The 288,358-nt window shown below is 40.5% G+C and overlaps 3 protein-coding genes and 1 pseudogene across 7 annotated transcripts; 2 read left to right on the top strand and 2 right to left on the bottom strand.

The window, feature by feature from the left end:
* Positions 1-31,185: 31,185 nt before the first annotated feature.
* UHRF2 (ubiquitin like with PHD and ring finger domains 2) lies at positions 31,186-133,434 on the top strand. 5 transcript variants are annotated; one of them, XM_058565782.1, is made up of 16 exons: positions 31,186-31,683; positions 37,526-37,759; positions 48,903-49,162; positions 74,458-74,676; positions 88,257-88,366; positions 89,943-90,129; positions 94,554-94,677; positions 95,008-95,115; positions 98,948-99,052; positions 104,645-104,751; positions 108,039-108,201; positions 108,892-109,032; positions 110,722-110,818; positions 111,126-111,283; positions 115,199-115,297; positions 119,752-120,336. In XM_058565782.1, the coding sequence occupies exons 1-16, from the start codon at positions 31,531-31,533 to the stop codon at positions 119,923-119,925; spliced, it is 2,439 nt and encodes an 812-aa protein (XP_058421765.1). In that variant the 5' UTR covers positions 31,186-31,530; the 3' UTR covers positions 119,926-120,336. The 5 variants fall into 5 exon arrangements, with proteins under 5 accessions (XP_058421765.1, XP_058421768.1, XP_058421767.1 ...); XM_058565785.1 differs by lacking the exon at positions 119,752-120,336 and adding an exon at positions 133,286-133,434 and having other exon boundaries at positions 31,188-31,683; XM_058565784.1 differs by having other exon boundaries at positions 31,188-31,683; positions 119,723-119,870.
* A 232-nt stretch (positions 133,435-133,666) lies between these two features.
* On the bottom strand, positions 133,667-225,791 carry GLDC (glycine decarboxylase). Its single transcript, XM_058565781.1, has 25 exons — positions 225,333-225,791; positions 224,706-224,784; positions 206,090-206,225; positions 197,550-197,714; positions 194,572-194,649; positions 193,388-193,535; positions 192,854-193,050; positions 191,400-191,496; positions 184,904-185,009; positions 182,118-182,257; positions 181,443-181,523; positions 179,314-179,411; positions 178,707-178,791; positions 178,490-178,531; positions 177,352-177,494; positions 161,766-161,841; positions 156,557-156,682; positions 154,962-155,111; positions 153,570-153,682; positions 151,984-152,125; positions 149,133-149,244; positions 142,604-142,699; positions 139,202-139,374; positions 134,927-135,007; positions 133,667-134,360 (listed from the first exon to the last, which is right to left on the bottom strand). The coding sequence occupies exons 1-25, from the start codon at positions 225,585-225,587 to the stop codon at positions 134,220-134,222; spliced, it is 3,060 nt and encodes a 1,019-aa protein (XP_058421764.1). The 5' UTR covers positions 225,588-225,791; the 3' UTR covers positions 133,667-134,219.
* Positions 165,705-166,451, top strand: LOC131420062 (DCN1-like protein 2; annotated as a pseudogene).
* A 49,790-nt stretch (positions 225,792-275,581) lies between the features above and the next one.
* Positions 275,582-279,558, bottom strand: LOC131420061 (limb region 1 protein homolog). Its single transcript, XM_058565787.1, is given in 2 exon segments — positions 275,582-276,753; positions 277,657-279,558. A coding segment is annotated over 1 exon segment (903 nt). The 5' UTR covers positions 279,183-279,558; the 3' UTR covers positions 275,582-276,753; positions 277,657-278,279.
* Positions 279,559-288,358: the final 8,800 nt, after the last annotated feature.

Below are 288,358 nucleotides of genomic sequence, written 5' to 3' on the forward strand. Positions count from 1 at the left end.
TCTCCCACTCCCAGTAACTTGCAGCTAATTGGAGAAGAAGAATTGTACCTAACTTAAGGAAACAATTCATAGACTTGGCTGAGCCAAATTTTCCTTCTAGAATATTAGAACTAAGAGATAAAAAGACTCAATCAGATGGTAAGTGGTCTGTACAATCATATAGATGTGGGGGTTTTTGGAACATATCCAAACACAGAAGGTGATCTACTGAAAGGAGACCAGAGCAGACGTGCAGAGAATTGCCATGTGACCACTTAGACTCACTCCCTAGCCAGGACTGAGGGCAGGATGCAATTCCAAAGAAGTGAATGTGAGCTGGGCTGTGATGCCAAAACGTCACCACCACAGAAATCCTAAAGCCTCATATCCATGCCAGAAAAGAGAAGAGTCACCTGGGTTTTTAAGGTGACAGAAATCACTTATTCCCACTAGGAAAGTTATGGGTCAGGGGGACAGCCTTGGGAACCACTGGGCAAACTAGGAAAACACTGGCACCCTGACCAGGGAAGAGGAGGAAACTCTGCTCCTAACATATTGTTATGATTTTTTATTAATTATGAAAAGTTTTACCTGCTTACTCTACAAATACTGAGCACCTACTATGTGCCAGGCACAGTTTAGGTGCTAAGGATTCAGCAGTGAGCAAAATAGACAAAAACTCCTTGCCTTCATGGAGCTTATATTCATATGGGGGAAAAATTAAATGATTACAAACACCCATGCATGCACCACACAACTTAAGACCCAGCATAGCTATTTACCAGAGGCTATGAACACTTTACAAAAAGTCCTGATGAAACTGATTCCTTCCTAATTAGTTTGGCTTCACATCATGCTTAGTCCTCTTTTTATTTTGTCATGTTTTAACTTGGTAGTATGGTTTCATCTATCCTAATATTGACTTAGAAACCTGTATTGTAACCCAGGCCACCCACATTTCTGACCAACTGGCTACAAACTTTCAGGGGTTCTCACTACCCCATCAGATACCACACTTCACTGGAATGACTCACAGAGTTCAGGAAAGCACTATACTTATGATTACAGTTTTACTGTAAAGGATACAAATCAAAACTGGCCAAATGAAGAGACACATAGAATGAGATCTTGGAGGAAACCTGAAGCTTCCATGTCCTCAGGACATGTCACCCTCCCAGCACACTGATGTATGATTATCAACCTAGGAAGCTCACTCGAGTTTCAGGTGTCTGGAGTTTTTATTGTGGTTTCATTATATAGGTATGATTGATTGAATCATTGGCTTCATGATTGAACTCAATCTCCAGCCCCCATTCCCTCTCCAGAGCTTGGGATGTTAGGCTGATCATGTGGCTCAAATCCCCAAACCACCAATCATGTGGTTGGGTCTTTCCAGCATGGCCAGCCCTCACCCTGAAACTATCCAGGAACCCACCATGAATAAAAAAGACACTCCTATCACTCAGGAAATTCCAAGGATTTAGAGGCTCCCTCCAAGGAACCAGAGACAAAAACCAGACAAATTCTTTATTATACAACAAAACCAGGCAATAGGAAGCTGCCCCACAGAATGGTTCCTCAAGCTCCACAAACACAAGCAAAGGGCACTGTGCCTCCACGCCAGGCTGTAAACACTGCTTACAGACAATTTGGTTGGTCAACGTTTCTTACCCCCACAAAAATCTCATATCATAATTCACTGCATTGCTCCACCACCCAACATACACCATTCCATAGCTCTTATAGCTTCCAGACCATTATTTACCCCAAATTCCCAAATTAACTGATCATTAGTAACACTCTTGCGGTTGGCACCTAGAAAAGCCACAGACCGCCAATGGAGAGGCATAAAATACCTTCAAATGCACCAGTGACCATCGAGTTGAGGCAGCACTGGAGATGAAACATCTGCTCCACTCAACCCTGTACAAAACTGGAAGATATCTTACTTAGCATAGTCAAAATGTTTATCTATCCTATGGAAGCTCATATTTAATTATTCTCACCCCTGTATATTCATCCTGAGTTCCATTCATCCTTGCTGAGCCTAGTCCATCTACACCTTTACCCACCTCCCCATATTATCTCCTAGTCCCAAAAACCTGGGCTGGGGAGGCAGAGCACATAAAAGTATTAGAGGTCTCCTGGTTGGTACCTTTCTTCCTTCTATACTTAATACTGTGAAGAGGTTATGGAGCCAGAAAAATGGTGGTGAGAATCAGCCTCCCACTGCAAGCATATCCTAGACCTTGTCAGGGGCCTTTAATGGAGCTCTCCTGAGGGGGTTGAGTGGGGAGGTGAACCTTTGCATCAGCCATCCTGGACATGCTCTCATTTATTCCTGGCCTCCTGTCACTCTGAACTCTCCTTCTTCCTCTGAACTCTGCCCCGCTTCTGTCTGACTCCAAACCTCTGGCTCTCTACACTTCAAACTTTGAGCCTAACTCTGACTCTGTGGATTTGATATTCAAATCAAGTGTTACCATCAAATGGTTCTTGTCTTTTCCTATTGGACTGTTTTTTATGTAGTTTGTCCTTTGATCTCTGACTCTGTTTGCTGTTTATGAGAGCCTGATAAGCCCATCTAAACCTTGTAGGAGAAGAGATGCCAACTCACACATTTGAAGTCACCAAAGATTAGCTAATTTGCAATATGTATAGTTGCCAAGAAGGCAAACATTTATCATAATAAAAGCTAATCTTTTTATGCCACTTACTATGGACCAGAAACTATTCAAATACATTTTATGCTTTAATTAATTCAGTCCTCACTCTAGCTCTTCAATTTAGTTTCCTTATTATTCCAGTTTTACAGATTAGGAAACCAATGCTCAAAGAGGTGAAGTATTTCTCAGAAATACACAGCTAATAAGTGGCAGAACCATCTGAAAGCCAGAAATAGAGATCTTAACCAGAAACCAACCCTACCAACACCTTGATCTTGGGCTTCCAGCCTCCAGAACTGTGAGAAAATAAATGTCTGCTGTTCGTGATATCTTTTTATGATAGCTCTACCAGACTAATATAATCTCCTTCAAATTTTTATTCAGAAGTCACCCCTTTTGGCCACCCTATGTACAATTTTAACCACCACATCCCCGTTTCTGGCTTTAGCGCTGTATATCATAGATTGTATTTTTGCTATTTATTTTTTTGTCTGCCTCTTCCACTAGACTGTAAATTCCCTAAGGGCATAGATTTTTGTCAGTTTTGTTCATTATTATATCCCCAGCATCTAATGCAGTGTCTGGCACATAGTAAGTGCTCAATAAATAAAGGACAGAAGGGAAGAAATTCCAGGAGCTTACTGGGTTCTTCTCATATCTCATCACACTCCATAGGACAGGAGGGAGGCAGGGCTGGGCCAATAATTGAAACCTGGTCTGTGCTTAGAATGGGGTCAGCATGATGACAAATATCAACTTCAACAAAAGATCAGAGTAGGCAGAGTCAGAAAAGCTCACTAGGTCCAAACCAAGGAAGCATCTGAAGTCACACAAAATTAAGGGCACATAGGCAGCCAACAACTAACTCTGCCATGTACCTGGGTGTTGAGCCTTGTGGCTTTTACTTCTGCTTGCTTCCCTTGCTCAGATGTCTGCCTCCAGAATGCTTTAAGTGCTTCTCACTCCTATTTTGACGCTTTTGTCTTTAGCCCAGGCAAGATTGGTGGTGATCTGTGGAATGATACGCAAGTCAAATCAGTGCCTTCAAATGTGTCCTTCCCTCCTAGAGCATGAGAATCTTAGAAAAGGAAATGCTTACAGCACTCCCTCAGGTAGCAGCTGGGAGTCTCTCCAGGCTCCGCTGGAATCTCTTGCTTGGCCCAGCTTCCCCCACTGCCTATTTCATTGACTGCCACTTGGATTTCACCTCTCTCCCTGGTCCCTTTTGATGGCATCTTAGATGTGGTTTCATTCCTGGATGCTGTCCTTGAATTACCTTAAGCCCTTTTACTCAGAAGTCTCTGAGCAGCTGAACCCAGCACCTGGGGCTCCTGCAGGAGTGGACTTAGAGCAAAGGAATAGAGAGAGGCTCTGTAACACATCCCTTCTCCCAGCCACCTCCCCACACTCACAGCTTCTCCTCGACACCAGAGGGTGCTACTCACACTGTCATTGTACCCTATTTTCTGCCACACAAACCCTATTGTCATGCTCTTCACCCCTAAACTTCCATCAGCCACATCTCTTGATGAAATGTTTATCATTAAGGCCTAAATCTATGATTCCCCCTCAAATATGGATAAAACGCCCACCAGTTCCTGAAGTAGAAAAAGATTGACCATTAACTAGGGTTTTGACCTTAACCTGTAGAACCTGCTAGCAATTCTGAGAAGGGGGTCAGAGGGAAATTTTTTTTGTTAACGCCATAGAATATCTGACAAAGTTTGTATATTAGAGTCAGAACCAAGCAAATGGAGGGAACTCCTTGTTCTGATCCCAAATGAGGAGAGAGAAATTCTTCTCTGAAGGAAGAGGTTGTTTGCAGCAGTGAAGGGAGAAGGAAAAAGATCAATTATTGGGGGTCAGTGGATGAAAAGAAAGGAAATGTGTCAAGAGCTGCTCCAAAGCTGAGCAAGGATGACTTCTCAGCTTCTCACAACACATCATCCCCCAGTCTCTCAACTCTGAAAGCCTCCAGCTCCACACCTCATTATCCTCCTCCAGCTAGTAGGGAGATTTTCTGTCGTAGGCAGCAGAGGCTTAGAAGTGGAGGATAGTGGGGGAGGGAAGAGTCCCTCATTCCTGGCATCCTTAGTTGGACCCCTGAACACATCTCCCTGTAAAAATACTGTTCATCGAGTGGCCAAGTCCTATAGTTCTGTTGGAACTCTACTTCAGAGCATTATGGGTTAAGCACAGCGAGCCACCATGCACAATATGGTTTCTGTGGAGAATGCACTCTGAATTCCACGTAACTCACTTCTACAAATGAACCACTGGAATTCTGCCATTCCGACATGGGCACTGCCTGTGCAACTCTCAAATGAGAGAGGAAGACACAGTGATGTCTTTAGGGACTGTTGGGTTCTCAGGACAAGGAAAGATTGCGTGTCCTTTTTGCTTGAGAGCTTTCTTACATTGCTTTTGATCATTCTAGAGATCAAGAAGTATGTTCCCTTCCTTTTGGCTGGGTCTTCAATGATTCTGAGGCCGCTGAGAAATACATCCATTGATTCTTGTAGAGTCAACGTGAAGGTGTTGTATCTCACTTGCTTAGAAATGGCAGAGAAAAAGTAAAAGTCGGAAGGAAGTTTAATTTTAGCTTTTTGGGGCATTTTGATCATGAAAACTACTAAAGTATATCTAATAAAAGTGCACTTCTTGACCAAAGCTCAGAGAAATAGGTTTATCTAAATTCAGATTATTAAACTATATTTTATCAGCTTTAGTATAATTGTGTATGTGTGTATGTGTGTGAGGGTGAGGTGGGGGAAGAAAATGATTCATGCAATCTTCTCAGTGAAGCTAAAAGTCTAGTTAACTCTGAAAACATGCCATTACTAAGTGAGCTATAACTCATTGTTTATATGCAAGCTGGCCACCAAATCATATTTATCCTTTTTGGGGGCGCTTAGCAAAACAATGCAATCAACTTCTAGTACATGGAAATATTTCTATACAGCAAGTTTTTCCTGGGGAAATAAAAAACATGATTTGAAAATAGCAAGAGATGAAACAGGCTTTTCCATACGATGCTCTGGTAATTAACATTTTACATATAAGAAATGTCCTGCAAATATTTAAAGAGCATTCATAAGCGTGAGGACAGTGAGACAGTTCAGTAAACGTTGATATCATGCATTTGAGCACTGGCTATGTGCTAAGGACTTTACATCTATTATCCTTTTTAATCATCACTAAACCCCTTTAAGGAAGAAATTAACACTCCCATTTCACAAATGAGGAAATTAAGGCAGAGAGATTAAGGAACTTGCCCAAGTATTTGCAGCTTGCAAACGGCAGAGTGGACACTGGAATCCAGGTGCACCTGACTCAGAGCCAGGCTCTCATCTACTCTGCTGCCTCCCAAATGGCAGAAGTCCTGCTGCCACTATTAGCCACTATTATCAAGGATTGCCCAAGGGCATCTTTATAGTGCAAGCATCATGTGCAAAATATTCTCAAAGATTTTCTCTATGGAAAAGAGGGCACTTGCCAGAGGAAGGTGTTCGTGAATATTGTTGCCAGTCACAAATCCTTAAAATTAAAGTAATCTATACTTTTTGTGCAATAGACAGTCTTTAAGCAGGTATCTTTTAGCAGTAGAATGTAGAATATAGAAGTAGAATATGAATAATACAACTTGCATAAATCTAGGCATAACGTCTTGTAGGGATATAGGTGTCCTGCTTGGGGTAGCTGGAAAACAGAGGGGGACAGGCATGCACATGTGCACACATGTGCACACACACACATGTACACGTCTTGGGGAGTGGCCCTGCTACCATCCAAGAGAGAGGGGAGGCATAGTGTGTGCTAGTCCCATCTCTAGCCTTGTACATAGGCTTGTTAACATAAGGAGGCTCAAGTCTGGTGACCTGAGCTAGCTCATTTTGCATGATCCTCTCATTTATCCCAGGAGAGCCCATAAAGCTCTCGAGGCATCAATCCTTCCTCTGGGCAGATGAGCAATGCCTATCAGTTCTTGTGGGTGGACATTCGTTGTTCCCCCTCTGGAAATGGCTGTTGGATTTCAGGAGATTTCACCCTCCATATCTCCTGAAATGCAGCATGGTAGAAATGCAATAAGTTCACACCAACCAGCACACTCTCCCCCCAATTCCCAACCAAAGCTCTGGAGATTCATGAATCATTATGACTGCTTAATTTCAGAGCGTTCTGCTGAGTTGCTTCTCAATTTCTCTGGATGGGTGAATAGGGATGAGCTTAGCTGCCCACAGCAGCTGCTAGCCCCAGTGTCTGTGAAAGCAGAGTCTGTATCTGCACCCCAACCTCCTCTGACTGGGTGGACCCAACAGGAACCTGTCAGCAGGGCTCTGCATTTTCCTTCTGTAGTATCATATTCCCCAGGCCCATGGACTAAAGAAAAGCAAAGTCATTGTCTTGTTGCCAGGGAAACTAAGCAGGTGCTCTGAATCCAGTGGTTCATAACAAAATGCTCCATTTCTCCTTGCTGGGAGGCAGAAGTTGTTCAAGCTAGGGTAGAAGTTAGATTCCAAGTGGTCAGAACTGGAACAGTGTTTGCCATGTGGCATCATGAGGTCAGACAAGTCAGCTAAGTCAGAATCTATTAGGGAAAGCTTACGTTGGAAAGCTGGCAGGACAAAGAGCCAATACATAACCCAGAGGCCAGAGGTTGGGATTACAGAATCAAGATTTGAGAATCAGGCAAACCGGGGTTCAGTTTACAAGAATGTAGGGAGCAAGGTAAGGTGTCCAAGGGCACTGCTGTAAAAACCCTCAGAGTGTTCATAAGTGAAACTAGGACATCACGAAATATAAAGGGCACATGCGCAGATTTGTCAGCTTCATAGCAAAGTGTGCAGCCTTCTACCTCCTGCCCAGCTCTTGAGTGAGTTGGAACAAGTCCTGTTTCCAGTTCTAGGTGCAAGGGTGTGCGTCAGTGAATCCTATTATAGAAAAGCTCCTTCCTCAGGGCTGTGAGATCACCCTGACTCCCTCTGAATACTTTGGTCTGCTTTGACCTCTGCTTGACCACAGACTAGCGGAAATCTCAGGCCCCTTCTTTCAGAAGGTCCCCTGTCCCAAAACTATACAGATAAGCCTGATACAAGGTCCCAGTCAGCTCCCACTTAAGGCCCTGCAGACCTAAGTGCAGTCTGACTGGCAAACAAGCATACCAATAAAACAAAAATCCAAACACCTTGTCATAGTCTTCAAGGTTTATCTCATCAATCTCACCTTATTACCACAGCCTCTCATGCTTACCTTCTTCTAGCTTCACCAGTTTTTTTGTTCCTTGATCATGCCAAGCTCCCATAGCACCCCTAGACCCAGGCCCTGCCCTGAGTTCTGCTCTTTATAGGATCCCATCTAGTCTTCCTTCATCCATGCCCCTCCATATAGGGTGAGGTTCACAGGGCAAAGGACATGACTGCCAAGACCCAGTACCTCCCACGCTTCTAGATCACACTTGGGATTCCTGGGACCACAGAAGGCTCTGTGCAAACAGCTTCAAGCCTGCCTCTAGAGCCTGCAAGGACCTCTTCCCCAGGTCCATCCTCCTAAGGGGACCACTCCCACCGGGATGTACATCTCTAAACTCTGTGTTACACAGCATATCATGGAATACAGTGACAGAGAAAATAATTATTGAAGAAAGAAATAAAATTTGTTTAGGTCTGCCCAGAAAAAAAAAAGGTTAAATTAAAAGCAGTGCCTTCAGCTGTGCCCTGAAGGTCAACTTATGAAGGCTTTGCTAAACCATAAAGCCGGGGAACCTCAGAGCTCAAGATTCCCCCAAGACACCTTTAGTTCTTGCCTTTTCTGAGGAAAATCCAGGAACTTGCTCCTAGTCTTCTAATATGCTCAGTGCCTCAGAGGCTTGAGGATTAAACTCAGCATTTCAGAAGTCCACTGCTGAACTAATGCCAGAACACAGCCTTTATCATTGATGGGCAAGACTGTCTCCTTATTTTCCAAGTCAGAATGTCAATCATATTTGGATTCTGGTGTGGAGATTGGAATATTTAGTACTTGCAATCTTAAAAGAGTTCCTCATGGACACTGGTTTGCTGACACAAACTAAATGATAAATGTAAATAAAAATGATCAGATGCTATATAGCTATTCAGAAAGTCTATAGCTCTAAGTAATATTAATTTTATTAAGGAATAGTAAGTTAATTTATAGCCTAAGATAGCTGGCCAGTTATTACAGAGGTGTAAATAGAATTTATATTTCTGTTGTGTGAATATTTTTAAATGCAATCTGTGGTTAACTTTTAAAAGCAATCTATTTGACTTTTACTTTATCTCCTCCATTAATTTTCATAGAAATAGTGGACAGCAACTGTCTTTCAAAACTTACACCTGCTTACCTATGTATATGTTTCCCTTTCTAAGGTCAGTCACCTGGGGTAAGGAGAGTATGGAGGGCCATTTTCTTAGCTCAGATTTCTAGACGACAATATAAAGCAAAACTCTATGCTAATTCTTCTTTGGAGATTCAGTCCCAGGGAGGCAAAAGTGAGGGGAAAGGCAAGTGAGGCAAGGAAGGAGAAAAAGGTAATACAATCTTTTGTGTATTTGCTAAGCTGACCATACGTTTAAAAGAGACTTAACAAGTTGTTTGGTAATGTGGGATAGCTCCCGAGAGGCATTTTGGAATTACTGCATCTTGGAAATCTTTGAAGGGCAAGCAATATCTTGCAGCTTTTTTCCATCGCCTCTTTCCCGTTGGTAAAAGTTTGCCATATAGGGCGTTAACTCCGTGCTGTTTCTGCCATGTAAATGCAAACAGATTTTGATACTCCCTACTCAGGGAGATTGAAAGAAAAGCATTCATTAAACCAGTACCTGCATGGCAAATGCCAGAGGATAAAATGACGTGCTTCTGTAAAGATGACCATATCCTGCCCACCAGCCATGACTGGGACTGTCACTGGACTGGATACATGGTGGCCCACCATCATCCACCTTCATCCATCAGGTTTTGAGAGAATAGAGAGGTGAATTGTGTGGGAACACGATGGGGACTATTACCCCCACATTCTTCAAGTTTGAAAGTGATGCTAATCGCTGCGGACCCTTCTGTGGCGAGGCATTGTTTCTAATTTACATTCTTGACTTGGGGGGGGCAGGTGTCAGTTTCTGGTACTTCCACTGGCCTTTCTGAAAATAATGGCTCTTAATCCACACAGTGCAGGGAACCCATGTAAGAGTTCTGATATCTATTCCAGCTGATACCTATTCCATTTATATATTTAAGGACTAAGGAAATAACTACAGGGCAGATCTACTGACTTGTTGGTCCTGCTGTGAATTGGACTGGGCTAATACCCCATTTATCATCTGGCTACCATAACTCCCATTCTAACTGGAAGATCAAGATGATATTTTGAGTCTCCTAATATCAGGTCCAGTGCCAGCTCAGACTTCATATCTAACAGATTTGAAGAGTCTGGGTATTGCCCTTCCCCCTGACACAGTTACTCTGGTAAATGACCAATGGTCTCCTTAGGGATCCTTAGGGAAGGATCAGAAAAATATTTATCATATATACTATGGTGGCATTGCCAGGTTCTTCCTCAAGGAGACGTGGTCTCTCCTTCAGTCAATAGACTCTGGGTCTATAAACCAATTTAGTTCTTGAAACTGGGTGATTTTTCATTGTAGCACTGATGTCAGCTTTCCAGCTCTCAGTTTTCTATTACACAAATCAAGCAATGCCCTGATCAGTTCTCCATCTGTCTTGCCCCTAAGATCACCATAGATCCATGTAGGCCAAGGTACTCTAATTGCTACTCTGATTCTGATGTCCATTGCAGTAATTATATCTATCTTTCTTCTGAGAATTAAGTTCTGCCACTGCTCTCTGTCATTCTGGAATCCCATCATCCTCATTGACATTAGGCAGCCTAATTTCCATGCCACATCTGCAGGCATAGCCTGCAGAGAACACGCTTCCTAAAGAAACAGGCATACCCAGCACTAGTATATTTCCTATTGCCTTAGAGATGGCAGTGAGCTGGGGTCCTTCCAGGGAACATAATCAGTGACATTTTCTCAGGTTGTACATAGTAAATCTGTTTTAACATTCCTGCTTCCCTGATCCATAGGTCCTCTTTGCTCAATATAATGCCAAAATGACTGGCAATTTCACCTCACATACTCTAGGCCATTGTCATGACCAAGTTTCAAGGAGCCAACCTGATAGTGTGTTTAGACGAGCTTTAGGTCCTAGAACATTGAATCCTGAGCCATGGGAGAATATCCCCATACCAGTGAATTTTCCCTATCCAGCCTATATTCCCTCCATCTGATATCCTCAAAATCCACTCCTACACATATTCCCTCGTTTCCTGCTGGTATATAATGTCCAGATCCTGTCATTTGTTTGATAGGTAGTCTATATCTTCCGTAAGCAGGGACTGTACCTTCCTTCGCAGGCTGTGCTGAAATATGATCCTGGTTACTGGCCTGAAGGCAATGAGGTGTGGTGGAGGCAGGTTTTGGGGAGAATAAGTATCATCTTGTTAGGCACCTGCTTCAGGTGAGGCCATTGCACAGTCTCTAGGAAAGGAGAGGTTGTTTTCCTTTGGCAAAGGAAGCAGGTGGATTCCACTGGCCCAGGAACATTCCAGGGAACTTTTCAGTTCAAGGTTCTTAGGTTTATACACTCAAATATCCTCATTGCAAGTCTTCATGCCCTCTTTCCCATTTGGGTCCTGGTTTTAATATAGTATATTCATGGAAGCTACAAATTTAATTCCCTTTATGTCTCTACTGTCCTTATAATTAGAACCTGGATCTGATTGTCAACCCATTCTACCCTGAGGCCAGACTGCCATTGACACCCCTGGTTTTCAGAGGATTCCTTGAGTTAGCAATTAGCTGCCCCGAGTCTATCATTTTCTTTTTATAAGTCTTCCACTGCCACCAAAAGCAGCCACCCCATGTAACAAGTCTTATAATTATCATTTTCCACATAATGATCTCAAAATGCCTTGCCTTCTGTCTTATATTTCTTCCCAACTAACCACAGGCAAAACTTCATTAATTGTGATCCCACTGCCAGGGGTTATTATCACCCCACTTATCACCAGCAATATGGTTCCTATTGCCTTTAGTCAAGTAGGCAATCCAACTCCAAAATTCCATCCTGAGAGTCTGCTTTTTAGGGCTAATCCTGGAATCCACTTTCTTAGCCTTAGTTCCCTAAAAAAACAGAGCCGGAGGCAAAGCTTTTGTGCTAATGTTTTATTGGGAAGTGCAATCCCAAGGAAGCAAGAGTGAGGAAAGAGGAGAAGTCAGTCAGGGAAGGAGAGAAGGCAAACACAAAGTAGAGCATTACTAAGCTGACCATAGCTTCATAAGGCACAAAATGGATTGCTCAGTGTCATGGAACCTCTCTAGAAAGGCCGTATGGAGCCACTGTGTCTTGAAATCATCTGTTAGGGAGAAGACATTGGGCAATTTTTTTTTTTTAAAACAACCGGTTTTTTTTTCTTTTTGTGAGGAAGATCAGCCCTGAGCGAACATCCATGCTAATCCTCTTTTTGCTGAGGAAGACAGGCTCTGAGCTAACATCTATTGCCAATCCTCCCCTTTTTTTTTCCCCCCGAATGCCCCAGTAGATAGTTGTATGTCATAGCTGCACATCCTTCTAGTTGCTGTATGTGGGACACGGCCTCAGCATGGCTGGAGAAGCGGTGCGTTGGTGCGCGCCCGGGATCCAAACCCGGGCCTAGCGAGCGTGCGCACTTAACCACTAGGCCACGGAGCCGGCCCCAGACATTGGGCAATTTATCTGCTGATTCCTTCATATTTCCTATCTCTCTCTAGTCAAATTTTCCCTATATAGCATTAATGCTCCTGCACTTCCACATTCCCTCCAGACATGCACTTCAAGATGGATGAGACAAGTTCCTAAGGTTACTGTGATAAGCAGCCAAGAACCACGGAACCTGTGGGGTTGAATGGATCTAAGAAGGCACATAAGCTAGGTCTGGTATAGCCATAGCACAAATGGGGGGAAATGTCGTCTCACAACTAGAGCCATTTAAACTTATTATGAAAACTGTCAAAGAGAAACAAAGCCGGACACTAGTTAAAGATAATAAAGACAGATTTACTCAGTAAATACTGTAGTAGGGAAGAGAGTCCAGTGTAAACTGAGCTCAACTTTGATCCATGTAGAGGTGACTGGGCATTTTAAAGGGAAAATGAGGGAGTAAGGAGGGAGAATAAGTAGGAGCTCAACAGAGTCAGGGAAGTGAAAAATTATAAAAAGTGGGTAGGGAGGTTGGTCAATGTGATTAGGCCATCTGAGTGTGCTAGCTTGCACTTATCAAAGTTAGGCTCCTACCCTCCCGCAGAGACTGGGAGACAGGGACCCTATCTTCAGGTGTTGACTGAAACAAACAGTAAATTCTTTTGGCAGACTTAAGCTTTCCCAGGCAGGAACTTAAGGGGGGATTGATCATCCCAGGCATACGGACTTAAGCCTGTTAGAAGCCATACCAGAGTTTGTTCCAGTCTCTTGGTGTGGGGAGGGGTGAATGGAATTGTTTGTGCCAAAAGTCTGCAGTCTTTATAAACCAAGGTTGAGGCCTAATCAAAAAGAGGGCTCAAAGGAGCCTGAGTTTGGTCAAGGAAAGAGTCTTTGTCAGTACATCCATGTACTAAGGACTATGGTGTCTGATACATATCATTATCTGACAACAGCCAATTCTCTAGTCTAGAACATCCCATACTATAGATGCAAAAGCAAGCTTTATAAAGTTGGTGCCTTTTACTGCAACCCTTTGTCTTTTATTTCAACCATTTTTTAACTTCTTGAGGGATGATGATAATGTTAAATGAGAAGATGTATATAAGAATGCATTCAATAAATGTTAGTTCCGTTATCTGTTAAACTTCACTAAGAAACCCTCTGATACCAACTCTTTGTTCCCAAGGGTGATTCCCTCACCAAATGTCCTCTTCAGTGGAGCCCTGGACTTTCAGACTGATGCTCATGTATATTTAGTCTCACATTTCTCTGAGAAGACTGGGGCCTTTAACAGTTACTGCCTGACTCACAGATGGAAGGTTCAGGTGCCTTAAAATAAGACCCCTGCCCCAGCCTCCTAGAGCCACAGATAGTTTCTTCAGATTTCAACTCTGCCCTGACCTCCAGGCATTCTCTTCCTAACATCCATTGATTCCAGCAGGCTAGCCCTGGCTCTCCAGGCTAACTCAGGGTCCTAGTGCCCTAGGTTGGCAAGGAAAGTTCATTAACATTCACCCCACTAAGAAAATCATCTTCCTTTGCAGCTGAATACTATCCCCTCAACCCTGACAAAACAGCAAGAAAACTCAATAAATATTGCCTCACCCCGCATTCTTCTCTGCAAGACACTGGGTAGCTACACTGCAATTTAGTCAAGATTAATTACGCCTCTAAACCTCTAAGTGTTAGTAAATTAACTTTGCTTTTCTATTATCCAAAGAGAAATGGGTATTTTGTTATCATCGTTGTTTTAGGGGATAATGAGCATTACCTCCTACTTATTATAAACTCAGGTTTTAGTATCATTGACTTATTAGACACACGGTTTTTAGAGAACAAATTCCTTCACTTACCTGGCTGTAAGTTTATTTAAATTGGGTTTAATGGCAAAGTGACTTGCATAAAAACTAAGGAGAGGTTGCCCCTCTAAAATTGTTTAATACACAGTCAAGAATCTGAGTTCCCTCCAAATCCTAATCCAACTCTGAAAAACCTACCTCGTGTGCTTCAGAGGATCTACCTTCTACTGCTGAGATGCATTTGGACTTTTCAAACATCTGGCTTCAAATTTTTTTAAAGAAATCTGAATACTAGATTGTCAAAATCTCTATCATAGGAAACCTGGACCAAGAGAATTCTTTTCCTAAGAGTCATTTCTCTAGAAATAATAGGTTGGATCAAAGAGGGGAAATGACCTAGATGGGTTACTTTGTCATCTTAACCAAATTTTGTTAGAATGTCTGTGAGCAAATGAGAGTCATAGAATCTCATCCTTGAGCTAAATATTTTGACTGATCACCTGGCTAAGAAATGCTTGGCTGATATTTTGCAGATTCTTGGGACTTGCCCCAAATCAGAATCTATTAGAATGGTATGTCAAGAATCTGCATTTTTAAAAGCTCTCCAAGTGATTCTTATGGCCACTGAAGTTTGAGAACTAGGGTGGAAGGAGACGAGCACTCTCATACACTGCTGCTGTGAGGGCAAATCAATAGAACTTTATTGTAAGGCAGTTTAGTAGAAACTCTCTCAACTAGCCCTGAATTAAGTAAGTTATTAGCAAATTGACACTCTATTCCTTCTATAAAACACACTGCTGGCCAGCACCCATTGAGTCCTTGATACCAGTAGGCTAGTCTTTGATCTGCTCTTGACATTTTGAATTATCTGCTTAACAAGAGTCAGTGTTTTTTAAAATAACTTTTATGCTGATTGTACTTGTTTTATAATTGTTATTTAATCAATATTATGTAAAACAAAAGAAAAAGAGTTGTTTCAGGGAAAACTAATTTGAATGCTTTGGATAGATTCTAAAGGTACATCACACATATGCAAATGTTGTCAAATATAGGAGCAAAAGATTGGAGGAGTATAAATTTTTTCAGGTGTTGCTCCACCTTAAAAAAAGGAAACTAAAAATTTTAAACACTTCATTGTGAATGTTATTTATCCAAGAAAGATTACATGAAACTTTAATCAAGGGTCCCATTGTCAACAACAACAACAATCTTAGTCTTAAAAAAAATTTTTTTAATTTCTTCTAAATTAGTGAATGAACATGCATTTATATTTTTAAAGTTAAAATAAAATGCTTAAGATATATGCATATTTGTATGTATATTTTATACGTATATATATGCAAAATATTTTTATGATTTCCCTCTTTAACCTAACCAATTATTTTAATTAATAGACTATTTACAAGTGTAGGTTAAGAGGGCTTCTATGTTGCACAATAGGAATGTTCTTTAATCCAGTAATTATACATCTAGGAACTTATTCTAAGGAAATAATCATTTATGTGCGTAAAGGTAGATAGAGATGTATAAATATTTAGATATATAGAAATAGATACAGGTGTGTGTGTGTGTGTGTGTGTGTGTGTGTCAGCATTGATTATAGTAGCAAAACTAGAAGCTTCTCAAATGTCCATCAATGGGGGTTTGTTAACTATTTTATCTATTCAATAGAATATTATGCAGAGCCATCAAAAATATTAAAATAGACCTATATAGTAACAAGAAAACATTGTTCAGGCTGTTCTGTTAAGTGTTAAGTAAAAGTTATGTACACATGGGAAAATGTCTACATGTATTTATATAAAAAAATTCACAATGGTTTTCTCTAGAAGATGGCCCTGAGCTAACATCTCTGTGAATTTTCCTCTATTTTGTATGTGGGACGCCACCACAGCATGGCTTGATGAGTGGTGCAAAGGTCCATGCCTGGGATCTGAACCCATGAACCCTGAGCCACCAAAGCAGAGTGCATAAACTTAACCACTATGCCATTGGGCTGGCCCCATTGCCTAGGTGTTACACATAATAAAAGCAAAATGAAAAAAGTTTTGGGCTTGGAAAGACAATAATTTTTGTTGTTTTAAAATTGACCAATTCTGATCTTTTGACCACTTAAAAATGTATTTACTTTTGTGGAACTCAGTGGGAATTACCACATTGTTCTCTAAATTTTCTCCGACAAAGCAAGGTACCAGAATCTTTAGAAGGCAACTTCTAATTTAATGAGGTTTCTGTGGATATTGCAATGGATTTTTATCATTGCTTTATAGGCACTTGAAGTACATTTATTTACCAGCATCAGAAGGAAAAAAAAAGGGGGGGAAAGACTTTCCTTTTTGATTTTCATAAGCCATTCTAGAAACTATTAAAGTGAGGCATACAGGAAGATAAACATTTCTTTTCTCTCAGAAAACATCATTGTGCAGCAACAACAAAAAAATCTTACCTAGATTTTCAAGGAAAATTAAGATATTTACAGTGGATAGTGTGGTTATAGTTGCTGGAGAAAAGGAACAGATTGTAAATTTTCTAACTTGAATTTTGAAAAGTAAATTAAAAACGTCTTTTATATCTATAACTTTATGTGATCATAATATCATATTTTAAACCCTAATGAAGTGTTTGGACTTTCAAAATAGGGAGAATTTCTCTGAGAACAAGCACACCAAAACTTGCCAGCACACAAGAGCCACTCCAGATTTGCAGACAAACCAAACGAGCAACCACAGGCTTCTTCTCTTGCATCCACACCACATTTATTTAAAAAGTAGGAAAGCCAAATCAGAACAACAATCATCTTTCAAAATGATTTATCTCAGTACACTCTTTCCTCTTTTTCTAAAATGAATAGCTATTAAGACAAAACATACATATAGCTTTTATCTCTTTGGGTTATGTATACAAAGCTCTTTCTTTCCTCACTACTTATTTTTAGAACTTATTAATTTGAATTACCGGGTTCTCTGTTTTTTAAGGAAAACATTTCATCTTAACTACCTAGCTTTTTTTTAAATTTTTTGTTTATTGCAGTAACATTGGTTTATAACATTGTATAAATTTAAGGTGTACATCATTATACTTCTATTTCTGCATAGATTACATCATGTTCACCACCCAAATACTAATTACAACCCATCACCACATGCATGTGCCAAATTATCCCTTTCGCACTCCTCCCTCCTCCCTTCCCCTCTGGTAACCACCAATCCAATCTCTGTCTCTATGTGTTTGTTTGTTATTTTAACTACCTAGCTTTAGAAAGCGAACTTCTTTACTTTGGCTATCTTAGGACTTAATATAATCTGTTTAAAGGAAAAAGAGCTCTGAAAAAAATCTCATCTAGATTTTTTTTAATTTGCAAAGTTAAAAAGATCAGATCATTGTATTCTTTCTCACAGTGCCATTTTCAATGCAGTTGTTTTTTGTTATTTGTTTGCCAGTGATCTTACTAACATTTTAGATAAGTGAATTTTCTAAGATAAATATTCAACGTGGCTATAACTCATTCAGCTCTTAGCAATCTGAGGTTCTACCTGGCTAAAGTAAATTTTAAATTCCTAAATTAGTTCTAGGGGGTTTTCGAATGGCAATTCTTTACTCAAGGTATTTTGCTGTTTATAATTAGTAGTAAGTTGTAATCTTAAAAGGAAAGTGGGTAATGAGAGAATTTCAAGTTCATGAGGGTAGCAATATCCCATGGATTGAACTGTGCCTCCCCCGAAAATTCATATGTTAAATTCCTAACCCTCAATGTGACTGTGTTTGGAGATAGGGCCTTTAAAGAGGTAATTAAGGTTAAATGGGTCATAAGGGTGAGGCCCTCATCCAATATGCCTGATATCCCTATAAGAAGAGGGAGAAAGACCAGGGATGCCTACAAACAGGGAACAGACCATGTGAGGACACAGCAAGAAGGCAGCTATCTGAAAGCCAAGGAGTGAGGCCTCGGGAGAAACCAAACCTGCCAACACCTTGATCTTGGACTTCCAGCTTCCAATCTGTGAGAAAATAAATTTCTGTTGTTTAAGCCACCCAGTTTGTGGTATTTTGTTATGGCAACCATAGCAAACTAACATAACATCTAAAGTATTTAAATCACCAAGTATTTTTAAGCCACAGACAAATGCCTACCAACGAGAATAGGAGAAAAAAAAATTCAGGAATCTTGCAAATAATTTAACAGAAAATAATGAACTGGTTCTATACACAACAGCAAATAGAATGACCATGTGAGTCTGGATGTTTTAATGAGTACACCATGGTTGAATCGACTGCTCCAAAACTGGGCCATATTCAGTTACCATCTTAATCACTATATATGGATTGAGACTGAGCCCAGAAAAGATACAGGGAAATCATACTTCCTCTGTGTACCACCACTACCTCTAGTATTGGCCTGATTGGACTTCCTGCTTCCAAGGAGACATTCAGGGGCATCTATTCTATTTCTATTTACATTCCAAGACTATAGGACATATAAAAATCTTCTAGCAATATTTTGAGAGTTGCTTCACTGAGGTTACTGAATTCAAAATCTGGCAAGGGCATGCCCCTGCCTCAATTACATTCACTCTCCTTGAGTTTCTTTTGACTTTTTTGACAATGAAAATTCATTTAGCATATTTGCTGATTTTGGATAAAGTTGTTAAAGATATGCACCAAATTCAACCATATTCATTTCCAATCCATGATTTTTTTTCTCAGTGATCTATGAATAATTCAGAATAATTGAAATCTTCAAGGGATCTATTTTGAAAATTACCCTACTTTTTTTTTTTTTTTTTGGCGAGGAAGATTGTCCCTGAGCTAACATCTGCGCCAGTCTTCCTCTATTTTGTATGTGGGTTGCCACCACAGCATGGCTTGACAAGTGGTATAGGTCCATGCCTGGGATCCAAACCCACAAACCCTGGGCCACTGAAGTGGAGCACGCGAACTTAACCACTACACCACCGGGCTGGCCCCAAACCCACTTTTTTAATTTATATTTTGCTTCCATTTGTCCCCATAATCTCATGATATCAGGAAGCTAAATGCAAATGTATTTTGGCTTTTTAAAATTATACACATGGGATATTTCAACACATGAAAAAAAATCCAATACGTCTCATTCTTTCCTATCTTCTCATTCACATGTCACTCCAGTCTCTTTATCAAACATCCTAAACCACACTGTGAACCAAGTGTCCCCTCACTCTCTCCCACTGTTCCCACCCTGCCTCACCTCAGGGGGTTGGTCTCCCATCCCCTCCTGCATTTGTCCCTGCTGCAGCAGCTTCTCTGCTGTCATACAGCTCCTAACCAGCACCCCCACTCCCTTCACTCCTGGTGGCCTTATAAACTCTGGGTCACCATCCTCCTTCTCTACACGCTGCGGTCCCAGGTACACTGGCCTCAAGAAGAGGTGAAGTGGCAAGGCTGCTCTTCCACCTACTGCCTCGCCTCTTCTCTCCCTGCACAGTGTCCCCACACCACCACACAGAAGGCTGCAGAACAGGCACTATGCTTTTCTGAAAAAGTGGGAGACAGCTAGAGTGAATTACAATGTAGGAAAAAACATAGAACTGGACGCTACAGATCCCAATGAACAGAAATAAGGATCCCCTTCGGTGAGCGCCACAGTTCCTAGACTTGCTTCCACCAACCTCCTTCGAGTTCCCCAGAGAGCCCCTCCTTCTCGCTTCGCAGTGAGATTCTAACCCTACTTTAGAAATATCCTACTCCCTAACACAGGAGTGATGTACTAGTCCTAGGCTGTGTGCCTCGTGCCCCACCTCCACCTAGAGCAATTCATCTGAAGCTGAACATTTCCCCAGTTCTGCATTGTTATATCTAGAATAATAGTACTTGGGATCTTCAGCAGAATTTTGAAACTCAAAGCATACACCCTTTCATGAAACCTTTGCTATTTTGGAGAAAAACTATGCTTTCTCGCTCCTCCTATGGGAATCTAGAAAACACACATGCATACACGTATACACTCATGTGCACATATACATGCACCACATGTGTGCACAGAGCATATGCACACACATGGTCACACACACACATACAGATTCACACACATGTATGTGCATGTACACACAGCACCTTTCAAAAAAACGAGAACAACCAACCTCTCATCAATATCCATAACTGCAGAACCAGCAGAAGCTTTTAAATTTAGCTTTTCCTTACTTTCGACCAGATCAAACTCTTATACTGGGCTTTCTCCCTAATTAATCTCTGAAAGAAGAGGAAGAAGAGCAGAAAGCTTTTTAATTTCTCTGTACAGATCAACTCTGAGGCCAGGAGTCGGATTTAGGTTTTCATTTATACCACCAATAGATAGAAAAAAAAAAGTCCACTTTTTTTTTTTTTTTTGCTGAGGAAGATCAGCCCTGAGCTAACATCTGTGCCCATCTTCCTCTACTTTACATGGGACACCGCCACAGCATGGCTTGATAAGCAGTGCGTCAGTGCGCACCCGGATCTGAACCCTGGGCCACTGAAGCAGAGCGCACACACTTAACCACTACGCCACCGGGCCGGCCCAAAAGTCCACTTTTTCTAACAAGGACATCTATATAATTATGTGACTGTAGGCACATACAAACATTCGATATTCATATAGTAAAGTGAACACATCATAAGTGTATATAATTCCCCAAAATTTTACATATATAAATGCTCCTGTGGCCACTACCCAGATCATAATATAGAATATTATCATTACCCAGAAGTTTCTCTTGTATTCTTCCCAGTCAACACCACCAATTCTTCCATTCTCCAAAGTTTTGACTTTTAACACTATAGATTAAATTTGCATCTTCTTGAACTTTATATAAAGAGAATCACGCAGTACGTGCTTTTTGTACCTGGCTTCATTTACTCAACATAATTATTTTTGGATTCCTTCATGTCATGGCATTTATTAGTAGTTCATTCTTTTTTATTGCTGTGTAGCATTCCATTGTATGAATATACCACAATTCGTTCATCTCTTCTCCTCTTTATAGACATTTAGGTGGTTTCCAATTTGGAACTATTATAAATAAAGCTACTATGAACATTCTTGTACATATTTTGTTGAATATATGCACTAACATCTATTCTATGTATACCTTATGAGTGGAATTGCTCCTAGGGTAGGTATGTAGAAACTGCCCAGGGCTGGCCTGTGGCATAGGGGTTAAGTGCATGAGCTCCACTGCTGGCAGCCAGGGTTCGGATCTGGGGCACACACCGATGCACTGCTTGTCAGGCCATGCTGTGGTGGCATCCCACATAAAGTGGAGGAGGATAGCCACGGATGTTAGCTCAGGGCCAGCCTTCCTCAGCAAAAAGAGGAAGATTGGCATGGATATTAGCTCAGGGCTGATCTTCCTCACAAAAAAATAAATAAATAAAAATAAAGAAAGAAAGAAAGAAACGGCCCAGTTTTCCAATTTGGTTGAATCAATTTGCACTCCCATCAGCAATGTAGGCAAGTCCCAGTTGCTCTATATTTATGCTAACATTCAATATTGTCAGTCTTTTTATGTTTAGTCCATTCTATCAGGATTTGTGGTAAGTTTTAACCAACTAAATATTATTGTGGTATTGTTAAAAGCAATTTTTATTACTATGGACTTAAAACAAACAAAACAATTCCTAATGTCTTTCAGATTGCACTATGGTATATTCTGAGGGGCCAGTCAAGAAAGTATATAATTTTGCCTTAGCTGGGATTAGATAAAATGAAACTGGGTCACAAGTTTGAGGTAGATCAAAGTTTACCAGCATCAACTGGTCATGTGACAAAATAATTCAGCCTAAACCAGCAAATATATGAAGCACATTTACAGCAACAATCTGTGGTAGACTGAGAGATTGGGAGATTATGAGAAATAGAATAACAAGATTACTAATGCCATAAAAGGTTACCCATAGGTAATCTAGTATGTACAACTAACGTTAGTAGGAGATAGTGTTTTAGATTAATTACAAAAATGGCCATAATTATTTCCCTCCCTACTCCTTTGCAACAAGTTTTTGCAGCTCCTCCTGTGAAGGAGTAAGTTTTCCCTCTCCTTGAATTTGGGCTGGCCTCTGACTTGCTTTGGTCAATAAAATCTGATGAATTGACACTGTGCCAATTCCAAGCCTAGGCCACAAGAGGCCTTGTAGGCTTCCAATGGATCTCTTAGAACCATGCACATCCACCATGTGAACAAGCCCAGGCTAGCCCCACATGGTGCTGTGACAGATTCTCTCAGGTGAAGCCATTCTAGACCAACCAGCCATCAGCTGAGACCTGAACAACTGCTCAGCTGAGCCTAGCCCAAATTGTTAACACAGAGAATAATGTTAAATAAATGGCTATTGTTTTAAGCCTCTAAGTTTTGAGGTGGCTTGTTATGCAGCAAAATCTAACAAATACAAGTAATATATCACAAGTACTCGATGGAGAAGGAATTTTTAATTATCGTTATGAAAAACACACACATAAATTGCTTCTGAGTCCTGCTAATAGTTGCTGCTGCTGAATAATGGCAGATAACATTCACTGAATGGTATGTTAAGTACTTACAGGTGATAGCTCATTTATTCTTACCACAAATCTATTGGGTACCTAATAGGTTACAGTTGAGGAAACCAAGGTTTGCCTCTCAGTTGACTCCAAAGCTGACTCCAAAGCTTAAGATCTCAACCATTGCATCACTGAATACTACTTTTCTTGTTCATCTCAATTTACAGATAAGAAATTGATAGCTGAGAAAAGCTTTGATCTGCCCAAAGCAGTCGCTTCTAACTCCCAGTCTAATGTAGTCTTTTGCTAAAATTCTTCGTAGTCTATAAATTGTATTAATGCTTATGATAAAAAATCTCTGTTGTAGTTTGTAAAAGAAAATATGTAGGCTAAATATCCTAGAAAAATTCTCTTCCAACAACCTAGAAGGGATAACAAAATTCCCTCACTCTCTGGAAACCTTATAAAATGCAATTTTAATAGTACAATTTTGGAGGGAGTGCATTAGATATATTTGGTTTACAGACAGTCCCTGACTTAACGATGGTTCGACTTACAATTTTTTTACTTTAATGACGGCTTAAAAGTGGTACACATTCAGTTGAAACCATACTTTGAATTTTGATCTTTTCCTGGGCTAGCAATTTGTTGTATGATTCTCATGATGCTGGGGAGCGGCAGTGAGCTGCAGCTCCCAGTCAGCCATGCAATCATGAGGATACACAACCAAAACACTTACAACCATTCTGTACCCATTTGGTTTTTCACTTTCTGTACAGTATTCAATAAATTACATGAGATATTCAACACTTTATTATAAAATAGGCTTTGTGTTAGATGATTTTGCCCAACCGTAGGCTAATGTAATTTTTCTGAGCACATTTAAGGTAGGCTAGGCTAAGCTATGATGTTCAGTAGGTTAGTTGTATTAAACGCATTTTTGACTTAAGACATTTTCAAGTTACAATAGGTTTATCAGGATGTAAACCCATCGTAAGTTGAGGAAGATCGATATTTGCATTGTGTAAATATCATTTTAGATACCAGAAAGAAAATGAGAAAATGTGATTTTATGTTGTTATAAATATTTTTTGCAATTGTATTGTGATTCTTTTTTTCTTTTTGGCTTCATAAAGTTATATTTTAGGTTTTCAGTTTGGGGTCTGGAAGCCGGCAGAGAGAAAGCAGATAGTAGATCTTTGTGAGTTTTTGAAATCCTCTGGGATTTCATAAGAGGATAGAAAGCTACTTAAAGTTCCTTACAAACAAACATTATGATTTGTTTGTTGAGCTAATAAAACACCAAAATAATTTGAGGTACATGTAAACTTGCCAAGCAGAAGTTAGCACTTCATAATTTATCTCCATCTTGAGCTGACTGAAACCCTATCGGAAAGAGCCCCCTCAAGCTCATAAATCCAAAGCTATAAAATGCTTTTAAAATGACAACAAAGCTTCCCATTCCAAATTTTTTATTGTCTCAAATCACCCAAAGAATCATTTGAAAACCAGAATAAATCCTACTGACTGAATGCACTCAGATATTGTGACAAAAACAGAGGAAAGTAACCATTATTGAGTGCCTATACAATGAGATTTTGTCTCATTTGGTTCTTGGGGCACTATGAGAGGTATTATTACACCCATTTCAGAGGCAGAAATCAAGGCTCAGAGACATTAAATAAGTTGCCTGATGCCGTAATGCTGGTAATTAGCAGATCTCAGATTCAAATTCAGGTCTATCAATTCTAGAGCCCACGTTCTATCCATCGTGTTACACATCTTCATTAAAGCTGCATTAGACAAACTCATTAATAAATGGATAAGGATCAGTTATATAGGATTTCTTGCTCATGCAAATCAGCAGAATAATGTCAACATGTGTTTTTAATGGGAAAATGGGGGGAAACACCTTTCTATAGAAAGTATTTTAATGTCAATAACCTTTCCCCTTCACAGGCAATAATCCTAACAGCAAACTAAATATTATATTAGTGAGATTGATTCTTTTCCTCTAAACTAGTCTAGAAAAAAATCTATTTTTGATTACTTCAATTTTCTTCTCCTTCTTCATAAATAGCAATAGTTTTGAGGGTGTTCAACCTCTTAGAACTTGGGAAACTGGATTATAAGAAAATGTACAACAAAGTTTTTTCTATGCAAAAATTATAATTATCTGTATAAAAGAAGATGCGATTTTTCTGCCTCCCTGCAAAGAGGAGGCGGCAGGGCATGAAGAAATGCCTCTAAGGTAAGGTGGGATAGAATAATGAACAGAGAGGCACCTCCGCCTCTAGAGGCCTGAAGACTATGCAAATTTGTTTCTTGTTCCAAGTGGTCACCTGAATAGACTTTAGTTCCTCCCTCTCTTCCTTCCATCCTTCAACAATCGCTTATTAGGTATATCTAAGTACCAAGCACTGAGTTTTGTGTTGGAAACAAAGATAAACAGAATAAGTCCCTGTTCTCCAGGGCATCAAAATTTTAATGGGGAAGATAGTCATGCAAACAAGTAATTACAGCTGAGTTAAGTGTTAGACTAGAGATATGGACTAAGTTTGGGAACACAGAGGAAGCATTTCCTTCAGCTGGGAGGTATCAGGAAAGTCATCCTGGAAGAAGTGGCATTTGAGGGAAATCTTGACACATGAGTTGAAATTTTCCAGGCAGAGAAGACATGATAAGAAAGAGTCAGGCCAAGTTCAAAATAGGGTGGCTAGAGGAGTCTAAAGGCAGGAGTTTCCTGACCTTTACTCTCAAGAATAAAAGATGAAAACCGGAGTCAATGAGGCTTTCCACAAATCAAAATTTAGCAAATCTGTCAATTTTCCTCCTAAATCAGTGTTTCTCAAAATGTCTTCTTAAGGCAGAGGAACATAATAAGGATGGGGTTGGGGCTGGGTTATAATCTAAAGTAACTTTCAGGGAAAAGATATCCGAAGTGTTATAAACTTTATACTAGAGCTGGAATCAGCAAACTATGGCCCACAGGCCAAATTCTGCCACCTATTCTAGCAAATAAAGTTTTATAAGAACACAGGCACACCTGTTCATTTACATATTGAGTAGACCTGCTTTTGTATTACAACTGCAGAATGAGTAGCTGCAACAGAGGTCGTCTGCCGACAAAACCTAACATATTTACCATCTGAGCCTTTAAGAAAGTTTGTACTAGAGCTGTATATCAACATGAATAAATCCCAGAAAAATAACTGAGTTCAAAAAGTAAATTTCAATATTATAAAGAATCATGTTATATAACGCTTAAAAAAACTCCAAATTTACTATTGTTTAGAGATACATGTACATGTATTAACAGTATAAAAACAGGCATGACAATAATACCCAATTCAAGACAATGTTTCTATCTGGAAAAGAGAGTGAAAGAGAAATGTAAGCAGAGAGGGGTTTTAACTATTTGAATGTTTTATTTCTAAAGCAAGATGGTGAATACAAAAGTGTTTATTATATTATTCTCTGTATCTTTTTTGTATGACTGATGAGTTTCAAAATTTAAACATTCTTTGGTCTTACAAAAAAATTAGATGGAAAAAAATAGATGGAGGAGTTGTGATGCAGATTCTATTTCCCTAAAATGCGCTGCAACAATATCTTCCATCCCATATGCTCTTTTTACAATGTGACTTTGACACCCCTCACATTGAGAGGTCCGGTCTCTATGCCCTCCCCCTGAAATTGAGTGGGCTTTTGTGAATGTTTTGGTCAAAAGAATATAGCAGAGGTGACACTATGTGACTTTCAAACGAGGCATAAAGAGTGATACAGCTTACACATTGCTCACTGGAATTCTCACCCTTGAAGTCTTCAACCACCTTGTAAGCAGCCTGACTGCTCTGAGGTGGCCATGCTGTAAGAAAGCCCAAACTAGCCCACAGAGAAAGACCACGTGGTGAAGTCCTGAGACTTCTTAAGGAGAGATGCCTAGCTAGTTCCCAACTGTTCTACTCCCCAGTCTTCCAGTTCTAGCTGCATCTGACTGCAATGGCATGCCAGATTCTGAGCCAGAACTCAGGCTTTCCAACTGAGCCATTTCAGAATTCCTATCCCATAGAAACTGTGAGAGATAGTAAAGTGGCTGCTGTTATTTTAAACTTTTAAAATTTGTTTTGCAGAGCAAGTTGTAACTGGAAGTTGAACCCTAAGTTGACCCCATCATCGGGAAGTTGAACCTTAACTGCCTATGGTGGGGGAAATCTAAACTGAATTGCTCCCCAGACCCTCAGAAAAGTTCAGCAGTAGGAAGGACTAATCTCAGAAGGCAGGAGAAGGCATACCACTGAAAACAGGGATAAACTGAAAGTCTTTAGTAAGAATCCCAGGTCCCCACTCCTACCTGGGCCATCAGGTATTCCAGAGAACCAGGGGCACTCACCACAGGAAGGAGTAGGATTATTCTCTGGATGAAGTGAATGGGGAAGCCACCAGAGAAATAAAAGTGGGACAGCTAGCTGAAGGGTAAATAACACTGGCTAGAGAAGAAGGACACCAGGGGTTTAAGCTCTAACACTGTCACTCATTGATTACATGTCCTTGTCCAAATAATTTTCTCATTTGTTAAACAGAAGGTTAGACCAGAATGATCTCTAAAGTAGATTTCCACAGTAAAAATCTGTGATTCTATTAAAAAGAAAGAGCACATCCTTTAAAATATGGCTAGTTTAAGTAACGAGCCACAATATGAAGTGCTTTTTAGTCAATGGAAATTCTAGTTTACTTCTTATAACATGTAGTTCTTTTAAAAATATCGGTAAACGTTATAACGGAAAACCTCCAGTTAAGGTACTTTAATGTCTTTTTCCTCAAAAGACCAATTAAAAGGGTGTGGGCCAAGGTATACGGAACTGACGGAATATGCATGAATCTAGGACTGTAAACTGTTACAATCCCTAGACCCAAAGCAACAAGAGGAGGGAGAGGTTACCAGAACATGGAAGGGTGAGTTACATAGAGCAGGCCACTTGAAGAGAAGTAGTGACTTCCCAAGAAGGCAACAGACAGCCTGAGGTGACCTTTCAGGGAGAAAGCCGGGGGAGTAAATATACTGACCTCATTCTCTTCCCAATCTACAGTTTCCTGTCTGTGCTTCCTCCCCACTGGCCAAACTCAGTTGGAAGCCTGAGAGCACTGACCCCATTGATGTACTTCCTGCCCTTGGACTCCAGGATGGCGAGCAGGTAGAGAGTGGCCCTGGAGGAGCAAAAGGAAGACAACCAGCACAGAGGTGGGGATGAAAAGCTGGTAATCATAGCTGCAGAGAGCAGACTGAAATTCACTTTTTAAATATATATAAAAGTTCTTGACTTTGGGACATTAATTGAGAAAACTGGAGACATTCTGAATTGTAATAAGATTCTAGAATAATTAGTTCTACATTCAGTCTTTTATCTTTCTGTTTTGCGTCTTTTGACTTGAACAAATATCAAATCATGACTGATGGCATAAGTTTCAGTATTTACTTTTCATCCATGTAAATAATTCCTCTTTTCTTTCCCTGTTCACATCCATGTTGTTTTAGTTACACATCTGGTAATAAGGCATAGTATGTCAGAACTGTTTGATATTGTGGTTTTTGTCAGAGAACTTCTACCTTGTTTTTACAACTGGGCAGCTCCCTAAGCAGACAACAACAGCATTGCAGGGAAAGACAGAAAACCTTAGTTACAATATGTACTGTGTGGAGAAACACAGAAGGATGCATTTTGTTACATACAGAATCATTTATTTGCAATTACTTATTTATATCGTAAGTAATTTACTACACACATAAGCTTATGTTTCCATATGTAATTAATTTGGTCTGCACAGGACAAACATATCTTTTCCGGTTCTCACATCTCAAAGCCCTGTCCTGTCAATCCTTTGGGATCTATACCGACTAGATTAACACAAATCCTATACAGTCCCAGCAGACACTCAATTTTGACAGTAGTCTTTTTTTCCCCCCAAGGGTTCTCCATTAAAGACCCACCACATTAAGAAAGATAAGTCATCTCATGGGAGTGAGTACAGGAGGTCTTGACTAGTTCCTCTTTCAGAGGTTTTTTACTTCCCTTCAAAACTTTGGACTTGTATTTCCAACTGTCAGTTAGATATCTCCATCTAGGTATATTTTGGATGCATTTCAAATGCAACACAGCTCAAATGGAACTCACTGCATTTTCCCAACTTGCCTCCTCTTCTAGTTCAGTTAAGAGCATCACCATCTACCCAAGCCATCCATGTAAATCTCCCAAAGTAGAAACTTGGAAATTATTCTCAGCATTCCATTTTCCTCATCCCTCATATCTACATTCTACAAGTCCGATAAGCTTGATTTTCTAGAATACTCTGGAATCTTCTCTTTCTCCTTTCTTCTCTTACCCACTGCCACAAATTTCACCAAAATCGACACAATTTGCCTCTACACTAAGCTTTCAGACAACATCTCCCCTTTCTCTTCCTCTCCCTTAGTTTTTCCCTAAGGCATCCTTCCACATTCCTTCTGCTGTCATTCCAAATGCATATTTAATCACATCAGTGGACTCTTTAAAAACCTTAGTTTCTCCCTGGGGCCGAAAAATCTACTGCTTTGAATGCTAATCTTCACACTCTGCCCTTCTCTATTTAGTCAACCTTTCTCTGATATGCAATCATTTCTGACCTGTAAAAATGCATATGTTCTGTCTTTGCTTAAGCACTCTCTCCTCTTTGGGCATTCTCTGCTTATCTAAATCCTCTCCATAATAATAGCATGAAAATATTTTATTGTGTACTGGCAAGGGATAGGCACTATGCTAAACACTTTACATTCATTAGATGTTATAAGCACCATTTTACATTGAGGAAATTGAAGCAAATAATTTGTCCAATATCACATTTTAAGTAAACAGCAAAACTAGGATTACGGTTTAGGTCTACCTCAACCCATGAACTGAACCTTTAAATGCTGCCCCCATTACAGTATACCATCTAACTCAGGTCAAGTTGTACCCCTATCATTAAACTCCCAGATCATTCTAGACCGCTTTCTCTCATCTTTAATTGCTATTATATTTAACCAATAGCAGACTGTTTAGTACTAAATTATTCTTTAATATTTTCATTTTTTGGAATCTTATCTGAACTAGCTTGTAAATTCTTTGTGAGCAGGGAATTAAAAAAAAGAAATTCTTAATATGGCCCCACAAGGGCACAGAATATCCTTATAATAGCAAATAACTATCCCTTGTTGGAGCAGGTTATAAACGTGCTTTACATAACTCTATCATCTCATTTACACGTGTAATGAATACTTAATATTTGTTTTACTTAATTCAGGAGCAGACAAGATGAATTATATTTAGAGGATATAAGTGAATGTAAAATTTTCAGCAAGGACACAAACCCGAAATATGTAGTACATGTTTTTCTGTTCCGTCTTGAGCCATCTTTCTTTATGATACTACTGGACTTCTCTGTACTTGTAATTATTTTAACTGTTTATTACAAAAATGCTGCTCTATCTTTACGGTAATAATTAGCACCAGCCTGAATATTCATGTTACGGATTTTGACAAATATAAAGTCCAAATTTTTTATGTATATTTTTCTACTTTCAGATGCTCTCTTCCTTTTTGTGAAGACATATTTTCATTTTAAATAAGTCCACTATTAGGTAATGCTGCGTTGGGCCTATTTCTGAGAATTTACTCCTCGTGGGATCCTTCGAGTTCTTTCTTCGGAGGCGTGTAGCTCTGCATCCTTTAAAAGTGTTTTCCATTGACCCCGCAATCCCTTATGCCACACAAACAGAAACGTCCGGTCGTGGAGCGGCCCTCCGGGCGGCGGCACCACCACCTCTGTAGCCGGAAGTCTGGGTGTGACCTCGCCAGGCCCGAGGGCGATCCCAGCAGGACCCGCGGCCTGTGGGCCCGGGGCCGCCACCTCAGGCCGGCGGCGGGAAACCCCAAGAAGCGGGTTGCCGCGCGAAGGCAGCATCTGGGCCCGGCGGGAAACGAGTTCGCGAAGCAGAAGGGTCCCCGGGGCCTTTCCTGTCGACCGGCCCCGCCAGGCCGCGTGGCTGGCGGTGTCCGGCTGAGCGGGCTCATTTCCTTATGTGCTTTCTCAGAAATTTAGGCCGCGCTCGCCTGCACCCCCTTTTCATGATCATACAAGTGCACGTCAGAGTTTCTAATTTTTGGTATGTTTTTGAGACTACAGAACCGTATCCGCTAGGCCTGAGGAGTCCGGTCCTCCCCTGGGTCCCGAAACCAGAACCAAAACGGCAACTGCTGTGGGCGGTCCTGTAACCTCTCGAAACCCAAAGGCTAGAGGGCGTGTCCAGAGCCCAGGTGCAGGCGGAGGGGCAAATAACGGCTCCCGAAAGCACCGCCCCCCGCGCCGCCCTGCCCTCCCCACACCCGCCCATTTTAGTTCCCTCTGGTCTGTAGCTACTTCCCCAGCAGCTTCCTCTTTAAGGCGGAGCGCAGCGTGGATCTCGCGAGATCCGGCTTGGCGCCGTGACCTCCATGTGGGAGCTAGAGCTCTATAAGTAAACACTCCGCGCGGCGCAGACAAGGCTTCTTCCTATTTGTGAGGCAGGGGCTGCGGTGGCGCCGGCGCCTGCGACTAGTTCCGGTTTCCTTCCCTTCTCAGCTCCGCTGGGAGGGCGCGCGCGGTCTAGGAGTCGCCGCCGCCTGTCGGGCCCGGCGTCTGGTCGGTCTGCCTCGCCTGTGCGCGCGCTCGCCCGCCGACCGCGGAGAGCCAGAGCCGCTGGGGAAGCGGCGCGGGCCGGGCGGGGCGCGGCGCCCGGAGTGCAGGGGGAGACAAAGCGGGGCCGGTCCCTTCTCCCGGCGCAAAGATGTGGATCCAGGTTCGCACCATCGACGGCTCCCAGACGCGCACCATTGAGGACGTGTCTCGCAAAGCCACAATCGAGGAGCTGCGCGAGCGGGTGTGGGCGCTGTTCGACGTGCGGCCCGAGTGCCAGCGCCTCTTCTACCGGGGCAAGCAGGTGAGGCGCGCCCACCGCGCCCCTCGGGGAGCCCGTGTGAACCTCCAGGACGCGTGAGCTGGGCGGGCCGGAGGACTTGGGGCGCCGCGCGCGCACAGCGCACCTGGCTCTACCTCGGGTGGGCAGCCCGCGAGGCTCAGAGTGCGGGCCCAGGGCCCGCCGAGGGGGCGCAGCAGGGTCCCCACCAGCCCCGAGAGCAGGTGCGCCCGGCGGGGTCGGAGGCGGGGACGCCCTGAGCGCGCAGACCTGACCGCCCTTTCCTAGTGGGGCAGCAGCCGCAGGCACAGCTCATCAGAGCGCCTGGGTTCTCTCGTTTCCCGCGTTTGGCGGGGTCCGGGGCCCCTGGAGGGCCGGGAGGGCAGCGGGCGCTGGCGGCCATGCCACAGTGCGGGTGGGGAGGGCCGGCGGTTCCGGCTCCCGGCAGCGCTGACCCGGCTAACGGCTCGCATCGCTTCCGTGGCTCTTCCGCGCTCCTGGCTCCCAAGTAGGAGGGGGAAACTTACATCTTGCTCTCTCTCAGGCACAAGAACCTTAGCTCTGCCTCTTCGCGTGGAAGGGATTTGTACACACTGAAGATTCGAAGGGTTTCCGGAACTTCTGGCCTCCCTCGCTTACCTCCTCTCCTAGGATTGAAACCTGTCTTGGGGGAGATTAGAGACCCGGGCTGAAGGAGCTATTGATGTAACCCGGGACCGGATTTAAACTGCCCAGTATAGGCCGGGGAAGTTATTCCCAGAGTGGAAAGGAGTCTAAAAGACTGTTTGCTCTTCTTACTTGTCACCTTCTAAGAGTCCCCTCACCCAGGCTTTTAACACAGCAACTGGAGCATAGCCAGCGGTACATACTTGAAGGCTGAAACTGTTTTTGGCGGTGAGGGTGTCTTGTGGGCGTCTCTGGTCGTTGTATGGTATGGCCGTGGTCTGGCCCATTGAAGATTTTTCCCTATCCCCCACGGATAGGAAGTAGTCTACACCTAGAGACTCAGACCCCTCCTATTTTTCTTGTCTTTCTTTGTCTTTTTCAAAAAATGTTATGCACTAAAAAAGTTGGCATCCTCCAGTTGATAGACCACAGTTTGGCTCCAGTCCTGTGGTTTGAAATAAATGTAGCTCTCTTTGATTTGGTAGAAGTAGCCGTTTTCCTACAGCCACAAAGGATTTGAAAGGAATATTTTTCTCCCCTTCATAGGCTTATGCTTCGAAAACTGCCCAGAAATTTCCGAGTAACAAGATTTCATTCTGGGAAAGAAGGAGCTAGAGGTTGTTTTAATTTGTTTTTAAATAAGTGATAGCATCTTTGATATGTGTTTGCAGCCAGTTTTATATTGATCCTTTAGTGTTTGACTTGTAAAAACAGGTGTTCAATTTAGTTGTAAACTTTGCTTTTGAAATAATTGTATGTGTGTTAAACACTATGTAGCTTTATATTGCTGTGACTCCGGTGGCTGATACCTTTTTATCTTTTGGTCAGAGGTGAAAAGCATGTAATCAAGTCTTAAGAATTTTATTTTCTAGCTAGGGACAGTAGTACATGAATTCCTGGGATACTTTGGTGACTTCAGCACTAGAGATAGGAATGAAGCATGAGAATGTATTCCTGGGCAACATCACTAAAGTCTGATTATCAAACAGCTAAAAGAAAATATGCACCTGGCTGTCTTGGGGAAAGGTAGGGATTGGGTTAAATTTAGGGCAACAAAGTAGACTTCCAGTAAACTAGAAAGCTGGTTCTAGGTTCAGGGAAAAACTGTTGAGGATAACAACATTTTGTACTTCTTAGCTCAGGACAGTTGATAACTCACTCGTTTGATTTCTTCAGCTCAGTGATAAGCCAATAGGGATGAAGAATGGACTTTTGGTGCCCCATTGAGTTGGAGACAGAGAAGGAAGACACTGCTCCAGCTGTGTTTACTTCCTTATGAGCTGACAGGTAGCCATGGCAGTAATTATTATCTTCATTCTCCTTTTGTCTTTGGAGTCCACAGTCCACGGACAGGGTAGTGTGTCTGTAGCAGGCAACTACTGGATTGGCATCACAGGGCTGTGCCTATCCTATAAAATGCCTTTGTGCTTGTTAGCAAAAGGCACCCCTTCCTCAAGATGCTTTACTGCCACATGGTGAAAAATGTCATAAATAAAAACAAATTTACAATGTCTGTGATGTAAATGGTACCCTTTCCCCCTTCTCCCTGCACTTCTTGTGTTAGGTCTGCTACTTTTAATCTTTGGTGTATATCAGAATCACTTGTGGATATTTATTATAGATGCTTGGCTCACCCCAGAATTGCAGGTAGTTGAATTTAACAAGATCCCATGGGAGATTCTGATGAACACCAGAGTTTGAAAATGAATGTTGAAGTATAGTCAGTTCTCCTACTACTTTCTTGCTTTTCAAAGTATGGTTCCTGGATCAGCAGGATCAGTAGCATTAGCTTCACCTGGGAGCCTCAGGCCAGGCCTACGGAAGTAGAATCTGTAGTTTAACGAAGTCCGCAGGTGATCTGTATGCAAATTAAGTTTGAGAAGCAATGTAATTGTGTAAATGACTCCACTTTTGAGGGTCATAATGAAGAGCAGCAATTCAGGGCTGTAAGTTCTGGTTAGAGTAGGGTAACCTCGTTTGGCTCTCCTTCTCTGGGAGATTGAGTTTGAGGCACCCTGGGAATTGGGTTTTTTAAAGGAAGAGTTATGTTGGTGGATCTCTAAATCTTTTGAGAATCTACAGCTTTTCCAACTTTGAAAGGATTCTCTCCCCTCATTTCCTTCTTTCCCTTGTACCACTATAAGGATAGCCTTAGAATGGATTGTAGATGTGGAGCTTGCCCCAGAGCTGAAGAAAAACTGAATAGTGGCCTTTTGCCCCCGGACTCTTTGTTTTCATGTGGAATACAAAATAAAAGTGTTTGCCTAGTTAAAGAAGTGTATGTGTGTTATGTATATATAATACGATGTGAAAGACACACGGAAGTTACTAACTTCACGTCCTCCACCTGTATCCCCTATCGGTAGCCCCTGTGGGGTGACTTGCCCACTGCCTTCTCAGCCCCTGCCACTTGGTGTTTGCTTCCTAGTTTCCCCCTTGCATCACTGTTGCACTTCTTCCTGTTAGGTGGAATTTCTTCCGTGAACTCAATAAAAATTCAAGAATGCAGTCTGGCAAGACAAAAAAAGTTCTAGAGCCATTCCTGGCTCTCTAGTATTGTAAATCCTGCAGCCCCGTCGTCTCAGATGGCAGTTCTCAAACATTTTCTGAAATAGGGTTTTCTACCTAAGTGATGAGGTCACAGCAGCAGTGATACATTTTTGGTTTCAGTGGCTATCGGTGTTCCCTATAGCTAATATGGAATGATTCTTAAGAATTTATTGAGGTCCTGAGACATTGGACTATAGTTACACGCCTGAAACTCATAGGTGTTGTAATTTCTAAATGAACCAATCCCTTTCTCCCCATTCAAAGCATAATTTAAGTGACAGATAACTTGCAGTCTACACCTTCATTAAGTTTGGGAGAACTTCAGTACTTTTCAAATAACAAATCGTTCTAGTGTTCTTTACAACTTTTCACAATGGCCTAGCTGTGTGGAACTTGCTATGCAATGGATAATAATTACTTTTAGGAAAACTGGAATGGTACCTGTAAATTAGGGAAGTAGATAATCTGGGTGGAAGTGGCTGTCATAGCAAGCGTGAATAGTTGGAGGAAAGGTGTTTACATGTGAATGTGGGCCTAACTTTTGTTATAGGGCCCCATACCTTGATAAGCTTAATGTTGGCACTCCAACTTCAGACATTGCTTTTCCTTTCAAACCAAGTACCGCTTAAACCAGCTTATGTTTACTTTGATCACTTGGTAGAAACTAGTCAGGGGTTGAGTGTAAGAATGCCTCCAAGGTCCCTCTGACTCTTGTGCGTCAAATTTCAACAGAAGAATGTTTATGGAAACACTTTGGGTTTCCAATTATTTCACCACCTGAATGGCTATATTCATTTTGGAGAATGCCCTACCAGTTAATTTGCATGTTCTATGCTGTTAGTTTAGTTTCTACTTTGAACACTTCCATTTTTCTAATTGTTATAATGCACAGCAGTTTTTTATTTAATCAAGTTGTGCTTTTCCAGCTGTTTCAAAATTAGTGCTTACTTTTTGGGGCTGGGGAGAGCTATTGGAGAATGTCAAAATGAAGGTGTGAATGTATAGTTTTTTGCTCTTTGAGTTTTTCCCCCAGTAATTCAGAATTAGAGGGAGTTCTTGTTTTTTAATAAGGTAAGCAATATTAACATTCTTATCCCTATAAGGGCTTATCTGCTTACTGACTTGGGAGACTCCTTAGGCTTATTTGGAATAAGCATGTTAACTAACCTGTGAGATACTGTCTCATTTAATTCTCCCACTGGAAACTTGTGTATTTCTTGATCCTTTGTTGTGTTTAACATTTGTGAAGACCTGTCATGTGCAGGATTGTGCTAGGTGTGTTCTTGGACCACTTGAATTAAAATATCTAGTACCTTAGTGAGTTTATCATTCAAAGACAGACTTTCATTCTTTCCCTTTGGTTGACTGCTCGAATATGGTCTTACTGTGTTAGAGAGTTGTGAATGGTGACAGGTATTACACTCAAAGGGGAAAAATGAACAGTGACTAAATTGGTAATGTTTCTGGGGAAATGATAGTTCTGATCTTCAAGGAGTTTAGTTTTCTTATTGAATCATGGTGAATTGGCCACCTGAATTTTATAAAGAAACAAAATGGAGACTATTAGTTTCCTAGGGCTTCTGTAACAAACTACTAAAACCTGTAGCTTAAAACAACAGAAATGTGTTGTCACGGTTTTGGATGCTCTAAGTCTGAAATCAAGGTGTCAGCAGGGCGATGCTCTCTCTGCTCTAGGGAAGAATCCTTCCTTGCTTCCTTTAGCTCCTGGTATTTGCTAGCAATCCTTGGTGTTCCTTGGCTTGTAGATATGTCACTCCAGTCACATGGCTGTCTTCTCCCTGTGTACCTTTACATCTTCCTTCTGTGTGTCTGTCTCTCTGTCCAAATTTCAACTTTTTGTAAGGACACCAATCACAATAGATTAGGGCCCACCCATATGACCTAGTTTTAACTTGATTGCCTCTGCAAAAACCCTTTTTCCAAATAAGATCACATTCTGAGATGCTCAAGATCAGGACTTCAACATATTTTGGCAGGGGGTGGTGGTTGGGGGGACAATTCAATCCATTACAGAGACCTTGCCAAAATAAGATGATTTATTCACTATTCATTCTGGAAGACTTTCCATGATACAACTTGGTAACTTTTACAAATGGATAGAATTAGAGAACTTTAGGCAGGTGGAATAGCATGAGGAAGAATTGTAATGATTCCTGCTAGAATTTTTTTTTGCTGCTTGATTTTTAAGAAAAATTACTGACAGTGCTTCAGAAATAAAATGGTTAACTTAATGTCTTTAAGAACACAAGGTCATAAAACAACTCACTTTCAAAATTCACTTTTTCTTTCTTGCTGAGGATTCAGGCACTGTTCGTTAAAATAAACAAAACTTGGTGAGAAATCGAGTTTTTCTACCTAAGCGATGAGGTCATAGCAGCAGTGATACATTTTTGGTTTCAGTGGCTATCAGTGTTCCCTATAACTAACATGGGATGAATCTTAAGAGTTTATTGAGGTCCTGAAAAGATGCTGATATCAGAGGCCATGAAGTAATAGGAATAGTTTCAAGATCACTAAATTGCAATGCTATGAATTTTATTTTAATAATTTGGCTAGGACATTTGGGTAACTAAAGATGTAGAAAGATCAAATTTTGAGAGAAGCATTTTAATCTTTTTCTTTTTTCTAGTTGGAAAACGGATATACTTTATTTGACTATGATGTTGGACTGAATGACATAATCCAGCTACTAGTTCGCCCAGACCCTGATCTTCCTAGCACATCGAAACAGACTGATGTACAAGCCAAACTCTATTCTAATAGTCCACCTAAAGTAAAGAAAACCCCAAGGGTGGGAACTTCCAATCAGCCATCTACATCAACTCGTGATTTTCTTATTGATCCTGGCATTGGAATATATAAGGTATGTTGTCGCCTTCAACTTCTTGTTAGTTGTGAGAATACAGATGTCTGTTCTCTTCAGGCTGTTGTGAATAAGTAAACATTGATTGCCGTTTGAAAGTAAAGACTGGGCTGTTAATACTTTAACTTTTAAAAGTAGTCTTTAAAAAATTGTGATATATATATAGACGAATGTATAAAATGTATATGTACAGTTTAAAGAATAATAAAGCAAACGCCTGTGTAATTCCACCAAGGTTAAGAAGTAGAATGATGGCAGTTTTTTTTTTTTTTTTAATTTTTTGTTTATTTTTCCCCCCAAAGCCCCAGTAGATAGTTGTATGTCATAGTTGCACATCCTTCTAGTTGCTGTATGTGGGACACGGCCTCAGCATGGCCGGAGAAGCGGTGCGTCGGTGCGCGCCCGGGATCCGAACCCCCCGGGGCCGCCAGCAGCGGAGCGCGAGCACCCAACCACTAAGCCACGGGGCCGGCCCTGGCAGTCCTTTTTTAAAGCCTCCTGTGTGCCGCTACCAGAACACATCTCCCTCTATCTCCCTAAAAGATAAACTGCTTGTTCAACTTGTATGAACATTGTCTTGTTTTTCTTTAATGTTACTACTTATGTGTCTCTAGACAATATGTTTTCTTTTGCCTATATTTGAATTTTATATAATGGAATTCTTTTTCCCAACTTGGATTCTCATACATATAGCTGTGTTTTATTTTTCACCTATTACGTACTCCATTTTATTAACATGCCACATTGTATTTATCTAATCCATGATTAATAGCTATTTGGGCTGTTTCCAGTTTCGGCCATTAAAAACTGTGCTGTTTTGAACCTTTTATGTGTATCCTCATGCACGTGTTCAAGAATTTCTTTAGGAATTTTAACCTGGAAATAGAAGTGCTGGTTGTTCAGTGACAGGATACTGCCAAACTGCCCTCTACTTTGTTCCGTTGATCTGTTTGTCTGCCCTGTGCCTATATTATTCTAAGTAGTAAGTAGCCTGGTAGACAATTTTGATACCTCCGTTTCCCCCATCTCCCAAATGTAATTCCTCTTTAAGGGTTTCTTGATGTTTTGCTTCTAACACATGCATGTAAAAATTTTAGAATTAGCTTGTCAGAATTCTACAGATAAATAATCTGGTGGGATTTCACTGGGGAATGAATCTATAGATCAGCTTGGAGAATTGACATCTTTACAATGTTGAGTCCTTCATTCATGGACATGATCGATGTCTTCATTAATTTAGATCTTTATCATCTTTCTCAGTTTTCTCTTTATATATCTGTTTGATTTATTTCTAGTAGCTTTGTTTTTGATGCTATCTGAAATGGTTATCTTTTAAAACTGAGATTTGTTTGCCAATATATAGAAATGCAGTTGATTTATTGTTGACTTTTGTATCCAACTTTTTCAAATTCTAATAAATTTTGTAGAAATAATGGAGTGACAGTTTTGCTTCATCCTTTCCTATCCTTAGAACTATTTTTTCTTAATTCTTTTATCAGTTGGGATAAATTGGGACCCAGAGTCAGTTTTTCAGAGTATTTTCAAGGCTAAAAATTAGAAATTGGTAGATGAATTGAATTATTTAAGAAAGCACAAATAGTGATACTTTTAGATCTATGGAAAAATGCAAACAGATCTGTATATCTGGAAAGAATCAGAAAACTGGCAAAAAGCTATATCTCAAAAGTACCTGGCCTGGGTGGCTACACAGCTGAATTGCTTTTAAGCTATAAAGAATAGATAGTTAAGATGTTACCTAAATTGACCCACAACATAATAAAAGGAAAGCTTCCTATTGCTCTATAAATTTAGTATAACACTGATACTAAAAGATAGCAAAAAGCACACCAGTATCATTACATATTGATGTAAAACCTAAGTTATGTTTAGCAAATAAAATTATGACTATATATTAAAAGAACATAATGCCTTGACCAAGTATGGTTTGTCAGGAAGCAGAATAGTTCATTTTAATATAATTTATCATATTAATAAACCAAATAAAACAAATGATCTAATTGAAAATGTTTTTTGCATCTAAATAAAAATTTGAATCCATTTCTGATTAAAAAAAAATTCTTGGTAAGAGGAACAGATGGAATAGATGAATATTTTAAACCACACCCAGCATCATCCTTAATGGTGGGGGGAAAGCCAGAAGCATTCCCATTAAAGACAGGAGCCAGACAAGGAAGCTGGTTAATGCCACTGTTGTTTAAAATCTTTCTAGAAGTGCTAGATAGGAAAAAAACAAAGTGTAAATATTGGAGAAGGCTAAGTTGTTAGTCATAAATACCTGGAAAAGTTGAGAAAATAAACATATTAGAGCATTATGAGTAGTCAGTAAGGTGGCTATTTAAATACCAATAGCTTTCCTTGCTACAATCATTTAGTAAAAGAGAAAAAAAATTGTCAATAACAAAACAAAGCCTGAGAATAAACTTACATGATATGGGCAAGACTTATGTAAATTAAAACCGTGCTTTATGTAGTGCTCGTAATTCAGACAGAATTGTTAATATTGAAAGCCCACTTGCCATATTGTTGTCTACATCACCCATTGATTTCATCCTTTTCAGTTACCAATACCTTCTATGTTGATTTTTTTTTACATTGTTACTTTTTAAATAAACTAGTTATTTTAGAACAGTTTTAGATTTGCAGCATAATTGGGAAGATAGTACAGTTTCCATATATCTCACACCCAGTTTACCCTGTTACTAACATCTTACATTAGTACATTTATTATAATTACTGAACTGTATCTACTTAGCTTTTACCTAGTGTCCTTTTTCTGTTCCAGAATCCCATCTAGGATACTACATTACATTTACATTAGTGTGACATTGAATAGTTGTCGTATCTCCTTAGGCTCCTTTTGACTGTGACAGTTTCCCCGACTTTTCTTTGTTTTTGATGACCTTCACAGTTTTGAGGAGTACTTGTCAGGTATTCTGTAAAATGTCCTTCTAGTAGGATTTGTCTGTTGTTTTCCTCATCGTTAGACTGGATTTACATAATTTTGAGAGGAGGACCATGGAGGTGAAGTGCTATTTTCATCACATCGTGTCTAGGGCACATACTATCAATATTCCATTTGCTGGCTATAACTTATGTTTTAATGACTTACCACTGTTAATATGAACCTTAATCACCTGGCTGAGGTAGTATTTGTCAGGCTTCCTCACTGTGAAGTTAATCGCCCCCCTCCCCCTTTCTATACTGTGTTCTTTGAGATGAAGTCACTATATGCAGCCACATTTAAGGAGTGGGGAGTTAGGTACTCCACTTCCTTGAGGGCAGGTTATCTACAAAAATTATTGGGAATTCTACATGGGAGACTTGTCTCTTCTCCCCCATTTATTTATTCAGTCAGTCATTTATTTACATAAATATGGCTATTTTTTTTCATGTGTCCCTTCGACATACTCCCATTATTGTGGTGTGTTTTGTTTGTTTTTGTTAAAGCACTTTCTTTCTGGCACTAGAAGGTGCTCCAAGCTCACCTTAAGTATTTCCTGCCCCAGTCCTGGATTCGACCATTTCTCCAAGGAGTTTTAGTTCCTTTAATTGGAGAATGGTATTAGAAACCAAGATGCAAGCTCTAGGTATGCTCCTTTCTACTAGGGAGTCATTGCTTTGAAGGCCCTCAGCTGAGGAAGCAAGGAAATATATCTGTGTATAATATAACTCCTGTATATACATATATCTATAAATATTTAACTATCTGTATCTATATTAAGCTTACATTATTTTTAACTTTTTGGTTAAGGGCAAAAATTTAGAAGCTGCTACTTTTGACTTGATTTGTTTTGGGCTGTGAAGGTATGAATTTCTTTTCATAGGAGGGCCAGTTTATGTGTCTACAGATCTGCGATTATACAAAGTTGAGCATTTCCGGTCAATTTAAATTCTTTCTTTTTAGCATACTTCTCAGTACCTTGCTATATCCCCTCCCCTCAGTCTAACTCAGAAGAGCATCATGAGCAACTGCTTCTCTCAGCAGATCTTTGCTTTTTATTTTCAGTGTTAGTGCTTTGGCTGTTGACTACTTCTAGTACCTAACTTTTTTTTAAGATTTTATTTTTTATTTATTTATTTTTTAATTGTTTTCCCCCAAAGCCCCAGTAAATAGGTGTATGTCATAGTTGCACAGCCTTCTAGTTGCTGTATGTGGGACGCGGCCTCAGCATGGCCAGAGAATCGGTGCGTCGGCGCACGCCCAGGATCCGAACCCGGGCCGCCAGCAGCGGAGCGCACGCACTTAACCGCTAAGCCACGGGGCCGGCCAACTTTTTTTTTTTTAACATCTCTTATATTTCATATTAATATATAGCATAGATGTTAAGTACTTTAGTTTTGTCATCAGACTTGGTTTTAAATCCCAGTTCAACCTCTTCGGAGTTTTACAAACTTGGCAAGTAAATTTTACATTGTCTCCCTTTCCTCATTTAGAAACATGCTTAAAACCTGGCACTTAAACTCTCAAAAGGCTACTGTTATTTGTAAAGTAATATGTTTAGTCAAAGCTGCATTTAACTTGTTAGTTGAAGAGCCTAACAGATTTATTTGCTTTTTTTGATGAAGCTCAGTAATTGTCATAGGTATTTGAAATTTTGACTAGTGACTTTTTTCATATAGAAGTGCTTATTTCTGGATAATTCATTCATTGAGTGAATATTTGGATATCAAGTATATATTTGTACTAGGTAGTAGAGATAGAGTAGTAAACAAATGATATTGCCCCTTGCCTTCATGGAGTTTTATTAGATACTAACTTCTTTTTGGCTGACTTGAAAATGCTCAGAACCTGCTACTTTTGAATTGTTTTGAATTCACTTTGAATTTGTCTGTTTTCCTTAGAGCAAGTCTCTGAATAGTAAGTATATCAAAATTTCATTAAATTGTTTCTAGATCACTTAAAAATTGGGAGGGATTTTTTTGCCTTTATCTTGAATTCTTGCCTATGTTACTTTTGCTTTACTTTTGTAAAGATTTTCCTTTTATGTACATAGAGCTTTGTATAATTAAAATTGCTTTGTGGATGAGCCAACAAATTTTGGGGCTTTTCTTCCTTTTTCCTAAAATTTTCTTTGAACCTCATGCATGATAAGCAGATACAGAAAGTGAATTTTCAAATTAGCGTGACTCAAAACTGGCATAGGTAAACATTTAAACTCAATACATTAAGATGAAATTTTAATCTGAAGTTATTATCCAATATCATTCTTGTTTGCCCTATTTGATAACTTTGAGCAACGTTTGGTCATTTACAGTTATCTTTTCATATATTTTAAGATACTAGATACCATATCCAATATGCAGAGGCTGTGTCCATCTTCCCATTGTACAACACGGATTGAATCACACTGACTCTAGGAAATAATTTATTTTCTGAAACAAGGTAGACTTTTGATACCTAAGTTGATTTTAGTTCTGGTTTTTGGATGTGGAAGCTTTATATGACTCACATAAGATCCTACTGTTGAAATGACTGTCATCCTGGCCTAAATAATAACTTTTCAGAAGGATGATAGTGAGCTTTTAGGGTTTAGCTAAGTGCATAGCACTGTTAAACTTTTTACATGTTTTCTTATGCTCGTTGTGAGAAATAAAGGAAAGAGGAAAATTATCAATAATTATTAAGTAAAAATCATGGATATTTTAGTATTTTCCTGTCTTTTGTCTACAGTGCAACTCCACTTCTTGATATTTAACCTTTTTGATTATGAAACATAATAGACAATACAAAAGAGTAGAGGTTAATGAAATATTATGAAGTCAACGTTCATAAACAATACCCAAATTAAGAAATAGAACAGCAGTACCCCCAGGAACTTCCCATGTGCCCCCTGTTGATTAACTCCCTCTTCTCTAGTTGTAACTACTACCCAAACTTCTGTGGTAATCAATTTTTTGCTTTTTATTTACTTTATCCTATTATTACCCTTGAACAACCTCATAATAACCTTTAACATATGTCTGCATCCCTAATTTTCTTCTTTCTAAACTTTCTGTAAATGAAACGATGTTCCATTTTGATTTGTACCTCTGAAGAAACGGTATAATGAGAGAATCATGTTCAGAGTTGGAGAAACCTTTATCAGCTTAGCTCCCACTTCTAGCTATGTATCTGCTGAGGGCAAGTCTGTTTCACTTCTGAACCTCATTGGAAAATAAGAATGACTTCGTATCGTAATTATTAAAGGAGATAGTGTACATAACACTAAACTGCTAACATGTTTACTAAGCAGAATATAGCAGTGAGACTATACTCTGAGTTTTAATGAGTCTTAACATCGAACATACTTATACTTAGTGAAAGGATACAGTTGTTTCTTTTGTGCCTACTTGGTGCTTGCTAGCTTGACATGTCATGTGGATTTTGTCGCATAATTTCTTAATACACTGTAAAGTATGTTATTTTATAAAGAAGCTGAGGCTAGGACAGGTAAATAACTTGTTCAAGGTTACACCTGGTAGGTGACACACAAGGACTTAAACCTAAGTTTAGCTGCAGAGCTGGTGTGTTTTCCACAGAACATACAAAGTGCTTAGAAGTATCCCCATCATATAGTAAATCCTCACATATACTTCACTGTTTTTTTTTTTTATATCAAGTACTTGGGCATGGAAGATATATTCTTCTGTAAATGTGGCTGTATTTTTGATATGAATAAATCCAGCTCTTAAGCTTAGATTTATGTGATTGGGTTGTGTTTTTTGTTTTTGTTTTTTTTTAACTTTATCTCATGACTTTTTAGCTCACATATGCATTATTGGTGTGTGTGGTCCCCCCCCACCTTTATCTTTTATGTTTTGACATTTTAGGGGAGCCCTTGCTGGCTGAGGATAGATTACCTCTTTTGGGGCTAGCTAGGAAGAGACAGTAAGCAAGTGAACTCACCTTTCAAATACAAACCAACCAGTCCAGAGTCTACAACCCCAGCCACCTCTTTATCTACTTTCACAGACCAACCAACATTGCTATGCTCTAACCATCCGGGGTTCAGGTATCAGACAACTAGAGACCACCCCTATAGCCCAGAGCCTGCCAACATTATTCAAACTAGCCAATCCTAAGATGTATACCCTGCCCTGACTTGCCTTTTCCATGGAAAACTTAATAAAGTCTCTGGGCCATGCTTTCTCCTTGCTCCTTCTGCCTCCTGACCTAACCTGTTGCTTTCCCTTGTGGCCTTACATGGAGTGCCCCCTTTTCTTGGGAAATGTAATCAATTTTCCAATGGTATTAGACTCCCCATGTTGTCAGTCACCTTCATAAATTAAAATTCTGGGGGCCAGCTTGGTGGTGCAAGTGGTTAAGTGCGCGTACTCTGCTGCGGCGGCCCGGGGTTCGCCGGTTCGGATCCTGGGTGCGCACCAGCGCGCTGCTTGTCAAGCCATGCTGTGGCGGCATCCCATATAAAGTGGAGGAAGATGGGCACGGATGTTAGCCCAGGGCCAGTCTTCCTCAGCAAAAAGAGGAGGATTGGCAGATGTTAGCTCAGGGCTGATCTTCCTCACACACACAAAAAAAAATTCTGCGGGAGCAATTGAGACCCCCCTCCCCCCATATTCTGTTTTCCTCTTTGTCATCCCATCTGCTTTTTTGCTGCGAGATCTCTTCTGGCTGATTACTTTTCAGTTCTTTTTTTTTTTTTACTCGACTTTGCTTATTAGAGCAGTTCTAGGTTCACAGCAAAATTGAATGAAAGGTACAGAGATTGCCCATATACCCCCTACCCACACGCATGTATAGCCTTCCTCATTATCAACATCCCCACCACAGTGGGACATTTGTTAGAGTTCATGCACCTGCGTTGACATAGCTTCACTGAAAGTCCATAGTTTACATTGGTACACTCTTAGTGTTGTATATTCTGCAGATTTGGACATACTTTTTGGTTCTTAATTTCAACTGGATTACTACTAAGAAAGTTACCATGGCAGTATCCTCTGTTTTCATGTTAATCATACAAGTTTAAGTATCCTCTTCTGAACCATCTTCAAAACCCAGGCTTTACGAAAGAGGCTTTAACCTCTTGCATGCAGTTTGACCCATTTGGGTTTGGCCTAACTTAGTATGCCTGTGTAATGTGCAGAAACTTTACTTTTGAATGTGTGTGTGTGTGTGTGTGTGTGTGTGTGTGTGTGTGTGTGTGTGTGGAAGATCAGCCCTGAGCTAACATCCGTGTTAATCCTCCTCTTTTTGCTGAGGAAGACCGGCTCTGAGCTAACATCTATTGCCAATCCTCTTCCTTTTTTTTCCCCAAAGCGCCAGTAGATAGTTGTATGTCATAGTTGCACATCCTTCTAGTTGCTGTATGTGGGTCACGGCCTCAGCATGGCTGGAGAAGCGGTGCGTCGGCGTGCGCCCGGCATCCGAACCCAGGGCTGCCAGTAGCAGAGCGCGCGCACTTAACCGCTAAGCCATGGGGCCGGCCCTACTTTTGAATTTAAAAGGATTTTTTTTTTTACTCAGTTTATATGCATTGTCATGAGTGGTTAACTATACTTAATAGGAGTATTTGTCATTTTTATTTTATTTTATTATTTTTTTTTTTGCTGAGGAAGATTGGCCCTGAGCTAACATCTGTTGCCAGTCTTCCTCTTTTTGCTGAGAAAGATTGGCTCTGAGTTAACATTGGTGCCCATCTTCCCCTATTTTTTCTTTTTTTTTTGTGAGGAGATCAGCCCTGTGCTAACATCTGCCAGTCCTCCTCTTTTTTTGCTGAGGAAGCCTGGCCCTGGGCTAACATCCATGCCCATCTTGCTCCACTTTATATGGGACGCTGCCACAGCATGGCTTGCCAAGCAGTGCGTCGGTGCGTGCCTGGGATATGAACTGGCGAACCCTGGGCCGCCACAGCGGAGCGCGCACACCTAATCGCTTGTGCCACTGGGCCAGCCCCCATCTTTCCCTATTTTGTACGTGGGATGCTGCCACAGCATGGCTTGAGAAGCAGTGTGTAGGTCCGCGCCCAGGATCCAAACCTGCAAACCCCGGGCCGCCAAAGTGGAGCATGCGAACTTAACCACTACACCACCGGGCCAGCCCCTGTAATTCTTGTTTCCAGTTATAAAAGTAGGGTTACTGTTCTCGAAGAATGCCCTAGCTAGCTTTATAAGCAAACGTGTTCTCTTTTGTGTGTAATGTTTAAACAGTGGCAGTATTTTTGGATTGACTTAGATTTTCATTAACTCTAATTGTGTTGCCAAATATTGAGGTATCCAGATACTAGATTTGCCTGCTAGTTTATGTTTGATATGCAAATTAATTATTTCATTTTTACCTCTTACTGTTCGATAGTAAGATTTATATTGCTAAACGTATTTTTTCTGTTACAGGTTTAGTATGAACTATATGCCCCATTCTCGGCTAGAATAATAATGGTGGGGTGCTATGTGAAACCTCTTACATTTTGATTTGCTATGAAAGAGTAGTAGCCTCAGTTTATTCTCCCAAGTATGATAGACCTTGACATTGATTATTTTTTGTTTTAGCTAGTGTTGCCTGTAAGAAACCAAATGTCTTTAAACTTGTCATTGACTATTATGGAGGAAAAGAGCCTGTGTCCATTTAATGCGTGAATTGATTTATGCAATATATACCTTGTTCCATCTCTGATTCTTTGTTATGTCTAGCCTGGTTGGCCCTTAGGTCTTTTTCTTTTCTCCTCAACTCTTCCTTCTTATGTTACATTGAACCTATGTCTTTCAAGCTGTTTCAGTGCTACCGTGTTTGTTACATACAGTGCCTTTGGTCAAATACTGTACCTCTTCTGGTGGTAGTGATAGTTAATAATTTTTAGTTTTGTCTGTACACTCTCTACCTTCTGTGTTAGCTTGGTGGTTTGAAACCTTTTTACATTTTTAATGCCTTGTTTCTAAGTTTATCACTTGACCTTTGAAGTTCCTATTTACCTGTCTTGTCATCAAGCTTTCATGATACAGTGGCAAGAACATAAACTTCAAGGTCGAGATGTCTTCAAATCCTAGCTTTACATTTCATTAGTTTTCATTTGGAGCAAGTTAACTTGTCAGAGCTTTTGTTTCCTTATCTTGTAAAATAGGAATTATTAATTAAGGTTGTTAGAGTTAGATAAGCTTAAGTTAAGGAGCCTTGCATATGGATATTTAACTTCTAGTATATATTCCCTCTGCCCCCAAACTATACCATCTGACCGAATTCTATTGGATACCTTAAGTGATCTCTTATACCCTCAGGAAGAGCTAGCTTGATTAGGTGATGATCTTGTATTAGTGATGTCATTTTTTTATTTTTAAGGACTTATCACTTGGGGCTGCCTTTTGGTTATTGCTCCTGAAAGAGCCTTGACCTTAAGGCCAATTTCCTCAGGTTTTTTAGGAGAGGATTTTTTTAAACCAGCTTCCATATTGTAACTCTTAACTTCTGGTATACCTGTTTTCTAATACTCTATTTTCCTTTTGTCAGATTGCACAGTTCAGTTCTGGAACATCCACTAGACTTGACTACATCCATTTTGCATCTTATACCTCTGTTCTTTTGCTATTTTAGCTTTGTTCTTTGAGATACTAAATAATGTATTTGCTAGTGAGTTTCTAAGTATTGGTGGAATTTACCCCATTTTGTATAGATAGGTTCACTAGATTCTTCCCTTTGTATGTGTGCATAATTCCCTCACTTTCAAGTTTCATTTTCTGTTTAATATTTTACTCTTTTCCGATTGGACTGACTGTGTAAATTATCTTTAGGAGTCTGAAAAAATTAATGGAACAAATTAATAACATAGTCATAATAGTTTATAAAGTCCTAGCTTTTCGTTAGTGACATTCTTATTGAATGACTTGCCAGGAGGACTCTTGGGTACACAAGAATTACATTTTTAAAAGTCTAATGTAGACACAGGTAAGGAGTAGTTAAAATGAAAACACCTATTTCATTGAAGGAAATTGGGAGGAAAGTTAATTTTCATATTAGTGAATAACAGATTTGACAGTATAATCCAAAGAATAGTTTTAATCGACTCTGAAATTAAACGTGAGTAGCTGAAAATATTGTTAACCATGATGATGCTCAAAATAACTTGAGTTATATTAAGGTTTTTGAAGCAGTAGATGAAATTAGCTTCATTAACTAATTTTAAACTTTTTTTAGGTAAATGAATTGGTGGATGCCAGAGATGTCGGCCTTGGTGCTTGGTTTGAAGCACGTATACATAGCGTTACTAGAGCTTCTGATGGACATTCACGTGGCAAAACTCCACTGAAGAATGGCAGTTCTTATAAAAGGACTAATGGAAATGTAAATCATAATTCCAAAGAGAACACAAATAAATTGGACAGTGTACCCTCTACGTCTAATTCAGACTCTGTTGCTGCTGATGAAGACGTTATTTATCATATCGAGTATGATGAGTAAGTGCTCATGCTATTGAGGACTTCATTCATGTTTTTGTTTATAGAGGCAAAGCCTTCCATTTCAAGATTGTTTTCAAATAATAGTCTTTCTGAAGAAATCATTTAGGGGTCGTGTTCAGTCTATTACCATCTGTTTGTTATGTTTCTGTTTGTTTAGTGGTTGTAATATAATAAGGGCTCCTTAACACTCAGTCATCTCTGGCTCCTAAGTGATGTGTTGTTTTCAGTGTCCTAATACCTGGCTTAATTTAGTATGTAAGGGTTTCTCTTTGTCTCTTCCTCTATTAGGTTTTTTGATATGTATTTTAATAATTTAGAAAGTATATAATATTTAGTGTAATAGCTACTAGAATGTGGTTGAAATATTTTTTAAACAACTTATTATTGAGATAATTCACTTATACAATTTACCTGTTTAAAGGGTATAATTCACTATTTTTTGGTGTATTCACAGGATTGTGCATTACCATAAACTAATAGCAGAACATTTTTATCTCCCCCTACCAGAAAACCCCCTACCGAGCAGTCACTCTTCAATCCCTCTCCCCCAATGAAATGTTTCTAAATGTTTGTATGAAAACAGTATTAAGAACTTGCCTTGAGAGCCTAGCTTCTAACACTGAATTATCATTTTCTTCACCTTTTTAAAATCCTAGTATAAAAGTTACTATTGGGACAGATTTAGTATTTAACACACTAAATGAACTTAAGTCAGCCCTCAGGTGATACCTTAATACGTATGGAAAATATTATGCTGCCAAATCCTTATTGTGTATAAAAGTTCGAGATCCTAAAATGGTTTTGATATTTTTTCCTACCACAAAATGGTATAAGTTGTGAGTTGGTGTCAACTCAGATTTCCAGGATACCTGGAAAGGGGTCAGTAATAGATCCCTTTAATCTTTACTTTTCTGATACTTTTATGGTTGTGGCTAACTTGCCAACGTGGCTTATTTCGGATAAGCCATCATACTGCTTTTTATCATAGTAGATGTTAATAGAACCAACAACTAGAATGAGTATTAAGATCTAGGATTGACCAGGACTGGCAATATTGGTAAATCAAGGCTGGGATAGAAAGGAGTTGGAGTTGTGTTGATAGTACGGTCATGCATCACTTAACGGGGATATGTTCTGAGAAACACATTGTTAGGCTATTTTGTTGTTGCATGAACATCATAGAGCGTTCTTACACAAACCTAGATGATAGAGCCTCCTACATACCTTGGCTATATGGTACTAATCTTATGAGACCATCATATATATCGTTGGTCATTGACTGAGACATCATTACGTGGTGCATTATTATAATCGGTCTCTGGGTTTATGAATGCCATGGCAAAGAGGCAAGATAGTGTAGGTGGGGGGTACTTGAGCTATCTGTATATCTGCTGTCAACAAGTAGAGGTCATGATTTGCTTTGAGTTTTTTTTCTTGGAGAAGAGAAGAGATAACTAAGAAAACTGCTACCTACAGCCTGATTCTGGCCAATAAAGGAGTTATTGTTTGGCAAAAAGTATTGTATAGAATGATATGACATAGAAATAACATAAGCTTCAAATACTAAGTGAACTAAGGCTTATTAAATTTTTACAGTTTTATGGACTCTTTATTAATTTTGGATTAAGACTTTCCAAGGGATAGGCCTGAGTTTGGTATAATGTTAGAGTGTTATTTGACTATTTTTTAAATGAAAGAGAAATTTGTCTTGATTAGAATGAAGGTAAGTAAAAGGGAGTCTAAATCCAACATGCACGAGAGACTAAAATTATCTGTCCTGAATAGTTTTACATGATGAAGTTAAATGTTTCAGTGCTGGCAGCTTAAAAATATGATAGCTGAACTTTCTTTGAGAAATAAAAGATAACAAAAGCTTGGTGGTAGGTAAATGTCATTCACATCTTTAAAAAGAGAAAAGGACTATATAAAATAAAGTATAAGGTAAAAGAATGAGCTTCTGGACTGTATAAAAGAAAGTATAAGGTAAAAGAATGAGCTTCTGGTTAAGAGTCCCAAATAACAAAAGGTTGGTGAAGCACGTAGAAAGAATCATGACCCATTAGGGATGTGATAACAAATCTTGTTAAAGTTTCATTCTTCCTGGTTACTAGAAAAGTAAGTTAAAAACTATAGTAAAATACATGTTGATTTCAATAAGTTATTAAACAAATTCTTCCTTCCTTGGATGGAGGATGCATTGAAGAGAGTTTTTGAAGGGTGTGACTTGGCATAGTAATAGATTTTTTTCTTTTTCTTTTTCTTTGTGAGGAAGATCAGCCCTGAGTTAACATCCATGCCAATCCTCCTCTTTTTGCTGAGAAAGACTGGCCCTAACATCCGTGCCCATCTTCCTCCACTTTATATGGGATGCCGCCACAGCATGGCCTGACAAGCGGCGCGTCGGTGCGTGCCAGGATCCGAACCTGGGCTGCTAGCAGTGGAGCGCCCGCACTTAACCGCTACACCATGGGGCCTGCCCCAGTAATAGATTTGTATTGAGTAGTAAGCTCCAAGTGAGTCAGTAGAATGTGGCTATCAAATAGTTATACTGTAAGGATGTTTTATTAGAAGTAAGATATCTCGAACAAGCCCGGTGATCTTGCTGTTGTACTGGGCTGGTTATTCGCTACTTGAAATATTGTTTTCCATCTCTCATGCTTTAAGGACAATCCCAGCAGGACCTGGTAAATCTTCAAAGTAGAACCAAAAAAGTAAAAATGTAAAACGGTGGTTTTTACATCGTGAAGAGTAGCTGAAGGCACTAAGTATTTAGCTTGAAAAGACTTGGATCGTGATAACTTTCATATTTTAAAAGCTCTGTCTAGAAGGAAGTTCTGTACAACAGAGGAGGTAAGTTTCAGGATAACCTAAGCCTCCTACCAGTTAAATCTCTAAAAACAGAATTGTCAGCCCTGAGAAGTAGCCAATAAATAAGGATTGGCCATCTTCAACCATGGACAGGGAGAATTAGTAGAGATGTTACATTGCAAAGAGAGTTTATAAACTTAGAGCGATTGGATTAGATGACCTCTAAGTTTAGTATAATTTTTACTTCCTAGATGGTATTTCTCAGATAACTATTTTTGTACTTGAACTTACTAAATAGGCTTTAAGTGCTTGTAGGCTACCATCCCATTTATGATACTAAGTACTACCATTTCTCTCAATGAACCAACTTCATTTTTCTCCTACTAGAGTAAGTTGAAAGTAATCTGCTTAATTAATTATCATATCTCCAAACTTCTAAGCGCAGCAGTGCCGTTTGAATAAGCTGTCATTCAGCCAAGGCAGGGAGGTATCGTACATGAGACCAAGGAACCTGCATCAGAAATTCTTTTGGGATATTCAGTGTCTGTCAGTTTAAAATGGCACTGTTCAAAAGCTGTTTTTATGGTGAAGCTACAGATCTAATGTCTTACCAGACCAGATGAATTCTCAGTCTTTGAAATGAACTTCATTAAAACAGTTGCTGTCTCAGAACAAGATAAATAGGTATACTCTTGCATCTTTAATCCCCACTCCAGTCAGAGCAGAGTTAAAAACAAACAATTTTTAATCTATGAAAAATGGGTAGGTATTACAGATTTATGATATTACTTATTAGGTAGAGGAGTTTCAAAAAAAAAAAAAACCCCAAAAAAGCCAAATAAAATCTACTAGTAGACACTGTTCTAAAATGTGCATGAAATCATTTGATTCCTAATCTTTCTCCATTTTTCCTCTCAAAATTATAGATAAAACATTGTAAGTTCATAAAAAGCAGATTGTTAAGAGATTTATTTAAAATATAGTAAAACTCAAATCTTAAAATTTGTAAGGGTCCCTTTTCTATAGATTCCTTGATGAACATAGACTGAAATGTTGAGGGTTTGTTGTGAAGATTTTGTAGTTTGTCCATCATAAGGTCTAGATGAGGCTTGTCAGCTTTACGATTCACATCTTACTGCAAATTATATAAAGCAGGCATGTGGCGTTAACACGAAAGTGCCTGGTACACAGATACTTGTGTGCTTTTTTGTTCCTGATTGCTGTTCTGTACCACTCATCTGTTTCATCCTTGCCTTAGCAAGGGCCTTGTTTAGTAAGTACTTGGGGAGAAGGAGTTGGCAGTAGAAATATTAAATTTAGATTTTAGAGATTTAGATTCCAAGGGATTCTTAAATCCTCCATAAGGCTTTTGTAAAAGCATGCTGTTAGAGGGCATATACAACTTGGCTGTGAGGAGAGAGCTACCTTTTTCCTCCCAAAGCCATGATTACTGGAGAGAGGCTATGCCTAATTGAAACCTCTATTTTTAGTGGTATTTTGGACAGAAAACAAAAGGAAAGGGGCTTCAGAAGTGAGCAAATGTCAAATAATATAGGCAGTTATAAATCATGCAGTGGTTAAGTGGTCAGCTAAAGAAAAACGGGAAGGAACATTGAGGTTTTTCCTTATTTCATAGTAAGCTTGTACTGTATACTTCTATAGCTTTCTAAAAGTTGTGTTTATTCTCATTAATATCCTCTCTTATAGTTAAGATATTTAGTGTTTAACATTCTTAAGGGCCCTGAACATTTAAATTTACAAAGTTGTGACTGTGGTCTTGTAAGAGTAGAGACCCCGAGGCTATTGTGATGAAGAGCCATGATGTAGACTGAGGGGCAGAGGTAGACTTGGAAAAGGACAATCATTCTTTAGTGTTTCTAGTAGGTTAGTATGTCTGTAGCGTGGCTTACAGCGATTTAGATTACGTTAAATCTTATGTCCCAGACTCTGAGCTAACCTCTCTCCTTTCTTCTCTTTTTTTTTTTTTGTTTTTTGGTGTTTTTTTAAAATTATTTTTATTTTATTTTTTTTATTGATGTCTTAATAGTTTATAACATTCTGAAATTTTAGTTGTACCTTATTGTTTGTCAGTCACCATATAAATGCCTTCCTTCACCCCTTGTGCCCACCCCCCAACCCCCTTCCCCCTGGTAACCACCAAACAGTTCTCTGTCCGTGTGTTAGTTTATCTTCCACATATGAGTGAAATCATGTGGTGTTTGTCTTTTTCTCTCTAGCTTAATACCCTCCAGGTCCATCCATGTTGTTGCAAATGGGACGATTTTGTCTTTCTTTATGGCTGAGTAGTATTCCGTTGTGTATATATACCACATCTTTATCCAGTCATCAGTCGAGGGACACTTGGGTTGCTTCTACTTCTTGGCTATAGTGAATAATGCTGCAGTGAACACAGGGGTGCATAAGCCTCTTTGCGTTGTTGATTTCAAGTTCATTGACTAGATACCCAGTAGTGGGATAGCTGGATCATAAGGTATTTCTATTTTTAATTTTTTTCCATAGAGGCTGCACCAGTTTGCATTCCCACCAGCAGTGAATTAGGGTTCCTGTTTCTCCACAACCTCTGCAACATTTGTTGTTTTTTGTCTTGTTGATTATAGCCATTCTCATGGGTGTAAGGTGATATCTTAGTGTAGTTTTGATTTGCATTTCCCTGATGATTAGTGATGTTGAACATCTTTTCATGTGCCTATTGGCCATCTGTATATCTTCCTTGGGAAAGTATCCATTCATATCTTCTGCCCATTTATTGATCAGGTTGTTTGTTTTTTTGTTGTTCAGTTGTGTGAGTTCTCTATATATTATGGAGATTAACCTCTTGTCGGATATATGATTTGCAAATATTTTCTCCGAGCTCGTAGGTTGGCTAGTCATTTTGATCCTGGTTTCCTTTGCCTTGTAGAAGGTCTTTAATCTGATGAAGTCCCACTTGTTTATTTTTTCTTTTGTTTCCCTTGTCCGAGTAGACATGGAATTAGAAAAGATCCCTTTATGAATGATGTCAAATAGAGTATTGCCTATATTTTCTTCTAGGAGTTTTATAGTTTCAGGTCTCACCTTCAGGTCTTTGATCCATTTTGAGTTAATTTTTGTGTATGGTGAAAGAAAATAGTCTACTTTCATTCTTTTGCATGTGACTGTCCAGTTTTCCCAGCACCATTTATTGAAGACACTTCCCTTTTTCCATTGTATGTTCTCAGCTCCTTTGTCGAAGATTAGCTGTCCTTACATGTGTGGTTTTATTTCTGGGCCTTCAGTTCTGTTCTATTGATCTGTGTGTCTGTTTTTGTACCAGTACCATGATGTTTTGATTACTATCGCTTTGTAGCATATATTGAAGTCAGGGATTGTGAGGCCTCCAACTTTGTTCTTTTTCCTCAGGATTGCTTTAGCTGTTCGGGGTCTTTTGTTGCCCCATATGAATTTTAGTATTCTTTGTTCTATTTCCATGAAGAGTGTCATTGGAATTCTGATTGGGATTGCATTGAATCTGTAGATTGCTTTAGGTAATATGGACATTTTAACTGTTTATCCTTCCAGTCCATGTGCATGGGATATTTTTCCATTTCTTTACGTCATCATTGGTCTCTTTCAGTAATTTCTTAGTGTTTTCATTGTATAGGTCTTTAACCTCTGTTAAATTTATTCCTAGATATTTTATTCTTTTTGTTGCTATTGTAAATGGGATTATCTTTTTGAGCTGTTTCTGTTAGTTTGTTATTAGCATCTAGAAATGCAACTGATTTTTTTTGTGTGTGTGTGAGGAGACTAGCCCTGAGCTAACATGCGATGCCAATCCCCCTCCCCTTTTTTTTTCCCTTGAGGAAGATTGGCTCTGGGTTAACATCCATGCCCATCTTCCTCTACTTTATATGGGACGCTGCCCAGCATGGCTTAACAAGCGGTGCATTGGTGCACGCCCAAGATCCGAACCTGCGAACCCTGGGCCGCTGAAGCAGAGCCCGTGCACTTAACTGCTGCGCCACCGGGCCGGCCCCGAGATGCAACTGATTTTTGTAAGTTGATTTTTGCTGTAGTTGCAGATTTGCTGTAGTTGTTGATTATTTCTAATAGTTTTCCAGTGGAGTCTTGAGGATTTTCTATATATAAAATCATGTCATCTGCAAATAGTGAGAGTTTCACTTCTTCATTGCCTATTTGGATTCCTTTTATTCCTTTTTCTTTTTTTTTTTTTTTTTTTTTTTTTTTTTTTTTTTTGTGAGGAGATCAGCCCTGAGCTAACATCCGCCAATCCTCCTCTTTTTTTGCTGAGGAAGACGGCCCTGGGCTAACATCCGTGCCCATCTTCCTCCACTTTATATGGGACGCCGCCACAGCATGGCTTACCAAGCAGTGCGTCGGTGCGCGCCCGGGATCCGAACCAGCGAACCCCGGGCCGCCGCAGCGGAGCGCGCGCACCTAACCGCTTGCGCCACCGGGCCGGCCCCTCCTTTTATTCCTTTTTCTTGCCTAATTGCTCTGGCCAAAACCTCAGCACTATGTTGAGTAAGAGTGGTGAGAGTGGGCACCCTTGTCTTGTTCCTGTTCTCAGAGGAATGGCTTTCAGTTTTTCCTTGTTGAGTATGATGTTGGCTGTGGGTTTGTCCTATATGGCCTTTATTATGTTGAGGTACTTTCCTTCTATACCCATTTTGTTGAGAGTTTTTATCATAAATGGGTGTTGTATCTTGTCAGATGCCTTCTCTGCATCTTTTGAGATGATCATGTGGTTTTTATTCCTCATTTTATTAATGTGGTATATCACATTGATTGATTTGTGGATGTTGAACCATCCCTGTGTCCCTGGTATAAATCCCACTTGATCATGGTGTATGATCTTTTTAATGTTTTGCTGTATTCGGTTTGCCAATATTTTGTGGAGGATTTTTGCATCTATGTTCATCAACAATATTGGCCTGTAGTTTTCCTTTTTCGTATTGTCCTTGTCTGGCTTGGGTATCAGGGTGATGTTGGCATTGTAGAATGTGTTAGAAAGTGTTCCATCTTCTTCTATTTTTTGGAATGGTTTGAGAAGGATAGGTATTAAATCTTCTTTGAATGTTTGGTAAAATTCTCTGGAGAAGCCTTCTGGTCCTGGACTTTTATTTTTTGGGACGTTTTTGATTACTGTTTCACTCTTTGCTTGTGATTGGTTTATTCAGATTTCCTATTTCTTTTTGGTTCAGTGTTGGGAGATTGTATGAGTCTAAGAATTTATCTGTTTCTTCTAGATTGTCCAATTAGTTGGCATGTAGTTTTTCATAGTATTCTCTTATAATCCTTTGCATTTCTGTGGTATCTGTTGTAATTTCTCCTCTTTCATGTCTAATTTTGTTTATTTGATTCTTCTCTCTTTTTTTCTTAGTGAGTCTGGCTAAGGGTTTGTCAGTTTTATCTTCTCGAAGAACCAGCTCTTTGTTTCATTAATCCTTTCTACTGTTTTTTTGGTTTCAATTTCATTTATTTCTGCTCTAATTTTTATTATTTCCCTCCTTCTGCTGACTTTGGGCCTTGTTTGTTCTTCTTTTTCTAGTTCTAGTTAGGTGTAGGTTAAGGTTGCTTATTTGGGATTTATCTTGTTTGTTAAGGTGAGCCTGTATTGCTATGAGTTTCCCTCTCAGGACCGCATTTGCTGCGTCCCATTTGAGTTGGTATGGTGTATTTTTATTTTCATTTGTCTCCAGATGTTTTTTGATTTCTCCTTTAATTTCATTGATGGTTCAGTAGCATATTGTTTAGTCTCCACATCTTTGTCACTTTCTCGGTTATTTTCTTGTAGTTGATTTCTAGTTTCATAGCGTTATGGTTGGAAAAGATGCTTGTTATGATTTCAATCTTCTTGAATTTATAGAGGCTTGCCTTGTTTCCCAACATATGGTCTATGCTTGAGAATATTCCATGTGCACTTGAGAAGAATGTGTAGTCTGCTGTTTTTGGATGGAGTGCTCTGTATATATCTGTTAAGTCCATCTTGTCTAGGTTTTTGTTTAAGTTCAGTATTTCCTTATTGACTTTTTGTCTGGATGGCCTAGCCATTGATGTAGGGTGTTAAGAGCCCCTACTATTATTGTGGTGTTGTTTATATCTCCTTTTAGGTTTGTTAATAGTTGCTTTGTGTACTTTGGTCTGAGCTAACTTCTCATATGGATGCTCACGTAATCTTTAACATAACTATAATGTTAGTTACATTAACTCCCATATGAAGAGACCAAGGCTTAATTATATAACTTGCCAAAGAGCACATCTGTTAAATGGTCTGACTCCAGAGCCTAAGAGTTAACCAATATGCGATATTGCCACTTAGCCTAAGCATGGTACGTGTAATTGATGGTAGCCTACCTTTCTATTGCCTTCAAAGGTCAGCCATTTTGTAGGACCTAAAGATTTGCTTTATCCTTTGCCTGCAATTTAAAGCATATAGCACACACAGAACTTCTTGTGTTGAGTTAAGCCGTAGGTATGTAAGCAACTACTTAATTTAATCTGTATTCATCACTTGGCTGCTTTATCAACAGACAAAGGCTAAAATCCTTATCCTGCTTTTGTATTAAGAAGCATCTGTTCTCAGTGGATTTGGTTTAGATTCATTTTCATTAACTAGACTAGTGGTTCTCAACCCTGGCTACACATTAATTGTCTAGGAAGCTTTTAAAAATACCAGTGCCTAGGACCTACCCCCAGAATTTCTGATGTGATTGATCTGAGGGACCTCCAGGCATTGGTGTTTTCAAAAGTTCTGTGATTTTAGGGGCCGGCCCCATCGCGTAGCGGGTAAATGCACGCGCTCTGCTGCTGGCAGCCCGGGTTCGGGTCCTGGGCGCACACCGATGCACTGCTTGTCAAGCCATGTTGTGGCAGCATCCCATATAAAATGGAGGAAGATGGGCATGGATATTAGCCCAGGGCCAGTCTTCCTCAGCAAAAAGAGGAGGATTGGCATGGATGTTAGCTCAGGCTGATCTTCCTCACCAAAAAAAAAAAAAAAAAAAAAGTTCTTCTGTGATTTTAATGTGCAACTGTGGTTGAGAACCATTGCCTTAGACCAGTGGTTCTCAAAGTATAGTCCCTTGGCCAGGAGCATCAGCATCACTTGTTAGAAATGCAAGTTCTTGGCTCACTCCAGACGTGTAAATGAATCAATCTCTGGGATAGTCCAGCAATCTGTGTTTTATTAAGTCCTCTAGGTGATTCTGATGCATACTCAAGTTTGAGAACCACTTATTGATAGATTGCCTTTGGCCCAGCCTTATCAGTTGCTATCAGGCACGTGCTACTAAAGAGCAATATGGAGGAAAGGGGTTGATATGACAGTTTAACTAAATATAGTAGACATATTTTATTAAAGGCCAAAGATGATATATAACGCCTGAGGAATCTGAGTGTTCATCCTTATTTTAGACATGTCTTAGGTGGTTTATGGCTTGTTGATTTTTTCCATTTTTGTTTCCATGTAGACAAAATTATTGGAATTGTTTTTCTAAAAGAAATTATATTTTATTGAAGCTAAATGATCTGTTATGTGACTTTAAATGAGGGCCCATTTTCCACTATGCAGACTTGATCTGCACTAACTTTGCATAGAAAGCAATGTCCGTATGTGTTTATGGAGAATTTATCTATTTTGATGTGTTGGTAAATTCTTCAGTGGGGGAAAATACTCTGTAATAGTTGAATATTCTGAGATCTAGTCCTGCTTTTCCTGTTAAATCAGGCTCTTAAATATACCAGTCAGTCCTTCTAAGACAAGCTTTCTGAATTTGACATAGGGTTGAACTAGATCTCAAAATCTCCCTTGACACCTTGCTTTTTAAGGATTCAGCATGTACCTTTAGTTAGTCTTAGAGGCCAGTTAAAAAGATGAATTTGGGAATACTATTCTTGTTAGTGATTTGCTTTCTTTAATTGCTTTATTAAATCTAGTGGTCTGATTTAGAGATCTTGATTTATAAATTTTCGCTGATTTCTTTAAAGAGAAAAGCTAGAAAACACCTAGTAGTTTGAACAGGGAAGTATATAGGTCAAGAAGGAAAATGCTTTGCAAGTTATTTTGTTTCTCTTTCATACCTTAAGAATGAATAGTTATTGTCCATAGCTAGGCAAAGTTGAAATCTTTAAACATGAGTACAAAAGGATTGCTAAGAGTTTTCATAATGACATGAAAATTACTGTATGGTCTTCCATGGTCTATAGTGTTCACATTTAAAGTAGTAATGTCGGTTTACCTCAGAAACAAAGATTCTTTTTGTTTTGACTTTTTAGTAAATTATTTCAGAGTACCCCTTTTAAAGTGCAGTAGCTTAATCCAGTAATTCTCTTGCTGAAATAACAGTCAGGCACTATACAGTTATTTTTCCTAGATTATCTCATGTAATCCTCATAAAAACTCAATGAAGTAGATGCTTTTTCACGTGTGAAATGAGAATAACTCTGAGATTTAGAGAGGTTAAATAACTTTCCCAGTGTTGGACAGCTGAGTGGTAGACCTGGATTCAGAAAAACACAGACTGGCAACCACTCTATCATAATACCTCTCATTTTGAGAAAAGCATACTTATAAAATATTATATAGCATCTATGTATAGCATATAGGATTGTTTACATAATTTAAAAATGTTCTGTCAATCTCTTCAGTTGTAATGCTTTCGCAGAACTGATACCTTAAACCAAAGGCTCTTTACCTGTCCGTGAATGCCTATGTGCCTTTTTCTGTGGGAGGAATCCATAGCTCATTAGTATTAAAAGAATTTTTAAACCAAATAGGTTAAACTGCTGCTTTTAAGTGTCAGGGCTCTACTATGGGATTGAGATCAAATGGAAATGTCATAGCATCACTTAGGACTTGGAGGGTAACTTATGCTAGGCTATAATTAAAAGCTCATCTGCAAATGTCTTAGGATAATGTTGTCATTCTCCCAACATTTTTAAAGATTTTTTTGAGCTATTCTCGGCCTGTGGTACATGCTTCTGAGTAGCCTTAATTATGTCTACTGCAAATAGAAGTCAGACAATTCTGAATAAAATCAAGTGGTATTTTTAGATAAAAATAGTTTTTCTATAAAGTAACAAAACTGATTTTCTTGAATGTATTGATGTAGTGGTGTATTTCTAAAGGAGTCCCAAAAATGTTTTAAGCAATGTCGAAATGTAATGATTTCTGGGATTTGGGAGAGAAGGAGTAGGAGACTTTTCTTTAATCCAGTCAGTGTCATGTTGATCTTGAGTGCAGGGAGCTAGAAAGAGAGGTTAAGTTTCAGAACCCTGGTGCAGTGAGTGACCAGTCTGTCCCATTGCTTCTTGGTTGTTACTAACATACTTACCAAGACTTAGGATGTTTCCTCTAACTTTCTATGACTTGCAGTGTTCTGAATGGATGATAATCAAAAGGAGGGCGAAAGAAGTTAGACAGGTCTGTGACCTTATCATTGCTCTTCTATTGTGTTGTAAGATCACTTAGTGCTTGGAAAAATGACTTGACACATACCAGTTGATTTCACCTTTTCAGATTTATACGTTGTCCCTTTGCGTTAGTGTTTCTCAAAAAGATGGTTAGCAACTGCAGATTCACCTAGGTAAGGTGTTTAAAATGCAGATTGCTGAGGGACACCAAACCCCACTCCCACTCTCTGCATTAGGTAAGCCTGGGCTAGGGCCCAGTAACCTACTTTTCAAACAGGTACCTCAGGGGCCTTTTATGTATACAGAGCAGTGGTTCTCTTATAGTCTGTATAGTTCAGGCATTAGAATCAGAATTTGGTTAGAATTCTAGGTCTTTGATTATATCGGTAAGTGTTTTGTTTTGTTTGAACTCTTTCAGCTTTAATTTCCTCATCTGTAAATATCTACTTGACTTAGGTTTTTTTTTTTTCCCTAATAACCTTGAAAAGTGTATCCAGTAATAACAGAATCAAACTTTCTGCTTTTCATTTATTTATTAACAAAGACAGGTTATTTTGGTAAGTACTCTTAAATAATATAGATTTACCTTTGGCATAGGTATTTTTTAACCTAATTATGTTGTTTCCACTATTACCAAAACAGTTATCCACTATTGTTAATGTGTTCTACAAATGATATTTATTTCCATGTAATATGTAAAGTCTACTATAAGCAGTTTTAAGTAAGTTATTCTTAATTGTCTGTTAATTGTCTGTAAGCTTTATCTTTAAGGTGTGAAACTTAGTAATATTGTCTATTAGAAGAAGAAATGCTTTCTTTTTGCATGTAGTATGACATTAAAGATTTGCTAAACTAGAACGTGCCTCCAGATGAATGGTGTCCTTATTTAAGCATATTAGCCCCAGGAAGCCATGTTTTTGAAGGAAAGTTTCAGTGCTACTACTTGGCTTAATACAGTTTGAGTCTTCTAAAATTACTAGTTAACTTAGAAGCCACCTAAGAAAATGTAGTTTTAAGTATTTTATAATAAACTCTTTTTTTTAATAGTGCTTAATCAATTTCCCTGAAATTTTAATTCCCCAGGCTTTACTCAATGATTGTTTTGTTAATTGAAAACAAAATTGGTTTTTGCTCAGATGTCACATAGTTAAGGATAATCAAAAGGATGCACTCTGAAGGATAGCTCTCAAGATGTCCCAAGAGTATTTGGAGCAATGTACTGGGAAAGCTTAAGCTTAGGGATATTTAAAGCTTATCTGAGAATATAGACTTTATAACACCAAAGTGGTTCTAAACTCTCAAGGATGCAAAGTAGCTAACTAGAGTAATTTATCTTATACCTATATTAGAGTAATTTCAGGTTCTGAGTACAGGAGGTCATATAGTTTGTACAAGAGAAAGGAGGACCATAGTTTCGTCCTGCCGTAGGTAGAGGGTTGGCCCTCAGCACAGTCTAGGTCAAGTTGCCCTTGATACGTTCCTACCTCTGTGCTTCAGGTCTTCGAGGATATCTTGAGCCCCATTTTAGAAGTTGTTAAAGCTTCCAACTCCTCTCAATATTTCATACAGTCTCCTGCACAGTTTTCCTCAGTGTAAATACTGGAAGAAGTCAGCTGCTTGGGCCAATTTGCAGTGGTTGTCTTCAACCATACATTAGATCTCATGGGAAGGGGGGAATGTTGTGTTGGGGACTGCTTGTACTCAGAAAGGCTTTCTCTTGAGTACTGGCATAATTAACAATTGAGCTGACTACAGGTTTTTTGTTTTTAAGAATACCAAAAACATAAGTTATAAGAAGCCGTTTTCTTGGTAGCTCTGCATAGAATTCTGTATTCCCACTTAACTATCTAGATCGAGGCTTCTCGAGGAAGAATAGGAGACAAAGCAGAATCAAGGGGATCTTTTGGAAATACAGATATTTTTGTAGTTATATAAAAAGTTTATTGTGTTTGGTTATAGTTTATTGTATTTGATTTAGAGATTTAGTTATATAAAAACAGACTTGTCTGTTTAATGAGTTGCATGTTTCCAGACATTGGTAGGCCTGGTGTATCCCAAACACACTAAAGTTTGAGTATGGTACCTGCTCCTCAGTGAAAGCTTGCTGTTTTACAGTGTAAGTACTGTGATAGAAATATGCACACCTAGCTTTTAGAGTACCTAAAGCTGAGAATATAAGACAGAGGAAATACTTCTGTATTCCTGACGGAGAAGAGCAGGGTACCAAGGATAAAGAAGTAGGAAATATGGGATTACCTGAGGGTAGATTAGTATGGCTAAAGTGTAGGAGTAGTAAGAAATGAAACTAAAGGTGAATAAAGACTTTCAATTAAACATGACAGATTAGGGGCCAGCCCTGGAGGCCTAGTCATTAAGTTTGGCATGCTCTGCTTCAGCGGCCCGGGTTTGGTTCCCTGCTGCAGACCTACACCACTTGTCCGTCAGTGACCGTGCTGTGGTGGCTGCTTACATACACAAAGAGGGAGATTGGCAACAGGTATTAGCTCAGGGCAATTCTTCCTCAGTGGAAAAAAACTTGGCAGGTTAAGATAAGATGAATGTTTGCGCTTCTTAAACCTTCCTAGAAGACAGTAAAAGAATAAATGCCTAAACACCCAAACAAAAAATGGGATAGAAGTAAAAGACACAGAAGAGAAAGCAACAAAATTTTGGAAGGTAAGAGGCTAATGGGTAAATGATACCTAACTTAGCAGGCCACAGAAAGCTGACACCTTAAGGATGAGAAGCCAACAACAAGCAAGTAAATTGACATTGAAGAACTTTGGAAGGCTCAGGCCCTGGATTCACCAGGTACCTTGGAGATAGGCATATGGAATAAAACTGAGAACAAGAGGATTGGTTAATCTATATGAAAGAACATTTTAACCACTCTGAGTTTAAACCAAGAAAGAGGAAGACATGGTATTCAGGAAATAGGATTCAACACAGGAAGTAATGAAAGGAGATCTCACCATCCAAAAAGAACAGTTAAGCGCTCCACAGAAAACAAAGCTGTGGAAGAAAGGACATGTATTAAAGCATACTTCATTATTTGGCTGTGAATACTATTTAGTCAACAGGCAAAAAAAAAAAATTTGTAAAAAAATATTTTTACAAACAACTTAGTTTGTATAATGTGCTCCAGAGCAAGAAAAAGTTGGTCAGTCCTTGCAAGAGTTGAGGTCTAGAGCCAGATGATCAGAGTTTGAATCATGTCTCTGCTCCTTACTCCTGTCCAAATGACTTAACTTCTGTGCCTCATCTGTAAAATGAGGATAGAATAGCACCTACCTCTATCCTGAGTTGTTGTAAATAGGTGAACACTTAGAGCAGTGCCTTGTGTTAGCAATTATAAGGAGGAGGAGGGATGGAGGCAAATGAATTGTACATGAGGGATGGGTAGAATAATAGTTTAAAGTAAAAAGCAAAGTATAAGTGTGTTACTTTAAAATGTGGAGGTAAATAAATAACTAAGAATTGGAAATGGTTGCATCTGGGAAACGAGTCAGGAGTGTGTTGCACTGGGGCAGGAAGCTGCTTGTCCTCTATAATTAAACCTTGAATATTAACTTTTTGAATTTTGTACACACATGAGGGAAAAAAGCTTCAGAAAGTGAGAAGAGCCCTTTGTTTGGATTTTAACTTGAACCACAAAGCATTTTATTATTATAGAAGTCTTTAAACTGATACAGAGGTTGAGAAAACAATATAATGAACTCGTCACCTAGCTTCAACCACTATGAACTCCCGGCCAATCTTGTTTAATCTATACCAGCATCCCCGAATATCACTGGATTATTTTGAAGCAAGTCCCGAACCTTACATCATTTCAACCAGAAATGGCCTTATGTACGCAGCTATGGTGGGCACAATGCTCAGCTCTCCCTTTAAGAAAGAACTTGCTGACCCAGCTGCAAGGAATGAAGGCAGTTAGCTCATAACTTTTAGCCACAGCACTGTTGAGATCTGCCACAGTGTTTGAACCAAGGCCACACTCTTTCCTGGCATCCTCCTGCCAGTGACTAAGTGTGTGGCGGGAGTCCTGGGGTCTGGCAGTTTTTCCCCAATGTGGGACCCTATTGTCGGTCTCTGCACAGAGCTCACCAGTGAACTGGCTAAGACTGTCAGAGTTGTACCACACTCGGATGCTTTTCCTGTGCAACCCTCCTGCTTTCCTCTCCTCTCAAAGTGACAGACCAGCCTCACGGTCTAAGGGCTTTTGCTACCTAGTCCTTCCCTTTCTCCCTGTTTTCATAGGTTCATCTTCATCTTGACTTCTTCTCAGAGCATTCAACTGACAAAATAGCTAAAAGGATTCTTTTTTAAAGTGTGTAGAAAAGAGCTAACCTATCATGCCTGAGAGTGCTGTTCCTTAAAAGGTCTGTCTGTGTAGTTGACCTTTAGCTGGTGTTTGGGAACTTAGCTTTCAGGAGGATTCTCATCATTCCATGATAAAAATGGCTTACTGGGCCTAAACTGTTGGTGCAAAGAATATGGTTTGTGCTGAATACCTGCTTCTGGGAGTCTAGAATTCTGGTATGTGCTGGGCATAGAGTGCTTATGTGACCACCCCTAATAAAAATCTTGAGCATTCTGTACTGTACATCCCTGGTTGCTGACATTTCACACAGCTGTCATAATTTGTTGCCCGAGGAATTAAGTATGTTTTGTCTGCTGGGAGAGGATTCTTTGAGCTTGCGCCTGGTTTCTTCTAGACTTCACTCCATATGCCTTTTTCCTTTGCTGATTTTGCATTGTATCCTTTCACTGTAGTAAATCATAGCCATGGGAGCAACAATACGCTGTCCTGTGAGAATGAGTCTTGTGAGATCTCCTAGCAAATCACTGAACCTGACGATGGTCTTGGGGACCCTAATACGTTAAAAAAAACAAATCTCACAGGAAATTCATAATGATTCCTTAATATCGAATAACCAATGTTCAGACTTCCTTGTCTCTTAAAAAAATATACTTAGGTGGTTCAAATAAGGATCAAAAATAAGATCGACCCGTTGCATGTAGTTGATAGGTTAAGTCTCAACCTACCGATTCCTCCTACTTTTTTTTTTTCCCTTTGTTATTTATTTATGCAAGACAGGTGACAGTTTTTTTCCCACAGTCTGGACTTACTGATTACATCCCTGTAGTGATATTTAACATGTTTCTCTGTTAATGTTAGTTTCCTGAAAGCTTCTACTGATATCCAGAAACAGTTTGATTGGATTCAGATTCCATTGTTTGATAAGACTAGTTGAGAGATGGTGTTTACTTATTACATGGTATTGGGAGGCACGTAATACCTGCTTCTCTTTTTTGTAGTCAGATTCAGATATTGTCAGCCTGATCCATCCATTGTGAAATTTACTACTAGCTTTTAATGGTTTTAGCAGCCATTAATCTTGACCTAAATCTACTGTTTCATTAAGTGTTGCAAAAATGGTAATACCTCATTCTATCTTTCCTTCATTTATTAGCTATAAGTGTTTCATGTAGAACTTTTCTTAACAACCAGTTGGTTCATATATGAAGGGTAGGATAAACTATTGATTCTTGAAATTTTTCAGTGTTCAGAATGAGTAAGTTCCCTAGCATCCTCCAAAGGTTGGCCAATGAGATTTTTACTTTCAAGTATATCATTATAAACTAATGGATAATAACACTTATTTTAATCTAACTCAGTTCTTTTTGGTGCCCAATTTGTCCCATCTCTGGCTTTCCATTCTAGAAATAATTTTTGAGAGCTTCTTTGCATTCGGATGCAACAGTATGTCCCAAGTTCTTCTATTTCCTGCCCAGGCCTGGATTCAGCCATTTCTTCAAGGAGCCCTAGTTCTTTTTAGTTACAGATTGTATTTAGAGCACATAGTCTTTACTGCTCATTGATATTTGTTTGATCATGTTTCTAGGTCTTCTCATTGAACACAGCTAGGAAATACTTAAATACACCATAGGTTTATATTCATATTTCCAATTAAATTTAGAGTTAAAGGGTTACAATTTAATCTCTTTAATCTTCTATTTATTATTTTTTCTCTTACCTTGAAAATCTTGGTTCCTGATAACACCATTGATTTGCCTTATCCTACTCATATGGTAGTTTCAGACCGGCAGTACTAATATTGCAAACAATATGATTGCTGAAAAGTTGCTAGTTTTTTTTTTTTACTTTGTTTTTAGGAAGTAATCCTATTAGGGATGTATAGTTAATTTAGTGTATTTTCAGATCACTTGGAATAGTTCCTCTCTGTGTAGTTATGCCACCAATTGTGTACTTTTGTTTCATTTTGCTTTTGATTTTTGGGGATGTCTCACATTTTGTTAATTTTGTTTTGTAATTGTGTGAAACATTGCAGGCTTCTATAGGTAAATCTCCAAAACAAGGTACATTAAGATAAACAGTGTCGCATCCTGGTTCTTTCTACCCTATTTCTTACCTCTTTTTATAGTAACTATATTATTAGCTTTGGTTTATCCTTCTGTTTCAAAATATAAGTGTATATAATTATATATCACATACATTTGTATATGTATATATATGTGTGTGTGTATATTTGTATTTCCACACACACTCATTAGGTAGAAAGTAGTACACTATAAACACTTTGCATCTTGCTTTTTTTTTGAGTTAATATATCTCTCCATATATATCACTCAATAGCAGATACCATATTCCCTTTTATAGGAGCATAATATTCCATTATATAATTGTACCATATGTTATTTTAAGTGATTTCGTATTGTGGACATTTGATGGTTCCTAGTCCTGCTATTTATAGCTATAAATAACCTTGTGTATGTGTCTTTCCATGGGGATTTTTGTTACTTATGTTTGGGATGTATTCCTAGAAGTGGAATTCCTGCATCCAAAGGTAAATGCATAGGCAATTTTGCTGGCTGTTGCCAAATTCGCCTCTACAAGAGGACAGTGCCACTTTGTATTCTCATCAGCAATGTATGAAAATACCTCTTTGTCCACAGCCTATGAACAGATTGTTATCAAACTTTACAAAATATTTTAAGTAAATCTGTTTTAGAGTATTCAGCAAAAGTATGATATGGATTGTAGTGTGATCCTAAAGACAGAGATGTGATGGGCCTTGACAGTAATCTCAAGAGGAAATGCAGGTCTTGACTAATGGGGTACAGTTACATTAAAGAAATGTTAAAGGTATAGCATAAGGAGGATTTAGTAACTGGATGAAGGTATGATAAGAGGAACTGAGGGTAACTCCTAAGTTTCTGGGAGTATGAAAAGTTTCCTCTAGAGAATTCTTAGCATCAGCAGATTGTGAGATGGGGAATACCGTCTTGGATGCCTTGAATTTGAGGTGCTTTTGAGACATCTGTGTTAAGAAATGTAGTTGGATATATGAATATGAAGAGAAAAATTTGAGTTAGAGTGGAATTTTTGAGTCATCACTCTATGTGGTGTTAAGATATGTATAGATGAAGATGCCCAGGGAAAGAATAATAGTAATATTTGGACACTTGACATGTTCTTGACTTTGGTAAGAGTAGTTTTATGTGCTGCTTCCATGTTTGCTTTTTTATGTAGCAATTGACATAATATTTCTTTGGCTGGAATTTAGGAAAAGTATACTTCATTTTCATGACTTATCTTTTACAGACTTACTGTATACATACAGAGTATTTATACAGGCATACTTCGGAGAGATTTGCGGGTTTGGTTCCAGACCACCGCAATAAAGTGAATATCGCTATAAAGTGAGTCACAAAAATCTTTTGGTTTCCCAGTGCATATAAAAGTTATGTTTACACTATACTGTAGTCTATTAAGTATGCAATAGCATTGTCTAAAAAAAGAATGTAGGGGCCGGCCCGGTGGCGCAAGCGGTTAAGTGCGCGCGCTCCGCTGCGGCGGCCTGGGGTTCGCTGGTTCGGATCCCGGGTGCGCACCGACGCACTGCTTGGCAAGCCATGCTGTGGCGGCGTCCCATATAAAGTGGAGGAAGATGGGCACAGATGTTAGCCCAGGGCCGTCTTCCTCAGCAAAAAAAAAAAAAAGAGGAGGATTGGCGGATGTTAGCACAGGGCTGATCTCCTCACAAAAAAAAAAAAAAAAAAAAAAAAAAAAAGAATGTACATACCTAAATTAAAAAATGCTAACCACCATCTGAGCTTTCAGCAAGTAGTAATCTTTTTGCTGGTGGAGGGTCTTGCCTTGATGTTGATGGCTGCTGACCGATTAGGGTGGTGGTTGGTGAAGGTTGCAGTGGCTGTGGCAATTTCTTAAAGTAAGACAACACTGAAGTTTGTTGCATAAATTGACTCTTCCTTTCACGAATGATTTCTCTGTAGCATGCAGTGCTGTTTGATAGCATTTTACCCACAGTAGAACTTCTTTCAAAATTGGAGTCAGTTGTCTCAAACCCTGCTGCTGCCTTATCAACTAAGTTTATGTAATTTTCTAAATCCTTTGTTGTCATTTCAACAGTCTTCACAGCATCTTCACCAGGAGTAGATTCCATTTCAAGAAACCACTTTCTTTGCTCACCCATAAGAAGCAATTCCTCATCCATTAAAGTTTTATCATGAGAGTGTAGCAATTCAGTCACATCTTCAGGCTCCACTTCTAATTCTGGTTCTCTTGCTATTTCCGCCATATCTGCAGTTACTTCCTCCACTGAAGTCTTGAACTCCTCAAAGTCATCCATGAGAATTGGAATCAACTTCTTCTAAACTCCTGTTAATGTTAATATTTTGACCTCTTCCCATGAATCACGAATGTTCTTAATGGCATCTAGAATAGCAAATCCTTTCCAAAAGGTTTTCAATTGACTTTGCCCAGAGCCATCAGAGGAATCACTATCTATGGTTGCTATAGCCTTACGAAATGTATTTCTTAAATAATAAGACTTGAAAGGCAAAATGACTCCTTGATCCATGGGCTGCAGAATGGATATTGTGTTAGCAGATAGGAAAACATTAATCTTGTCGTACATCTCCCTCAGAACTCTTGGGTGACCCAGTGCATTGTCAGTGAGCAGTAATAATTTGAAAGGTATCTTTTTCTGAGCAGTAGGTCTCAGTACTGGGCTTCAAATATTCGGTAAACCATGTTGTAAACAGACGTGCTGTTATCCAGGCTTTGTTGTTCCATTTATAAAGCACAGGCAGGGTAGATTTAGCATAATTCTTAAGGGCCCTAGGATTTTCAGAATGGTAAATGAGCTTTAGCTTCAACTTAAAGTCACCAGCTGTATTAGCCCCTAACAAGAGAGTCAGCATGTCCTTTGAAGCCAGGTGTTGACTTCTCCTCTCTAGCTGTGAAAGTCCTAGGTGGCATCTTCTTGCAATATAAGGCTGTTTTGTCTACAATGAAAATCTGTTGTTTGGTATAGTTACCTTCATTGATTTATCTTAGCTAGATCTTCTGGATAACTTGCTGCAGCTTCTACATGAGCACTTGCTGCTTCATCTTGTACTTTCAAGTTACCAAGACAGCATCTTTCCTTAAGCCTCGTGAACCAACCTCTGCTAGCTTCAAACTTTTCTTCTGCAGCTTCCTCACCTCTCTCAGCCTTCATAGAATTGAAGAGAGTTAGGGACTTGCTCTGGATTAGGTGTTGGCTTGAGGGAATGTTGTGGCTGGTTTGGTCTTATATCCAGACCAGTAAAACTTTTTCCATATCAGTAAGGCTGTTTCACTTTCTTATTACTCATGTGTTCACTGAGGTAGCACTTTTAATTTCCTTCAAGAACTTTTCCTTTGCATTCACAACTTGGCTAATTGTGGCCTAGCTTTTCGGCCTGTCTCGGCTTTTCACATGCCTTCCTCACTAAGCTTAATCATTTTTAGCTTTTGGTTTAAGGTGAGAGATGTGTGACTCTTCCTTTCACTTGAACACTTAGAGGCCATTATGAAGTTATAAATTGGCCCAATTTCAATATTGTTGTGTCTCAGGGAATAGAGAGGCCTAAGGAGAGAGCCAGAGATGGGGAAATGGCCTGTTGGTGGAGCAGTCAGAACACATACATTTATCGATTAGATTTGCCGTGTTATTTGAGTGTGGTTCGTGGCACCCCAAAACAATTACAATAGTAACATCAAAGATCAGTGATCACACATCACCATAACAAATATAATAATAATGAAAAAGTTTGCAATATTGTGAGAATTACCAAAATGTGACACACAGACACGAAGTGAGCAAATGCTGTTGGAAAAATTGTGCCGGTAGACTTGCTCAATGCAGGGTTGCCACAAACCTTCAGTTTGTAAAAAAACAAAACAAAGCAAAACAAAAACACAGTATCTGTGGAGCACAATAAAGGGAAGTGAAATAAAAATGAGGTATGCCTGTACATAAACTCTGCTGTATAATCCTGTTCTGAAATCATACAAATTTAGTTCTAGGGCAAACATAGCTTAAATTCCCTTGTTCTGATGTTTGGAATGATTTATTTTGCCTTATCTCTGATGAACAAAGTTTTATATAAAATCATGTTTAAGTTCTCTACTTTGTTCAAAATATTTCCATTCTTGGTATCTAATTTTGACAAACTTAGGCAAATAAGTGGAGAATTTTCTTGCCATTGAAATATGCTTTTTTCCTGCATTTAACATACAGAAATACACGATAATGTCATGATGTCAAAATATAATTTTCGCGTTATAGCTGAGAAAAGAATCTCCTCTAACAATAGTTTTCTATCCTATATATCCTTAAGAATATTGAGGCAGAAAACAAATTTACAACTTTAGAATTAGAAAAGCCCTAGAAGATCTAGTTTAACTTCATTTTATAGGTTGGGAAAAAAGTTGATTATTTTTCTGACCAATGTGAAACAACACGAATATATAAACACCAAGTGTTGGGCTAGAGACTTCTAAATTTGGGTTTGACCATTAAAAAATGGGATTGAAATGAGAGAAGAGTAGAACCATAGACATGACTTTGTACTTGTCAGTTTCTTTCTTTAGGATTATTTCTGTGTGATAATGATAAAATGTTAACAACTGACATTCCCTTATCCCATCATATACTGTTTTAAACGCTTTACACGTCTTCTCATTTTAGTTCTCACAACAGCCATATGAGGGGCTAGCCAAGTGACATAGAGGTTAAGTTCACGTGCTCCGCTTCAGCAGCCCGGGGTTTGCGGGTTTGGATCCCTGGTGTGAACCTGCACACCACTCATCAAGCCGTGCTGTGGCAGCGTCCCACATATAAAATAGAGGAAGTTTGACACAGATGTTAGCTCATAACCAATCTTCCTCACGAAAAAAAAAAAACATATGAGATTAGTTACCATTAGGTATATTTTACACGTGAGAGAGAGTCACAAAGAGGTTTAGTAACTTTTCCAAGGTTAAGCAGTAGCAAGATGCTAAAATGGGAATTTAAACTCAGGCAGGCTGAAAATAGAACATATTTTGAGTGAAGACACTGGGATGATAAAGAATTCAAAACCTTGTCATATGAGTTGAAAGAAATTCACTTAACATGTTTTTACTGAGAAGAGAAGATTGCAGGTAGCAGGGACATTTAGACTGTAATGTATTAGGTCTTTTGTGGAGAGTGTATAGATTTCTTCATGGAATTTAGGCATAGAATGAGTTCTAAAGCTTATCTTTGATGCAGTATTAAGTATTTTCTCTTTCCTATGTCAGAGCTATGTGAAGACAGAATGGCTTTTCTTAGGGTTAGTGTCTCCTCATCACTTACTGTTTGAGCAGAGGTTGCATGGTTATTTGGAAAGCTTGTGGTAGAAGGGAATTATGGTACTGAGAGGGTAAATGGACTAGAACCTCTCTGCGGCTGCTTGCTAATTCTGAGACTTTTTTTCAATTAAGTAAAATTCGAAGAGACTTGATTAAATTGGGTGATTAACTATAGATCCCACCCAGGATTAATATCCGTTTATTCTAAATGAGTTAGATACACTGAAAATCCTAGGCTTGCGTAGAACTTGTTTGATATGGAAGAACCAAGGCTACCTGCTAGAGCTGCTTCCAGCTGTAGACCCACTTATATTTTGAGCAGGCCACTCAGTTGGTTAAGGGTTAGTGATCTCTTGCTTAGTTTCTACCTTGTTAATGCTGTCACACTAGAGTCTGAGATTTAATTATTCTTGTATTCCTATAGCAGCATAGGTTATCAGACTTGAGCATGCTTTAGAAGTACTGAGAGAATTTGTGAAAATAGATTGCTGGACCTCATTCCCAGAGTTTTGGACTCAGTAGATCCAAAGTGGAGCCCAAGAGTTTGCATTTCTAACATGTTCCCAGATGATGCTGATGTTGTTGGTCTGGGGACGACACTTTGAGAAGCACCACTATAGTAGTTTGACCTACCCCAATAGATTGAGCTTTCCAAGAACAGGAACCAGATATTACTCATTTCATTTTCCCTCTACTACCAAGCAATACATAAAGGCGACAGGTCTTAATTTTATAGAAACCATTGTGGACTGTTACATTGCTGTCTTTTGGCTTGCTGATACCAGAAGTTAGGCCTAAAACTGAGGAACCTTGTAAAGCTTTAGGTTTAGATTTATGTTAAGCTTACCTTTAGAAACACAAAATCAAGATTCTGCTAGAATTCTTTTACATGGTTCCACGTTCTGATATATATAAAATTCCTTTTTTTTTTTTTTTTTTGCCATTACTAGGGAGCTGGCTACATGTAGGAATTAGAATCTTATCCTTCCCTACCTGGAAAAATGGAGGCTATTAAAACATACTAGGTTTGTGTTCTTATTATGCATAAAGCAAATGGCAGGACTTGATGAACTGGTTCTAAGTTCAGGAAGAAGTCAGCATCTAGTTCCTATTAAAGTAATTCTTAAACTTAAGAAAATGGGGAGCAAGAAGAACTTGTGTTTTTTACCTACCCCTACTCCCACTCGCCAAGCTAGCAAAGAATGTCTTCTAAGATTTTAGCAAGAATTATTCTGGCAGTTAAAATCATGAATAAATATCATTTACTTTAAGTGCCGTTAAGAATAATATGATTAGGTTTTTATATACGTTGGATATAATTTTAGTCTTCTTTGGCAATAATCATAAGCAGTATTTTGTGATTCTTCTCTTTCTGTCTCCTCAGATATCCAGAAAGTGGTACTGTAGAAATAAATGTCAAGGATCTTCGACCACGAGCTAGAACCACTTTGAAATGGAATGAGCTAAATGTCGGTGATGTGGTAATGGTTAACTACAATGTAGAAAGTCCTGGTAATAGAGGATTTTGGTTTGATGCAGAAATTACCGCTTTGAAGACAATCTCAAGGACCAAAAAAGAACTTCATGTGAATATTTTCTTGGGGTAAGATTCACTTCACTGATGCCATTTAATTACTGAATTAATCAAGGAATGTAATTTTAGCTATTAGCACATATTCCTTAATAAAAAAGATAGAATGTATGAAAGATGGAAATTACACACCAAAGAAGAACTTTTTTTTATAAATTCTTGAGAATTTTTTATTAAGAATAGCCCTTAAATCTCCGTCTCTATTTACTAGGGAAATCCTTGCTTGCCTCACACGATTCTTATAGATTAAACCGAATAATAAAAGCATTTCAATAGCTATGGTTGCTATGAGGATCCATGTTGACTTAATAGCAGTGAATGTCTACCTAACCAGCTGTCTGTTGGACTTGCAAGACTAGCTGAAAATTTCCTTCATAGTAATTTTCTTCAACTTACAGAATTTAACAAGCTTAATTAAGAGAATTCAAAATTTAAAATGTCACCCCAAATGCCAGATCACTCAGATATTTCCATCATTAATTCTTTTTTTTTTTTTTTTTTGTGAGGAAGATCAGCCCTCAGCTAACATCTGCCAATCCTCCTCTTTTTGCTGAGGAAGACTGGCCCTGGGCTAACATCCATGCCCATCTTCCTCCACTTTATATGGGACGCCACCACAGCATGGCTTGACAAGCGGTGCGACGGTGCATGCCCAGGATCCGAACTGGCAAACCCCGGGCTGCCGCAGCGGAACGCGTGCACTTAACCGCTTGCGCCACTGGGCTGGCCCCTCCATCATTAATTCTTTAAGAAACACTTTTAGATGTTTCCCTCAAGTGGTATAGTACTATGCGTTGTTTCACAGCTCCTTTTTTACGCTTGGGAAAATATTATCACCATCTTTCTGTGTCTGATTCTTCTGAATAGAGTTTATTGGATGAATAGTCACTCATTTACTTTTTAAAAAAATCTGTTAAACTGTTTCCAGTTCTTTATTATAAATAATGTTTACGTAAATAACCTTGTGTATGCATTTTTGTGCATTTCTTTTCTTTAGAATGAATTCTTAGAACTACATTTGTGTTGAGCATTGGGGATTCTAGAATGACCCTGACAGTTTTCTTTTATATAAGGGAAGCAGCCAAACTAATACTGTTGTCAAGTTCTGGTTAACTGGATTACTAAATATATTATATGTAATGAATACATATTATATATAATGGATGTATTGTATCTATTAAAACATGGAGGTGACAAGTCTGGGATCAAGTATCTGCTTATGGTTAGTAATATAAAACAGGGCTTGGTAAACTATAGCCTACTGGCTGCCTGTTGTTATGAAAATAAAATTTCATTGAAACACAGCAATGCCCGTCCATTTATGTATTATCTCTGGCTGTTTTTGTACTCAACAGGATTGTTGAATGGTTGCAACTGAGACTATTTGGCTTGCAAAACCTAAACTACTTACTCTCTGATCCTTCAGAGAAAAAGTTTGCTGACTATTAAGATAAAGAACGTTGTGAGGTGCTGACAATAGCTTATAGTTCAGAGAACAGTTTCAGAGCTTTCTACAAACAGAAGTGTGATTCTGTTGCCATACTAAGGGTATAACTCAATTACAGACTTACAAGCAATGTGAAATTCTGTTACGGATACAAATCATGAAGAAAAGGAGAAGGCATCTATGTAAATTGGTCATATAGGGAGTCTTATAATGTACTTGAGTGTAGGAAGTACAGAAAAGCATGTATACACAATAGGATGAGATAACAGTACTCATAGCATTGAGCTAAGAAATAACTCGCTATTTTAAAAATGTTTCCCCAAGTGATTCTGAGGTACAGTTAGAGTGGAACACCCTGGCTTTAGGAACTAGAACTAAGATTGAGTGGAAATTATAGATAGGCAAATACTGGCTCACTAGGGAGAACAATTATGTGATAGCTATCCCAGTAAAACACACAGTCCTATAACATATTATGTTCTCCATCATTAAGTTTGTACTAGACGTGTTAGGAACACAAGAGCCACAAAGGGTCCAGTGTGGCTTGTGGATGGGTATTTTTTTTCATGGTTAGAAATCTTTCCCCCTCCTTGAAAGAGCAGATAAATAATCAAAGTGAAGGTATAAATGTATTCTGCTGTTGATAGACAGTTTGGGGCTGTTACAAACAGTGCCGCCATGGCGTTATACCTGTGTCGTGGTGCTTATGTGCATTAGTTTCTGTAGAAACTTCTTTCTAGAAGTAGAATTGCTGGGTTGTAGAACCTATGCATCTTCAACCTTAATAGGACGAAATATTTAAGTGGTTCTACCAGATTATACTTAGAGTGGTATGCAAGTTCCCATTGCTTAGCATTTTCATCCACACCTGATTTTGTCAGATTTGCTTTTGCTAATCAGGTGCGTGTATAAAATAGTACATCATTGTGGCTTTGATTTGCATTTCCCTGACTACTAATGAGATTGAGAACCTTTTCTTATGTTTATTGGCAATTTGGATATCTTTTGTGAGGATGCTGTTCCAAATATTGGTGTTTTGTTGTTAACTGAGTAGTCTGTCTTACTGATCTTTTAGGAGTTTTAGTTGTGGAGACTTGATCATTTCAGTTATATATGGAGAAAATATCTTCTCCAATTCTATTGCTTATGTTTTCTCCTTATGTTTGAATAATATTCTTAATTTTAAGTAGTTGAATTTATCAAATTTTTTTCCTTACGCTTATACTTTCCATGCCTTGCTTAAGAAATCTTCTAGGGTGTGGGTGAGGGGGCGAAATGGGTGAAGGTGGTCAAAAGGTACAAACTTCCAGTTTTAAGATACATAAGTTCCAAACATGTAGCGTATAACGTGGTGACTATAGTTAACAATACTGTATTGTATATTTGAAAGTTGCTAAGAGAGTAGATCTTAAAAGTTCTCATCACAAGAAAAAAAAATTGTAACTATGTGAAGTGATGGATATTAACTAAACTTTTTGTGGTAATCTTTTGTCAATAAATACATATATCAAATCATTATGTTGTACACCTTAAACTTATACTATGCTGTGTCAATTATACATCAATAAAACGTGGAGTGAAGGGGAAGAAATTTTTCCCCACCCAGAGAGCATAAAGATATCCCATTATTACCTTATAAAAGCTTGGTAGTTTTGCCTTTCTGTAGGTCTTTAATCCAGTTGAAGTAGGTTTTTGTGTACAGTGTGAGGTAAGGGTTTGACTTGTCTTGACACATGTGGATAATTATTTTTCCTAGCACCATTTATTGAAAAACCCATTTTCCCTCATTGATTTTCAGTATCACTTCATATCAAGTATCTTTGTATTTGATGTATCCATTTGATCTCTATTCTGTACCATTGGTGTGTTTCATGTATTCTTATATCAGTTCCACACTCATAATATAACAGAGCAGGTCTTCCTACGTGCTCTATTCTATTGAAGAACTATTCTTCAATAGTTCTCTGTTTTCTTATGTCTGTGTACTTTCATTTGAATTTTCCAGTCATTTTGGTAATTGCTGCATAAAAACCACTGGGAATTTGATAGATATTGCACTGAATGTAATTCATTAATGTGATTTTTCTCTATTTATTTTGGTCTTTAATGTGTTTTTCTCATGTTTTTATTAGGTTGAACCGTGTGAAATACGTTTTTGTAGGTTCAAAATATTTGAATGTTGGCAATTATGTGGTTCAACCTGATATAATTCTCTCCAGAGATCTGATCTTATATGTCTGTTATCCTTATTTAACCTTAGGTACCACTTGTCACTGTAAATGATATTATTTCATTTTTCTCTTTGTTATTGGTATACAAGTAACCTTTGATCTTGGATCCAGTAAGCCTTACTATATTTACTCATTGTAATTTACATGTAGATTGTTTTGGGATTTTTATGATTATAATCATCATCTCTGAGTTATGACATTTTTGTTTTATCTTTTCCTTTGATTTCTTCCTCTTGTCTTTATTCACCAGCTGCCCTTTAGTGCACTGTTGAAAGGAAGTGGTGATAGCAGGCATCCTTTTTTTCCCCTGATCTCTGAGAAAAAACTTTCAAAATTCCCCAATAACTATAATGTTTGATACAGATATTTTGTGGATATGCTTTCCTTGGTTTGGTTTGACAGTACATTTTGTGTAGGATTTTTGCATTTGTGTTAATGAGTAAAATTTGCATCTTTATTTTCCTGTCTAGCTGTCCTTTACAAATTATGCTGGTTTTATAAAATAATTAGGTGGAATATTTTTTTTTTTCTATTTTATGGTAGAGTTTTGTGTCCTTTTCTTGAATGTTTGGTAAACTTCCCAGTCAAGTCCTCTGGGGCTGGGTTTTCTTTGTGAGAAAGTTTTTTCTGATTGATTCAATTTCTGTAATGATCATAGGACTATTCAGATTTTCTATTTCTTCTTGAAATAGGATTTAATTTTCCAGGAACTTGTTGATTTTATCTAAATTTTAATTTATTGTCATGAGTTTATTTGGTAGCCTCATCTTTTAATGTGTACAGTCTTAGTTGTGATGGTCCCCTTTTTATTTCTGAATTTAGTTTGTGACTTTTTAATCAATCTCACCAGAGGTTTATCAGTTCTATTAGACTTTTGCAAAGAACTAACCTTCAGCTTTGATCCTCTCTATTGTATTGAAGGTGCAAAGGAAGAAGCAAATAGAGGACATGCTTTTTAATCTGCCTTGGAGAGTTGATAAGGGAACTTGGAGTTAAAGTTCATGCTTGTTTCTATTTTTAATTTGTGAGTACCAAAAAGTGAATATACTTGAACTATCTAATTCTAGTTATCAAATTCTATTTTTAACTTGTTTTCTGTTTATATTTTAGCTTTGAAGAAAATTTAAAACCAAAGTTTAGGGTTTAAATCCATTTTTCAAATACTTTGTTTACTTACTATTCTAATGTATATTGTATTTAATACCACATGAAGTTATACTAGTTTAAATATTCATTAGTAGAATTTGAATCCCATAGCAAGAAAATAATTTCTTTAACCTTACTAAAACTGTGGATGGACTTCCTTTATTTTCAGTGTCATTTTTATAGGGTTTTATTTATTTACCAAATTTTATCCATACTTGTTTATCATGAAATCTCTTTAGTAATTTTCTCATCATTGAATGTACCATTCTTACAGGATACAAATTTGGTGTCCATGTCAAGTTATAAATCAAAGTTTGCTGTTTTCCAAGCCTCCTGTGTTGCTTAATCATATATACACATTCCTGCTTCAGGGGCTTTGCACTTGCTGTTCCCTCTGCCTGGTCTGCCCCACACAGCTATTCTTTTGGCTTGCTGTGTCTTTTGTGTCAGTTCTTTGTTAAAACACCACTTCGAAAGAGGCCTTTCTTGATCACGCTGTGTAAAATCATAAATACATATACCAGGTGTAGGTTACTTGAATTCTCCCTTATTCTGACTTCTTTTTCTTTATAGTATTGATTATCACCTGACATTTATTTATCTCTCTTGCCCTACTTGTATTAGTTTACTGTTGTTGCTACAACAAATTACCACAAACTTAGTGGCTTAAACAATAAAACTTATTATTTTACAGTTCTGTAGGTCAGAAGTCTTATATGGGTTTCAATGGGCTACCATCCAAGTGTTGGCAGGGATGTGTTCCTTTTTGGAGACTTTAAAGAAGAATCCATTTCCTTGCCTTTTCTAGATTTTAAAGACCTCCCAATTCCTTGGCCCATGACTCATTTCCTCCACTTTCAAAGTGAACAACGTTGCATCTCTCTCACACTCTGTCTTTTCCTTCCTTCTTCGACTTTTAAGGTCCCCTGTGATTCCATTAGGCCCACTTGGATAACCCTCCTATTTCAAGGTCATTAACTTAATCATATTTGCAAAGTCTCTTTTGCCAGGTAAGGTAACATATTCACAGCTTTCTAGGCTTAGGACGTGGACATCTTTGGGGCCCATTATTCTGCTTATCATACCACTAGAATGTTAATGCCTTGATTTTTGTTTGCTGCTGTGGCCAGGCCCTGTTGTAGGCACAAGTTGCAATGGGTATTCAGTAAATGCAATATTTCATAGAATCTGAGATTAACAGTTTTTCACATTTTAACATCTCTGAAATTAGGATGTATCTTAAAATTGCTCTTGAACTGACTGAACCTGGGTTCTTTCAGAGATTTGAGTTTGCTTCTGCTATACCCCTTGGAGTGCCATCTAACTTGAAGTTAAAATCTCTGCACTTTTTTAGACCACATAGGTAGTGTGAATTCATATCTGCAGACCTGCGTGAATCATACCTTGTGGTTCAATTCTCAGGGGATACTTTTTTTCCTTATACCCAGTGGTAATATTGAAACAGGCATGTTTATTTTCTGTCTCTATCTGCAAGGTGGTTTATTTCCCATTTATCTGTAACTGTGGGAGAGGCCATGTGGCATCTTAGCTTTATTTGAGGGTCCTTCTTAGACACCTCATCTCAGACTTTTTTCTTTCTTGGGATTTCATAAAACAATGTGTCTTACAGTTTTTGGCTTCCATTCAGCGTCCCAACTTTATTCAAAAGTTCTTCTTAGACTGCCCCATTGCAGGCCAATTTCTTTTTTGATAGTACATAAAATAATGCATTTTTAGAATCGTTGGTTTATTAGATTCAGTGAAATATGATATTTCTTGAATGAATTGACAATTTATTTACACATTTGGTTGTTGGTCTATGGCTTCATCAGTTTTGTGCAGAGGAAATGAATGTGGTACGCCTTCAACTAAAATGATAGATAAATGAGTGAAAAAGTGATTTTAGTTTTGAAGCTGTCTGTTTTGTGACATTTTTTGAAGCAGGTAAAGAAGTACATGGAAGGTAGGATGGGATAGTTGGCAGTAGATCAGCATTCTTACCTAAGACAACTAGAATAGCCAGATCAAATACAGTTATCTGTTGGAAGGTAGCAGAGAGGCAAAGAGAACTACCAGGGCTATGACTCCGGAAAGGGAAGAACCTTAGAAGGCACTTGGCTTTTTTTTTTTTTTTTTTTTTTTGGTGAGGAAGATCAGCCCCTGAGCTAACATCTGATGCCTATCCTCCTCCTTTTTGCTGAGGAAGATCGGCCCTGGGCTAACATCTGTGCCCATCTTCCTCTACTTTATATGGGACGCCGCCACAGCATAGCTTGACAAGCGGTGCATCGGTGCGCGCCCAGGATCCAAACCTGCTATCCCCAGGCCGTAGCAGTGGAGCTCACGCACTTCGCTGTTGTGCCACTGGGCTGGCCCTGGCAGTTGGCTATTATAGTTGCTTTTTGCCTCGGGAACTCTACTAATTATGCATACAGTGCAAATCTAGTTGAGAGCAATTGGGGGCAGGGTGGGGACAGAAATCAGAGCTTTGGGCAGATATTTGGGATGCCTCAAGCACTTTGAGACCTGTTTTCCTCTCAGGGCTTTTGCCAAATACTGGGCTTCTGCTGGGCAGGAGGCTAAAAATCTAAGTAAAAAGCAGAGTGGAATTTTCAGCAGTCTTAGAAGGCAAACATAGATTTTGAGATCACTGGTAGAGTGGTCCCACAGAGTATACAACAGGGTCTTAGTCGAAAACTTGTGGATGGCTAAGACAAACGAGTAGACTAAATCTTAACAAGGCTGTAAACCAGACTTGCCTCAGCATAGTTGCTGATTAAAATGTTAAACCACCACAGTATCTCCCCAGCAGAAGGAAGGTTGGACCTTCTTTTTATTAAGATAACTTATGAAGCCTGTAATGATTTATATACACTGTCTAGCATGGAGCCAAAAATACTATGCTACCAAAAGACAGGGTCACATAATCAAAAACCAGAAGAAGAGGGGCCGGCCAGGTGGCGCAAGCGGTTAAGTGCACGCGCTCCACTGCGGCGGCCTGGGGTTCACCGGTTCGGATCCCGGTCGCGCACAGATGCACTGCTTGTCAAGCCATGCTGTGGCGGCATCCCATATAAAGCGGAGGAAGATGGGCAAGGATGTTAGCCCAGGGCCAGTCTTCCTCAGCAAAAAGAGGAGCATTGGCAGATGTTAGCTCAGGGCTGATCTCCTCACAAAAAAAAAAAAGGAAGAAAAACCAGAAGAAGAAAAACCAACAATAAAAATGGACCCATAGGTGATCTTGATAATTCAAGTTATCAGACAGGCACTTTAAAGTACTTGTGATTGATATGTTCAAGAAAATAGATGAAAAAGATGGAGAATTTCAACTGAGAATTGGAATCTATAAAATAATCTTATGGAGATTCTAGAACTGAAAAATCTAGTATGTGAAACTAAGACCTCTGTTAAACCAATTAAATTGGTGTAACAGCAGGTAAGACGCATCAGAAGATAGGATTCATGAACTCAGAGGCATGAACTCTTTAAGCAGAAGGAAGGTGATCTCGGATAGAAACATGGAAATACAGGAGGGAATTAAGAACAGAGGAAGGGTAACTGTATGAGTAACTACAAATAGATTATTAAAAACCGTAGTGAAGTTTAAAATATGTGTAGAACAAAATGCATGATAACCATGCAAAAGGTGGGATTGATAAATGAAGCTGTGAGATCCTGACATGATCAGGGAAGTAGTGAGAGTAAAACTTAAAGCAGAAATGATTTGTCAGGTTTGCATGCTGCATTCTCTAAAAACCATTAAAAATTAAAAATATTAGCAAATTAAGAATGAAAATGGAATGATTATTGGAATAATCCAAAAGAAGGCAACCAAGAAAAGTAAAAGAAACAAGAAGGTAGAAAACATACAGTAAAATGGTAGAAACACATCCAAATATATCAACCATTATATTAATTATATATAGGACCGGCCCCGTGTCTTAACGGTTAAGTGTGGGTGCTCCACTGCTGGCGGCCCGGGTTCAGATGCCGGGCACACACTGACGCACCACTTGTCTGGCCATGCTGAGGCAGCGTCCCACATACAGCAACTAGAAGGATGTGCAGCTAGGACATACAACTATCTACTGGGGCTTTGGGGAGAAAAAGGAGGAGGATTGGCAATGGATGTTACCTCAGGGCCAGTCTTCCTCAGCAAAAAGAGGAGGATTAGCACAGATGTTAGCTCAGGGCTGATCTTCCTCAAAAAAAAAAAAAAATTATATATGAGCTACATACTGCAATTAAAGACAAAGATCAATAGACTAGATTAAAACAAAACCCATATGCTGCTTATAAGAAAGACTCCTTAAATAAAAAGTCACAGAAGTTGAAAATACAAGGATGGATGGGATTCTAGGAAGATGACAAGGACATAGATTTTTAATCTCCCTAGATGTCCTTATAAAAACATAGAGCAACTAAAATATCCAATCCAAAAGTTCATGGACAGTATCTACAACCATTTAGAGTAATGTGATAGTCCCCCACAAACACCAAAATAGCTGATGGGATAAACAACTGAAAGCTACAAGATCTGTGTGGTATCAGTAGCTGTGCAAGAGGAAGGAGAGGGTTACTACAGGATGTATGATGGACCCAAGAATCCAAAATAGTAAATTAGCTCAGCAAGCTGTTTTGAAAATAGCAGCTATGTTGACCTTGTTTCAAAATAACCCCCAGTGATTCCTACTTCCTGGTACTCACACCTTGCATAGTACCCTTCCACATTTTACTAGGGTTGCTCTGTGTGACCAGTAGAATATGGCAGAAGTGATGATATACCACTTCTGAGATTCAATTATAAAAACATTGAAGCTTCTATTTTGGGGTCTCTCAGATCACTTCCTCTGAGTTAAGCCAGCTGCCATTAGGTGAGGATTCAGATAGCCTGTCAGTCTTCCTCCAGTTGAGCGTTTAGATGAGACTGCAGCCCTGGTCAATAGCTTGACTGAAACCTCGTGAAAGATCTTGAGCCAGGACTACCCAGCTAAGCTGTTCCCAAATTCCTGATTCACTGTGAGATAATTTTTGTTTTAAACTGCTAGTTTTCAGGTGATTTTTTTAATACAACAATAGATAACTAATATAGCAACTGAAGCTAGCAGGGGTATGCACTCCAGTTTGATTAGTACAAGCAGTTTGCAGTAAGGTCTGAAGGGATTAGAGCCCTATGAACTCTCAAAATTAGTCAGCTAAAGCTCTTCCAGGACAAAGCCCCATATTGAGAAGAAACTACTGGGAATGCAATCCAAATTGAGTAGGACAGGGACAATAAAAGACAAAGGAAAAAAGAGTTCAGTTAAAAATAGGGAAGGTGGGGAATAGAGCCAGGAGATTTAAGCTTCCATGTCTTTTTTTAAAGTAATGGTTGAGGCATAATTTACATAGTAATACATATTAATACATTAATACATAGTAATACATATACATAGTAATATGTATTATGTATTTTAAGTGAATATTGGCAAGTATGCTACCACTGTAATCAAGATATAGAACATTTTCATCACCCACGAAAGTTCCTCTGGACTCCATTAGAGTTACCACCACCACCCTCAGCCTTGGCCCCAGACAACCACTGATCTGCTTTCTGTCAGATTAGATTTTAGCTGCCATAGTTTTGAATGTTTCTCCAAAAAACAACAAAAGTGAGCTCTGTGGAATTCTATTACTGTGAACTAGCAAAGCTAAGTGCAGTTGTACCCTCTAAAGCTTCAAGAAAATTAGTTTTATAAAAACAAGCAAAAGAAAAGCATTGATGTCAAATTCCATACAAAATTAGAAGAAAAAGAAAAAATAAGGAACCAGGATAACACCCTTACAAGGAAAGCATCCCAGAAAGACATGCATGAGTTAAGAAAAAATGAGCCAACAAGGATTTTAAGTCTAGCCAAACTGGCTTTCACTATAAAGACTGGAGACAAATTGTCATTAACTTCTAAGAACTAGGGGAGGTATTCTCATGAACCCTTCCTGGGGAATCTTCTAGAGAACTAGTGTCAGACCATTAAGATGACTGAAGAGAATTTGACATAAAGAGTGCTGATAAACATTAAAAATATTTCTACATTTAGGGCCGGCCCCGTGGCTTGGTGGTTAAGTGCGCGCGCTCCGATGCTGGTGGCCCGGGTTCGGATCCCGGGCGCGCACCGAGGCACCACTTCTCCGTCCATCCTGAGGCCGAGTCCCACATACAGCAACTAGAAGGATGTGCAGCTATGACATACAACTATCTACTGGGGCTTTGGGGGGAAAAAATAAATAAATAAAATCTTTAAAAAAAAAAAAATATTTCTACATTTAGAACTAGGAGATTCTACATTTAGAACTATAAAGGAGATATATAAAGCAGAAGGTATAATATGTGATGGTTATATGATCTGACACTGTAGATGTAACTGTAAGACATGGGGGAATACAGAAAGTTTTAAACTATTTTCAGCAATCATAATGACAACTAAGGAGAATGCCTTGTATGTAATGTGGGATAAAGCAAAGAAGTATTTGTAGCATTCTAATTTAGACATCCCCGGTGCCTTTGAGAATTAGGATTTTCTGATTGGGGGAGCAAAAGGAGAAACGGGTATGTAATTGTTTTTTAAAAAGTGAATTAACCCTTTACCTTGAATTTGAACGGAAACTATTTGTATGGACTCATGAGGTATTTTGTACGTATATTGATGTGTATGTTTAAATTTTGTAGCTCTGTCCACTGAAAAAGCCTAGAAATGGTGATCAGTCCAGTTGCAATAAGCTTTTCTAGTGCCTAAATTGTGGTCTGGAAATACCATTTTCACCTAAAAGAAACTAGGCTTCCTTGTAGATAGGGCTCCCAGGCCGGGGGCAGAAATGTGCAAGATGAACTTGGAACATCTTGTCTTAGGAATAACAGGGAAGCCCACAAAGACTGTTAAGTTCTTATCAGAAAGATTTAGGAGTCTACTGGAAGATCCCATTGGCCAAAAATGAGACAATCTGGACACCAATAAGGAAAATAACTACAGTGGATTGAAACACTTCAAATATGTATGTGAATTCCTAGTAAATACAGAAACCCATTGGTCACCTATATAGGATGTCAGAGAACTATTTCTTTTAAAAATTGCTAAAGAAAACATTTAACCTACAGTTGTTATATAAGCTTTGTCACTGAGCCACCAGGTAGTTGATGAGGTCAAATTTCTCTTTATGGAATTATTTTAGCAGTTAAATGAGAATAGAATGATAGAACTGGAATATCAACATTTTCCAATCTTCAGTGAGTTAATAAATCTAGGCATTGAGCATCTGCGGCTGCTGTCATCAAAGGAAAAGACCACTAAATGAATAACTAGGTGCTTCCTGATGGAAATAAACCTGTAAATAGTTTTACCAAAAAATGAACCTAGATTTGATTAAGCATTTCTAAATGCAAGGGTTGGCAATTTTTTTTCTGTAAAGGGCTAGATAGTAAATAGTTTCACCTTTGGCAGCCAGATGGTCTTGACAGTCAAAACTACTCAACTCTGCCGTTGTAGCACCACATCAGCCATAGAGAATACATGAATGAGTAGTAGGCATAGCTATGTTCCAGTAAAACTTTATTTACAAAAACAGGCAGCAGACCAAGGTTTTCTGACTTCTACTCCAGATCCAACTATCGATTTACTGGAAATACGAACGACAGAAAAAACTATTTAAACTACACTTTGGGAATGCAAATATCAAAATCAAGACTGTGGGAAACTCAATAGGACAGATGATGGGGATTCTTCAACACATTGCAAATAAGAAAGAGATCGTGTGGCAAATAAGAAAGACATCGTGTGGGAATTTATAGATTAGAGTCTTTAAAACACAGGCAAAACTATACCATATGCTTAGGGAGGCAAACAGGTGGTAAGACTGAAGAAAATTAAGGTAAATACTCTTGGAAGGGAGTAAAGAGATAGTGATTGGGAGGGAACATTTCAGGGGCTTCTGAGGTAGCTAACAGTTATATCTCCAGTCATGGCTGGTGATTACAAGGATATGTACCTTATAATTGATTAAACTATACTTTTATCTACGCAGTTTTCTGCGTTTGTGTATATTTGACACTAAAATTTTAAAAGAAAAGGTGAGAGGATGGAAAAAGTCCTCAAGCAAATGCTAACCAAAAAAACAAAGGTACGCTTTTGATACAGAATGCATTACTAGAGATAGAGACATTTCATAAGAAGATTTAAGAATTCTAAATCTGTATGCACCCAGTAACACAGCTTCAAAAACATAAAGCAAAAGTTAACAGATTTAAAGGAAAAATACACAATTTCAGGGTCATTGCAGGAAACTTTGAAGGAACATATGCAAACAGGTATAAATTGTGTCTGCGAAAAATATGGCTTAGTATTTGACAGACTTCTTTTTAATAAGAGGTCATTTTTTTACCCAGAAACTTACTATGTTTATTAGAAATATGTTTAAGTCTTTCATTTTAATTGACAGAATATCCTTTTCTCTAGTCTTTAAATTTACAAGATAGGTATCTTCTTGCCAGATAATCTGTGAAGTCTCTAATTTTTTTTTCCTAATGTTACATAAAAGTTACACTTAACTTTGAATATTAACTAATCACTATTGGAGTTTTCCTCCTATTGGAAACAATAGCTCAGAGTGATTGGAATAGCTATAATCCCAATTTGTAGATAGACAAAGTTCAGTGAGTTTCCAAAATGACTTGTAATTATTTGGATATGGTTTAGATTTTGCTGGCAGAGGTTAACCTTTCTTCCTTTTTTAAACAGGGGTTCCGAAGGAAAACTAAATGACTGCCAGATAACATTTGTAAATGAAATCTTCAAGATCGAGAAACCTGGAGCCCATCCTCTTTCACTGGCAGATGGAAAGTTTTTAAGTATGGATTTTTCTTACGGGCTTAGACTGCATATGTTGTGCATGATTGGCATTTTAACTAACCAAGGAATCACTTTTGAGGAAGTATAAAACTGTAGATCATACAAATTTATTTTCAAGACAACAGTTTTGATCTAAGATCCATTTTGGTTTAATGGCTCTTTCTCAAATAATAAAATTTGTTTTCAAAGAAATATTTTCTCATGTTGGCATTTTATTGCCATCTTCTTGCTATTTCCTCTATTATAGATTCTGTCCAAATAAAAAACCCTTTTCAGTAACTTTTTGGCGATCCAAGATTAATTTTTAATAATGAGACTTATTTTTATATCAGTAGAGCCTGAGAATAATAATGCTAGTTGAGCCTTGAATTTCTGGGAGGTAATAAATGAGGTTTATATAGTCATTAGGGTATTAGAATGTAGCCATACCTCTTTATTGTACATATTTTACATGTTGAATATCTTATAGCTAGTTGGTAACAGGTAGAACTAGATTCTAGGTCTTTTCTTTCATGGTTCAGTCACTATCTTTCCAAATAGATTAGTGTCTCATACTCTCTTAATTCTGAATTTTTTGTGGAGAGCAGTCCATTGGCTTTATGCCATGTGTCAATGTCTAGTATATTCTGGAAAAGAAATACTCAAGACTAAAGGGTCCTGCCTAACCTCTTTTTGTGCAAGAGTAAAACAAGACAAGACCTTTAGCAGATCAATAAATAGGCTTCTATGTTACCAGTCTAGGCCATTCTCATTTTTTGAGGCTGCAGTGCTAACATATCTAGATTTGAATTAAGAACCTGAAAGCATACTCTTTATGACTACTCGTATGGTTATATCCTAGGAATAAAAGGTAACTTGATGAGTAAACCTATTTAGCCAACCCAAGGAAACATTTGGATCTGCAAGATAGATGGTACCTAACAGTTCCATTTATTAAGTAGTTAGGTCCAAGCAACTTTGTTCAACAGAGTATTGTCTTTCCCTTGAAATTTCAAGATGTCTTGTGGTGCCCTAGTGAGTTTACTGTATTGCCCCTGGGCATCTTGGTGCACATTTGGGGAACTGTGGGTCTAGTCAATACAAATTTTTTAGGCAAAAGTGTATATTATCTTCATGGTTACAGGCAGTTAGATTTATCACTGGCATAAGCCTTGGCCCCATCCCTGAAATTTTGGTTCGTAAGCCTAGAATGAATCTCAGGCATTTATTCTTACAGTCCCACCCTTGATTATTCCTGTGGTTCCTTTCTCTTCATTAAAAAAAGCTATATGCGGGCCGGCCCCGTGGCTTAGTGGTTGAGTGCGCGCGCCCTGCTGCTGGCGGCCTGGGTTCGGATCCCGGGCGCACACCGCTTCTCCGGCCATGCTGAGGCCGCGTCCCACATACAGCAACTAGAAGAATGTGCAGCTATGACATACAACTGTCTACTGGGGCTTTGGGGGGAAAGAAAATAAATAAATAAAATCTTAAAAAAAAAAAAAAGCTATATGCTATTTTCATGGGTTTTTCTTTATAAGATTCATAGATATAAAAATGATTTTAAGACTGAGCTTGCTTTAATTTTGTTCTTAATAGGGAAAAATGACCCTGAATGTGACTTTTGTGGTGGAGACCCAGATAAGAACTGCCGTTCTTGCTCCTGTCATATATGCGGTGGAAAACAGGAACCCAACATGCAGCTTCTATGTGATGAATGTAACATGGCCTACCATATTTACTGCCTGAGTCCACCTTTGGATAAGGTCCCTGAAGAGGAATACTGGTATGATTATCTGGGATTTTTTTGTTGTTGCTGTGTTAAGAATTGAATGTGAAATGTGTATTTCAACCAAAAAGTCTACCAAAAGTAGATTTCTAAAGATACATACGGGGTATTAAAGTGCTTAAAATTTTATAGCCAATGGTTACTTGGCATCGATACCTTTTATTTAGTTAGTATGGCAGCCTCTGAGCCGATCTCTAGCTCCATTTTTTAATCCCTCTAGTCCCTTCTCCAATATGGAGTCTGTGTTCTTTCAAAAATGCAAATCTGATTGTTTACTCCTTTGCTTCAGAGGCATTATGTTGTTCTACAGGGCCCTGCACAATATTTTTTTAGTTGATTTTCTCCAGCTGTGTGTCTTACCACTTTCATCTTCCATTTCCCCAAATACTCTATACTCTAGCCAGATTAAATATCTTTCAGCTCCTTAAATAAGTCATGTTCTTTCTCTCCTCTAGGCTTGACACTTGACACGTTTTCTTCTTGGAAACATTTTTCTCTTTGCTTAACTTCAGGATGGGATTCATCTTCCAAGTTTTCACTTAAATATGACATCATCTGGGAAGCCTTTGTGAATGGTCCCGTCCACCTACAATTATTTTAGATGTGCCTATTCTATAGTAGTAGTTAATAGTTATTAAGTGGTTGATATATGCTGGACACTAACAAAGTGCTTTATATAGATTATTGTATTTAATCCCGTGAGGTTAATAAGTAGAACCAGGCACCAAGGTCAAGCACACTTGCCAAAATCTATATACTTCTACTGAGTAGTGTTAGCTAGAAAAAGAAATGATTAGAAAAGAGACTGGGAAAAATGTGCCAAAGGTTATAATGAACTTTTTAATGTCATATTAAGAATTTTTTTCTTTTTAAACTATGGGCCAATTTGCTACCATGGAGGGTTAAGTTAGAAGGATGACATACTGGTAAATACTAACATCACAATTGGGTGGCTTTTGTGAAGAACAGATTATTCTCCATTCGTTTGGTCTCTTGGGAAGGTTGTTATTGTATTACAACAGAGGCTGTAGGGATGAGAGAAGAGAAGGGATATAACTTCTTTCATCCCCACTCTCCCCACCCTCACTACCTTGCATGGTCACATCCTGAATTTTACCATCACCAGTAACTATTTCCTTGGAAGTCTCATATTTTTCTTCCCTTTTGTTTCTGTGGACAATGTGTTTCTGCCTCTAAAATGCAAACCCTTCTGCCTGCTCGCACAGTTCCATATCCTTTTACCTTTTCAGGAACTTCATTCCTGCAGTTAATTCCTCTCCCGAATTGCCATTACTGGGTCATTCTCATGAGTATCCTAGAATCTCCTGAGTTTTCAGAACAAACACACGTGCACCCTTCCCTCAATCCCATTTGTCCTACCAGCTGCCTACACCAATTCTTTGCTCCCGTCGTGGCAAAGCTTCTTAAGAGCTGTCTCCACTGATGATTTCCATTTTCTCTCCTCTCGTTCATACCTCAGCACTCCGATCTGACTTTCCTTCCCACTACTCCACTATATCTGCTTATGTTAGGCTCACAGACACATTCTGTGTTGCCAAACCCAATGGTCACATCTCAGTCCTCTGGTTACTGTACTGCTTAGTTGCTAACTCTGTTTTTATAGATTATATGATACCATGTGATCTAATTTCCCTCCTACTTCACTAGCCTTTCATTCTTAGTCTCTTGTTGGTTTTCTCTCATCTACCAGGTTTCACAGTTTCCCAAAGCAGTACTCACTTATTTTCTCTCTTCATGCTTGCTCCCTGGATGACCTCATCTGGTCCTGAGACTTTAAATACCAAACTAATGGTTCTGAATTTATCTTCAGATCTAGTCTCCCCCGAGCTTTATATTCTTATATTCAACTGCTTATTTGACTGGCATCACAAAAGTGAGTCCAAATGGAGATCTTGATTTCCACAAACATGCTCCCAAAAATCCTGCTCCTTTAAAGAAGTACCATCATCTTATCTGCTTGTTTAGGCCGAAGAGCTAAACTTCATCTTTGATTCCCTCTTTGCCCCCATCATGTACTCTGTCCTATAATATATGAGCAAATCTTGTCAATTCTCCATAATCTTCCTCTTCTCTCACCTGCAAATCCAAAGCATCATCTCTTCCCTGAACTGTATAATAAATGCCTAGTCTCCTTGCTTTCACATTGCCCACCAGCTGTCCTTTCTCCCATAGTAGCAGAATGATCTTACTAAGTTCTGAGTCAGGTTACTCATCTGTATCAAACCCTCTAATGTCTTCCTATTGCACTTAGAATAAAATCTAAGCCCTTGCCATCTATGACCTGGTCCCTGCCAACTCTCTAACCTCATCGCTTATCACTATCTAGTTTATTTACTAAACTTCAGCTATATCCACTTTTATGTTCTTCAAAGCATACCATTCCTTCTTATGCCTAAGGACCTCGGGACTTAATGTCTCTTTGCCTGGAATGCCTTCCTTGGCTTCCTCATATGACTCCTCTGGTCTCTGCTGGAATACCACCTCAGAAGCTTTAGCTACTGTATCTGAAGACACATACCATTTCTAATCACTTGTACCATCGACATCACCCTGATGTATTTCCTTTATAGCACTTAACCACTTTTTGAAATTGTTTCATTGTGTGTACTAGTTTTCCTTAACTACTATGTACAAACATTTTGATCACAAACATTTATCCCCAGCACCAAAATAGTGCCTGGAATATAGGAAGTTCTGAACAAACCTGATGAAGGAATGAATCCCAGGGATGACTTTAGGATGATATAATTGGAAGACTGTCTTAGATTACTCTATGGAATATCTCTATGTTCAGATCGAGGTCTTTCACTTCACCTGGAACTCCTCAACCATAAATTTTCTTTTCTACTTCTCTAAATCATGTCATCTGTGAACTCACTTTCTCATCAGACAGAGATAATACCTGCTTTTTTCATAAGATCTTTGATAAAATTATAGTTATAAACTTTAGCAGTTCAGGTAGAATACAGTCTTTCTTAGAAAAAAATAATTTTTGGAAGCTTTTCCTGATTTCCCATTAGAAGGGATTTTACTTGATAGTGTTTATTGCCTTTGCCTACATATTTTTGCCTTGAATTTGTGTTCGTATCTCACTGCCTAACTAATTTTCTCAGAATCAGGGACTGAAATATTTACATTTTTCTTTTCTATAGTACTAAACAATATATCCCATAATTAGGCAGTCAAAATTAACGAGTGGGCATAGGTGTCTTCTTGTCTGTTCTGTAGGCTACATGGAATAGGTAATTATGAAATAGGAAGTATAGACAAAGAAATTTAAGATTAATGAGGGGAGTGGCCAGTCGATCTTTGTTAGGATATTCCAAAAGTTTCCCTTCCTTGGTGGCATAAGAAAAGGCCCATCTCGGGCCGGCCCTGTGGCTTAGCGGTTAAGTGCGCACGCTCCACTGCTGGCGGCCCGGGTTCGGATCCCGGGTGCGCACTGCGGCACCGCTTCTCCGGCCATGCTGAGGCCGCATCCCACATACAGCAACTAGAAGGATGTGCACCTATGACATACAACTATCTACTGGGGCTTTGGGGGGGGAAATAAATAAATAAATAAAATCTTTAAAAAAAAAGAAAAGCCCCATCTCATTCTATAGACATACTTTGCTTATTAGAAATGATTTAAGGCAGCTATAATGATATATAAGTTACAGTAGGATAACCAACTACAAATAGGCTAAAGGATGAACAAGTATAGGGAATTAAAATTGAGCTAAGGATAAGGCTAATATAAACAAACATCCTTGAATCCTTTATACTTGTTATAATAGATTATACATTTTTGACTTGGAGAATTCTAATAACCAATTTAGATGGAAGTATGTATCAGTTGCATAGTTCAGTGTTCAGCCTAGAATCATCTATTCTTGCTACCTTGGTTTTAATGATAAGAGCATGAAATGAATAATTTCTGTTCTCACTGTTGGTGATAAGATCAGAGTTCATGGTGCTATTTGGTTTTTTTTTTTTTCATTTTACCATTGTTTTATTTATTTATTTATTTTTAAAATTTTTTGTTTAATGCAGTAACATTGGTTTATAACATTGTACAAATTTCAGGTGTACATCATTATACTTCTATTTCTGCATAGATTACGTCATGTTCTCATGGTGCTATTTGAATTGGACAGCTTTGTCTGGCTTTTGGATTGAATTTGAGAATTTATGATATTAAAATCTTTTAAATTCTCTAAAGAATGACAAGTTTTTTTTCCAGCCAGCTTAGCCTTGTAAATATTTTGAAAATTTTAATACTTAAATGCCAGCTGAAGCTCTGTAATATACACTAAGTGTTACATCTAAAAACTTGTTCTAACGTAGAAAGGCCATTATTCTGTTACTGGCTTTAATATGGTATTATCAAAATTCCTTTTTTTTTCTCTTTTTAAAAGGTATTGTCCTTCCTGTAAAACTGATTCCAGTGAAGTTGTAAAGGCTGGTGAAAGACTCAAGATGAGTAAAAAGAAAGCAAAGATGCCATCAGCTAGTACTGAAAGCCGGAGAGACTGGGGCAGGGTAAAGAAGAAAGCCTCCTTTTCTTCTTAGTTATAATATTTATAACTATAATGCAAGTTATAATGTTTCAGTACTAATAGTAGTAATAGTATAAATGATACTTTAAGTATCAGAAATATTAACAAATAACTATATTGTTTAATCATATGAATTGTTAATTTATATGTTATGAATATTCATCATATGTGAATTTAATCATATAAATTGATATATACTATTAATAATATAGATAGTTGGATTTTTATTTTATTCACATGTTATGGGAATTGAGGGCTTTCTTTAAGATTTAACATAACTGATTTCTCAAACAGCCTGTACTGTGACTTGTAGGGAATGGCCTGTGTTGGTCGCACTAGAGAGTGTACTATTGTTCCTTCTAATCATTATGGACCTATTCCTGGGATTCCTGTTGGATCGACGTGGAGATTTAGAGTTCAGGTATGTTTTAAATTGGCTTAGTTGAAAGGGTAAAATTGGGTATAGTTCAAATTGTAGCCATGTCAGTGTCTCTTGATTATAAATGGAGTAACCTAGGTGGTGTGACCTGGCATTCAGTTGTCAGAATGAAAGCTTTTCTGTAGGATGGATAGCTTCTTCCTCATAGCTTAACAGAGGACATACATCATGGAATTAGGCATCAGACATGCCTCTTCATCACTTTGTTTTACTGTTCTGTTATAGTAGTTAACATTATTGTTAAGATTTCTAAAGAATTTTTCTCACCAAGAATTTAATATTTGAAATATTAAATTTTTTTCTTTGTCATGTGATAAGTTCTCATTTAATGTCATTGAATGCCAAGAAAGTTCACTTCAGGTGTTTTCTTTGGGGCTTTGGCTCCTGAATGAATGTTAAGATATTAATCAGAGAAAGTGCCAAATAATCCAAGGATAAAATTACTTCTCTTTTCCTTTTGAAGAAGGGTCTATTGTATTTATTCCTACTTTTTTAGAAAGGTAATTTTATCACTATAGAAAACTTAATGTGAAAAAAAAACACTTAGGTAGAGCAGTTTCCAATCAGAGACAGGATTCTGAACTTTACTTTAAATGAGAGTTGAGTAGCCAAAACAGTTCTAAGAAAAAAGAACAAAGCTGGAGGTATCACAATCTCTGACTATAAAATATACTACAAAGCTATAGTAATCATAACAGCATGGGACTGGTACAAAAACAGACACACAGATGAGTAGAACAGAATTGAAAGCCCAGAAATAGAACCACACATCTATGGACAGCTAATCTTTGACAGAGGAGCCAAGAACATTCAATGGAGAAAGGAAAGTCTCTTCAATAAATGGTGTTGGGAAAACTGGACAGCCACATGCAAAAGAATGAAAGTAGACCATTATCTTACACCATACACAAAAATTAACTCAAAATGAATTAAAGACTTGAATATAAGACCTGAAACCATAAAACTCCTAGAAGAAAATATAGGCAGTACACTCTTTGACATCGGTCTTAGCAGTATCTTTTCGAATACCATGTCTACTCAGGCAAGGGAAACAAAAGAAAAAATAAACAATTGGAACTACATCAGACTAAAAAGCTTCTGCAAGGCAAAGGAAACCATGAACAACATGAAAAGACAACCCACAACGGGGAGAAAATATTTGCAAATCACCTATCCAACAAGGGGTTAATTCCCAGAATATGTAAAGAACTCATACAACTCAACAACCAAAAAAACAAACAATCTGATCAAAATATGGGCAGAGTATATATACAGACATTTTTCCAAAGAAGGTATACAGATGGCCAAAGGCACATGAAAAAATGTTCAACATCACTAATTATTAGGGAAATGCAAATCAAAACAACAATGAGATATCACCTCACACCCGTCAGAATGGCTCTAATTAACAAGACAAGAAATAACAAAGTGTTGGACAGGATGCGGAGAAAGAGGAACCCTCATACACTGCTGGTGGGAGTGCAAGCTGGTGCAGTCACTATGGAAAACAGTATGGAGATTTCTCAAAAAATTAAAAATAGAAATACCGTATGATCCAGCTATCAATATGAAATCAAGAATTCAAAGAGATTTATGCATCCTTATGTTCATCGCAGCATTGTTCACGATAGCCAAGACGTGGAAGCAACCCAAATGCCCATCAACAGATGAATGGATAAAGAAGATGTATACATATACAATGGAATACTACTCAGCCATAAAAAAAGACAAAATCGTGCCATTTGTGACAACATGGATGAACCTTGAGGGTATTATGCTAAGCAAAATAAGCCAGACAGAGAAGGACAAACACCACATGATTTCATTCATGTGGAAGATAAACACATGGATAAAGAGAACAGATTAGTGGTTACCAGAAGGGAATTGGGTGGGGGGAGGGTGAAAGGGGTAAAGGGGCACATATATATGGTGATAGATAAAAACTAGCCCATTGGTGTTGAGCACAATGCAGTCTCTACAGAAACTGGTAAATAATAATGTCCACCTGAAATTTACACAATGTTAAAAGCCAATATGACCTCAATAAAATAATTAAAAACAAAATAAGAGCTGAGTGGCCCTGGTGCTTAGACCATTGATAAAATTTTAAAATTCAAATTGTGTAATATATATACATAGCTTAAAAAGTTAAATACTAGTATATGATTTATATTTTTAAAAATCCTCTCTTTTTTTATCCCCATTTTCTGTTTCTCAGAGACAACCACTTGAAAGTTTTAGTTATTTTTTGCAGATTTACCTCCTTATTTCTAAATAACACATTTATACTTCTTGTCTTCATATTTTAGTTTTATTAACTTCCTTCCATAGAAGGTGAGCATTTAGTTTAACACTTACACTGTGTGTCTTCCCATCCTTGCAATGGTTATATCATAATTTTGACTAAATCAGTATTTAACGTTTATATTATTATGACTTTAGATCTACACAGTAAAAATACTGTAAATAAATAGAATATAGTAAAATAATGTAAATATAATAAAAAATACACTTAGTGTATTTGTAATTGCTTTGTTTTTTGTTTGCTTCATTTTTATATACCTGTCACTAATTCATTCCCAAACTCTAACAGCCCCATTAATGCGGTCTAAGATGACTTGGAGGTTGTTGACTTGAGCAACTAGAACGATGGATTTACCATTTAGGAAGTGGAGAAGATTCAGAATAGATTTATTTTTATCAGGGTTGATGAGATTGAGAATAAAATGGTCCTATCTTCTGAAGTACCTGGTACTTCCAAGGCCTAAATCCAGGTTCTGTTGCTCTTATCAGCTTCTCATTGGCTTCTAAGGTGCCTCTTTCCCAAGCCCACTATACAGGCCTAGATTTCAGCTTCCTTTTCTCTAAGAACAATTGTATGATAAACAGATGAATTAGAATTACTTGTCTCAGAGAGTTTGAAGTACACAAAGAAGTGACACTTGTTTCAATGAGCCAGAATTGAAGTTATATGGAAAAAAGCAGTAGGCCGTTGAAGTAGTAGAATAGTATGAGTAAACTAAGAAAATGGGTAGCATGTTTGGGTGACATTAAGTAGTTTGGGCTCAAACATACAGGCTCCATGAAGGAGAAGCTGGAGATAAGTCTGGGAAAGTAGATAGGAGCCAGATTGAAAGAGAGTAGTATATAATACTTAACTTGGGCTTGATATACTATAAGATCATTTAATAAATTTTAAGCAGTTGAAAATTAAAAGCAGATTAGTTCTTACAAGGATCATTCTGCTTGTGATGGGTAGAATGGTTTTGAAGGAACAAAACTAGAGACAGTGAAAAAGGATCTATTTTAAGCATTCATGACTCAAACTAAGCAGTGGAAGTAGAAAAGATGGATTTAAGCGATTTAGGAGATGGCATCAGCAGTATTTGTGATCAAGCGGGTTTGAAAATAAAGAAGAATGAGACTAAATGACTCTTGTCTTTCTGACTTGGCTAGAGAATGGTACCATAGTCAAAGGCAAGAAATAAGAAGGGAAGAGATCTGGAACGCTGATCATAAATTCTTTTTTACCCAAGTTGAGCTGGAATTACCAATAGACATAAGATGGTAATTATTTAATAGTTATTTTGAAACTCACAATTATAGGCCTGAACAGTTCTAACAGTCATCAGCTCAGTACCTAAGGGACATAGAGTTGGGGAGAAGTAAAGTCAGTGAGCAAAAGGTAGAACTCTGAGTGACATTCAGTTCTTAGTTGGAGGCTTTAAGGATCCAATAATATATGTGAAAGGGTTTTGTAAATGTAACTTAAATAACTCTTCAAAGGTATTTTGAGACTTTATTTGTTTTATAGGTGAGCGAAGCAGGTGTCCATAGGCCCCATGTTGGTGGAATTCATGGTCGAAGTAATGATGGGGCTTATTCTCTTGTCCTGGCTGGTGGATTTGCGGATGAAGTAGTAAGTCATGATACAACCTTGTTCTTTAGAACCTATCCTGATCATTCAGTAAAATACAGAAGGCTTGTCTAGGATATATCAAATCCTCTCTCTTTTTAGCACAGTTTTTATGTTGAAGTGGTCAGTTCTGTACGAGTCACAAGGTAAATCAATGGCAATCTTTAATCTTTGCAGTACTGATTTGATTTATATATACATGTGGTAACGGAAATGCAATTTTATTGCAATGAAAATACATTCTCTGTAGAGCTCATTTTTTAAGATTAAACTTATTATTTTTGGATAATTGTAGATTGACATGTAGTGTTAGAAATACTGCAGGGATCTCTGTGCCCTTTACCCATTTTCCCCAAATGGTAACATCTTGCAAAACTATAGTACAGTATCACAGTCAGGATATTGACGTTGATACGTTTAGGACACTTAACATTATCTTTACCGCAAGGATCCCTCATGGTGCCCTTTTACAGCCACACCTACTATATCTGCTCTCCCAACCCCTCCTTACCCCTGACAACCACTAATCTGTTCTCCATTTCTATAATTTTGTCACTTCAAAAATTTTTATAAGTGGAATCATATCATATGTAACGTTTGGGATTGGCTTTTTTCACTCAGCATAATTCTCCAATTGTGGTGTGTATGAATAATTCGTTCCTTTTTATTTTTATTTATTATACAAGGAGTAGTAGTCCTTGGTATAGGTGTACCACAGTTTAACTATTCACTCGTTGAAGAACATCTGGGTTGTTTCCAGTTTTTGGCTATTATGAATAAGCTGTAATAAACATTAGTGTACAGGTGTTTTTGTAAACATAAGTCTTCATTTCTCTGGGATAAATGCTCAGAAGTGCAGTTGCTGGGTTGTATGGTAGTTGTATGTTTAGTTTTTTAGGAAACTACCAAACTGTTTTCCAGAGTGACTGTACCACTTTACATTCCTATCAGCAGTGTATGAGTGATCTAGTTTCTCTGCATCCTCGCCAGCATTTGGTGGTGTTGCTTTGTTTTATTTTAGCCATTGTGATATGTGTGTAGCAATATCTCATTGTTGTTTTAATTGACATTTCCCTAAAGCCTAAAGATGTTGGACGTGATTTATTTGCTTCTTTTACTATGTGTATAGCCTCTTTGGTGATATATCTCTTCACATCGTTTGCCCATTTTCTAATTGGGTTGTATTTGTTTCTTTTACTGTTTGTTGGATATGTAGTTTGCAAGTATTTTCTCTCAGTGTGTTTGATTTGCTTGCATTCATGGTATGTTATAATGATGAATTAGAGTAGCTATGGAGAGCCTAAGATGTAGTATGTTTTCAGACAAAGGTAGAAAAGCTTGCCATCTTTTTGAAAGGCAAATTTAGCAGTGCATTTACATTGGTATGACAGTGGAAATATTCATGTTAATCCTTTGAGTACTTCTTTTAACGTGCATATTTTGAAGCTATATCTTTAAGTATTTTTCAGAAATACAAAGGATGTTCTATAGTTTATTACAATCAGCAGTTAGATTCCTTTAAGGCTCTGTAAGAAAACAAACCAGGCCCTGTGGCTTAGCGGTTAAGTGCGCGCGCTCCGTTGCTGGCGGCCCGGGTTCAGATCCCGGGCGCGCACCGACGCACTGCTTCTCCGGCCATGCTGAGGCCGTGTCCCACATACAGCAACTAAAAGGATGTGCAGCTATGACATACAACTATCTACTGGGGCTTTGGGGGAAAGGATAAATAAATAAAATTATTTAAAAAAAAAAAAAAGAAAAGAAAACAAACCAACTAATAGTGGAGTCTCTTTAGCATATGTTTTTAGCATCTAGCCAATTGTATGTGATCTGGGCTCTAACGTTTGCGTGAGAGACCCTGGCCAAATTATTTAACTCCGGTAAACCTCAGTTTCCAGATGTGTAACATAGAAAAAATAGTATCATCATTTTATATCAGAAAATTATTGATATTAAATGAGATAATTTATGTAGTCCTGGGCATATAACAAGGATTCAAACAGTTCTTTTGTCTGTAGCAGTAGCTTATCTTAAATATATGAAACATAAAACCTGTGATTGTAAAGCTAAAAACGAGTACCAAGTTGAAGTGGGATGGGTGTTATTACTTCCTTTTCTTTCCATCTTTTGAATATAGTTACTAGTCAAACATAAACATTTGTGGAGAAAAGTACTGATGAGCTATTAATTACATGTCTTAAGCAGTTAATTCTAAGTCTATTAAAATGTAAAGAATAATTTATTTTAGGACTAAAACACATAGTCTTAGATTGTCAGCTAAGATGTATCTGGAGATAATATATTTTGTAAGCATTTTCAATCTTTTGATCTTTTATTATAGGAAAGTCATATCTACAGAAATAGGTAGAGGAAACCTGAATAAGCTTTTCTCATTTGAGAAAAAAATTGGTCTGAAATCTTTAATTTGGTATAACATTCATGGAGCCAATGATCTTTGTTCTGTTTGAATGAGGGGACGTGAAACAACTGAATACCTGCTGATAAACTAGTTAATATTTTAGTCTGGTACCTTGAGAATTAGTCAAATGCTAGTTTTGGTGCCCTGTGTTTGGGTGGCCTCACGTGAGAACCCACAATGATCTGCCTCTTACAGCTGTCCTGAGAAGTAGTTTGCTCGGTGATCAGGAACAGCCTCTGGAACCAAGCTGTTTGGGTTTGTGTCCTGGTGCCATGTCTTATCAGCTGTGTGACCCTAGGCGAGATGCTGAACCTCTGCCTCATCTATAAAATAGGGCTTATAATACCTACCTCATAGGGTTGATTTGAGGGTTAAATTAATTAATCATAGGTAAAATGCTTCACCTAATTTCACACACACAGTAAGTGCTAGGTAGGTGTTATCAGTGTACTGATAGTACCCAGTTTTGCAGACATGTAAGGGGTATTATGAGAGAGAGAAACTGGCAAAAATTGAGGCTCTATTCTAGACAGCCTTGAATTAAGGAATCATTAAAGGTGTCTGGGGAAAGTTTAATGATCTTAATTGTGCTTTAGGATATTTATCTGATAGTCTTGGGAGGGCCTTGAGAAGACTGGGATGAAGGTCTTTTGCTTGGTAAGGGTGATGGGAGAAGTGGGAGCATCCAGCTTATTGTGTTAGGCAGCTGCTTTACTGCTTGCGAGAACACTAGACACTGGGAAATCGTAGGACATGGAGTCACTCTGGGACAGCACTGTGTCCGCTATGTAGATGATGGCTTCTTTATGTGAGCTTCTCCCAGTCAGCAATCTTGTTTAGGCTCTTGCCACACAGGCTACAACTTAGTGGAGCGTGGAGTAGAAGATGCAGCACATTTAGGCTGATCATTTTTCCATAGGAAAAACAGTCTGAAATAATATTTGCTGAGCTCTGACAGTCTAGCAATTCTTTTTTCCCCTAATGACAATGAAAAGTTTTTGTTGGTATAAAGATTGAAGTACAGATGAGTTAATGACATAGAATTTTAACTAATTTTTACTTGATCATGTGCTGCTTGAAAAATAATCAGAAATGTTTTTATTCTTCTACTTTAAACACTGTTTAGCTTAGGTTGCCTCTCTCATGTGCTCCTAGTCCCCATTCTTTTTTTCTTTTTCTTTTTCTTTTTTTTTGCTGAGGACGACTCACCATGAGTTAACATCTGTTACCAATCATCCTCTTTTTGCTTGAGGAAGGTTCGCCCTGAGCTAACATCTGTGCCAGTCTTCCTCTATTTTGTGTGTGGGTTGCCACCACAGCATGGCCACCAATGAGTGGTGTAGGTCCACACCCAGGACCCAAACCTGGGCTGCCGAAGTGGAGTGCGCGGAACTTAACCACTAGGCCACGGGGCTGCCCCGCACCCATTGCTTTTTTCTTTATAGCACTACTACAATTATAACTAAAAGTTGACAGGGTTATGAATATGAGCATTGTGAAGTCAACCCAGATACCATTTTGAAGACCCTTTCTGATCAATTTAAGAAGTGTTCTGGACTGTTCTAGATGTACTTATTTATTAGAATTCCTTTGGGGGCCAGCCCAGCGGCATAGTGGTTAAGTGTGCGCGCTCCACTGCTAGCGGCCCGGGTTCAGATCCTGGGTGCGCACCGACGCACCGCTTGTCAGGCCATGCTGTGGCGGCGTCCCATATAAAAAAAAGTAGAGGAAGATGGGCACAGATGTTAGCCCAGGGCCAGTCTTCCTCAGCAAAAAGAGGAGGATTGGCAGATGTTAGCTCAGGGTTGATCTTCCTCACAAAAAAAAAAAAAGAATTCCTTCAAATGGAATACACACTAAAGATGAAATTCCTCAATGCCTTATTTAAAATGTAGACCTCAGGGGCCAGCCCGGTGGCGCTAGCGGTTTAGTGCGTGCACTCCGCTGCAGCGGCCCAGGGTTCACTGGTTCGGATCCCGGGAGCGCACCAATGCACTGCTTGTCAAGCCATGCTGTGGCAGCATCCCATATAAAGTGGAGGAAGATGGGCATGGATGTTAGCCCAGGGCCAGTCTTCCTCAGCAAAAAAAAGAGGAGGATTGGCAGATGTTAGCTCAGGGCCAGTCTTCCTCACAAAATAAATAAATAAATAAATAAAATAAAATGTAGACCTCAATATTGGATCAACAAAAAGTGAATTCAAGGTTTTTGGACAGATAAAAACACTCAAAACCATGAGATTTTAGTTATGACTTTTAATCTAAAGGAAAAACAAGAGGTAAAATAATTGTCCTTTGTTGCAAGCAAGAATTTAGCATAGAAAACTTCATTATCTTAAGTTCAAGATACTGAACTATTTAAAATAGTCTTATGTTAAGAACCACTATTTAGATAGTGTTAGTAGAATTAATTTGTTAATTGTTAGAATTAAAAGTTGACTGATAGTTAACTTTTCTCCATTTATTTTGAGTACTGAATCAAGTAGAGACTTAATAATATCAATATAAATTTGTAGTTACTACAGAAATATTTGTGGAGCTAGTTTATGTAACATTTACTTCTTTTGGCATGTTTTTTTCACGTTTATTGGACACTTGATTCAACTTTTAGTTTTCAAATTCTTTTCCAACTTTCTTTTTAATGATAGGTGATCATTTTACCTGAGTGTAGTTTGAGTGAACCCATAGAGTGTGAAATATTTTGAACTTAACCATGCTATTAGGATTTTAAATTTGAAATTTAGCAGCAAACTTGGATATGGTGTAGATTGCTGTTGGGAAATCAGTTATGGAATATTTATTAAAGCAGTACTCTATAAAGCTAGTATTGGTAAGTTTATTTTAATAATATTGAGTTAAATGAAACAATATTCCCAACCCGTAAAACCTTATTTTGTAACATTCTATAAATTATTTGACTATATATATATCATGAGTATAGCCATGTTTGGAGGTGTTGGAAGCTATAACTTTAAAATGAAATCTTTAGATCGAGTGATATAACTTGAAAGATATACTACACACAGGATTGCATTTGAATTTTGCTTTATTTTGATAGATAACTTGAGAGAACATGTCAGTTCATAACATCCTAACCAAATGTTCTGACTCTGAAATAAGGTTGGTGAAATTATACTTAGGTTTAGGTGTCTTAATGCCAAAAATCTTCTCCTGCAGGACCGAGGTGATGAATTCACATACACTGGGAGTGGTGGTAAAAATCTTGCTGGTAATAAACGAATTGGTGCACCATCGGCTGATCAAACATTAACAAACATGAACAGGTATTCTTTATTGTTAGAATTTGTAAAGACTATTTAGAATTTAGGCTTTGTATGCAAGTTTGATTATAGAACTATAATTTGTAACTTAGGCTGTAGAGGAGAATCTTAAATTGAAAGTTAAAGATCTAAAATTAAAATCCCATTACCTGATTCTATAATTGTTCCTAAGCACCCTGACTTCTTTGTATCATTATTTTTAAAATGACATAATTCCCAGTCATAATACATGTGCTTTGCATTTGAAAACATGTTGAAACCTTTGAAGAGAAGGAGCCTCTAAAATATAAGTAAAATTGAGGACAAGGTGGCTTATCTACTACCCCATAAGGCAAAGTTAAGTTCTATCAATACAGATTTATCTTTTAAAGGAATAAACTTTTTTTTAGAGGAGGCTCGCTAATGTGAAAGAGGGTTATGTTTGGGAGCCACAGTTATGTGCATAAGTGAAACATCAGATGACTTAATCAGAACTACACTCAAATTGCTTTTAGGATTTGTAATAATATGTCTTTTAAATGTTACAAAAGAGAATGTTTAGTTACAAAAGTGATCTTGTAAATGCTTGTAAGGCATTACAAAAGAGCCACCTTGTGCTGACCTTTATTCTATAGAAGTATTAATACATTCCAGCTTCCATGGGAACAAAAATTTAATATCTTCAAAATGTTTTATTTCATAAATGCATGCTGATACCAGTAATAATAGATTAAGTAACCCAAACCATCACATAGCAATGATCACATTATAACTTGTCATACTGATAATTTTGTTATCATTTTATAAAGTTTAAATTTTTTGTATTCTATTAAGGGTATTTTGTGGATTATTGAGTAAAAGTGAGTATTTTTTGCTTTCTTGAGTCTAAATCACTCGGTTTTAAGTAGTGTGCCCTTAATTTCCGATTACCGTGTGAAGTGAAGAATATACTAGTACGATTTCAAAACTCTGTTGCATACCAAGTTACGTAGAATCTGTTTTTATGTCTTCCTTCTATATTATTTCTGACAGTAGGATTATTTTACTGAACCAGCAGAGGAGACAGGTCAGATTTGCTGGTGAAAACATTCCTGAGGCAAGAGTCCAGCCTCTAGCTAGTCTTTTTCTAGCAAGAAAGCAGCTCTTCAGGAGGAATGGTTTTAAAAGGAGTTAAGACTATTTTGATGTGTTTTTGTCAATGTCTTGTATTTTCAAAAGGGCTTTTCACATTGTCAAATGTCAAAATTATATTTTCCCTTTAATAACAGATTATTTTGCTTTAACAAAATTTCTTTTGTAACTACCTATCCTTGTAATGTACACAGTAGATTCTTTTCAAGCTTTTGAAGAATCTTAGGAGTATACCGTTACCATATGTTAGAATTTCGTTAGAAAATAATTGACAAATAGTAAAAATGTTTATGTTAAAAGGAAAGTAGTAAAAATGAAATATTAACCCAAAAAAATTTAGAATTGACTTATCACAGAGACTCTAACATCCATTCAGTTAATTTATACATTAAACCGTGAGTATGCCTTGTGATTGTAAAGACCTCTTGGGCAAAGGTACTCATATGTTTTATAAACGTGAAAACAGGTGAAAAGCCCTCAGCTCTGACCCATAGTATACTCTTTCCTAACTAGTATATGCTCCAATTCATTTTTGCTTCTCTGCTAAGAGGTAGTTTGACATCTGCTTCTTGCTTTTGAGGGGTTTATTCCTATTTCTTCTCAGCTCTTCCACTTTGAGAAACTGAAGAGGGCAGCAAGGTAACCTGGCTGTCTTTTATCAGGGCAGTTAGAAGCAACCAGTTGAGCTGTGGATAGAGTAATGGAAAAGCCTTGTTTTGCCTAATTTCATCCTCTTCGACTCTTTCCCATAATTGAACAGCCTGCATACTTGTGTGAAGCTAGAAGTGAGTTAATAATGCCAGTTAGTGGTGGCAGTCATTATGACTGAAGGTACCTGTGAGCACCAAAGCATTCTACTCGTTAAGATGAAGATAGTACTTATTCTTATCCTAGCTCTTTAAGATGAATAGGTATTCCATAAATAAGGTACAACACTACCCCTAGAGTTGATGGCTATATTTTCTTCTTCCTCCCAGAGTTTTAATGCATCTCCCTTTGAGATAAAAAAGATAACTTGGTAAGCTTTAACTCTTTGACCGCATCTATAAACATTTTTTTTTAATGAAACACTTTCTTAAGTTCATTTATTTTAAGAATATAACTATGATCAAGAGATTTCAGTAGATTAGTCATTTAGTCTTAAGGTCTATTTTTTTTTTTTTTTTAAATTTGAGCCTGCATAAAAAGAACTATACTCTGGAAAAGTATTTTGTATCATACCTCGTTTCACCAGATTGGGGGGGGGGGGTGTGTGTGTGTGTGTCTTTTTTTTAACCTTATGTGTTCTCAGTGCTTTCTTTTCTCTTAAGTTAGGAACTAAGTGTCTTAGAGGAAAAATACTAATTTAAAATAGATTCTAGTTTGGGTTTTTTTAATTTTTGCCAGGACTAAGTTCTCCCAAGAAAGATTCTCTAATATCTAATACCCTTACTGATTAATTACTACTAAGTGAGTACACATATTAAGGAAACTTCAGGTAAATCAGATGCTGCTCCAGATCAGAGTTCCTCCTTGTTCATGTGTCATGAGTAAATTGTAGTGATCTCGAGCGGCCAGAAATCTTTATTGTCATGATTTAGCACAGGCATTTGAATGCTTCAATTTTATTTAAATTTATCTTTTTACTGGAAGTCTTTAAAGGATTTTCTCATATTGAACTTGTCCTTAATATCTTCAAAACTTTAAGGAATCTCTATTGTCTGGAATGTAGAAAGTAGACCTAGAAAGGTCATTTGTGCCTTGCTGACAAATTTATTTTCTGGATTTCTTTCTACATTATTCCAGCAATTTAACTCACTCCCTTATCAAAAATAACTATTACAACAATCACTTGCTTTAGTTTTCCAGCTTTCTCCCTTCCCTCAACAAACGTTATTTAAAGAAAATTCCATGTATTTCTAGTTGTTTTCTATTATACGTGGCACAGATGTTATTACTTTCAGAAGAACCCTACAGGCTATCTGAGAACCAATCCCCTGGCTTGGGGGTGACATCAGAAAACTGATTTCTCTTCTCTGCTGGTGGGGGAAAGCATAATCCTATTATCTGGAATAATATGGAAAGAATCATAGAATCTTAACCATCAGGTAAGGCATAATTCACCTTTTAATTGAGCTAATGATGTGATTATATACTTAAAGAAAGATTACTTGGTATAAAGACTTTGTTTTATTTTTTAGGGCATTGGCCCTAAACTGTGATGCTCCATTGGATGATAAAATTGGAGCAGAGTCTCGGAATTGGAGAGCTGGTAAGCCAGTCAGAGTGATACGCAGTTTTAAAGGGAGGAAGATCAGCAAATATGCTCCTGAAGAAGGCAACAGATATGATGGCATTTATAAGGTGCTCTATCTGGCATGACATCTTGTTAGTCATTCTTCCTGGGCTTTCAAGACAGGGTTGCCACAGGGAACTACTCTACTATGGGGGGCTAGAGGAAACAGTAGATCATCTTAGTTGGTATTTCCTTTTCTGGAAATGTAACACATGCACAGAACAAGCTCTTAACTTTGGTACTTTGCTTTTAAGGCTTATTTGAAGTCCTAAGGGCAGAGTTATTATTTTGGGGTTAAGCTTTTTATAAGTATGCATTCTCCATGATAAAACTATATAAGTAATTTGGCCATTGTAGATCTTGATTCTTGGATATCTTTCAGAATGATTTTAATTGTAATAGATTTTCAAAGCAGAGCACATTATAATTTTTAAAATAGGTTGTATTCTTTGTTTAAAAAAGGGAGGCATTTACTTCCACCATTTTTATCTACTATTATGCAAAATGCTATTAATGAGCATAATCTTGTTATTATTTTAAATTTATAGCAATTTGTACTTACATGGGAACTATCTTAATTAGGAAGTAAAATCAAAACAATATTTTAGTGAATATTTTTTATTTACTTACTATTCTTATGGCAAAGCAAGTATCTTTTGAAGTTGCATTTAGTTCTGCCAAGTTTATTTAAACCACTGATATTACATTATAAATCTAAACTTTAAATCTCAAACTAGTACTGAAATATTATAATTTAGGTGGTGAAATACTGGCCAGAGATTTCATCAAGCCATGGATTCTTGGTTTGGCGCTATCTTTTAAGAAGAGACGATGTTGAACCTGCTCCTTGGACCTCTGAAGGAATAGAACGGTCAAGGAGGCTATGTCTGCGTTTACAGGTTAGATTACATTTGTCTAGGCTACTTGTATGTTCATAAAGACGTACATCTCTGTAATATCTATGTGCCTTAACGCTGGAAATAACCCACAGCAATTGATCAGTGGACTGTAAGGGGTGAGGAATGAGATCATACAGAAGGAAAAGAAGTAAAAAGCTAGCATCCTAGATGTCAGACTGCCCTAAGACCAAGAACTGTGCTTGAGAAAAGCTGGGCTTGTCAATGAAAAGTAAAATATTTCCAATTCAGTTTGGAAATGACTTGAACTGTGAGGGAAAGGGCTACATAAAATTTAGGTGTAGGAGGCCTTGAGAAGGGAAGTTTATCCTAGAGGGCACAGGGGGTGTGTCTCTGGTAGGGGAAGGGGGGAGGTGGCTTATAAGAGTGGTCTGCTTTCTACCCTTCTCACTTTTCCTCACCCCTTTTCTCTCTTCCCCCTCAAAGCTGCTTCCCTGTCCTGTCACCATGTTTAGTGCTTTGCTTTTTTTTTTTTTCCCTTTGCCCATGCTCAGCTGTTAACCCATATAAGACTTTGTTGGTTTTGTGTGCATAATGGATGGTATGGCTACATTCCCCTTCCACTGCCTATACACCCTAGACTTTGTCCCTAACACGGACGTCAGAACATGATTTGAGTTCGTCCTCCATCATTCCCCATCGTTGTGCTTCCCATAAAGACTACCAGCTTTGTCATTTCCCCTGGCTCTGCCCACACTGCATGTGTAGGGGCTGAACTATGGGCAAGTGTCTGACCACCCAGGCAGGTGAGTGTGTGTCTTCTAGTGCAAGTCTGTTTCTCTTGTTTTCTTTTTAAACTCATAGAATTAATTGTTTGAGACCCGTCAGCTGTGAAAAAAACTGTCAAAATAATTCTAAATAACTAAATATAAAAAATAACCTGTCGTTAAATACATTTTCAAAAGGTTTTTTCAGATCCACTGTTCAGCACAGCAGTGTTCTAGATAAGTTAGATTTGAAACTGTGAGCAGAAGCCTGTAAGCCCATCTATGGTGAGCTAATAATATCATTGATGAGGCCTGAAACATACTGAACTTTAAACATGAGTGTTATCACAAAGCATGTCAAAAAAAAAAGGGAGTAGCCAGTAAAACACAAGGGTAATAATAGGTAGAATTTATTCCTTAAAGTCTAACCTTTAGCTGATAAAGAATTCAGTAATTTAGTAGTTTTAGGTCTTCTAAAAGTTTCCTCGCCCTCAATTTTAGGAGATAAGAAACTTGGCCCTTAATGTTTTGAGTGTTTTGTTTACATTGACTCCACAATTTAGTGTAATCCCATCTATATGAGTACCATCTGCTGTCCTCTGGGGTTGATCTTACTTACCTTAGTATCTAGATTCTGCTTTCCTTTCTTCCTCAAACTTTTCAAGCCACCTAGTCACAACTCCTGAATTTATCTTTCCTCGTTTAGATTTGAAACGAAGATCGTTGTATTATAAAATGAAATATCTTAACAGTCAAAACTACATGGTTTTACACTGAATTTGAGATTTTCATGGTCTTCTGTCCTTTGAATTCTGTTCCTTTAAATGTCTGTTTCCTTTGTATAAAGTCTTTCAGTTTAGAGAAAGTGTAAACTCCTCCCCCCTCCCTTTTTAAATTTCTTACCAGGATCTAGAGCCCTCCTCTGTGAAGCTTAAATCTACATTGTTCTTTTCTCCCCCATCAGTATCCAGTAGGTTACCCTTCAGATAAGGAAGGGAAGAAGACTAAAGGACAGTCAAAGAAGCAGGCCAGTGGGGCCTCGAAAAGACCGACTACGGATGGTAGGTAATGAGTGCACAACATAAATCCTAATAACGTAGCTTCTAGTAAAGGGAAATATTCAGAGAATAAATGAGAAACTCATCAAAAATTAAAAGTGAAGGATTTGAAGGGGGTGTGGAGTGTATTTTAATAGTGTCAGAGCCAAAACAGCAGCAAGTATAGTATCCTAAACTCCAGGAAAAGTTAGATGCTGTTTATGCAGGTTATCTTCATGCTAAACGTTACTGGTGCCAGTTAACTCTTTTGTTTCATAGTTCTGCTTAGAACCACTTGTAAGTCTGCTGATGTATTTTTAAATAAATATAGATGATTGTCCAAGTGCCTCTAAAGTGTTCAAAGCATCGGATTCAGCAGAAGCAGTTGAGGCTTTCCAGCTGACCCCTCAACAACAACGTCTAATCAGAGAAGATCATCAAAACCAGAAGCTATGGGATGAAGTGCTTGCATCTCTTGTGGAAGGACCAGTATGTAAAGATGTTTTTAATAATGATGTTCTAATATTAACAAATGATGAAAAAAATAATTTCCCTGTGAAGTATCATTTTCATGTCAGTTAGAATTTGATCCTTTCATCCAATGCAGTCTTCTCATCCAGTGCCGCCACCTTTCAGAAGTAATCTGAGGCTATACAATGAATTTAGGCCTCTTTGATGTTGATTTTTGACCTCTCTGTGCCTGAACTTAATAATTTATGTTTAGATACTGTTCGTGGGAAGAATTTTCAGTTGTGGAACACACTCAACTTAATCTAAAACTCATCAGGAAAGTTTTTGTTATAGTTCAAAATTACCTGATAGTGTAAGTCTTAAGTAATTCAGCGCAATTTTCAATGCCTACGTGTTCAACCTAGGGGTAAAATAAATGAGCATTGATTTATTTAAATACTTCATATGTTTTGAGTTTTTTTGCATTTTTTGGTAATCATACAATTTTAAAGTGAAAAGGAATTACAAGATTAACTGATATGTATTTTCTGTCAAGCTGTGTTTTTCAAATGAAGCTTTCTTATCAAATCTCAAAAGCTGGAGGTTTCAAATGTAAATTCTCTTTTCGTTCTTTGCTCACTTGCTTTTATTATGTTTTTAATTTTGCTTATACATTTGAATCTTCTTTTTTATTAGATGTTAGCCCCTTGTCATGTATAATATAGTTACTTTTCTGTTTTCTTTCCCTCCAAAGTATTGTGATGTGCAGCTATTGTGGGTGAGCTATAGTATCCTCTTTTGAAATTTCATCTTGTCATCTTTTAGTAATTTCTTCATTCCAGTGTTTTCTTTATTTCTCTTAGTACATTAGCCAGAACTTTTCATGTTCCTGAAATGGAATTAATGAATATATGTAAGTGCTTTCTATCCAGATTTAGAGGGAACTCTCATAGAATTTTTGTGTTGCTCTTTGTTTGAGAAATAGTCATCATTATCACTATATTAAGGAACAGTCTTCCTGATATAATTTTTAAGCTTTTAGAAATAGATGAGGTTTATCAAATACCCTTTGAATTTATATTGGAGTCATCATTACCTTTGGCTACAAATGTGATATATTGGGTTATCCTTGGTAGAATGAGGCTTACGTGTTTGGAGGACGGAAGGAAAGTGATTTGGCTTCATGAGAAGTGTTACTTGCTTGTTAGCCAAGAGACCCAGGCATAAGGAGAGTCTGACTCTGGTTAGTCAGACTCATTTTCACTTAGAGCAAGTAAGATAGAGCAAGCAGTTGTTAATCATGGTCTAATTATTCTCTGGTTGGAGAGGATCCAGCTGGTTAGTGATAACTCAGGTGAGTTCCAGTTGTCAGTGGGCAGGAGACAAAGTAGCAGGTGAAGGAAAAAGTCACCTGAGTGCACATGGAAGTTCTCTTTTGCACATCTGTTGTCTGGGTTGGACATGTGTATTGGGCTTCAAAGTGAGGTTTTTAATATGTATATCCTATTTATCAATAAAAATATTATTGAAGTGGTTGACTCCTGTGAGACTTGGCCAAGTATGTGTAAATCAAGTATACTTGACTTTTCAACCTCCTCTTTCAATGGAACTTTTTTATGAAATAAAGTCACCAATTGACAGTTCTCAAACAAGAAAAAAGACAAAAAAAAAGTCCTGCCCGCAGGTGACAGGATCTTATATACCTAGGTCAGTTGATTGTGACCTTGCTGCTAGTGATTACTCTGGACGTTTATATACTATTGTCCTGGGCAGGTTTCTTGTCCAGTTCTCTTCAGATAAGCCGGGAACACATTTATTAAGCCAGAAAAATTAGGTGTTGGCCAACAGTGCCTTTTAAATAAATACGTATATTATATGTACATTTATGTCCAAATACCTTCCTAAGGCCCTACATATTCTGGCATCCCTACCTACCTCTCCAGTCTCCTCCCTGCTTTCTCAGGCCCAAACTGCTTTGGCTATAGTAGTCTCTGAGCTATTTAACCTGTTCCTGCTCCTAGGCCCTTACACATGTGCTATCTCTCTGACTGGCATGCTCTCCTCTACATCGTCATGTGGCTCACTCCTTCATATCCACACTCCCCAGAGTCTCTGCAAAAATGTTATGCTCCTCAGAGAGGCCTTCCCTCGCCACCCTTTCTAAAATAGCCACTCTTTACTCTGTTGCTTTAATTTGCTTTGTTTCCTCAGTTATTACTATCTGAAATTGAGTCTTTTTTTTTTTTATCTGCTCTCCTAAAGCAATATAAAGTTCCATGAGAGTAGAGACTTTGCCCTTTTTTTTTTTTTTTTTGCTGAGGAAGATTCGTCCTGAGCTAACATCAGTTGCTGATCTTCCTCTTTTTTGCTGAGAAAGATTCATCCTGAGCTAACATCTGTAATCTTCCTCTATTTTGTATGTGAGCTGCTGCCACAGCGTGTCCTCTGATGAGTGGCGTAGGTCCACACCCAGGAACTGAGCCCCAGGGCCACCAAAGTGGAACACGCTGAACTTAACCACTAGGCCACCAGGGCTGGCCCCAAGACTTTGCCTTTTTATCACCACTAGGTAGATCAGTGCCTAGCACATCTAGGAACTCAAAATATCTGTAGTACATATACTCATATTACAGGGATCATGGAGGTACTGGGGAAATACCAGTCATTAACAGAGTAATTCGTCAGGGAGAGGGTACCTGGTATTACATTTTGAATTTTTTCCATGTCTCCCCCTAACGTGTATTCTTTTAATGTGTTGCATAATACTTTATTGATAATTCACTTGACTTGTATAATCCATGTTCATAAAAAAGTTAGTATTAAGACATAACTTTGAAATAGGATCTTTGATTTTTTACTTTTACTTGAAATTCTTGTAAATTCTACTTTTTCTATTAACAAAGAACAAACATAAAATACACTCCCCACTGTTGAATGGAGGATTATAATTGTCACTATTCAAAAAATTTCTTATTCTAGTTTAAGAGAAACAAACAGCTTGGGTAAAATGGAATCAGTAATGGCTTTTGTCCTTTCTTTTTTTTTTTTTTTTTGGTGAGGAAGATTAGCTCTGAGCTAACATTCATTGCCAATACTCCTCTTTTTGCTGAGGAAGATTGGCCCTGGGCTAACATCTGCGCCCATCTTCCTCTACTTTATATGTGGGGCGCCTGCCACAGCATGGCTTAATGAGCAGTGTGTAGGTTCGTGCCCAGATCCGAACCTGTGAACCCTGGGCTGCCGAAGCAGAATACACGAACTTAACCACTATACCACCAGGCTGGCCCCAGTAATGGCTTTTGAAGAGTATAGAGTACCCATTTGATCATGTTTTCTCTAGATGGTTCTACCTTATAATTTAGTCCCAATTTGAGTAAACATCAGCGTCAGGAAAATGAGATTTTTGGATTGAGGCAAATTGTCACAGAAAATAATCCTAGGAAAATGAATATGTTGATTCTTTGGGGTCTTAGATACTACAGAGTATTATTGCTTGGTGCTTTTATTTATTTATTTTTTAGCTTAAAAAGTAAATATTGAAGTTTTGTAACAGCAAAAGATTGAATAAATAGTAAATACAAGTTCATATACTGGACTACCATGCAGCTTTTTGAAAAAAGTGATCTTTGTATAATGACCTTGAGACAAGCTATAGTAATCTCTGGAATGTGAGGTTTAGGGGGGTATTCACTTTTTAATGCCATATATTTTGACTTTGCAACCTTTCCAACCCAATCCTAAGATTTAAAACTAATGTGTATATCTTATGGAATGGGTTTTCTTCAGTTTCCATTATTTGCTTGCTTATAGTTACAATCACTACTTGATTTTTTTTTCTTAATAGAAAACATATTAAATGTGGCTAATCACTTAGAATTTTTTCCTAATCACTTAGAATTTTAATATATTATGAAATGCTAACCTTTTTTTTCTTCCCCTTGGGTACCATTCTAGAATTTTCTGAAAAAATTGGAACAATCTTTTATGTGTGTCTGCTGCCAGGAGCTAGTTTACCAGCCTGTGACAACAGATTGCCTCCACAATGTCTGTAAAGTAAGTAGACTTCCTTTCTCGTTTTCCCTTGTTAGTCCAGAAGGCACACTAACCTACAAACCTGTTTTTAGCATGTAAAGAAGCAGTTTTCCGTGAAGCAGGATAGTTATGGAACTTTATCAGTTAAGAAGCATTTAATTACATCTTGGTGGTAAATGCATGTTTTAATTCTCTAGTAATTCAAATATATATATAGTCGAGGCATTCTATCATGTTTGGAATTGTTGAGGAGAGGTTGAAATGGCAAAGAAGAAAGTAAGATGTCATGCTGTTTTCTATGTTATAGCTTGTGTATGTTTCATATACTGCAAACTGAAGTAATTCCATGCACTTAATGGAATCTAAAACAGATTCTACCTGGGAGCATGCCCAGAGGAATTGAATATTGTGTTATCAGTAGTGGTGTAAAAGGAAAATTTGAGTTTCAGTCAAACCAAGGTTGGAATGTTGCTCTGTTGCTCGGTGGTTGTGTGCACTGACCTAACTTCTGAACTTTAGTTTATTTTGTAAAATGGAAACAAACTTTCCACTTAAGCGTTTTTGCCTGACCTTGAGTCAGTTAACTCTGATACATTAATAATATATTATAAATATATTTTTAGAAGATTCATTATATTGTAAGTGATTTGATAAAATAGATACCTTAGTTCTAAGCAGGAGAATCCTGAATTTTTTTTCTTTAGTGCTCTATCAGGAAAGAACAGGATTAAAATCCAACCCAGAAGAGGAGGCTGGTGGGAACCACACGTAATTCTAACACCCTTATTTTACTGGATGAGGAAATTAAAGCACACAGGAGTTAGTCGTTCACCTCAAGTCTCACAGTCTGTGGTAGAAGTGGACCTAAAGCCATGTCTCTAGACGAGTTTTCACGGTGCAGATTCAGGCCTTCACAGTTGTCCATCTTTTAGGTTTCTCTTATTGCCACAATAAGTTTCTAGTTCTTATTTGAAAGCATAAGTTGTTGTGAACTTTTCTACATGCTACACCCTCAGATGAAATTGGTGTGTTTTTGTGTTTGTTTTGGTTTTGCCTTAGGATTGCTTACAGCGTTCCTTTAAGGCTCAAGTTTTCTCCTGCCCTGCTTGCCGGCATGATCTTGGCCAGAATTACATCATGATTCCCAATGAGATTCTGCAAACTCTACTTGACCTTTTCTTCCCTGGCTACAGCAAAGGACGATGATTTGTCTACTTCTACTGTGTGGCTCCCGGTGGCTTTTTGGACAGTAAAGAATCTAAAATGGTTGGGGGGTGGGAGGGGAGCAGTGGTGGACCATATCTCTCACGTTCTGAAGCAGCTAATCCTCTTTCCTACGTAGCCATCATCTTGTGTGTGTAGTAAGAGGCCCATTTCTCAACTGTCTTTTAAATATCAAAAGGTAGTTCTCTGTCAGTAACAACTAGTTTTAATGAGTAAAAAGTCAAAGCCTCAGCTCTAGTTGATATTCAAGTTATGATTTATTTTGCAACTACCTCAGGACAGAAAAGATTTATGGGGATTTTTTAAATCATTGAATAATTAGTTAAATGAATTTTAGCTACACACTGCCTCCCAAATATTAGTTGTGCCTGGTTCATGTAATTTGATTTTACAGAAAAGGAAATGACACTTGAGATTGTTGGGATGAATGCAGCTTCTGTAGTGTGCATAATACATTTTTAATGTCTTCTTCCATTACAATGTGTGTTTTGCAGGTTCATTTTTTAGCCCATTTTGTGAGCTCCATTGTGCTTTTTTCTGGTGTTTTATGCAAGTTGACTACTAATGACTAATGAGAACAATATGAATGCATTGTTGCTGCATTAGTGTAATGTGGTGTGGTTTTGCACTTAAAAGAGATATTCAGATGCTCTAGTTGTAAATGTTCATGAAAAGCCTCTTCTGTACTAGTCAAACTGCTTTTAGTGAGTGTCACCAGTGGTTTTACATCTGCAGAGCATTGAGGACTGGGCTGACTTTTGAGAGGATTGAAATTGCTTCATATTGTGATCCTAAATTTTATATTCACTATATTCCCTAAAGTATACCTTAATAAATATTTTATGACCAGAAAAATAGCTCATCTTGCCTCACTTTTTTACATTTGTCTGGCTTACAGTAGGTATTTCTAAGACTCAGTCATTTCCAAAGTATTTCATTGTGTGTTTTTGTTGAAACAGACATTTTGCACAATTTTTTACTCTTGACTTTTGGTGATGAGAACTAGTATGAAATCTTAAGTACTAAGGACAGATTTCACCCTGGGTTTGATTTACTTGTTTATTTATTTTTAATTTTACTAAATGGGAAAAAATTTCTTTTATCTATAACAACTTCAGTCTTACATTCACTTTTAGCATAATCAGTGCTACTTCTTATTTCACAGATACCAGAATATTCTAAAACATAGTTCTAATCTTTGAAGCTATATTATTACATTTTCATTGGAGAAAAGCTTTAATATGATGGAATCAGTTTTCCTACTCCTGAATTCAGAGCCATATATATAGCCAATATTTATTGAATATTTCCTTTGTACTAGTCACTTATACATTTTTATGTGTATTCATTTAATTTTACTGACAATCCTAAGAGGCAGGTACTATTATCCCCATCTGATGGATGAATGGCAAAGGCACAGAAAGGTTAAGAAACTTGCCAAAGTTTGTACTCAAAGGAAGTGGCAGAGCTGTGCTGTAAACTTGCGCAGTCTGAGTCCAGACCTGGCAGTCTTGCTTCTGGCCTGTACAGGCTCTTCGTTTGAATATAAGCCAGACTAGTTTCAGTGCTTTTCCTGCATTCAGTTAAATTCAAAATCGGGTTCTGGGAAACACAGCATGGTGATTGGAGCTGTCGTCACTTAGGGCTAGTTATAAACATTGGAATCACTTTTATTTTGAAGAATCAAATTTAAATAGGACCTTCTTAGATTGAAAATGAATCATTAAATTGCATCATCTAGTGTTATATTCCCTCTGGCATTGGCCATATCTCTGTGAAGGGTGGGGAATATCCCAATTTCAGCTACTTGAACTGGTTTAGTTCTACCCATTTTTATTAGCGAAATAAACAATTCCCACAGTTAGACTGTATGTTGTCTTAACTTTGTTATAACATGATAGACTAGGAAAGAAAGCTGATGACAGCTTAACACGTTCAGAAATATCAAGAATGGGCCGGCCCCATGTCTTAGCGGTTAAGTGCATGCGCTCCGCTACTGGCGGCCCGGGTTCGGATCCCAGGCGCGCACCGACGCACTGCTTCTCCGACCATGCTGAGGCGGCGTCCCACATAAAGCAACTAGAAGGATGTGCAGCTATGACATACAACTATCTACTGGGGCTTTGGGGAAAAAAAAAAGGAGGAGGATTGGCAATAGATGTTAGCTCAGAGCCGGTCTTCCTCAGCAAAAGGAGGAGGATTAGCATGGATGTTAGCTCAGGGCTGATCTTCCTCACACACAAAAAAATATATATCAAGAATGGCCAAAAGCTAAGCAATTTTATGTTGTTCTTAAACTTTTTTTGAAGACTTCAAGTTTTTTTACATAAATATTTCAGTTTGTATGTAAAAGATACAGACTTTTAGAAAACATAACCTCATTGTCACACATGTAAAAAAAATTTAACAGTAATTCTATCATCGGATATCTAGTAATGTTCAAATTTCCATTGTCTCAAATGTCATACATGTATATTATATTTTAAGTTTTTTTGAATCAGGATCCAAATAAGGACCTTACACTATTAATTGCTGTCTTTTAAGTATCTTTTAATCTATATATCTCCTCAATCTTTTTTTTTTCCCCTTCACCTTTCACAGTTTGTGTGTTGAAATTGTTTTGGAGCCTTTCTTACAGAATAGATTTTGCTGATTCTAACTATGTGGTGTACTTTAACCTGTTTCTCTTCATTTTTCTGTAAATTGTTAGAATTCAAGCATGACCAAATTCACATTTGAATTTTTTTTTTTGGCAAGAATTCTTAAGTGGTGTGGTTGTTCTTCAGGTGGTACATAGTATCTGGTTGTCTCCTAGGCTTAAGTTTAAAACATGAGCTTTTCACTGGATTCTGTTACATTTAGTAGGTTACAGGAATTACTATTAAGTACTTAGCCACTTCCATATGGGTAGGATTTTTTTAGCTTTTTCTTATTAGAGTAGGCAGGGCCTTTAGTTTTAGAAGTCACTTCTGAATAACATGGTTCATTGAACAAATATGTGCGTGCTAGTATGTTTAAGGATATTAGGTAATCTTTGGGAAGCTGGTAATCTAAGACACCCGTAGCTCTCTCACAACCCTGTTGTGACAGTGCGGCTGGCAGAAAGGGGCCCTACCTATGTGGCTTAAAGGCTTGGATTTCAGTAGAGATCCTACTTATAGGAGCTGGATAGCAATCTGCCCTGACTTTCCTACTGTCTGCTATTCTTTCTTTGCCCATCAGGAACCAAATCTTTCTTCATTCTTCTTCAGGACACCGAGAAAGATAGAGCTCATGACTGCCTATCTGATTTGAGGGACTTGAGCTTGATGGCTCACTTGTCACCAGCTCACGTTTGGGAAGAGTTATCCCTGCTTGTCCACTGTCTGTTGACGAGTTCCCACATCATACCTTTAAAGGAACTGATATTTAGTAACCTGGATTAATCAGACACTGCACAGAAGAAAACTGATTAAACACCAGTCACTGGACACAAGAAATCAAGAGCTAGCTAGAGGGGCCAAGCAGGTGGACCAAATGAGTACTATTGAAAAAATGAATGAAAGAATGAGTTTTACAACTATATCCTCAAGTATGAAATTGCCTTGCGTTGACAGAATAAGAACAAGCTGCTTGAAGAGTAATTTGAGATTAAAATTCTTGGAAGTAAACATGATTGTGAAAAAAAAATGTAACAGACAAAACAGAATGGACACTGCCAAAATTTGAACATATCGCTAAGTAATCTGTTATATATGAATGTCCCACAATCTGTTTACTCATCTGCTGATGGATATTTGGGTTGTTTCCAGGATTTTGCTATTATAAATAAAGCTTCTGTGAACCTTTGTGTGTAAGTCTTTGGCAAATAGTTTGACAGTTTCCTTTAAATTAAATATGTACTTAACATACAACCCATCGATTTCATTAATAGTTATTTACTCAAGAGAAATGAAGGGATATTTCCAAAATAGTTTATAGCATTTACGTTCCTGCCAGTAGTGTAAAAGTTCTGGTTGCCCCGTGTTCTCACTAACACTTCATTTTGTCCTTTCTTTTCATTGTAACCATTCTGGAGGCCATGTAGTTTCTGTAGGAGACAAGAGTGTGTTGAATATTTAGTGACCAGAATGACTGTGGTAGTCACTTGTACTGTTCACTCAGTATTTTTGGCTTTCAAGTGCATATGTTAGGATTGCACATCCTAGCCTCCTTGTGGTTGGCTAGGGCCATGTGACCAGTTGGTCAGTTAGTTGTAACAGAAATGCTGTGTGTCACTTCTAGGCAGAGCATCTCATTGCCCTCCAAAGTTTTTTTCCCCCTTCCATGGAGATCAGTAGCACCCAGATGGAGCTTTTCTATCAGCCTGGGTCCCAGTGTGAGAATGATGCAGCCCCTAGCCAACTTGTGGTGGACATGCAACATGAGTAAGGAGTAAGTCTTTAAGACCCTAAGGTTTCTGAGTTGTTAACACAGCATAACTTATCCTGACTAATAGAAACATTCCTAAAATCCTGAGTCTACCAATAGACAAGGAATTGAATTTTTTTTTTTTTTTTTGGTGAGGAAAATTGGCCCTGAGCTAACGTCTTGTGCCCATCTTCCTCTGTTTTGTATGTGGGGCTCCTCCACAGCATGGCTTGATGAGTGGTGCATAGGTCCGTGCCCGGGATCCAAACCTGCAAATCCCAGGCTGCTGAAGCAGAGTATGCGAACTTAACCATGCACCCCAAGGCTGGCCCCAAGGAATTGAATTTTTTAGTTGGTCTTTTAATAATTTGAAACTAGAACTTCCACTACTTTTTAACTAAATTCTTTAATATCCAAATCGGTTGACTACAGGCTATTGATAAATTGATCGATAGTGTGGTAGGCAACCTCTAAGATGGTCCCGAATGATCTCCAACTCGTGGTCTTCCTGCCCTGTTATAATCTCCTCCCCTTGAGTGTGGGCTGGACTTATAATTCTTTTGTAATGAATAGAATGCAGCAGAAGTGATGGATATCACTTCCAAAGTTAAGTTACAAAAATACTGTGGCTTCCACTTTGGGCACCCTCTCTTGCTTACCCTGAGAGAAGCCAGCTGTCATGTTTTGAGCTACCTTATGGAGAGGCTCATGTGGCAAGAAACCGATGTCTTTGGCCAACAGCCAGCCAGGTCCTGAAGCCACAGGAGTGAGCACAGAAGTGAATTTTTCCCCAGTCGAGACTTGAGCCTCCATGGTTTCTGATAGGAAATCTGCCGTCATTTATGTTGTTGTTCCTCTGCAGGTAGTGTATTGTTTTTGTCTGGCTGCTTCCAAGATTTTTTTCTTTGTCTTTAATTTTCAGAAATTTGATTATGATATTTCTGAGCATGGGATTCTTTGGGTTTATCTTGTTTTGAGTTCACTCAGCTTCTTGAATCTGGATTATATCCTCTGTCATATTTGGAAAGTTTCCAGCCATTATTTTTTCAAATATGATTTCAGCCCTGCACTCTTTCTTCTCTTCTGGAACTTCAATGACATGAACATTAGCTCTTTTGTTATTGGCCCACAAGTCTGAGATTCTGTTCATTTTTATTCAATTCATATTCTCTATTGTTCAGGTTATATAATTCTTAATGATCTATCTACAGGTTCACTGAGTCTTTCCTCTGTCATCTACATCCTGCTATTGAGCCCATCCAATAAGTTTTTTTATTTTGGTTATTGTATTTTTCAGTTCTAAAATTTCTGTTTGGGTCTTCTATATATCTCTTATTTACGTTGAGATTTTTCTTGCTTCTTGGTATGATGAGTAATTTTGCATTGGATCCTGGACATTTTGAGTATTATGAGAATCTTGTTCCTATTTAAGTCTTCTTTTTTATAAGGCAGTAAAACTGTTTAGGTTCAGAATGCATGTTCTGGTCCACATTTGTGGTTCAAGGTCAATTTAATTTTCAAAGTCTTTGCAGTGCTATTCTGGTTTGCCCCCACTTGGATGCTACTCAGAAACCAATCTGAAACCTGGGCAGTAGTCTGCTCAGAGTTCATTTTGCTGTGTTGATTATGGTCAGTTTCATGCATGGTCTGCTTGAAGGTCTGCCCAGGACTTCATCCACAGATTTAAAGGAACCCTTTCTCCAGCTCCCTTCTGTCTCTAATCCTCCCTCAATTTCTAGTTGGGATGGTTAAGGTGCTGCCTGTTTGCAGCTGGTTGCTCAGGGCAGGGCAGGGATGGCCTACAGGGCTCTTCCCCAGTCTTGGCCGCATCCAGTGACTAGGGGGATAGGTGTTTACCTAGAGTGGGGCAGGTATAATCAAATGGGTTTTTTTCCTACAAGTCACCCTTTCCCATTCCTTTGGCTTGTGAGAGCAGGCCTTTTTTTTTTCCTTTGGGCCCATTGATGTTTTGGGATTGTAAGCTTCTGTTGCACTCAAGCCAAAAGAAGGTAAAAAGGAAGCAAAAGAAGAACCCTGGGAAACTTACTTCCAGGTCATTCCTCAAGTTCCAAAGTGCCTACCCAGGCCACCTTCTTTTTTCCACCTTTCAGAGTCTTTTGATAGTTGCTTTATGTATTTTTTTTTTATAATTTTATTTATTTATTTTTTTCCCCCAAAGCCCCAGAGGATAGTTGTATGTCACAGCTGCACGTCCTTCTAGTTGCTGTATGTGGGACGTGGCCTCAGCATGGCCGGAGAAGCAGTGCCTCGGTGCACGCCTGGGATCCGAACCCGGGCCGCCAGCAGCGGAGCGCGCGCACTTAACCACTAAGCCATGGGGCCGGCCCATGCTTTATGTATTTTGTCCAGGGTTTTTAGTCATATTTAGCAGCAGGAATAGGGTGGAATATACTTACTCTATCTTGTGTGGAACTGGAAGTCCCCCAAGTAGCCTTTCAAAAACAGGTTTTTATTTTCTAAGAAACTAAAACAGGTTTTACAATAAAAGAACTGTATTTGAGAGGAAACTAACATTTATTAAGCACTTGTGTGCCAGACATTATACTGTGTGATATTAAAACTTTCCAACAACCCAACAAAGAAGATATTTTCCTTTTATTATAAAGAGACGAGCTCAACCCAGGGGAAGGAAAGTAACATCTATGCCATGCTCTATGCCTAGTGGGGTTTTTGCTTGTTTTTAAAATATGGAAAATTACAAAGAAACTGTAGCAAACACTTTGCATACAGGTTATCTAGTATTGATCATTGTTAACATATTTGTTCTTAAATAAATAAAAACAAAATACCACAAATGAAGCTGACATACTTTTATCAGTCCACCCTGCCCATTCCCCTCCCCCACCCAAGAAATTATCATGAATTTAGTGATGCCTTTTCCGTTTATTTTTTATACTTATGTATTCATGTATAGGTATTCATAAAATATAGTACTTCAAGTGTTAAAATTTATACAAATAATGTATTCTACACCTTGTTTTTCATTCAACTTTATGCTTTGGGATACTCTTTTTTAATAGGTAAATTTAGTCTCTGTATATTTATTATGATACTGAAATATTTAGACTTATTTCTATCATTGTATTTTGTTTTGTGTTTATCCTTATGGAGGGGGCAAGGGTAATTCCCTTCTTACCTTTGTTTCTTGTTCTTATATTTAAAGAGGATTTGATCCTCTCCCCCCACCTGCACACTAGACTGCAAGTTACTCCATTATTTAATCAGTTTCTATTATTTTGTGGTCATCCTTTAGCTTTTAACATACCTATACTTTAAAGCATATTGATATTTATAAATTGGTCAATACCTCAGTTTCTTTCCTGAATGAGACAAGTATCTTGCCCTATTTTTATTTCCCTTTACATTACCTTTTTTGACCTATTTTCTGTGTTAATCTTTAGTATTTTAGTTATAACTTTTTTTATCCAAGTTATTTTAAATATGACTTACTAATTTACTGACAATTTTAGTCTGTTTTCTCTGCTCACTATTTCTTGTTGACTACTTCAAGATGTTTTTGTACCACAGACCTTTCAGTGAAGATCTGTGAACAGTCAATTTTCTTAATCTTTGTGGGCCTGACAACGTCTTTATTTTTCACACTGATTTTAGAAAGATAGATTGGCTAGGTTTACAAATCTAGGTTGCTAGTTATTCTTCTTCAGCATCTTGTAGATATTCCATTGTGTTATGGCATCTTATTGTTGCTGAAAAAAAGCTGAATGTCAGTTTGATTGTTATTTCTTTGAAGGATATGTGTTTTCTCTCTATAATAGCTTCTCAGTTTCACTAAAATCTATTTAGGTGTGGATTAATTTCTATTTGCTCTGTTTGGGACTCATAGTATTCCTTTAAATTGAAAATGCATGTCTCCAGTTCTGGGAATTTTTTCTTTTATTTTAAAAAATAATTGCTCCTCTCCCATTTTCTCTATCTCCTTCTCAACCTGCTAGAAGTTTTCAGTATTCTACCCCCCATACCTTAACATCTCTTATATCTTTCATCTCTCTACTCCTTCTGTGCTGTGTTCTCGGTGATTTCCTCATATCTTTCCTCCAATTCATTGAATTTTCTCTGAGTCAGTCCACTGTTTAATCCATCTAAATAAGTTACTTTATTTCAAGAACTGTTTTCTTCCAATTTTGTTTTCAAGTTTACCTGTTCTTGCTTCATAATCTCCTATTCTCATTTATGGATTTTAGTCCTTCCATTATCTCTTTGAGCATTTAAAACATACTTATTTTGAAATAAGTCCTTTTAATCTTTCATTTCTGGTTCCTTAAGTAAGAGTTCTGCCATTTGTTGGTGCTTAACATTGAATTTCATTGTGTTTTGTAAATTTGTGAGCTCATCTTCTATGGCTTTTTCTTCTCAGAGGGTTTTGTTTTATGGCTTAGTTGTGGACACAGTTGCTTCTTTTGGAAAAATTTTTAGATTGTTTCTTCTGGGGCCCTATATGGTTTCCTGAAACTAAACCAATTGTTATGTTTATTTTGTTGAATGGGACACCTTCACGATGCAACTAGTATGAATTTGGCTTCTGCATTCACATGTAGCAAAGCCTCTTGTTAGTGACTTTGTTTTCCACCTATGGCCTGGGAGGGAAAGCTTGTGTCTTGCTATGATCCAGAGCTAATAGAGACCAATTTTCCAGTCCTCCTATTGAAACAGGGCTTTCCCAATTCTAAACACACCCCATTTCTGCTCCTTACTGTGCATTGTAACCGCAGCCTCGATTCCCAACATCCATTTCCTGACATCACTGAAACCTCAATTCCAAAGACACATGTCCAGTTCAGCCTCCTCCATGGGCTGTGTGGTTTCAGGTCCTGTGGGTTCCTCTTCATTTCTACCACCTGGAGGTTTCCTTTTCTTCCTTGAGAATCTATTTTTTTAATGGGGGGAAGAGTATTTCACGAGCATATCCATGTCTTTGGAGCAGGGATGGCAATAGTTCCCACATCTGTTCAGTGTGTGTCCAAAAAGAAGTGAGTACTGTTGGTGTTTTTCATACATTAGTTCATTTCCTACTCATATACACCCTGTGAGGTAAATGGCGTTATCTCCATTTTCCAGACAAGGTAGTGGTTTCAGAGAGTTAGTCACTCTAAGTCACAGGTAGTCAGTACCACACTTAGAATTTAAACTCAAGGCTGTTAAATAAACTTGTTACTTTCCATTACTTTTTCTGCTTCACTGTGTTGTTTGTTTACTCCAGTATTTACTTTTATATTACATCCTTTTTCCGTTTGAAAACCAGGTTCAGATACTCTTTTAAAGAGAACTAATGTGCAACCTGACTGAATTTCATCTAAAAATATATGAATGGTTGTTGCATGGCACATATTTCTTTTAGAAACTCTTCTCATTTTCATACTATAAAAATCATGGTCTTCATTCCTAAATGTGACTAATTTTGGGGCAATAATGAAATTATTTAAGGACCATATTGAGCCTACTTAACTGTGGCACTTTTCAGCCCCTCCTCCCGGAACTGCCTCGTGCTCAGTAGTTAGACTTCGGATTGACAGCGCTTCTCTGAATGGCAGACACTGTCCCAGGCTCAAAGCTGTCTTTTGACAAAATACAGAAATACTGCTGACTCTCCACCCTCCTCTTGCCCCTCTCCACATGGCTGACGCCACATACTATACTCACTCCTTTGCTATTTGCAAGTTTATTTAACAGCCTACCCAACTGTCTCCTTCCATGGAAAGTATTTTCCTCATTGTCTTTTGGAATGCATTTAAAGCAGCTTCTTTTAACCAATAAAAACATCTAGTCCTTCTATTTTGGGGAACTTTAATATTTCTATGTAATTCATGTTGGATAAAATGTCTTGAACGCAAGCAAGTTATCTTTTTAAAAAAATTTTTTTCCCATTCTTTTCCACTCTTTATGCCAGACTTTAAAGAAAGAATCTGTTTGCATCTGATTCTGCTCTGGCTGCTCCTACTGCAGCAAGTAGCAGTTTTGGATCAAGTTCTCAGTGGCAGCATCGTTGGGGGAAAGTCTGCATTTTTTTAGGATGACTGACATCACTCCTGGTGCCATTGGATTCCACCCTGTTTTCTGGGAGTTTATGACTTTGGCTGTTAAAGCACGTAAATCTTCTGAGTCTCATAAGATTTTTGTTTTGTTTTTTCAAATAATCTTCAGAAGTGCTTTTGTAGGAAATTTAAAATGTCTCACCCCGAGCTATGCAAACACTTTTGCTAGTGAGGTTAAAGTACAATGAAACAGATCAAAAGCACACCAAAATTTCTCTTGCATCAGTTCTGGAATCCCTGGACCTCTGTAAGAGAGGTCCAGACACCAGAGAGTCAGTAGTTCCATTAGAAAAAATAATTTGTAGTTGTTTTTTTTAACCCTCCATCAATTCTGTTGCATTCAGAAGAAATTACAGACAGTCTCCAACTTGCATTTCAGAAGTTAATTTGTAAAAGAATGACAGCCATGATCTTTGACTTGATATAGGTTGAAAATGAAATAATCTCTTGCTTGTACAAATTTGTACAAATATTTCCTGTAGGAACAATGATAACAGAGGAAAGGGGTAGGTTCCCAGGTTAGCCTATGAAAGCCTATTAAACCACAATTTAGCGGCACTGCTTTTATGAAAAAAGTGTCCAATTACCCTTGCCAGTTCCAGGCACCAGAGACTGCCCCCGCCCCAAATTGACTGCATTTTCTGAACAAACTGGGATGGGTGATCTAACATTAGGGATTGTCACAGTGTAATATCAGGGACTTACCCCATTCCCAGGGGGTTGTGTGTATGAGAGGGGGATGTGGGAGAAGCTCAGATGAAGGCTGGGAAGTTAGAGCTTGGCAAAGTAAAGCCACAGCTGGGAGGCACCCTGCACTGGGAGGACTAGAAGAGGAGCAGGAGGAGGAGGGGGAGATCAAGTCCTCAGTGAAGCAAGCAATGAGAATTACATATGAACAGGAGAAGCAAGAAAAAGGCAGCGCTAGGAAAAGATCATACACTCACGCACACTCTACATTAATCATACATATCGGGGTCCCTGCCCACGGCCATAGTGGGTGATGATCAAGTGGGCCCCTCAGCCTGCCATCCCGGGTTTCTACAGTGATCCTGGGAGGTTCCCACCAGCCCTGTCCTCAGGGCTGTACTGCTCTCTGGACTTAGTTTTCAACTTTGCAAACATTCTAACCCCTGGGACATTCACTCCCCTGCTTCCTGCTTGGTCCCCTCAGTTCACCAATCTTGCTACCCAGTTGGTTTCCAAAAAAAAAAAGACTTCCTTGCTCTTCCTCTTCTCCCCTCCCACATACCTTTGTCTCCTAATCATTGGGTCCTCCCTCCACCCCTTACTGAGAGGCCCTCGACTCCACGACCTTTGCTCCCAAAGTCTGCTGCTTCTCCTCCTGGGCTCGCTTTCTCATCCAGGGAGCCGGGAGCCTAGGTCTGTTCCTCCCCACCCCCACTCCACCCCAATTACTGCTCCGCTCCTTCCTCTGCTTTCCGCTTACTGCTGGCCAGCCCCCCTCCCAAACTTGGGGCCTCCTCCTGCCCTCCACCCCTTCCTGTCGCCAGTCCTCTGCTCTCAAGCCGGCTTTTTAACTATCCGCCTTCCCCATTCTCTTCTTAATCCCTCTCCTCCTCCTAACTTGAGGGAGTCCTCTCCCCCTCCTGACCCAGGCCTCATTGCTCATGCTCTTGACTCCCTTCTCTTCCTTTCAACCCTGGAAAGCCTTCTCCCCTCTCCTCTTCCCCACCGTCTGGCTTTTCTTCCCTCCCACTTCCCGACTTCTTTCATCTGCCCTGTCCTTGAGCTGATGATGTTCTTTCCACTTCCACATCTTCATCTTTACCTCTCCCCATCCCCACCATAGGCCCTGATCCACCTCCCCCCATTTCCTTCCTCTTCCTAACCTGCATCTTTCTCCCACTTTCAATCCTATTCTCTCCCTTCCAACCCCGTTACAATCCTTCCATCCCTTCCTGGACCTCCAGCACCCCCACCCATACCTTTTCTTCTTTTCTTTTTCCTCAATGCCTTCCATCTGAGCCAAGGGTCCTTCTTCTCTGGACCCTATTTTTCATTCCCTATGATCTTGACTGTAGGCTTAAACCCCTCCTCCCCATTCCTGACTCCTAGAAAGATTCCCACAAATTTCCCCAGCCGCAGCTTTTGTTCCTCATCTTCTTTCTCCCCTCCTATTTCCCAGGGATTCTTAAAACCCTTTACATATGAGAAAATAACCAAACGCTAAAGTGAGAGCACAGACACTAAGGCCTTCAAACATGCTTCTCCCTCTTCCTGAATACTCCCACCCTCCTTCCCCACATCTAGTCATGGCTGGCTTCTTTTTGTTCAGATTTTAGCCTAAAAGTCACCTTTTCAGAGAATCCTTCCCTGCCCACCCAATATAAAGGAGTCCCAACCCCCTCACACATACCATATTGGCTTCTTGTTTTCTAAAGAACATTTAACACTGAAATCCTGATTCATGTTTGTCCATCTAGAATTGATGCTCCATGAAAGAGGCCTTGTCTTGTTCACCTTATATCTCTAGCATCTGGAATGGTACCTAGTGGTACATGATGGCTCGGTCAGTGTTTGCTGAATATGTTAGTGATTTCTGGGTGCCAGCCCCCATGCTACGTGCTCACTCTGTGTGATCTCATTTAACCCTTACAAGCCTGGTTGAGGTAAGTACTTTTATTGTTATTTTTTCACCTTAAGAAACAGGTGCAGAAAGGATAAGTGAATTTGCCTGTTGTCACAACACAATTGACATACCTGAGAATTTTATCCAGATCTGTATGAGGTTACAGCCCATGTTCCTTCCACGTTCTCTGGCCATCCAGAGGAAAAGGGCCGTTAGGAATGGAGAGAAAAGGAAGGGGACATGGAGCGAAACGTAGCATAGGTCAGATTGGGGTCAGGGCTTCTGTGCTGAGGCAGGGAGTGCAGGGCCGTGCAGTACAGGAGACAGGACCCTGAGTGAGGATGGGAATAAGAACAAGAGCTGACCCTTATGAGGCTGGCTTTGTGCCAGACACTGTTCCCAGCAGTACACTGAGTCCTCACGGGGGAGTGGTAGGGGATATCACTTTACAGGTCAGGGAACTGAGGCTCAGAGATGCTTTTATTTTCTCCGAGGTCATGCAGCTGGGATATAGGGGAGCTGGGCTGTGACCCCAGGCAGTCTGACTACTCCCCCCAGCAAGAAAATAAGCAGGTTTACAAGAGTAGTATGCTCTGTGTTGGACACTAACTCCTGCTTCCTGGATTCTTGCTTTCTTTGTGGCATGACCTCAGCTGATGTAACACTCCTGCCTCCTGGCCTGCCTCTTCCTGCTCCCCACAGAGGAGGTGATTGATGACATGTGTTCACCCACAGTACTCCACCAGCGCTGGGGAAGCCCCCTCTTCTATCTTGCCTCTGCACCTGCGGGCAGCATGGGGCCGCAATTCTCTACAGCCTCAAACTTTTCCCTTGGGTGGGGTGTCCCCAGGCTTAGATTGGTGAAGCATCAGGGGAGCAAAAATGGAGAGCAAGCCCTTTGGGCTAGAGATCTAAAAACCACATTCTCCAATCAGCTTTATTGGTAATAGAGCTGACATTTTGATCTCTAGGGAAAAAAAAAGACTTCCTCAATGCAGTCCTGGCAGGAGCGAGCCTAGATCAGAGAGTGAGGCCACAGTGTGTAGCACCTGGTCTAGGACAGTCTTCAGCCACGGAAGCCTCAGGCAAAACCAGGGACAGAGAGGTTTTTCTCTTAAAATGGTAAGATTTGCATTAAAAATGCAAAGCTTACTAAGTCCAGCCTCTTCTCACCCCTACCTGCCTCCCCAACCCCTTCTTTTGAAAGGTTTAGAGTTCTGGAAATTTCCCTGAAATGTGAACAAAGAAAGCTGAAAGGCAATACCTGGAACTTATTAGAAATGCCAGTTCTCTGGCCCTGCCCTAGACCTACTGAATCAGAAACTCTGGGGCCAGGGCCTAGCCTTCTGTTTTCACAAGCCCTCCTGGTGATCCAGACACACTAAGGTTTGAAAACCTCTGCCCCAGGAAACATCCGTGACCTGGCTGATGTCTGAGCCAAACGTTCTGTCCTGGAGCCCTGGGAACAACTAAAAGCACTAACATCTCTGGGGCCGGCCCGGTGGCGCAAGCGGTTAAGTGCGCGCGCTCCGCTGCGGCGGCCCGGGGTTCGCTGGTTCGGATCCCGGGCGCGCACCGACGCACTGCTTGGTAAGCCATGCTGTGGCGGCGTCCCATATAAAGTGGAGGAAGATGGGCACCGATGTTAGCCCAGGGCCGTCTTCCTCAGCAAAAAAAAGAGGAAGATTGGCGGATGTTAGCTCAGGGCTGATCTCCTCACAAAAAAAAAAAAAAAAAAAAAAAAAAAAAAGCACTAACATCTCCGTTTCCAGACTACTTGTCCCAGGTGGCTTCTTGCACCCAGAAGTGGTACCCACATCCTTTATTTGGATGAAAGGCACCAGTTTTGTCATTGGAACACATGGCCCCTATATGTATCTAGAGGTTTCATGGCATTTCCAGCCTGGGGCCGTGCCGGCTGCAAGGTGACAGTTGCTCCAAGAGTGGCCTGTGGCCTGTCCCAGGGCTGTGAGGAGGCCGAGGGGATACCTGATTCATAGGATATGTGTGTCCACCTCAGACCCTTCATCTTCAAAATTGTTCACAAGGCACTTTCTGCACAACATTGTGAAAGTACTTAATGCCACTGAACTGTACAACTAAAAATGGTTAAAATGGTAAATGTTATATATATTTTACCACAATAAAAAAAGGAGGAGGACATCCTACACAAAGCCTGTCCAGAGGCCCCGTCTTCAAGGCCTCGCATTCTATATTAGCTTTAACAGAACCGCTTACAGCAGGCATTGGAAATACTGGTTTCCATGACAGTATCCCTCTTCCTTTTTTCATTCCATTCATATTTCTTTCTGTTTGTTGAACACATACTATGTAGAAGACGCTGGCTCAGCACTGGGAATCCAATGATCAACAAGACATGGTGGTCCCTGCTCTCAGGAAATTTAGGGAGGCAGACAATAGTCGAGTAAACAATAATTACTGATTATGCTAAGAGTACAGGAAAGCAAACCGAGTGCCATGATAGAAAAGACCAGAGCCCGTTTCACAGGGATGTGTGCAAGACTGTCTTGGGGAGATGCTGAAACATGAAGAACAAACAGAAGCCAGCAAAGCAAAGGTGCAGGGAGAGTGCTCCAGCTGGAGGAACCCACATAGGCCAAGGCCCAGGTGGGAAAGCCGGGCAGGCGTGTCAGGTGAACACACGAGCGATTTAATAGTGAACGACAAAGAGCTCACTTCGACTCCCTCAATCACCTGCGTTTCCTCTATGTATTTGGAGAACAAGCAATGCATAACCAGCTGTGGAAGCAACTTTGGCACTCGACCAGAACACTTTAGTCTGCTAAAGGAGAAAAGACTGCTGTTCACGCCAATGATTTGTTTTCCTATGCTTGTCCTTCCTCAGAAGGGCCTCCTCCATGCCCTGATGGCTAGCCCCTGTTGAGAGCCTGGTTTCCAGCTCAGGAAAGGCAGTCTCCAGGTTTGCAGTGACCATGGCAGTGTGGTAGCCTCTTTTGACCAGTGGGCACTGGAGATGTTCCGCCTGGGTTCAAATTCTGGCTCTCCCTCTCACAGCTGTGTGACCTTGAGCATCTCTCCATACCCTCCCCATCGTGCACAAAAATGGAATGTTGTGAAGCTCAAATGAGATCATATATTTTAAAAACTTAGAATAATACCTGACACCTGGAAGTACTCAATAGATATTAATCATTTAATTATTACATAAATAAGGAACCATGGATGCCATCACTTGTCTACTGCTTAGTTAGGCTGAAATAAATTATTCTACAGACTTTTTAAGTGTGAGAATAAGTGGACCACTTGCAGAGCATTCAGTGGAGCACTCAGACCTTTTGGCTAGCTGGCTATCATGATAGCTTGAGTCATAGTTGTTTGAGTAACCTGCCACGCAAGGAACCAAGCAGTCTGGCTAGAGCAGGTGCTAAGCAACTATAGGGGAAGAACAGCTGAAGCATTTGCTGTTTCTCAGGGAAGTTACTTGTGGCAGGCATGCTAGCTGCCTACCTGAAACCCATTCTTCCCTGTTGCTTGAATTAACAAACTCTTGATTTTGTCTGGAGCACTAACATGCCCAGGTAAAAAACCTCCCCTACTCCCTTGCAGCTAGGAATGTAATGTAAACTGAACCAATTCTGGCCAAAGTAAGCAGAAGTTACTGAGTAGAGCCTCTGGGAAAGCATTTCAAAAGATACCAACTTGGATGAAATCTGCCTTTTGTCTTCTTCTGTTTTCCCTCTTTTTCCTGTCTAGAATGGGAATGTGATGCCTGGATATGCAGCAGTCATCTTAAGACCATGAGGATGAAGACTATACGCAAAGGAAGACAGAACAGGAAGACTGAAGGAGCTCTAGCCCTTGACTTACTACCTCCGGACTTAGTGTTAAATGAGAAAAAATAAACTGCTATTTGCTTAAACTTCTGTAGTTGGGTTTCTGTTACAGCCTAACAGAATTCTAACAGAAGGGCCCAAGTGGCATGCACTGCTAAGACTGCAGACTGTTTCTTTAGCTGAAGACAAAACTGACGATGTAACAACGGCTGTTGGGCTGGGTGTTCTCGTTATCCCTCAACTTCCTCTGAACCCAGGGTACCTGGGAGTAAGATTGAAAAATGGACCAAGAAGGCATAACTTCAAATTGAAATGCTTTTATTAGAATACTAATAATTGCAGATAAAAAAAAAACCACACAGAGAAAAAGAGGAAAACATTCAGAAATGCTAGATGAGGCAAATTAGTCAGAGGAAAAAGATTTCTTCAGTGTATACAAAATGTAAACATTTGCCCTGGGATTTCCCACAGATGGCACAGTCCACAAGGACTTTTATTTGGAACAAAAATATGTCTATCGAGTCTCCAGTGTAGCCTCTACAGTGTCTTCAAACTTGCTACATTGAAAGTTAGTTAAAGTTCCTAGCACACTCAAAATTTTCTATGCAAAACCTAAGTGGCTCCCAGTCAAGGCAACTTGAAAGTAAATTGCTATGTGTGGAAGCAGAGCCACTGAAGCAAATCAGTCTTCCCACGATGAGCTTCCTTGACATTTACCTTGACAGAGATTAAAAAAATATACACAGTATATAAAACCCCTACTTGAGTCTGGGGTGGGAGATGAACTATTTCTTGCTTATCAAAGGCTCCAGAGAGAGGCATCAAGTCAATCACTTGAGCTTAGGGAGAGGGGACTAAGAAGAGGCCCTCTTCTGTTCAAATGGGGACTCATAAACTTCCATGGGTGGGCAGGTACAAACCAGGTGCTGATCTCCATAGATGTCATCAATTCGGGCAATGGTTGGCCAGAATTTGTTCTCTGGTTTCACAAAGGGCTGCAGGGGACAAAAGAAGGAAATGTGGGATATTGAAAGGTTTCTATTTGGGGGGAGGAGATTGCCATTATATCCCCACAGCCTAAGATGTCACTAGCCCAACAGGTACTCAAAAAGGACAAGAAGCTAAAAGCCAACCCGTCATTACTGTTCCAAAAATCTAACTTTGACCCTTGTCCCCATCCGCCAAACAGACTGCAGAGCACCTCCTCCTTCATATAAGAGTCGGAAAGGAAAGAAAAATTGCATTCAGGGCCATCTCCTTGTTGGATTGTGGTAGAAAACACACTAATGCACTTGACAGGGACCCCTATTTGCTCTTCCTTCACTGTGCAACCTCGGATTCCCAGGCCTGTGGCTGACACTGATTCGGACCTCAGAGCTCTGAAAGCCAGTTCCTGTGCTCTGCGTCCCTCATCATGACCCATATTTCACAAGGTGTCCCACATAGGGTTGTTATAATGAGGGGACAATAAGAGTGGGAGCCCCTCAGAGCAGGTGATGGCCTCTCATACGCACATGAACACTACACCAGCTGGCACATTCAGCTTCAGAGGAGAACTTACAAGTGGGAATGCCGCCACCTCTCTGGAATATGGCCGATCCCAGTGGGAGGATGTGACGCAGGTCAGGGAGTGTGGAGACATCTGAGACAGAGACATGGAGGGAGAGGGATCAGAGCAGAACACTGCCTTCTCCTCCCACACTTCACCTCAACCGGTGAGCTTCTGATGGAAGCCCGTGGACAGAGGGCTATTGTTTTGTTTCAATTTGGTGGGAAGGAAATTTAGGTAGGAAATTTTTATTTGTGAAATATTTACAATATCAGAAAGTTATGGTAATATAATAAGCACATCTACCACCCAACATAAATCAACATTTTGTCATATTTGCTTAACTTTTTAAAATAAAAAAAAAATTACACATCATACTCAACAGGGAAAGTCTGAAAGCCATTCCTCTAAGAACAGGAACAAGATAAGCGTGCCCACTCTTCCCACTCTTATTCAACATAGTACTGGAGGATTTGGTCAGAGCAATTAGGCAAGAAAAAGACATAAGAGGAATCCAAATAAGCAGTGAAGAAGTGAATCTCACTATTTGCAGATGACATGATTTTATATATAGAAAACCCTAAAGAATCCATTGGAAAACTATTAGAAATAATCAACAACTACAGCAAAGTTACAGGGTACAAAATCAACTTACAACAAAAATAAGTTGAATTGCTGTATGCTAATAATGAACTAACAAAGAGAACTCAAAAAGATAATTCCATTTACAATCGCAACAAAAAAGAATAAAATATCTAGGAATAAATCTAACCAAGGAGGTGAAAGATCTATACAATGAAAACTATAAGACATTATTGAAAGAAATTGAGGATGACATAAAGAAATGGAAAGATATCCCATGCACATGGATTGGAAGAATAAACGTAGTTAAAATGTCTATATTATCTAAAGCAATCTACAGATTCAATGCAATCCCAATCAGAGTCCCAATGACATTCCTCACAGAAATAGAACAAAGAATACTAAAATTCACATGGGGCAACAAAAGACCCCGAATAGCTAAAGCAATCCTGAGAAAAAAGAACAAAGGTGGAGGCATCACAATCCCTGACTTCAAAACATACTACAAAGCAATAGTAATCAAAACAGCATGGTACTGGTACAAAAACAGACACACAGATCAATGGAACAGAATTGAAACCCCAGAAATAAAACCACACATGTAAGGACAGCTAATCTGCGACAAAGGAGGAAAGAACATAACAATGGAGAAAGGAAAGTCTCTTCAATAAATGGTGCTGGGAAAACTGGACAGTCACACGCAAAAGAATGAAAGTAGACCATCTGCTTTCGCCATTCACAAAAATTAACTCAAAATGGATCAACGACCTGAAGGTGAGACCTGAAACTATAAAACTCATAGCAGAAAATATAGGTGATACACTATTTGACATTGGTCATAAAGGAATCTTTTCGGATACCATGTCTACTTGGACAAGGGAAACTAAAGAAAAAAATAAACAAGCAGGACTTCATCAGATTAAAGAGCTTCTACAAGGCAAATAAAACCAGGATCAAAATGAATAGACAACCCACGGGCTGGGAGAAAATATTTGCAAAGCATATATCTGACAAAGGGTTAATCTCCATAATATATAAAGAACTCACACAACTGAACAACAAAAAGACAAACAACCTGATCAAAAAATGGGCAGAGGAAATGAACAGATACTTTCCCAAGGAAGATAATACAGATGGCCAATAGGCATATGAAAAGATGTTCAGCATCACTAATCATCAGGGAAATGCAAATCAAAACTACACTAAGATATCACCTTACACCCGTTAGAATGGCTATAATCACCAAGACAAAAAACAACAAATGTTGCAGAGGTTGTGGAGAAACAGGAAGACTCATTCACTTCTAGTGGGAAGGCAAACTGGTGCAGCCTCTATGGAAAACAGTACGAAGATTCCTCAAAAAATTAAAAATAGAAATAACCTATGAGCCAGCTAATTTACTACTAGGAAGCTATCCAACGAACCTGAAACCAACAATTCAAAGAGGCTTATGCACCCCTATGTTCATTGCAGCATTCACTATAGCCAAGAAGTGGAAGCAACCCAAGTGTCCCTCAACTGATGACTGGATAAAGAAGATGTGGTGTGGAATACTACTCAGCCATAAAAAAAGACAAAATCGTCCCATTTGCAACAACATGGGTGGACCTGGAGGGTATTAGGTTAAGTGAAATAAGCCAGAGAGAGAAAGACAAAGTGGAATATAAACTAACACACGGACAGAGAGAACTGTATGGTGGTTACCAGGGGCAAGGGGGTTGGAGGGGTGGGCACAAGGAGTGAAGGGAGGCATTTATATGGTGATTGACAAACAATAATGTACCACCAAAATTTCACAATGTTATAAACTATTAAGACATCAGTAAAAAAAAAATTACAGATACAGTTGAAGCTGCCTGTATATCCCCTCTCCATCTCATTGCTTGCCCTCCTCCCCCATAATAACCACCATCCTGAATTTAGTGTTCACCATTCTCATCACAATTTTATACTATTACTGCATATATTAATGAACAGCATATAGCATAGTTTGGTACATTTTTAAACCTTATATCATCCTATAAGTATTATTATCCACTTGCTTTTGTAACTCAGTACAGTCATAGGTCGCTTAACGACAGGGATGCATTCCAGAAACACATTGTTAGGCAATTTTGTCATTGTGTGAACATTATAGAGTGTACTTCCACAAACCTAGATGGTATAGCGTATTACACACCTAGGCTATATGGTACTAACCTTTTTTTTTTTGAGGAAGACCAGCCCTGAGCCAACATCTGATGCCAATCCTCCTCTTTTTTGCTGAGGAAGACTGGCCCTGGGCTAACATCCATGCCCATCTTCCTCTAGTTTATATGGGACGCCGCCACAGCACGGCCTGACAAGCGGTGCATTGGCGCACGCCTGGGATCCAAACCAGCAAACCCTGGGCCACTGCAGGGGAGCACCCGCACTTAACCGCTTGCACCACCAGGCCGGCCCCAATATACGGTACTAATCTTATGGGAGCAACATCATATATGCGGTCCATCGTTGACCAAAACATCATTATGCAGCACACAACTGGATTATGTTCTTTAGATGTCTATTGCCATTTTTAAAAATAGCCTAAATCCCAAAGAAGCAGCAGTATCCAGAGAAAAGAGAAATAATAATGACAGTAAAAACAATCATTGTGGGGCTGCCTGGTGGCACAGGCGGTTAAGTGCGCACACTCCACTTCGGTGGCCTGAGGTTTGCAGGTTCGGATCCCAGGTGCACACCAACGCACTGCTCGTCAGGCCATGCTGTGGCGGCGTCCCATATAAAGTAGAGGAAGATGGGCACAGATGTTAGCTCCGGGCCAATCTTCCTCAGCAAAAAAAAAAAAAAAAAAGAAAAAGAATTGGCATCAGATGTTAGCTCAGGGCTGATCTTCCTCACAAAAAAACAAAAAAAAGCAATCATTGTATTCTTCCATTATCCTGTCAAACTCACGTTGAGCAAGGTGCCTGCCTTCTCCTGCCACCCCTTGGCCCCTGCACTCCACTGTCAGGTAGACGGTTTTGGAACTTGCCTGAGCTTCTCTGAGCATCTCAGACTTGTTCTCTGGCTTGGAGCCATAGCAACACAAACACAGCCTTAATGGTATTCTCAATACATGATACCCCAGCTTATGTCTGGACCTAACAAGAAACTAAGGGCTCTGACCAGATATAAAATGTACAAGTTTTGGAAGAGGCAGGGTAATGCCTAACAAACTTTTCTCCAACATGGGCCATAAACATTGTAAAACATTCAGGCCAAGTACCAATCCAGTTGTTCTAAGAGGCAGCTGTTCCAATACAGAACCCATAAAGAACTTGTCTTTATCCAGAACTTGCGAGGTAAAGAATCTCCCCAGAGCGCATCAAACAGAGACACAGAATAGTGAGACCTGCCCAACTAGACAGAGTCCTTCAGCCTCTGCTCCCTCCTTTGGCAACCAGTTAGGTGCATGTGGGGTGTATAGCTCCTACAACCATAAAACAATTACATAAACAAAATAAAAGCATATCAGAAAATATCCACATTATACAAAGTAAGCGCTGCTATGTTGTTCAAGATTTAAACTTCCAAACAATGAACACATCATCTCAGAAGAATGGTCTTATTCCAGGCAAGAATATCATCCTCTGAGGAGAGTTCAGGGGTTGCTGGCACACAGTCCAAACACCATTTTCTACTCTATGGGACATTTTGGATAAAGTAGCCATGCCTACGCACCTTCAGTGGATTGACCGTGGGGTCGATGCGACCCTCTTCGATGTCAGCGATTTCCTGCCGAATGCTGATCATGGCATCACAGAATCTGTCCAGCTCTGCCTTGTCTTCTGATTCAGTGGGCTCAACCATGAGAGTCCCTGCCACCGGCCAGGACATGGTAGGGGCATGAAATCCTGCAAGGGAGACAGGGGAACTTGCATCACGAACTTGGACTTCCCCGATTTATCCTAATGACATCATCAAATAAATCTGCAAATATATGTATTTAGGGATTCATCTCAACACTGTTTACAGAAGAAAAATTTAGGAAATAACCTAACATCCACCAATAGAGGATCAGTTAAGCAAATTTTACAGGGCATCCATACAATAAATATGCAACTGTTCAAAAGTATGTAAATTTATATTTGTTAAATTGGGTAAACATTCAAAAATATTAACTGAAAAGAGCAAGCTACGTAATGATATTATCCCATTTTTGTAAAAAAAAAATGACAAAGTAGTGTGTGTGTGGGTATATATACATACATATAATTTTATTTATTTTTTTTATGAGGGAAGATGCCTTGAAGAATAAATACTAAAATTTTAACAGGGGGTTAGCGCCAGAAAATGAGACTGGGATTTTTATTTCACTTCAATGATTGTGTTTTAGAATCTTTATATAATACTCATGTATTACTTGCAATCAAGAGAAATTAAAATAGGTATAGCCTATCAAAAGCTAAATAATGAGGTACCAAGCATTAAGGAAACTGGAGTACGTCTTATTGTCCTCATTTTACAGATGAGGAAACTGAGGCTTGGCCAACACGTGGAAAGCCTTTGCCTTTACATGGATACAGGCTGAAGCTGTTTCTATGTTTCCAAAAGTTTTCACATGTAAGATGAATCAACAAGACCCATGGTCAAGAGAGAGGTTTCCAAGACAAAAGCCAAAAACAACTTTTTCCCATTTCTTACAGTCTTTCTATGAAACTTTAAAAGATGAAGAACATGGGTTGGCCCAGTAGTGTAGCAGTTAAGTGCGCGCGCTCTGCTTCAGCAGCCCGGGATTTGCAGGTTCAGATCCCGGGCGTGCAACAACACACCACTTGTCAAGCCATGCTGTGGTGGCGTCCCATATAAAGTAGAGGAAGATGGGCACAGATGTTAGCCCAGGGCCAATCTTCCTCGGCAAAAAGAGGAGGATTGGCATTGAATGTTAGCTGAGGACTGATCTTCCTCACAAAAAAAAAAGATGAAGAACAGCTCCCAGGTGATATACTTATCAGCTAATTTTGCCCTAGATGCAATGGTTCCCAGATTCTGATGTGCATCATCATTCACAGGGTGCTTTGGAGTCACACCTGCATGCTTTAAGGTATTGTCTCAACATTTTATTGTAAAAATGTTCAAACATACAGCTAAGTTGAAAGGACTGTAGAGTGAGCACCCATATACCTTCCACCTCCGTTCCACAATGATGCTGTTTGCTTTAGTACATACCTCTTCATCCATCCATCTTATTTTTGATGCATTTCAAAGTACATTGCAGTTATCAGTACACTTCACCCTAAAACACTTCAGCATGCATATCATTAACTAGAATTCAATATCTGTTCACATATTTTTCTAATAAAATTTACATACGGTGAAATGCACAAATCTTAAGTGCACCATTTAATGAGTTTTGACAAATGCATGCAACTGTCACCCAAACCAGAAAGGGATTTTTTTTTAAAAAAACAGGCTGATCTCAATACCCATTAAGTCTGACCTCAATTCCACGTGTGAGCAAATTCAGCCCAACATATTCTGCCGTTGCAGTTCGCATATCTGGAACCATCTGAGTTGTCTTGGAAATACAGACTCCTGGATCTCAACCCTGATTCAGGTGGTCTAAAGTAGGGCTCAGAAATCTGTGAGTCTTAAAACTCCCCAAGTGATTCTGCTCATTAGTTAAGTTTGGAAACCTCTGCCCTAAGGCAGTGTGCCCCAAACTTGCCTGATAAGACCCATCCAGACGGTGCTTGTTCAATATACAGATTACTAGGCCTCTCCCCTGGAAATTCTGATTCCATAGGTGTGGTTAAGACCCAGAATCTGTGTTGTCATTGTCATGGTTATTTTCTTACTTAACCATTCATTCATTCACTCATTCATTCTCTCACTTATTAAACACACCTATGCTGAGTGCCTACTATGTGTCAGGTACCTGGACAATTCTGGGCTTAGGGCAAGTGTGGCAATCTCGCTATCACATATCAAAATCATGTCAAGGTTGGAGGTAGAACAGGACTTGGAAATACCAGGTAGTAACTTCAATCATCACCTCCTCCCAGTCCCTCCTCTCCCTCCTGCAAACGCTGCTGTCTCAGATGTGCAATGCAGACAGTGCATTCCAGAAGTGAAGCCTCATCCTGACTCGGCCATCACTTAGCCATTAGCTGGGAGGTTGAGTCAGGCTACAAGAGGAGATTTTGAGGAAGTAATTGCTAATTTCATTATAAAACCTTTTTCTGGCTTTCTCATTTATTATCAGTGTAACTCTGCATAATAAGATCATTCATTCAAGAGAGGAATGAGTCACACACGTGGGACTCCCATTATGATACAGTAGTAAAACTATTAAATTATTAAAGTTTTCACTTTCCTTATTAAAAGAAGTTATTCAAATCATCATTAAAATTCAGATAGGACTCAACATCCATCGAAAGGCAAACTTCTCCCCAACTTAGCCTTTCTGAAAATTGAAGCATCTTTGATATTATTAATAATGTCACTAAGAAAATGTATTTTAATAAGGGCTATGCTGAATGAACACCCACTAATACACAAAGGGCCCAGGTCTTTCAAAATTCTTCAAAGATAATTGCATCGTCTCTGTGAAAACAGCATGGGCCTATTCCTTCATCTCTAGAAGCAGCTGAAACAGCTATGCCATGACTGAGGTGGTTATAAGACTCAAATGCCATTTGTCTCTAACACTTCTACAGGTTATTTGCTCCACTTCCTTCACCATTACACCAACTTACCACTTCATGGAGCTCGCTGTTTACCAGGAGTGGGAGTGGAGTAAGAAATTACCAGAAACATGGGCAAAGAACAGCAATCATTTTCTTTGGGACTTTTAACTTTGTTAACTATAAAGACTTGTTTTCTTGGCTGGCAATGGATTCAAGATGCATGATTTAGTATCTTTCGAAGGACAGTACCAATGCAGTCATAAGGGAAAGCTTTTTCTCTGTCACGTTCAAGATTGCCTACCCTGGGATCCCCATTTAGCCTATGGATCTGTTCACTACGGTGCCTGCACATTTGTTTTGGGCCTTGAGGAAGTGGTCCTTCGCCAGCATGGGCAGCTGCACGAATGTAAAAAGCCCAAGTTCCCCTAGGGGTCGCTCCTATAAGGCCACTCACCGTAATCCTGAAGCCTTTTGGCCACATCCGCGGCCTCAATATTTGCAGACTTTTTGAAGGGTCTTGTATCCAAAATAAATTCATGAGCCACATAACCTGTTCAGGAAAATTGTTTCAGCTCAAGATTAGCATCAACTTGTTTGACCCAAGCAAATGAACAAATAAATCAGCTTTTTAATACATATCAATGAGGACCAAGAAGACATGGATACTTGGTAAGTTTATAGTTGGCAACAAAGACTTCATCTGCTCTTACTACAAATAAACATTTTTAACATATCGGGCCAATGTGTCCAATCCTTAGTGCACAGCACACCCGTGAGCCAGGAGGCTGATGGGAGGTGGGACTTCGGTGCTAAGGCACTGCTGGAACATTCAACAGAGGTTCCTGGGGGTGAGATTATTTCTACTCTGAGGATCTAAAGTCTACTTGCAACAGGTAAACATGTCATCACAGCCCTGATCCTTTTATACAAATTCTTTCTAGAACTTAAGATCCATTGACACTCTTTTCAGCAACTTTCCCCCCAGCATCAAATAACTGTTTCTTCTGTGTGTATGTAAATATATACTAAACATATAGCCATAAGACACATACAGAATTTTATGTGATTCTTCAAAGGGGCTTTTGAGGTTTTGGTTTCAGGCTTCAGACTAAGAATTAGAAATAGGGGCTGTCAAACAGCACACCACAAGTGGCAAGGAGTTAACAAGGCCCAAGTCAGGTTCACTTTGTTCTAGTTTGTAAAGTGATTGCCTCTCTAGGCTCAGGTCGCCATCTCCCCAGCATGAGCTATTGACAACCCATCTATCATCAAGAATAAACCAATAAGTCAGTCAGCATTTTAATAAATCGAACAACATTCCTGGGGGCTTCCCAAATTCCATGGCCCCAATAACTGATGAATTTCCTTTGAGGAAACTATGTACTCATGAGACAACGGTGTACTCCTTCTTCTTACCCACTTTCCTGACTCGCAGCAAACAAGCAATTTACTTACAGATACTTGGAGCAGACTGGCCTCAAGCCTGGGAAGAACAGCTCCAGTCATCAACAGCCCCTGAAGAGAGTCTGTGCACTAATCTGCTTCTTACGTAATGATGACATATGGAAGGATTGGTTTTGTTTGAAAATAAAAGTATGAGAGCCTGAGACTTTGAATTACTGTCACTGCACATTTGTAAAACACGCTTTCTAACAATGATGGGGATTAAATTTGTAAGAAGTGTGATTCAAAAGTAGAAAGTTCTCTTCATAGGTAGATAAACTAAGAAAAAAAGTGCCTAAAAGGAATGACCAGTTGGAATGTGCAGGGGGAAAATCATGAGATTAAGTCCTCATCAATTATTAATTCCAGGAGTCCTAAATGCCCTACTATGCTACCACACTTTGGGAGGCTGGCCTCAACCTTTGACCTTTCTTCTCTGAGCCTCTGGCAACTACCTGAAGCACTGTGATAACAGAGGAGGAAGAAGGCTAATGAAGCTCACTGCTCTGAAGGACACTCACCCAAGAGGAGGGGCTGCAGAGGGAGGGACACAGGACAGCAGAGAGCAGAGTCTTCCAAACAGAGATTCAGTAACAGCTGAAAGGCCCCATCAACCCCAGCCCAGCCCAGCCCAGCACTGCTAATACAAGACTTCATCTGCTGAGGCCCCACCACAGCCAAGCGGTTTGGGAAGAGCTCCATTTTCAAAATGAGGTTCAGATGTTATTTTCTAAATCCATATCCTAATGTGTTCAAATAGAAACTATACTGCAATTTCAGCATTTCTCTCTCTCTCTACTTGAGCCCTGAAACGGGTGAAATTAAAACTTAGTGGATGTCGGAGGCCAGATCCCAAGATGTTTGTCTTTGTTTGCAGTTTTTAAGGACAAAAGATATACAAACCTTCTGTGGCATATGGTGAGTCAGGGCAATCTGAACTGGAAATTATATAAACTGATCAGTGCAAGTTTTAATTTTCACTGAGTAGGTGTTTCCGCTGGCCTTAACCATGACTATAGCTGAGGGTCTGAAAAGATACTAAGGCAAAGGAGCAAGAAGAGGAGGGGGGTGGGATGATGGAAAAGCAAAATAAAAGTGGCTTGGCTCTAGGCTAGGAACAGCCCCCCCCCCCGTGTTAATTATCTTCTGAGGCTGAAGATGACATGTGAACGTGCTACGGAAAAATAAGGCATTTCAAAACCCTCCTTGAGAGCAGAGACCAAACCTTACTTATCCCACATCCTCAGAGTGACTCCTAAAAATAAATAGAAATCACTAGCTAATTAAAGCTTGGGTGGGCAATCAACACTTGGTCGAGCTTTTCAGTTGCAATCTAGGGATCACAACTAACAGAATCAAAACTCCTGTCTGTTTCCCTGGGAATGAGGTCAGGTAGGCGGGGCCCCTGGCCTCAGGAGGGTCACTTCCTGGTCAGGGATGTGAGGGCCCAGCTCCTGAGGCCCATGTCTGCCCATAAAGGCCACCGGGAAACCTCTTCAGGGACAGGAATTTCCAGGAAGAGTTGGGTTCGTCTAAGGTCAAAAAGGGATAGGCATTTAAGAAATTAAAACATAAATAAAACATTGGAATACTAACACAGTTGTCTACACCGCTGACGGAAACTCCATTTAGATCAAACAGTGAGCTTAGCCTCCCACAAGAGCAGACACCTGTGAATTTTTTTAATTCCTCCTTTAGAAACGTATCATCTTACCTGAGGTAATTCCTTCCTTTCCTCATCCTAGCAGAATAAATACCACTGCTGCTCCCCGACCCCAATTCTTGCCTGTCACCTCCTTACTTCGCAAAACCACGAGCCTCAACAGTTTGGCTGGTATTTTCAAATCTCTCAAAGAATTGGTTCATAGAGGCAAGCCTGGAGTTCATTAAAATTATTGCCTCATAGTCATCCGCAATTCCAAAGTCTTAGTTAGAGCTAGTAAATATGATTAAGGTGAATCACGGTCTTCTAATATTGCCATCAGACATTCTGGAATACAGTGTGTTTATTAAGAACATTTTTATTTTGGGCCCTTAGGAGGCACAGTGATGATTCCTTTTTAGGTCCTAAAATACTAAGCCTCAAATTGTATAATAAATGTGTTTACCAGACCAAACATGAGGCAATTTTTGGTTTCATGAACTTTGGGATTGGGTAATAAAGTCTGTAATCACCAATCTATTTCTGCTTGGGATGAGAAATACAATTCATTCTGGGGTAAAATGTCAAAACAAATGGAAATTTCATCCATCTTTTTGTGCTGCAAGTCCCCTAGGACTGGGCCAGTCTCTGCCCAAAGCAGTCACTTAAATGCTAAGTACATGGTAGGCGCCTAAGAAACACTTGCTCGTTCATTCTCCTCTCTCCTGGAGCTGCTCCCGTCCCCACGTAGTCCAGACCACATTCATTCTTGCTGTAAAGAACTAAACTTTGCATCGCACAACTCTGAACATACTAAAACTCACTGAATTGTACATTTTAAGTGGGTGATTTATATGGGATGTGAACTCTATCTCAATGAATCTGTCAAATAAAGTTAATCATAAGGAAGTTTTAAATATAAAAAAAACCAATTAGAAAAAACCTAAACCTTGTAAATTAAAGCAAAAAGATCATTTTTCACCCATCAAATTGGCAAAGATATTTTGTTTTTGGTTTATGTTGCTTTTTCAGCCTAGTGCTCAGTACTCACTAGGCCCTGGTGCAGTGGGCACTCTCATACGCTATTAGTGTGAAAGAAGTTGGTGCGAAGCCTCTGGGTGGAAACTCGGTCATATGGAGAGCTTAAATGCATTCAAATCCCCCCAAGATAATTTCTCTTCTACGACTCTAACCTAAGGAAATAATCAGAGATGTTTTTTAAACTAAATGTATGTAAAGGATATTCATTCCAGCATTGTTACAAATGCAAACAACTAGGGGGAAAAACCCTACAGAATTGCTTAAATCGTGGTATGTCCATACAGTGGAATCATTGTAACCACTTTCAAAGAATATTTATTGACATGGGAAATGCTCACAATATAAGATAAAGTTAAAAAACAGGATACAAACTGTGTTTGTAACATGATTGTCTAAAAGTAAGACGAGAAGGCATACAGCAAAATATTAATAGGGGTTATGTCTGGATGAGGGCACCATAGGTCATCTAAATTTTTTTCCTCACACTTTATTTTCCCAAATTTCCATGTGAATCATATATACATTACTAACATAATCAGACAAAACAAACACTTAAGCTAATTTTTAAGGCCAATACATAAGCAGGATACATTTCACAGCGCAGGAGCTATATTTGAATTAGTAGCTCTTGTAGCTTCTTTAATACCCACTTCAGAAGCATTTTATTGTGTTGCTTAGAGACATATTGCCCACAACTTTCTTTCCTACTCTCTGGGGACCATTCCTAACCAGAGCTTCTGGTTATTTCTTTTCTATCTTCCAAGTCCGGAACCACCCTTTTGGATACATATTTATAAGGCAAGACCAGCCTTTACATTAACAATCACAGATGTAGAGATACACTCCGCCTGGGCCAGAGAAACCAAGAGCTAGAGGGGCCTCATTCCTGTTGCCCGAGGTCCGGGCACGCTGGTTACTGATGCTGTCTCTCCGCTGCAAGCTCCAAGTCCCCTTGGTTCCCGCTCTCCGATTCTGTGCCCACAGCCAAAGCACTGCATGGTTACCTGGCTCTTAGTGCCATCCCCTCCCGTCACCTCCAGGGTGACTTTGTTCCCCCATCTATTATTCCTGCTATTGTAGCTTCACTCTCCCCTCTTCACAGCCTTTTACCTGGCAGCTGAGAAATCTTGTTTTTTTCTTATTTAAAAACAAAACTGCATTATATTGAAGCAGCTCTTGCCCCTCCTTCATTACCAAACTCCCCCAAACCATGAATGCTTCTACCTTCTTTCCCCAATCTCAGTCCACCTCTCAGCCTATTTCCATCTAGCATCTGCCTCACCATTTTGCCCTAACTGCTTTCAAAGGTGACCAAAGCATTCCTAATTGTTAAGGGCCAAAGTTCTTTTTAAGACTCCTATCATAAGACCAGCTGCTTGCTCTTCTGTCTGTCTCTCCCTGTTGTGCAACACCACGCGCCTTTGTTTGTTGACCGTGTGCTGTGCTAGGCATGATGCCGCCCTGCAGCGGTCTGAGGTCTGATGGAGAGAGCCACACAATAAACCAAGTGGGAGAAATCCTCAGTGGTGGACGAAGCCAAGAGGCGGGAGTAGTTCCCTCCACCAGGAAAGAGAAGCTTCAGGGAGGAGGCAGGGCCAGAACAGAGGCAGGAAGGACAAGCAGAGGGTTTTCTAGGGAGTGGCACTGTGACAAATGCTGCGGGGGCTCTAAAGCTGCCTGAGGCACGGAGTCTCTCCTCACCAGGTGCCCCTTCTTCTGCATCCCTCTGAACGTAGCCATCTGCTTGAGGGGTTTTGCTCTGGTTTCTCAATACTCTTTCCTTGGGTCTTTCCATTTCCAAGAGTCTGCTCTCAGCCTCCGTGCTCATAGCCAACTCTCTGCATGTCTACCTGGCTCCATCCCCTCCCCTCACTTACAGGGTGACTTTGTTCCTCCATCTTTTATTCTCTCTAGTGTACCTCTGTTATAAGCCTAGGAGGCTTACCTAAAATTTCTCTTCACACTCAACTAATCAGTAACTAAGTCCAGCTGATTCTCCTTCTACTAGCATGTTCATTCCCTGTCACTGTCTTAATGTTTTTAACATTCTCTTAATCCTGTCATTTCCCTGCTCAAAAACCTTTCTATCATCTGGCTCAAGGGTAAAGTCTAGAGCCTTCCAAGACCTTCAAGGTCCCATGCCACCTCTCTAACCTCACCTTTGTCTGCTCCCTCTCCTCCTATCCTATCCTCCAACCCACCCAACACTCCAGCCTCCCAGACAACTCCTTTTCTCTGTGTCCTGGCTTCTGCCACTCTTCCTTCCAGGCTCATGTCAAATGGCTCCTCCCAGAAGGCCCTCCCAACTATTCTGCCCTGACTCTGCCTAGTGTGAATTACTCCATGCTTTGGGGGCATTCCTATAGCACTTTGTGAGGTAATTAGCTCAAGGTATTTATGTATACATAACAAGGAGTGGGCTCCTTGTTGACCTGAGCTGTGTAGACTAAGTGCATCGCAGACCCTTCTAAATAATGATACCCCTACACTGTTCACTACATTGAAGTTATTGCCAATAACTCTGTGCTTTTCTCCGGTATATGCTAAGACACAGAAGTTTCCCACCCACTTCAGAAAACCACATCTAGGGCCGGCCCCATGGCTTAGCGGTTGAGTGCGTGCGTTCTGCTGCTGGCGGCCCAGGTTCAGATCCTGGGCGCGCACCGGCACACCGCTTCTCCGGCCATGCTGAGGCCGCGTCCCACATACAGCAACTAAAAGGATGTGCACCTATGACATACAACTATCTACTGGGGCTTTGGGGGAAAAAAAAAAAAAGAAAACCACATCTACTATGTCAAACTTGGTTTAGCCAAGAAAAAAACCAAGGGGATGGTAGACTAAAGTTAATACTTGCCTCTTGCACCCCGGAAAAGGACTTTGTAGTGTTTTTCTAATCGCTTGGCCATGTAGTTGGCATTTAATATAGCAATTTCCGTGGCCTGTTTAAGGCCCTTGCCTCCCATCATCTGCAACAGAGGGAAAAAGCCATCAACAGGGACCAGGTAAACCCAATGGACACTAACCAAGACACCCCCAGATAAATCCCACCTTCAGAGGAAGTCAGCCCCCCATCACTCTGTGGATTACAGATGAGTGGAAAATCCTAACAACGACATGTTGGTCTTCTGTAAGCCTGAAATAATTTTTGGTTTTCTCCTTTGAACAGTAGTTTTACATTTTTTGTTGTGATAACAAAGCTTGAAACAGGGCAAAACTGACTGCTGACTATTGTGTTATCTAAAGAGGAAAAGGAATTGTTTTTAGGTTACATGCATTTTGAGGAGTTTTTGTTTGTTTGTTTACTGTGAATTTGACATATCTTGATAATTGCCAAAATTATCAAAATGATCAAAAGATCAAAATTAATCTTGCCCAAAATGCCCACTGAATCAATTTTGTATAGTCTTCCAATTGTCTATAGTCAAGGCCATGTATGTTTAACAACTGCCAGGTTCAATCTCATCCTTTTCTGGTGGATCATAAGTCCTTGTGATTATACAGGGTGAACATCATCCCCAGCAAAGAGCTTAAAATCACTATTGCACCAATTTTTACTGCCTACTTTCTTCCCAGAATACTTCATGTACAATGGAGGCTTGATATGCATTAAATACATAACTAATGTAAAACAAATGAAAAAACATCCAATAAAACAACAGGGACATTGAAGTCCAAAGTAAGGAGAGAACACATTTTGCCAGGCTGGCCAAAGAGGGCTTCCTAGAGTCAGAGTCAAAACTCGAGTGGAAACTTAAAAATAGGTAGAATTTGGATGGGCAAAGAGAAAGGGGAAGGTGCTCCAGGTGAGAAGAATGGCAAAAAACCAATGTGTGGCGGGGAAGGCACATGGCTGCAGTCTGGGAATTACTGTAGAGCCTGGTGGTTCTGAGCACCTCTTGCAAGCCTCGAGCCTTTGCTAGAAAGGACTTGGAATTGGTTCAGCCAGCTACTGGATCTCGACCTGGGCATCAGAGTCACGGGGCAGCTTGATGGCCTAAGCTCTACCCCACATATGCTGCATTTGATTCTCTCTGGGGTGGGGCCTACTGTGTGTGTTTTGGAAGAATCCCCTAAGGAGTCTGGGTAGGCTAGTGAAACCCATCGGTAAACGCAAAGGGAAGCCAGGAGAGGATTTGGGGCCCCTAGGGGGAATCTAGCAGTCTTGTAGGGAGTGTCCAAGATGGACTGCAGCAGGGAGAGAAGAAGATAGTTCTAGAGTCCAGGTGATAAGTAACAACAGCCTGAAATAAAGAGAGGACCCAAGAGCGAAGGGTAGCTTAAACCCTACTCTCTTTTTTCATTTTTTGTGTGTGTGTATGAGGAAGATCAGCCCTGAGCTAACATCTGATGCTGATCCTCTTCTTTTTGCTGAGGAAGATTGGCCCTGAGCTAACATCCACTCCCATCTTCCTCTACTTTATATGGGATGCCACCACAGCATTGCCTGACAAGCAGTGCGTCTGTGCGTGCCTGGGATCCGAACCGGCGAACCCCGGGCCGCCGAAGTGGGGCGTGGGCACTTAACCACTTGTGCCACCGGGCCAGCCCCTCTTTATTTCCTTTTTAAACTGAGGCTGTGTCTGGCATTTCTGGCAGATGGCAAAACCAGCCTTGGGGCATTTACTTTCTATATGTGGGAAATCATCTCCACCCCAAATACGTCCATAACAAATAACCCAGGTTTACAGGACCTACCGGACCAAAAGGAAGCTGGGAATTAGTTTCTGTTGGCAAAGAAGCAGACTCTTATTATGATGGTTTTTGTTGTTACTATTTGCAAAACAACTCGAGTATCCTTTTGAAAAGCAGGTTTTAGTCTCTGAGGTACAGAATTGTTGTTCCAGCTTCCCAGAAAGTTTTCATTAAGAATCATAAATGCCACACTGTTCAGGAATAACAGCCGGCGCCAGAGAGTCATCCAGCATGATTTGCATAGCTGAGTTTTGGGGGTTTATTTCACCAGAAGCCACCGTTCCTTTATGGAGGGGAGCTGGTTTGGGAAGGCTGCTCTAATGAGCGGCTGAGCAAGTATTCCTATCCAATGCACGGTCTTGTCAGCCCAGGAGGTGGGCAGGCCCGTCTGAACAAGAGCTGTACAAAATAAACTCTGGCCTTAGTGTTTTTTTGGAGAAACACAAAGGAAGGAAGCCTGTTCTCTGACAAAGTCTAATTACCCCCAAGAGGACAGTTCCACAGGCCCTAAAGGGCAAAGAGCTTTGGGAAACCACCACATAAGCAAATTTCTGCTACTTTTCATCTTATCCTCTAGGATCCCCAAAAATATAAAGTGAAATGAGATGTATTCCTAAAATTTACCCCAGGATATCAATCAAGTGTAATAATTAGTATGTGCACTGTTTTTCACTTGCAAGGGGCCATACAAATCCTACAGGAAACCAAATGACGTGGCCAGAACATCCATATGACTCATGGAACTTAACTGTGTCTGGAAAAATACATCTGGCGTGTCAGATGTTAAACCCACTATGAGAGCTCGAAGGAAACAGCCTAACGAAGAGATGAAATGAGTTTTAGCTGATCACTGTAGGAAGGTTTCTTCCACTCAAGTCCTCAGCAATCTTCACTGAACCACATGTCAGATCATAGATTTCTTCATTTTTAAGTCAAGAAGGAAGTCTGCAGTCTCAGTTCCCCACACACACATCACATCCCCCACCCATCTAACACACATTCACAAACCTCACCTTAATATAAGCCCATGAAATGGGCAAGATGGAACTGGAGCCCCATGGGGCTGCGCTGACAGTACCCACAGGCTGGGCATCCTCATTTGGCTTTACCGAAATGATGGGATGATTGGGCAGAAAAGGGCCAAGATGCTTCTTCCTGTATTTTTTTTTAAAGTACAAATTCAGAATATGTAAAAAGACCCAGTCCAACCACACAGGCAAGTGCTGGGCCCTCTCAGGAAACTCTATGCCTAGCAGAGGAACTCTGACGGTGGAAGGGAATTGACACCTGCTAAGAGGCAGATGTTCAGGAAGTGTTCCTTCCTTCCTCCTCCGCTGGCAGCATGGCTCACCAGCCATCAGTATCCCAGCAGCTCACCCAAGAACCGTGGCAGAGGACTTGGCAGAGGCAGGTAGCCATGGAACAGCATGCAGAGCCAAGAGCTCACCAGGATGTGAGGACATCCCAGCCCCACACCCCATCCCTCCCAGCCCCACGCCCCACATTCTTTCCCGAGGCATCTAAGGGATGTAGAAGGGTGGTGCTGAGAAGAAGCCCCATGGGGCCACACATCAGAGGCCAGCATATGAACATGATTCACCTCACCTCCCCCACAGCCAAGGCACTGGGGCTCCTCCACTCACTATAAATAATAATAACCAAAAAGGAAAGCAGAAAGAAGCAAGGGGCCAGGCTCCCAGCAACTCTGAAGACTGGCCCCTTTGGCACATTTTTGGAAGACTGAAGCAGCTCAGGAAACGGCTGCTCAGCATCATTTTCATAAAATGATTCTATTTCACAGTGTAAAAAGTTATCAATGGCTACGAGATACTCCTTTAGTCTTATTCTGACTTTATCCACTTATTTCTAGTAATAAGGTTTGTTTCTTCCTTATCTCAAATGTAATAAGAATTCAGGCTGCAAAGTATTCAACACCTTACATCCAATTCACTTTTTTTTTTTTTTGTGACTACGTTTAGTTCTACTCTCTTAGCAAATTTCAATTATACGATACTGTGTTATCAACTATAGTCACCACGTTATACATTAGATCCTCAGATCTTATTCATCTTATAACTGAGAGTTTGTACACTTACACCAACCTCTCCCTATCCCTCACTGCTCCCAATCCCTGGCAAGAACTTTTCTACTATGAGTCCTTTTTGTTGTTGTTGTTAGATAATTCACTTCCAATGTAACTATCAGCTGATTTTAAAAAGAAAGAAAGCAAAGAAAAGCTGCTTGGAAGTCTAAGCTAAAGCTGAGAGGCACTTCTAGGTGCTAATATTCCAGTTCTGATCCATAATGCTCCAGTAATCTCCCTATTCATTACTTCGGTAATAAACTTGCTCTATCTATGCCTGACTGGGAGCTTAGTGTGGCCAATCAAGCACTGTGGTTAATAAAATCTAATTATGCTCCTCTTTGGACATATCCTAAAAGCAGCCCTTTCACTGCTCCTCCCCCAGTCCCCACAGACACATCACATATGAAGGTGTCCCTGACACTTTAAGACCTCTATGGAAAGATAGTGAGTTTGGGGCCCTTCTTTCATGCTCAGTCTCCAAAGCCATCCTGAAACCAGCGGCCCAGAACTCACACTCCGATGGGCCCCATGCCAGGGCCACCTCCGCCATGGGGAATGCAGAACGTCTTGTGAAGATTTAGGTGTGAGACATCAGACCCAAAGTCTCCAGGACGGCAGATTCCCACCTACCACAAAGGGAAAGAGCCAAAAGCACAAGTCAAGAGCTTCAAAGGGCGCTCTGGAGAGGTGGCCATACTGTTTGCTGCGCCCCCCCCCCCCCTCAGAGGAAAGGCAGGCAGAGCTGTTCACAAAAATGTCCTCAATACTGGCCGAGTTCTGCAGTCAAAACCTGGCACCCCATAGGCAGTGTGGCTTGTGGTTTCTATGGAAACAGCAACTGACCATTTAGCCTAATTTAGATTTTAAAATACACAGTTGAATATATAGTTAATTCCTAATTATTCATCCCAAGAGGGAGGAGAGCCAGTGCCCCCAGTACAGAAAGGACAGCACCTCCTTGCTATTGAAACAGGGAACGTGCATCCAGCAGTTCTACCACCCCCTGCACTGTCGGCTTTGGGTATCATGCACTTTACTGAAGGGCCCCTTCAGGCACATGGACGGAAGGGGCTATGGGGCTGCCCAAGAGGATGCTGAGCCGAGGGAGAGGAAAGGAGGCTGACAGTTTTCCTGAGACCATCCTGATACCAGCCACAACATTCAGTGGGCATTCCTGCCAGTTTGGCATTAGGGCTAATTTCGAATGCGGCTCATGATAAAGAATGCACTTATACTACTGAAGCAATAGACAATCTTTGGACTACACTTAAAAAAGAATCAGAAAGAAGCAGAGAAAAGCAGAACGAGCCTGAAATGGTAAAAAACAAAAACCAAAAAATAAACAATGACCAAGAAGTTGAGAAAACTCTGAAAGACATGACGACACTCCTCTCCTCCAAAGACTTCCTACAGCATTTCCTCAGAGGTGCACATTACACAGAACCCCCCACACCCAGCAGTCGGGATCGGCTCTTCAGGGACAGAACCATTCAACTGTTTTACGCTGACGAAGCTGAAGCCAGATTAATGGCTTGTCCAGGGCCATGGGAGATCAACGTCTACCAGTGGCCAGAACTTGGGTCTGAATTCTCTCAGGAAGGGAGTCAGGTGACCTTTTTGCCTGTAGCACCTCCAGAGAGATCACACCTACAGACAAGCTAAAGCCATTCATTCATTGCCTGCTTCCTTTCAACCTTTTTACCTCCTCCCAGCATCCCCATCACCTCCTCTAGGATCTGTAATCTTAGTGAAATTGGTGTACTTGGTTTGAAATTGGCAATAAAGTAAGTCAGCCTCAGTTCTGAATTCAGTGGCATGTTTTAAGACAACTGTCAAGAAGTCAAAGAAAAAAAAACTTGTTTTGACTCAACCATTTTCTCAGGGAGCCCCTCTCATGCTGCCCACCTGAGCGTTCATATTTGCCCCATCTAGGTAGACCTGTCCTCCATGTTGATGGATCAGGTCACACACGTCGCTGATGTTCTCTTCAAACACTCCATTGGTGGATGGGTACGTAATCATGATTGCTGCCAGGTTCTCCTTGTGTTTATCCACCTGTGGGACAGAAAAGGCAGAGGGACACAAAAGGAGGAGACGTTTCTTTCTTGGCCAAACGCTTGCTTTTTATTTTAAAGAAAGATGAAGTCTTGGTCTTTTCATTTCTAAAATTGTCTCAAAGTATGATGACAACAGTAAAAGATCCACAGCCATTACTCCCCCTATAAATCATTCCAAAGAAATAACAAGATCCCTTCAGTCTAGGTCTCCATGGTCAAGACCAAAAAGACAGTTCAGAAGATTTTTGAATATTTTGGGCTCAACTCTCAAAGGTGATTTTCCTTTGGTTAAAGTCATCTCAATAATTATTTCCGATTTTTTCAGTTTCAGCATGTCTATTCCCACAGGTAATCTCTTTCTGCTCATCTTGCCATATCTACCCTTATCCCCTTTCCCTCCCATTCTGTTGAAATTAGAATTCCCCAGGAGCGTTCTTGCTCTGGTTAAAAAAAAAAAAAAAAAACTCCCTCGTTTTTCCTTTTGACGGAAGGCAAGCATGTATAAAAGGCATATTCTTATATTTTGGTCACCAAGTCAGAGAGAGTAGGCTCCTATGGAAATGAAAAAAAAATTTTTAAAAGCTCATATCCTATATTGGAGGGACTTAATAATTACAACTACTGGCCCAGAATATTTGTTGGTAAAAACTTTGTGGGCCGATGGAAGGGTGGAGGTGGATGGGAGAGATGAGCAGCATTGTGTGTTTTCAGCTTCCCTTTGAAGGCAGTTACATGAAGTTCTCAGTCTTCATGCCTAATAACTCCGACAAAATCACATTGCTATTCAACTGATTTCCTTCCCTCTTAAGATGCAGCCTCCAGTCCACCAGTGGAAAACAGATATGGTTGCTAGGCAACCTCTTCCTGGAGGCTGGGAGGTTGGGAGTGGGGTGTTTTGAGGAAGGAGGGTGGAATGCTGACTGAAATTCAGCAGGTAATGGCTGGGATAGTCACAGTCACTTGTAAAATCTACATTTATGTTTTAATTCCCAACAGAAAGACTGAGAATAACTGTGACTACCAGTCTGATTATTAATGGGGGAAGGAGAGGAAGGTTGGGCAGCAGGATGCAGGCAGGTCCTGCAAGGAGTACCCTCACTACCAGCATGAATAATCCACTCAGTTTCTTACACATGTGTGAATTAGAGGATGCGATTTCAGTTTAAAGGCTTTTCTCCCTGTTGGTGAAGGAAGAGGTCAAGTAGAAGATGATCAGCTTTATTCTGGACCAAAAATGTGACTGTTGCTTTTTATTTTTCTTATAGAGAACAGTTAGGTTTTTTGATTTTACACCATTTTCCCCATACCCATTCAGAGGAGGAATTGCAGTCTTTTAATTAGAATGCAAAAGATGATAACATTGATATAAACCGTCCAGTCCCTGATCCTCACCACTTCTTCCCAACCCAGACCTCTCCCATCTGGTAAGTGGAAGACAAGTACCATGGCCGTGAGGTGAGCTGCGTCAATATTCCCATATTTATCCACCTCCACAGGCTGAATCTTCATGCCTGCCATGTGGGCACTTGCAGGATTGGTCCCATGTGCTGATTTTGGAATGAGGCAAACCTTAGGAATGGAATGAAAGGAAGGAAGGAAGGATAAAAAATAATCACCAGGCTATTCATAATGACAGAAAGGTCCTACAACATGCTTGGAGCACAAATTAAACAGGCACCACATGTTTTATTTAAGCTGACCACTAGTGCCTTAAAATCTGCTACAATTTCATCATTACTGTACTGCAAAACAATGTCCAAAAGAGAAGTTTCCATTTGAATCCCAAAATATTGTTCCCTAAAGGTTTTGAGAATATTAATACTCTGCTCCCTTATCCTAGCATACCAAAAACAGGCCTGGGCTTATTCTAACCTTGTCTCAGTTACAATATGTAGAAAGCATCTTCTTATAAAAACACGAGATAGGAAGTTAAACTCTAGGACCCAAATGCCCACAGCATAGTTCCAGTGCCCTGGTTGGCTCTGCTGAGATCCAGGAGAGATGATAATGGTCAACATAAGTCCAAGGCCTCCCAGTGCAGATACACCAATTATGTCATCATTTATTGGATGCTTATTCTGTGCAACAAATTGTTAGTTGCCACGAGAGTCATAAACTAAGCATGAAAACCGATCAACCCCTGCCCTGTGCTCACTTGACTTGTTCACTGACAACGCTGGCATATGTATAAATGAAGGTCTAGAGCCCAAAGGTGCCACAGGAACTCAGAACAAGGGGGTGTCGCTTCAAGTGGAAGAGATCAAGGGAAAGTGATTCGAGACCTAGAGCCTACACTACAGCTTAAAGATGTGTTGAGTTCTTATGGAAGGTGGATGATGGGTGCAATGTTAGAATTCCCAGATTCAAATCATTTTCATTTTCTCCCAAAGATCATGTGAACACAGGCAAACCACATGCTCTGGTAGATCTGATGATGCCCCACTACAGAAAAGTGCATCACAGAGTTTCTCCCAACAGAAAGCAACAAGGAGAAGCAATGATCACCCTGAAAATAATCCTCCTATTTTTTTTAAATCCCAGAAACAATATTGCAACTCTTTGAAGAGAAATGGATAGGTATTACAAAAATGGGCTTATGAAGGGAAAACTTAGCTTACAGCTGTTTCCTCAAAACAGCAAAGTCATCTACTTAAGAAAAATACACGTGTACAAAAAGAGAAACACAACCAGAGGCAAACATGAAATTACTCTACCGCTCTTCTGCTGACTGAAAGTTTGTGCCTCTTTTGAGGCTACTGGTCTCACGCTGATTATGCTGTGTTGGCCTCAAATCCTTTTTCTTGCTTAAATGCTTCCCTTTTATGTTAAATTTTTTTCTTTAATTTCTCAGGACCAAAGCTGGAGTTACTTGTCCTTTCTCACAAGGTATTTTTATTCTACCAAAGGATCTTTGGATAAAAGGATCCCTTCTGGTCAGAACATTGATCAAGGAAGGGAAAGGCGAGTATTAAAATGAAGATAAAAGATTTGTTGAAGGCTTAAAGTAAGAATTCACACCAGGGGACTTCTACTGAGACAAAAACATGCAAGCTAAAAATGTCAACCATCCTGTGGTACCCTGAATAATGGGCCCCCAAAGATGTCTACGTCCTAATCCTCAGAATCTATGAACATTGCCTTATATGACGAAAGGGACTTTGCTGGTGTGATTAAGTTAACGATCTTAGGATGAGAAATTAAGGATCTTGAGATGGGATCTTGATATGTGGATTATAGGTGGGGCCCTACATGTATCCACAAGGGCTCTCATCAGGCAGAGGGAGATTTGATTACATAGGAAGTAGGAGATGTGATAACTGAACAAGAGGTTGGAGTGATGGCAGTAGGGGCCATGAGCCAAGGAATGCAGGATGCCTCTAGAAACTAGGAAAGACAAAGAAACAGATTCTCTCCTGGATCCTCCAGAAGGAACCAGCCCCGCCAACGTCTTGACTTCAGCCAAGTGAAACCAATTTCAGACTTCTGGCCTCCATAACCGTAAGAAAATAAATTTGTGTTGTTTTAAGCCACTAAGTTTGTAGTAATTTTTTACAGCAGCCACAGGAAACTAACACATATCCTGATACAAGGAGTAGCAGAAAGAAAAAAAGTCTCAACAGTTTTGTCAATGATTGATTTATATGTTGCTGTTAGACATTTTTGGTTTTCTATGTGGATTTAGGAAACTTGAATTGTTTTTTTTAATGTTAATTTTTCCTCACTTTAAAACTGTGGTGTTACAAGGGACATGGAACTAGTAGGACCCAGATTTGATGCTTTAGTTTATCCAAAACTAATCTTCTTTGATGCATTTATGCCCATTTAGGTGGATGCTGTGTTTTTCTAACTCCCCAATGTGCCTGGCATGGACCCAACATAGCTCTTCCTCAAAGACTTGGTGAAGGAGTGAAGGATTAAAGAGGAGAACTTTTTTTCAAGAGAGATCAGTTTCTTACTGCTGCTAAAGTTCAACAATCAAAGGCCACTACCTTACCTCAGGCAGTTGGGAAGAGAAAAATACTCCCACCCAGGTTTTGAGGGATGTTTTTTTGGTAAATGTTTTCCCTTTGTATAGGAAACTCAGTTTTTAGTCAGCAAACCTGAATTAATATTTGACTAGCAAATTGAGTTATTAATTACAAAGTGTTTATGACAGTGCCTGGTACATGGTAATTGCTATATAAGTGTTTGTATTCTCCTAAATTAAACTGGTAAATCAAGAATTTAGCCATTGTATTTTAGGAATCTCTGAAATTTAACCTAAGAGCAAATATGAAAATAACTTCCAAAAACAGCTTGAGGCAAGAGAACCGTCAGGAACCCGGGTGGTTCTGTAGCACATGATTTCCCCACACTGCTTTTCAAAAAAGAAGGATATATTTTACTGGTTTCCATTAGAGGCTATTGTGCAGGAGCAGCTGTCTCAGACTTCTCTGATGTGGAAAAATCCTCCCTGATTATTTGAATAATAAGTCATTTTCCTCTTCTCTAACTAAAAAAGTCGGCTTTAATTAAAATCTTTAATCTGAAAGAATGCCAACGTTTCCAAACTTAAGAGTTCTGTATTTCTACAAGCTCAATGACTGGGTGGCCTTCCCTGCCTCTCTCTCCTCCACCCCTCCCTAAAATGCAGCGTCCAGCTCCTTTCTGTCCTTCAGAATGGAATAGCCTCTCACGACACCTCAGCAATAGCAGTGTGGACAATGGTGCCAGAAGAAATGTCACACACAAGGTGACAGAGAGACAAAGGAGGACTGGAAAACACAAAGGGAGAGAAAAGTTGCTGGGAAGAATCCATGAGTCACAGAAGAACTCTGCCCAGACCCAATCTAAAGGTCTCTCATCCTCTCCTTGACCTTTCTGGTTTGGTCCCCAATTCCTTGACATTCACAGATACTTCCTGGTGTCAGACTGGACAACTGGAAAACAATGAGGGGTGGGAAGCATCACAGAGTGAAAAGCACCACAGCTGGCCCTTTGTCATTAGCTTGTCACTGGCCCTCCATGAGCACCACAACATGGATATCCAAGGCCTCTCCATAAAGCAGGGGCAGGAGTAGGGGTGGGATAGGGGACCAACATGCAGATGGTCACACAGGATGATCGGCTCCCTTCCCAGGATCCCCAGACACCTCATGGTTAAAGACAATAATGACGAGGAGTGTCAGGGGCTACCTCACTACACGGAAGCCATGGAGGAAAAACAGAAGAAGAAACTTAATGTCAGCCATCTGGTGTCCTTTCACTGGACAACTGGAGCTTCAACATTTCCTTTCTGACTGTGTGACAGTGCTGAGAATCTGAAGTCCAAAGAACCATAACAGGTCTAACCTAACCCTTCCTTAGAAAGTTACAGAATTCAAAAACCATGCGAATAGCCGAGTGAAAAAAACCAAGTCGGAATGTCAGGGACTGTGTTTGTCTGATTTATCGCTCGATCTCTCTCTGGACAGGCACACACAGCGCCTTGTATGTGGCCAGTATTCAACAATTTATTCAATTAATCAGTGTCCTGTTTTTCAAAGTTCTTTGAAAATCAATTTTATTCCCCAACTAGGAGGAAGGCCTGGGAAAACACACCTGTGGAATCAGGATAGATAAGCAAGGGAAGGTGGGAGAAAATGTTCTCCCCCCCCGCTTTTTTGAAAGGGAAGTGAAACAGTTTTTAGATTCCTCATTGCAAAATCCAGGCGACTAGCCATAAACAATCTTCCAGTGTTAATAAAACCAGGAATGGACTAAGACTGGGCCACCACCTACCACACCCCACTTACTTGGGCAGCCAGAACCACCCTGGCACTCTTTTCTCTAACTCTCCTGGGACAGGCACCACGCTTTTGTCCTGCTCCTGACATCTAGCCACTGCTCCCTCTAAGGACTCCACTTCCATTGCTCAGTGAAAGTTCTAGCTTAGCGCGCTGGTCATCACCAAAATGAAGTCCCCAGGAACACAGGCCTCCTTCCGCCACAATTTGAAACCTGTGTCAGATCAACTGCTAAAGGCACTGCCTCTAGGGATTAGTGGAGTCCTGTCGAGCCCATTAGCACCTGCTGGTCTCCACCAGGGCCCCCGAGAGCAGTCTGGACCCTGGAGACTAGACCTTCACACCCAAAGCAAACAATGAAGCAGAACAGTGAACGCTGCTCCGTGTCTTCTTTTGTTGCTTAGAGCTGACAATCATTGAATAGGGAATTTATTTATTCAATAAATATTTTTTGAGCACACATATGACCAGAACTGGGCTTAGGCACAGTAGGAGTCACAGAAGAAGTAAAGCTCGGTCTCTGCCCTTTGTCCAGGCCTGGGGCCCGGGCTGAGCCAAGGAGAGGAGGCTTGGAATGGCAACATTCTTGCCCCTTCCTCCCTTAGCTCCCTCGGGAGAGCAGTTCCACAGCCAACTGGCTGACTTTTACATAGCGGGTTTGAGCAAAAGCCTTTTATCTCTGAATGTTTTCCCTCAAAATAGTCCAGTGAGATGTCTTGGAGGCAAGGATAGTAATGGCCCGTTCACAGAAATTTGTTTTTGGATTATATGTTCCCCAAGCTGCTTCCAAGAAGGCTTGGAGGGAGTGTCCCACAGAACAAAAGGGACCCTGAGAGCTGGACCTCCTGCCGCCATATGGTGAGCAAGCACCACCTGTCCATACTCACTGTTCTGTGTCTCTCTCCTTTCCCGTCTAAGTAAGCTCGGATAGTGGCCAGCCCAGCGTATTCCCCCTGGGCTCCGCTGCAAAGACAAGAAGAAAAGGATCAGGGCTCTAGGCCTCTTTGCTTTCATTTTCTCATTCAATATTCACTGGGCGTGGGCCATGTGTTCACCAATGTGTGACACGAAGTCACCCTCCCAGACACCATGGAAAGCTCACCTAGGATCTCTGCAGGAATCTAAAGGTCTGTGAACTACAGCTCACCCACTCCTACTCAGAGATGGGCCTTTCAACCCTCACTCAGACCATGCACCTAAAAAATCTTTTTCATAATAGAAATTTCAAAATTATACAAAAACAAAGAGAAGAATATAAGGAAGCCCCATGTACCTAACACCCAGCTTTAACAATTATTGGTTTATGATCAATCCTGTTTCCAACTATATCCTTCACTGATACCCCTCATTCTGAACTAGATTATTGTTTTTGTGTGTGTGTGTGAGAAAGATCAGCCCTGTGCTAACATCTGCCAATCCTCTTTTTTTTTTTTTTTTTGCTGAGGAAGACTGGCCCTGGGCTAACATCCGTGCCCATCTTCCTCCGCTTTATACGGGACGCCCCCACAGCATGGCTTGCCAAGCGGTGCCTTGGTGCGCACCCGGGATCCGAACCGGCGAAACCTGGGCCGCCGCAGCAGAGCACGTGCACTTAACCGCTTGCGCCACTGGGCCGGCGCCTAGGTTACTTTTTGAAGCAAAGCTCAAGCATCATATCATTTCATCAGTTAAACTTCAATATGTATCTTTCAAAGATAAGAATTATTTTTAAAAACTATAACTACAATTATCACACCTAAAACAACTCACAATAATTTCTTAATGTCACCAAATATTTAGTCAATGATCAGATTACCCCAAAGGAACTATGTACTTTTACCATGGCACTATTCCCGTGAGTCTTAGGGTTGGCTTCCCCAGGCCCCACATGCACATGACTGCTGGAGGCTGGCCATACCCATCTCAACGGGCCTTGAAGGCACCACTTCTAGAGCACACTTAATGACTAACATTCCAGTGAGTGATGCTGAGTCAATCGTAAACTGTTACTTAATGTTCTCAGTACTCTCTGCAGGAAGGAAAGGGAAGTGAGTAATAGGTTTTTTAATCCTATTCAAAGCGCATATGTCCTCCATTTCGCAAAATTACGCCATCCTTTGACTCTGTGGAAGGCCTGGTGGTTTTGGCCTTCGTCCCTTCTAGTCACCCGGTAATATTGAGATCATATTCGAAAAGCACAAGACTTAAGAATAAATTAAATAAACTTCCTTTTATTTCTAAACTAAAAGCTAAAATTTTGAGCATTGGAAAAATTTTTTTGGATAATGTTGAGGTGGCACCATTTGGATTTGAAATGTTTGCAAACTAGTATAGGAGCATTGATGGGTTGGCATCAGGAGATGGCAGAATTGATGATTTAAGACTCAGCATGGGGAGAGGACAGAGAATAGGGAAACATCTGGGGGTGAGGGCTTAGAGCTAGGCTGGAGAAAGGGAAGCAAAGGGGTGATTTCCATAGCACAGAAACCACAGAGCAAGAGAAGAGGCTAGATGAGCTAATTAATAATAATAATAGTAACAATAAGCATAAACGGCTCCATTAATTAAGCCCTTCCTACTTACCAGGCACTCTGCACTGAGAAAGCACAGTTAAATGGTAGCCATTGCTGTTGTTTATGTCACCACCAAGCACTTTACATCATCTATTTAATCTATTTAATCCTCCGAATACCCCCATGAGGTAGGTACTATCATCCCCATTTTGTACAGGAAGAAACTGAGGTCAGGGTATCACATGCCCAATCAGCCAACAGTGACAGGTGCAGACTTCGGTACAAGTCGACCTGTCTCAAGGAGCCACATACTTCCCTTGTAAGCAGTGCTGCTCCTCTGAGCATGCTATACTTCCCAAAGGATTGAGAGTCGAGCGAGCAAATGCTGGTTTTCCTTCACAGAACCCAGGTCTGACTGATAGAACCAGGAGGTTTAGCTACACATAAAAGAAGGCTTGACCCCGTAAGACCTGGAGCACCCAGTTCCTCATCACCCACGCTGAATGAGCTTCGCCTCTCTCTGCTCTCTTCCAGGGATGGAGGAAAACACTAGTCTTCTGTTTTCCTGGTTTTTGAAAAACAAGTTCTAGCTCATCTGATGCTCTTTATTTGAGAATAGAAAAATGAATATGCCACACTTCAGCAAACCACTCCCACTAGTAGTTACTTAGCCTCCCTGTGCCTCTGTGTTCTCATCTCTGAAACAGGGATAATAATTACACCCATCTCATAGGGCAGATGTGATGAGTAATCAGATGATCCATTGTAAAGTGCTTATCACAGTGCCTAGCACAAGGTAAATGCTCATTAAGTACTGGCAATGATCATCACTATCATCACTGTCTTCATCGTCTTCTTCTTCATCATCTTCATCAGTGATGCAGCAACCCTGACCACTCTGCAACTCAGGCACCGTGGATGGGTTAGCACAGCATTTGAATGAGCACTTCTACAACCCTCAACCTGGATAACCCTCTTTTTCCCCTCTCACCAGCCAAATCCCACCCACTCTTCAACTAGTCCCAACTCAAGTTCCACTGTTTCTGTAAAGCCTTCCCAAAAGTCACAAGTGCAGCTCCTTACCATGGCCTACAAATCCCCACATGATCTGTGGTTTCTATCAACCTCTTCTTCTGCCATCCTCTCCTTGCTCTCTACCCTCCAGACACCCAGGCCTTTTCTTCCTCCCCTGAAACATATCAAGCCAGTTCCTGCCTTGGGGCTTTTGCACTAGATGGTCCTTCTGCTGAGAAAGCTCCTCCTTTAAATCTTCACATATTGGGCTTCTTATCAATATTTAAGCTTCAGCTCAAATGACACCTCTTCAGAGAGGCCTTCTCTGAAAGCAGAAATCTTACCTGTCTTCATCAACATTGTATTTTCTATGCCAAGACCTCTGACATAGGGGATGTTCAATAAATACTGATTGAATGAATGATTCTTTACTTCTTCCAAACTCTCATAGTATTTTACTCTACTCACTCTTTTGATAATACAATTCTATACATGTACAATACATTGAAAATTATTATAGATCTCACATTTACTGAGTATGCCTGTCTTCTCTCAATCAGACGGTAAGCTTTGAGAGTACGATCCAGGTCCTAGAGTTCTGTGTATTCCCTCACAGGGAATACACAGTCCTCTGCAAAGAGTAGCTCTGTAATAAATGTTTAGTAAATGTGTTCAAAATGGAGTTCCACCCTCCAGCCCAGACAATCAACATTAATGTCATCCTTTCCCCCATGGTAAGGGACCTCAACAAATGGACTTTATATTCCCTGCTCGCCCCCCGCCCCCCATATTTTTCTCATGACTTCTATTCATCTTGTTTTGTTGGAAGACCAAGCAAGGTGTTTTTAGACCAGGAATGAAAGGAAGGACTGGAGCTATGAGCCAGTGATCCAAGAGAAAGGCAATATGCTAAAGACCTGATCAGAAATGTTGGATGTTTTTGCCTTATACACCCTTCAAATCAGCTATGTTTCAACTCAAAGAGTGCAAATGACATGTTCTAAATGCCACACAAGGCTTACTACTGGGATGCTATTAAAATAAGGGGAATTAGTAGTGCCACCTGTTGGTGGAAAAGTATTACAAAAAATAACTGCTTATCTGCATAACCCAGATTGACAGACCATCAGAAAACTACATGTGGAGGGGCAGTGAGGAGAGTGGTTTTCTGACATCTATTTAAAACAAAGTGGTTAGTAGCCTGGACCTGCAGAGCCGGCCACTGCAAGGAGGATGCCAGTGGATGGGGAACTTCAGACCCACAGAAGTGCTGAGTGAGCATAAGCTTAAACTGTCTTAGAAAAACAAGGCCCTCCAGTCATGGCATTTACTCAGGCTGGTGAAAGAACTGCTACATATCATACCATTTAACACAGAATGAGTGACAACTAGCAGACAACCTCTTTCAAAACCCAGACTCATTATACAAAGAATACACGAGAAATCCAGTAGACTAGAAGAAGCCAGAACCACCGTATAACAAATACAATGACCTACAAGGTGAACATAAATTGGAGTCGATGGGATTCAACCATTTTGTGATGACTTAAACCTAGACCCTGTTAGTATCAACATATCATCACAAGTGTGGAATTTCAGGGCAGCTACTCAACATGAATTTAGCAAAAAGTAGGGGTATATGCAATCTGAAGATGGCATGACAGGGCTAGTGTGACAGTTCAGCTCTTTTGTAAAGATTAGAACAGGAGTTTAAGGACACAATAAACTTCAAAGATTATCATTTTACCTTTACCTTTGCTAAGAACCCGGGGCAAAAAGGTTGAGATTTAGAAATACCGCAACTTAGTTCTAGCTGGAAGGGTTAAATTTTTAGATCTTTGGAACAAATTTTTATTGGGACATCACACTAGACCAATCCCAAAAGAAACTTGGAACCTTCTGCTAGATTTAGAAATATGATTGCAGATGATATGTCTATCTATGATAAGGAAGGAACATGGCCTGCTCTTATAGATGATTTTGCAGAATATGCAAGGCCAATAGTCACAGGTGGAAAGCATAGCACTGCTTAAGCATAAAACTTAACATAGATTAAGATTATAAATGAATGGCTTCCTGTAAAGAAAGCATTTCGGTCAGTCACTTTGCATGTTTGTCACTGATTACAGAAGTCATCCTTGAACAGTCATGAAATAACCTCTTTATTCTGCCTAAAGAATATGGTGGCTGACTTTATAGACACCATAAGAAATTCCTCAGAAGTTGGCTGCTTTGGAATATCTGGAGATGGATTACTGTAGCTGCTGCTTTTAAGAGAAAGATTTCCACATGGTTTTTTTGTGAAAAAGTAACATAAAACCCATTTTGCAAGACTGCAGAATATACTGTAATTCAGGATTTAAGGTGAACCCTAGCAGTCACCAAAACTCCTGCTGAATTATACTATAATTGTGCTGAGAAAACACTGTTTGTGTTCTCAAGTAGGATGTTGTCTTTACATATAGGTATTAACAAAAGTTGTTAAAAACGTGCCCTAAAGAAAATAATTATGTTGTGGATCCTAACATTTTTAAATTTTCGTGCCAGTAATTTAAGGTTTATACTTTTTTTTTTGAATTATCAAGTATCTAGAATTACCAGATCTATTCTTGTTTTAATTTTCTCTAGTTACTCTTCTGAAAATCATTTTATAGTTTTTAACACATCTTTATAGCTTGCACACAGATGGCCACAGTGTGCAATTTCAGAGGTTTCTTTCAAGCTGTTTACAAGTCAATAGGCCTGTTTTATTCCTTTTTTTTTTTTTGTGAGGAAGATCAGCCCTGAGCTAACATCCATATCCATGCCAGTCCTCCTCTTTTTGCTGAGGAAGACTGGCCCGGGGCTAACATCCGTGCTGATCTTCCTCCACTTTATGTGGGACGCCGCCACAGCATGGCCTGACAAGCAGTGCGTCGGTGCACGCCCGGGATCCCAACCCCGGCCGCCAGCAGCAGAGCGCACGCACTTAACCGCTATGCCACCGGGCCGGCCCCAGGCCTGTTTTATTTCTAACAATATTTGAACTTCCTAAGAAGTTTCTTAAGTTTTTTAAAAAATATTTTATTACATTTCAAAAGACATTTTTCATGAGAAATAGTTCTTTTATGAGTGATAAATTATAAATTTAAATATGAAGTGAATTTTTCCCCTTCAGCTATTTATATCTATAATATTTAGCATGTAGCCCATTGTACAAACTGTTAGATTTGGAAGCTAAAATTACATCATTATCCAATAAAACCAAGATTGCTGTAGATATAAACAAAATTATTCTAAAATTTGTATGTAGGCCGGCCCCGTGGCTTAGAGGTTAAGTGCGCACGCTGCGCTGCTGGCGGCCGGGTTCGGATCCCGGGCGTGCACCGACGCACCGCTTCTCCGGCCGTGCTGAGGCCGCGTCCCAGTACAGCAACTAGAAGGATGTGCATCTATGATGTACAAGTATCTACTGGGGCTTTGGGGGAAAAAATAAAAAAAAATAAAAAATAAAAAAAATTTAAAATAAAATTTGTATGTAAAGGCAACATGACTGGGATAGCTACCTTTTGAAAAAGAAGAAAAAGTGGGAGGAATCAGTCTACCCGATGCCAAGACTTACTATATAGCTACAGTAATCAAGATTGTGTGTTATTGGTGGAGAGACAGACATGTAGATCAATGGAATAGAGTATAGAAACCAGAAACAGATTCACATAAATAAACCCAACTGATTTTTGACAAAGCTGCAAAAGCAATCCAATAGAGGAAAGAGAGCCTCTTCAGCAAATGGTGCTGGAACAGTTAGACATCCACAGGTCAACCTAAGTCTCACACTTTATACAAAAATTATCTCAAAATGGGTCATGGATTTAAATGTAAAACATAAAATTATAAAACTTTTAGGCATAAATATAAGAAAATCAGGGCTGGCCTGGTAGCATAGTGGTTAAGTTCATGTGCTCCACTTCAGCAGCCCAGGGTTTGTAGGTTTGGATCTCAGGCTCGGACCTACGCACCGCTCGTCAAGCCATGCTGTTGCAGCGTCCCACATACGGAGTGGAGGAGGACTGGCACGGATGTTAGCTCAGGGCTAATCTTCCTCAAGCAAAAAGCAGAAGAGTGGCAAGAGATGTTAGCTCACAGTCAATCTTCCTCACCAAAAAAAAAAAAGAAGAAAATTTCTGGAATCTGGGGCTAGGCAAAGAGTTCTCAGACTTGAAATCAAAAGCATGATTCATAAAAGGAAAAGCTGAGGGCCAGCCCCATGGCTTAGCGGTTAAGTGCGTGTGCTCCGCTACTGGCAGCCTGGGTTCAGATCCCGGTCGCGCACCAACGCACCACTTGTCTGGCCATGCTGAGGCTGCTTCCCACATACAGCAACTAAGAAGGATGTGCAACTATGACATACAACTATCTACTGGGGCTTTGGGGAGAAAACGGGGAAAAAAAAAAACAAAAGGAGGAGGATTGGCAATAGATGTTAGCTCAGGGCCGGTCTTCCTCAGCAAAAAGAGGAGGATTGGCAGGGATGTTAGCTCAGGGTTGATCTTCCTCACAAAAAAAAGGAAAAACTGATAAATTGCACTTCATCATAATTAAAAACTTCTGCTCTGCAAAAGACCCTGTTAAAAGGACGAAAAGACAAGCTACAGACTGGGAGAAAATATCTGCAAACTACATATCCAACAAACAATAAAAAACAAAGACAACCAAATTAGAAAATGGTGCTGTGAAGATCAAACAGGTGAAAGTAATTAGAAATATAAAGGAAGATTACATTAGGATGTTAGAGATTTGCTGGGGTTTCATTGTTGCTGTTTTTTGTGTGTGTGTGTGAGGAAGATCAGCCCTGAGCTAACATCCATGCTAATCCTCCTCTTTTTGCTGAGGAAGACCACCTCTGAGCTAACATCTATTGCCAATCCTCCTCCTTTTCTTTTCCCCAAAGCCCCAGTAGATAGTAGTATGTCACAGTTGCACATCCTTCTAGTTGCTGTATGTGGGACGCGGCCTCAGCATGGCCAGAGAAGCGGTGCGTCAATGCGCGCCCGGGATCCTAACCCAGGTCACCAGTAGTGGAGTGCGCGCACTTAATCGCTAAGCCACCGCGCCGGCCCTCATTGTTGCTGTTTTTATAGGCGTGTCTGTGGGAATGCACAGCCTTTCGGTCCCCTTACTATTTGGGGGAATTTCCCCTTTTGTGTAGGGTTTGGGGGAAAGGAAGGGTCCTAAATCCCCCTATAGATGGGAAAATGGACCAGATATTTCCAATCACTACCCATTAACAAGGTGTTGGACATGTGACCCAGTCTCAGCCCATAGGATAGTCCAGCCTGTGACTTTGTGAATCTGGAGGGAGTGACGCAAGGAATGGGACAGTCACTGATTTTCCATAATGGTAGTGGTCACTCTTCCCCTGGAGTGATCCTAATTTGTTCTCTGCTGCCAGCCTCTCCTGTGTCTTGCTCACTTCTGAAGTCGCAGTCTGCAGCTTTTCTATCAGTTCTGCGAAGGGCCCAGTATCTTCCCTGCAAATTACTTTTCTGCTTAAATTAGCCCAACCTTAACCAGAACAACAACCTGGTTGTTGTTGCAACCAGGAACCCTTACATGGGGGTATTATTAAATCCCTTCTACAACACAGCGTCTTGAAGTCACTTGTTCCTAGGCAGGTCTAACAAAGAGATGGTTGCTTGGTCCTCCTGGAGTTTCTCCTACCTCTAATATCAAATCCCTCCTTGATTTGCTGTCCCTTTTCAAGCAGTTTGGCCCCAAGCAAATTACTCTTCTGGATCTTAGCTGCCTCATCTGTCACATGGGGATATGTGCCACCTAATTCTCACAGGTGAATTTAAATTTTTTATTATAAAAGTAATACATCCATATGATAAAAAAATTTGTATCAGTGAAGAAGAGTACAAAGCTTAAGGTAAAAAAAGCAACGCCCTCCCATTCTTCCCAGTCTCACTCTCCAGAAAGAAACATTATTAAGTATCTCTTGTGATATATAATGTTTTGATGTTGGAGATTTTGATGCCAAACTCCCCTCATCCAAACCCTTCTTTACTTTAAAAATACCACGAAGTGGTCAGGACCAAAAATGATCCAAGTAAAAGAATAGCTAAGATGGGCCGGCCCCGTGGCTTATCGGTTAAGTGCGCCCGCTGTGCTGCTGGCAGCCCGAGTTCGGATCCCAGGCGTGCACCGACACACTGCTTCTCTGGCCATGCTGAGGCCGCGTCCCACATACAGCAACTAGCAGGAAGTGCAGCTATGACATACAACTGTCTACTGGGGCTTTGGGGGAAAAAATAAAAAAAAATAAAAAATAAAAAGATTAGCTAAGAAACTGACATTATGGTAAAACTGATCACAGTAAAATGATCAAAACAGCCACTCTGTTGAAATGACCTGCTTCAGTTCATGGCATCCTCATAAGACCACTCCCAAGAAAATAAGGTAAAAATTGGTGCAGATTCCTATCTTACAGGTTGGATAAACAGCGTGACTGACAATTTACCAGTACTCATACCTTGGAAGCAATAGGAATTTAATCGATCTTACTCTTTGTTGCATACCTCAAGTACCCCAAACACTACCTGGGTCTCTACTTCTATAAGCTTAAAATAGAAACCCCTCAACATGTCGTTCTGGGATGTTCTTACCAATCTGTCTAACTTGACATAAGCTAAATTCTATATTTAACTTTTGAATTCTGGTCAAGAAACATCTAGATAGATCAACCTGCTCTAACCTTTCTGATACCTGAAGACTACCGGAAAGCAGTGGTTCTCAAACTCGAGATCCCCAAACAGCAGCACCAGCATCACCTGGGAACTTGTTAGAAATGCAAATTCTCTGCTCCAGTCCCAGGCCTACCGAGTCAGAAATTCTGGGGGGTGCACTAAGTGTGAGAGTCACTGCTCCAAAGCCTTACAAATGGCAAAAATCACAATGTACTTCTGAGAGTTAAGGAAATTGGGGGAGGGGAGGTCCTTCCTCATTGCTTTATATTTCCCCAAAGATGGCTTTCTTCATCCTTCACCCTTCTTTCTCTTCTTCCTGGCATTCTGAGTGTTTCTTTGGGAAATGAGTACCTAATCAGAGAGGGTCTCTGGTGTCTGGCCTCCCAGAGATCTCTGTAAGGGAGGATCTGATGCTGCACTAGGCTTAGTGGGAAAGTGTACCAGACATGATCAATGACATCAGTCATATTAGAGCTGATCAATGACATCAGTCATATTAGAGCTAATCAATGACATCAACCCTGTGCTCAAGAAAGGAGCAGAGGGAGATGGCGATTAGCAGGTGTTTGGCTCCTTGCCGTAAACTATTGTGTTATGCACATGATGGTGGTGGCTTGGCCTTCAAAGGCCAGTTTCAAAGTTCCCTCCACTGGAAGATATTAGCCATCTAACTAAGCGGTCCTCTTCGGTGTTCCTCCAGGGCAACACACTCTCCAACCCATTGCTGCACATTAGAATCTCCTGGGGAGCTGTTAAAAAACTCTGATGCCTGGGCTCCACCCCTCGAGGAGATTCTGATGCACCTAGTTTCTGGGGTGGGGAGGCATCAATATTCTTCAAAGGCTCCCCAGGTAATTCTAATATGCAGCCAGGACTGAGAATCCCGCAACCCTTGTGGTTTTCACAGTGTGGTGGCCAAACCAGCACATTAGCATCACCTGGGAATTTGTTAAAAATGCAGAATCTCAGGCCCCAACCCAAACTTCCTGAATCAGAAACCTGTAGAGGTGCGGTTTAGCCCCCAGGTGATTCTCATGCACAATCAAGTTTGAGAGCCATTGGTTATGCCCTGTTCACACCTTCATTTAAGAACCTTCCCAGGAGGAGATTCTGGGAAAGCAACTGCCAGATCTGTCTACATTCAAGATTACAGTTTGCAGTTTTTAAAGATATAAACAACTTCGCTCTTATAAGCCAAGTGAGCTAATAATGATTCCAGCTGGTCTTTCACTTTAGATATCCTTGGAAGGTGTTAATTACTGTTTCTGTCTGCTTTAAACATTGCATTCTAATTCTAACCCAGCAATTCCTAGAGTGTATTTGTGAGCTGCTGAATGATTTTAAGAGTGTCACATTGTTATGGGGAACAAGCAGAAGCAAGCTGTGTTGGGCACAGTAGGAAATAGACAGGTAATTAAATATTGTTGGGCTATGTTCTCCACCAAGCTGGAAATGCTCTCCGGCTTTGTAGACTGAGCAAATAAATAGAACCATAGGGACAACCTTCTTCACATTTTTGTTTCCAGTCCTTTTATGGCTGCATGAACCCAAGTTTTCACACCACAATTTATGGTTATAAAATCCTTTGTTATCCATATTTATCAACATCTCTCAATTAAATCTCAATCAAATCAATAATGTAGCATTCCTTTTCTTGCCTTATAGGAGAGAAACCTACATCACGACTAAGGAGGAAGCCACATAACACAGCTTTGGGGCCCTTACATATTTTGGGTGCTAACCTGTCCTGTGAGCTGAATTCCCTCTCAGAAAAAACCCACTAAAGAGAAAGGCAGGAACTATTAGAGACAGACAGAAGGAATAAAAGCCTTCTGTGAGCCTAACATAGAACCTACCGGATTACAAGACGGTATGGAAGGGCCCAGCAGCAAAGACAAGGCAGAACCTATCAGGCCACATGCAGAAATATTCAGGTTCATGCCTGAAAATTGCAGGTCTCCTAGAGGCATTTTAGAAGCAGAGAGTTGTATTTCGCGTCCGCTTGATGTTAAATATTATTCCACTCTGCAGAGCTTGAACCAAGCGTGGCTCTTTTGCCCTTTGTCACAAGCCTCCCTCACTTTATGTCTGAGAATCGTGTTGCTGCAAAGGAAGACTGAGATCTGCCTCCAACCCCAGGGCAAGCTTCCAAGCTGACCTCATCATGCCATCAGCTGATGCAGAAACCCTCTGAGATCAGGAGAACCAAGGTGGAAATGAATCTGTAAGCATCTTACCGGGCATTTAATTGTTTCATAATATGCATGTTCCCCACAATAAAAATAACTTCTTTTTTTTGGATTTTATAATGACATATCATGGTTAAAAAAATTTTTAAGTAATCTAAAAAAGCATAAGGACAAAAAGTAAAATCACCTGAAATTTTACCATTTTGAGATAACTATTTGACAGTCCATCTTTACATATACCTCTTTCCATCAATGCCTCTGTGTAGAAGTGCAAAACAGTATGGCAGTTCCTCAAAAAATTAAACATAGAATTACCATATGATCCAGCAATTCCACCTGTAGACATATACCCAAAATAATTGAAAGCAGGGACTCAGATATTTGTACACCAGTGTTCATAGCATCATTATTTACAATACCCACTAGGTTGAAACAACCCAATGTCCATCGATGGATGAATGCATAAACAAAATGCGGTGTATAGACACAATCAGATATTATTCAGCCTTAAAAAGGAAGGAAATTCTGACACGTGCTACAACGTGGATGAACCTTGAAGACATTACGCTAAGTGACATAAGCCAGACACAAAAGGACAAATACTGTATGATTCCACTTGTATGACATACCTAGAGTAGATAAATTAATAGACACATAAAGTAGAATCATGGTTGCCAGGAGCTGGGGTAAGGGAGAAATGAGGAGTTATTTTTTTTTTAATGGGTACGGAGCTTCAATCTGGGAAGATAAAAAAGTCCTGGAGATGGATCGTGGTGATGGTTGTACAACAATGTGAATGTACTTAATGCCATTGAACTGTACACTTAAAAATGTTTAAAATGGTAAATTTTATGTTATGTATATTTTATTACAACAAAAAAATTTTAGAGTTGGAAAATATTACTAATGCTGCTTCCTAAAAATTATGCCATATTTACCTTTCAAATTTCATAAAATAAAAAAAGGAAAGGAAACATATTTAGATTCAAAACTTTTTGGTGACTAGACTCTGGAACTCTGTAGACACACTGACCAACTCTAACTAGTCAAGTGATGAAAACACCAGGAAATGGTCCCTTGATGAAAATTGTGGCTGTGCCCTCTATTTTATGAGTATAACTTCAGTGGCTGACATGGTACACTAAATTCTTCCTCTGTGCAGAGGAGTCAAGAAAATTTGCGTTTCTTCTTACAATAAGTATGAAGCCTACATCAGTCCCTTAGATGTGAGTGGACACTAGCCAGCAGTAAATCATGATGAATTAACCAATAAGTAGTTAGCCCTGTGGTAGGCGAATTATAAGACCTGGAATATAAAAAAATTATAAGACCTGGAATTTATAATCCACTTGGGGAGAGAAGATTAGCACAAATAAACCAAGATAGGGTTGTAATAAGCTAAAAATAAAATCACTCACATATAGAATATGTGGTGCATCCCTTCTTCTCTTCCCCAAATTAAGACATCAAATCACTTTACTCGCTGGAAGCATGGCCCCTGTATTTTCCCAACAAAGAATAAAGCATTTCCCCACCTGTCACAGCAGCCTCTGCTTAGGACCAGAAGTATCCCTCATCTAAGCCTAAACTTTGTGCACAGCCCCTGTCACTCTCAAATCGGCTCTTGTAAATGAGTGTTATATCTGGGAATCTTTGGAGCTGGAGAAGACCTCACGGCCAGGAACTACATGCTGATAAAGATCTCTTTCCCTCCTGCAAGACTGAGATGGGGTACTGAATCTCACTGTCAATCATATGAATGAGGAGAGTAGGACAGAAAAAAAGCATCAGGTATACTGAGGAAAACAACAGAAACTTCTCAGATAGTTGTTCTCAATCTTGGCTGCAAGTTGGAATGAGCTGAGGAGCTTTAAAGACATATTCGTGCCTGGGTCCCTTCCCTCACTCCAGCCTTTCTCCGTTGAGATTATGATTTAATCTGGGATTGTGATCTGGACATTAGGATTTTTATAAACTCACCATGTGAATCTAATGTCCAGCCAGGGTTGGGAACCACTGCTTTAAGGGAAGGAAAGCCTCCTCATCCCTAGGTCAGACTTCTGGGGACCCTGGCTGGATCTCAATTTACTGCAAAAGCTAATGACTTAGAGTTAAAATAGTCTTGAAAAATTACTCTCCAATATGACACAGAAGATGTGATCACATTCCATCACTAGAGGGCGAAGTTTCTTCATTTTCTACATTTAATAAATGTCCTACTGCCTCAGGTTAAGAATTCACTCAGGTTCCTCAGATAAACAGACACATGGACAAAGAGAACAGATTAGTGGTTGCCAGAGGGGAAAGGGGTTGGCAGGTGGGGGAAAAGGATAAAGGGGCACATATATATGGTGACGGATAAAAATTAGACTATTAGTGGTGAGCACGATGCAGAAACTGATAAATAATAATGTACACCTGAAAGTTCATAGTGTTATAAACCATTATGACCTCAATAAAATAATTTGAAAAAGAAAAAGAATTCACTCAGTTTTCTCCCTTGCTTTAAAAATAAAAAAGCTGGAAAAAATTAATTAAAAAAAATTTCACATTTTAAAATTTAAAAAAGGTTTCTCAAGTTATAAAAAAAAGCTGAATGATGATGTTTTAATGAAGGTACACTAAAGCCTGACTTTCATGAATGTCAGTTTCTTCCTATTTATGAAATGAGGGTTTGAGAGGCTATTATTAAAAAGCACTGTGTCCTTTCATTTGCCACATGCCCTCTTCCTGAAGAGTTTGTATTGTATAGGGCATGTTGTTTTTACAAAGCGCATGGCTTTGCTGTGTAAACTATGTTACCAAACAGGAAGTGCAGCTTGATTATATCTGATTAGGATCTGATTACTTTCTGTCTCAGTAAGTGAGACAATAAATGAATCAATTTTAAAATCATCTGATTTTTGTATCTTGAAATGGAAGTTCTGCATTTCTAACAAACTCCTACATGATGCCAATGCTGAAGCTGCTGGTGGAGAACCCACTTTGTGTGTGGGAGGTGGAGAACCTTGGGGCAGATATGCAACTCCTCTTCTGAAGATATCCTAAGATGTTAACTCACACGCTTATAATGTGTCTGTCTGTTTATCTATCTATCCATCTCTTCCTATGAAGACAGAGAGATCACAAATCCAGTGGATTCCAAATTGGCTAGATATCAAAATCACTTAGTTGCTTCTTAAAAATAAACATTCTTTGTCTCAATTCCTGGAGATTATGATCAATAGGTCTGGAGTGGGGCCCAGGAATTTTTATTTTTATCAAGTACCAAGGAGATGCCCCCAGAGCCCTCTGCTTTTGAAAATCATTGTTCTTCAAAGTTTTTACTTTATAGACAAAGACAGAGGAGAAGGGGGGAAGGGAACTTTCAAAGCTAGTGACAGAATAAACCAGGATCCAGGTTCTCCTGGCCCTATTGCTTGTTAGGAATTAACATGTGTGCTTAATTCTAATTTTTATGCTAGGTCATTGATACGTACAGTAGCTACAACTATCCAAAGTTGGTTAACCAAAGCTAAACCAAACCAAAGTTGGTTTCCAAAGATGTCCCAAAATGAACCAAAATTCTCAACATTCACACCCATGTGTCGTCCCCTCCCACATTCAATCTGGGTTGGCCCCGTAACTTGCTTTAAAAGACAGAATGCTCTGGAAGTGATGCTGTGTAACTTCAGAGTCTGGGCCTTAAGAGGTTTGCAGCTTCCACATCCTTCTATCTTGGATCACTCCACTTTGAACCCCGACATCATGCTGGGAGGAAACTCAAGCAACCACATGGAGAGGTAACATGAAGAAGAACCAAGGCCTTGATCAATATCCTCACCTGAGCTCCCAGCCAACAGCCCTTCACTAACTTGCCAGCTATGTGAATGAAGCCATTTTGGACCTTGTAGTATCCACCCCAGTGGAGTAGAACTGTCCACTCAACTCCCAGAATGGTACAAAAAAATAAATTGTTGTATTGAGCCTCTGTGTTTTGGGATGCATGTTACATAATCGACAACTGAAAGGACAGGAGAAGAATTCCCTTGACAGGAGAATTCCTCTTACCTGTTAGGCTGGAAAGAGATTTGGTCATAGCCTGTGAGTTCACACAAATCTTTCTCAAGCTCTTGGAAAAGCTGCTGGTACCCTTGAGCTTGGTCCAGAGGCACAAAAGGGTGGATGTTTGCAAATTCTTTCCATGTGATAGGCTGAAGAGCAAGAGCGGAGAAAACATATGCATATGTTTATATTGTAATAGTAATATTACAAACTTTAATAACAATGATGATGGTGATGATAGCAATAGCTAACAAAAAGAATGTTGACTATGTGCCAGGCACTGTTCTAAGCACTTCAAATATATTCATTCATTTAAGTCTCACCACAATCTTATGACATAAGTACTATGACTATCTTCATTTTACAAGTGGGTCACAGAGACCCAGAAAAGGAGCTTGTACAAAATATAATCTTTTTCTATCTTTTCAGGAACAAAATGGCCTGAAAATAGATTTATATCCATGAACCCCATTGAGTTGTTTCAGGTATGGTTTACTCAAACTCTTACATAGCACATATATTGTTCTCTGTCTTCATTAAGCAGAACAAGACACCAACATAAAAGTAAATGAGGAAAATCTTCCTATTACAATATAAAATGATTTCCTTTCCCTGATGTGATTTTTCATATCAAAATAACCCTACGGAAACAAAGGAACAAGACAGCTCTGCTAAAACGGATTATAGCCTAGCAGAGATACTTACCAACCACAACAGCAGGTCACACAAATCTTCTGTTGACACAAGAAATAAATCAAACCTCAAATCTCTACCCTTCTGACACTGTGAATGGATTTCTAGAAATAAGGCTCAAGGTTCTTAATGCCACCTGAGCATAACAATTACAAATTGATAAAAATAAAAGCTTTTAACATGGCAGGTTTAAAAAAAATGGGGGTGGGGATAGGAAGACATAATACTATATATTTAATTATTTTAATTTTTTTAAAACTAATTTTACTCATAAATTTAAACAATGAAGTTCTGATAAAATTAGGGTTTCTCCCAAGATTGTGGAATAGCAAGGTAAAGGATTATTAAAGTAGTTATTAAATCAGAGTCCCAGTAGCTTTCCCTAGTTATCTGCTCGTGTACAAGCCAGAACATTGCCCCCACTAAGTTCCCTCTTAGTACAACTACTTACTGCGAGTTCAGATGAACTGTTGAGCTTCATGGTGCAGGACCCCTTTAAGAAGCACATCCAAAATGTACCACATTAGTGATTTCCTATGGTCCATCTATCAGCCCTCCAATCTCCCCACTTGGTCACCCCTTCACCCCTCTTGCAGCATATTAGATGCAACCCCACCTGCAAAGAGGTGGGATCAGGGGGTGGAAGTCGGAACAAAGGCAACAATTACCAGCGGAATCATGCTGTGAACAAGTGAAATGTCTTTATTTTCCAATTTCTTCATGTATCGGACAATATTTGTTTCTGAGTGATAGCTGTGAACACAAAACACATGATTAGGCCCAAGAAAATGAGGTAAGGGTCCATACACATCCTCCTGAAAGATAACACAAACTGAGATCTACCTTCAACATACAGATCAAATTGGGCCATGGGCAACATGTCAACAATACATCAGAGGGACACGGAACCCTCATGAACCTCAGAGGATGCCTGGGACAAGAAGGTGTCTGTGGGCAAAAAATGAAGGTCTGGAAGAAGAGGATGTTGAGCTCCTGGATATGAACTTCAGCCTGGCAACTATGCATCCAAACTCCCCTCTTCCTGACAAGCGGAATTAGGGGTGACAGTGCCAAGGGAGCAGAGCCACCCAGAAATAAGTGTGCTTTGGTCAGGACTTGGGTCAGGATTGGGATCCTTACAGCAATGATTTATTAGCGAGCCAGGGCTGAGCCACAATAACCCAGGCCATATCACAGTTGGAGTCAGAAGCCGCTCTCTCTACTGCATTCTCAAGCCACAGCACACAATGCAGAAGTCACACAAGACACACAAACCTGTTGAACACCTGATGTGTGAGAAACGGGCTAGTTCTCTTGAAGGCAGTCCCTGGAATACCTCTCCGCTCCTCGCCCATGCTTTCAGCAACCAGCTCCTGCATGGAGAGACCGCCGAAACTAAAGAGCAGGAATTGTGCCTGGAACCACGTGTGGACATCCAGCCTCCCAGTCAGCATGTATTCTGACAAAGCACTGGAAAACCCCACCACCACCACCACCACCACCATCACCAACTCCCACTGCCCCAGGCATGTGGCATGGTGTGGTGACAGGTGTTACGAGTCATGAATTATGGCGATTCTCCAGAACACTATTTTTAAGTTCTGTTGACCTTTGCCACAGTATGTACAATTTTTACTAAATTAAAAAAAAAAAAAGTTGACATCTTCTGCATGTTCCTTGAGTAATAAAGCAAGTTCCAGTAAATTATTATACAGGGTTATCAAAAAAGTTACTATGATAACACTCAAGTGAGGATTCTGGTCTTTTATGTTTGAGAACAATTCTAATAAAATACATGTGCCAAGCCCATTCAGGGGGGGGAAAGGACAAGTCCCTTCAACAAATGGTGCTGAGAAAACTGGATATCCACATGCAAAAGAATGAAATTGGACCCTTACCTTACACCATATTCAAAAACTAACTCGAAATGGATTAAGACACTAAATTTAAAGGCTAAAACTGTAAAACTCTTAGAAGAAAACATAGGGTCAAATCCGCATGGCCTTGGATTTGGCAATGGTTTCTTAACTATGACACCAAAAGCATGAGCAACAAAAGAAAAAATAGATACACTGAACTTTATTAAAATTAAAAACTTTTGTGCATTAAAGGACACCACCAGAGAGAGTTAAGAGACAACCCAAAGAATGGGAAAAAATAGTTGTGAATCATATATCTGATAGGAGTTTTATAACCAGAATAAATAATTAAATACATGGCTTGCTCCTCATTCTGCCCCAGCCTGATAGTACGGCCATCTCAAGCCCTCACTGGGTGCTCCACAAATATTCCTGGAACACATGGAACAAATACCTATGATTAAATTTAGTGCAGAGTTCTAGAGAGAAGATGCCTACAGTCCTGTTTATTAATTAAAGTTTAAAAGAGAACAGTGTGATACTTCTTTGATGATTTACATTTGGTATCTGATACTCAAGTTTTCTCTCAAAGAGACATAGACAACCAGGATAGCATCATTCAACACTGTGGAACCTTTCTAATTCTACAGTAAATGCTTCCTTTCATTGATTCATTCAACAAATATTTCCTGAGTTCCTGCTATGCACCAGGCTGTGTCAAGTGTTGTGATTAACACCTTTCCCCAGGTCTAGGTAGCTACTGACCCCTCTCTCTTTCATTCTCCTTCCATGGATTGTAACCTGTCTCCTTGCATGTCTCTGCTATTTCATTGTTCTATAAACCAACTCAGTCACACTCAACTGCTTCTGGTTCTCTGTAATCTATCTCCACTTAGCCTTTGTGGCTGCTTTTCCTGGTGTCTGGAACACCTCTGGCCCCATCCTCCTTCTCCTCAATTGTGCCGTCTTAGTCTGGAAAACTCATACTCATCTTTCAGATCTCAGCTTAAGGCAATTTCTTCCAAGTCTTGGTGAAGAGTTTTTTGAGAATCTTCAGACATCACCCAACATAACACATCATCTGGATTGTAATCCTGTGCTTGTTTGGATCCCCATTAACCTATAAGCTCCATGAGAACGAGAATCATGTCTAATTCACCACTCTCCTCAGGGCCTAGCAGAGTACCTGGCACATATTATATCTCCAATAAATATTTGTGAAATGAATGAGTATCATAATTTTCTGAAAATGAACATAATCAAGATGCCAATGTCATGAATCTTCATATTAGGGATAGTTTCAATTAAACACCATTAACGATCCTTCCAACTAGCCTGGCTACACAGCCCTGGTATGGGTACAGAGCAGTGACCTCCAGCTATCAACATTAACAGGGAGAGTCAGTGGTATAATTTTAAGAGTAGGCTGCACAATGTCACACCTGGGCCCCCTCTCCCTCATACTCAGGCCCACAAGACGCAAAGCTATCCTTGATACCACCTCAAATAGTCATTATGAGGAATGCTTGTCTTCATTTTACTTACTGCAGACGACTCACAGCCAAAGATCCACAACAAGTCGTCCAGATCTTTTTCATTGACTGTTTCATCAAGAGAAATACCAAGCTACAGAAGTGAAAACGAAAGGGAAAACATCAGCTCTAAATGGCAAGATCAGTGGAGAAAACCCAAGAGAGGTCAAAGGGGAGAAGATGCTAGACAAGAGTCCTAGTTGTTTTAAAATATCAGGGTACCATTATACCCAAGTTGGCTCTTAGGTGAAGGCAGCTAGACCAGTCCTAGATTTCACAGGTTTAGAGGTTTGCAAGTCTCTTCTGGCCTCCAATGGTCTGATGGCTGCAGGGCACTCCCATTGGTACTAGATATGCTTACCTTTTTCTTCCCTCAACTTACTTTATTACATCGCTTATCATAGTCTTTACCTTCAACAGTCAAATTGTGAAGACAAGCGTATTATGAGCAAAATATGTGCCTAAGAGTCCCATATACGAAAACACAAAGTCTTAAGGAAAGCTAAGAATGAATTATCCTTTATTTGAAACACTCACAATGTTCCAAGCTGGAAATGAAAGTTGTTTACAAAAAATAGATTGTGCCTAAAGTTCCAATATTAATTTTTTTTTTACTAAAGAGAAAAGTTTTTAATGAGAAAAGTCATGAAAACGTAGAGAATTTTAAAAGACTGGACGTTTGACTTACTGTGCCATCCTCAAAGAGGCGGAAATTGATTTGCCGCTGAACGGCCCTGCCCAAGACCTCCTTCACTGAGCAGCCACACTGAACCTTCAGAGTGTCGAAGAACAAGTCATGCTGGAGTTTATGCCCTGCTCGCTTGAGACCTAAACAAGACAGGAGAGCCACCAGTCTCCAACACAGAAACCTGCAGCTCATCCACTATTTCCCAGAGAAATAATGAGGTAACTCCTACTATAGTGTGTTCCTGGTCCTACCCAGTGTTTTGGTGGCTGCTTAAAAAAAAAAAAAATTAAATGTTTATTACTATACTATAGAAAATTATGAAATACATATAAAAAGGGAAGAAAAATCACCATAATCACCATCCAGAAATCTGGTTACATTTTGATGTATATTCCTCTAGAAGTGGTGTGTGTGTGAAATATCACATATATATATTTCTTTACCCTTTTTTATAACTTTATTTTTTTATTGAGATATAATTACATATAACATTATATTAGTTTCAGGTGTACAACATAATGATTTAATATATGTACATAGTGCGAAACCATCACCACAAAAAGTCTAGTTAACATCTATCACCACACATAGTTATAGTTTTTTTCCTTGTGATAAGACCTTTTAAGATCTTAGCAACTTTCAAATATACAATACAGTTTTTGTGTGGGTGTGTGTGAGGAAGATTGGTGCTGAGCTAACATCTGTTGCCAATCCTCCTCTTTTTGCTGAGGAAGATTGGCCCTGGCCTAACATCCGTGCCCATCTTCCTCTACTTTATATGTGGCATACTTGCCACAGCACGGCTTGATAAGCAGTGCGTAGGTCTGCACCCAGAATCTGAGCTTGCAAACTCTAGGCCACCGAAGCAGGGCATGTGAACTTAACTACTACGCCACTGGGCCGGCCCCTACAATACAGTATTATTAACTATCGTCACCGTGCTGTACATTACATCCCCAGAACTTATTTATTTTATAACTGGAAGTTCGTATCTTTTGACCACCTTCACCCATTTTGCTTATTTCCCCCAACCACCACTACCTCTGGCAACCACCAACCAGTCTGTTCCCTGTATCTGTGAGTTCAGTTTTTGTTGTTTTTTTTTAAGATTCTACATATAAGTGAGATCACACAATATCTGTCTTTCTCTGTCTGACTTATTTCACTTAGCATTATCCCCTCAAGGTCCATCCATGTTGTTGCAAATGGCAGGATTTCCCTTTTTTGTGAGTAACTAATATTCCGTTTTACATATGTACTGCATTTTCTTTATCCATTCGTCCACTGATGTATACTTTATAACTTTAATATATCATGAACATGTTTGCTTTTCTACAGATTGATACCCATATTTATTATTTTTAATGGCTGTATAATATTCAAATATATGGATGTAACATAATTTAAATAATCACTTATGATTGGACATTTAGGCTAGTTCCAAGATTGTGCTATGTAAACAATGTTTCAGTGGACATCCTTTACTCCTTATCTGATTATTTCCTTTAGATACATTCCTAGAAGTAGAAATTCTGTATCAAATTGTAGGCACATTTTAAAAGTTTTTGATACTTTTAAAGTATTGTTCCCAGGGTTCGCAGGTTTGGATCCCAGGCACAGACCTACACACCGCTTATCAAGCCATGCTGTGGTGGCGTCCCATATAAAGTAGAGAAAGATGGGGCTGGCCCTGTGGCTTAGCAGTTGAGTGCACACGCTCCCCAACCAGCAGCCGGGGTTCAGATCCCGGGTGCGCTTGTCTGGCCATGCTGAGGCGGCATCCCACATACAGCAACTAGAAGCATGTGCAACTATGACATACAACTATCTGCTGGGGCTTTGGGGAGAAAAAAAGGAGGAGGATTGGCAGTGGATGTTGGCTCAGGGCTGGTCTTCCTCAGCAAAAAAAAAAAGAGGAGGATTAGCATGGATGTTAGCTCAGGGCTGACCTTCCTCACACACAAAAAAAAAAAAAGTAGAGGAAGATGGGCACAGATGTTAGTCCAGGGTCCATCTTCCTCAGCTAAAAAGAGGAGGATTGGTGGCAGATGTTAGCTCAGGGCTAATCTTCCTCAAAAAAAAAACACAATAGGGGCCAGCCCGGTGGCGCAGCAGTTGAGTTCATGTGTTCGGCTTCGGCCGCCCAGGGTTCACCGGTTTGGATCCCGGGCGCAAACCTACTCACCACTCATCAAGCCATGCTGAGGTGGCGTCCCACATAGAAGAACTAGAAGGACCTACACCTAGGATACACAACTATGTACTCAGGGCTTTGGGGAGAAAAAAGGGAAAAAAAAAAAAAAGAGGAAGATTGGCAATAGATGTTAGCTCAGGGCCAATCTTCCTCAAAAAAAAAATAATAAAAAAGTATTGTTTAAGTGCCTTCAAAAAAGTCATAGCAATATCAGCATTCTTTTTAATCTTTGCCAATGTAATGGGAGACATACTATTTTACTGCTTCAATTTACATTTCTTTGATTAATAGTGAGGTTGAAATTTTATATGTTAATTGGCCATTTATTCGTATACTTATTTCTTTCAAAATTACCCTTTGTCCATTTTTCTCTCAGTGTTCATCTTTCTTGAGTATGAACTCAAAGGGTAGAGGGAGGGAATAAGAGCTCCTGAAAATATTAACACTCAGTCTATCGTAGTTGTTGAAAATATTCAGTTTTTCATTTGAATTAAATTTGCATACAGTATTGAACATGCAGTGAATTTTCAACTTTACTCAAGTTTATCAGTCTTGTTATGCCCAGAAGTTTTAAAACAGATAACTGACTCACCTTCAGACAAAATCAAAGTGGCATTGTGTACCCTCCTAGCAATATGCTTCAGCCCGTGGGAACCATGGTAGATCGCAAACATGGCAGCCATATTTGCCAAGAGAGCCTAAAATGACAAAGAACATTTAAAGAATCATGTTAAACAATGTGATGGAACATGACTAGTGGGAGGGAGTATTACTTGACTTGGGATGTCAAAACTATAAACAGGGACAATGTAAAATGACCAGATTTCCTGCATTCTCTATAATACCTGGGGACCCTTTATAACCTGCCTGACTATCTGAGGGAGAAACAGCACCCAAGACACCCCAGAGTCACTATACTAAACCTTCAAATTTGACCATTATAAAGGGGTTTCATCCACGTAACATAATCATGTTACCCTTAAGGGGAGAATCAAGTAGTCATCAGATATCAAGAAGCAATATTTAATGTTGGAAGACAGCAGAGCAATAAAGCCCTCAGGAAAAAAAAAAGTGAGATCCAAGAATGTTATACTCAATCAAACATTTCTTCAGGGATAAAAACAACATGCAATTTTTTTGCATCAAAAAGAATAAAATACCTAGGAATAAATCTTACCAAGGAGGTGAAGGACCTATACAATGAGAACTACAAGACATTATTGAAAGAAATCCATGATGATATAAAGAAATGGAAAGATACCCCATGCATGTGGATTGGAAGAATAAACATAGTTAAAATGTCTATATTACCTAAAGCAATCTACAGATTCAATGCAATCCCAATCAGAATCCCAATGACATTCTTCACAGAAATAGAAAAAAGAATACTAAAATTTATATGGGGCAACAAAAGACCCCGAATAGCTAAAGCAATCCTAAGAAAAAAGAACAAAGCAGGAGGCATCACAATCCCTGACTTCAAAACATACTACAAAGCAATAGTAATCAAAACAGCATGGTACTGGTACAAAAACAGACACACAGATCAATGGAACAGAATTGAAAGCCCAGAAATAAAACCACACATATATGGACAGCTAATTTTTGACAAAGGTGCTAAGAACATGCAATGGAGAAAGGAAAGTCTCTTCAATAAATGGTGTTGGGAAAACTGGACAGCCACATGCAAAAGAATGAAAGTGGACCATCTGCTATCGCCATTCACAAAAATTAACTCAAAAAGGACCAAAGACCTGAAACTATAAAACTCATAGAAGAAAATATAGGCAACACACTATTTGACATTGGTTTTAAAGGAATCTTTTTGGATGACATGCCTACCCAGACTAGGGAAACTAAAGAAAAAATAAACAAGTGGGACTTTATCAGATTAAAGAGCTTTTATAAGACAAATGAAACCAGAATCAAGATGAACAGACAACCCACCAGCTGGGAGAGAATATTTGCAAAACATACATCTGACAAGAGGTTGATCTCCATAATATATAAAGAACTCACACAACTGAACAACAAAAAACAAACAACCCGATCAAAAAATGGGCAGAAGAAATGAACAGACACTTCTCCAAGGAAGATATACAGATGGCCAATAGGCACATGAAAAGATGTTCAACATCACTAATCATCAGGGAAATGCAAATCAAAACAACACTAAGATACCACCTCACGCCCGTTAGAATGGCTATAATCACCAACACAAAAAACAACAAGTGTTGGAGAGGATGTGGAGAAACAGGAACCCTCATACACAGCTGGTGGGAATGCAAACTGGTGCAGCCTCTATGGAAAATGGTATGGAGATTCCTCAAAGAGTTAAAAATAGAGATGCCCTATGACCCAGCCATCCCACTACTGGGAATCTATCCAACGAACCTGAAATCAACAATCCAAAGAGGCTTATGCACCCCTATGTTCATTGCAGCATTATTCACCATAGCCAAGAAGCGGAAGCAACCTAAGTGTCCCTCGTCTGACGATTGGATTAAGAAAATGTGGTATATATATACAATGGAATACTACTCAGCCATAAAAAAAGACAAAATCGTCCCATTTGCAACAACATGGATGGGCCTGGAGCGTATTATGTTAAGTGAAATAAGCCAGAAAGAGAAAGACAAACACTATATGATCTCACTCATATGTGGAATATAAACCAACACATGGACAGAGAAATCTGTACTGTGGTTACCAGGGGCAGTGGGGGTGTGGGGTGGGCACAAGAGGTGAAGGGAGTCATATATATGATGATGGACAAACAAAAATGCACAACCCAAAATTTCACAATGTTAAAAACCATTAAAACATCAATAAAAAAATAAATAAATAAAAAACAAAAACAAAACAAAACAAAAATAAAATAAAATAAAATTTTTTTAATTGTGAAAAAAAAAAACATGCAATTTTTAATTACACAAGATATAAGGGAATTTAATTCTCCAGAGACCTTACATAAAGCACTTGAAGCTGAATTTCAGCCAACCAAGAGATGAATGAAGAATCTGTAGCAAAAGACTACCAAAGATGAAAGTTGACCATTGCATTGAGGTTTCAGGAAAATATTTACAAGAAGTGTATGATCTAGTGTGACAGAAAATAGAAAGGAACGGCATTGGAATCTTTCAGAGATAATGGACAAAGACAGCTCCAGGGATGCTTCAGTGAGGGAGTCCTGTACAGAGAACAAGGAGGGGACCCACTGTGATGGCACCTTGGGTCAAGAGGAGAGGATAAAAAGAGGTTGGCTGGGGTCAGAAAGCAAAATGAGTGAGAACTCGGGGGAAAATGACGGAGGCCACCTCCTGCTTCTCTTCCTCTTGGTCCCATCCCTCACCTGCTTTTTCACCTTAGATCCTGCCAATAAGCAGCCTTCTAACTATGCAATTTCACCCTAGGTAAATGGTCCAAACTCAAGTCTCAGACTCCTCCCCTGCACAGTCCACTCTATTCTCCCACAGCCCCTCCCATCTCATTGGTCCAAAATTATGTTCTCTCTGAAGTTGTCAGACCCACTAAAGTGACTTTTGTCCTAATGTACTAGGTTAGCACTTCAAGGTCACCCTTCACGACCAATCACCCCAGGATGGGAAGGGGCACCTCACAGAACAGACACTCTGCTCAACTGAGAAACACAGTGCTTTAACGTCAGATGAGGTTCTATATCAGATCTATTTTATTAGGTACACATTTTCTCTGATAAGCTGCTAGAAGAAATCTCTACGGGCCATTGCAAAACAGGAAACAGTTCTCAAAAGATGCCAGAAAGTGAAGACAGCAGTCAGTAAACAAAAAGAGGAGAAAAAGAAGACATCACAGAACACATAAATAGACTTTCCTGGACCAAAAGTCTCAGAGAGAGTGTCAAGACTCTTGTGGAGTCTGTATAACAAATAGAAATAAATACAGAAGCATCAGAACACCTTACAGCTGTGGAGAGGGCGAGTCTGAAGTAAACAATCCATGACATAGTAAACCCAAATGCTCATGGCTATGCTCCTCGGGGAAAGAAACTCAGACCTGCTGTTCACAAAATGCTCTGGAAGCCGTCCATCAAAACAGCCTTGCAGGGGCTGGCCTGGTGGTGTAGCAGTTATGTTCACGCGTTCCACTTTGGCAGCCCAGGGTTCGCTGGTTCGGATCCTGGGCACGGACCTACTCAGCGCTCATCAAGCCATGCTGAGGCAGCATCCCAAGTAGAAAAGCTACAACTCTACACCTATGATATACAACTATGTACTGGGGCTTTGGGGAGAAAAAAGTAACAGAGGAAGATTGGCAACAGATGTTAGCGCAGGGAGAATCTTCCTTAAAAAACAAAACAAAACAGCCTTGTGGAGGTTGGTTCATGTCCCTTTTTAATCTAGAGATGATTCTTTCCACAAACAGCAGACTATATCAAGTGACTGGCGAACAAATAAAATCACTTTTAAAAATCTTGGAAAGGCATTAGAACATCATAGAAAGTTCAGGGAAACAAAGACAGAGGTCACGAAAATTCAAATTTCTTTGATAAATTTGGACAAACAATACAGTCAGGATACTTGAAAGTAATCAAAAGCTAATGATGAGTTGCTAAGAGAGTAGATCTTAAAAGTTATCACCAGAAAAAAACTTTGTTAACTATGTGTGGTGATGGATGTTAACTGGACATTGTGGTGATCATGTCACAATATATAAGTATATTGAATCATTATGTTGTACACCTGAAACTAATATAATGTTATATGTCAATTATATCTCAATTTTTTAAAAAAACTAATGATAAAAAGATGCTCAAAATCATTAGTTATTAGGGAAATGCAAATCAAAACCACAATGAGATATCACTTCACACCCATCCATATATAGGATGGCTAAAACTAAAAAGACAGGCAATAACAAGTATTGGCGAAAATGTGGAGAAATTAGAACCCTCATACACTGGTAGTGGGAATATAAAATGGTGCAGCCACTTTGGAAAACAGTCTGGAAGTTCAACATAGAGTAACCATATGGCCCAGCAATTCTGCCTCTAGGTATATACCCAAGAGACCGGAAAACATATGTCCCTAAAAAAATTGTACAAGACTGTGCATAGCAGCCTCATTCAAAATACTCAAAAGTGGAAACAACCCAAATGTCTATCCATTGATGAATGGATAAACAAAAGGTGGTATATCCATACAATGGGATGTTATTCAGCTATAAAAAAGATGAAGTACTGATGTATGCTACAATACGGATAAACCTTGAAAACATGATGCTAAGTGAAAGAAGCTAAGCACAGAAGACCACATATTATATGATCTCATTTATATGAAATATCCAGAATAGGCAAATCCATAGAGACAGAAAGTAGATCAGTGGTTGCCAGGGGCTGCAGGGAGGGGAGAGAGATGGGGAATGATTGCCTAATGAGAACGGGTTTCTTTTAGGGGTGATCAAAATGTTTTGAAATGAAATGCTGGTGATGATTGTACAACTTTGCGAATATTCTAAAAACCACTGAACTGTATACTTTGTGCAAATTTTATGGTGAGTTATAGCTCAATAAAAGAGCTAATGAAACGTAAATTATACCTTAATACATCTGACTTCAGAATAAGCTAGTGAAAAAATCTGCTTGTTGTGGTAGAAGGTGAGATATAAAAGAACACAAAGAACAGAACATGATGCAAATTCAAACATGTAGAGAAATGTCACAAGTTTATAGAAAGATTAAAAAAAAGAATTCAGAAATTAAAAAAAAAAATAGCTCTGCACCATCAATGATGCAAAACTAAAAGAAGTCCATTGAGGACCCTATGATGCTCAGGAGGAAAGGAACAGCCTTGAGAAGAACATGGTGCAGTTGCTACAAGAAGCAGAAGACTGGAATCAATGACATAGAGTGGTCACGGAACAACTCACAAGACATCAGTCATCTCCTAACAAAAGAGAATAATTTCATGGTTACCAAGAGAATGACCCTGGAGTTATGAGCAACTGTTTTATGCAATCAGTTATGAAAAGGAACACATGAAATGAACTAGACAAGACAGAGTTCGAAGATTTCCAGAATGAGACGATGAAAATCAGGAAAGACAGAGTATGGCCATCTCCAGGGCAAACATCACTTTAATAATTGCTGAAAAAGATAGAGACCTTTTATCATCCAAGTTAAGTGATGAAATACCAGCTAAACATGAACTGGAAGAAATAAAGAAGTAGGAACCTTAACTTTTGTACATTGTAGATAGCCCAAGTTCACCTGGAAAATTAATTTCAAAACTTGAAGCAGAAAACTGAGGCCCATGATGCACTTATGATCAGACAGACACCATCTGGAAGAACATGAGCAGAAAGGGCAACACAGAAGCAGTCCGCTGCAAAGGAAGGGAAAATACGCAAGCAGAGAATTCAACAAATGGAGGGTAAACTACAGAAAATAAAGGTATTATAAAAATATCAACTTGCTGTCCAACAGAGGAAAAGCCTATGACAACTGGCTCCTCCTGTGATACTAGAAGAGCTCTTACTAAAAAGAAGCAGCCACCTTCCTGAGGCAAAAGTAATAACAAGAAAACCTATGGAGGAAACTGCTCCCAAGACCAATGGCTATAGAAGTTTCAGGATGATCAGGAGCCCAGGAAGCTCCTCCTCTTTGATCTCATCCATTTCAGGACCGCCTATCATGAGCTTCCAGTGACAGTACCTCATGACCACACCAGCTGGCCAATCTGGACCACGCCCTCAAGCACAGTTACTTCAAGCACCCTCACTTTGCCTCCCTCACCCTATCCTGAAGGGCCTCCACGTCAGCCCTAATAGAAAATGCCCCAATTGCCACCCATAAAGGTCCTGCCTACAGCCAAGAATGCTAGAGACCCTGAAGGGTGAAGTGTGTGTGTACACAGAGCACCAGCAAAATACTTTGTATTTTGGTTCTGACAAGACCACAAGGCTTCTCTACCAATAAAATCTTGCCATTTCCAGTGTGCACACTACTCATTAGGTGGTGAATGAATGAATGAACAACTGAGTGAGTGAACGAGTAGCTCATTTCTGTACAATGTAAGGCATTCAGCAGGCAGGGCAGGCATGTGATCTACCTGAGCTGTACAGATGTTGCTGGTAGCCTTATCTCTCCGGATGTGTTGTTCCCTGGTTTGAAGAGCAAGACGATACACTTCTTTCCCAGCGGCATCTCTGGACCAAGAATAAAACATCCAGTTAGCACAGATAATCACAACACTAGGAGTTGTTGTAAATAGACCTGCTTCTTTTTCTTCCCTGCTTGAAGTGAACTCAGCAAATTTACTTTGATGCAAGGCCATAAACAAACAGTTCCCAAACCATCCTCTTCTCAACAGGACTACTAATTTTTAGTTTGTACTTTGAAGATTTGCAGCACTGAGATATATACAATAAGGCTGGGAACCTTGAAAGGAAATCTCCCAGGACTTACCCACCCTAACATAATGATGATGACTGAGGATTAAATTTCACTCTGAGCTTCTTGGCAGACACAGGAAAAAGGGAAATATCTGACAAATGAAACAATTTCTGTACTAGAAATCTAAAGCAACTATGACTATAAAGAAAAAGAAAGATAATTTTACCACTTCTCACTCACTAAATTTTTCCCTTCCTAACACAATTAAAAAGTTGGATAAACATAAAGATTCGGCAGTCTTATCCCTTATTTCATCAAGCTCTGGGGTCCATTTTTCAGAAACATAAAACGTTCAACATAAAAATCAGCAGACAATAATTAATATATTAAATTTTTTGAATTAGAAAGCCTTCTGCCTCATCTCGTCTGGTGAAGAAACACCACTGAAAGAAGCTAATGTAATAATAATTGAAGAAACGGTTATTTTTACACTAAAAAGCAAGGCAGCTTTTTGCTGTCATGTGACAAATTGAAAGTATTTCAAAAATTCACATCATTCGCTGATACAGACTGTTCACTTATATTAACAGTCCAGCTTTTATGAAAGGTCAAAAAGATCATGCTAAACTTTCCCAGTAATAATCATGACATTCATCTAAATTCTTAATCTGAGGAGCCTCATCAATGAGAAGCACTCAAGAAAGCACATTTAGAAATCACTTGAATGGCCAAGAGGCAGGATCCTCCAGGAAATAATGTGGATCACACTTAATGTGTGCATGGTAATCTCCCATTGCACTTGTCTTTACCTAACTGTCTGGCATGATAGTACTTTTGAGAACGCAACTGGTTAGGTATAAAACACACCTAAAATGTTCAGTCTCTCAAAGCTTTCATCAACCTAAATAAATTCACTTATACGGCTTCAATACAAAGATGTTGCAAGTTACACACATACTTTTCCAAATACATACAAATATATGCATTTGATGAGAGGTACTAGTTCATATCTCAAACAGATTCTCTCTTCTGAATCTATGTTGTACGTTTCCTTAACCAACCCAGCATGTCCCAGTTAAATTCAGAGAGAAACTGATAACTTTTTTGATCAAAGAAGGAATAGGAAAAATGATAACCACAATAAAAAGGGAGAAACATGAGCTGCTTTACCTTGTTACCCCAACCATTCTTCCAGGCATCATCCTCACCAAGCTTTCTCTGACAGCAAAAAAGGCTGCATGTGGTCCCCCATAGCCCAGCGGCACCCCAAATCTCTGTGAGCTGCCCAGGGCAATGTCTACTCCAAATTCTCCAGGAGGCCTCAAGATACACAGAGCTAAGAGGTCAGTAGCACAGCAGGCCAGGCTCTAGACGGGAAACAAGAGAGAAAGTGGACAAGGTTGTTGCCTGCCCCTGAGAGCAGTGGGAGAGTAGCAAATTACCTCCATTATAGGCAGACTGGCAGAATTTGTTCATATCCTGTGAACTTCATTTACTCATTGATTTATTCAAAAATATTTACTGAGTGCCTACTATGTGCCAGGAATCAGTGAACAAAACAAGACTGAAGAAAAAGGGTAGGAAGGAGAGAGTTTTACCATTACAGGTGATAAACATATGGAAATTAAGACACACCAAAAATAATAACATAATTCAAAATTGGAACACACCTCCATGGACCCCTACAAGGGGAAGTTTGCCTACCCCAGTCTGATGAGCTCTCTCCACGAGTTCTGTGAAGTCTTCCACCCTCCCCTCAGTGTCTGGGTACTGGAATAGCACTCCACTGACATCTTTTCCACTGAAGTCCATTTCTTGGGGTAACTTCAGCTCAATGAGAACTCCAGTATATCTGAAAAGACAGAAGACAAAGAACAATCATGCTTTTGGTTTACCACAAAAAATCAAATTACTTTAAGTTTCTTTTCAGTGATACAGCATTCAAATTCTGTGTCCTTCCTCAACGCCCCCCACCCTCACCTCCACCCCATCCCAACACACACATACATGGCCCATCCTACACCCAGCCCCTTAGTGGTAACAGAGCTTCACCCAAACTCAAGTGTACCCAACAGCTCATCTTCTGTTTCTCTCTCCCACTCTTACCACTCCCCTTCCCCATTCCTGTCAGAACCTGCTTCTGAGAGAGGACCGGGAATGTCCCTTCCTAGGGCTACAGAACCAATACCTGTAACAACAGAGCTGTCACCACTCTCACCTTGGATCAGTCTTAGGTGAACGGAAACCATCAGTAAGACAAAGAGGAAGAACCTTCCTCAGGTTCTTAAAACCATCTAATTCCACTCATATGTCAGAAAACCCCTTCTGAAGAGATGGTGGTACGGGGTTGGGGGGAAGATTGCCCAGCTTTTACAAGGAGAAAGCAAATAACACATCCACAAGTAGTAGTTTTGCTGGGTTTGTTTTATCTGGTTACAGCACTAAACAAATACAACGTGCTTCATCTACATCATACACCTACGACCTAGGTATTGTGTGGATCCCCTTTGAACTATGTTTGCAGGAATACACACAAAATCATAAGAGTGGTGTCAGAGTTCCATTTTCCCCCCTCTGCTTTTCAAACTTTCTGAAACACTGTTTTAATTATTTTAATATTTTAAGTTTTCTTTTTACAAAAAGAAAACAAAACAACATGGTAACTTAATACAAAGCAAAGGCAACTGAAGCCACAGTGTATTTTCTCCTCAATTCTGACCATTTTACTTACCAGAGAGATCCCAGGAAGAAAGTGGGAAGGAAAGTAAAACTCAACAACCCCAATTTAAACCGGGTTCACCTCCAATCAGTTTGCAAGTAAGAGGGAGAAACAGCAGAGATGAGCATGATATTATCCCTGCATTCAAAATATGAATAAAATTAATTACTTGGCTCGAGTCTGGATGACAGCTATTGTCTGTGGGTGGCAACGGGGGTCAACAAAAAATTTCCTCCTCTTGTTGTGTCTGTTGAAAACGAAAATCACATTCCGACATGAACATTAAAGAAAACAGAGTATCTTCTAAGAATGCAAAGCAAAGATGGTACTTAGGGAAAGTCTCAGCATATAAAAAATACTGTGTCATTCATTAATGACTAATAATGATACTGTTTAGAATTCCACTGAAATCCAATTCCCATTCTAATCCCATTTAGCAAAATCAATCTTAAACTGGTTTAAATTTTTCAAAATAAACTGTGAGGAAAAAGAAAGAAAAGCAAAGGGTGATAATGAGGTACAAGTAGAAATAAAAAACTTCTGAGAATTTTATTGCCAAAGGAGCATTTAGAGATTATCTAAACCACGTGTCTGTGACATGTGCAGGGCCACAGGGCTACTGAAGCAGCAGAGTTGGGTCTAGGACCCAAATCCTGGGAGTTCTTTAACACTCCGTGGTTTCAGGAAACAAAACTGATGGGGATGCATAACAGTTCATGTATCATGAGCACATTTGTGTAAAAAGAAAAGGGTGGGGATACATGTATACTGTGATATGCATCTAATTTCCCAGAAAAATACACAAGGACCAGCTAACAGCAACTTTCTCAATGGAATGGGACAGAGAAAGAGCAGGTTTTACTTTGCATTATATCCTTCTCTACTGTTTGAATATTTTTTCCACTACGAACAGGTATTATTTTTCTAATAAACATAAACTTAACAGACGAGTAAGCAGAGTTGAGGAGATACAAAAGTGATTAATTAACCAATGCACAACACTCTTCACAGTTTGAATCTAAAAAAATCTGGAAAAAAGAGCTATTTAAGCCTAAATGACCCAAGACAGAAACAAAAACATGGCTAATTTAAAAAAAAATTTTGCTAAAGATCAAAAGCACAAGGCTGCTTTTCAAGGGTAAAATTAAATGCAGGTCCAAAGGTATGAGAATTAAGAGAGAGGAAGCAAATCAAGCATTTGCAGAGTTTGAGTAGCCTATTAACTCTAATCGGCTCAGGACAGAATCCCTGAACCATTAACTAGAAAGATCTCAGCTTCTGCAAGTGTGCGATGAAAGCTCTTACTTAGAAAAAAAGGCAGGAGGGGAGATGGGAGAGCATCGAGAAGGTGGATGAGGAAGAGGTAAGATGAAAATGAGTGAAAAGTTGAGAATAATAACCAGAGGGGTGGATGGACAGCATTCCTTTCTGGCTGTCCTTCCATGACAGGAGGAAGAGACTGAACCCACCCCCACTGCTGCAGAGGAAGCAGGGTCCATGGCTGGAACTTAGAGGCCTCCATATCTGCTGAGTGAGTTTGGAGTTCACCTCTCAGGTCTGTGGAAGCCAAGAAAGAGACTTATATGGGCATTTGGGGCCAGAGGCATAAAACCTCAGATATACACACCACAAACGTGGGCAGATTCCCCAATCAGATGACCATCTATGTGAGAATTCTACCAGGAAGGTAAGTTCAAATGTACTCACAAGGCAAAGAATGAAGGAAAAGTGAGGAACTGGGGAGCAATTGTTAACTATAGACCAGGACCCAGCAATTCTACTTCTAGAAATGCATCTTCAGGAAATAATCAGAACTTTTGACAAAGATTTATTCTAAAGGTGCACAAAAATAGTATTAATAACAGTAAAAGATTGGGGCCAGCCCCATGGCGTAGCGGTTAAGTGCGTACGCTCCACTGCTGGCGGCCCGGGTTCGGATCCCGGGCGCACACTGATGCACCGCTTGTCAGGCCATGCTGTGGCCGCGTCCCATATAAAGTAGAGGAAGATAGGCACAGATGTTAGCCCAGGGCCAGTCTTCCTCAGCAAAAAGAGGAGGATTGGCATGGATGTTAGCTCAGGGCTGATCTTCCTCATACACACACACACACAAAAAAACTAAAAGATGGGAACAAACTGAATGTGGTAACAATTCTATTCTAACACCTCTATTTTGTAACAATAGAGGTGAGGTTACACAAATCATGGTACTTCCATGCAAGTGAATACTACTATGTAGCCATTAAAAGCCATCTTCTGGAAAGCTGACTAAAGAAATGGGGAAGTGTTCACAATATATTGTTAAATAGAAAAAGAAAACAAGCTATAAAACAGTAACTACAACCTAAGAACAATATTCTTCATAAAAGAGGGGGATACTTATTTACATATTACATTACAGATTGCCAGTTCCTACCCAATACCCATTCTCCCCCTCACCCATAGTGACAGACCCCAATATGTAGGGTGCAGCTACGTGCCCATCTGAAAAAACTAAATTTTCCCAGGTCACTTGCAGAAAAGGGTGGTCAACAAAGCTTAAGTGAAACGTGTTGAGTGGGGGCTTCCAAAAAGCCCTTTAAAGAGGGCTTATTTAGCTAGAAGTACCCTTTACCTTCCCCCTTTTCTTCCTCCTGAATGCAGATGTCATGGCTAGAACTTTGGCAGTTGTCCCGTGACCATGAGGATGAAAGCCTCGCACTAAAGATGGCAGAGAGAGAGGAGCATGGGTCCTTGATACTATCTCAGCGTTGCTGTAACATCCCTGAACATTAACCTCTGAACTTAACATTATATGAGAGAAGAGCCAAACTTTTTCTTACATAATGTTCAACAATAAACAATAGTGGCTTTAAAAGGCCACTATTATAGATCTTTTTGTTACCTTTGCTAACTGGTATAATGATACTGATACAATGTATCTCACACATACAAATGTCTGTGTGTGTGTGTGTGTGTGTGTGTGTGAGAGAGAGAGAGAGAGAGAGAGAGAGAGAGAAAGACAGAGAGAGAGAGACAGAGAGAGAGAGAGAAACAGAGAGATAAGTCACTGGGCACCGACCGGGACAGTGGAGCCCCACCTGCACAGTAAGCAAGAGACTGGAAGATGTCCCTCGCCCTGAGGGAACCTCATGCTGGGCCTCTCACCTGTGGCACAGCTGCATTGCCTCTGCAGCCGCAGTCGCCTCATCCAGCAGGGACGCATTGGCCGTGTCCATGCCTGTGATGTCACATACCATGGTCTGATAGTTGAGTAAACTCTCCAGCCTCCCCTGAGACACCTCTGGCTGGTATGGAGTATACTGGGTGATCCTGTGAAGGACACAAAAGGCTGCGTCTAAACTGTGACTCCACTATTCAGAAAAGCTCGCAAAATGTCTTCATTTTAGAATTCAGTACCTGAAAATTGTTTGCCTCTCTTGAGGATTATATAATACATCAGTAAGCATCCCTTTTGGCCTTTGTAAGGGAGCTCAGAATTAAATCATAGCAACAATATTATCCTTTGTTTCGGGATAATCAGTACTTACTCTTCTATCCCTCTAGTATTTTTTAATCTTACATTTCTATTTTAATGATCTTATCCTATGTACGTGTTTTATTGTAAACTGGCTCTTAAAATCCAGTTGAGCCTACCTATGGTTTTATAAACAGAAATTTCACTTCCTATTATCTTTCTTCTAGGTAGAAGCTCACCTCAATCACGGCTCACAATAGGAAAGCATCCAAGAAACTAACGTCTAATACTCAAAACTTTTGTTTTTGGGAGGGAGGATCTTTGATTTATACTAACAAGGAGAAGTTCTATGTGTTCCTAAGAAATTATAAGAATTCTCACTATCCCGTTGTTAAGGGTCTATGGAAGTTAATTCCATAGCTATCAAAATTCAAGGATACAAATGGTTAGAAGGCGGCATGGACATAAATTCTAATTTTATAACCCCCAGTTATTAGCCAAAAATGTGCCTTCGGGTATGTGAGTTAACCCACTTAGTGCCTTCATCCTTTATTTCCTTCCTTCATTCATTCATTCATTCTACAAATGAATGCCTACTGTATGCCTACTAAGTACCAAGAACTGTGATAGGTTCTGGTGATACATCATAAGCAAGATGGATAACAGTCCCTGATCTCAAGGAGAATATATCGTAATGGGGAACAAGAGACAATAAATAAACAAAATCATTCCAGAGGGATAAATATTTTAAAGAAAATAAAACAAAGTGAAAGGATAGAGGGTGATAGGACTTGTCACAGAGCTGCTGTCTTTTCACCAAGAATCCATTCACTCTGACTACCACCAGATGGGTCAGATTGGGGTCCATGCTCCCACATGTGACTGACATCATTTCGTATCTCTATTGTTTTCATTCTTCCAAGTCAGAAAAGTATTAGGAAAAAAATGTAGGTTTTTTCTCTTATTTTGTTTTCATTTTTTAAGCCCTTTTCCTTTCTCTCCTTGTTCAGGTAATCGCATTCAGGATATTTCCATCCATCTTTTTTTTTTTCGTTTTTTGAAGGCTTTGAAATCAATGTCTTCTTACCTTTGAGGGGGAGTGAGGTAGGGGAACAACCAAGCAGTACAATGTCAAGATTTTGAAATAATTTTCCTGAAACTTTTATTGGTATAGTAGAGTAAGTGTGTGTGTGTGTGTGTGTGTGTATAGCAGAGTAAATTTTTGCTTCAATTAACTCCTTGAACAGCTTAGCTTAGCAACTGTAAATCAGTTTGCCAAATTCTATGTGGGTGGTGAACTGGAAAGAATGAGGCACACAACACGTGATGTAGACAAAATAGAAAGGGAATCTGAGCAGAAATGAGGGCACACAAAGGGCAGAGACAAGGGGCAATTGTGATCTCAGATCAGATAAGACCTTCACACACAGCATAGCCTGCCACCATGAAGACGTATGCTTCGATTGCCTGGCTAACAAGAAATTTCCATGTTACTCAGAATCATTATTTGACATATAGACAGACGTGCTAACTTGCACATATACACACACACACATACACACAAGCATATGCACATATCAGGTAGTCCATCAAATAAAAGGAAAAGATTCAGTATACCCATAAAGATGCACACAAAATACATAGTGGGAAGAGAGAGTGATGCCCCAAGGAATTCATCACAGCACTGAAAATAATATTGAAAAATGAGCAACAAAGTGTCCAATAAAAGGAAAATGATTAAAAAAATTAGACAATATACATATAATATAATACTACACATTCACTGTGAAAATGATATATAAAAGAATATTTCCTAACATGGAAGATGCTCATGATATATTAATTTAAAAAGTAAAATATAAAATACCATGATTCCATTTTTGTAAATTTGTAAACACATGTGAACCAAAATGTAAGCAGTGGTTTTCTTTAGGTGGTGAGATTAATAGTAATTCTTGCTTTCTTTTTTTTTTTAAAGATTTTATTTATTTATTTTTCCCCCAAAGCCCCAGCAGATAGTTGTCTGTCATAGCTGCACATCCTTCTAGTTGCCGTATGTGGGACGCGGCCTCAGCATGGCCAGAGGAGCAGTGCGTCGGTGCGCACCAGGGATCCGAACCCGGGCCGCCGGCAGCACAGCGCGCGCACTTAACCGCCAAGCCACGGGGCCAGCCCTCTTGCTTTCTTTTTATTGTCTGTTCTAAATGTTAAAGACATCAGCTACCATTTATTAACCACCTTCTATGTGTCAGGAGCATATTTACAACCTTTTTTCTGATTATGTTATACATGTTCATTGTAAAAAGCTGGAAAATTCAGATAACTATCAAGAAAATAAAATCATCCATAATCCCCAAAACCCCAACATAACAACAGTTAACATTTAGGTGTGTTTCTTTTCAGTCTCTTCTTTTCTTTTTCTCTTTTGTGATGGGCACATTCAAGTGTGCTGCCTATTTTTCTGTTGCGTTGTCTGCCCCTTTTCTTGTTGATTTGTGACTTTATACATTCTTTTCTCTTTTTTCCTCCAGTTTTATTAAGATACAATTGACAAGTAAAATTGTATATAAAAGTTGTACAATGTGATGATTTAATATATTTTGTGAAGTGATTATCACAATCAAGTTAATTTCAGTATCTTTTCTACATCATAATCATATTTAATATTTAAAATAAGATTACACTCTGTGAAAAGTTTTGTATCTCGATTTTTTTCCATTAACTTTAAATATTATTCAACAATATAATTTTAATTGTTGTGTGGTATTAAATCATTTTTATTTATCATAATTTATTTAACAAGTCCCTTCAAGTTGAATATTACTTTTGGTTTTAAATATTAGAAACAGCATAACAGTGAATAGCCTTGTCCTTGTCTTATTTCCTTAGGATAAATTCCTAGAGGTGGAATTTCAAATCATAAGGTATATGATAATTAATTTTAAGGCTCCCTCAAGTATATAGTGATTCACAGGTTCCCTGTATCTTCACCAATACTAAATATTAAGAAGCCTTGGGTTTCAACTTTAATTCTTTAACTACCTGTGAACTGGGACAAGTAAGTAAACCTTTCTCTGCCAATTTCTCTTGGGGATCAATGGAGATAACATCATCTATATCAGACATTTCCTTAACACTCAAATCAGATTAATATACATAAAGCATTTTGGAAATGGTAAAGTCCTGCCCAAATGTTAGGTGTTTTGAAAAGTTGTTTTTTCCCTCTGTTTTGGTCTTTAAAAAATTTCTAAAAGTAAACACTCATAGACTTCTCCCAAAGGATTTACTCATAGTTCTATTCAGATAGAATAGTTTCTACTTGGAAACTGTTTTTTTCTGGAAATTCATCATGTCCCATGTCAGCTTCACATTCCCTGTTCTTCCTCCAACTAGATCTCCAAACATACTAGTTTCTCTTCCTGAATATTCTTATTCCTTCAAAGGTACCACTATTCTGCCAATTCTCAAGATAGAAATTTAAAATTTTTTTTTAGCCCCAAATAATGACCAATTTCCATTAATCTTCCTTCCAGTATCCTATATCCACCTCTTCTTCTTTGTTGCCTTACCAGCCTAGCACAGTGCTTAATATAGAAAATTACCCAATTTTCTGTTGTATTATATGGATATATATTACATCCAATATAGCGCAAATATGTGTATCTGATGCCCCTACCCAAATGGGGAGGACTCACCATTACCTGCAGGAAAAAGCCTCAACCTTCCCAAGCACAGCTCTTCATACCTGAGACCGTGCTGTTCCTTTGATCGCCAACTTTGGGATTTAATATTCCCCCTCCTTTGTGTAGCCTTTCTCTCCTTGCTCACCCCTTTTATAAATCCAAGCTTAGGCTGATGCTAATTAGCACTGCTAAAGGTAGAGAGCTTTAAAATTGTCTTCTTGCAAGGATAACAAATATATGAGCCCACTTCTTTTATACTGTAAACTTCTGTTATAATCCACAGAGTTTTTACACCACTAAAATAAAACCGGCATTAATGCTCTTCACAATCACCTATTAAAGGACTATCTTAGATTGGTGAGTCTCAAGCCTGGAGACACTAAATAAACCCCCATTTTAGGAGAAAAAAGCTAGCACAGGGCCTGCATCCTGCAGACAAAGATTTAGTTGCCTCAATTAGGCAAAACATAGTGATCAGGAAAACGTGCCTGTGATCTACAATTTCTATGCTGCGACTGACTATTTAACTCAATTGGTTTGTTTCTAGATGTATTTTAATATTAAAAAACAAAAAGTATCTGCATATCCAAGAAGGCATTTTGTCTCGCTCAAATTGGATGCTTGATATATTCAACATGGCATTAACATTTATTCCAAAATAACCCGTATTCTCTATGATTTTGGCTGTGACTCTCTTTTGGAATTGAGAAAGAGGGAGGCAGTGGGGGGTTTTGCAGTCGGACAAACATTCATGAGATTCTCTCATTTTAATCCCAGTGCCAAAATTACACAAAACAGAAATAGCCACAAAGAAAATATAAATTTTTTTATATTAGTTACTGTTGTTATCAGCAGTCAAAAATTTGGAACAGTGGACTCCATAAAATAAATTCCAGACCTGATGTAAATTTTCTTGTGAGAGCCCAAATGTTTGTATTCTTTCAAGGCTACATTGCCCATTTATTTTCGCCTCACGTCACCGGAATTTGTTGGTTCCGTCTCTATGGAAACCATTCAGAAGGGTGATAATGTGAAGTCTACCCTTCTTCATACGCACAGCCCTCCCTATCACGGCTGGGGAGGTATAGTAACACCCTCTGGTTCAGATCAGCTTTCGGAGAACAGAAAGGAACAATATTTAAAATGTGCCCCAAAACCAGGACTGAAAAGCAAAGAACAAGATTGTCTCCCTCTCAAAATGATGGCAGCATCTAAAGTAAATTAACACATCTGCTCACAGCCGGGAAGCAATATGGTGAATATTCTGTATGGCCACCAAGAGCAAAGGCCACTGGCCAGTATTCAGACAGCTGGAACGCTGCAGCCCATTCATGTACTTTTGAGGCTTACTTTGTAAGGGGGGAGAGAAACAGGCATTTGCTTTTGAAATCAAACTTGGAGTTTACCATTCAAACTCTTACCAATACCACAGTGGAAAAGAAGCCCTCAGCAATGCTAATACATTCACACACACACCAAAAGCAGAAAAGCTAGTTCTTTCACCGTTCTTTCCTGTTCTCTTATTAATGAAGAAATGGAGCATATTGAAACTAAAAGCTCTGGACAGAGATGGCAAGGCAGGAGTGATTATGACACCAGGCTTGGCTCCTATAATGATAGGACATGAATAACTGCATCTAGGACAAAGCACTCTCACCAACCAGGACTATTTTGCACTTATGCAAAAGCAGACAAAAGATGCAAAGGCCCTGTCCTCTTATGTAACCAGTGTAACCTATGCCCTGAGCTCAACAAATGCCTTGGTCCTCAGAACTACAGGTCTGGACTTGAGGCACCAGACGAGGGCCAGCTGATGGCCCAACACCCATTCACTCACCCACAGACTCCGACACACAGAAACTAGTTGTGCTTGTGGGTGGTATAGGGGAGAGTATAAATTCACAGATCATAAGTAGTCGCCACAGCACGTCTATGCCTAGTACTAGGAACACGCTGTGCAAAGTTTAAGATTAAATGGGGTGTCAGGTTTACTTTTCAAAATGTCAAAATTGTCAAGTTTGTACTCTTAGATGGGTCTGCATATTTCTCTGTGTGTGTATATGAGTGTGTGTGTGAGTGTGTGTGTGTGTGTGTGTGTGTGTATGTGTTTTAGAGGTGACCAGATATTTTAAAGAGAGAATAAGGGAGCACCGAGGTGGTGAGCAGGGGCTCAGTAGAGTTCAGGAAATGAAAAACTACAAAAACCAGGAAGGGATGTGAAACCCATCTGGGCTTGCTAACTGGCGCTCATAGAAGTCAGGCTCCTACCCTCCCACAGAGGCTGGGAGACACAGACCCTATCTTCAGGTGTTGTCTGGAACAAAACAGTACACGTTTTTGACAGCTTTGGGTTTTCTCAAGCAGGCACTTTGCATATTTCTGTATTTAAGGTAAAAAAAAAACAACAGACTAATGGATGTCTCAATAGTCTGTCTTAGAATGGCGGGTGTAGAGCTTCTTATGTGAGGCAATTATATCAAAATGAGAAATCTGGTCACTCAGAATTCAAATTAAATCTGACAGAATTTTATTAAATAAAACTTATTTTACCAAAAGATGCAAAGTGTTTCACAAATTTTTAAGATTTATTGCTGTGAAGCATGTACTTGGGTATTTCAAAAGCTAATGTGGAGGCAATTCTGTGATTTCCCATAGGGAAGCCCACCTTCCCTTTACTAAGTTGATTTTTTTATATTTGCTAACCTAAAAGAGTCTCTGCATCTTGCTATAAATAACCATTGAATTGCAGAGGCAATCACTTACTCTGTCCTCACATAATAATGGTTCTACTAGAAATTAAAATTACCTCCTATACCAACTAACTAAAAAAAATCACCTATGGGCTGGCCCAGTGGTGCAGCCGTTAAGTGCACGCACTCCGCTTCAGCGGGGTTCCGCAGGTTCGGATCCCGGGCGCAGACCAAGGCACCGCTTGTCAAGCCACGCTGTGGCGGCGTCCCATATAAAGTAGAGGAAGATAGGCATGGATGTTAGCCCAGGGCCGATCTTTCTCAGCAAACAAAGAGGAGGACTGGCATCGGATGTTAGCTCAGGGCTAATCTTCCTCACCAAAAAAGAAAAAAAATCACCTAGGAATTAGCATCATCTCCTCACACTTGGTTTGTTACTATGCTAGAAATAAGTGCACACATTCCTTTGGAGGCTAAGGAATCAGTTTGCAATAAAGTTTCAATTCAAAGATGCTGGCTTATACAATGACACGGATCCAAAAACAAGGGGAAGGGGCTGGCCCAGTGGTGTAGGGGTTAAGTTCACATGCTCCGCTTTGGAAGCCCGGGGTTCGCTGGTTCGGATCCTGGGGACGGACATACGTACTGCTCATCAAGCCATGCTGAGGTGGCGTCCCACATGCAGCAACTAGAAGGGTGTACAACTATGACTTACAGCTATCTACTGGGGCCTTCAGGAGAAAAAAAATGGAGGAGGATTGGCAACAAATGTTAGCTCAGGGCCAATCTTCCTCAAAAAAAAAAAAAAACAAGAGGAAAAAGGCCCAGGAGTCCCCATCTTTCACCCATCCATAGTTAGACACTATTTCCCAATGGGCAGAAGAAACAGATGCCCTGATCTGCTCTCAGGCACTTTTGGAGCCACGGGCTCTGCCTGTCAGGAAATATCCAAGGTGTTTTCTTGTTTATTATTGGGTTGTGAACCTCTGTTTTGTTCTTTCTATCATACAGCAAACAGCTTTGGAAAATAGCTGAATAGCATGGAAGTGGACTTGCAAAGTTTTCCTCAAGTGCATCAGAAACACTTTCAGTTTTGTGCAATCAGTGGCAGCCAGAGTGGACAGGGTCAAGGACACACACACACACACACACACACACACACACACACCCCCCTAGAGGACCAGGAATGAGTTACCTGCTAGGTGAGGTAAGAGAGGGAAAAGGAACTAAGCATGCACAGCTCAGCCCCTTCTGTTACAGCTTCTAGAAGAGACTGTTTACAGAATACACGTTCTCTTTCTCTACAAAATGCTAAGCAATAAAGCTGATATTTTGATCTCCATTTACCTGACACTAACGTTGTCTTTTTCAGTTGGTTGCGAATCCAGAATATTAGGGGCAGTGGGGCAAAGGACATTCCTAAAATCCTGACAGAAGACAATGGACCAAGATTCTGACTCACTAAGTAAGTGCAGACACAGCCTAAAATCCCAGTGTCTCCAAAGAATGCGGCCTTGAATCTGCCCGCCTGCAGGTTCGACGTCTTGCTCAAATATACTTATAAAGAGAACAAACATTATGTCAGAAAGAGAAAGAGACTTCCACCATCCACAATTTAGAGTGGAATATTTTATGGGATTAAAAGTGGGAAGAACCTTCTATTCCCTCTACATATGAGTAAGGAAATTTCCCAAGCCAGAGAAAGCCAAGTAGGTTCCTGCAGGTTGGAGACAGCACCAGAGTGTAGGTGTCAATGGATAAGTTCTGAGGTTCCAAAGGGGAGGGGGTATGAGAGGATGAGGAGAATCATGCAAATTAAGTCACAGTACTCCTGTTTTTAATCAAGTAATACATTACCATCCTGGGTTCTCCAGTAAGTTCCGCAAAATTGTCTGCGGCACTGAGCAATTATAATAGCCCATGCCAATATACGATCTCCAGATCTGGTTTTTGCTGGAAATGGCATGCAGAGTTGCAAGGATTTCATTTTCACCTGATTGGAGGAAAGAGAGAAATGTTACCGAGAGAAAATGTCTCACAACAGAGCTCTGGTGATAGTTCAAGACCCTCATTTTGTTTGCATATATATATGAGGAGAACAGCTATATGAGAAATATAAGAATCATCCCCCCAGCAACACTAAGTACTGTATTCAGAAATATAAAAAATCCCAAAACAGCACTCAATTACTCCTCAAGGTTGGTTCCTCATAATTTTTTTTGGCTTTGTCAGAACTGCCCAATTTTAACACCTCATTCCAGGTTTCTTCTGTTCCCTTTATATTTCTGTTGTATTTACACCAAATAAAAATTCTGCTTTCTCTTAGTAAAATATTGTTTTCCCTTTTAAATTGCCTTATGCCAATAGTTGGTATAAGTCTTAAATAACACATGATCTACATTTTTCTCTAAAATTGCTCTCCCAACTCCGACACTTTTTCCTTTGTGTCACTGAAAGGACTACTTACAAAAAACCCTTCACCCAGCAATGTAAAATGTCATTTGTAAGAGAAGACCCACAGACAGTTTTAACCAGCACTCCCATTAGGGCACTTAAGTAATTAAGGAGGAATTATAAATGTTCTTGGATGCAGGTAAGACCCTACTTTGGTTATTCATATAATAACAACAAAATAATAGCATCTGACATTTTGAGCACTTCCTCTTTGCCAGGAATTGTACCAAAAGCTTTTCATCCAGCTTAGGAAACTGAAACTCGAAGAGGATCACTCACCTAAGGCTACACAGCTTTAAACTAAAGGGTTACGACTGAGTCTGTCTAACCAGATTCCACACTTTCTCCACGAGGCCAGGTTCAGACCTGCTACATGTACAGCACTTATACCAAAAGATACCTTCTAGATACAAATGACCTTACGTTGTTCTTTCTCTGCCCCTCTGCATATAGATAGATCATACTACTACAATTTAACTGAGATTTATTTTATTTATTTATTTTTTTTGTGAGGAAGATCAGCCCTGAGCTAACATCCATGCCAATCCTCCTCTGTTTTCGCTGAGGAAGACTGGCTCTGAGCTAACATCTATTGCCAATCCTCCTCCTTTTTTTTCCCCAAAGTCCCAGTAGATAGTTGTATGTCATAGCCGCACATCTTTCTAGTTGCTGTATGTGGGACGCCGCCTCACCATGGCCAGAGAAGTGGTGCGTTGGTGAGCACCGCGGATCCGAACCGGGGCCACCAGTAGTGGAGCGCGCGCACTTAACCACTAAGCCACGGGGCCAGCCCCAAACTGAGATTTAACTACTTAGGCAAATGTCTGGCTCCTTTAAGATCTTCTTAGGGACTCAAGTCACTTAAATCTTGGAATTGATTGATTGTACTATATCAGAGAAAAATCTAGGTACAGCAATCTCTAAGATCACGAACTGGCTAGGAGGATGCTTCACGTTGTTTTAACTCTACTGAACTCTATGTGAATATTATTCTCATTAATCCTTCTTTATCCTCAATGAAAACACTTCCACCTCCCATCCCACCCCCCCACTCCACATGCTTTCACAGGAAATAAGCCCACAAGGGATGTGTCATTTTGCCAGAGTAGGTTAATGAAAGAGAGGACAGTTCAGTAAGTATCAGTTTCATGATTAAATATAATCCAACTGCCTTATGATGGACAATCTTGCCTTCTTCCATTGAAAGTTTAGGAAATATATGTGAAAGTACAATAAACCAATATCTGAGGACATATGCAAGTATAGCATTTTTAGCAACGATCACGCAAGAAATCCAATCACTTCCCAAAGTCTTGCTAGGGCAGAATGATTGAGAAGCCTAGTAGGAGGGGAGATTAATTAGCCGTGCCCGGCAGGCAGACGATTCAGCAAGGCCAGCTTCAATTAAGATCCTGTGCAAGAGGGACAGGTCTCTGTTCCATATTATGTCACGAGGACAAAAGGTCCAGCTCTCAAATGAGAACAGTCTGTGAAGGGTTTTGTCTGTCAAATCAAGAGTTTAGCCTTTGCGAGTCATGGAGTATAGAAGAGTATGATTTTTTTCTCCATTATAGAAAGGTAATTCCGTTGGTAGTGTGTATAGGTCAGAGGGGAGATCTGGAAACAGGGAGACATGGTAAAAGGGTAGCACAATAGTCCAGGAAGAAGTTGGGCAAGGGAGTGTTGTGGGTTGAACTGTGTCCTCTAAAAAAATATGCTGAAGTCCTAGCCGCAGGTACCTGTGAATGTGGCCTTATTTGGAAATAGGATTTTCGCTGATGTAATCAAGTTAAGATAAAGTTGTGTTGTATTAAAGTTAGCCCTAATTCAGTGACGCATGTCCTTATGAGAAAAGAGAAATTTGGACACACAGACACACATACAAGGAGAACACCATGTGATGACAGAAACACTATAGGATCAACAAGCCTTGTTTCTCAAGCTTGACTTTTTCCTGTTATGATTTCTTTTACTGATTAAAGATTTTCATTTTTCTGCCTTAAAAAATAGGACTATAGCAAGTAAGTTAATGGGAACTGCAGAAAGAGGAACCCCAGAGGCACAAGGAGATGCCTGCAGTGGACCCAGTACTGCCCCTCTGCTCCTAAGATCTTCCCTTTGGAGCTCTCTCAGCCAGATATTTCTGTGTCTCAAGACTGATCATTTTTATGCTTCTGGGTCTTATCTATCATTAATTATTTTGTTCTTCATTTATGCTAATTGGCCTCTAAATTTTTTCAAGTGTTTTATTCAAGAATGTAAGACACGGTGGCAGCTATGAGGGATGCTGATATGTATCTGGAGACCCTGAACTGATGTGGAATGTGCCAGTGGGTTCCTGGTTGGTCTGGGGTGGTGTCGTCTCTTCCTTACTATTGAAGGCATATGGGTAGGACAGCACCAGGTCCTGAGTGGCAGGAGGCTGCTGAAGGAAGGAAGAAGGGAACGGGGCTCTAGTCGAGGCTCTCTCACTGGGCTGTCTCCTGGACAGCCTTGCTAGGAGGTATGAGAGAATGGGTTTTCCTGTGAAAGGAAAAATCAGATTCCCTCCACTATTCTAATTGAAAATTTAGAGTCTCCAGATACATATCAGCATCCCTCATAGCTGCCACTATGTCTTACACACTATATACACACGTTATAGCTAAGACCTAGAAACATAAAAATGGTCAAACTTGAGATACACAAGTTTCTAATCCCATAACAGATATGCTCTAGTTTCTACAGGACCAAATTTCCCAAGTACCTGTGGGCTCCACCCCTACCCAGCTTGGGGCTAATAGGAATATACCCCAATTGGCCCTCATCATAGCCTGGTCTTTACAACCAATTTCACCTTCTATTGGGAACAAAGTGAGTTAATAGAATGAGTAGTCCTCTGAAAACCAAGCTAATGGACACTCTTGAGCCATCAAAAGTGATATCAGCTCAACACCACAAGGTTGACATAAGGGAAGCCATATTATAGAAAAGAATCCGTATTGTAACTTTTTTTTTTTTGAGGAAGACTGGCCCTCTGCTAACATCTGTTGCCAATCTTCCTCTTTTTTTCTTTTTCTCCCCAAAGCCCCAGTACATAGTTGTGTATCATAGTTGTAGAGTTGTAGCTCTTCTATACGGGACGCTGCCTCAGCATGGCTTGATGAGCAGTAAGTAGGTCTGCACCCAGGGTCCAAACCAGGGAACCCCAGGCCACCAAAGCAGAACACGCGAACTTAACCACTACACCACCAGGTGGCCCCTATACACTACACCACCAGGTGGCCCCTATATTGTAACTTTGAATGACCTCTGATTAACTAACCCAGCTGGATATGCACCCTCCAGGAGCTCTGTAGATTTTATGGCCCCTTGCAGCTGCGATAAGTTGATAACTTTGTTCTTTTGAGTTCCTTAGGAATGTGATGAACCCCGGACAGAGAGTCTATGTTGATAGCCATCATCAGTGACAACTGAAAGATCTGGGTATAGGGTATTGCTCCGGTCTCTGCATATCCAGTAAAACAAAACACTATCAGGAACTAAGACCAGATATCTGCCCCAACTGAAGATCAGATGGATGCCCCTCCCTGGAGACCAGATGCCTCCCCAAGTCAGAGACCAGCCCCCTATATAACTGCCCTGTAGTCTTTGTTCTGTAATAAGGTTCTTTTGGACATTAGTCAGCCATCTTCCCCCTCGCTAGTAAGCTGTAACAAAACCCTTTCTCTGCTACCACCTTGCCTCTTGACTATTGGCATGTCTTGCAGGGGGCAGATGACTCCCCTTGGGGGGTAACAAGAGTAGGGTAGGTACTTGGTCATGCTTCTGAAAGTGAGAATGCTGCGAGAAGCCTTTCCCATTCACTCATCCATTGCCCATCATGACCAAACTTCCCAGCTAAAAGCCAAGACAGTCTGTGACTTGAACAGAGAGTTAAGCTGCTTCTTACTGTGATAAAATCAAGACTTCAGGCTTTATCTGTCACATATAATAAAAAACATTTCCTGGGGCCAGCCAGGTGGCATAGTGGTTAAGTTCATGCCCTCTGCTTCAGTGGCCCGGGGTTCTTGGGTTCAGATCCTGGCCGTGGACCTACTTATCAAGCCATGCTGTGGCAGACGTCCTACATATAAAGTAGAGGAAGACGTGCACAGATCTTAGCCCAGGGCCAATCTTCCTCAGCAAAAAGAGGAAGATGGACAACAGATGTTAGCTCAGGGCTAATCTTCCTCACCAAAAAAAAAAAAAAGTTTCCCAAACACACAGCTTAGTGAGTGTTTGAATTGTTCCAAACGTTTGTTCACTGGTCATCATTTCTCACACCCACTAACGAAATTCCACTTTGGGTTGGCTCTTAAGCCGATTGGACCAGTGTCTTTAGGACGCTAGAGTTGGAGTTACTATTTTATTTTATTTATTTATTTTTTATAATTTTATTTATTTATTTTTTCCCACAAAGCCCCAGTAGACAGTTGTATGTCATAGCTGCACATCCTTCTAGTTGCTGTATGTGGGACGCGGCCTCAGCATGGCCGGAGAAGCAGTGCGTCGGTGCGCACCCGGGGTTCCGAACCCGGGCCACCAGTAGCAGAGCGCGCGCACTTAACCGCTAAGCCACGGGGGGACCCGTGAGTTACTATTTTAAATGATGCCAAGATCCAATGGACATGGAAAAAGGAAAGAAAAGGGAAAAGTCCACAATCAGAGATCTACCCACTGAACCTATCTGAAATGGAACACGGCAGAATCAGTCTCTAAAAGCAAGTTTTGGGGCATGACTGGTCTAATTAAAAGCCCAAATCCTAACCATGCAATGTCCACCACTGCGCTTCACAGTAGATTTAGATTCCTTTGTCCCTTGGAAAAGAATGCCTTTCCAGAGAAAATAGCATGGGATCCTTAATTCCAAAGTGGCAGCCTTTTTTCCCGCTTAGTAAGAGCATGTCCCAAGGAAAGCTGTGTAGAAAAAGGAGAGAGAAGAAAAAGATCAGATTTCCCCCGGGCAAACCCCACAGCAGTGCACATTCTTCACTTTTCCCTCCAACTTGACAAAAACAGCTTCCTCCTGTAAACAGGCCCAATTCCAGTAACTATCTTCTTGAATGTGAACAACAATGAAACCAACCAGGGGGGAAATGAGATAGAATGAGAAAGGGAGTGTCCATTAAAAAACACTTGGAGACAATTTGTCATTCTCCAGATGCTTGCCTACAGCCTCGCAGGGCAGCCAGATGCTGTGCATTACTGTGCACTCAGCCATGACAGTCCTCGAGCCATCTTTCAGGGATCTAAGCAGTAAGTTCTTTTTTGTGGAATACACGCCTGCTTCTGACCTTGTTTATTCCTCTGCCTCAGAGCATTGCATAATGCCGTGGTCCTAATGTACCAAGAACAGAGGTCAGTGGCCTCGGCACCACTCCCTAAGAATCCACAGGTGGGTCTCACACTGCTCCTGCTTCTCAGAATTCAGAATGAACGCCTCCTCCTTAAATATTTTCACATAAGAACCTTTCCAATAGCAACTCCCTTGTCACTTGCCCCTAACATACCAAGGAGAAATCTGTACCAACCACTACACCAAATAAATACTTTCTAACAGGAATAAGCTGATTTATCTGTTAAATACTCAAGGCACTGCTAGACCTAGGTTTTAATTTCCCAAATACGTGAATTTTGACAAGACTGGAAAATGTCATTAAAATAGACAGGCAGGGGGCCAGCCCCGTGGCTTAGCTGTTAAGTGCACGGGCTCCGCTACTGGCGGCCCTGGGTTCGGATCCTGGGCGCGCACCGATGCACCGCTTCTCCGGCCATGCTGAGGCGGCGTCCACATACAGCAACTAGTGGGATGTGCAACTACGACATACAACTATCTACTGGGGCTTTGGGGGAGAAAAAAAGGAGGAGGACTGGCAATAGATGTTAGCTCAGAGCTGGTCTTCCTCAGCAAAAAGAGGAGGATTAGCACAGATGTTAGCTCAGGGCTGATCTTCCTCACAAAAAAAAAAAAGACAGGCAGGCTGTATGGCTCAAGATATCTGCTACACCTAACACACACACACATACACACACGTAGTTCCCCATCCTTAACGCATTACCCCAGCACACAACACTATGATTTTTCTTTCTTTTCCTCAATTACAGTAGTCCCTCCTTATCCTTGCTCTCTGAGGTTTCAGTTATCCTGGTCAACTGTGGTCTGAAAATGCTAAATGGAAATTTCCAGAAATAAATAATTCGTAAGTTTTAAATTGCATGCCGTTATGGGCCGGCCCGTGGCTTGGTGGTTAAGTGCGCGCACTCCGCTGCTGGCAGCCCAGGTTCGGATCCTGGGCGCGCACCGACGCACCGCTTCTCCGGCCATGCTGAGGCCGCGTCCCACATACAGCAACTAGAAGGATGTGCAGCTATGACATACAACTATCTACTGGGGCTTTGGGGGGAAAAAATAAATAAATAAAATCTTTAAAAAAAAAAAAATAAGTTGCATGCCTTTCAAGTAGCGTGATGAAATCTCTCACCAGCCGGCTCCATCCCACCTGGGTCGTGAATCATCCCTTTGTCCAGCTGAATCCGCTACCTGCCCGTTAGTCACTTAGTAGCTGTCTGGATTATCAGATCGACTGTCGAGGTACCACAAAGCTGGTGTTCAAGTAACCCTTATTTTATTTAATAATGGCCCCAAAGCCCAAGAATAGTGATGCTGGAAATTCAGATATGCCAAAGAGAAGCCGTGAAGTGCTCCTTTAAGTGAAAAGGTGAAAGTTCTCAACTTAATAAGAACAAAAATGTATGCTGAGGTTGCTAAGAGTTTGATAACTTTTGTTACAGTGTATTGTTATAATTGTTCTATTTTATTATTAATTATTGTCATTAATCTCTTTCTGTGCCTAATTTATAAATTAAATTTTATCATAGGTATGTATGTATAGGAAAAAGCATAGTATATATAGGGTTCGGCACTATCCACGGTTTCAGGCATTCCCTGGGGGTCTTGGAACATATCCCCCTCTAATAAGGGGGGTCTACAGCATATGGAAAATGTTTTCCATGCTTTGCTTTTACTTTTTTGACAATCTAAAAATATTATGCCTAAGTTTCCACAGAGAGTATATATTATTCTGCCATTTATATTTTAAAAAAATAAACATATATGCATATGCTGTATATTAACAGAATATCTCTGGGAAGATTCTCAAGAAATTGGTAAGTGGGAATGAGTCTTACTTTTCCCTGTATATCTTTTTGTGCTTCTGAATTTTGGACAATGTGTTTATGTTATTTATTCAAAAATTAAAATGTTACACCCACAACAAAATCCTCCTTGTGAAATATATGGGTGCAGACACCTGCCAGTCTTCAATCGGCCAGCCGTCCACAGAGCATTTTCCAGCAGCACAGCAGCGTCCAGCACAGAGCAGCCACTCAACCAGTATCAGAGCCTCCCTCCCACACCCCGCCCTTCATGCACTTGGCAAGATACTCAGAAAAGGTCTCCAAGGAAATCATCAGGACTGAAAACCAACAGACTCATATTTGAATTTGCCCAGAAAGGCCTTTTTCTGCCGGAGGCTGAAGGGGGAAGCTGGGGCCAGAATGTGAGGACAGAGACTGCCTTGGCGTATTTTTCTTGCCAACAGGCAGATCTTTGGCTTCAAAGCTGCTCAGGAAACCATGGGGAGGGGACGAGGGTCTCAATCAAGATAAACAGACCATGAATCACACATATGTCAGGATTTTCTGATTTTCTGGGTGGAAGCGAGAATTTGCTTAAAAATTCCATTGTTGGGCCGGCCCCGTGGCTTAGCGATTAAGTGCGCGCGCTCCGCTGCTGGCGGCCCGGGTTCGGATCCCGGGCGTGCACCGATGCGCCGCTTCTCCAGCCATGCTGAGGCCGTGTCCCACATACAGCAACTAGAAGGATGTGCAGCTACGACATACAACTATCTACTGGGGCTTTGGGGGGATAAATAAATAAATAAATAAAATCATTAAAAAAAAAATTTCCATTGTAATGTATAGCCTTTCCCCAACATCACCTAATCATTTGCAGGACCCTCTCTCTCCCCCATAACAGCCTGACTTAAACTCACTTACCCAGCCCATAAACCCTACTGCCTCGTATTTGTCAAGTTTCCTCCCCTGGCCAAGGAGCATTTCACAACCAAAGTCTATTGAATCACAGAATTTGTTCATTCCAGGAAGGCAAACCAATCCATAAGCTCTGTGTAATGTGGAATAATGAAACTCTTTGAATTGAAAACCCTTCCAGACTGGTAGAGGGGCACCCCCGACCCCATGTGACAGCACGTGGTCAGGAGAGTACCACCCAGGCCTGACCTGGGGCTCTGACTCTCTTTGCCCTAATCCTGCCAGGCTCTTCCCCATCTTCTTACTCAGCCAATTAACACCCCACTTCATCCAGTCCCTCATGACCCTCAGGGATTAGAGCCTTCTGCTGGGCACCTCCAGTTGAAAGGAGCCGAGACATGTCCAATCTGTGTTTCTGATGGCTCCTTGGTCCCTCGTCTTCAAAGGAGTGAGCAATCCCTGCAGTTCTTCCTGCTCATCCAAAAGATACACAGGTTCAAGATCTTATACCAGCTGTAGGAAAACCAGAACAGCATCCCACAGCGGAGAAGTGGAGACGAGGGGTGCCATGTCTGTTATCTACTCCTTGGACTTGGATGACACTACTTTCTATGGGAGGCTTCTCCACCACCTCTCTTAATTCAATCTGTGAATATTTTTTAAAGAAATGTAGGGAGATACACTGCAATTCATATTTATCTAGAACACCAGTTGAACTATGTCATCAGGCCAAGTCAGTTTGAAATGAGAATCAGGGTGGAAGTCCCGGTATTTGTTTTTCCTCTTTGCTGCCCTGTGGGTACATTGTTACACTAGCAGAGAAAGAAGAAGGAGGGAAGGATATGGTCTGAGAGTCCAACTCAAACAATTTAACATGCTTGCAGGAAAGAGATAATTTTTTATAGATCAAAGGAATAGGCACACAGAGAAATTTGCAGTCCAACCCAGAATCTCACCAACTCAACTAACTATAACCTCTTTGAGGGTAGGGGCATAGCAGATTGCTAAGTACACAGTAGGTGCTCAGAAAAACAGGAGAATTGAGGTATTGCAATGAAAATTCACCTAAACTCCCACATACAGCTAGCTTAATATTCACAATAACCATCCATCACAGAATCCATGATGACAAATCAATGCAGAAATTGTTCTCGCACTTAGTTCAACTGCATCCCTAAAAGCCTGGGCTTCAGAGAAACATTTATAAATGAAAACCCAAAGCTATTAAGCCAGTTCTGTGAAATAATTCAGTGCAATAATTAATGAACGTAGGGCCGGCCCCGTGGCTTAGTGGTTAAGTGCGCGCGCTCCGCTACTGGCGGCCCGGGGTTCTGATCCAGGGTGGGCACCGACACATCGCTTCTCCCGCCATGCTGAGGCGAGTCCCACATACAGCAACTAGAAGGATGTGCAACTATGACATACAACTACCTACTGGGGCTTTGGGGAAAAAAAAGGAGGAGGATTGGCAATAGATGTTAGCTCAGAGCCGGTCTTCCTCAGCAAAAAGAGGAGGATTAGCATGGATGTTAGCTCAGGGCTGATCTTCCTCATTAAAAAAAATAATAATAATTAATGCAATTATTTCAGATTTTCAGAAATTTTGTTTCCTCATTGTTTTATCAATTAGTATGTTGACGATATAGGCATTGAGAATCCTTACTAAAATTCTCAATTTGCATTTTTGTAAAAATACTTTTGAGTTTAATAAGTAAAACAAACCTGAGCAGTCAAACGAGACGAACGTTATTCACGGAGCCTTATTAAAGTGAGGCACAGTACCATTTGGTGGGATGGAAAGAGGACATAAGGAATAAAAGTTGGAACACAGACCTGCCTGCAAGCAGCTCACAATCTCATTGTCTATCTAGCACCCAGCCCAAAGCTCCTCCTAGACTCCTCCCATGGGTGACTTTGGCTCAAGGACTCCCACTCAGACTCACCAAAACTTTCTGAGATCTGTGCTGTAATCTAAGGCTCTTCGTTCCCAATCGCCCTTCCAGCTCTCTCCCCTTCCACCAGGGTCAGACCTGCATCACAGCCTAAAGGCTCCTCTGCATTCTCCTGCTCCCACCCACAATAAATTTCCTACATATCTAAAATTGTCTTGTTGTCTGCTTCCTGGTGGACCTAAACTAATGCACATTTAACATCTCACCTCTAAACTCTCCAGCAATCTCCCAGCTGGTCTCTTTGCCTCTGATCTCAGAGGCACTCTGCAAAACACAAGTTGCATCATGTCACTTCCCTCTGTAATAACTGTTATTTTTATAAATTTATTTATTTATTTAGTGTTTGTGTGTGTCTGAGGAAAGACAGCCCTGAGCTAACATCCATGCCAATCCTCCTCTTTCTGCTGGGGAAGACCGGACCTGAGCTAACATCTGTGCCCATCTGCCTCCACTTTATATGGGATGCCGCCACAGCATGGCCTGACAAGCAGTGTGTCAGTGCACACCCGGGATCCAAACCTGGGCCATCAGCAGCGGAGTGTGCACACCTAACCACTACGCCATGGGGCCTGCCCCTGTAATAACTGTTAATGTCTCCACAATACATAGAAGAAAACAAATCCCTTACCATGGCTCTGAGCCCTCCATACCTTGTTTTCCACGCCTCCCTGCAGCCTAATGTCCTATACACAGGGTCTACTCACCATCCCTCAAATAACCATGTATCTCCACAATTCCATGCCTCTGCTCATGCCATAACTTCAGCCAAAGGATTCATTGTATTTGTAAATCCATAGAGCTATTCAATATCTATCTCCCTATCAGTTGTAACCTACAGTCAGGGTCATATCTTCATCATCCTTTATCTCCTGACTCTTGTACCCTCAGTGCCTAAAATAGTATCTGATCTTCCATAGAAGCCTCTCAATAAATGAGGAATGGAAGTAGATGGAAGAAGCTGAAGAAACAGATTTGGTGATAGTAGCTTATAACTCAATGGTGACAAAGGTGAGTAGGCTGCAGCATTTAGTGTATTATTGGTCCTATGTCCCTCAATAGTCCTCAAGAGTAACACTATATTTACAACACAGTATAATTTATTTCATTTTGATAGCATTGAATATTTTCAAAAGTTAGATAAAAATATGTCTGCAGAGGACTTTTAGGGCAGTGAAACTATTCTGTATGATATTATAATGATGGATACATGTCTTTACACATTTGTCCAAACCCACAGAATGTCCACCAAAAGTGAGTAAACTATGGACTTGAGTGATACTGATATGTCAATGTAGGTTGTGGGGTACTAACGTAGCCGTGGGGTATGTTGATAAAGGGGGAGGTTATCCGTGAGTAGGGGCAGGCAGTATTAAGGGAACTCTCTGTACTTTCTGCTCTATTTTGCTGTGAACGTACAATTGCTCTAAAAAACTAAAGTCTAGTAAAAAAATACATCTGCAAATTTGTTTACTCTCCTCCCTTCGAAAGGTGGAAACTAACTCCCCTTCCCCAGAATTCAGGCCAGATTTAGTGACTCATTCTAATTAACAGAATATAGTGCAAGTGATGCTATAAGAATTCTGAGGGTAGGTCATAAAAATAGCTTCTACCTGGCTTTCTTTCTCTCTTGCATCACTGGCTCTGGGGAAATCCAGCTACCAGGTTGAGAGGACAATCAAGCAGTAGAGACCCACATGAGGAGGCACTAAGACCTCCCACTAAGAGCCAGCACCATCTTGCCAGCAATGTGAGTGAGCCACCTTGAAGTGGCTCCTCCAGCCGTGGTTGAGCATCCACCAATGTGTGACTGCAGCTCATCAGAAACACGGAGCCAGAACCACCCAGCTTAGCCACTCTTGGATTCCTGACCCACAGAAACTGTGGAAAATAAATGTTCATTGTTGTTTTAAGCAACTGGGCTTTGCAGTAATCTCTTATTCAGCAAGAGATAACTAATACAATGGCGTTTCCAAAAGTCAATTTTAAAAATATTGTTAAAGAAGTAATTCCATTTATATAAAATACCTTTGATGTTGCTGTGTGAATTCCATGATCCTTTAACAAGATGAGGAGGGAAATATTCTTTTACATTTTATGCTCTTTGTCTCAATCACTGACCTCTTTGGCCTCTCATCACATGTCAGCATTTTTGTATCATTTGTATGTTAAAAAATAAGAAAGTCCAAAACATTTTAATGCTAAAAATGATACTTTATAAAGACTGAGATTTCTAGCTTGGTGTTCTTTTTTTTTTTTTTTTTTTTTAAGATTTTATTTATTTATTTTTTCCCCCCAAAGCCCCAGTAGATAGTTGTGTGTCACAGCTGCATATCCTTCTAGTTGCTGTATGTGGGACGCGGCCTCAGCATGGCCAGAGAAGCAGCGCGTCGGTGCGAGCCCGGGATCCGAACCCGGGTCGCCAGCAGTGGAGCGCGCTCACTTAACCACTAAGCCACGGGGCCGGCCCTTGGTGTTCTAATTATAAAAGGAAGGGGAAAAAAATGATTATAACTTATTTTAGGATTCATCTCTTTTAAAATGAATCTCTCACCTCTCTACTTCTATAAAGATATACTTCCACATATTTATCTGAAAATCCCTGTGGTATAACAAGAAGTATATTTGGTTGTTGTCTTTGGAATTTCCTAAGTAATAGGGAGTGTCTTTTGTTATTCATAAAAGCTCTTTTGATCACATCTGAGTTTATGCTAATGAAGTGACAGGGTGAGGTCCCTACATAGCCCTAGGATGGGGCTGATCACCAGAAAGACCAAGTGATTAGAGGGTTGGAACTTTCAGCCCCACCCACAGACCTCTGGGAAGGGGAAGGGGGTGTGGGGGCAGTGGCTGCAGATTAAGCTCTATAAAAACTCTTGAACAACAGATTTGATGAGCTTCTAGGATGGCTAACGCATCCATGTGCTGGCAGAGTGGCCCACCCCAGTTCCACAGGGACAGGGGACAGAAGCTCCTGTGCTAGGGACCCTTCTAGACCTCACCCTATGCACCTCTTCCTCTGGCGGTTCATCTGGATCTTTTATAATATCCTTTATAATAAACGGGAAATATAAAGAAATGTTTCTCTGAGTTCTGTGAGCTGCTCTACCAAATTAATCCAACCCAAGAAGAAGATCATGGGAATCTCCAATTTATAGCTTGTTGTTGAGAAGCACAGGTGACAACCTGGACTTGTGATTGGCATCTGGAGTGAGGGCAGGCTTGGGGGACGGAGCCCTTAACCTGTGGGATCTGATGCTATCTCCAGGTAGATAGTGTCAGAATTGAGTTAAATTTGTAGGATACCTAGTCAATGTCCGCTGAGAATTGGAGAATTGCTTGGTGGTGCTGGAAAATACCCCAGAGTCCCCAAATGATTAACAGCATAATTATTCTGATAAGATTCCATCAAGGATGAGACTGCAACAATACTCAAATAGTTCTCTAACTATGCTTTGCACATGGCCTTTTGCCATTTTCTTTTTCTCAGTGAAGGTACTGCCTTTATTTCTTTCAATTTTTTCCTTCTTATATAATATAATTACATGCCAAAAACAACCCAGTCAACATAAAGATATTGTATTTGCTTCTAACAGAAGACGTATTTTTAACTCCTTACTGTTTCAGAAATCCCTGTTTTTCCATCCAATTTCACTTCATCCAATTTCACTCACAGCATTTAATTCATAGTTCTCATGGCACCTGGGACTTTTTAACTTTCTGACTTAATTCATATTAAGAAGGTAAGATGTAAGCTCCTTGAGATGGTGATTATGTTTATTCATATATTTATCCTCACAGAGCCTTGCACATAGTAGATGGTCGATAAACACTTAACAATTTAGGCAATAGGTTGACTGTCCAAGGTATCAGTCACATCAGTAGTATCTGCCTAACAAGCATTAATGACAAAATATAAGGACAAGACACTCTGTTGTGAGTGACTAAAGATACAAGTGAACAAGAGCCAGACCATATATAACCATAGAACTTTCACCCACAACCTGCAGCAACCGGCTCAGGAAACCAACCCCTTATCTACAATACACCACCCCAGAAGCCAGTCTGCTATAATAAGTTAGGCTTGCAGAAAGCCAAATTCCTATCTCCAGTGACAATCCAGGAAACTGTACAATAACAAATCAGCCCCAAAATAGCCAGGACTTGAATAACTGACAGTTTCCCTAATTTTGGTCCCCGCTTCCAATTTAGGACAAATCACACAAAGGCAAATATGCACCCCTGACCAATCACATAGGATGCCCGCTTCTGTTGTCCACCTACAGCTTCCCTGTGCCAACAGCCTCCATCGAGGGCACACCTGAAGCCTGCCCTTCATTCCACTATAAGGTTTTCCCACTCGTCTGCCAAAACAAAAGGCTGACTCCCTTGCTATAGCAAGGTCAGAATAAACAGCCTTTGCTTTTCTCATTTGGTTGTCTTCATTTATTTCCACAGCTGTATAATGAAAATCCACTGGAATCATCCTAGTTAAAGATGAAATAATAATTCATATAAGCTTGGAACTGAAGGAACCAGGAATGGCCAAGGGAGAGCCTTGTCACAGACTGAGAAGTCTAAGGCAGGACCTGACGATAGACATCATCCGACTGAAAGACAACTGATGTCCCCAGCCTGGGGAATAGCTGCCCTGTCTAGGCGTCCTTGGGGTCAGTTCAGGAGAGTGCACAACCCCACTTGGCAACATAGCCACCACCTGCAGCTGCATTACACAACACCTCCCTCTGCTCACTGCCCTCCATTAACCATTTATTGAAAATCACTCTAAATGATGCAGCTTAGAACATTAAGTTCTCACAAGTCCATCAAAAGTCTCATTCTGACAGCTCAGCTGCTCGGTTCTGGTTGAATGATTTGAACATTAGGGGGTTTAGTTTCTCCTCTCTCTTCCTAAGCATGCTCACATTAAGCAATGTGCAATTTTGTGTAAACTTTAAACCCTGCAGCTCTGTGAAGTTATGGGCTAGTTCAGTCTGGTTAGCTTGAGATCGCTTCACTGAAAATACTACACAGGGAGGCACACCATAGCTAAAAGTGATTGTCTTGGTTCATAAACAAAGGACTTTTAAATTTTGTATTAATTACAAAATAAATACATAGTTATTATAGAAAATCTAGGAAAAGCAGAGTAATAAAAATCCATAATGGCACCATCCCGAGCAACGAATGTTCCCATTGACATATATCATTCTAGTCTTTTTTTTCTATGTGTGTGTGTATGGGGAGGAGAGGGGGGATTCACTTGAGCAGAATGAAACTGACAGGGTATTGAACTGAGTAGCTTTGCTTGTTTCTCTGAAGTGTGACTTACTGAGAAGCCAACTGATAATCAAGGTATTCTTTCAAAGCACTTCCTGAAGCGTCCAAGGGTGAGTAGCATCTTGCGTGACAGATGAACCATCTGTACTTCCCTGACTGTCTAGGCCACTCTGTCCTATACATGCTGGTCCCTCTGCCTCCAGCAGTCTCCTCCAGCCTTGTCCAGCAGAGCATCACTACTCATCCTTCAATACCGAGCCCTAGTCTTGCACCTCTGTCACCCCTTCCTTCACCCTGGCAGCGGGCCTGAGTGATCCCATACCTGTGCTCTCAGCATGTCACTGCATTTCCACTAGGGCAGTTGGCAAATGGCAGAGTGATTCCAGTGTGATGGGATTTGTGCACCTCTGTAAAGTGGATACTTCAGAAGAGTCAGGACAGGAGTTTTCTACTTTGTACACCACCCTCTTGCAGAGGACATAATGAAAACAGCGTGGACTAGTGGTTGGAGTGCTGGACTGCCTGGCTTGAATTCTGCCTCCACTGCTTACCACCAGCTGTGACCTTGGGCAAGCTACCTATCCTCTATACGCCATAGTTTCTTCATCTTTAAAACAGAGGTGATAATGGTACTTGCCTCACAGGGTTATAATAAGGATTAAATTAATATATGAAAAGCACTTTAAAAAGCTCAGTACTTAGTAAGCACTACATACATGTTTTTGAGATTATTAAATTAGCATAAGAAGTAACCCACGTACTTCCATAGTGCTTATAGCTCTCACAATCTTCTTTCTACTCAACAATGAGGGCATTTAAGACTCATATAACTAGCTCTTATTAGTTTCTTCTGTACATGGCGAAAAATATTTGGTCCAGAATTCCTCTCTGACTACAAAAGAACATAGGCATTCACACGAAACCAAGTTCAGATAATGCTACTCCACTATTAGATGGAAATGCTACTACTAGAGGTTACATGCACCAATTTGGCCTCTCCACGTGGAGAACATTCATTAACCATGACATGTGCTCACCTCAGAGTAAACATTGATGCTTTTCTGATGCATTCTGCATGACCCCCTCAGCCACCACCCCACCAGAGCTCACTCTTCCAAGAAGCAAGCTTTGTTGGAGAGCTTTTCCTTGCCACTTCAGGGCAAGGAAAGACTCCTGACTGTGCAATATTTCCTCTGAGTCACCTCAGTCTAACCAGATGGAACCAGCCCCAAATCTCACAGAGGCTGCTGGGTTTAATGTTTACACTCAATTACAAATTACTTATCAGGAGCCTGCTTCCAACAAGAGAGGAGGAGAAATGGAATCCCCTAACGTTCAAATTATTCAGCTGGAAACAAGTAGCTGAGCTTAAAAATGGTAGACAACTTTGACACATTTCCTAGGCTCTAATGCTCTTAAAGAACATCTTATTTTAGAGTATATTGTAAAAAGGGCTGACCTAAATATTCTCTGACTTGGAAAGTCTCAGGAAGGCATTTACTTATTCAAATATTCACCTAAAGCTTGCTTTAAAAATATACAACTCTTCACTCTTTAAACATCCAACAAATCAGGATTCTGATTTTCTAAAATTGAAATAGTTAAGGCTTCCATCTATCCCTACATCTCAATCAGTTCAAATGAACAAAATGTGCAGATTTTCTTCTATGAGCAAGGTCCCTGCCATCACAGGAAATGGTTCAGATTTGAAACCAACAAGGAGAGCAGTCCTCAGCGTTGCTTGAGTTATGACATTGGTCAGCTGCAGCTGGACTGGCTTCATACCTCAAGTTGTCGACTAAAACAAAATAAAGCTTACTTGCAAAAATCCTTTCTGTCTCAGAACCTAAACCAAAACAAACCAATTGCCTTCCCTTCACTTGACTCCAGAAGTAAAGGAGATAGCATCTCTATAATTCAAAATCAGATAACCTTATGAGAATTCTTTCCTGTCACAAAAAAAAAAAAAAAAAGAGCTCTTCAGCTCTGCCTTTCCCCTTGACTTGTGGATTCTTGCCTCAGTCCATGGGAGACAAATATTCACAGAAAAATGCCTCTGAAAGGCAGTCTTCGGACAATTAAGAATATTTTAAACATACAAGAAATTCTAAGAAAGTCTATGAGGAAACTAAGCTTTCTTAGCCAAGCATCTTGGTTAAGAATCTTATTTGTGTGTTTCTCTATAAAAATCATCCGGACTCGAAAAGTACTGCTGCCTTTCAGTGGGTATAAATAATAAAATTTGGGTGTGAGATAAGAGAACAATTTGAGGCTATTTTGGTATAAAGAACCTTGGGCTAGGAGGCCAGATGTCGGGGTCTCCTCCCATTTTTGCCACTACGGTTGCACGACAGTAGGCAATTCCTTTTTCCCTTCTGAGTCTATATCCTGATCTGCAAAGAGGTGATGACACCTCACAACCCAGAGGATGAGAGAACCGTGGCTGCTGAAGGGTGCCTGGGAAGTGGGGAGTCCTCCGCCTGCGTTCGAGATAAAAACCTAGAAAGGCGCTGCATGGACTCCATCCTAGGGTCCAGAACCGACTGTTCCGTGAACTAACTATTCCACCCTCTCCCACCCCTTGAGGTACCCGCCGCTGTTTTATTTTAATAATCATAGTCCCAGTCCTGAGCAATCCTAACCCTGAGTTGGACTTGCAGAGACCACAGAAGACGCCAGAGCAAGCGGAGTCTAAGGTAGCCCTCCCGGCCACTTACAAACAGGGTCTTCCATTTTCAAGGGTCTTTTCAGGCGGATGCTGGCGGGAACCGTCTTCTCAATCAGCTCATCAACACTCTAAAATTAAAAGGCAAGTCCGTGAACACTAAAAGGAGAGGAAAGTGCTTCCGAGTTTAAAAAGTCACTTCTGTGTTTTGCATCTACAAAGGCTTGTGGGAACCTCATTTAAATTGCCTAATTAGGGTTTCTTTTTAAAAAGAAAAGAACAACTTGGAGCAAACCAGAAATCACTCGGAGGAAAAAAAATAATGAAGCGGGGTGGTGAGTCGGCCACTCCTGGTTGGATTTCAGTGGGCAACCGGAGATAATCGGATAAACCAAGAGGTCCTCCTCTTGCAAAGTTAAGGCTCATCAGCAGGGTGACTTGGGTTGAAAAACACAAGGTTTTGAGGCGCGAAGAGCGAGGGAGGAGAAAGTAAGCGAGTGGGAGAAGGCTGGGGCACAGGGACCGAGCGCGCGAGCTCGCCTCCGCGCCTGGGCCCGGCACCAGGGTGCGGGTCCCAGCCCAAGCGAAGCAGAGCGCCGGGCGGGGGCCGGGAGGCCGCGCCGGCAGAACCCGGGCTGGGCGGGGTGAGGCCCCGGAGAACTGGGTGAAGGGTCCTTACCGCCAGCCCCAGGGCCTGTAGCATCTCCCTCTGGTCTTTGTCCCCGGGGCCGATGTGCCTCTGAGCGAAGTCGTCGTGTCTGGGCAGGAGGCGCTCGAGGAGGCGCGAGGCCCCAGCCCCCTTGCTGTCCCCGCCGCCGCTACTGCTGTCGCGGCCCCGCGGCGCCCAACGCGGCCCCGCGCCTCCAGCCAGGCGGCGGCCACCCCCGACTCCGCAGCCCAGACGCAGCCCCCAGGCCCTGGCGCACGTCTGCATGGTCGCGGCCACCGTCTCCTGCCCCGGCCACGGGGGTCAGCCGTGCTCTCGGCCCCTCTTCTGGTGGCGGTACCCCGGGTGGCGGCTGCCTCCGGCCTTGAGCCCCTTCCCGCCGGACGACAAACGGGACGGATGGACGGATGCTTCCGAGCAATGAATGGGCTCCGCGCTCAGCCTAGACACGCGCGCAAAGTACTTGCTCCACGCGAGGCACCTGCTCAGCACACTTTAAGCGTCTCCCTGGGGGCGGGCGTTGGGATGGGGCCAGCAAATGCTCAGCCAATGGGAGTGGACAGAGGGGCGAGGGCGGAGTAGACCCCGCCCCCCTTCCCCCTTCTCAGGCCCTCCGGGGAGTGCCGCTGCTCTGGCCCAGAGCCTGCCATCCTCAGTTACTCCTACTCCTTCTCTGGCCTGGCCGGGGCGCTCCATGCGCCCGGTGCCAGAGTCTGGTGCCGCCCTGGCGGGGGATCTGGGTGGACAGCCGCGGGCAAATTGCCTGGGAGACTCAGCTGAGATGGAAGATGATTCTGACCGGGACGCCAGACTCCCGAGTTGGTAAGTCTCCGTTCATCAATTTTAGGGACTCTTTCCCTGACATATCTCATGGAAACCAATATGGGCAGATGAGAATGCTTTTACAGTTGAGGATAGTGGGCAAGTTACTCAACCTCTGAGCTTCAGTTTTCTCATCTCACAAAGCTGGATGGGATTTAAAAAGAATTTATACACTGAGAGCACGGGTATCCAAAACCGTAATCTAGAAACACCTCTCTCTCTCTCTCTTCCTCTTTCTGTGTGTGTGTGCGTGTGTGTGCGCGCATACGGAAAAAATGCAAAAGGTATTAAGGTATACGTTTTGCACCATCATCTTAGTTGGAAAATTATTTATACCTGGATATTTTGTAAATCTAAGCTCTCTAGCTATCTCTTGAGATTTTTATCAAGAGAATGAACTTTCAAAATTCCAATTGTCCTTCTAATATGAGGAAGAGAGAAGGACCAAAGTCATCAGAACATTTCTTGTACTTAGACTAGGGTAAAAAAGAACCTCTAGTTTTTCTCTTCGTCTAAGCTTCTTCCTTCAATCATCCTCTGCACACTTTGGGTTCTGTAGCTGACAGACACAGAGACTAGGCAGAGAGGCAGGAAAGTATAAAACAAAGAACGATAGACAAAATGTGTGTCTATGGCAGGCAGGGGCAGGTGGTGAGCTAGAAGGGCTGGTTGAATGTATCTGAACGGTTATTTATCCATTTGGAATGGAAATTACAGCCTTCCTAAAAGTTGGGAGATACCCTCAGTGCTAGATGCCATGGGTCGGGGGGCGAGCAATCTGCATTTATCCCCATTCCTGTCCATGATCTTTCTAAGTATCACAGGGACTGGAAGCCAGAGAACCATAATTCCCAGATTCCTTTGGTTCCGGGGTTCTGGATGTTTTCAGTCTCCTGTCAACAAGCTACACTTATATGAGAACTGGAAAATGGAAGAAAAGCAGAAACCATGTTCTTGTTTCTCTGACAGCCCCAGACAGATGGAGGGGTGGCAGCAAACATGGAGTGCTTCCTTACCAGCCACCCACGTTGGTACAGCAAGGCAGCTGTGACCCTCAATGGAAATTTCCTGTGGTTTTCCAACCTAGGAGGCAGCAGGAATTTCTTGCTGTCCTGGACTAGAGCTTCAGTGGTTGACCTGAGGATCATGGTGGTCTACCTACCCTGTCTTTTGTTCTTCCAGTCCTTCCAATGGTTTTTTGTTTGTTTTTTTGTTTTGTTTTCTGGTGAGGAAAATCAGCCCTGAGCTAACATCTGTTGCCAATCTTCTTCTTTTTGCTTGAGGAAGACTGTCCCTGAGCTAACATCTGTGCCCATCTTCCTCTATTTTGTTTGTGGGACACTGCCACAGCATGGCTTGATGAGCAGTGCATAGGTCTGCGCCCAGGATCCAAACCTGCAAACCCCAGGCCACCAAAGCAGAGTGCACGAACTTCACCACCATGCCACCAGGCCAGCCCCCTCCCAATGGTTTTATATGCACCTGTTGCTGGCATTTTAATCCTCCTGTGCTTGAAATACTTTGAGTGATTTGTTTGTTTTCCTAAATAAACATTAACAGAGACTGTAACTGAGGCCAAGAGGCTTTAGGAAACTGACCCCCAAAGATAGAAATCTGGGATTAGCTATCTGACCTGGTTCTGTTTGAAGTCAATGATAGCATTATCACTAGTGGAAAACGAGATCATGATAATCTTAGCCATGAAATAGAAGCAGTTACTTAAATTATCAGTGAAAATAAAGTGCCTATTGAAGGCAGGTCTTTGCTAAACCAAATAGTTGCTAGGTTAGACCCTCCTGGTGGGAATGATGCCTACAAGGACTATAGAGAGGGCTAGTGGCTTCTGAATATCCTAGAGAGTTTATGGAATAAAATGGCAGCTCGGAGAACTATAGAGCTTCAATACTCTAAAAGAATCTCTTAACTTCTATAGCTGCAGGGAGAAGATATTTACAAATCAGACCCAATGTTTGATCCTGCAGATTGCCAAATTATCAAACAAGTTGAATTCACAGCCTTGTTAGGTCTCACATGTGAAAGTTTGGGATTAATTAAAAGCTCTAAGACTTGGAATGGGAACATTTTGGTAGTTTGGGTTGAATTTGATTATTTTGAACCCCAAATCCCACTGAAACCCCCTTGCCAGCTGAAGCAGTCCCTACTCCCCTCTCTGAGATGTTGGCCATCCCTTGCTTGAAGATCCTATAATGGCTTCACTAAAGCATTAACCTTGCAAAGGTGTGCCAATGCTTCTTTACCTCTAGATCCACAACCAGAGTCAGATTTCAGCATACCTGAGGAAAATCAGTAAGATGTATGACAGCAGAGGAGAAGCTTTCACAGGGAAAGAATTGCAAGATATTGCTAATGTATATCATCATTGGAGGATTTCTGTGTAGGAGTGGGTTCCAGACCAAGGAAAAAGGAATATAATATTGAAATTATTGATGTATTTGTAGCACCAGAGACTCTGGATTCAATGTATTAGCTCAATCAGCCAGGAGTGTTTCCAAGGGTTTGCTGAGTTGGTTGACCAGACTCAAGATGACCTTCATTAAATTAGATTAAGATACTAGAACTTTCTTGGTATAATAGAGAAGAAAGGATCCAAAGCCTTGGTGAAATAGGAATGTTGGAATGGATTTATCATGTGCAACTGACAAGAGATTTTCACGTATTGAGGTATATTGGGTAACTATTCAGGTTCAAAACTGATTCGGCTTGAACTAAAAAGTCTGACTTATGGCCTATCAAATATACATTGTACATCTGCTTAACCATTAAAGCAAAGAATGCACTCTCTTAAGGTAAGAATGCATACTTCCCCTCCTACGCCCTATCGGTAATGCCCTATGGCAACGCCCAGATTAGTCCCTTTCTAGACATCAGGGTCATGTTGACTGCTAATTTGCAACTAAATACCTCTTTCAAACTTTGAGGAAAATGTGTCCTGGGTGTGTTTAATGTATGCTCTTAGTTCTAAAAAGATAAATGACTGTACTGAAAACCATGCTTCTCTGAAATACTTTCTAAGGCCTTCCTGGATTATAATCCTCGCTCTGGCTCAAGTAAAACTCACCTTATTTCTCTTATTTACAGAATGGTTATTGGTCATTTTGCGTTGACATGATGTACTCCTCAACCCTTGCAATTAATCGCTCAGGAGGGCACAAAGGACAATCACTTTACCTAAACTTTGAGAAATCCATTGGTAAGAGGAGCAGCAGTATTCTTGAAAAGTTCTGGACTTCTCTGTCTACATGTGTGAGATGATGATGAAAGATGCCACTGTTGAAATGGGCTCCCCAATTTCAATGGTAATGATGGAGTCTTAGAGTGATAGAAGCCAGTGGCAGCACTAGAAAGCAGAGAAAAGTGGGAAAATTTGCTGTAATGGGCAGTAATGTCTAGGGGTAACTGATCGGACTTGATCTACAGAGATCTTTGGTGTTCACTAATTAATAAGCACCCTATGAAAATTTTACTTAATCTGGTGAACCAAAATTTTTTTTAATTTTATTTATTTATTTTTACCCCCAAAGCCCCAGTAGACAGTTGTATGTCATAGCTGCACATCCTTCTAGTTGCTGCATGTGCGACGCGGCCTCAGCATGGCCGGAGAAGCAGTGCGTCGGTGCGCCCCCGGGATCCGAACCCGGGCCGCCAGCAGCGGAGCGTGCGCACTTAACCGCTAAGCCACAGGGCCAGCCCATGGTGAACCAAAATTTGATATGTCACCCAAATGGAGAGACATACTCCCTCAACTACTTCTCTTGCTTTGTCCGGTTCATAGACCCAGAGCCTCTCAGATGAACGGCATCTTGAGAAGGAATTCTCAAGAAAAGATCTTAGGACTCTGCTATAAGTATACAATATAAATCTTCTGCCTAAACTCCCCCAAAGATACCTGTGGCCATTTACCAAGTGTGATGATTAATTTTATGTATCAGTTTGGCTGGGCCACAATGCCCAGATATGTGGTAAAATATTATTCTGGATGTTTCTGTAAGAATGTTTTTGGATGAGATTAACATTTAAATCAATGGATTTAGAGTAAAGCAGATTGCCCTCCATAAACTGGGTGGGCCTCATCCAATCAGCTGAAGGCCTGAATAGAACAAAAGGCTGATATGCCATGAGCAAGGTGGAATTCTGCAGCAGACAGCCTTTGGACTCAAACTGCAACATTGGCTCTTACTTGATAGTCTTTGGACTGCCAGCCTCTATAACTGCATGAGCCAATTCCTTTAAATCTCTTCCGATAGATATACATATACTATTGATTCTGTTTCTCTGGAGAAACCTGACTAATAGGCCAAGGAAAGGAAAATACCCAGAATTTGGATGGATTACTAGAACCTGGTTCTAAGAAAATGCTAAACTCTGCAGATTCAAAACAAAACAATCTTGTCCACCAATCACAGTGGAATGTTATGGAAGTTAGATTATAAATGGAATTTGGGGCTTCTGGTTTCAGTTCTAATAGGAAAAGAGCATGGAAGTCATCACTCTTATCCTTACAAGAAAAACCTGGACAAACTGAAAATCAATGACTTTTGGACACATCTGAAAACCAGCATTGCAGGGCAAAATGCCACCCTGAAATCTGATGAGACAGACTCATCCAAAGAGACACAACGGGGCTGGCCAGGTGGCTTAGCAGTTAAGTGCACGCGCTCCGCTGCTGGTGGCCCGGGGTTCGGATCCTGGGTGTGCACTGACGTACTGCTTCTCTGGCCATGCTGAGGCCGCGTCCCACATACAGCAACTAGAAGGATGTGCAACTATGACATACAACTATCTACTGGGGCTTTGGGGGGAAAAATAAATAAATAAAATTATTAAAAAAAAAAAAACTCTTTAAAAAAAAACCAAAAACCAAAAAACAAAACAAAGAGACACAAGATCTGCTTACCTGGAGCAGAAGCCACTGGAGCTATAAACTGGTAGGAACATGTAATTGTAATTATGATGAATTTCTGGATGCTGAGAGTGGACTAATTTGAGAGGCAGAAACTCCTGAGGACTACAGTTTTAGTGGGGCTCCCACACTTTCATGGGCTTTACCTCCAGGAGCCCCACCAAAGTTAGGGTGAAGATCCAAGTAATATCCCCTTACAGCCCTGGTATGGGAAGGGGAAGAGTAATCAGAGCCTTCTTCATAACAAATACCTACTCTCCAAAGGAAAGGACTTGACCAGAGCTTTATCCCAGCTGGGGAAGGGAATTCCTCCCACTCCAGCCCCCTCCAGCCTTCTTGTCTCACATAATGGAAAAACAGTAGTCGACAGGGTTTAGTGCTTCAAGGAAATAGATTGGGAACCCTGCAGCCAAGGAAGGGAGTATGGGTCAGGGGTGGGGCTGAGAAAGCTACAACACTGGAGAAACACTTGGAACTTAACAACCCAAGACACAGGCCCACAAAAACACTAATATTTAATTGGAACTTTAGAGAACACTTCCCCTCGCCACAACACACTACCACATAAACGGGGCTCCAATAAAAACAACTAAAAGAGCTGCAAGACACAGATTCACTCTGAGAAAGATTATGTAGGGAATCCCAAAAGCAACAAGGGAGACAAAAACGAGGACACTAGAGGAATTTGAAGCCTCTGTCACCCTTAGCTACAGCAAACATGAAACACAGCCCAACCCTAGCCAAATTAACATAAAACCTCACACTAAAGCCCTATCTATGTACCTCAGTTCCTATTAGCCAATACTTCACGTTGGGCTTTCAACCAAAAAATTAAAAGGCATGCAAAAAGTCAAGGAAAAAACACAGTCTGAAGAGACAAATCATCAGAATCAAAATCACATATTATACAGATGTTGGAATGATCAGACAAGGAATTTAAAATAACAATGATTAACATGTTAAAAGCTCTAAAAGAGGGGGCTGGCCCAGTGGCACAGCGGTTAAGTGCGCGTGCTCTGCTTCGGCAGCCCAGGGTTCACGGGTTCGTTCCCCAGGTGCACACCGATGCACCGCTTGTCAAGCCATGCTGTGGCAGTTTCCCATGTAAAGTCGAGGAAGATGGGCACAGATGTTAGCCCAGGGCCAGTCTTCCTCAGCAACAAAGGATGATTGGCATCGGATGTCAGCTCAGGGCTGATCTTCTTCACACACACACACAAAAAAAACTCTAATAGAAAGAGTAGACAATACATAAGAACAAATGGCCAATGTAAGCAGAGAGATGGAAACCCCAAGAAAAAATGAAAAGGAAATGACAGAAATCAAAACAGTCTAACAGAAATGAAAGATGCCTAAGTGATCATGAGTAGACTTGACAGACCTGAGGAAAGAATTAGTGAGCCTGAACATAGGTCAATAGAACTTTCCCAAATTGAAATGCAAAAGAAGAAAATAGAATGAAAAAAAAAACAGATCAGAACATCCAAAAACTGTAGGACAATTTTAAAAGGTGCAATATATACATAATTGGAATTCCAGAAGGAGAAAAAAGAGATAAAGGAGCAGAAGAGATCTTTGAAGTAATAATAACTGAAAACTTTCAAAAATTAAAATAGACATCAAAAACTATAGATCCAGGAAGATCAGAGAACACTAAGGAAGAGAAATACAACAATATCACTTAGGCATATGGTATTCAAACGGCAGAAAACCAAAGACAAAGAGAAAATATTTTAAAAAGCCAACGGAAAAAATATCTTACCTATAGAGGGATAAGGATAAGAATTATAGATTTCTTGTAAAAAAGTATGCAAGTAAGAAGAGAATGGAGTGAAATATTTAAATTATTAAAAGAAAAAACCACCAGCCTACAAGTCTATACAGTAAAATTACCCTTCAAAATTAAAGGAGAAATAAAGACTTTCTCAGACAAAAATTGAAGGAATTTATAGCCAGCAGACATTACCTATGTTTTTGCTTTTTCCATTGTTCTTTCTTCCTTCCTGATGTTCCAAGAGTATTTCTTTTTGTTTAGGGAACTTCCTTCAGTCATTTTTTTAAAGGGCTGGCATCTAATTCTCTTAGTTTTCTTTCATCTGAGAATGATTTCCCCTTCATTCCTAAAAGATATTTTCACAAGACATAGGATTCTGAGTCAACACTTATTTTCTTTCAGCACTTGAAAAATGTGTGCTACTTCTTTCTGGCCTCCGTGGTTTCTGATGAGAAATCTGTTATCATTCAGATGGTTTTTTTCCTATAGATAAGACGTCATTTCTCTTTTGCTTCTTCTGGCGTTTTTCTTTGTCTTTGGTATTCAACAGTTTGACTATTACGTGTCTTGGCATGGATTTCTTTGAGTTTATATTATTTGAGGTTTTCTCAGCATCTTAGTCAGCTTGGGCTGCCATAATGAAATACCATAGACTGGGTAGAAACAACAGAAACTTATTTCTCACAGCTCTGGAGGCTAGAAAGCCCAAGATCAAGGTGTCTGCAAATTCGGTTCCTGGTGAGGGCTCTCTTGCTGGCTTGCAGCTGGATGCCTTCCTGCTATGTCCTCACAAGACCTTTCCTTGATGTGTGCATAACGGCAGAGAGAGAGAGATGGAGATCTTCCTCTTCTTATAAAGCCACCAATCTTATCAGATTAGCACTGCACCCTTATGACCTCATTTAACCTTAATTACCTCCTAAAAGCCCTAACCCCAAATACAATCACATTGGGGTTAGATCTTCAACATACGAATCTGGGGTGGGTAGCACAATTCAGTGCATAGCACTCAGCTTCTTAAAGATGTAGCTTTGTATTTTTTGCCAAATTTGAGAAATTTTCAGACATTGTTCCTTTCTTCAGCCCTTCCTTCTTTTTCTTCTCACCTTCCAGGACTGCAGTGACATGAATGTTGGATCTTTTGTTATACTCTCACAAGTCCCTGAGGTTCTGTTAATTTTTTTTTTTTTCCTGTTTGCTCTCCATTGTTCAGATTGGGTAATTGTTACTTTCAAATCCACTGATTCTTTCTTCTGTCCTTTCCATTCTGTGGTCAAGCCCAGCCTTTGATTTATTATCTATTTGTTGCATTTTTCAGTTCTAAAATATCCATTCAGTTCCTCTTTATATCTCTCATCAAGTTGACAATTTTCCTCATTCTTGATATGGCGAGTAATTTTGCATTGTATCTAGGCTATTTTGTTCCTATTTATTTATTTATTTTGTGAGGAAGATCAGCCCTGAGCTAACATCCATGCCAATCCTCCTCTTTTTGGTGAGGAAGACCAGCCCTGATCTAACATCTATTGCCAATCCTCCTCTTTTTTTTCCCTTTTTCTCCCCAAAGCCCCAGTAGATAGTTGTATGTCACAGTTGCACATCCTTCTAGTTGCTGTATATGGGACACCGCTTCAGCATGGCCAGACAAGCGGTGCATTGGTGCGCACCTGGGATCCGAACCTGGGCCGCCAGTAGTGGAGCGCGCGCACTTACCCGCTAAGCCACCGGGCCGGCCCCCTATTTTGTTCCTATTTAAATCTTCCATTTTATAAGGCAGTAAAACTGTTTAGGTTCAGAATGCATGTCCTGGCCCACTTTTGTGGGCTGTGTTCAAATGTCAATTAGTTTTAAAGCCTTTGCAGTATTGTTCTGGTCTGCCCTACTTGGGTGCTACGCAGAAGCCAATCTAAAACCTAAGCAGTAGTCCACACATAGCTATAACAGTTTGCTGTGCTGATTATAGTCAGTTTCATATATGGTCTGCTCAAGGGTCTGTCCAAGACTTCATATAGAGATTTAAAGAATCCCGTTTTCCAGTTTCTTTTTCTCTCTAATTCTCGCCCGGTCTCTAGTTGGGATGGAGTATCATGCTGCCTCTTTGCTGCTCTTCACTTAGTGTAGTGATGCGATGGTCAAAAGTGCACCACCTCATAGTCTCTGCAGTGCCAGGTTAGGGGAGTGCTGCCTCTTCTTGGGTTAGTGCAGGGCGGGAGTGGTGGACAGGGCTCCAGCCCACAGTCTTGGGCAGACCCAGCCACGAGGGGGATGGGTGTGGCTTTTTCATGGTGTTTACTCGGAGTAGGACAGGTATAGTCAAATGGGTTTTGTCCTGCAGGGTCACCCTTTTCCCATTCCTTTGGCTAGTGAAAGCAAGCTTCTCTTGCACTGAGGCCTGGATACACAGGAGGCAAAATAGAAACCTCAAGAAGCTCACTGCTGGGTCATTTTTCAAGTCCCAAAGTGCCTACCCAGGCCACCTTCTTTTCTCCACCCTTCAGAGTCTTCTGATTGCTGCTCTGTGTATTTCAACTGGGGATTTTAGTTGTAACTAGCAGGTGGAATAGGGGAAAGTACATCTATTCCATTTTTCCAGAAGCAGAAGTCTGATTCATATCTCTTTTAACTCTCCTGCTTGATGTGTGCAGAAGACGTAATTTTAGAGATTGATAATGAATTATGAAAATTTATTCAGGTAGTGATTCGAATTGGAGTTGCTCTTACTGATTACTAGAGCAGATTAACTTAGCCTCTTGCAACTGGTATGTGGCTATTAGTCTGGGCAAACTATTTTTTCTCTATACCAACTAGTGGAGACCACCAGAAGCACTTTCTTTATCTGTCAGCAGAAGCAGTACACCTGCCTGTCTTATGACAGGGCTGTGTCAGCTCTTCAACTCTCTGACATGCTCTAATCTGCCAGGACCTTGATTGTCTTCCCTCCAATAGGACATGATTCTTGAAGGATTTGGTGAGCAGAATGTAGCAAGTTAGCTTGATGCCTTGGTAAGATACAAGCCAGAGTGGGAGATAAACCTCATGAAGACTCAGGGATCTACTACCTCAGTAAAGTTCCTAGGGCTCCACTGGGCTTAGTCATGTTGAGCTATCCACTTCAAAGTGAAACACAATTTTGTGCACCTTAAACCTCCTACCACTAGGAAAGAGGCACAATGCTTGGTGGGCCTCTTTGGATTTTGGAGGCTGCATATGCCACATTTGTGTATACTGCTCCGTCTCATTTACCCATAAGGTTGCCAGTTTTGAGTGGAGCCAAAGAAAGAGGAAATACAAGCTGGTCTAACCCTTGGGATTCATGACCCAGTAAATCCAATAGTGATCTGTCTGTGGCATGTAGGGATGCTATATGGAGCCTCTGGTAAGCACTAATGGGAGAATCACAGAGTAGACCCATAGGTTTTGAAGCAAGGCCATGCCCTTTTCTGCAATTAAATGCTCTTTTTGAGAAACAGCTCCTGGACTGATACTAGGCCATGAAACTGAACATCTTACGAGAAGTCACTAAGAGATCGTGTGACCTATGATGCCCATCATGAACTGGATGTTACTTGACCCAACAATCTTTAAGGCTGGGCATGCCCAGTAGCACTCCATCAAGTGGAAGTGGTATCCATTCCATCATCCAGTGGAAGATGGGTCAAACTGTCTCTGAAGTCTCCAGTAAGTTGCATGAACAAGTGCTCAGACTCCTGTGGTACCTACTTGTGCTGCATTGCCTCCTCTCCTTCAATCCACATGTATTGTCTTATGGAAGAAAGAATTTAGCCTTGATGTATAGTTAGTTCTTCATGATATCTGACAAAAACCAAAAGGAACTACTATGAAACTATAGTCCCACTCAGGGATTGCCTTGAAGGACAGCAGGAAAGAAAAGTCCTCCAAATGGGCAGAACTTGACATAGTTCATCTGGAAAGAGAGATGTCCAGAGATACAGACTTCACTGACTCTGGGATAGTAGCTAACGGCTTGTGGATAATGGGTTGTTGCACAACAAGACTAGATGATCAGTGATAAGGAGAGAGGTATGTGGTTGGACCTCTTAGCATGGCACAGAATGAGAAGATAGTAGCTTTTCGTGTGAACATTTACCAAAGAGCACCAACTGCAGATAAGGCTCCCAATAATCAAGTGGACAAGACAACTCATTCTGTGTATGTCAGCCAGAATCATTCCCCAACCACCCCAGTGCTTGGTTAATGAGCTCATGTTGAAAATGGCCATGGAGTTAAATGTGGGCTTCACAATATAGGATTATCCTCATTCCACAGTCTTTGGCTCTGTCGGTTTAGAAAACTTAGTTCTGGGCCGGCCCCGTGGCTTAGCGGTTAAGTGCGCGCACTCTGCTGCCGGCAGCCCGGGTTCGGATCCCAGGCGCGCACCAATGCACCGCTTCTCCGGCCATGCTGAGGCCAAGTCCCGTATACAGCAACTAGAAGGATGTGGAACTATGACATACAACTATCTACTGGGACTTTGGGGGAAAAAATAAATAAATAAAGTTTAAAAAAAAAAAAAGAAAACTTAGTTCTAAAGAAAGGAATGCTTGGGCCGGCCCCATGGCTTAGCGGTTTAGTGCGTGCGCTCCGCTGCTGGCGGCCCAGGTTCGGATCCCGGGCGCGCACCCACGCACCGCTTGTCCGGCCATGCTGAGGCCGCGTCCCACATACAGCAACTAGAAGGATGTGCAGCTATGACATACAACTATCTACTGGGGCTTTGGGGGGAAAAAAATAAATAAATAAATAAAAGAAAGGAATGCTTCTTCCAGGAAATACAATGATTCCATTGAACTGGAAGTTAAGACTGCCACCTGGATATCTGGGGCTTTTCATGCTACTGAATCCACAAGCAAAGAAAAAGATTACTATACCAGCTGGGGCAACTGATGCTAACTATAAATGAAAAATAGGTTTATTGCTTCACATTGGGAATAAGGAGGAGTATATCTAGAATTCAGGGTATTTTCTAAAGCACCTCTTCGTACTTCCATGTCCGGTGGCTAAAATGTAATGAAAAATAATAGTAACCCAATAGAGACAGGGCCAGTAGAGCTCAGACCCTTCAGAAATGGAGGTTTGGGTCATCCCACTACTGGTAGAGAGCAATGAACAGCTAAGGCGCTGGCTGAGGAAACAGAAAACAGGGTATAGGTAGTGGATGAAGGAGGTTATAAATACATGTTATAATCTGATGACCAGTTGCAGAAAAAGGATGAAGTTCCTATGTATGTTTTTCCATGTTTTGTTGTGTACATACTTTATTTATCAATGTATTTCTTTTTTCCCTTTCCCCTTTCTGTATTTTATATAAGGTATGTTGGTAGTAATGTTATAAATTAATCCAGTGTGTACAGATTATCAAAGGGGGATTATGACTGAACTAGAAATATCATTTAGAAATACTATAGTGACTGATAAGACTTTGATTGGGTGAGCATGTTTTCCTTTATATAAGGGATAGTTGCATTAAATTAGGAGGAAGCATGCTATTTTTGCTATTATTGTTTGTAAACTTAAATATAGATAGAAAGCTCTGTATGGTTGCTGAATAACCAAAGAGATAGACTGTGCTTTTTTCTTTTCTTTTCTTTTCTTTTTTTTTAATCCAAGATGCATTCCCATTCCCTTCTATGATCTTCTCTGTATCACAAATGGATATAGAATCTTGGAACTAAATTTCTCAGAACCCATTGCCTAAAGGATCCTTGATGCAATTTATCATCAGCCACAAGATACACTCATGCAATATTTGTAAGGCAGAAGACAGGCAGAAGCCATTTCTTCCTCTGGCAGAGTGGGCAGGTGTGTGGGATAAGGCAGATGGGAAGTGTTGTGATGACCACAGGCATTCCACTGTTAGTCAGTTGCCTCTGTGCAACAAAACAGCAATGACATTTGGTGGCTACTTCCCATAATTTCCTGACCTGCATGGCAGCCACGACTTAACTGATTTGCAGGACCACAGGAACAGTGCAAACCTAGAAGCCAGTGGCAGCTTCTCCTGACTTCCTCTTCTTCATTGTTTCCCCCGCCCCCCCAAAGCCCCAGTAGATAGTTGTACGTCATAGTTGCACATCCTTCTAGTTGCTGTATGTGGGATGCAGCCTCAGCATGGCCGGAGAAGCAGTGGGTCGGTGCACGCCCGGGATCCAAACCCGGGCCGCCAGCAGCGGAGTGCGCGCTCACCTAACCACTAAGCCACGGGGCCGGCCCTCCTCTTCTTCATTGTTGCTGTAAACATTTGATTCCCAGTATAACTCTCTCCTTGAAACACCCCGAGTGATTTCTGTTTTCCTGGTTGAACTTGTTGGATACTCTCATGTTAAGCCAGCACACCCGTAGGTCATTACCAGCACACCTATAGGTCACTACAGCCATGATTTGGGGAAGTAATTCCTTGTAGCTGATAGTTTTTGCATAGGTTTCAAAATCCTGTCTGCAAGGCTGGTTTGAACTGTTTGAACTCGAACAGCCCCTGACAGAGAGTCTTTAGGTTGAAATCTTACATATCCAGGAATCTAGAAGAAAGCAGCCTAACTAAGCCTAGAAAAGCCTTAACTATAGAGTTAAGTGACATGAGTTTCTCAGGAAAATGCATATAGTTTTCATTTACCACTATTCCACCTCAGTAGAGATTGTCACTCTTATGGCTAGAAGAAAATATCTCAATGTTGATCCAAATTGGTCTTCTTTCGTGTAGTTGCTTCCTTGAATTCAGCTCTAGCCGATGTGTAAATATGATGTATGTGGAGCATTCCTATGAAACACATAAGTTCAGTCAAGTCTTTTTCAGAAGTGGAATATAACTAAAGATAGTTGTAAGCTAATCAATTAAATAAAGGAATATTTTGACCAAGAAAGGTGTCCTCGTTGGAGTGGAGAGAATAAGAATTTGTCACAAAGAGTCAACATCATAAAATATTGTGAAACAAATCTAGAAACAAGAAAGGAAGCCCACAATCAACATGTTTATTTATTTAATATTATTTTGGAAAACATAGCCCTTGTATTAAAGCTTGAAACTGCATTAACTAAAGTACTGGAGGTGTGAATGGACTGTGAACAACTACTTATAATATAAATCAAAATAATCAACTGAAGGCAATTTGAACTAATAAGAGTTTCAAGACATCTAATAAGAGTTTCAATATCTTTTCCTTTACATCAGCAATGATCACTTAGAAAATACAGTGAGAAAAAAATGCATTCATAATAGCAACATAATGATAAATACTTAGGAACAATCTTAACACTAAATAGTTAAGATTTATGTTATAAAAAATCTCAAATTTTACTGAGACATTAAATATTTTTTTTTTAATAATTTTATTTATTTATTTTCCCCGAAAGCCCCAGTAGATAGTTGTATGTCATAGCTGCACGTCCCTCTAGCTGCTGCATGCGGGATGCGACCTCAGCATGGCCAGAGAAGCAGTGCGTCGGTGCCCGCCCGGGACCCGAACCCAGGCCGCCAGCAGTGGAGCGCGTGCACTCAACCGCCAGGCCATGGGGCCGGCCCTAAATAATATTTTAATAAATATTGAGACATAAGATGATCCTGTAAGGAAAACCTAAATATAGTAAAAATGATCACTTCTGCGCTAAATAATGTATAGATTTAATTGAAGTCTAATAAAAATCTGATAGTAATTTTTGGAACATTACAAAATAGGTCTAAATTTTATCTGAAATAATAAACAAGAATTGTTAGGACTTTTTTTTTTTTTACCATAAAGAGTAATGAGGATAGAACTTTAAAAATTACAACAATGTGATACACACAACAGTCCTGAGTCAATTCTGGTTCAAAACACTAGCTATGAAAGACAAGACTGTATTACATGGCATTAAGGAATTTTTGTTAATTATCTTAGGTGTGATAATGGTTATGTAGGACAGTGTTCTTATACTTAAAAGATGTGTATGAAGTATTTAGGGAGAGAGCCTACGATGTCTGCAACTTATTTTGACGTAGTACAGAAATTTAGAATATAGCCATATAAAGCAAATATGGCAATTGGTATATAATTGTTGAATCAAGGCAAGGATATAGGCATTCATTCTATATATTATTCTTTTATTTTTCTTTTGTTTGGAAACTTGTTATAATAAAGTAGGAAAAAAGAGCAGTGGGTCACTGGCCTAAGACAAAACAGTCAGATGAATCAAACCAAGATCCCAAGGTCTATCCTACCATGTATAAAAACTTAATACATAAAAAAAGAGGAAGAATTTGGAAAAATGCTCAAGGTAGAGTTTCACTCACACCAAACTAAATTCCAGATAAATAAAAGAAATATAAAAATATAGCTACACACACACAAAGAATATAGAGAGGAATACTTAATCTCTGCTAGGAGAAAGGCTTTGTATACGTTAAAATGACAAAAGTAAATAGCTATGTAATATTAATAACTCACAGCTATGTGATATTCTAACATATAACATAATTCATTTAGCCATTTTCCTGTCTGTAGATACGCGTCTATCTCCCAAATCCTTCAGTTCCAGCTTTCTTGCTTTGCACTTGCTGTTCTCTCTGCCTGGAATATTCTTCCCCTTATATGGCTTGTTCCCTCAGTTCATTCAGCGTCAATGTCACATGATTGAAGACACCTGTCCTTGCCACCCGATCTAAAATAACACTAAAACAAGTCACACTGTATCTCCCTTCTTGCTTTACCATTCTTCATCACACTCACATGTTTACTTGACATGATTTTATGTTTATTTGTTTTCCAACTGTCTCCCTTACTAGACTGTAAGCTCCATGAGGTCAGGAACAACTGCGTTTTCACTGTTGTATCCCCAAAGCCTAGAACGCTGCCTGGCTCCTAGTATGTGCTCAATATAATACATTAAATTGTATTATTCAATACAAATTCTGGTAATCAACCTAAAGAGAAAAAAACAGGTGCTATGAGAGATAATAATAAGAGAAACCTAATTTAGATAGAGAATGCATGGAAGGCTTTGCTGAGGAAGTGATATTTAAGCTAAAGTGTGAATATCAATCAGATGACAGGTAAGAGGAAAGGCATTTTCCAGGCAGAGGGAACAACATGGGCAAAGGTTCAAAAAGAACAGGAAAGAACAGCCATAAATGAGCAGCTAAAAGACTGATATGCCTGGAGCATAGTGAGGGAAGTGGGGGGAATTTAACCCTAGACTCTTCAATTATAAAGCAGAGATGACAATAGTACCCAGCTCACACAGTTACTGTGAGAAGTAAATGAGACACTGCAGGTAGAGCAGTTGATGAAACTAATTTCTATAATATGAGTGAGACATTCTAAGAAATGCAGGGACCGGCCCAGTGGCGCAAGCGGTTAAGTGCTTGTGCTCCGCTGCGGTGGCCCAGGGTTTGCCGGTTCGGATCCCGGGCGTGCACCGACGCACCACTTGTCAAGCCATGTTGTGGCGGTGTCCCATATAAAGTGGAGGAAGATGGGCATGGATGTTAACCCAGGGCCAGTCTTCCTCAGCAAAAAGAGGAGGATTGGCAGATGTTAGCTCAGGGCCAATCTTCCTCACAAAAAAAAAAAGAGAGAGAGAGAGAGAGAAATGCAGAAGTGATTTTATTTAGCAGTGCTTTGTGTGACTGGGCTAGGGGAAAGGAGTGGGGAAAAAAGTACAATTTGTCTCTTTTGAGCACTTCGGTGACCACAACCACTTTGTGATTGAGAGGGGAAAGCTTCTTGAAAAACATGTAATCCCCACAAAAATGGGCCCTTGTCAGCCTAGGCAGAGAAAGGCAGGAGCAAGAACCCAGATCATGGTCACCTGGTACATCCATCTGGGAGCATCCGTGTAGAAACAGAAAAGGAATATACTGCTTGGGTTTGAGGGACTTAGAAAGAAGCATCTGGGAAGGTGCTTTGAAATATTTCTTTCCCTCCTCTTCTCCACTGCATTATACTTTGCTCTCAAATCCACAGACATCACAAAGCAGGATAAATGCAGAGCAGCATCTTTGACATGCCCAGCACAGAGCTTGGCATACAATCAACATTCAGTAAACATTCCTCAAGCCCTAAGGATGCTTAGACCTAAACGTTGTATGCTTGGATCCATGTTCAGGATATGCTTTGCAACCAGAACTAAATGACACCCCAGTTTAGCATCTAATATCTTGTTTCAAAGGAAACTGGGACTAGTCGGACTAAAACAAAGAGATTGGCTGTATTACTTTAAGGACTCACTACCCCAAAATCTCTGCCTTTTGGGTTATACAGACCTTATTATTTAGGATTATGTTAGGTCATGAGTGACAGAAAACCTGAAATAAGTGGCATATTTATTCTCATCTAAACAAGGTCTAAATACTGGCACTGTGAATGCTAGCATTGTAGTACTGGGTTTAATGCTATGCTGTAAAACCATGGGCTCTTTTACTTAAGATAAGATTAAGACATACAGTATGTGAATTCTAGATTCCCAGTAAGAGAACCAAGCATGACTGGCTCCCAGGTGATGCTTTGTTTTCCAAGAGAAGCAGAATTGTCGAGGGATTTAGATGCAAGTTTGGTACCTGACTTTTCTTGGCTAAGAGTGGGGTGGGGGAGCAGGGAACAGAGGAATACCAGTGGCCCCTGTCCAAAAATGTCCCTTCCCACTATACACCAATTATAGATACATTTGTGTTAACCGTTTTCTCCTTTAAAAGCAATTACTGCCATGCCAAGCTTCATTAACAACTCAGTGTGAATTTCTTTAAACAGACAATCCACTCAGCTTTTAGCTGAGGCCCTGCAAGTGTCTAGCTATAGTCCCTGGATTTGCCAAAGGGCAAATTTATGAAGTAGATACATGTCTGCATTTACTATAATTGAAGAAGGAAGGCAGATGCAGAAAGATTACTGTGGCAGTGAGTGGTGGAGAGAATGCATCATCCTTCAGGTCTTTTTCATTGACCAGCACAGCAGTGTGGAAGGACAGAAAGCAAAAGACTGATTGAGTCAAAGCCCAGAAAAGCACTAATTCACTCTTAAAAACAGGCAATGTGATGGGGCTGGCCTGGTGGCGCAGCGGTTAAGTTCGCACCTTCCGCCTCGGTTGCCCAGGGTTGGCCAGTTGGGATCCTGGGCACGGACCTACTCACCGCTCATCAAGCCATGCTGAGGCGGCATCCCATATAGAAGAGCTACAACTCTACAACTATGATATGATATACAACTATGTACCAAGGCTTTGGGGAGAAAAAAGTAAAAGAGGAAGATTGGCAATAAATGTTAGCGCAGGGCCAATGTTCCTCAAAGAAAAATTTTTAAAAACAAAAAACAAAAAAATAGGCAATGTGCATACACCATTTGCTTCCAGACCTGGGCTGTTCATGTATATGTAACAGGATTTCAATGTAGGGCTGGCCACCAGCTCATCATAACTGCTTGGCTCTGAATGGCCTCATTCAGATTGTAAATTTCATTGCATAAATAATAAATTTCTTTCTATAGATAAAATAGAAAATAGACTTTTCTTGTTCTATCTCTTCCCTTTGAAATTAATTTTTCTTAATAAAATTTATTTTTTTAAAAACGCAATGTGTTTAATAATGGGAAAAATATCACACAAAGACAGTAGTGCTCTGGGCAAGCAAGGGAGCCACCTCAAGCAAATGACCATTTCCTCTGAGGGTGGGAGCAGAAACTCAGCTCTCTGACCACAGTCCCTGTGGCCGAGTCCCTGCTCTGCCACTTACTGGAAGTGTATGTTGTAGCAGATCTTAACCTTGCTCCACCTCCATTCCTCATTAGTAAAACACAATCATTGTGAGTTATGAATAAATGAAATGTTCATTTCCCTTCCTTTCCTCTTCTTGTACTGCCAAAGTGTTCATCTTCACAAACCTAAATATTTAAAGAGATTGCTATTTTTACTCGCGTGTATCAGAATTTCCTAACTTAGGTAAATCAACATGATGCAATAAGATCAAGACCTCTTTGGTCATTGACTGGGCTGAAATCTCGTCATCCATGCCCACTGGATACAAAATGAAAAAAGCCGTATCATTCAAAAGATCTGAGAATATGATAAATTCGGAGTAATGTCAGGTACAGGATAATGGATGTCAGGGAGACATTGGTAGGCTATTTGGGTATTTTAGTCACTCCCCCACCTCGGCCCTAATACATATCATTATTAAACACCACAGATGGGGAGGCCCAGAGCTGATTTGATGCCAAGTTGCTTAAGCTCTGAATAAGATATAAAGCCTCACTGAACTCCTCCTACACAATCCAGATCGGGGCAGGCCACTCAAGCCCTGGCCTGAACACCAATCCTAGGGGATAGAACCATAGGAAATGAGCCAGCACCAGGGCACCCTTTCATGCAGGTTTCCATAAGGAGCCACTTACACAACTGCCAAAACCCAAGTGGTTCCACCCCATCGAGGGAAAATTAAAAGAACACCAACAACAAACATTACCTAAAAGCACCAGTGCAGCTCCCATAAAATAAACCTTGAAAAAATATCAAAAGAAACTCCAAATTATTATCTTAAGTAGGATGCCACCACATCTCAGGCAGGCCCTGCCTGCCCCAAGTTTAGAATTGTCCCAGGGCCTGAAAACCCAGGCAGAGCCTGCAGGTACAGGGTGGCTGGTCCCATCTGTGGGGAGAAGGGGCCCAGAAGTTTTAGTTCAGTCAGAACCTTCCTTTCAGTATGGAAGGACATTTTGCAAATAATCTCTTGGTGAAAGGAAATGATCTGAGGGGCTGGGGAACAGTTGAGTCTCTACAATGATTTCAAGGTAAGGGCTTCAGAGAGTGGTCTCGATGGTGTAAATAAAAAGAAAGCAATCACTGCAGTGGTTTTTCTGACTGAGTTGCTGAATCCCTCTTTCTGAGAATTACACAAGTCAGAACATTATTTGGGAACTTTATTTATTTATTTATTTTGCTGAGGAAGATTCACCCTGAGCTAACATCTGTGCCAATCCTCCTCTATTTTGTATATGGGTAACCGCCACAGCATGGCCGCCAACGAGTGGTATAGGTCCATGTCCAGGAACTGAACCTGGGCCACCAAAGCGGAGCACAGCAAACTTAACCACTAGGCCACGGGGCCGGCCCCGGGAACTTTATTTTTAATAATAAAAAATAGCTATATAGCAATGAACCTTTATGTTTATATCAAGCAACTAACTCTTTATTCATATGTATTTTATGTCTGCCTTTATAATAACGGAAATTTTTTTTATGATGTGCTTTTCCTAAGTTAAACAGACTTCCTGCCTTTTCTCTTGGTTCTGACGTGAGGCCAGTCCATTCCCCCGTCAATATCCCCCTAGGCAAAACATGAGAGAGGAAAAGGAAAGAAGGTGGAGAATTCTTGGTCCTCATCAGTTTGTGACTCATGTACCTACATGTGGCTGCTACCACACCATTTCCCATCCCTCCTCTTCCTGGGAAGAATAAGGAGGGCAGGATGATGTTTCTGCTATAGGACTCTTTTAGTTTTTAAATTGACGTGAAGTTCACGTAACATAAAATTAACCATTTTGAAGAGAAACATTCAGTAGCATTTAGTACATTCACAATGTGTACAAATCCCTCCACCATCTAGTTCTGAAACATTTTCATCACTCCAAAAGGAAAATCCATAAGCGGTTACTTCTCCTTCCTGCCTCCCCCAGCCCTTGGTAACCAACAATTGACTTTCTGTGCCCGTGGGACTCTGCTTGGTCCCCTTTTCCTGACAAAAATCCATTGAGATGTGCTGGCAGTGAAGCTGTCTCTCTGCCTCAGAGAGACACCAGGATGTAAATAACCCTGAGAACATGGTTGAAGTGTAGACCTCTGGGGAGAAATTATTCTGTTTCTTTAATAAGAAAATATAGGTAAAATAATCGAAGTGTCCATCGACAGATAAATGGATAAAGAAAATGTGGTGTGTATATATACAATGGAATATTATTCAGCCATAAAAAAAGAAGGATATCCTGCCATTTGCAACAATATGGAAGGACCTTGAGGGGATTATGCTAAGTGAAATAAGTCAGATAGAGAAAGACAGAGAAAGACAAATACTGTATGATCTCACATGTGAGATCTAAAAAAAAAAAAAAAACTGAACTCGTACGAAGACAGAAACCAGAGTGGTGGTTGCCAAAGGTGGGGGGTTCGGGGTGGGTAAAATAGGTGAAGGTGGTCAAAAGACACAAACTTCCAGTTATAATGGGGCCGGCCCCATGGCATAGCGGTTAAGTGCGCGCGCTCTGCTGCCGGCAGCCCGGGTTCGGATCCTGGGCGTGCACCGATGCACTGCTTGTCAGGCCATGCTGTGGCAGCGTCCCATATAAAGTGGAGGAGGATGGGCACAGATGTTAGCCCAGGGCCAGTCTTCCTCATCAAAAAGAGGTGGATTGGCATGGATGTTAGCTCAGGGCTGATCTTTCTCACACACACACACAATATATATATATAGGGGGGCCGGCCCCATGGCTTAGCAGTTAAGTGTGCACGCTCTGCTACTGGCGGCCTGGGTTCGGATCCCAGGTGCGCACCGGCGCACCGACGCACCGCTTGTCTGGCCATGCTGAGGCCGCATCCCACATACAGCAACTAGAAGGATGTGCAACTATGACGTATAACTATCTACTGGGGCTTTGGGGAAAAAGAAAGGAGGAGGATTGGCAATAGATGTTAGCTCAGAGCTGGTCTTCCTCAGCAAAACAGAGGAGGATTGGCATGGATGTTAGCTCAAGGCTGATCTTCCTCAGAAAAAAAAAAAAAGTGGGCAGACCCGGACCCTTGTGGCATTTGGTGATACATTCACATGGGTCACCTCTTCTGACATCTGTCTTTCTATGTGGGGTTTCCTGGCCAGTGCTGGCCATGGTGGTGTAATCCAGTGCTCCCTGGTTAGAGTTTTACACCAACAGGTATCACAGAGTCAATTCCAAAGTTCACTCAGTGGCTAGCTTGTGAAAAGAGCAAATAAACCATGGGTGTTTTTTTCTCAAATCCCATTATGTCTACAAAAATGACCTCTGGAATAGCACATTTCAGAACTTCCTTTGGAACCCCTTTTGGAAAGGCAGTGCACTGGAATAGAGACAATGCATCAGAAGATGAACAGCTCATCCATATGTCTGGGGAAGCCAGAGCCCAAACAAATACAGTCCTTGCAAAAAAACAAAGAGGAAAAAGGCTGAGAGTAGAGTGGAAACGAAAATACACACAATGGGCCAGCCCCCGTGGCTTAGCGGTTAAGTGCGTGCGCTCTGTTGCTGGCGGCCCGGGTTTGGATCCCGGGTGCGCACCGACGCGCCGCTGCTTCTACGGCCATGCTGAGGCCGCGTCCCACGTACAGCGACTGGAAGGATGTGCAGCTATGGCATGCAACTGTCTACTGGGGCTTTGGGGGAAAAATAAATAAATAAAATTATTAAAAAACAAAACAAACACACACACAAGATGAAAACCTCTAACTTTATCACGCTGGTAGTGGCTGGTGGTGGTGGTGGTGGTGCCTCCCAAGAAGGGGCTTGGAGAGCCTGCGAGATGGGTAGGGTCATGGAACCAGTTCACAGTTCAGGGGGTAGCATAAGGATGGGAGTAGAGATTCTTCAGGAGGGTGGAATCTGGAGGTTCAGCTGTTAGCAACAGCCACTGTGGGGAGGGGGAGGATCTTTCACTACCAGCAGCCAGAGCTTGCCTCAGGCAACCTTTTTCTTTGTCTTTTTCTTTTTTTTAAAGCTGAAGTAGGCAGATGTTCTAGCAAGCAGTAACTCTAAAGAAAGATCCAATGACTTGAATTTGGGGATAAACTCCAATATTGCAAGGAATCGATGAGGCCTTAGAAACACTGGGGTAATAGAAAGTCTACTTGGAATTTAAAATAATTTGGGTGGCAGGGTCATTGAATGATACAGAGTGCCCATAACTAAAAATACAGGCAAAATCCCAGTTACTAGAACCAGGAAATAAGGTCCAGGTGGATCACTACCCACTCCTACCCCAGGCTAAGCAAGAAACCTAAGCTCCTAAGTATTTCCTCTGTTTAGAGACCAGATTACTGGATTACTCTCAGAGCTGGGGGTATGTCAAGGCCTGCAGCAGAGGATGAAGTCAAAGAGATTTGGGGTCAGAACCAAGTCAGTCATTGCCAAAGCTATGTGCCCAGCTCAGCCTTGGGCATCGATTCCTGGAGTGTTTTCCAACACTACGAAGCAGTTCTCCAATTCTCAGGTGACACTGACTGGGTGTCCTACAATTTAACTCAATTCTGACACTATCTACCTGGAGATAACATCAGATCCCACAGGTTAAGGGCTCAGTCCCATAAGACTGCCCCCACTTCACATGCCAATTGCAAGTCCAGGTTGTCACCTGTGCTTCTGATTGACTAGCTATAAATAGGAGGTTCCCACCACCCCCTCCTCAGGTTTGATGAATTTGCTAGAGTGGCTCACAGAACTCAGAGAAACACTTTTTTATGTTTCCCAGTTTATTATAAAGGGTATTATAAAAGATACAAATGAACACACAGGTGAAAAGGTACATAGGGCAAGGTGCAGAAGGGCCCTGAGTGCAGGAGCTTCTGTTCCCATGAAACTAGGGTGAGCCACCCTCCTTGAACATGGATGTATTCACCAACCCAGAAGCTCATCAAATCTTGTTCAAGACTTTTCATAAAGCTTAATCTGCAGCCCCGCTCTGTCTTCCCCTTGCTGCAGGTCAATGGGTGGGGTTGAAAGTTCCAACTCTCTAATCACTAGGTCTTTCTAGTGACCAGCCCCATCCTGAGGCTATTGAGGGGCTCCACCCTAAGTCACCTTATCAGCATAAGCTCAGATGTGCTCAAAAGGAACACCTTATGAACAACATAAGATAATCCTATCACTCTGGAACTTCCAAGGATTTTAGGAGCTTTGTGCCAGGAACTGGGGATAAAGACCAAATATACTTCTTATTATACCACAACTCCCCAAGTGGAATCAGAATGGACCATGCCACTGTGGCTTTCTGGCTTCTCGACATCTGAAGCCACATACCTGAAGGTTACTGTAAATATTCAGTAAGATTACCTTTCAACCTTGTTTTGAAAAGACATTAATCTTGTCAATTTGCTGCTTTCCTGTTTAACCTGAGGGGTAACTCAAGGGTCACAAGGATTTATGAGTTTGTTTTACAGAAGAAAGAGGATGCATTCAAGGATCACCAGATAACCAGCCCCCAGTTGCTGTTGACACCAAGAAGTCAGATTGCACAGGGGCTTATCAGGAGTGAAAGAAACACAGATTAGCCCTTTGTTTCTCTGAAACTCCTCCTGCCACACCCTTAGCTCTATAAATCCCCCTGCTTTCTTCTCTTGTTAAAGCAGATTTGAGAGAAGCCATGCTCCCGCCTTCTCATCTTGGCCAATTCAAATAAAACATTCTCCATCTCCAAGCCAAACCAATGTCTCAGTGTTTGGCTTACTGCACATCAGGAACACAAACTTGAGATGCAGAGGTTCAGTATCACATCCATTTGGGAATCCTTAGAGCTCCCTGCTCTCTGATTCTGACCTCACCCCAGGGTTAGGATTCTCCTCCATTTCTAGGCAATGGGTCCCAAGGCAGGGTTACAGAACTGGGCCTGGCTTGAGTTCTCTCTCTCTCAGCTCTAAGGAGCAATAAGTAGGTCCTAAGAGGAACAGACTCAGTCTCCAAAGGCCGGTCCCCCCAGGGTCTTCCCTCTGCAGACACACCATGAGTGTTAGCCTCTGTCCTGAGGACAAGGATGACCAGGAGACTGCACACTGCAGATCATATCTTCCCTTTTTAATTAAAATTTCCACTTCAGTGCAGCTTGATTTCATTCACTCCCCTGCGGGGTCCTGCTCCTGTAACATTTTCATTGCCAATTACTTCATGACTTCCTTATTTGGGGCATGCAATCTTCCTTTTAATCATCAACTCTCCTCTATCTCCTCTATGTTAATCAATCCAGCATGAAAGAGGACTGTTTGAGAGTCAGAGAAGCTCATGGTCAGGAGAGGTCAGGCGCCAGTCAGGCTGAAGATATCCCAGACACACAAGCAGACACCATGTACCTTTACGGGCTTCAGCAGCCTGAGGCTGTGCCCACATATTGACTGAAGCACATCGAGACTGAGAAAGCTGTCGGCAGTGTTGCTGTCAACCTGAGCACTTGCTTCTTCAGAATTTGGACTCTATGCTGGGATTTTCACTTTTCTCTTACTCCGTTTCATCAAATGTAGGTCTGTCTGACTCTAAAGTTCATGCTTTAGCCACTCTGTATGTGCAAGAAAATATAAAGGGAGTGGCCCACATGTTCCCTACGATCCTCTAGGAATGGCCAATCTAACAGGGATCTGGGGGGAAGGACTCAAGGCAGGGACCCCACATAATTGGCATCTGTGCACGTTCCCCTTACAGCCTAGTGCTTGGCACGTAGTTGGCGCTGGAGTCAAAAAGTGTGGGGCCGGCCTGGTAGCACAAGCGGTTAAGTGTGCACGCTCCGCTGTGGCGGCCCGGGGTTCGCCGGTTCGGATCCCACTTGTTAAGCCATGCTGTGGCGGTATCACATATAAAGTAGAGGAAGATGGGCACGGATGTTAGCCCAGGGCCAGTCTTCCTCAGCCCCCCCAAAAAAAAAAGAGGAGGACTGGCATAGATGTTAGCTCAGGGCTGATCTTCCTCACCACAAAAAAAAAAAGTGTGTTAAAGTGAAAGAGTCAAAACTCTTCAGGTGTGGGGGACCAGAACTTGATGTCCCTCACCTCTCTGAGTTCTGTGGATAAGATCAGAATGCAGAAGGCAACAGGGAAAACACAAACAGTGGCTGAACTAGAGTGGGGTGCTGGGTCAGATGGAGAACTCTCTTAAAAGATCTATCTCACTGTATCTTCCATATCCAGGCAGATTTTTAAACTCTCTCCTCTTTTCCCCTTTAAAAAAGGCACTGTTTACACACATTCCTATCAGAGTGAGTATTTGTTATTGCAGCCCCAAATCCTCTGGCCTCTGTATCTTTGTTCATGCTGTGCCTAGACCTTCTTCCGCCTCCATCTGGCCTATCAAAACTCCACCATCCTGTAATGCACATCTATTACTTTATATCCTGACAATATACCTGCATTCTCTTTTGTGTGTGTGTGTGTGTGTGTGTGGAAGACCAGGTAACATCCATGCCAATCCTTTTTTTTTTTGCCGAGGAAGACTGGCCCTGGGCTAACATCTGTGACCATCTTCCTCCACTTTACATGGGAGGCTGCCACAGCATGGCCTGAACAAGCGGTGCATCGGTGCGCGCCCAGGATCCAAACCCAGGCTGCCAGCAGCAGAGCGCGTGCACTCAACTGCTACGCCACGGGGCCAACCCCTCTTTTTTTTTTTTTTTTTTTTGTTGAGGAAGATTGTCCCTGAGCTAACATCTGTGCCAATGCTCTTCTATTTCGCACATGGGATGCCGCCACAGCATGGCTTAAGGAGCAGTGTGCAAGTCCACACCCAAGATCCAAACCCTCGAACCCTGGGCTGCCAAAACAGAGCAGGCAAACTTAACCACTATGCCACCAGGTTGGCCCCACGCATTCTCTGTTTAAATTGAAACCAAGAGCAGCAATTGTTACTCATCCACAATGCCTTTTCTACCCTTCCTATCTGGATACCTGTGGGCAGGTTACTTACTCTCCTTAAGACTCAATTTCCACACCTGAAAATGGGAATACACCAACAACCACTTAACATAAATTAAAAATAAATGAAGGGCCAGCCCCATGGCTTAGCGGTTAAATGCGCGTGCTCCGCTACTGGCAGCCCGGCCCGGATCCCGGCTGCACACCGACGCACTGCTTCTCCCGCCATGCTGAGGCCGCGTCCCACATACAGCAACTAGAAGGATGTGCAGCTATGATGTACAACTATCTACTGGGGCTTCGGGGGAAAAATAAATAATAAAATAAATAAAATTTTTAAAAAATGCATTGTTTAGAAAATAAATAAATAAATGAAAACAAATTTTCATAAAAGAAAGACATGCTATACGTAAAGTGCCTAGCAGGGTTCTGGCATATAATATGCTTTCAATAAATGTTAATTCCCTTTCTCTCTCTGCTCAACCCAATATAAAATTATTCATACCTCCTTTACCATCCAATAAAACTTCTTTTGTGAGAACAAAATGTGCACATCGCACATCACATCTTGTCCGGTAGTGTTAACATATGTGTCCTCTTTCCTCTTCAGTTTGCAGTGCCCCAAGGGTTAGAGGCTCCACCTTATATGAATTATTTTTACCTTCCCATCCCTGGCCCCAAACTGACATACAGAGTACCTCGAACTCAGTACATTCTTAAGAAATACTTGTATTGTTGAAAGCGTGAATGAAAATATTTAATAAAGGAGGAAAGGAAGGGAAAAAGGGACAGATTGAAAAACTACCTGCCCATCCACTACGATAAAGATGAAATCACTTTGTATTTATTTTTTCTAAGAAGTTTAATATATATATAGAGAGAGGGGCTTGTGGGCTAGGATTTTGTTTGTTAATTTATTTACTCTTTGTTTTACCCTATGTAAGTGATTAGAACAGTGCCTGGCACAAGTAAATACTATATGAGCTTTTACTATTATTCTCCTTCTCTCCCAAATGTACTTCTTTGAGTTAAGTCCCTGGCAAATACTGTCAAATACTGTCCCTCAATTGCTGTTCGAACTAAGACAGCAGAAAGATCTCTGGGTTTTTGTTTTGTTTGGAGGGAGGCGGGTGTGGGAGGGGGAGCCAGGTTGGTCTGATACAAACAATCCGCCTGAAGGCTGCCATCTAGTGTTCACTTCAGAAGGCTAGAAGTGTCCTAAAAAACTAAATTCCATCCTTTCTCTTAGCAAGGACCATTTTAATACTGTTTTGTTATTGGATCCCGGGTTTTAGGAAATTTTGATTACCAAAAGTACAACAGAACTATTGGCAGCAATGAGGTGGTAACTGAGGAACTGGAAATTTTCCTAAGATTCTAACAGAAATGATCCCATAGTGAACTGGTATAATTGCAACCAAAATCAAAGAAATGAGAGATTTGAGTTATCCTGTGAATCCTCCTTGCAGTTACATGTGGTTTCTGTAGTGGAGGGGAGTGAGGAGAATACGGCTGTTTATTTGAGCATCTTTCATGCATCAGTCTCTTTACATAGGCATACTCTACTTCAGGTCTCCTCATAACTGTCTGAGTTAATACTGCTGTCCCCATTTTAAAGATAAAAAAATAGAGGCCTAGATAGTTTTGTTTTGCCTTGTTTTCTGAAGCTAGTTGAGAAAAGAATTAGGATTTGTACCCATGTCTATCAATTTCAAACTCTATGCTTTTTCCTCTATACCCCAAGTGCCTGTTAAACTTTTGGAAATCCTAGAATCAGCCCATAAACTCTGGTTAATATCCTCATAGATTTTTATGGTGTCCTTGCATGAGAACCACTGCACTGAAGAAACACAAAACCCTCTGCATATTAATATCCTTGAAATAAACATTACTACTGAGACCTGAACCAAGACTTTCAAATATCTAAGTTAGAAACAACAGTGCTTAGGCCACAAAACAAGTCTCCATAAATTTAAGAAGATTGAAATAATACCAAGCATCTTTTCTGACCACAACGGTATGAAACTAGAAATCAACTATAGGAAGAAAATCAGAAAAGCCACAAATACGTGGAGATTAAACAAAATGCTACTGAACAACGACTGGGTTAACGAAGAAATCAAAGAATAAATCAAAAAATACCTGGAGACAAATGAAAATGAAAATGCGACATGCCAGAATTTATGGGATACAGCAAAAGCGGTTCTAAGAGGGAAGTTTATAGCGATACAGGCCTATCTCAACAAACAAGAAAAATCTCAAATAAACAATCTAACAATGCACCTAAAGGAACTGGAAAAAGAAGAACAAACAAAGCCCAAAATCAGTAGAAGAAGGGAAATCATAAAAATCAGAGCAGAAATAAATGAAAGAGAGACCAAAAAAAATAGAAAAAATTAATAAAACCAAGAGCTGGTTCTTTGAAAAGATCAACAAAATTGACAAACCTTTAGCTAGACTCACCAAGAAAAAAAGAGAGACGGCACAAATAAGTAAAATCAGAAATGAAAGAGGAGAGGTTACAACAGACACCTCAGAAATACAAAAGATTATAAGAGAATACTATGAAAAGCTATATGCCAACCAATTCGACAATCTGGAAGAAATGGATAAATTCTTAGAATCATACAACCTTCCAAAACTGGATCAAGAAGAAGTAGAGAATTTGAATAGACCAATCACCAGTAAGGAGATCGAAACAGTAATCACAAACCTCCCCAAAAATAAAAGTCCAAGACCAGACGGCTTCCCTGGTGAATTCTACCAAACATTCAAAGAAGACTTAATACCTATCCTTCTCAAACGCTTCCAAAAAATTGACGAGGGGGGGAAGCTCCCTAACTCATTCTACGAAGCTGACATTACCCTGATACCAAAACCAGACAAGGACAACACAAAAAAAGAAAATTACAGGCCAATATCACTGATGAACATCCATGCAAAAATCCTCAACAAAATACTAGTAAATCGCATACAACAATACGTTAAAAAGATTATACACAATGATCAAGTGGGATTTATTCCAGGGATGCAGGGATGGTTTAACATTCGCAAATCAATCAACGTAATACACCACATTAATAAAATGAAGAATAAAAATCACATGATCATCTCAATAGATGCAGAGAAAGCATTTGACAAGATACAGCATCCATTTATGATAAAAACTCTGAATAAAATGGGGATAGAAGGAAAGTACCTCAACATAATAAAGACCATATATGAGAAACCCACAGCTAATATCATCCTCAATGGTGAAAAACTGAAAGCTATCCCTCTAAGAACAGGAACCAGACAAGGATGCCCACTGTCACCACTCCTATTTAACATAGTATTGGAAGTCCTAGCCAGAGCAATCAGGCAAGAGAAAGAAATAAAAGGGATCCAAATTGGAAAGGAAGAAGTGAAACTGTCACTATTTGCAGATGACATGATTTTATATATAGAACACCCTAAAGAATCCACCAGAAAACTTTTAGAAGTAATAAACGAATATGGAAAAGTTGCAGGATACAAAATCAACATACAAAAATCAGTTGCATTTCTGTACACTAACAATGAAGTAGCAGAAAGAGAAATTAAGAATACCATCCCATTTACAATTGCAACAAAAAGAATAAAATACCTAGGAATAAACTTAACCAAAGAGGTGAAAGATCTGTACACTGAAAACTATAAAACATTTCTGAAAGAAATTGAAGAAGACACAAAGAAATGGAAAGATATTCCGTGCTCTTGGATTGGAAGAATTAACATAGTTAAGATGTCCATACTTCCTAAAGCCATCTATAGATTCAATGCAATCCCTATCAAAGTTCCAACAACATTTTTCACAGAAATAGAACAAAGAATCCTAAAATTTATATGGAACAACAAAAGACCCCAAATAGCTTAAGGAATCCTGAGAAAAAAGAACAAAGCTGGAGGTATCACACTCCCTGATTTCAAAATATACTACAAAGCTATAGTAACCAAAACAGCATGGTACTGGCACCAAAACAGGCACACAGATCAATGGAATAGAATCGAAAGCCCAGAAATAAACCCACACATCTATGGACAGCTAATCTTTGACAAAGGAGCCAAGAACATACAATGGGGAAAAGAAAGTCTCTTCAACAAATGGTGTTGGGAAAACTGGATAGCCATATGCAAAAAAATGAAAGTAGACCCTTATCTTACACCATACACAAAAATTAACTCCAAATGGATTAAAGACTTGAATGTAAGACCTGAAACTGTGAAACTTCTAGAAGAAAACATAGGCAGTACGCTCTTCCACATCGGTCTTGGCAACATCTTTTCAAACACCACGTCTGACCAGGCAAGAGAAACAATAGAAAAAATAAACAAATGGGACTACATCAAACTAAAAAGCTTCTGCACAGCACAGGAAACCATCAACAAAACAAAAAGACAACCTAACAATTGGGAGAAGATATTTGCAAACCATACTTCTGATAAGGGGTTAATCTCCAAAATATATAAAGAACTCATGCATCTCAACAACAAAAAAACTACCAACCCAATTAAAAAATGGGCAAAAGGCCTGAACAGACATTTCTCCAAAGAAGATATACAGATGGCCAACAGACACATGAAAAGATGTTCAAAATCACTAACTATCAGGGAAATGCAAATCAAAACTACAATGAGATATCACCTCACGCCCGTCAGAATGGCTATAATTAACAAGACAGGAAACAACATGTGTTGGAGAGGATGTGGAGAGAAGGGAACTCTCATACACTGCTGGTGGGAGTGTAAACTGGTGCAGCCACTATGGAAAACAGTATGGAGATTCCTCAAAAAATCAAGGATAGAACTACCATATGATCCAGCTATTCCACTGTTGGGTATTTATCCAAAGAACTTGAAAACACCAATTTGTAAAGGTACGTGCACCCCTGTGTTCATTGCAGCATTATTCACAATAGCCAAGACTTGGAAGCAACCTAAGTGCCCATCAAGGGATGAATGGATAAAGAAGCTGTGGTATATATACACAATGGAATACTACTCAGCCATAAGAAACGATGAAATCCAGCCATTTGTGACAACATGGATGGACATTGAGGGTATAATGCAAAGTGAAATAAGTCAGAGGCAGAAGGTCAAATACCGTATGATTTCCTTCATTAAGTAGTAGATAATAACAACAACAAACAAACACATAGGGACAGAGATTGGATTGGTGGTTACCAGAGGGGAAGGGGGGAGGGAGGAGGGTGAAAGGGATAATTCGGTACATGTGTGTGGTGATGGGTTGTAATTAGTATTTTGGTGGTGAACATGATGTAATCTATGCAGAAATAGAAGTACAATGATGTACACCTGAAATTTTTACAATGTTATAAACCAATGTTACTGCAATAAACAAAAAAAAAAAAAAAAGAAAGAAACAACAGTGCTAAGTACATATCAACTTTTTTTTTTTTTTGGTGAGGAAGATCAGCCCTGAGCTAACATCAGATGCCAATCCTACTCCCTTTTGCTGAAGAAAACTGGCCCTGGGCTAACATCCATGCCCATCTTCCTCCACTTTATATGGGACACTGCCACAGCATGGCTTGACAAGCGGTGCGCCGGAACCTGCGAACCCCGGGCCGCTGCAGCGGAGTGCGCGCACTTAACCGCTGCGCCACTGGGCCAGCCCCAGTACATATCAACTTGATTCAACTTTGTAAGAACTGAACCAGATGATAGTGATTTAAAGGGAAAATGATCAATAAATAATAAAATACTAACCCTCCCAAAAGCACCTTACATCCTTATCTTTAGGAGAACTGAAACCAAATAATATGCTGCATTGTTGCAGAACTCATGGAGATATTATGCTATTTTTAATGATTTTTAATTAAAATATTAGCTTGAGCTCAATGTTAAAGTTTTTTAAAAGAGGAAAGAAAACAAAATTCAAAGCAGTAATAATCTCTAAAGTCCAATCACTTAAGCTCTCAATATTTTGATGTATATCTTAAGTTTTAAATGTGTATTTGAAAATGTGTGTGTGAATGTGTATAATTTTTAAAGTAGCAACATGCTAAGCATGCAGTTTGGTTGCCTTTTTTTTTAACTAAGATATATCGGTAACAGTTTTCCATGACAGAATTATTATTCTATAATTTTTGATGACTGCACTGAGTTCCATTTTATGGAAAATCATATTTTATTTAACCAGACTCAGTATGGATGTTTAATCTGTTTCAGATTTTTACCAATACAAGATAATGCAGGGATAAACAACTGCATTCCTGAACCTAACATATATCTCTGTGTTAACACTCAAAGAAGATAAGCACCAAAAATGATTTTCATCAAGAGTCTTGAAGAAAGCAAGGGGTGCAGCCAAAGAGTTCACAGGAAAATAACAAATGATCACTTAGACTAAGCACCAAAGCTTCCCGAGAATTAATCCTCTTGTCCTCAATGTTCCAAATGAAATTAAGCTGACAGAAATTGCTTTCTCAGAGGCGGGGCTCTGGCCCTTCCTGTGTGCCATTATGGCAAAGTTAGAAGGAATCAGTGTGCCGTCTAGGGTTAAGAATGACAAACCAAATGCTTACACAAAGGAAACCATTAGAAAACCAAGTAATATTTCTAGACTGGGCTCGTAAAGACAGGCAGAGGTAAGAATCTGAAGTGAAGCAGAGAGACTAAACCAGAGACAGCACCCTGTGAAGCCAGCATTCTGGAGTGGGGCGGACCAGTGTTGGAACCCCAGATCTGCTAATTACAGGAACTGTGAAAGCGGGCTAAGCACTTAAACTCCTTGACCCTCACTTTCCACATTTTCCTCATCTTTAAGATGGAAAAAGTGATAATACTTCTCCCTCAAAGTTGTTAGGATTAAATGAAATAATGTAGCTTCCATGCAGAGTCAGGTGGTTGGCATGAAGTGGATGCTCAGTAACTGGTAGCTATTATCCAGGAAACAAAGTCTTGTCTAATCAGGGTAGAGGAGGCATGGTGCTTTAGCCTCAGAGACTGGAACTAGACAGAGGTTAATCCAAAGGGAGGAGAGTGGGTCACAAAAGGGATGCTAGGGACAGTGGTGAAGGCCAGATCACGGTAGGCTAGATCCCAGAAACCAGGATGACACTTGGGGCAAGGGCAAGGCACGTGGAGGGCAAGGGAAGGCATGTAGGAGCACAGCCAGGGACTGAGTCCTGAAAGTACATCCCCAACCGGAACTCCTCCAACTCCTCTGATTTCCTCAAGAGCCCCCAAAGCTGTGCAGCTTTGACTTAGCTCCTTTTACAGGGATTTCCCTCTCTCTCTCTCTCTCTGACTCTCTGTGATTGCCTCTGCTAAGTTACATATTGACTAAACCGTCAATGTTTACCAATTCCTGAAGAGTAAAGCCTTACTCCAGAACCAGAAATATAAAGCTTTGTTTTTCTGCGAGAAGTGAGAGGAATCTTGGATTCCTTCAGAAAAGCTTGACAGCTCTCTCAATCATCTCATCACATGTAATCTAACCCACACCCCAAGGATCCTACTTTCTAAATGTTTTGTGAATATATACACTTCTTTAGATCTTTACTATCACCATTATAGTTCAAAATGCCTTCATCTTTTGGACTCCTACAATCATCTCCTAACTGGAGTCTTCATTCCTACTTGTGCCCATACCCATCCTTCATTTGCAGCTATAGTGATACTGTATTATAAAAACAAAAATATGATCCAATCTCTGTCTAGCTTAAAAAACCTCTAATAATTCTCCTTACTATCAGGATGAAGTCACAATTCTTTAACGTTGCCCACAAAGCCTGTATGACCTGGGCTTTGTCTGTCTCTCCAGACTCATCTTGGCAGCTCTCCTCTTTGCTCATAATGCTGCAGTAGCACTGACTTTTTATCAGTTCCTGCAAGTCACTGAGCTTTGTTCAACCTCAGGACCTTTGCACATGTCCCTCCTGCCCACAAGGCTTACTCCAGAATTTTTCACCTGACCAATTCCTCCCCATCCTTTAGGTCTCTAATTAATATGTGACTTATTCACTGAAACCTACCCAAATCTTCCAAACTAGGTTAGGTCTGTTTTATGCTTTCATAACACCCTGTACTTTGTCATGGCTGCACTTAAACCACAACTCTAATTAAATAATACTTGTTTGGTTGTTCTTGAATATCTACCTCTTTGGGTTGACTGTGAGCACCATGGATTAAGAACTTATATCTTTTTGTGTGTGTGTGAGGAAGATCAGCACTGAGCTAACATCCAATGCCAATCCTCCTCTTTTTGCTGAGGAAGATTGGCCCTGGGCTAACATCCGTGCCCATCTTCCCCTCCTTTATATGGGACGCCGCCACAGCACGGCTTGAGAAGCAGTGCGTTGGTGTGCGCCCAGAATCCGAACCAGCGAACCCCAGGCCGCCGAAGCAGAGCACGAGCACTTAACTGCTGCGCCACCAGGCCGGCCCCAAGAACTTATATCTTATGTTCAAAGCCATAAATCAAGCACATAGCACAGTTAATAGAACATAGTAGGCCCTCAATAATTAATGAATGTCCATGATTATCCATATTTGCATCTTTGGTCATATATCTATGTATGTGAACACTAAATATATAAAACTACGAAAGAAATTTAGCTATTTCCTATATTCTCTTTGGTAGCTGAAGATTGTTCTTTGCCTACTTATCTTGTAGGAGGGAGACTCAATAGCTAAGAGACTAATTACAGTAAATTTTCTCCAAGTCTGACCCTGAAAAAGTGGTGTATCCATACAAAAAGAACAAGTCAATTATAAAGGATAGGGGAAATCAGGCTGGCTTTAGCAAAATTTAATGCTAGAAGATGGAGCAGTGGCCCACAAAGCACACAGGTAGGAACAATCAAGTGTGATGCAAGAATGTAACACTCAGCAATGTGTCTTGAGATATAAAAGGAAGAGATTGAAGAAAACGAATGAAAGCTCACATTTCTATTTCCAGTTATGATGTTATTCAGACCAATATGCCCATTGATAACGAATAAAGATGCTGGACAAACTATAAAAAAAATCTGCCCCAGAGCATCAAATTGCCGCCACGACAGTAAGGAACTACTAGGCCAAAAGCTGAGAGAACGTGGGAACCCAGAAAAGCAAATGGGACACAGAAGCACAAAAGCTGCTCTGGCCCTGAGGACATTTTCCAGTCAGGGAACATCCAGCTTTGTTTTCAGTAGCTGCTTCACTGGGCTTGGAAAGAGCAGTCAAGATCCAGAGCTACCCAAGGTACACATGCTATTAGGTGACATCCCATATTAAGTTGGGACTCCATAGGCCATACCCTAAGGGTAAGGATGAGCCAGTACCCCAGAATTTTAGGAAAGGTTTCTTTCACATCGACTATAATAGGAAAAAAACAAACAAAAATCCCATCTTTGACTAGATGTGGCTACTGGGCAGATTTTGCTCAGATTTGTAGCCTGGTTAGCAATGACCCAAGGAACCTCAACCCATGAGCACTGGTCTCAGACTGAGAAAGCCTCAAGGCACCTAGCAGGAGCAAACAAAAATCCTCTTTGGAGGAAGTCACAAATATTTTTTCTCACAAATAGTTTTTCAAGGATAAGGAGTGAACACAAGGGAAGTAGACACCATGCACCATACACAGCGGATATCAGGCAGCAGAAAAGAACCCGAAAATAATCCAGACATTAGAATTATCATGATACAGATTACAAAGCAACTATGATTACTATGTTTAAAGAAATAAAATAATCCAACCACCAATTAGCAGGACATAGGAGAGAGAAACATGTTGAAATGCTCCATGTATATGGAATCAGCAAAATCCAGACTTGGGGAAACTGTAGAGCCGAAGGCCCAGGTTCCTCCACAGAACACTGTAAAGAAGGGAAAGCTCTCAGTGTTCTACCATTAAGTAGGATGTTCGGTGTATATGGTATTTTGCAGATACTCTTTATCAGAATAATTTCCCATCCATTTCTGGTTTTCCATGAGCATTTATCTTGAATAAGTGTTTGATCATTTCTTTTACATTTACTGAGATGATCATATTTTCTCCATTAATCAACTAGTAACTTGAATTCTGATGTTAAAACCACCTAACTTGCTCATAATGTATCATTCTTTTTGGCTAATATTTTGCTTAGGGGTTTTTGCATCTACATTCATGACCAAAACTGGCACATCCTTTTCCTTCAATTTGCTGTTCTTAGGTTTTCCTAGCAAGGTTATACTAAATCTCATAAAAAGCTGAAGTGTACCTTGTTTTCGTCACCCCTTCCCCATTCTTCTGCAAGTGATTAAAATGGGCACTAAATTTTCCTCATAATACGTTTAGTTTAACTTGTCAAGGAAGCCAGAGTGGCCGGGAGTCCTCTCTGTGCAGACTTTGGACTACACTTTCAATTTGTTTTTAAACTACTTTGGTTTTCTATTTCCCTGCACGTGGACAAAGAAGTACCTCCCCGGGCCTTCTCCATTCCGGGAAGCAGACTGCAGAGGCCTCGAGCCACAGAACTGAGGGAAAAGCGCACAAGACACGGTCACCGCGGGCTAAGGAACAAGGGCGCAAGCACGCGGGGCGCAGCCGGCCTCCAACGCCCCAGCCCTGGTAAGCCGTGTTCTGACGTCACCACGTGGCAGAGTCCCCGTAGGACCGCAACGGAGCCTATTGCATTGTGGGACACGCGTGGATACCCTAAGGTCCGCGCGCTTCCGCACAGTGCCCTGTGCACCTGTCCTCCCGCCTGCTCGAACATCTCTGAGGCAGGGGGGCGTTCCCATCTCCGGGGAACGAGAAGATGTGGGAGGATGGCGCCCGCTTAGGCTCAGCTAAACGTAATGGAACCTGACCAGAGGGCGGACGCCTATCAGAAGCTCACGTGACTCGCTAAGTGCTACTACTGTTTCCCAAAGGTCCCCACCACCGAGGGGTGTCACGTGACTACCGCGTCGCGCGCGATTTTGCGCTTGAGAGTACCAGCCTCTGGGATGAGTGTGCTTTTACCGCCGCTCTCTCTCCCCAGCTGCCTTGGTCGCCGTCCCTTGGCGCATGCGCAGCACATGACTGCCTCCCGTATTGTCTTTTAAACCCCACTCCCACAATTTCTTCCTCGGGGGTCCAGAGACGTTCTTCCTGCTCTCCGCCCCTCTTGGGCTCCGGGGGAAAAGGTGGTCCAGGAACTGGCGGTCATCTGCTGAGACTATCGCGATCGCCACCCCAAGGGTGGGAGGAAGGGTGCCACAGGCAGGGCGGCGCTCCTGGGGTTTCGGTCCTGCGTTCGGTGCTCTCGAGAGAGCCGGAGCTAGAGTGTGGAGCGCGCGTGCTAGTGACGCGTGCTGCGGCTACGTCGCCGTCGCCTCCATTCTCTCTTGTGCCGTCCTGGGAGGGAGCCTGCGTCCCACGAGCGTATTCTCACCTTTAGGAGAACCACAGCCTCCCTCTCCTCCGCTAAGGGGTTTCGGAGCCTTACACCACTTCTTTCCGGGCTTCTGACTGGTAGCCTCTACATCATCCTTCCCCCACCCCGGCTTAAGTCAAAGCTGACCCTCCACCGGTACCAGACCTGCCCCATGGTCTTTATGGGCGTATAAATATAAACTGTCCTCAGTGTTTTAGATTTTTAGCTATCCAATTCAAGAAGTGCCTTCCTTCTTGTCCCTGATTTCCATCCCTACCCCATGGTAATGGGACTAATCCACTGCTACCGTCTCTAGACGCTTGCTACTGTATCTGGCATCCCTCATCTGTACCTCTCATGATATTTGACATAATTTTCTCTGGCTACTCTGTTGAAACACATGCTCTAAAATCTCAAAAATATTTTTCTCTGGTTATTAGGTTTGCTGTCTTGGAACATATTTTTCTCCTTGTGCTACCTTGATATTCCCAACCAAACAATTCAAACCTGATCCTTACAAGAACAAGAGTATTTATTAGCAGCAAGACCATTTCAAAGTGAAGTTGTCTCTGCTCCAGACATGCAACAGTGAAATTCCTGTTTTGGCAAATACAGATGAGGCTGTTTGATCTTTTCAAATGTCGTGAAAAAGTAATGCTTTTAAGAAAATGCTGAAAACAGCTGCCTATTTGTCTTTTATCTAAGTTTAGCTTGTTGAAAACACTTTTATGAACCTGATTAGCATATTGTGGAATATGTTTTTGTTGAACGAAAGAGTGGCTCCTCTAGATGAGGTTTAAAGATCAAATACGTGGTCTGCCTGACTACTGCAGATGTTGGTAGCCCTGTGCAAATGATGTTCGCAGGCCTGTAGTTCAAAACCGTGTTCTTTCACCCTGAACCGTGGAATAAAGGATTCAGTGCACTTTATCACATTATCAGGAGTTGTTATAAATGTACCACCTGCTTTTCCTTCATAGTTAAGCAAACTTAATTCTAAGGAATTGCTCTCTAAACTTCTGCTACTAAGGGTAAGAGTTTTAGTGATTTTTAAAAATCCAATCTATTTTTAATCTAAGTTTGGTGAATGGATTTATATTCATCTGATTCAAAAATTCAAATGTAAAATGTATATAGTGAAAAATCTGTTTCACATCCTTGCAGCCTGTTTGCACAGTTCCCAATGCACCTCATCCCAAAGACAACTAGTTAGGAGTTTATGCATAACCAAGGAAATACAAATAAACTTACTCTCCGACTTTCTGTTTTTACACCAACAGTAACGTAATATACACAATGCTATGCATCTTGCTTTTTTCTTTTTTTTTCCTCCCCAAAACCCCAGTGCATGGTTGTATATATCTAGTTGTAGGTCCTTCTAGTTGTATATGAGCTCCTGCCACTGCATGGCAACTGACAGATGGTTGGTGTGGTTCCACGACTGGGAAACGAATCTGGACCACTGAAGCGGTGAGAGCGCCAAACTTTAACCACTAGACCATCAAGGCTGGCTCTTGCTTTTTTCATTTAAAAACATGTTTGAGATCCATATGAGTATACTGTGTCATCATTCTTTTTATATAGCTGTATAGTATTCCATGATATGGATATACTATAATGTTTTTACCAGTCCCCTATTGATAGGCATTTAGGATCTTTCCAGTCTTTTGCCTATTATGAACAATGCTGTAATGAAAAAAACTTTTGTAATTCTGCAAATTTATGATGATATAAATTCCCAGAAAGCAGTTTCTTTTTTTAAAATTTATTTTTTTTTGAGGAAGATTGGCCCTGAGCTAACATCTGTTGCCAATCTTCCTCCTTTTTTCCTTTTTTCTCCCCAAAGCCCCAGTAGATAGTTGTATGTCATAGTTGTGCATCCTTTTAGTTGCTCTATGTGGGATGCCACCTCAGCATGGCTTCATGAGTGGTACATAGGTCCACGCCCAGGATCTAAACCGGGAACCCTGAGCCGCGGAAGCGGAGCTCGAGAACTTAACCGATACGCCACCTGGCTGGCCCCAGAAGGCAGTTTCTGTATCAAAAATTATGTGCATTTGAAATTTTGATAGATAAGTGCCAAACTGCTTTCTGTAAGAGTTGTACTAATTTAACTTTCACCAGCAATATATATATATCTACCTATAGCCTTCTCAACAAAATATTAGCGTATTCTTTTCTCTCTGACGATTTGATGTTTGTCATTATATCACATAATAGCTTTAATTTTCATTTCTCTTGGAAGATGAAATCTTGTATTTAAAAGCCATTTATATTTTCTTTTCTGGGAACTCAAGGCAAATCCTTGCCCGATTTTCTATTGATTTGTTTTATTCATTAGTTTTTAATATACGTTCTGCCTCTTATTAAAAGGACTTGCCGCAGGGATAACGTATTCAATATGTTTGGGAAAATTGAAAGGAAATTTTTCTGCCAGGGTTAATTCACTTGCATGTGATGGAGCGTATTTCACTCTGAGCTTCTGTCAGCCATGGAAGAAAAGGAGGGGAAATATTTGGCAAAAGGAAACAAACAAATGAGAGAGAGAAAACAAAACTTAGTGGGTTCTAAAAATTCTAAAAGAACTGTGTCCGCAAATAATCAATAACCAATCTATAGATAAGAGAGATATTTAATGAGCTAGTGTTGAGGACTAGCCTGGAAGTATTCCCTTCCCCGGGGAAGAAACCACTCTGGGGAAGCGTGGTTTACAGCATAGTTATATACCATTTCAGAACAAAGAACGTACATCAAGCATGACAGGAATACAGTTGTTTTCCCCAAAGTTACAAGATATTTTGCCACAGTTTAGCACACACACAGCAGGTCAACTTGACCTTGGTTCTCTGGGGAGAAAAGCTTATCTTCAAAGAAATACTGGTATTGACGTCAGAGAAAGGGAGACATTCATCGCTATCTTTGAAGAGTGCGTTCTTTGCTTTGGGAAAATGTTTGAAGCAGATGTACATTGCATGTTCAGTGGGCGATAAGTCAGGCTGCTCTGGGAAAAACAAGTTTTAGGCTGAATCAGATTTAAACCAGAATGGCTTTCCCATACACCGCAATATGTGAAAACATTATTATTGTTATTTTCATCAGGTATAAAGCTATAAGGGGGAAAAAAGGAATCCATTACCCTGACTTCGTTTCATTTTGTTTGCCTTAGAACAAGAGAAGTTTGTAGGGAAATGGAAAGGCAAAAGTTTTGCCTTTGATTTCACTAAATTAAGCCAACTCCAAGAAGTCCTCTTGTCAGAAAGATAAGAAATTTATCTCAGAAACCAACACAACATACTTAAAAGAGTCATTCTCGCTTAGACTGCTAAAAAGCATCTGTAACAAGTCAGCCAAAGTAAGAATGCTTACCTATATAGTATTTAATTCTACTGAAAATGGACACCAGAAAGGCTCTTTCTTTTTAACAAATTAAATAAAGATAAATAAAATAATAAAGATTGAGTACCTTTGAAAGCATTACTATTATAAAAGTTCCAAAAATAAAGCTAAATTTCTCCAGTAACAAGCAGGTGGTTAACTTAATTACATAGTTTGATACTTGATCAGTTAGAAGGCTCAAGAAGAAAAAATACTTGGAAATTTACATGATGGTGTAGGGACCCATTTGGATCCCCAGAGTTGGTCTTAAGATTATTTTAAGCTGAAGACATTTGAGAATCAACAGGTACAGAAAGAAGCCTTCTCCGAGCCTCCCTTATCTGACTAAAAGCAGAAACTTCTGAAAAATCATGCTGCCAAAAATTTCCTCTTGAGGGCGGGTCTACTCCCAGGAGAGAGACCGAGAGTAAACCTACCATAAATCCCCCTCTCAGGGGCCGGCCAGGTAGCACAGGGAGTTAAGTGCTGCGCTCCACTGCAGCGGCCCGGGGTTCACAGGTTTGGATCCCGGGCGCGCACCGATGCACTGCTTGTCAAGCCGTGCTGTGGTGGCGTCCCATATAAAGTGGAGGAAGATGGGCACGGATGTTAGCCCAGGGCCAGTCTTCCTCAGCAAAAAAAAGAAAAAACAAAGAGGAGGCTTGGCATTGGATGTTAGCTCAGGGCTGATCTTCCTCACAAAAAAAAAAGAAAAGAAAAGAAACAAATCCCCTTCTCAGGGGAGTTTCATAGCTTTGAAGAAGGAAAGACCACTTGCACCAGCATAAACCAACGTTATCACAAACCTTCTTCCTGGTTTGTTCTTCTAAAAGCCCGTTTGTCTTTCCTAAAGAAACCCATTTGTTCTTCCCATAGAAGCTGTTTCTCCCCCCTCTTTTCCCTACTGAGTTAGGTGTACAAGTTGTTAACTTTAACCAGTCAGTGGGCTAGCTGCTTCCTTTGTTAGCTCCATATGCATATGAATAAATCTTTTTTCTCCTGTTAAAGGTCTTTTGTCAGTTTAATACTCATGCCCGCAGTGACTGAACTTAAGAGGGTAGAGAAGAATTTCCTCCTAACAGTGGTCAAAGGGACAGCAGTTTTTTCAATGAGAAAAAGACAGACAAAATGGGTGGTGGGGGGAACCTCAAACATTTTCCAAATAGAGGAAATCCAAGTGGATAATAAATGCATAAAAAACCTTTTAGTCTCATAAATATCCAGAAAAATGCAAATTTAAATCACTCTTCTATTGACAAATTTAAGAATCTGACAGTAAGCAATGTTGGCAAGAATGACAAGCAATAGGAACACTCACACACTGCTGGGGAGAGTGTAAATAGATGAAACAGCTTTCCAAACAGTTTGACATTGTCTAGAAAACTGAAGATACAGATACCCTATGACCCAGCACTTTCACTCCCAGCTAGACACTGAGCCTTGTTACTCAACTGGGGACTCTAGACCAGAAACATCAGCATCTCCCAGCAGTTTGTTAGAAATGTAAATTTATGGGCCCCACTGCAGACCTTATGAATCAGACTCTGCATCTTACCAAGACCCCTAAGTGATACATAAGCACCTGTGCCCGAGGATACATGGACAGGAATGTTCCTGATAACCCCAAACAGAAACAGTCCTGTTATTTATGAATATGAGAAGAGAAAGTGTATTACATTCCTACAATAGAAAACTCCATGTCAATGAAAAGGAACAAATTACCGTTAAATCCAAATAGATAAATTTCATAATGTTGAGGGAAAGAGGCAAGACACAAAGAAAATATGTAGAGTATAAATCTATACACATAATCTTCACTAACAGTCAAAATCAAACTGCACTGTTTAGGCATGCACATTAAGGTAATGATACTAAAAAAGGGAGGAAAGTAAAGAAAGTGATTCCTAAGAAAATCAGGGTGGAATTTATCTCCACAGGAAAGAGACAGGGTTGTGATTCTGGAGGGCGGGGGGCTGTTGGGGGGGGCTTATGTTGCGGTATATGTGTAGATAGTGTTTAAAGGGTTTCTGTTTTATAATTAAATAGTATATATTGTTCTATGGAGTTTTCAGCATGTGTTATATTTCACATTAGATAAATAAATGCTATAGACATTTCCAAATAGGAAGAAGTCAGCTATCCTAACACACACAGACACACACACAAAACTACAGATTGAACTTCTGACACATGGATGACTGACAATGAGAAAAGCAAGAAGCGGAAAATAACAGCAAAGTAAATTGGCCCTGGATAGACCAGAAAGAGAAAAACCAAGGTCTCCCAGCTTCTAGTCTACTGAAAATAAGATCTTTTTTTCCCCCAGGTAAGGCTATCTCTGTTGTCTGTGAGGGAAGTTTGGGCACACAGACCAGAGGGGCAAGGAGCGGGTGTGCTCTAGGAGAATGGGTGGAGGGGAGCAGGAGAGTCGTAGGAACCGTGGGAAGAGGCTGCAGACCATGCTAGGGTGAAGGAGACGTGGGGGTAGTGGGTGCAGGGCAGACACTCAGAGATCAAAGGGCAGCCGCACCCTCAGAGCACTGCTTGCCCCTCTTCCTCCCTCTGGTTCTGCCCCCTGCCCATCCCTTCACCTTTGACCCCAGACCCTTCCAGGAATAGCAGTTCTGGAACGCTTTTTCTGGATCAAACACTGTATAGAAAGGGCATCCCATGTTGGGACTGACTGTCAAAGGAACATCCCCAAATTGAGAGTTAAGGATGATTTGGCCACTAGGGCACCTACACAGGAAGTTAGGTCAGATGAAGAATTCCCAAGAATAAAACAATGAACTCAGACTGTGCTTCCTGTAGCTCTTAACCTTAGACCTGATGTTCATGGAGTGGCCTTGAAGCCTCATTATTATGGCCTTGTTGAGGGTTGGTGCATATATTACTTTGGTCTGGAGAAAGTTCCTTTCTGTAAAAAGAATATACAAGATAACTAAACCTCAAATTGTTGAAAATAAACCTCACTTGAAAGAAAAGCCCCAGAAACTCCTAAGAATGTATCCAAACATCAACAGAAGATAACAGAAGCTAAGAAATATTTTGATTCATGCTCACTTCAGATTACAACTCACTATTAAGAAGGCTGAGCTTAAAATTACAATCAGGGCTCTAAGAAAACGGCAAAAGGGGCCGGGCTGGTGGCACAAGCAGTTGGGTGCGTGAGCTCCGCTGCGGCAGCCCGGGTTCGCCGGTTGGGATCCCGGGCATGCACCCACGCACCGCTTGTAAAGCCATGCTGTGGCAGCGTCCCATATAAAGTGGAGGAAGATGGGCATGGATGTTAGCCCAAGGCCAGTCTTCGTCAGCAAAAAGAGGAGGATTGGCAGATGTTAGCTCAGGGCCAATCTTCCTCACACAAAAAAAATAATAATAAAACAATAAAATGGCAAAAGGCAGAGACAAATGAATTTAAGATGGACATTGTGGGGCCAGCCCTGTGGCTTAGCAGTTAAGTATGTGCGCTCCGATACTGGCGGCCAGGGTTCAGATCCTGGGCACGCACCAACGCACCACTTGTCCCGCCATGCTGAGGCTGCGTCCCACATACAGCAACTAGAAGGATGTGCAACTATGACATACAACTATCTACTGGGGCTTTGGGGGTAAAAAGGAGGAGGATTGGCAATAGATGTTAGCTCAGGGCCAGTCTTCCTCAGCAAAAAGAGGAGGATTGACATGGATGTTAGCTCAGGGCTGATCTTCCTCACAAAAAAAAAAAAAAGATGGACATTGAGAAAGAAGTGAAGGTAAAGAAATCTGAAAAGTCTTGGAGTGATGCTGCCACATGCCAGGGACTGCCAAAGATTGCCAGCAGCTACCAGAAGCTGGAAGAGGCAAGGAAGGATTCTTCCCTAGAGCCTTCAGAAGTGGCGTGGCCCTGCTGATGCCTTGATTTTGGACTTCTAGCCTCCCGAAATGTGATAGAATAAACTTCTATTGTTTTAAGCCACCCAGTTTTTGGTAATTTATTACAACAGCCCTAGAACACTAATACACCCTAAGATCCAGTAGGAGAATTGGAGCAGACTCAGAAAGGCCAGGAACAATCAGTTGAGGAGGAAGTGAAACAGTACAGGTAGAGAATTCAACAATTGGAAAATTAATTACAAAACAAGAAGAAGTCATAGAAAGAGAAAATTGCCATTCTACAGCACAAAGTCCACCATAATTGGACCCTTGCCTATGATCCTGAAAAGAACTGTTGCTGAAGAGAAGGAAAACACCTTCCTAAGGCAGAAATTAATTCAAGTTACCAACATTAACATCTCACTCACAGTGCCTTCTTTAGGAGGCAGTTAGACCTACTTTGAGTTCCTGATTCTGCCATGCTCTATCTGTGTGACTTTGCACCTTTAGTTAATCTTCCTAAAATACAGACTCCTCATCTCAAAAATGAGTAAAAAGTATTAACTACCTAATATGGGACAGGCTTTGTAAAGCACCCATCAGCTGCCTGTCACACAGTAAGCACTCAAATAAATTAGCTTGCGTCCTTTTCCCTGCTTACCCCCAATATAAGATGATGAAATGCCACTTAATATGACTTCACTTGTGCTGTGCTACCAAAAATGTGGATGCCAAAAATTGTACCTTACTCTATGACATTTACGTCGCTGTCTTATTTCCGCTACGAGACTGCAGTGGTCTGAAAGATAGAAGGTTGATCTTATACAAATAAATTTTCTTCTTCTTTTTTTTTTTTTGGCGTGGAAGATTGGCCCTGAGCTAACATCTGTTGCCAATCTTCCTCTCTTTTTGCTGAGGAAGATTAGACCTGAGCTAACATCTGTGCCCATCTTCCTCTATTTTGTATGTGGGATGCTGCCACAGCATGGCTTGATGAGTGGTGCATAGGTCCATGCCCAGGATCTGAACCCGTGAACCCTGGGCCACCAAAACACACAAACTTAACCACTACGCCACTGAGCCAGCCCCTATACAAATACATTTTCTAATTTCACACCCTCAGCAACAGATTGATACGTGCATCGAGTTGTATACTTTAAATACTTGATAAATACTTGTTGAAGGCATGAATGAAAGAAAAATAGGCAGAGAGTAGAGAGATTTTTAAAAAGAAGAAAAAGAGAACAAGCTGAAAAAACTTACTGTTAAAATGAACAACATAATGAGGTCTTTAGAATTGATTCAGGAAGATTCCCTTCTCCTCCTGCTCTGCCCTTTCCATCACCATAAAGATGAAATCACTTTGTGTTTACTCTTTTAAAAGAAAAGTAAAATATAATGGAGGGAGAGGCTTACAGGTTAGCTTTTTGCTGTTTCTCTGTTTTTTATTTAATCTTCTCTCCCCAGAAGCCTCTACAGGTGCTTCATTTTCTGCAGTAACTGCTGTCCTGATGGAGGCAAGTGGGAGGGTCCCTGGGGAAGTGAGACCCCTTGGGGAAGAAAGATTCCACATTCAGAAGAGACTTGGCATTTGTCCAGAAGGAAAAAAATGGTCAGTGACCCAGACAATCCTGTCTAAAAGCTGCCATCTACTGTTCATTTCTGAGAATACGTCCTGACATACTAATCCTGTGGTTCTGTATCCCAACGAACGTTTTTAGTGATGTTTTATTGTTATGCACCAGATTTTAAGACAATTTGGTTACCAAAAGAAACACAATTTTAGAAAAGAACTGTTTTTAGGGGCTGGCCCCATGGCTTAGCGGTTAAGTGCGCATGCTCTGCTCCTGGCGGCCCCCATTCGGATCCCAGGCACGCACCAACTCACTGCTTGTCCGGCCATGCTGAGGCCGCATCCCACACAAGCAACTAGAAGGATGTGCAACTATGACATACAACTATCTACTGGGGCTTTGGGGAGAAAAAGGGGGAAAAAAAGGAGGAGGATTGGCAATAGATGTTAGCTCAGGGCTGGTCTTCCTCAGCAAAAAGAGGAGGATTGGCATGGATGTTAGCTCAGGGCTGATCTTCCTCACAAAAAAAAAAAAAGGAAGAAAAGCACTGTTTTTCGGGCTGTCCCCGTGGCTTAGTGGTTAAGTGCGCGCGCTCCGCCGCTGGCGGCCTGGTTCGGATCCCGGTCGCGCACCCACGCACTGCTTCTCCGGCCATGCTGAGGCCGTGTCCCACATACAGCACCTAGAAGGATGTGCAACTATGACATACAGCTATCTAGTGGGGCTTTGGGGGAAAAAATAAATAAATAAAATTATTTAAAAAAAAGAACTTTTTCATTTGTTTTGATCACAGACATATAATACTGTCAAAACAGGACTTTGAATCAGCAGGTTAATATGTCTGAAAGAAATGATCTCACACTGAACTGATGTAATAGCAATTAAAAATAAATTATGATACTCAGGTTATCTTGCCCATCCTTATTGTTAGTAAATGTTACCTGCAGCTTTTGCTGGAGAGGGCAAGGAGAGAAGAACCATTTATTATGTATCATTAATGTGCTGGACTCCACCAACATTATCTCACTTAAGCCTTACTTTTAAGCAATCCTTGGAGTTAATTTTTTTCTTCAACTTTATTGAGGTATAACTGACAAATAGAATTTGAGTTAAGTATTCCTAAGAGCATTTTAAAGATGAGAAATTGAAGTGAAGTAACTGGCCTTTATATCAAAGAGTAAGTTGGCTGAAGAACCCACATCTGTCCTACTCGCAATCCATGCACTTTCATCTGTAGCGTAACGCCTAGTAAATGTTTTGAAATTCAGGGGGAAGCTTGCAAACCACTGCATTAAAAGGAACCTCCAGACCCCCACAATGATCTGTGGGACCATTTCCTTAAAACAAATTGTGCTCTTGAGACCTGAACCAGCATATTCAAAATTCTAAGTTAAGAACACCAGGGTGGCTTTATTCTTGAGTTTTACTAGAATAAATTCATAAAATATGATATTTTTTAGTTATAACATACTTCAGTTGTAATAATTGTTTTACAATTACATTCCGTATTACTTCAGGAATCCAAACTCTTGTATGGAATTGATCCAGTATGCTAGGCCCCAAATCCCAGTTTTGCCTTGTGTACCAACTGTATTCATCACGATAGAGAAAAAACACAGGTTTTTTTTTTTAATTAAAGCAAAACATTAAATTTCCTAGGTTCATTATGTAATATATTTAATCACCTTTTGAAATTTGACAGGTATTTAACACAAAATTCCCTAGTTTGGAATAGATATTTAGAGAACCAACAGGATTCACTAATGAATTGTTTACAAAGAAAAGAGGAGGGCCGGCCCCGTGGCTTAGCGGTTAAGAGCGTGTGCGCTTCGCTACTGGCAACCCAGGTTCAGATCCCGGGCGTGCCCCGATGCACCACTTCTCCGGCCATGCTGAGGCCGCGACCCACATACAGCAACTAGAAGGATGTGCAGCTATGACATACAACTATCTACTGGGGCTTTGGGGGAAAAAAAAAAAGGAGGAGGATTGGCAATAGATGTTAGCTCAGAGCCAGTCTTCCTCAGCAAAAAGAGGAGGATTAGCACGGATGTTAGCTCAGGGCTGATTTTCCTCACCAAAAAAAAAAAAAGAAAGAAAAGAAAAGAGGAATCATTGCTTTGATGCCCATCTTTCTAGAAGCTGATCTTCTGATCTTAGGCAAGATTATTTTTCTTTAATCCTGACAACAATTCTGTAAGACTTGTAATAATTGTGTGATATTCAGGCAAACTGTTGCAAATAACACCAAATTTTAGGGTGCTCAATACAATAAAGGTTTATTTATTGTTCGTGTCACAGTTTAACATGGATTGGTGGAGGCTCTGCTCCATATGTTCATTCAAGGAGCCAGGCTTCTTCCATTTAGTAGCTCTGTTACCATCCAAAAAGGGGGCTTATCTGCCCACTGCAAGACATGCCAATAGTCAAGAGACAAAGTGGTAGGAAAGAAAGGACTTTGTATTACAGCTGCTAGCAAGAGGGAAGATGGCCGACTAATGTCCGAAGAAACCATCTTGCAGAGCAAAGATTATAGGCCAGTTAGATGGAGGTGGGGAAGGCATCTGGTCTCTGGGTGGGGACATCCATCTGATCTCCAGGTGGGGGCAGACATCTGGTCTTAGTTCCTGATAGACTTTTGTTTTACTGGACATGCATCAGAGACCAGAGCAAGGCCCTATACCCTGATCTTTCAGTTGTCTTTTTTTTTTTTTTTTGACATTGAAAAGTTTAATATTTTACTCAAAAATTTTCAGACATCTTACAAATACCCAAGAACTCTTCCTTTGGATGTGCCCTGAAATTGGTGTAAGTTAAAATGGATACTCTTTTATTTAAAGAAGTTTCTTTCTCTTCTCCCCTTGACCTGGTCTGCTCAAAGTATGGATTGCAAGCAAATTTCAGTAAAAAAAATCAAAGCTTGCAATTAATTAATGCTTAAAATTAGGTATAATTACAAGTGAAATTAGAAAGCAACCAACTTTTATTAATTTTCTCAGTATGCAGATCTTATGCTGAGAAATTCACCAATACTAGACTGGTGGTATTTACTAAGTGTTGTTTAGAATCACAAAATGTTCTTTTATTTTAAAACTAAGCTGCATTTTAACAAGAAGAGAAGCTCAGAAGGAAATGCAGACCTACAAATAAAAAAAGAAGTATACTCAATGAAGTTTACAAATATACAGATTAATTTTTCGTATTATTTTGGTTTTAAGTGGAAATTTCTGATGTCAAATATATACAGCCTGTTTTTCATAAATTTCCCCCAAAAAAACTTTTAAATTCAACAATTTAAGAAAAATGTTTTTACTTTTGTCTGAACACAGACAATCTATTGCCATACACATAGTGCATATGAACATATGTATTTAGAGAGACTGCATAACTATGAATTATGTGCAAATGGGCCCATCTCATGTTTTTGCATGCATAATTTTTGATACTCTATCCTAGTGGATGGTAACACAGAGTATAATTTTATAATTTTATTTTGGACTTGAAGTCAAGAAACCATCCCAAGAATTATTTATAATTTAATAACTGAATGATTATCAGATCATGGTACAATGCAAAACTATTCTTACATCATGAATGCTGATGCTGTGCATTTTGGGTGTTAAACTGGTAACTTCTTTAAGTCTGAGGTTTAAATTGGCATATACAAAAGTAACAAAAGCCTAAAGAATGTGAAAGAAGGGGCTTCTACCACAGAGCATTTATAGTTTCATAATGGACACGGGAGCACAGGGAATTAAGGGATTTTTGGGAAAAAATGCTTAAAAAAACGGAGTGTACATATAGCCTATAAGGCAAAATCTAAGTTACAAGTGTTTTCAACACTGGCAACTCTGTTATGAGAGGTAACACTGAATTTATATACACATGCGCTGTCGGTGAACTGGTTCATCAGATTCCTACCGCAGTGCCTTTCACTGCACAGTAGACGGCACACCTGGAGTGGCTCCCAAGGCTCAGGTTTGAAAAGAATTTCATATTTTTCCCATGACTCAAAGTCCAGTCAATATCATTCGTAACAGAAATCAGAACTATGCTTTTGTTTTTTTTTAAGGAAGTGAAAAATATAATCTGTAACCATTACAGTTCCACCCACTATAACAATGACAATCTATAAACCTGGATTTTTTTAAACTAACAACCCAATTAAAAAATGGGCAAAAGACCTGAACAGACATTTCTCCAAAGAAGATATACAGATGGCCAACAGACACATGAAAAGATGTTCAAAATCACTAACTATCAGGGAAATGCAAATCAAAACTACAATGAGATATCACCTCACGCCCGTCAGAATGGCTATAATTAACAAGACAGGAAACAACATGTGTTGGAGAGGATGTGGAGAGAAGGGAACTCGCATACACTGCTGGTGGGAGTGCAAACTGGTGCAGCCACTATGGAAAACAGTATGGAGATTCCTCAAAAAATCAAGGATAGAACTACCATATGATCCAGCTATTCCACTGTTGGGTATTTATCCAAAGAACTTGAAAACACCAATTTGCAAAGGTACATGCACCCCTGTGTTCATTGCAGCATTATTCACAATAGCCAAGACTTGGAAGCAACCTAAGTGCCCATCAAGGGACGAATGGATAAAGAAGATGTGGTATATATACACAATGGAATACTACTCAGCCATAAGAAACGATGAAATCCAGCCATTTGTGACAACATGGATGGACATTGAGGGTATAATGCAAAGTGAAATAAGTCAGAGGGAGAAGGTCAAATACAGTATGATTTCCTTCATTAAGTAGTAGATAATAACAACAATAAACAAACACATAGGGACAGAGATTGGATTGGTGGTTAGCAGAGGGGAAGGGGGGAGGGAGGAGGGTGAAAGGGATAATTCGGTACATGTGTGTGGTGATGGGTTGTAATTAGTATTTTGGTGGTGAACATGATGTAATCTATGCAGAAATAGAAGTACAATGATGTACACCTGAAATTTTTACAATGTTATAAACCAACGTTAGTGCAATAAACAAAAAATTTAAAAAAAAAAAAAAAAACCTGGATTTTTTTGCAGAACTTTCACTCACATCCAAGCATCGAGGATGCCCTTCACATAGGCTTCTACATTTTGAATAAAATATATAATGGGATTTAAGTGAATCCTTAGAAAGCTCCAAAGTCTGCCTTTTCTAACATTCTCAAATGGGTGATTGTATCGACAGATGCAAGCAAATGTGTCCACAGAAGAATGTGCTGCCCTAAGGAATCTGCATTTGGCTAGAAACTACAGGGTCCACCACAAAGTTAAATTAAGAGAAGACCTGTGACAGCCAAGTGCTTAGTAGACTATGAAAAAAATGACCCTGACAGGCTCAAGCCCTAACTGTGAACCACAGTCAGTGTGAAGCACTCCTGACTGATGGGAATGTTGTGCATCTGGGGTTCTCAGGTCTCTTGATTGCAGAGTGGTGCTGTGTGTCTCACAATGCTTTCTGATGCCCATTTGCAGAAGGCTTTGTTGTTTCTGTATCCCTTGAAGTATTTGATAAGTGAAGTTTATGAAGGCCTAGGGCCTTGAAAAGTTCTTCTCGTACAGCAGAGGTGAATTTTCTGACCAGACACAATGTTGTCACAATAGCAAAAAGCAAATTGTAGGATAATATAATATAGAAATTTCCCAGTCAATTTAACCTTCCAAAGTCTCCAAGTAGATCAAATCTAGTGATTCCCAGTGTTCTTGACATCACAGGCAGTGCAGAGCTCAAGACCAAGATTGACACACAATTCCCAATGATCTTTGTCATAGTTGTGTCATCCTTCTTGGGAATAAAGTTTCCAAAAAATCGAAGGCTATGGAAACCAACAACAGAGGACACCATAAGATAGAAAATCAAAATGATTTCAAGTGCAGCTCCCACAAAACCAAAAGCAGAAAGAGAAGCATTTCCTGTTCCAGGTCCCCTTGTTCCCTTTGGCATTGCTGTTTTATCAACCAACAGGCAAAGAATATTACAAGCCACCAAGAGAACCAAGATGGATGTCTCAATAAGAAGGAGAACCATAACAGCAGGATACACCAAATTTCTTTCCTATGCTGAAGCCTTTTTTCGCCTCTCTAATTTTGTCTTAAGAGTCTTTACATTTTCAAGTTCTTGTTCCAACTCCATTACATTGTATTCCACTGATGAAGACAGTCCATTTAGTCGTCTCTGGAGTGCTTCTTCCTCAAGAGTAATAATATAAATTTGTTCATCCAGGTCTTTAAGAATTGTTGGCTTCACCAACAACTGACCCATCACTGTGAACATGCGGGAAAGGCCAACCGGGGTACACAAGAGAAGTAACAAACATCCCATCAATGATATACAAGAATATAAATAGGGTAGGTAGAACTCCCAGAGATCATGTAAAGATTCCATGCTTGCAGCGTCATTGTCAATGAGCGCCGAGGCTACCCACACTATCCCAAGAATAAGTAAAGCAAGAAGAATAAGCATGACCAGAGTTTCTAAAATTCGGGCTCGGATTCCCTTCTTCAGGCCAGCAAAACCTTCTGATTCCAGAAAGAAAAAGGCAAAGGGCATCAATACAAACAAAGATTGGAAAAGAGAGAAGCAAGGTTCCACAAACCACGAATCAGGGAGCCATTCAGCCACTGAATGTAGTAGTTCTGAGGAAAAGAAAGCAGGATTTCTTCGCTGATTATCGAGAAGGGTAGGAGTAACACAGCGCCGGCAGAAACCGCTAGAGTGAAGGTGCTCAGAGATAGCGAAATCCTGTTGACTATGGCATCTTCATCTTCTTGTTCATCTGATTTTCTCTTGTATCTTGTGATGATGAAGTAGGAAACTACCTAGAGAATGGCAAAAAGAAGGAAACATGTCGACTCCCGCACTTGGCTGTGGAAGTGCTGCTCCCGCGCCGACACCTCGTCCTGCCCTTCCATCCTCCCTCATGCCCGCCGCCCGCGTCTGCGCGCTGCGCCGCACCGTCGCCCGCCGCCCAGGACGGGAGCCGGCCTACCGCGGCTGCCGCAGGCACAGCCACCACGACCGGCCGCCGCCTCAGGCGAAGCGGCTGGGCTGCGGAGGGCGGGCGCCGCGGGGGCTGGGGTGGGGCGAGGGCGAGGGCGGGGCCTGACCTCAGTTGTCCTTGACGATGGCCACCAGCATAGACTCTCTGCCCCGGGGTCACCACATTGCTAAGGAACTCAAGAGAACAAAGTTATCAACTTATAGTAGCTGGGAAGGGCCATAAAATCCACAGAGGATGTCTGGGTTAGTTAGCGATCATTCAAAGTTACAATAGAGTTTCTTTTCTACAATATGGCTTCCCTTATGTCAACCTTGTGTTGAGCCGTTATCAGCTCCACCATCTTCAAGGCAGAATCTTTAAATCCCAGTTTTTCCCCTTTTAGAAGCCTGGCTTCAGGGCCAAGCTTCTTACCCATTTCTCGCATGTGGCTTGTTCTTATCAACCCAGAGTAAGGTTTCTCTTTTTGATCTGAAGATGTGCTTTTATAAAGTTGATTTTAAAATAATTTAATTCATAGAACATTCAGCATCAGTCACAGTCATTCACATTCAAGTTATCTTTCTGGCTAATACTCCACAAATAGTACATTCAGGCAAAATATTCAGAAACAAATTCTTCACACTTCATATATTTTTATAAATTGAAGTTTTGTGAGGTCACTTTTGAAAATGTATCTGTATATATGTATTTTAATTGATTGGAAAACAGGCAATTGTTCTCGAGACCTTAAAAAAAATACATGATACACACACACACACGCATTTTTTATTTTATTTTATTTATTTATTTATTTTTCCCCACCAAAGCCCCAGTAGATAGTTGTATGTCATAGCTGCACATCCTTCTAGTTGCTGTATGTGGGACGCAGCCTCAGCATGGCCGGAGAAGCGGTGCGTCGGTGCACGCCCAGGATCCGAACCCGGGCTGCCAGCAGCGGAGTGCATGCACTTAACCGCTAAGCCACGGGGCCGGCCCACACACATGCATTTTTTAATTTAACAAACTATAATATATTTGTTGTATTCCAAGCTCTTTTCAGAGGGGAAAGTTATTTCATGTGTAAAACAGACTACTGGGGCCTGCCTCGTGGCCTCGTGGTTAAGTTCGGCACGCTCCACTTTGGCAGCCCAGGTTCCGTTCCTGGGCACAGACCTACACCACTCATCAGTGGCCATGCTGTGCAGTGACCCACATACAAAATAGAGGAAGATTGGCACAGATGTTAACTTAGGGAGAATCTTCCTCAAGAAAAAGAGGAAGATTGGCAGAGCCGGCCCAATGGCACGGTGGTTAAGTTTGCACGCTCTGCTTCAGTGGCCTGGGGTTCACGGGTTTGGAGCCCAGGTTCAGACCCATGCACCACTCATCAAGCCATGCTGCAGCATCATCCCATATATAAAGTAGAGGAAGATTGGCACAGATGTTAGCTCAGCAACAATCTGGGGGGGATCAGAATTGACCAACTCAAAATATGTCTCTTTACCTTGATTATTTCCAAGAACAAAAGACTCTGAAAGAAACTTTGACCTACCCCCCAAACTGCCTAAAAGAATTTAACATAGGGGCTGGCCTGCTAGCGCAGTGGTTAAGTACACACACTCTGCTTCAGCAGCCTGAGTGTTCACAGGTTCGGATCCCGGGGGCACACCGACGCACCACTTGTCAAGCCATGCTGTGGTGGCATCCCATATAAAGTAGAGGAAGATGGGCACGGATGTTAGCCCAGGGCCAATCTTCCTTGGCAAAAAGAGGAGGACTGGCATTGGATGTTAGCTCAGGGCCGATCTTCCTCACACACACAAAAATTTAACATAGAAGGCCTGTTCCAGGAAGGGAGCCACTCCCATACGATAGCTGTAGTGTAATGTAAAATAATCGTGATAAGAAAGTCACCAATAAGCCCATCTTGTCTAAATTCTCTATCGGGCCACATTCTCTATAGGTGGCCCAGTAGAGTCATCTGACAAACATTTGCATTTCCATCTCCATGTAAATGGTCTTTCTCCCTTCTGAAATCCTAAACCACTACCCCCAAGATCCTCCTTGTGTTTAGCTGAATATACTCAAGTGAGCAGCTTAGAATAGCCGAGTTGCTCAGTTCTCTTTCTGAGTTTCTTCCATATATACATGTTATTAAACTGTTTTATTTTCTCCTGCTAACCTGTCTTTTTAATTATTTGGCCAGCCATAAGAACCTTAAGGGAAAGGGTGGGGGGGGTTCTCCCTCTTCCCCAACACTTCCTCAAGCAAAAAGAGGAGGATTGGCAACAGATGTTAACTCAGGGTTAATCTTCCTCACCAAAAAAATAAATAAAAAATTACATGTTAAAATAGAGCTGCTTTCAGTTACACATATTTAAATTTTAGGATTTACTAATGCCTTCTGCTTGACTAAGATTCTTTCTTTCAAATGCAAACAAATTCTGTACACCTTGGCCTTTAGTTTAGGCTTCCTTTGAATAGAGTGAAGTTAACCCTTTTTTTTTACTTCCAATTACTGAAAAGTTAGGTTTGGGACAGTAAGGAGTTAAATTCATTAAAACAGACATCTGAGCAGTCTTAGGTCCATTTAACATGAGGAGCCAGCATCCACTGGAGCTCAGATCTTCTTTTGGTAAGTAGCTGGGTATTCTAAATGCAGCCTTCCTATGGTTGCCCTTCTAAAGGCTATAGGCTTTTGGTGATAATGAAGCAAGTAATTAGTCACATGTGGAGGCAATTTAGTAAAAGATTCCTGCTGGGGCCGTCCCCTGGCTTAGTGATTAAGTGCTCTCGCTCCGCTACTGGCGGCTCGGGTTTGGATCCTGGGCGTGCACTGACACACTGCTTGTCAGGCCATGCTGTGGCGGCGTCCCACATACAGCAACTAGAAGGATGTGCAACTATGACATACAACTATCTAATGGGGCTTTGGGGAGAAGGGGGGAAAAAGGGGAGGAGGATTGGCAATAGATGTTAGCTCAGGGCCAGTCTTCGTCAGCAAAAAAAAGAGGAGGATTGGCATGGATGTTAGCTCAGGGCTGATCTTCCTCACGAAAAAAAAAAAAAAGATTCCTGCCATCAAATAGGTCCTGGCATCCCCAGAGGAAGGAAATCTGGAAGCTTGTGAGTCAGTACAGGGTGGTTTTAAATTAACAGCAACATAAGGGAGTTCCTGAGGTTTCCTCGGGCATTTATTTTCCAATGGCCCTGTTTTTACCACGGTTACATTCATACTACATGGTCCATTGGAAGGATTTGGCCTGTACTGGGGGCTTATCACAGGTATCCAACAAGGCAGTGTTTACTCTTAGACCTGGGCAAGAGGGCCCTGCATTTTAGTGGCCCCCACATGTCACAAACATACTAAACTGCTAAGGCCTGTAGGGGAGGGAAGAAATTCTTTTCCTTCTACCCATCTTAGGTTCTCTAGCTGGGGCTCTGTAAATTAGACTGAAAAAAGACAGACTAACAAGAGAAAAACAAACAAGTTTATTAACATGTGCATCCTGCATATACATGGGAGCACTCAGACATGAGTAACTCAAAGGGATGGTTAGAACTTGGGCTTATATAGCATCTTAACAAAAGAACAATAAATTCTTAGAGAAGTGACAAGACAAATAAATGACTTTGAGTTTCTAGGGCAGCTAATTGTGGGAGGGCAAATATATGGGAGAACTAACGGGAGATAAGGGCTAGTTAGTAAAATTTGTCATGGAGATTCCTCTGGTGCTGTCTCTGGGCTGATAAGGGTCTAGAATTGTCTTTGGTAATTAACTTCTGTCCTTCCTGATAGAGAAGAGAGGGGGAACACCTTTAGGAATTTGCGTCCTGCTTTTAGGCAAATAGGAAGGCAGAAAGCTTTTTTCATATCTGCTGCTTCTCAATTGCCTTCAGCTCAAAATAATTCTGATGCCAAAGTCGCATATTTTGAGGTGATATATTCTGCTATCCTCAGGCCTCAGGGAGATAAGCACTTCAGCACATCTCTTGCTCTGTGTCCAGATGCTATGAAGGCTCCTCAGTTGTGTGTGGCCAACGTCAGAAATGGATACTGCTTCAGAGAGAGGAGAGGTTTTGAGAAGTGGAAGCACTTAAGTAGGACAACAGAACAAATTACTTTGTCAAATCCTTTCAGATAGCATGAATGCAAGGGATTCTTGCATAACAATTATTTCCTAGTTGTGTGGAGCATCTGTTTCTTGCTTCTCTTCATAGCTCAATGAGTGGTTACAGAATTACTCATGAATTAGCTTAGCACAGTATTTACAACAGCTGTGGCCAAGAAATATTTAGGAATATTAAACAATTCATATTATCTTTCAAGTCCTATATATATATAGGAAGCCCACATCCTTCCAATGGACCATGTAGTATGAATGTAACCGTGGTAAAAACAGGGCCATTGGAAAAATAAATGCCTGAATAAACCTCAGGAACTCCCTTATGTTGCTGTTAACTTAAAACCACCCTGTGGGCCGGCCCTGTGGCTTAGTGGTTAGATGCGCGCGCTCCGCTGCTGGCAGCCCAGGTTCGGATCCCAGGCACGCACCAACGCACCGCTTCTCCAGCCATGCTGAGGCCCCATCCCACATAGAGCAACTAGAAGGATGTGCAACCATCACATACAAATATCTACTGGGGCTTTGGGGGAAAAAAAGGAGGAGGATTGGCAATAGATGTTAGCTCAGAGCCGGTCTTCCTCAGCAAAAACAGGATTAGCATGGATGTTAGCTCAGGGCTGATCTTCCTCACAAAAAAAATAAAATAAAATAAAACCACCCTGTACTGACTCACAAGCTTCCAGATTTCCTTCCTCTGGGGATGCCAGGACCTATTTGATGGCAGGAATCTTCTACTAAATTGCCTCCATATACGACTAATTACTTGATTCATTATCACCAAAAGCCTGTAGCCTTTAGAAGGGCAACCATAGGAAGGCTGCATTTAGAATACCCAGCTACTTACCAAAAGAAGATCTGAGCTCCAGTGGATGCTGGCTCCTCATGTTAAATGGACCTAAGACTGCTCAGATGTCTGTTTTAATGAATTTAACTCCTTACTGTCCCAAACCTAACTTTTCAGTAATTGGAAGTATAAAGTACGTATATACACATCAAGACCTAATATACATGAAATATGATCCTGACTGCTAACACTGGTAACCAGATGGACATTGTACACTGAAATCATGTTTTATTTTTATAACAATATTGGTAAGATTTAATTACATTTTCCAAAAATTAAGATCGTTCAACTTTAAATACGTTGACTGAAAATATTTATATTCTTTAATTATAACTTATTTTGCCTTTTGGTTTTGGAAGATAATTCTGAAAACTTTAGAAAAATAACTTCAAAAATGTGTGAACGTAATTTTAATTTTAAAATTTTATACAGTAATTTAATTTACATTTCTTGAGAAAATATATTAAAATTTATATACGTGGACTACAATTACATCTTATATTTTTAGTCATTTAGGTCAGGGTTGGCAAGCTTTTTCTGTCAAGGACTAGATAGTAAATATTTTAAACTTTGTGAGCCAGTCTCTAACACGACTGCTTAATCCTGCTGTTGTAGCTCAAAAACAGCCACAAACTATACATCAATGAATGAGCATGGCTGTGTTCCAGTGAAACTTTACTTACAAAAACAGTTGGCAGACCAGATTTGGCCCACAGCTGTAGTTAGCTGACCCCTGATTTAGATTATTACTGTCAATAGAACCTAAATAATATTAAAATCTTAATTGTAACAACATAATTAGTAATTTTGCTTAAAAGAGGCAAGAAAAATTAATATTATGGAATAAAAATAATTTATGAATTATGTGTCTTAATTTTATGATTCCTCCAAAGATCAGCAGTCGATCAACAGACCACCTGAACAGGTGCAATTTTAATTAGAATCAGCAAAAAAAAGACAGAAGGAGCAGCAAGTGAAGTGAAGGGGAAAACCAAGAGAATGAATGTCTTGGAAGACAGGTAAAGAAAGCATGTCAGGGAGGAGAAAGTGATCTTATGGATGGATGGAGGGGAAAATCTAGAGAATTGGCTTTGAGCGAGAATGGGAGATGAGACATTGAGACAGTAATTATAGACAATTTACCCATGCTAACATCATTGTTTATTACTCATTGCTCTTATTATAATCACTCACGTCATCTGGCCTCCTAAGTAGAGTTAGAAGCCTGATATTGTACACCTTATTAGGAACATACCCAATTTGCGCTAGTGTCCGGAAAATTCAAAAGTTTTATGATTGTGTAAACATTTTTGCCTTACAACCGTGAATATCATTCATTTTCCGTTTATCCTCACTGTGCCCTCAAAACCAAGAGAACACCTAGGACTAGAGACCACAGAGGTTTTCAAATAAGCTGATACGAGAGTTTTGTAGCATTGAAATGGAGTCTTTTCACCAATGGATGTATAACATAACTTGAAATAGGAAACAGCAATAGACTTCTGCCCAAACATTGACTAATCCATTGGGCTAATCTTTCTTAGTTTGGAACACTATAGAAGAAAGTCCCAGGGCGCCTGACAGTTGAGACACTTTCAGGCAGTTAAGAAAATTCATTTGGGGCCAGGCCGGTGGTGCAAGTGGTTAAGTGCGCGTTCTCCGCTGCAGGAGCCCGGGGGTTCGCCGGTTTGGATCCCTGGCACACACCAACGCACCGCTTGTCAAGCCATGCTGTGGCAGCGGCCCATATAAAGTGGAGAAAGATGGGCATGGATGTTAGCCCAGGGCCAGTCTTCCTCAGAAAAAAAGAGGAGGATTGGCAGATGTTAGCTCAGGGCTGATCTCCTCACACACACACAAAAAAGAAAATTCATTTTACCTTTGTTCACCTTTGCACATTGTGCCACCTGCCTCTGGCAGCACAAAAGACCTAAATTTGATACCTTGAAGGCTGCAACAACCTGACTCTGATACAGTGAATGGAACCAGGGTGCACCTGCACTGCCAATTTTCTCTATCTCAGCCCCAAATGGGCTCCAAGCGTCCCTGGCCAAGTTCCCGTTCAGGTTCCCCCATCTGAAGGCTCACACCTCGGGGACTGAACATGCTCCACACAGGTGCCTCCAACACAAGGCACTTGGCCTCCCTGAAGCTTACAATACGGCCATTGCTTAAGTGTCCCCTTGTAAGGGGTCCAAACAAGGATACTTAAGTACACCCACGACATTCCCACTTCGCAGAGGCTGCAGAGGCTCCGGGTCTGCGGGAGATCCAGCACACGAGGCAATCCCTCCGATCCAGGCCAGCCCCCAGGCTGGCGAGACCTGCAGCGGGTTGGTCGGAGCCGGCGCCTCTGACACCGCCACTCCCGGAAGGCTCCACGGACGGGCATGGAAACCTATTACCACGTAAGGAGACTTGACTCCAGCAGGTCCTGTCCTAAAAGAAATGCCGCGAGTGACTGAGCATCACGTCCTCCTTCCTGCCCAAGTATCTCTCCGCTCTGTGACGACTGCGTCAGTCTCGCTCCAAACGAGCAGGAAGCTCCGAAGCTGCGGCTGTAGCTCAGAGGCTGCGCGGAGGTGCCCTGAACAACCTGGGCCCGACAGCCAGTCAGCTCACACACGTGACTCTCTAGGGCCCCGCCCAACCGTGCTCGTTTCGTCGTGCGGATGCGGGGTCACATGACGCACCGCGAACCCAATAAGTCACGTGAGAGCCTAAGTACTAGGAGCGTTGGCATCCAGCTCTTTCTGCGCGTGCGCAGGCAGTTGACTGCCACCTAGCTGGAAAAATCTTTCAAATGGCATCCTCGGTACTGGGCCACCTTCGTCCTCCTACCTTGCCCCTCCGAGGTCAGGAAACACAAGCCGAAGTAACCGTCCTTCTCAGCGTCTAGTGCTGGTGGAGGGTCTAGGACGAAGCAGCCGAGAAGTGCGGAGACCACTGAGACAAGGACGTCTGCTCTTGACTTGGCGGGGATATGCCCGCTGTCACCTTGAATGAAGTGCGGACTCTCACCAGCCAGCCCGGCCCTGCTGGGTTTTCCATCCCCAAGCTCGCAGCTCTCTGGAAGACTTAAGTTGGCAACCACCATCACCCCCCCCCGCCCCCCCGCGGAGCGTTGGTGCGTGCGGACGTTACTAGGCGCCAGACCCAGCCCTGTCCCTCGCCCCTCTGGCCCTTCTTTTTCTGAAACCACCATCCCCAGTTAGTTTCCCCAGGATATTCCCCAGACACTGTGGCCAGCTTTTCCATTTTTTCCTCCTGGGGCCAATAGTTTCTACAGTGTCTACAGCCAAAATATCTCACCACCAGAGGACTTGCACCACAAACTGGTCGTTTAGGACTCTTCCTCACTTGTGGAAATCCACCGGCCTTTTTTCACCTCTCCTTTCTGGTAGGCTCTCTCTCAAGCTTAAGGTAGTACATGCTTCCTGCCTGTAAAGATGGATCATCCCTTTGGCCCTTTAGACTATATACATTAAAGTGACCCCCATCTTTTTTAGACCCTTAGCCCTCCAGCTCAGATGGTCCTTTCCTCATGGTCCTTGATTGCCAACCCATCTTAGGACAGAGGAACTAACCCATCTTCTCCTTTTCAAGGTGGAGGTTTGTTGGCATTCTTTCTTCAGGCTGCTTTGTTAAAACACATGATTCAAAATCAGGTATAAATTTTCCTTTGGTGTGTAGGCTTAGCAATTTTATCAAACTATTTTTCTCTTTGAGCTGCACTGGCATCATGCACTTCTGAATCAAACAATTCATATCTGAT

The sequence above is a fragment of the Diceros bicornis genome, chromosome 22, assembly GCF_020826845.1.
Source record: "Diceros bicornis minor isolate mBicDic1 chromosome 22, mDicBic1.mat.cur, whole genome shotgun sequence".
NCBI classification, from domain to species: domain Eukaryota; kingdom Metazoa; phylum Chordata; class Mammalia; order Perissodactyla; family Rhinocerotidae; genus Diceros; species Diceros bicornis.

Bases quoted from the DNA above. Each gene is read 5' to 3' on its own strand.
- UHRF2 (XM_058565782.1), top strand. From the start codon at position 31,531: ATGTGGATCCAGGTTCGCACCATCGACGGCTCCCAGACGCGCACCATT. The intron at 49,163-74,457 runs GTAAGTGCTCAT...CTGTCTCCTCAG, and splicing joins TATCATATCGAGTATGATGA to ATATCCAGAAAGTGGTACTG. The intron at 108,202-108,891 runs GTGCTCTATCTG...ATTATAATTTAG, and splicing joins GATATGATGGCATTTATAAG to GTGGTGAAATACTGGCCAGA.
- GLDC (XM_058565781.1), bottom strand. From the start codon at position 225,587: ATGCAGACGTGCGCCAGGGCCTGGGGGCTGCGTCTGGGCTGCGGAGTC. The intron at 142,700-149,132 runs GCAAGTATTAAC...TTTCCTGAACAG, and splicing joins CCTTTTCCGGGGTGCAAGAG to GTTATGTGGCTCATGAATTT. The intron at 135,008-139,201 runs GTGCGTAGGCAT...TCTCTGTCTCAG, and splicing joins CCACGGTCAATCCACTGAAG to ATGTCTCCACACTCCCTGAC.